General features: G+C 41.4%; 9 protein-coding genes across 26 annotated transcripts in view; 2 read left to right on the top strand and 7 right to left on the bottom strand.

Moving 5' to 3' along the window:
* Positions 1-23,388, top strand: part of edar (ectodysplasin A receptor) — a 28,393-nt gene extending 5,005 nt beyond the window's left edge. The window contains exons 2-12 of the mRNA XM_048239395.1: positions 4,851-4,913; positions 6,616-6,732; positions 9,333-9,514; positions 12,301-12,386; positions 16,198-16,278; positions 16,440-16,565; positions 16,698-16,772; positions 18,308-18,380; positions 19,682-19,868; positions 20,145-20,205; positions 21,188-23,388. Of these exons, the coding sequence (XP_048095352.1) occupies positions 4,863-4,913; positions 6,616-6,732; positions 9,333-9,514; positions 12,301-12,386; positions 16,198-16,278; positions 16,440-16,565; positions 16,698-16,772; positions 18,308-18,380; positions 19,682-19,868; positions 20,145-20,205; positions 21,188-21,528 (1,380 nt within the window). The 5' untranslated portion in view covers positions 4,851-4,862 and the 3' untranslated portion in view covers positions 21,529-23,388. The remainder of the gene's footprint in view (positions 1-4,850; positions 4,914-6,615; positions 6,733-9,332; positions 9,515-12,300; positions 12,387-16,197; positions 16,279-16,439; positions 16,566-16,697; positions 16,773-18,307; positions 18,381-19,681; positions 19,869-20,144; positions 20,206-21,187) is intronic.
* Positions 23,389-27,739: 4,351 nt separating this feature from the next.
* On the bottom strand, positions 27,740-45,856 carry LOC125291541 (coiled-coil domain-containing protein 138-like). 3 transcript variants are annotated; one of them, XM_048238317.1, is made up of 15 exons: positions 45,713-45,856; positions 45,432-45,498; positions 45,161-45,260; positions 44,983-45,080; positions 44,712-44,878; positions 44,401-44,559; positions 43,481-43,600; positions 43,251-43,328; positions 43,006-43,125; positions 42,472-42,630; positions 42,067-42,183; positions 41,570-41,732; positions 34,662-34,838; positions 28,727-28,865; positions 27,740-28,193 (listed from the first exon to the last, which is right to left on the bottom strand). In XM_048238317.1, exons 1-15 carry the CDS (start codon positions 45,782-45,784, stop codon positions 28,052-28,054), a joined length of 1,878 nt encoding a protein of 625 aa, XP_048094274.1. In that variant the 5' UTR covers positions 45,785-45,856; the 3' UTR covers positions 27,740-28,051. The 3 variants fall into 3 exon arrangements, with proteins under 3 accessions (XP_048094274.1, XP_048094276.1, XP_048094275.1); XM_048238318.1 differs by lacking the exons at positions 27,740-28,193; positions 28,727-28,865 and adding an exon at positions 28,872-29,331; XM_048238319.1 differs by lacking the exons at positions 45,161-45,260; positions 45,432-45,498 and having other exon boundaries at positions 45,713-45,827.
* A 228-nt stretch (positions 45,857-46,084) lies between these two features.
* ranbp2 (RAN binding protein 2) lies at positions 46,085-70,644 on the bottom strand. The gene is made up of 30 exons (XM_048238411.1): positions 70,458-70,644; positions 69,593-69,660; positions 69,328-69,439; positions 68,997-69,149; positions 68,621-68,851; positions 68,290-68,432; positions 67,997-68,192; positions 67,601-67,901; positions 66,672-66,850; positions 66,239-66,420; positions 65,970-66,093; positions 65,279-65,440; positions 64,829-64,966; positions 64,572-64,703; positions 63,832-64,038; positions 63,642-63,725; positions 60,746-60,887; positions 59,309-59,403; positions 57,421-59,209; positions 53,931-56,432; positions 53,426-53,506; positions 51,584-51,790; positions 51,403-51,489; positions 51,058-51,254; positions 48,039-48,288; positions 47,839-47,931; positions 47,583-47,737; positions 47,174-47,447; positions 46,744-47,081; positions 46,085-46,620 (listed from the first exon to the last, which is right to left on the bottom strand). The coding sequence occupies exons 1-30, from the start codon at positions 70,527-70,529 to the stop codon at positions 46,315-46,317; spliced, it is 9,000 nt and encodes a 2,999-aa protein (XP_048094368.1). The 5' UTR covers positions 70,530-70,644; the 3' UTR covers positions 46,085-46,314.
* A 3,850-nt stretch (positions 70,645-74,494) lies between these two features.
* LOC125291957 (LIM and senescent cell antigen-like-containing domain protein 1) lies at positions 74,495-98,478 on the bottom strand. Of its 13 annotated transcripts, none has more exons than XM_048238991.1 (11): positions 98,379-98,478; positions 82,865-83,024; positions 82,021-82,087; positions 81,654-81,774; positions 81,402-81,551; positions 80,254-80,404; positions 79,438-79,530; positions 76,722-76,770; positions 76,300-76,375; positions 75,779-75,957; positions 74,495-75,295 (listed from the first exon to the last, which is right to left on the bottom strand). In XM_048238991.1, the coding sequence occupies exons 1-10, from the start codon at positions 98,405-98,407 to the stop codon at positions 75,819-75,821; spliced, it is 1,035 nt and encodes a 344-aa protein (XP_048094948.1). In that variant the 5' UTR covers positions 98,408-98,478; the 3' UTR covers positions 74,495-75,295; positions 75,779-75,818. The 13 variants fall into 13 exon arrangements, with proteins under 13 accessions (XP_048094948.1, XP_048094951.1, XP_048094953.1 ...); XM_048238994.1 differs by lacking the exon at positions 98,379-98,478 and adding an exon at positions 96,287-96,454; XM_048238996.1 differs by lacking the exon at positions 98,379-98,478 and adding an exon at positions 94,435-94,452.
* A 675-nt stretch (positions 98,479-99,153) lies between these two features.
* On the bottom strand, positions 99,154-117,989 carry LOC125292086 (GRIP and coiled-coil domain-containing protein 2). Its single transcript, XM_048239230.1, has 23 exons — positions 117,822-117,989; positions 117,281-117,340; positions 113,152-113,236; positions 113,002-113,069; positions 112,780-112,884; positions 110,235-112,637; positions 110,026-110,086; positions 109,316-109,416; positions 108,959-109,057; positions 108,378-108,497; positions 107,826-107,990; positions 107,455-107,559; positions 106,958-107,120; positions 106,672-106,772; positions 106,456-106,533; positions 106,200-106,337; positions 104,247-104,368; positions 103,944-104,120; positions 103,557-103,771; positions 101,225-101,419; positions 100,896-101,035; positions 100,330-100,531; positions 99,154-100,116 (listed from the first exon to the last, which is right to left on the bottom strand). The coding sequence occupies exons 1-23, from the start codon at positions 117,825-117,827 to the stop codon at positions 100,043-100,045; spliced, it is 4,983 nt and encodes a 1,660-aa protein (XP_048095187.1). The 5' UTR covers positions 117,828-117,989; the 3' UTR covers positions 99,154-100,042.
* An 18,912-nt stretch (positions 117,990-136,901) lies between these two features.
* LOC125291560 (high affinity choline transporter 1-like) lies at positions 136,902-144,133 on the bottom strand. Its single transcript, XM_048238359.1, has 9 exons — positions 143,951-144,133; positions 143,173-143,401; positions 142,429-142,542; positions 141,966-142,121; positions 141,482-141,630; positions 141,029-141,172; positions 140,740-140,926; positions 139,798-140,015; positions 136,902-139,249 (listed from the first exon to the last, which is right to left on the bottom strand). Exons 2-9 carry the CDS (start codon positions 143,351-143,353, stop codon positions 138,599-138,601), a joined length of 1,800 nt encoding a protein of 599 aa, XP_048094316.1. The 5' UTR covers positions 143,354-143,401; positions 143,951-144,133; the 3' UTR covers positions 136,902-138,598.
* A 1,481-nt stretch (positions 144,134-145,614) lies between these two features.
* Positions 145,615-147,360, bottom strand: LOC125292193 (claudin-14-like). The gene has a single exon (XM_048239394.1). The coding sequence runs from the start codon at positions 147,115-147,117 to the stop codon at positions 146,419-146,421; it is 699 nt and encodes a 232-aa protein (XP_048095351.1). The 5' UTR covers positions 147,118-147,360; the 3' UTR covers positions 145,615-146,418.
* A 2,121-nt stretch (positions 147,361-149,481) lies between these two features.
* Positions 149,482-158,765, top strand: LOC125292192 (F-box only protein 47-like). Its single transcript, XM_048239393.1, has 11 exons — positions 149,482-149,659; positions 150,374-150,565; positions 150,771-150,935; positions 151,153-151,229; positions 154,153-154,230; positions 155,472-155,580; positions 156,015-156,188; positions 156,304-156,453; positions 156,838-156,980; positions 157,912-158,071; positions 158,271-158,765. Exons 2-11 carry the CDS (start codon positions 150,394-150,396, stop codon positions 158,375-158,377), a joined length of 1,335 nt encoding a protein of 444 aa, XP_048095350.1. The 5' UTR covers positions 149,482-149,659; positions 150,374-150,393; the 3' UTR covers positions 158,378-158,765.
* A 110-nt stretch (positions 158,766-158,875) lies between these two features.
* On the bottom strand, positions 158,876-269,335 carry LOC125292328 (ephrin type-A receptor 6-like). 4 transcript variants are annotated; one of them, XM_048239547.1, is made up of 17 exons: positions 268,671-269,335; positions 263,266-263,330; positions 241,210-241,873; positions 212,283-212,438; positions 210,076-210,411; positions 181,712-181,836; positions 181,098-181,260; positions 179,553-179,661; positions 173,195-173,265; positions 170,726-170,854; positions 170,045-170,230; positions 165,083-165,144; positions 164,038-164,247; positions 163,003-163,152; positions 161,827-162,020; positions 161,252-161,401; positions 158,876-161,156 (listed from the first exon to the last, which is right to left on the bottom strand). In XM_048239547.1, the coding sequence occupies exons 1-17, from the start codon at positions 268,747-268,749 to the stop codon at positions 161,042-161,044; spliced, it is 2,964 nt and encodes a 987-aa protein (XP_048095504.1). In that variant the 5' UTR covers positions 268,750-269,335; the 3' UTR covers positions 158,876-161,041. The 4 variants fall into 4 exon arrangements, with proteins under 4 accessions (XP_048095504.1, XP_048095506.1, XP_048095507.1 ...); XM_048239549.1 differs by having other exon boundaries at positions 170,726-170,851; XM_048239550.1 differs by having other exon boundaries at positions 181,098-181,257.
* Positions 269,336-288,358: the final 19,023 nt, after the last annotated feature.

Raw genomic sequence — 288,358 nt, 5'->3', positions numbered from 1 at the left:
AAAAAATAACTATCCCGCATACATTTTGTTTTGTTTACTGTAAGTTTACTGACTGATTTGAGCCTCCAACCCATAATTTATATAGTTTTGGTCAAAGCAGCCAGATAAATATCTGTTCTTTGTTCATTCTTTGGAATCATTGCTGAGGATGAAGTGATGACATACAATGGGCTTTTTATCTTGCTTACTGAATTCTGCTTACTGCACAGGCTTTCTTCCGAAGAGCAAAACAGTGCTTATGCGGGTGTGCCAGCCTCTATTATCCAAAGAGGGTTAAGGTATCTGTGGGACCCGTATGAAATTGAAACAGACATGTTCACTTTTTATGGATCGCTAAACAAAAAATATTCTAATAAATGGAGGTGTTTCATGCTTTAGCAAAGTACCTGCATTCACATCAACTCACAAAGTACTTTAAGCTTTGAATCGGAGTAAATGAGAACATTTTGAATATATGGCTGAAGCCATACTGAGCCAGTAACTCCGGTGAGCCTGTTGTTTCTTGCATCTGTGGCAATTATCTGTCAAAGAGACTCCATGAGAAATTTACTCAGAAACAATAATTACAGTGGCTCACTGTCTTATAGAGATTCACAGCAACAGTGCAGTTGTTTATCATAGTTACAGTAGAAATCGCATGCACACGTTCATGCACAGCATTGCACATTTGCACAAGACAAGACTTTGGTCCACAACATAAATTTGATTTAAAAAGCAAAAAGAAATGGCAGAAACATATGCTGCCTATAGTTTTATTTTATTTCCCTTTAACATGGCAAAATATACATACTTGTACATACATTTTGTACAGATATCACATGCCAAGGCTACATAGTATTTTGATTGTATATCTTTAACATGGATTTACATGGACATCAGGAACACATGGATTATGTGATTCTGTCCAACTGCTACATCTAAATAAACAAAAATGTTATCACTCACTCACTGTATTCATTTGCTTACTTATTCTAGTCACTTAACAAATGCAATACTTAGGAACTCATGTTACATATTCATTTCTTAATGTATATATGTTTGTACTATAACAAAAGGTGTCTGTCTCGGCTCTTCTGTGCACAGTGAGTTAATGAGCCCACCTCAGAGTAATTTCCATTGTGTTGGAGGGTGAGTCACCCCATCATTAGGAGCTCTTGTGTGGATCAGTCACCTGCCTGCCTTTAAGCAGTCCATCTTCAGCTCAGATCAGTTTAACCTCCTGTCGCTTTGAAGTTGCACCCTGTGACTATGTGAAGAAAGCTGGAAACACTGCAGTCATTTTTTGCAGCTGCCGGTCAAGGAGCAAAAACGTCTTTGCTGGCTATGATTGATGCGTGGCCATGAATAGCTCATGGTGTGATGCACATGATGGCCATGGAAAGGAAGGATGCACACCCAGAAGAAATAAGTGTCAAACTGCTTATAATGCCAGAACGACTCAAGTGTCAACTGTGTGTTTGAACTTGAGAAGGTTCAGTAGGTTGACACAGCAGATTATCAGATGGGTGCCACCCATGGTGTAGTGTCCCACCTTTGTTCAGAGACCTCTCCCATTCCCCACATACAGAGCATTTCCTTCAGGGCTCAGCTTTTCCACTTTACAGAAAGTACAGCCACATCCTCAGATTTAATCTTCAGTGAAACACTAATACCTTTCATATATCATTTTATATTCAGTTGTGTTGAACCTGCTAAATATAACAGCCTCACAAACTCATTGTGATAAGGGCAACAACATAGTCAACAGCATAGTAAACTCAGAACTGTTGAGCGCAGCCTCAATGTGGTCTGTAGGATCTGCCGCCTCTGTGCTATAGGCTGGCACAGACCTACAGGACATTATGCCAGGCGTGACAGGTGGAGTTCCAAAAAGCTAGTACATGACTCTTGGATGCACACTCTTCACCTGGGGGATGCTAAGCCTCAACCAAAGCCAGAACCTCATAATAATGACCAATTAATTTGCTGTTTCTATGCCCACTGCCTTCACCTTGTATCACCTGCCTGCAGACACGCTATTTACAGACACTTGTTTATGCCCAGACCAGGGATATTTTATTTGTGTGTTTTTGGCAAAATTACAGACATTCTTTTGCTAGACAAACCACTGCTACACTGCTATTCTATAATGCGTTCCACATTGCCTCTGTCTCCTGGCTGATGGGGTGGATTGCATTAGATTGTGCACCCTCCTTAGTTTTGGAAAGCATAGCTTTTTAACAGGCAATATTGCACTACATTTGCCTACATTTGTCCCTAATGATTACAGATTACAGACAACCTTAAATGCCAACCAAAAACCAGCAAATGGGAAAAAAGGCATTGTTAACGCTCTGGCACCATGAATCCTTGTGCATCCTCCTCAGGCCAGAGATCCTGGCTGTGTGGCCCAACACTTTCAGTGTAGCTGCAGGTCTCACCTATCAGCTGTCAACCACGTAAACACAGCAGCAAAACAAGGCATCTAGGGTCCCGCCGTGACTGCGGGGAGATCCAGCGTAATTTATTGCTTTAGTTACAGCCCGTGCTCGTTGTGTGCCAGTGCCTGCCAACACTACCCAACTCCCAGCCCCCACTATTTATGTGGATTGGTACATAGGGTGGGGGTGCCTCAGCTTGCCCCATGGTCTCCCCATCTCCCAGCACCCCTCTGGGGAAATGTGGGTAATTATGCTCTCTCAGTTACCACCAGCAACAAGTTCCTTCTGAGAACACTTCAATTAGGAGGGTCAGACACATTAGATGGCTCAGCTATATTGTTGGTGCACAAACACAAAGGGTAAAACATTCAACTCATCATCATTTGGATTCAGTTTAATGTTTTGTAATGCATTTGGAAATCATACCACCTGTTATCCAGCAGTTTATTTTGCACGTAGGATTGTAAGGTTGTTTACGTTTGATGACTAAATCCAGGACGTTTTGAAAAATGGATCTCTGATCATGCTTGACTTGAGAATGAAGATGTAGTTTTTGCATAAAAAGTGGCGGCCCATTTTCATCCAGCCATCTCTTTTCAATTAAGGTGACGACATTATTTATACTGTAATGAAAGAAATATGAGCAGTGTGTTATTGCAGCTCTGGGAGCGGGCCAATAAAAGCTAGTCTCATGTAGGTAGGGAGTGCTGAGGGGTGGAGTCAGGAGTTGGACCTGCAGCACACTCCCTCACTGCTGTCATACTGTGTTGCCATCAACATCATTAAATCTATTAACTCCTCCACATTTATTGCATTTCCATAAATATGACAATAGTGCATAAGGGTGTGATAAATCAAATTCCAGAGGGTTAGGATGAAGGAAAGGGTAATGATCAGGTGATTGGATATTTGTTTTTGTCAGTACTGTCTGTTAAAAAAACTTGCAATAAATTCCATCGTTCAGAAAAGCTGTGAATGCAAGCAAGAAAAAAAGAACCTTACTGTGTTTTCTTTGCCATATAAATGGCAAACATGCAGAAGCAACAAGATTAACTAGAAAATGTAATTTCGAGGAAATTACCAGTGCATGAAAATATAAACATACTGTATATTAACATAAAATGCCAAACAAACTTTTATTTGGAAACAGTTGGCAGGAGTCATAGTTGATAACAACTGACCGTTGAAATGGCTGAACAGTTAAATAGTTGAGTAGTTTAAATAGTTAAATTATTTAATAGTGAATAGTAATATTTAATAGTGAATTATTGTAGTGAGGACATTTATTTTGAAACAGTTGTGGGCAGAGGAAATAGTAGTCTTAAGAGAGCCAGATTGTATGCTTAAAGCAGAGACAGAGTATATAGTTTAAAAGTTGAATATAGATAGTGTAATGGATGTTGATAGACAGAAAGTTGAATGGATGTTGATAGGCAGATTGTTTAATGGATGTTGATGGATAGTTTAATGGGTGGATGAGTGAATGGTTTGAAGAGGATGAATGGATAGAAAGTTGGATGGAATGTGCCTTATATCCTTGTAGAATGGAGAGACACAGAGAGTTGGCCTAGTTAAGCAGAAATCAGTTGATACAGGTGCAATCAGTTTAACTAGCTTTTTGATGGGACCTAGTTGAGCAGCTGGAAGTTGATACAGGTGCAAATCAAGTTCATTAGCCCATTATGATGTCATAGTCCCCATACAAAGTCTATAGGGAAAAATAAGCTTGTTTTTTATTAATATCTCAAAAAGTATAAAGTTTACAAAAGTGAAAAATACATTCCTCAAGTCCCCTTTTCAAGACTTACGTTACAAAGTTTGAACAAAGTTTTTACGTTAAATGGTTGAAGCTGAATTAGACGCAGAAATTTGGTGGGAAGAATAATAATAAAAAGAAGAAGGCTTCGGATAACAGAACAGTGCATTTTCATGCACTGTAATAAACAATGAATAACTATTATGTGATATCCAAAATCCAAGTTTTATATGATCACAACCCTATACCATTATGCACAATGGATTGTCTGCATATATGCTTGCATATGATGTAGTTCTGACTGAGTTAGTCAGTGCAATTTTGCTCTGAACACTGCCACAGTGGAAGATGAGGCTTTTTCCTCTTGGCTAAGAAAGCACTTGTAACTGCTGAGAGATGGAATGATATATAGCTCTTCCAAGTCAGACATGTCTACCTTTGGATGCTAAATTGAGCAGGCTGTATGTTGTAGTCCTGGCTGAGGGTCAGAATATTTCTCTGACACTGTGTGTGTGTGTGAGCCACTGCTACTCTTGGGCATGAGGTGGAGACAGAACGTGTAGACACATGAGCAACTGCCAGTCACAGCAAGGCTAAGCAATCAGCCTTAATCATGCTCTCTCTCTCCGTCTCTCTTTCTCTCACTCACTCTTTCTGTCTTTCTTTCTTTCCAGGAGCAAGACAAGATGGTCCAGAAAGGTGGACAAACAGAGTGGTGTTTGCTGTCCCTGCTCTTGGTGAGTTTTTGAGTAAATCTCTGCTTTCCAGCCTCCATCAGCACTATCAGCCGTCTACCTGGGGCAAGAACACTGGCGTGGCTAAATACTACGGACTTTAGGGGGGTTGGCAAAGCCCCCAACAACAAAGACTTTCTTAATGCCGCAATAAGTGAGCTGTTTAATCTGTCTCCTGCGTTCCCCTCACCTTTTATTAAACATGTGAACTTGCACAATAAGTGAGCTGTTTAATCTGTCTCCTGCTCCCCTCACCTTTTATTAAACATGTGAACTTGCACAATCGTTCTTGGCGGCACTCCCAGGAGTTAATTTAGCTTGCACTGTCTTAATTATACCCTTCTAATTCCTTCTCCAAAAGCACAAGGATTACTGGAGGTTAGGTGTATATCAGGCTGCTGTTCATCAGCCAAATTGAATTGGGGTATTATTCAGTCAATCACAAGTTCAGTCCACAGTCCAGTAACTGCCATGCCAGTAAACCTGAAGTCATGCCACACAAGCATTTGGTGATGGTCTATGAGAGTGCCTCATGCATTCAATTCAACACCTTATTGATGCTGGCAATACACTTCTTTTTTCTCTTTCTTTGATCCATGGTATTTGTTTTGGACAGCTGTTTTGGTGTCCCCGGTTGCTTTTTGTTTATCTTTTACAGAAACGCAAACTCAATTTATTGTCCTTTGTTCTAACAGATATTCTGTGATTTATCTATCTGGATGTAGATTACTGTGTTTATGGAGCAAGCTAACCAAGCGTGAGTTGAGGCGAATTGAGTTTGTTATTTGTGGATTTGGCTATTTCACCATTTCCCTTCAAACACACACACTAGTTGATTCTGTTAGCCATGCTTGGGAGTTGTAAATTACCATGAGACAAAATCTAACTGCTTTTGATCTTGAGATGGCTGCCAAGATATAGGTGAGTCATATGTCCTCCTCTGAAGACTGCACTGCTAACTAGTGTGAACTGACAAACCCTTGAGGGAGTTTAATTGTTTTCCCCTGGCTGCTGGCATGGACATCCCTTACCATCCGGAATATGTCATGCATTTGTGTCTGACTCTGTGTGTCTGAGTGTGTGTGTGTGTGTGTGTGTGTGTGTGTGTGTGTGTGTGTGTGTGTGTATTAGGGTGGGGGGTAAAGGCAAGTGAGTGTTTTTTGAAGCTGTGGTGTGTGGCTTCCTGGCGCCCTGTGTGACTTTGTTGTCTGTGCGGCCTCCCCTCTCTGAAGGCCGTGGCCTCCGAGCCCTGTTCCCCTCTGCCGGCTCCAGTGGGCTGGCCAGCTGCTCTGGGTTAGCTCGAGCCTCGCCAGCCTAGGCTCCACACAGACCAACAGGCTCGCCGTAAATCACTAGCAAACTCTTTTAAGGCGTTTAATCCACTGTCTGCCTGCATGTACTGGGGATGGCCTTGTTGTGTTTATTAGGACAATTCCATTGCAGCAGTGCTCACAAGAGCGTTATTTTTTTGTAGTCTTTTTGTAGTATGCTCCTGCTGTCTGATGATTGATGGGCCCCCTCATTCTTAATTTGTAATATGTCTGTCAGTTACATGTCTTCTGTTGAGTGTGTGTGTGTGTGTTTATGTATGTATATGGGTGTGTGTGTTTGAGAGGGGAAAAAAGCAAATAGCAGAACGTTCTTTCCTAACTAGTGACAGGGGATGTCTACTTTGCTATGTTAATGGTGACATGTCCCTCTCCAGGTCTCCACATTCCCTGTGCTCAGTGCTGAGTATGCCAACTGTGGGGAGAATGAGTTCTTCAATCAGACTAGCTGCCAGCCCTGCCCTCCATGCCAACCTGGACAGGAGCCCTACATGGTGAGTATGACCACCACCTACTACGTGCTAACTGCATATGCCTTTTCCATTAGTCATAACGACGTGAATAAATGTCAAAAACAGGTCGTTTATACACCTCACTCAAGACCTGCAGTCAAGCGTGACTTAGAAGTGCTAAACGGCATGAAGCGTGCTTGTGTGAATGAGTTTGCATGTGTCGAAGTGATGGAAATGAGACAGTGAGATTGAGTGAGCTGACCGACACCCACAGCATGCTTTCTCCAGTGGACCACCCAGGCTCAGTTTACCTGCTGTAGCAATGCATTGCAACATGATGGTAAAACCAGTGCAAGTTTACATGTTGCAACAGTACATTCCAAGTGGCCGAGCAAATGCAGTGAAAACTATCATCATTATCCCAGTTTTATCTCTGTAATTGCTCAGTCCAGAATAGCTCTGAGCAGCCTCCATTAACTGTGTCTGGTGGTCTTAACAGCATGGTACACCTCGTACTGTGAGGTTCACCACAAATCTTACTATGTGGCCAAAGAAAATACACAAAATCCTCAGCTAACTCGCTATTCCACCCATTATTCCAAACCATTTAGCACCAGTCTGCTGACGTCTATTCATCATAAAATGATTTTAATAAGGAGACACAGGGCTGACTGTGTGGCTCTGTGGAAGAGACACATGAAACATAAATCTAAAGAGTCAACAACAAAACTTAAAGGCAAACGAGACATGCCTGAATATGTGATTCATTTGGAAGACAATTGTCCATAAAAACAGATTCCTCCAGAGAAATTGCAAGTACCGGTATCCTTCTCACTACTTTAAATGCAATATATCCAACCTGTAATTGAAATAATCTGTGATCTCCTCATCTCCTTTTCATTAAAGAGTGGTTTAATTCTAACCTGTCTAAGTGCTCCCTGGTGTAGCATGTACACCACACATCAAACGACACACTTGATCTGAAAAGTCAACCAACCCCTGCCCATATCGCCAAGTCAAAAGCTGTCTGCCTCAGTTTTGAAGGGAGTAAAAAAATCAAACACAGTAGTAACATCAAAGACTCCCTTGAGATGAAAGATGTTTGATAGTCAGAGTGCATCCACCTAGCGGTGAAGCTTATGGCAGAGCCAGGATGATTGATATCCCATGTGAGGAGCGCTGGAAGGCGCGGAGCTGCGCGTCCGTGTGGGACGAGGCCGGTCCCCTCCCCCTGCTGGAGAGGGCAGCATGTATCAGCAGCGACCCTGGCAGCCACACAGGCTCTCTCAGGAGGGAAAGAGAACAGCGAATGATGTAGCTTTATCCTCACCAGTGGAGAAATGACAAAAAGCTTTCATAATAATGTCATTCAGATGGACTCTTATCTGGCAATGTTTTTTTTTTTTTTTTTAAAAAGACACGCATTCAAATGTGACTGAGTATTATCAACAAGTCAACAACCCCCAGTCCTTTAAGACTGTAACTGAATTATACTTTTAAGTTCATGCAGGTTATTTTGTATCGGAAAATCAGAATATTACAAAGAGAGGCAGGGAAAATAAAAGGCAAAAGCAGGCTGAAATCCCTGGCATATTGGATTTTTGTACAATTCAATAATGCTTGTGAGGCAGTGAATCAGAGAGAATAGTCTTGTTTTAATAAAGCCAGATAAAAGCTCTGTCTCCTTCTGAATATGTTTTGTTGTCCTAACTCCCAGCTTGTTGTACATCGCGGGGCTCCCTGCATCCACCGAGTTGGAGGAAATTGATGTTGGGGGTTGGAGTCAAAGGGCTTTCAGACAAAATGAAGAGGAGTTATCTTAAACAGAGCCATATGGAAACTCATACAAGACCCTCCAATGCCTATGCTCAAAAAATGACTGCTGTGACCAATTCATTTCAAAATCCTCAAAAGGAGTACAGGTTGATTGCACTCCTGCTTGTTTCAAGGGGGAAACAACAAAATGGGACAACTAAATACTTAAAATACAACAACAAGCACATGATTTTTATTAATGACAAAAAGAACAAAAAAATCTGTCAGTTGTTTAAAAATACATTGCATTATTATATAATTATTTAGCTCTTAACTCATTTAGAATATACTTCATAGAATGGAGTAGTAGTTTCAGTATACTTCAGACGGTTAGGTCATAGAAGTTCTGTGTTAAGTTTCTAAGGTTCTCCTTTAGGAATTGAGAAAAAGGAAAACTGTGTTTCTCTTGCTGGGGACTAATTTATTAAGGGCACAACGAGCCTTGGGAGTAATTATGTTGTGAGTCAGCTGTCTGGATTCAATCGGCAGAGCTGCAGTGCTTGTGTGAGCTGTCAATAAGGAATGGAATGGAGGCACCAGTCTGGGGGGCCGGGGGTGCGATGATGCTTCACTCTGGGGCCATGCCCTGGCATTTTCTATTCATTATCATCTGGTGAACAGGGAGCTTTCAATTAGTGACGCTACCAGTGACATGGAGTAAGAAAACAGGATTTAGCCGCACTGGTAGTTTATTCCTTGTACTTGCTTTGGCTTGTTTAGATATATTATTTACAAAGTTGAATGAAGATGTATATTCATTGGATAATGCTTCCATGACGTTTGGTAAGGTACAAGTCGAGCTCATATTTATTTGTTTCTCCTTTTAGAACTGTGGTTATGGCATCAAGGATGAGGACTATGACTGTGTTCCGTGTCCGACGGGGAAGTTCTCAAAGGGCAAGTACGAGATCTGCCGGAGACACAAAGACTGTGACGCTCTGTATCGAGCCACGGTGATGATCCCAGGGACGCCCGAAAGCGATGCGGAGTGTGGACCCTGCCTACCAGGGTGAGCAGCCAAGCCACGTCATGCCCACACCACTACACCATACTCTACACCACCAGCCAAGCCACACCATATCACACACACCACTACACCATACTCTACACCACCAGCCAAGCCACACCATATCACACACACCACTACACCACACAACACACTACTCCAAGTACATACTGTACACCACACACTATTGCAGGCTGTGCCCATAATTACTTTTTACTGTTTTTTCAAATGTCAGAATTGATTACTGTACGCATACTGGTGCTATGAAAAATAAGTCACATTTGAAAATTGTTGCCAGATTTGCCAATGGTGGAAATGCCAGGGATCAACAAGTTCTAGAAAATAATAGGATTTTGAACAAAGGCACAGATCCGTACAGAGATGTGCATGGAGAGCTCTGTCACAAAAGCACAAACAGATTGAGAGTTGCTCTGCTGTGAGCACCACTTCACCAGGGTCCAGCTCACCAGCCAAGTGACAGAGGTGGCCGTGGAGTGACTGGCCACAACACCATCCAAACTACCCATCTGCCATTTTGTTGTAGGGCTGAATAAAGCCTCTGATCCCCCCCCCCCCCCCACCACCGCTAGCCTCCATGAGTCTCCTCACCCAGTGGATATGGACCCAGCATGTGAAAGGCCTCTGTAGCTGTACCCACTTAAAATGGGGGTCTGCTTTCAATTCCCTCTCATGTAAATATACAAAACACTGCTTTTTAAAAAGGGACGTTATTGGGTGCATTTAATATACCATTCCAAGGCCTTGTCCAAGTTCTGCACTGATTAAGCCTATATTTGTTTTTGAGTGACAAAATGTTTGTCTTTAGATCAATCAAGTCAGTGCAATTTGTTGACTATATTCTCGTCAAGTTACTCTGACCCATAGTATACAAACACAGATTTTGGATATCACAGGATATTGAATAAATCTCTTTTCATTTTAAAGCCCTAACATGACCTGACTTCAAAAGAATGCTCATGACATGTGTTCCCATTCATTTTAGCCCTCTATATAAGCAAACAAATGTTTTTTTTTTTTTCTCCCCTCATCTAAACACACAATATGTGCCATTTTCAGACATGTTTGTGAAGCGGTACGCCTGTGAGACCTCAGGACAGTAGCCCGGAACTTGAGGCTCTGTAGTGGTCACACACAGCTCTTTTGGGAATTGAGTTGAGTGGCTGTTGGTCAGTGCGGGTATTTGACTTTTGGCTGTGGTATTACATTCATTCTAGTAAACCTGCACATTAGTGAAAGTAAACATTGTGTGTGTGTGTGTGTGTGTGTGTGTGTGTGTGTGTGTGTGTGCACATGTGTATCTGAGCGTGCACATGTGTATCTGAGCGTGTGTATGAAGTAGTGGAAAAATGAATTCCTTCATTCCATACTACTGTATGTGCAATGTTCATTTGAACCCTGTGAGCAATAGCACATTTTCTCATGAGTACCAGTAGATTCTGGCAACTCCAGCTTGTGTTTTCAATAAGACTTCTTCGTGGTGCTTTTGAGCTGTGTCTTCTTAGTGGTGCTTTTGAGCTGTGTCTTTGGATTCTGAACATTTTTCAAATGTCATTGTTTTACGTTTAATCAGTCTGATCTCACTGTGACTGGGAAGGAAAGCATGGCTGGAGAGGAAATCCGAACAGGCCTAGCATATTGGAAGCAGGACAGGAACAAGTTGCTGGCGTGTGATTAATTGCCCGAGCTTTACTTACAGTATGCCTCTGAGGGCAGACGGATTTGATGCTATAAATTATTCCTTCCCATTTTTTTTATGAGACCAGGATTAAAGGCATTAACTTTTTGACCCTAACTGTTGGAGAGCCATTTTTTCTTCTTCTCTGAAATAAAGAATAGTATATCCTGATTCACATTCTGCTGAAGTACTTCCTCAAAACAAAATAAAGAAGACGCTTGGGTAGCATTTAAGGAACACCAGAGATCAACAAGCAAAAAAACTGATCCTGTTAGATGGAGTTCCTAGGCTCTGACAGTTCAGTCTGGGTGGGTGTGTAGGCCCTGTTACTGCTTCCAAAGCTCTCTCCCATACTAGCCTCTTGCCAGTGGGAATGGTACTGGGTCGGGCCCACACCACCATCATTATGTCAAGGTCAACAGATAATCTTCTTTGAAGATCCCAAAACTATTGCGAAGAGTATATCATTCCATCAACGAGGAATCAAAGAAGAAAAAGTCTTGACTGTTACCTCTTATTGATGGAAGGCCAACATAGCAGATGCTCATCAGAGGACTGCAGCAAGTAACTAACAAAGATTTTTGTGTGGGGACACAGGGAGTATGAACTTGCTGCAGATCAGGAATACTGAGATTACACCAATAAGCAGAGGTGAACATATAGGGAGTATGAACTTGCAGAAAATCAGGAATACAGGGATTACACCAATAAGCAGAGGTGAACATAGGGAGTATGAACTTGTGGAAGATCAGGAATACTGAGATTACACCAATAAGCAGAGGTAAAATATAGAAAATTGCATTCAGGTGGGTCTCTGGAACCCCATTTAGTTCAAAAAGTGGAATCTTTCATATATTCTAGATTCAATAGATATAAAATGAAATATTTCAAGCCATTTTTTATTGTAATCTTGATGATTATGACTAACAGCTCACAGAAACCAAAAATGAGTATCTTAAAATATTATAATAAGGAGGTTATAATACAGAAATGTCTACCTTTTGAAAAGAAATGAACTAATCTGACTAATACTTTTATACATATATTTTCTGTCAAAAGATCGCTTTTAATGAAGCATTTTTTTTTCTTGCAGGTACTACATTTTGGAGAGCAGACCACGGAATATCTATGGGATGGTGTGTCATTCCTGTCAGAATGCCCCGAAGAACACTAAAGAGTGTAAGAATGAGCCCACACCAAACTCTTGCTAGTCATCAAATGAAGTCACATACTTTTTTAATGACACAGCGTTCCTGTGGTATGTCTCACATTTAGCTTTCAGAAGAGCTTCACCACTCCACATTCATAATGAGCTACATCCATTTTCATGACAGCAAATCTAGTTCAGAAATGATCATATTTCTATCTTCCGCTATTTCTATAACCCCTCAACATATATACCAGTATGCTGGACTGTTCCTCTGAGAAATGTTCTAGATTTGGATGTTTTGTCTTTTTTTTCACTTTTCTCTCCACACTAATAGTTCACTCCCACTCACCCCTTTATCAGGAACATACACACATACTCTATGCCTCTTTTCTTTTCTGCTGGTGCAGAAATACTCAATTATGGTAAACGGTTCCATTTGCCTGGATGTATGTGCCGAGCTCTCCTTCTCATCCCAGAGAAAGAGAGAGATGGGCTTGGCCACACACAGCCTGCTAGAGCCAGGCTCGTGCCAGAAATCCCTCAGAGCCAGAAGCACTCAACCAACGTCTGAAATCATCACCAGAATAAAAAAAAAAGTCTTCTAAGACACCGATAGTAGCTCATCAGTAAAATGTGCAGAAAGGGACTTGGGCCTGCCTGGAGTCCATCAGCAGTGATGTTAGAGGTTGATGAATATTCAGAGATTTATTTTCTTTTTTTTGGCACCAGTTTGGCGTTTGGCACATTATTCATAGCATCGTTGACTTGCTGATTACATTGCATACCTGACGAGCTGAGTCCATGGAACAAACCCGCAGACTGCAGTGCCACAGAGCAGAGGTCTGTTTCCTAGGGGAAGCACTCTTTAAGAGCAGCAAAAGCCCCAGTGGTTCAGAGTCGGCAACGCCAGTAGGAGCAACTTGATCCCAGCAACGTGTGCTACCTTCCTCCACTACGAAGATCACAAGAGTTGATGTATTCATATCTCTCTGTGATTTATATTATTCTTACACTCCTCCCTCTGCTGTTTAAGAATACTGTATGTGTCAATGGGGGATGCTGTCTGTTACTTGAAGAACAATCAGTGAAGGAGGTAACTGAAATGGAACTGTGCTCAGCTAGAGAATCATGGGTGTCTCCATCATGTCTCATTTGCGTGCAATTGGAAGTCAGGCAAATAGCAGGCAGGGTCTGTGTGAACGTGTAGGATTATCAATTAAGGATGTCAGATGGAGATGAAGAGCTTACAGATGCAGAAATTTTACATTGTCGTGGCCTCATCAACCTCCGCAAGAATCTTTTTTTCTTTCTTGGTCTCAAATGACATACTTACGATCGTTCAGGAAAACTCCATCAATCAAACCCAACCATTTATTGACAAGTTGTTTTGTACAAGGATGTGATTGATACTTGCGGTGTAACCTTAATGATTCTCCCACAAAACCATAGAATACCATTTTTCTTACGAGACAAGGTGACGAGTTCATCTGTGAATATGGAAAAGGAGGATTTTTCAACACATCATTAATTGTTTTTCGGCTTTGAGATGATTGAGGCGATGACGGCAAGTGGAGTTAGATTTTAATTACAGACATTGAGCGGGGGCCTCAAAAATACCAAGGTCAAAACTATGTAGAGCAAAACATGGAGTTACTTGTTATGTGTGAAGACAGGCTAGCACTTGCCAGGCAATCTGCAAATTATACTAGTTCACAGCATAGTTGTTGTCTAATAATTAAAAGTATGGAGGGCATAAAAAGATTATTAACATGCTGCAGCTTGCAATATTACTTCTCTAGTGAGTCGCAGAGTTTCTGTCCAGCACGCTTCTAAATATATTCCAGACCTCCCAGCCTGTGACATGGCCACAGGTGATTTCAATAAGACTGTGCTTCATTGTGGCCATGCCACATTTGTAGTGTTCTCTGTTTTCAGGGCAGTCACTTAGTATCACATTGAAGTGAAATCAAAGGACCGTTTGACTTGCTTTGAACAGTAAAGAAAATGGCAAGGCATTCTTTGTCACAGGACAAATTGAATTAGCTGTAGTGGGATTTGTTAAAACCATAGCTTAATTTACTACCCCGGCCTAGACGGCATCACCAAACATTACATTGTGTAGAGGATCTTTAATCAACCCAAATGCAAAATAGAAACCCAAATGTGCTAGTTAAGTATATTGTTCAATTTTCTAATGCTCTTGAAAACCAAATGTCCTTCTGCACTTAGTTTAAGTATGGATGTGTCCCATTGCAAAATGCTACATGAATGACAATATAGGCAAATGCAAAAGCTTGTGACATGATCCAACTGCTTCTTAAAACAAAATAAACACAACTATTAACTTATATTTTTTGTTACCAACACAACTTTTAACTATTTTTTTTTTTACCACTGTATCCCTTATCCAAACATCTTTAAGCAGTCTTGGCTAGGTTTGTTGACAGACAGAATTCATAAGGCAGTTTGATGTTGGATGAAATTAATAATTGCTAATAGTGAATGGCCTGTGGATAGAGGAAGCCACAATGACTTCTTCAGATTTGGAATAGCTCAACATCACTCATGTGCCAAATTAGCCTTCAAGATGTGCAAAACACGGACTGGTCTCAGAATGTTTTTAATGTGCAACATCGCCATACAAAATGTTGTTTCTTTTATGAAGTGTTTTCATAACCGTAGATATGCCTTAGCTGACATTGTGCTGTTGTCTAGATCAGCTTTACCTGCCTGCTCAAAGTAGCCACTGCTGTGTCATTCCCTTTCATTTGTCTCACTAACTCACAGCTTTCAGCCTACAATGCCAGCTAGTACAACTAAGAGTTGATGTCCAGGAGATAATTTTAGTGACACACACGCACGCACACACACACACATATACAGTATATATGCACACAAACACATGCATGCACAAATATTCACGTCCAAACAAATTATCTCATACATTTTGTAGTATATACACACAGTGACTAACAATTGTTTTTGGTGGAAAGGCTGCAGAATGTTCTTTTATGCGCAACATTCTTAGCAATGTTAAACAAAAGCTGTCTTTGGTGAATGAATAATTATAACCACTCTGTCTTTCACCTCAGCATGCATTTCTTCTCCCGTTCCCTTAAATCTGTTATGAAGTGCTAAGTGACATTTTACAGACTGAAGGTCTGTAAGCAGTCCCTGTTTGTCCTTTTGTTGAGAGCCCTATGCATGTACGTTTCTGAAGTCTAAGTGGGACATTGTGTGCTGCATTTCAAGTGTCAACACCTGAACTCAAATTAAAGTTTGCTCAAATAAATGTACCAAGCACCAACAATTTTAAATGGTCAGCACAGATGGCTGGCATGATCCCGGCTGTTACACAAGCTGTTTACTCTAGTGACGTGCTGTGCTATAATGAAGACATAAAATTACTTGGAGCAAAACACAATTTATCAAACAGTACCTATCACATCCCATTGAGCTAAATGAAACAAACACTAAAAGACAGTCATGTTTATTGCAGCAGTGGAGCATGAGGAAGCCAGCAGTCCCACAGGAGATGACTTAATTTATAGTAAAACTAAATGAAATTTAAAATTTATGATCCATAAATGTCCAAATATAAAAATGACAAAAGGCCAGGCAAATTCACTGACATTTCAATATTGTTCCCCGCTAACCATTGAATCAGATTTTATGGACATGTGTAATATGCTTGGCATTTTGGAGGTCTTTGTGAGCTGGGGGCCTGTAAAGTGCCCCCTTCTCTCTGGCCACAGTGGAGGGAGAGTTCCTAATGATGGGGACAGTTGGTTCATGTGGAGGCCTTCATGGTTTTATGACACTGTGTGTTTTGTGTTGCAGGCATTCGCACAACCAAACAAGCAGGACAAGGTCCCAGCGTGTCTTCAAGTAGTACTACCATTTTTCCACACCCAGAGAAAGGTAACCCTGTGCTGTATAGACTAAGTCATACCAACTCACTGTTCTTTTAAAAAACACCTAAATTAATTCAGCATGTATTACAGAAGCCATTGTTTAAAAAAGCCATGTGAATGTCAATCAGCTGCATGAATGTGTGTGTATTTTGTGTCCTCTTGCGATAGGTCCAACTGGGCAGGATCACCTAGCAACAGCCCTCATCATTGCCATGTCAACCATCTTCATCATGGCCATCGCCATAGTGCTGATCATCATGTTCTATATCCTCAAAGCCAAGCCCAGTGGACAAGGTAAGACAGAGATCACAGCATGTCCTGTATATGTACTTCCATATGATACCCCTCCCAAAGTCTTTCCCAGTGTAAACAGAGTGTCTTGAGAAACAGCATAACTACATGGGATCTGTGTTTGTCCGCCTGCAGCCTGCTGCTCTGGCCAGATGGTGAAAACCGTAGAAGCACAGACAAACAAACAGGAGGAAAAGAAGGAAGTCCAAGGTATGAGGCTTTTCTGGAAAAGGTGAAAGGCTCCAGATGAAATATAGTTCAGACTTAAAAATGTGATAGCCAGTGTGTTGTCGGTTGACTGAGGAAACATAGCAAATGTTCTGCACTTCCATTCTTTGGTGTTTTCTGACAGTTTTGTGGTCTACATACCTCTTGTGAGGTGAGCAAGACCTCTTGGAATGTTTAGTTAAGGTTTTACCTGTAGCTGTAGGCTATAGATGTTCAGACTCAGTGTAATAGACTCAGATTTAGAGTGCCTGGAACCTGACACTGACAGTTACTGCTAAAGTGCAATTGATCATTAAGTTTGGGTATTTTAGATGCATTCAACATCTACCTTTTTGATTATGAAAATGCTGCTGCAAAGCAGAGCACACATACAGTATGTGCCACTGTCTAATAGAGCACAGCATAAACTGATAACTACTTGTTTTGATGAGACCTGCTTGGAGTAAAACTTAGGTGATAACTCATTGGCAGGACCTTGTTTGCCATCCCTGAGGTCTGAATGGCCGCTTTAGAACCATGTAATAGTTATCAGCTGCCTCCGATGCACTATTCACACATGGCTGGAGGTTGACAAGTTGGCAAGTGTATTAACATGTACTGCTGCAGAGGAATTCACTTTTCATCAGGACGGAGCACAACATCAATCATTTCTCCCACGCTTGTCAAACTGTATTAGTTATACAGTCCCTGTTGTCAGCTTGCAGGTTTAGGTCCAATTATAGACCCTGATGCAAACTTCATGTTGTCAGATCTTCTCTTCCACCTGGCTTGGTTCTTAAGAGAGGTGATTAAGAGGTGTTTGGATAATTCCATCCTGGCTCAGCAGAGAGGAGAATAGGCCACAGGGATCCTCCAGCTGCACTATGATACTGAAATGTTTTTGATGTTTCGTTTTCATAAAAGCCCACCCTCAAGTGTGTTATGTCAGTGGCAGCATTAACTGTGAGTTTCAGAGTTTTTTTGTCACTAAAATGCATTGAGAAAGGCTAATAGTTTACTGCCAGAATCTGTGCTTGGAGTCTGTGCATGCACGACCAGCTGTCTTGTTTTTGAAAGCACCTGATTAAGTTCCTACGTCAAGACTCAGTTTGATGGACAGTAGCTCTATAGCTGAGAGCACATTGAACTGATTTCTCCAGTGAATGCACTTCAAACCATTCTACCAGTGTGGGCCAGGCTCCTTTGAGCCAGTCCAACAAAACATCTCATTACTATCTTCATAGGTGGTGGACTTGTTTCTCATCACAGCCTAAGAGGAGGATTATACCTATGACATTCATTCAGAGAGACATCATAGTTACCATTTCCTGAACTCATTTATTTATCATAACAGAGCAGGGCTAGTGACTGGTGTTGTTTGGTTGGGAGCTCTTCTGTGAGGAGATGGAGAAAGAGAACAGTGCACATGAGAACATTTACTGTAAACATTTGCAGTTTACAATTGTTAATGTTAAGCTGGCCTGTTTTGAATTACAATACATTTCATTTTGTTATTTTATTTGTTCTTTTTTTCCCAGAAAATGTTGTCATATTTTCAGAAAAGGATGAATTTGACAAGCTCAAACCGACTCCTCCTAAGGCAGTGAAAAGGTAAGAACTGCACTGTGATGCATGCATACTGCATTACATGTCTCATTTGAAAAGCCTCTAAATAGATAGTTAATTAAACAACTATTAATGGTTTACTATATATTTACATTTTTCTCCATACTTCAGGAGTAAGTCTAAATGTGACAACAAAGACAGAACATGCAGACTCTGTTGAAACTTGAACGAAGGCCTCAAAGACATGATTTTTATCTGATTTTCTGCTCAGGATCTGCCGGTAATTAAGTCACCACAGGGCAAGTTCTAGCAGTTGAGTGTAGCTGCTGGCTCTTTTCATGGCGTAGGCAGTTCTGGAATGGTTTTGTATGTGTGTACCCCCTTGAATGAGCATGGCATGGAAAACCAAGTTCACTTCGAGTCTTTTTTTTTTACTGGAAACATTATGTGGCTTTGGGAGGGATGAGGTAGTTGAGCACAAACGCGCCCTGAAGCCTGGGTTTCAGGGCGAGATGTTCATTTACACAAACATAATCGAGGGAGTTATAATTATGAGCCGTCTCAGCCAAACCACCAGGTGAAAACAGCACTGCTTTGGAGGATGACAGTTCTTTGCCCTAAACCCTTTCTTTCTTTTTTTTCACCTGTCTCAGGAGAAGTTGAAACCAGCTTCTCTGCTTGACCCATCTTCAACCAGACAATGAGGGTTTATTCTCTGTTACAGGCTAGGCATGAGAACAGATGAATGCTCATGGGGGCTAGACACACACATCAGTATAGTCTTACAGTGCAGGTGTATGCTACGTGTTTTAATCATATTTATAAACTAGTTTAGCCTACTGCACTAACTAGATAAATGCGGGTCTGTTGCCATACTCCTGCTGGGAAACTGTAGCGGGGTAAGAGGAACTCCACTATGATGGTGAATCCCCATCCCCCAGCAGTTAGGGTAAATAGTGTGGCTAAGCAGCGCATGCCAGAGGATGTGCTAATTCAGTGTGGTGGTTGCCAAGTCAGAGCAGGTATTATATGTCTTAGAAACAATGACATTCTGTGAGCATCTCTGTGCACCCTTTGTCAACAAGGTGCTTTTACCTGAAATAGTCAGAGGGGGCAATTGTTCTGCACGCTGTGTAATATGCCTAAGTGAGGTTACTTAAGGTGGTGATGTTAAAAATCAGGAACCATTGGTAAATATCTACCAAACATCACAAGATAACATATTACAAATGATCATATTGGTTGTGCTTTTACAGATAAACAAGACGTTGTTCCTAAACAGTAAACATACTGTAGGCCTACCTGTCTAACTCCATGTTCTAAGTCCTGTGCTCTGTGGTCCTCAGTGAGAACGACGCCTCGTCTGAGAATGAGCAGCTGCTGAGCCGCAGCATTGACAGCGACGAGGAGGCGGCTCAGGAGAAGCAAGGCGCCTCTGACCTGTGCCTGCTCTCGCTGGTCCACCTCACCCGAGACAAGACCTGCTCAGCCAGCACCATCTGCAACAACAACAACAACAACAAGGCCACTGGGGTGAGCCTCTCAGGCCATATGCCATTCACATCCAGGTCATAGGTCATGTGGGCGGAATACATGCCCTTTGGTGTATCCATGAGTGTTAGAAAGGGGCTGAGTTCAGATGGATTGAGTAATACATTTGACGGCTTAAATATCCTTTTCTCTGTTCTCAGCTTCTACGTCATTCTTTAAGGTGTAAGCTATCATGTTTTAATATTCATAAGTCAGTGGAGACAGAGAGGTCATATTTCCTGACTCAGGCTGACTTCTTGTTTGTCACTGTACCTGCAGATTCAGAGTCGAAGGAAAAAAATCTTGGATCTCTACACAAAGGCCTGCAGTGTTGCTGAGGGTAAGTGATTTTTCTCACTAACTGCAGCCTAAACAGACAAGTGCTTTGTGCCCCTACAGTCCCCACTGAATGGCGTGCTTGAACAATATCATGCGTACAGCGCTAACCTGGTAGCTTATCGTAGAAAATGTTTGCATAAAACTGAGCTCATGTGCAATAAGTCTGTGCTTTCCTGGGTCACTGAGTGAGCATGCCTAGCTGCATCTGGAGCTGTGGAAGAGGCACTTCCACCAAAACTGATCTCAGTACATCTGTCAGACATCTTGTATCTTTCTTGAATACATTAACACTGACCAAATGAGGCAAGCTGTTTGGATATGAGCTTTTCCACTGCCATGGCTTATGTTTGTGTTCCTTTCTACTCTCTGTTATAACAACAAAATTAATTCCTTCTGCACTGGCATAGATCAGAAGTAGCTCTACCCTTTTAAAATCGGAGAAGAAATGGAAACAAATCTTTTACAAATTTTCAAAGGGTTGTATTTATTATGTTAGTATCACACAGCGTGTATTCATATCTCTTACATTTCTATACAATTCCAAACAAGTAAAAGTCACTGTGTTATAATAGACGTAATAATATAATGTTAATGTTGTAATCTTATAATCTTACAATATGTTCATGTTCGATTGTCCTACCTGGGGTCCGGCAATAAAAAGTCGCATAACGAATCTAACACTGAGTTTAACTCATGGCCCCAGTCACCATATGTGAAAGCCTGTTCGAACTCCGACCAGTAGGCACGGCTGAAGTGCCCTTGAGCAAGGCACCTAACCCCTCACTGTTCCCCGAGTGCCGCTGTTGTAGCAGGCAGCTCACTGCGCCAGGATTTGTGTGTGCTTCACCTCACTGTGTGCTGAGTGTGTTTCACTAATTCACGGATTGGAATAAATGTAGAGACCAAATTTCCCTAACGGGATCAAAAGAGTATATTATAGTTATACACACCGTGACCAGAGCCTCTCCCTCCTGCCCTGCCAGGTCAGAGTCCCACGGAGCTGCCCTTCGACTGCCTGGAGAAGACCAGCCGCATGCTTAGCTCCACCTACAACACAGACAAGGCGGTGGTGAAGACGTGGCGTCACCTGGCCGAGAGCTTCGGCCTGAAGCGCGACGAGATCGGGGGCATGACGGACGGCATGCAGCTGTTTGACCGCATCAGCACAGCTGGCTACAGCATCCCCGACCTGCTCACCAAGCTGGTGCAGATCGAGCGCTTGGACGCGGTGGAGTCGCTGTGCATAGACCTGCTTGGCGGTCTGGAGGGGGTGCCCCACATTTCCGTGGGCCCCGCTCTGACGTCCCGCTGTGCCAGTGTTTAAGCACCTCCTCTCTCCCCACCAAACCCCCCCTCCCCCCACCTCTTTAACAGCTCCGCTTCACATGAAGAATAGCAGCAGGCCCCCCCTGGCAGAGACACAGAGGGACAGGCGTGCATACGGAGCCTCGTCCCTCACACGTTGCCTGCCTGTTGTTTTCCCTCTCTGACTCACACTGCACAGCAGGCTGGAACCAACAGTTACTGAACTCATTAGGGACTACGAACAGCCTGGGCCTGAGATAAATCATGAAGTCCGGTTCGGATTTTTAAAATTTTTTATTTCGTATTTTTCTTTTTACTTTTTAAAGTTGTCAGTTGTTTCTTTTTCTCTTGTTTTGGTTGTTTTATGTCTCCCACAAGCCACAAGTTGGTTTCTATTATCCTCATGATTGGGTGAAAGAACAGGCAAACAACAGAATGCCCTGCAAACTCTGCAAACGCAGGATGCTCCAGTGAAGTGGTTGAGTTTCAAACAGGCAGTGTCTTTTTGATCATTTCACAGGGTTCAGAGGAAAGAAGGCTCTAAAAACAGCTTCTATATATAATGGAAGTGCCACACGTTACGTGTTACACACACATAGTGCCAAGACCACCACAGCCTTTCTCATAAGCTTTACTGTTAGAGGTCTGTTAGCTTCACATGAAGGTGTATCAGCTTCACTTGAAGTCTTGGTCTCACTCACACTCTCCCACAGCTCTCTCCCAAAGCTAGACAGTTATAAGTCTACCAGATGTCTATGCACATAGAACTCTTACATTACATTTATGTGGCTCACTATCCTGTTATTCACGGGTTTAGGGTCTCGTCATAAAGAGCTTGACTGATGGAGGGGAGGCGAGATGGAGAAGCCGTATCCCTCGTAAGCCTGAGCCTTCACCTCCTGCGGTTTGTTGCCGCTGCTGGTTATAATTGGCCGAAATTGGTGGTTTACAAAGTGCCTGTGATTTCCAGCACCCAATTAACTAATAAGACCAAATGGAAAAGCCATAAAAGTGGCCAATATAACAGAGAGGCAGCCGCTGAAGCACTTAACTATGCCTGAGGTGGGAGTGAAACGGGCATGACCGCAACGTGCCTGTTGACCAGTGTACAGTAGGCCCTACTAGCTCACTTTTATACATTCGAGGCAGTGAATTCTAAATAAGCTGTAAATGACAAGTGCTCTTAACTTAATGCAATGTTGGAACATGGTTGTGCCCTGTTTTCATTTTTGTGCTTATTGGTTTATTGTTTGCTCCAAGCATCATAGAGAAGTCCCATTGTAATGCATATTCTTCATAATCAGACAATCCATTGAATTTTACAAATTCAGTTGAATTTGTTGTAATTCTTACTTTGTATCTATTATGAAAATGTTAATTATATGAATATAATTCCGATACACAATTTAGTAACTGGTCTGATAAGTACAATTATACATAACTGTTAGCTAGTGTGTGTTACAAATAGAAACGGTTTGTCTTTTGTCTTTCGTCTAGAACAAATATGTGAAAGTGTGGCCATAGTCTTTGCAGTACTGTGTTTACACTAAGACCCAGTTTTCAGGTGTTACCAAAACATTCATTTCAAGAGGAGCAGGACTCCGGTGGTATTAAGGAACTGATCTGCATGTACAATCTTTAGCTTTTAATATGTATTCACTGCCAAACATTTCTTGTTTCACCATGTAAAAGAGGAGTGGACAGCTATCAGTGAATGACAGAAATTTGGTTGTGCTTGGTTAATGTGTACATAACAGGTTCACTTACCTCAACATATTTTTCCTACAGAGTAGATTTTAAGACATACAGAAGCAAAACAATACCAGATGTACAATACAAGATGTAAGTGTATATATAACTTATTACTGTACATATGCATCGCAATAAAGAAGTATTAGAAATGAAAACTTTTTTCAGTTATTTAACTTAACTTCTTATCGCAATTATATTTGTTTTCCATGTTCTAAAAAGCTGAATTAATCCCCCCCATTTGTTTGTTTGAAACGTCATGACTGCAGCCGCGCTGATCTGCCCAACCAAGTTCTCTCCCTCTATTGCCTAGTCCCCCTCACCCCCGCTCGGCTGAGGGGTTTGATGACAACATGGCGTAGGTACTGCAGGGTGACCACAGGGCATGATTAATATGGCCCATATTGAGTTCAATCTGTTTGCATGTGTGTGGTGCAGAGTGAACTGAACACCCTCATTCCCTTCACACACAGCAGAGGCACAGGAGAAGGAATCCCACCGGGCCGTGCGCAGCCCTGATACTGTTTGAACCCCGTCATCTCACATGCCCATTAGGCATCAGGCAGCTTCTTCAGCATCTGCCCGTCAGCGCTCAGGCATTTGAGCTTTGTTTTACAGTTACTTGATCAATTTCAGATGACAGGATCTTCGAGAGTGAAGGAATGGAGTCCTAAAACAAAGCGGGCTCTGTGGTTGGGTGGCTCTCATTGAAAATCACGGGAGGTCTTGAGCCCTTTTGACTGAAAGCACTATGTACTGCAGGGAAAGTTATTTATTGATTTCTGATGACAGGTTGGGTACTAGGCAGCATGGGACATTGCAATCTCCCACCACAGCGCGCATTCACTCAAATCCACGCACACACACAGAGTAAATCGAACATTTATTATATTTGTCATTAATGTATTCAAGAGAGGAGAAATATTCTGACAGGACTTTTTGAAGAAAAAAGTGACTTGAGAGGTTCCAATGTTAAAATGCGCTTCAAAGAGCCACAAGCTGCACTCAAGCAGCTCTGAGCACGGAGGGCCAGTCCTCACGAGGAGAGGCTCATTAAAAGCAGACCCGCAGCAGAGAACAAGCAGCGCAGGAAGGCCAGTCAACTCCACAGACAACCCTGGGCTCATGGGCTACTGTGCTAGAAGCCTCCACAATCCGAGTCCCAATTTGAGCTTTATGATGGGTTTCTCTCACTGCATATCATTTACAGACGTCACATGCGGCACTACATCAGATCTCAGCCTTTTACTCTCCCTCCACACCCCTGAAGGTCACGCATGTCAAGAGGAGGGTTGTAAATAAATAATGAAATACATCACTAAAGCCCGGCCTGTGATCTTCCTCGGCGTTCAAGAAAAGAGAGTCAAATCTGATAGCACTGGGCACTGTTGGCTTTCTTCAAATTTCAAACGCTGCAGGATTTTTGTCTCTTTTTTTGAAGATAATCCTGAGCTTTAAAGGCACCGAGAGTTGACAGGCACCTGAGGCCTCATTGTGGGAGCTTGTCATTAGGGCTTGGCATTTGCACTGAGCACACAGTTGGACACCCCAGGGCTGGGAGCTCCTATCTTACTCTGTCAGTGTGTGTGTGTGTATATGTGTGTGTGTGTGTGTGAAAAGATGGCAGCAGTGCAGTTGCTCCCATGCCCTTATGCCAGGCACCTTCACCATGTCCAGCTCCAGACGCAGAGTCTATCACACAGCAGTGGAGCTGACCCTCAGGTGTGTTGGGTACTAGATGATGGCGCCAGGAAAACTCATCTTTCTGTATTGTTGGAAAGTCGAACTTGCATCTGAAGCGAAGCTTGTCCAGTCATATGCTGCCAATTGCGTCAATGCTGCATTGAGAAACCTAATGTCTAAGATACTGTTTTGACAGATTCTGCTCTGCATAATGCACACTTAATTCTTCACAAAGCAAAACAATTATTTTTGGCGTTGAGTGTCTAATATGCAGAAACAGTTTAAGGTGCAACTGCAACCTCATGTGCTGCTGAGGAGTGGATCAAAGTAATAGAAATGATGTGAAAATACTAACAGATAAAACATGAAAACATGCTCAAACAAGTTTCCTGCCGTGGAGGTCATCAATCATTTTCAAATATGGGAAACAGTTTACATATCCTCAGCCAAGGTATGTAGTATCATTTAAGCAATAAATAAAAACAATGGCTGAAGAAGCTTGTTAGTGATAGAACTAAATATGCCATGAAGTCACGGGTACCTACTTCCCCATTACACCCGCGTAGTGCAGGCATCGTGGTGTGAGATCAGCCAGATGAGTCAGTCTGCTTTACTATCTTAACAGAGATCCACAGGAGGCAGAGATGAAAGGCTGGGTTGGAGTGGGTCACCCCCTTCAATAGACAACGTCCTCTACGACATGCAACAACATCTGAGTAAAGCATCGTAGTCAAGGGAAAGGGATTCCCATTCTGAACACGACATTCAGAAAACAAACTATTTCCTTTCAGTCCTGATTTCACCTGAACTAAAACAGCCCACAAAAAAAAAAAAATGTGTGCAGTTTTTTGCTTTAAACACCATAAAAGACTTATGAATACAAACATTCATACATATATAGATTTAGTGGTTTCCAACATTCGACATGATTGCTTCATTTTATATCTGTTAAAGCATAACCACTTCTTCCGAAATGTAAACAAAATGTTAATGACCACTAGCCAAAAAAACAGAACCAGGGGGGATGATAAATTGTTTCCACTGCGATTAAGGTCAACTGAAATACCCAAACATAAATTATCAAAACCACAGCCCATTTCTGATGCCTTACAGTATATAAATGTGCAAGAAACAGACCAGATATATATTTCCAAACCTTTAAGTATGTCAAGTAATGAAAATAAATAAATCAACCGCTGGCAGTGGAAAATTCACAGGCACTTGGAACCTTGGGGTGGGCAATGGGCATAGTGAAATAAATGCCTGTGCCACGATGAGTGAGACAGATGAACTGCAGAGTGGAGGTGAGGAGGGGGAGGCCTGCAGCTCCACAGCCACCACACACACCTGGCTCACACACACACAACCACCACACACACCCGGCTCACACACACAACCACCACACACACCCAGCTCACACACACACTCCCAGCTCACACACACACACACTCCCAGCTCACACCCACACCCACCACACACACCCAGCTCACACACACACCCACCACACACACACCCAGAGGAGGTGGACGCTGCAGGAGCTCCAGTAGTTTCTCTCCACGCTGAGGGAAGGACTGGCTGCACTAAAAAACAAAACAGCAAAAAGATGATCCTCAGGCAAGACTCATCAAAACAACCTTCTACAAACCCAGTGTGTGGAAAATGAGTTTTTCACTCAAATATTTTCATTCACTTTAAAGTAAATGCTTAAGGGAACAGGTATTGTGTTTGGCCAATATAGCTGTCAATACTTCATTTCTAGGCACCAGTCTCTCTTGGAGAAGAATTTTTTTTTTACGTTGTTAAATCCTTCACATCACGTCCCTGACTGACACCCAATTACAATCTCTTCAATCATGGCAAGTTCAAAAATGAAAATGAAGGCTCACTGAATATACTGTAGGACTTCATTACCCTAGTCATTACACTACTGAAACCTTTCTATTTCTAAAACATGACCTGTCAAACAGCTTCAGTCAAACAAGGCGCCATGGTACATCAGGAATAATTAACATGCTTTAAGACATTTCCACTTCTTTCGTCAGCACAATGCTTTTGTAATGAATGTAGATGTGCAGACAAACCTGCATGTTCTTACTCCACAGTCCTTACATAGCATGCTGATTTCCCCCTGGTTTCTGTAGGAGATGGTCTACTACAACATGGGACTTAAAGCAGGTGCACACATGCTGAGGTCTAAGTATGGAACTCCACTCCATCTGCCAGCTCCACATCTGTGTGTATGTGTGTGTGTCTGTGTGTGTGTGTGTGTACCGTCCGCGTGTGTGAGTATCTCACAGTGAGATATGCTATAATGAGAATTATTCAACAAAAGTGAAGGGCTCAACACCTTTAATCTATTCAACCTCCCCTGGCATTCATCATTTTGTTAAATGAGGGGATGGCTGAATTGACAAAGCTGTGAAGGCAGTGAAAGATGAACACGAGCAGTAATCCATCTTCTGTTCTGACTTCAGTATGCCTATGGTCAGTGTGCCTGTGCACTCTCACCAAAGATTTCCTTAGATGGTTACACACAAACTGAAAGCAAAGGACGTATGCTGACAGATGTTGCTTTCCAGTAAATAGGAGATTCCAGGAGAGATGGGGGCAATTGTCTGCATCTCATTTAAAGTCAAAAATAAATTAAAACCAAAGTAGTTTGAACTGGATTACGGTTTAACATTTGAAGCTGAAAATAAATCTGTTGCCTGTGATGTTTGGCACTCTTTCGGTCTGTGTCCAAACACTCAAGATTTATGGAAATATAAACTTGACGTGGAAAGAGAGGCAAGTTTCTCTTGAAGGCTTTAATTAGCACAGGGCCTATGAAAAATAAATACAAAACACACACACGTAAACACATGATTGGGATAGGACAAGGCCACAGGACCTACAGCAAATTGTAGCGACAGCAGTTGTGGAAAATTGTCAATGCCTCAAAGAAATTTCAGTTAATATTGTTACAACAAAGTTTTAAAAAACATTTACAAACATAACTTAATGCCATATGTCTTCATAATGTTAAGATGCAAAGACTGGGCCATGTGACTGAAAGGAAAAGAAATCTCCCAAGATCAGTGCCAGAACAAGCTGGGGGAAAGGCTGCAAGTCTACGGCCGTGTCAACATGCCCAGATTGAAGAGGATGGAGCTGAGATTGATGCGCAGAAAGGTGTGCAATGGGTCAACAGTTCTGTACTTCTCCTGCAGCACGAGGTGGAGTGAGAATGCCTCAAACAGCCGCTTGTTTTTCCTGCAAAATGACAGAGGAGTTTTACTCTCTTGTGCCGTGTTGCTGCGCAAGTGCACGATTACATACCACTTAAAAAAGAAAATAAATAAACAAGAGAAACAATTGGTCACATTCCTCAGAGCTGATCGCATGCATTATGGTCTACTGGCGCATGACTTTTAGTTTATCCCTCGGATGAAACACAAGACAGCGCTGGAGCAGAACAACCCACCAGATGGACTGAGAGGAAGCAAACTGGAGTTTTTTTTTTTTTTTCTCTCTCACTTTAGTCATTGCAGATCCAAAAACTCTGCTGTGATCTTTGCTAATGATGGCTAACAAAGGGTCTGAGAACAACACAGCTAATAGATCAGCGCATTTCCTTTTTACCAAACCTACTATGACTACAGTAAATCAATTTGCATTGGTCTAATTGGCAGTTTAAGGAAAACATTAGGCACATAATGAATGCAGTGTGCCATTTGCTGGTGGTATCGCGAGGCCTGCGTGCAGTGCGGCCCAGGAGGCCGCTGTGTGAGGGGAGCAGCGCTCACCTGATGGCCGAGAGTCTCTGCAGCAGCATGGTGACCTTCTCCAGCAGTGGCAGCTCCAGCCGAGGGTTGCGCAGCAGCAGCGATGCTGTGCGGAAGAAATCCTCAGTGCTGCAGGCCTCCAGGAACCGAGTCTGCATCCCTGACCGGAGCAAGAGGGAGGTGGTGAGGGCCCTGCAGAACTATTCCAGCAGGATTACAGCTACGAGAGCTTTACCATAGGCACTTTCAGGTGCCAATATGGTTATCTCCACATACGAGGTTTAAGGTAATGGATGTTTTTTTTTGTTGCTTAGAAATATAAATTGATTTAGGCCTACAGAAAATGAACTGTTAAGGCAATGTCAGAATTCAGTCATGCCTCCTCTGCGTTCCATACAGTGTGTTCTTTATGTCAGGCATTTCTGAGTGCATTTGCTTAGTTTCAGTGAGCAGAAAATGAAAGCAAAACTACAAAGGTGACCATGCCTTCAGTGTCCATGCACCACACCTCTGGAATAGTTTACCACATGACTTCAAATCAGCATCATCTGTGACTGTTTTTAAATCCTTACGTAAAAAACCCATCTCTACCGACTTGCATTCAACAGCCTTTGCGCCTGTGGGACCTGTGGATGTAGGTTGCAGTCATGAGCAATTTTGCAACAGTTGGAAACAATAGTGTTAGCCTAAATAGTATTAGTGAGGGAATGTCATCCACCTTGTTTATACTTCCATATTTTCATATTCTCAATAGTCAATTTTCTATATACTCAAAGTCTCTCTCTATATAAAATTAAATATGATTAACAGTGACACATGAACAAAGGTGTATTAGAAATGAGGTTTAAGATACACTTTCCTTCTCGTTGTCAGAGAAAATGTTAGATTCATTTTCAATAGCTGTAAGGAATGACAAAACAAATACCTTTTCATCCAGTGCCTTTTTATACAAACTACCCACGAAAATGAATTAATTACAATCACCAAGAAGTACCACAAATAACAAAAAAGACTTTTCAGTTATTGTACTGCAAAGTTGTACTTAGTCATTCATTTAATCTGTAATCAATGCTGATAATAAATAATACAATATAAAACAATAAATGAATCTCCTGAAGGCTTGTGAATATGAGCATCCAGTAAATGCCTGGTTTCCATATTCACCAAACGATACCAAACCCTGCTTTTCATTTGGATAGATAGGCAGCTTTAATCTCAGGGTAGCTAACTGAAACATGAAAACAGATGTTGATCAGATCCTTTCAGAGGACAAAAATAACTACACAATGACAGAATTCAAACAAGATTTCATCCTGACACAGTTAGGCTTGGCCTCCTCTTAGCGGGGCTCCATTTTGTCTGACTCTACCAATTCAATGAGAGGCCAAGAGGTCGAGGCAGTTCAGTACTGTGATGTTAAAGGTAGCCTCAGTGATTCAAAGCGATTTCTAACCCGTAACACTTTTTGTCACATCTCATCACAATCCAGTAGTTCTCCATTCTGTGAGTACATTGTAAAAAAACACTCATTGGCTCCATGAATGGGAAAGAAACAAAGTGGAGCAAGCCTGTCCCTCGAACAGAACAGCTGCAAGCAAACATAACAACCAAACTGTTTCAGCCAATCACCGAAAGGAGGGGACGGGAGTGTAGGGAAATGGAATAGGAATTTGGGGATGGGTGAATTGGTGAGTTCATTCTCTGGTGTTTTGTTGATGTTTGGTTCAAATTTCAACAAATGCAGTGTTTCCCATACATTGACTTATTTGTGGCGGCCCACCACAATATCACCACTGACCACCACACAATGATTTTCCATGCTGTACTATTTAAATTGGATGGAATTCATTCATTGTAGAGCTATGTGTACCTTTGCACAGCCCCTCCTTGTCTCTCAACAAACCTACCTGCATGTTTAAAGAAAACATTAACAATCCTGCAATTGTTGGCATAAAAGTCGACTGGCTAAATTGTGCTTAAATTTGCATCATAACCATTGCATTCTGCAAACCTACCACCACAAATGGAATTCAATTCTGTGGGAAACAATGAAATGTGATGCCATCCAGCTTCGCTGACTTAACAGTACTTTCAAGGGTCCAGGTCATTATGCTATTTGTCCATCGTCCCTTCCTTCTTTCCTCCTGTCCTAACCCCTCCTTCAAATTCATTTTGTGAAGGAAATGAGGAAGGAATGTAAGGAGGATGTTGGAATCAAGGAGAGACAGATATAAGAAGTGAGATGTCCTGCTCATTTTTATAAGAGACGTCAATAAGGCTAGAATAAACAGACCAGACACAAATGGCAGAGCATTTTGACTTACCAGAAAATTGATACACCAAAGCCTAAAAATATCATATGAACATTGAGTATTCCCACTGAATTGACCCTGATAATGAGGTAATACTTCTAGTAATTTATTGTCGCTAATAAATTGCTACAAAATTGTTTTAAACTGAAAGTTGGCAGAGGTGCAGGAATGAGAGAGAACATTTCACAGCTTGGACCAACGATGGCACATTCCGACTAAAAACGCTTCCCCGTAGGATGCACCTCTGCTTCCTCGCGTATCGGCCCTTTCTCCTCTCTCCTCACCTCCTCTGGTAGCAATTAGACAAATGAGACACCCTCGATGATGTTGAGCTTTGAACGATTTGCGAGGTACGAGCTGGAGGAGGATTGCTGGATTGCTGGAGGTTTGCTTGTTTATAAATCAGTAAATGGAGCAGGACCTAAATACATGCTTCAGCAGTACACACCTTCTCATCCTCTCAGGTCCCAGGTGAAAAACCTGTTAGTAAAACCTACTGTTAGAACTAACCATGGTGAAGCAGCTTTTAGCTGCTATGCGGCTCAGCTCTGGAACCAACTTTCGGATGACATCAAAAAAGGCCCCAACTGTAGCCAGTTTTAAAGGTGCCATGTGTAATGTCTGCCAAAAAATCAATTCATACTCCACATTCTATAAAAGATGGGGCAGTATACCTCCAGAAAGTGAATATCCCTAGAGTAACAACCGAGACACGTGTATTGCAGTTTGGTTGTGTTATGTTACCTGCATACTGCCTCCCATGGCCGAAACTGGTATTATGACACTTTTGGCTAGTAATTTAGCATGCTAATTCAGGTTGATAGGTCTTCAGCACTATACCTTGTCTTTTTTTAATGACATCATCGCCCTTATTTCTTCTCATTCTTTTGATGCGTGTAGCTCATTTTTTGGATATTTTTACCTCAATTCTTACACATGGCACCTTTAAATCTAGACTTAAGACCCAACTGTTCGCAGATGCTTTCTGCTAACTGCACTGAATTACAAATTCTAAATCTGCCTTGATAATTATTCTACCTTGTCTTTTATTGCTTTTTTACTACTTTACTACTATTACTTTTTTGCTTATTAATTATTATTTATTTTTAAATGATTTTACCTTGTGTGTTTTATTTTTTATATATAATTATATTATATTTTTTTTAATATGATCTTTACCTTTTGAACTATTCTTTGACTAAGCCCTTCTATGCTTTTATTTGTTATTATTGTATGGTTTTGTTTATGTAAAGCACATTGAATGACCTCGAATGAAATGCACTATATAAATAAACTTGACTTGACTTGAAGAGAGAGGACACATGCAAATAGCGTAATGACCTGAACACTGGAGTCCCTGTGCTCAATATCTGTGTGCACACTGATTTCCCCCACCTGCCAACCTCAATGACTGGATGTGCCAACCAACTATGGAAGCACAAACCAATTCAATAAATTAGAACTTAATCGAGCATGCTAGTGAAACTCCACAAGAAACTCCAAAAATGCTTCAACGGTGGGGTCCTTGGAGGCTCCCTGTCTACCTGGCCCACAGCCCACTGCTGTACAGACGCCAGTGACACACCACAGCCACCACAGCCTCCGCTGCCTGCAATCTCCGGTGTTGTGGTCTGGAGGCTGAAGTGTAAGCGTGTTCTCTGAACATGTGCTCCCCTCGGACACGCATGTGGTCCTCACACATGTGGCTCCCTCACATCTTCACAGGTGAGTCTCAGAGGAGGGGGTGGGGGTCTGAGAACTTCAAACGCTGTCCATCCGTTGCTGAATGCACTTTGTCCGTGTTGATTTAAGGGCCTCGTTCTTTTTGAGTGGCTCCTCTCAGTGGGCCCCTGTGCCGAGGCAAGACACATGGAGTGGATTAAGTGCAGCGTGAGAGTCACTGAGGGCGCCCCAGTGCTGCAGACACGAGACGCTGTGCAGGGCCCACGTCGGACAGCCCCGCCGAGATGACCTTCAGGTGTGAACTCCCCGGCCCCCGCCACAAGTCACCGCCGCTCTGCTTCAGCTGCCTTTCCCCCCAGAGAGCCCTAATCACTCCATCCACAAAGCGCTTTAATTGCCCAGCCTCGTCTCCTGCATTCTCCCCCCTCATCCATAAATCACTAGTAGGTGCCTGAGCCTCCTGCTCCCCTGAGCAGTCAGGGTCTCTGCGTCTCCGGGCTCTGCACACCGTCAGCGCCCAGCAGCAGTTCTGCCCGCTGTGCTAATTAGCAGCTTTTAATGACTATTAAGTGCGCTACTGCCAGTGTTTAAAAGCCAATCGTTACAAGCTGCACCTCAGGAAAGGAACACGTTTCCTCCATCTCCCCCTCACTCCCACTGACACCAACCGGACATGTCTTAGACATCTGATAGAGTGCAGTGAGCAAAGAGCTTTTATCTTAACTTACAGAAGGGAACAGAGCAGGGCAAATAATCAAGAATCAAAAAGGTCCTGAAAAATTAAATTACCAAGGCCAGACTGGTACTGGGCTTTTTTTGTGGCCAGTTTGAGCCTGAGTGCGGTTTCCCCTCCAAATCTTTGGTGGATGGAGACGCTTGGCCGAGACACACTTCTGTGCACAGCATTCCAGCAGACCCCGTGGCTCTCCCCTGCCATCATCATCCGCACACTACAACTCTTTAATCATAGATTCATACGAGGGTGCCCTGCAGATCTGAGTGTGTGTGGGCACAGAGTCCATTACTGATGTGCATCTCTTGAGGGTTGGAAGCTTTAAAAAAACTCTCGGGCTAGAGAAATGTGATCCTCTGACAGTGTTCAATGTAAGCAGGGAGCAGCAGATGACTTCCTGCAATGGAAGAAGAGTGGCAGCCCCATGGCTTTACCTTTCAGTCAGATGCATCTAATGCTGCCAACCACAAATGACAGCTAAACCAAACAACACGCCATCCAAACTGAAATTGGCCATTAATGTCAGATCTACAATATAAATACTTGTGCCTTTTACTGTAGAGGCAATTACTGGGTGTACACAAATCTACTGCCACTCCTAAACAAGACGGTACTGGAAAGAGAAGAGAGATGACCGGACATTTACCATGACACGGAATTAGGGTATAAGGAGATATAAGGCATGGCCAAGGAGTTTGTGGGAGGTTTAATGTTCATTATCTCCAATTGTTTAGTCTCTTTTCAGTCTTCTCTGTTCACAGGGCGTGTTTCAGTATGAAGTAAAAGGATAAACAAGGACATAAAATTGAAAGGAGATGTGTCTGCATGTGGAAAAGTAACTACCAGTGAATTAATCTGAATGGAAATGCCACAGCACTCAGTGGTTACACTACCACAAACCAAAGCAGAGACACAAATGTAAACATACACAACCGAGACAGGCGCTGCAGAGCCCTGGGTGAATGTCTATTTCCACTTAACATGTAATCAAAACAAGATAAGACAATTGTGTTAGTCCTTCTACTGTATTTTCTTGAATGGCAGTAAGCACTCACCGCCTATAACTAGACAGCTATTATCATATTGAACAAAATTCTTCATGTTCAGTAGAAGAGTTGAAAGACTTTTATAAGAATTCATGGTTATTTAACTGTTCATCACATCTTTCATGTCTAAATTTGTGTGTGGATATGTGCACATTTGTGTTGGTGCAACTGCAGACACTTACAGGACTCTCCACACATGAGCATGAGAATGTCCAGCGCAGAGGCCAGCAGGCCGGGGCTTCCCCCCCTGAGGAGCGCCGAGACCACGGGCAGGGCCTGGTAGTGCAGGAACAGAGCCTGGCCCTCCTCAGTCCTCAGCTCCACCAGCAGAGCCTCCAGAGCCTGCGCCAGCGTGTCCACTGACACACCAAACGCAAAGCCAAGGGGTCATGTGGGAGAGAAAGAGAAAGAGAGAGAGAGAGAGATTAAGTGAGAGGTCTGGCAATAAGCCATGGGTCCAGGTCAAGCACGGACTGAACTTTGTGTGAGAATGTGTGAATGATAGATAGATAGATAGAGAGAGAGAGAGAGAGAGAGAGAGAGAGGAGAGTGAGTGAGAAAGAAAGAAAGAAAGAAAGAAAGAAAGAAAGAAAGAAAGAAAGAGAGAGAGTGAGAGAGTGAGTGAGAAAGAAAGAAAGAAAGAAAGAAAGAAAGAAAGAAAGAGAGAGAGAGCACAGCATGTTTCATATGACAAGATGTTTCCTGCTTTCTAGCACTAGAATGTGTGAACACTGGCAGCAGGCACTTCACCTTTGAGTGAGTGGGAGGGAATCTGCACCTTTCACATGATGGGAATAGTTAAGCTTCCAGCACTCCACAAACCACATCTTCAGATATGGCTTACCAGAGCATTTAAAGTCACGCTGGTTTTCTTTTGTGCCACAAAACAAAAGTGATTACAATTGCTTGACACTCAATAAGTGCAAAACTGAGTGAGTGATATATTCTGTTCTACCATGCCTCTAGCACCCTACAGACAAAAAAAAGACTATGAATTCTGAGGGTCCTGATGCTTCCCACATGGGACCCAAATGTCTGTGAGCTCAATGATTTATCGAACCCTGCCAGCACCATAAGATTCTGCTCATGATTCACCTAACCCAGCCAGCACCATAAGATTCTGCTCATGATTTTAGGAACAGCAATTTTCCCTGTATAAAAATGGTGGCCATTAAATGTGATATAGAGGATTAAAGAGAACATTATATTAACTAGGGCGGGACTCCATCCACTACTGTTGCAACTTTTGTGTATGTAAATGAGTATGTATGTGTACGTTTCCTTTTATGTGTGCTTCTGTGTGTGTGTGTGTGTGTGTGTGTGTGTGGGGGGTTCTGCTTGCCTGCATACGTGTGTGTTTTATGTGTGTGTATTTGCTTTTGAGTGGGTGTGTGGGGGTAATGGGGTGTGTGTGTGTGTTTATGTGTGTGTGCACGTGTGCCTGCATGTGTGTGTGTGTCTGTGCTTGTGTGTACAGTATGTGTGTGTATGTATCTGTGTTTGCGTGTGTTCATGAGTGTGTGTGTGTGTGTGTATTTGCTTTTGAGTGGGTGTGTGGGAGTAATGGGGTGTGTGTGTGTGTTTATGTGTGCCTGCATGTGTGCTTTTTTATGTGTGTGTGTGTGTGTGTCTGTCTGTGCTTGTGCTTGTGTGTGTGCGCTTATGTGTGTGTCTGTGTGTGTATGTATCTGTGTTTGCGCGTTCATGAGTGCGTGTGTGTGTGTGAATGCGTAGTTTAAAGTCACTAAATGTACACATATAGTAATTTATTGTATGGTCCCCCATGAACGGAATTCCACGAAACGTCCCATGCCAGAAGGTGTCATAATGATCCTACACTTCAAATGCTGTTCAGTTTTGAACCTGTCAGCCAAAGATACCAGCAATTACAATGCCTCGTTTCTGCTTTTTCATTTTGAACTAGGTGGCGCTACAGTACATCAAATGAGTGGATATGGGATGGGTTGACATGGCCCCTGGATGAAAAAAAAAAATGGTCATCCTAGGCCCTAAGGTTCTCGAGATATTTGCAAAAAACTGTGCCCGGCCATCTACAGGCCAGTTGGTGTACAGTCACTAAATTTACACATAGATTTATTTATTGTATTGTATTCCCCATGAATGGAATTCTACAAAACTTGGCATGCATTCAGAGGGTGTCAGAATGATCCTATACCTCCAATTGTTACATGTGATTACACCTGATTTTTGCTTTTTTATTTTTAACTAGGTGGCACTATACATCAAATGAGTAATGAGATGGGTTGACATGGCCCCTTGAGACCAACATACTAAAAAAATGTGGTCTTCTTAGGCCCTATAGTTCTCAAAATATTCACAGAAAACTGTGTTCACCCTACCCTCCTTTCGGGGGGTCCAGTCCGTCAATAGTTCCTTGTCATCCTTCTGGGGCTACATGCCCAAGAAGTTTCGTAAATCCCGGTCTTTCAGTGTCCCGGGAATCGTTGACACAAAATTACTAAAAAAAAAAAAAATTTTTTTAAAAAAAAGAAGAAAAAAAACTCTGACTAAACCTATATGACCGCTGCTTCGCTGCACGGCGGTCATAATTATCCACAATAGGATTTTCTGTCAATCTAAAGTATGGGTGAGCCAGAAAGGCAAGTGAAATCCATTAGAAAGTTATGTACTTGAGTGGCAGGACTGGACTTCAGATCAAAGGTTTTGTGGATAAAACTGTACAGAGTATTGCAGCATGGTTTGCCATTGTTGACAAGAATGTTCTGAAATTATAGGGGGAAAAAAATTAGGCTGGAGGCTGACAAAAGTTTCGGCAAATTCAGAGCTCCTCGACTCTAGGCTGCAACTCTCTTGAAATGACTGGAAAACCACAACATTGCCATCTGCTGTAGATGTCTGCATAGCACATCTGGTCTTGGGGGTCAAGACGGTGAAACATACCTTTACTGATTTGTTTACATAACTACTCCAAAATATAGCAGTCAAGTGAGCATTGAGACATTATTACATGAAAATGCATGCCATGAATATATTTAACCTATACTTGTAATGTACAGAGATATGTTTTAATACAACCCCAAATCAAAAAAAGTTGGGACGATTGTAATAATCTGCAAACTTCTTAAACTCATATTTAGTTGCAAAAAGGACACATGACAAATTTGACTATTTCATGGAAAATATGTTAATTTTGAATTTGAAACCAGCAACATGTTTTAAAAAAAATTGGGACGGGGTAACAAAAGGCTGGAAAAGTTGTGTAATGATAAAGAAAACAAAAGGAGCAATGTTTCACAACTAATTTGGGTAACTGGCAACACGATTGGGTATGAAAAACAGCATCCCAGAAAGGGCAGGGTCCTCTTAGAAGTAAAGAAGTAAAGACGGGTTTTCATCATCACTCTGTGTACACAAATGATGTCATTGTAATGTTTCTTAACATGAAATTGTGAAGCATTTGGGGAGTTCATCATCTACAGGACATAATTATATCATTAAAACATTCAGAGAATCCAGAGAAATCTTTGCAAGGGAGAGAGCTGAAAGACAAATTGGATGGCGGTGGTCTTTTGGACCTCCAGACCCGTTTCCAGACCTCTCATTGTATGTAATGAGACAACATTTCATTCTCCTCAGTTCTTAAACATTAATAGAATTTTGTTAAATAAAGAGGTGACTTTTTTGCTGACATCAAATTCAAAATGAGCATATATTTTCCATGAAATAGTCCAAATGATCATTTTCAACATTTGACATGTTGTCTATGTCCCTTTTGCTGCTAAATATGGGTTTATGAGATTTGTATATTGTCACATTCTGTTTTTATTTGCATTTTACACAACATCCCAACTTTTTCTGATTTGGGGTCTTTCCAAATTTATTTGTGTTTTGATACAACCTTTCAACTTCATTTTTTAACAAAATGTTTCAAACGCATGCCCTTATTATGAGACAACTTTTATTTTACTTTTGACTTACTATTCCTCAACAAATATAAATTATCATGATAATAAACAAGCAAAAAGCTTTGATGGCAATGACAAAAGCCTGGATTTGTAGTTATTTTAATTATCTGACTAGTTAATTACCGGTATTTAATACTTTGAATTAGTCAGTTACTGCAGAAAAAGATTAGCGAAAATGCTCTTTTTTATATACGCATTTTATATTTAAGTAATAAAAAATAAAATTCATCATTATACTTTTAAGATGTGAATGTCCAAACATGGCCTCCAAGATAAGGCCTTTGAGAGAGTGTAAACAATCAAGGGCAAAAAGACTATGAAAACAATAGAATTGATCAAAAATATTTTACAGGTTTTAGTTATGGAGCCTAAACATTGTGTAGACTTTGAGGAGTCGGTGCTGCAACCATTTTCTTGGATTTTGTCTGATTTGACACGGAATGACTCATTTAGCAAAACTAGTCCATGCCTTCATATCCTGCAGGGTTGATTATTGCAATGCTCTCCTCACCCTCCTCCCCTTAAAACAAAAGTTGAAAGAGTAGGGGATGGAGTAGGAGATGGAGATAAATTGACAAGCGTGATTTATTTTTGCGGAGAGAATGTGCAGGACTGAGCGGTGGTCATATTTCGTACCACTTTGCGGTATATCTAGTTTATTACATTTCTGTGAAAGTTATTTCATGGAAGGCATTCAATGACATACACATATGAGCCAACTAGCTAGTTAGCTAGATGCAATTTATCCCGAGGGAATGAAGGAAGACCCATGCATACAGTGCATACAGAAAGTTTTCAGACCATTTCAATTTTTCCACATTTTGTTATGTTTCAGACTCATCTTAAAATGGAATGAAAATATATTAAAAATAGATGCACAATGATGTGTAGCTTAACTGTCAGTCCACAACAGTAGGAATGGTTCATTATAACCTGAGTGAAGTGATTAGTACTGTAGATGCAATAGTCTGGAAACACAAATATTTCTCCATACCCTTGTTTCTTTTTTTTCAATACTTATCCAGACCTGGAAATTACTAAAATCAAATTCCATACTTTTCAGGTTTTCCATACTGTGTAGGAACCCTGTAGGATGCATCAGAGCCCATCCGGGAACTTTGAATTTGCCACACGTCCCCGCCCCCTTTTCAGGGATAGCAGACCACTTGGATTGAATCAAAATCTATGGAGCTGCATGGACGTGGGGAGTGAAAAGGGCTTACACTTATTAAATATTTGAGCAAAAGTGAATAAAAAGCACAAAATAACATTGCTGTGAGTTATTTGTGTGTCTGTGGGATTTAGGCAACCATTACATTCCTATTTTTTGCTCTTTCCAGTTTATTAACAGGAGTGTCACAAATGAGCTGCCGTCGAGTAACTGTTAAACTAGATTTGGCAAGCTTAACTTTACGTGTCATAATGTCAATTAAACATAAGTCACACCTTAATTTTATGAAATACGTATGTATTTCCTACAACAAGGTGAGATAATTGGCTGTTATACTCAAGTTCTACAGTTAGCTAGTTAGCAAGCTTATGGTTTTACATTGGAGCGTATGGTTGTTTTAAGTGTTAGCTACGAGCTAAATTCATCCTCAACACTGGGGTTTTGGAAGCAAATTAGGTTGTTAATGTACATAGTTCGGCATGAGTCAGTTACATATTTCTTCATAACCGTTGTGTTAGTAAAAGGATTGAATGTCCTGTGAATTAATGACCAGATGTCATGTGGGACTGCTAGCTGTTGATTGGAATCAATGATATGATGCTAGCTCGCTTTCCCCAAAAAAGGGGCGTGGTGCAGATCAATTTCTCTGTATGACAATACGCCAGTTATGCATATTGCAATTGTCACAACTAGGGCTGTCAAGCTATTAAAAAAATAATCGAATTAGTTATATACTCTGTGAATAATTCATCTAAATTAATCACATGCATCCATTTTTGCTATGAACATATTTAAAAAAAAAGAATTGGCAGATGAATCAATGAAGAGCCAAACCAACATTATAGACTTTAAAGTTCAACATCTCTCTCTTTTATTATAATTTTTACTTTGACGCAAGCATCAACGTAGTGCCTGGTGTCAGATTTTTAGCATGATGAATGCAAATGACTGAAGTTTCCACTCACTGTCAATGACATGTGCAGTGCCCAACACCAAGGTAATGTGTGGTATACCGCTCATTATTTGTCCTTTTTTTGGCCATTCAAACATGTTATACATTTTTATTCACATAATTACTAAGTTGTTGCCTTTTCTATTCAGTAGGTAGCAGTCTAAGATAAGAAATAGCAGTTAAAATAGTTGAGTAGAAAAAGATGAAACTAAACAGTAGGAAAAAACGAGACAAAGAGCGGAAATGTAATGTGAAGTTATTAGAATGAAAATAGATGTAACCACCTTCAATATGCTTGTGAATACATTTTGTTTCAAGTGTGCAACAAATGTAGTCGGTTTAGCAGGGGGAGTTTGTCAGTTAGTTAGTTAGTCGGTCATAGGGTAGGCTAAGTAAACAATACTTTTGTAAAGTTAACTTTGACAAGGCTGGTGGCTAGCATTATCATCATCAAGAGGTGTTCTAACTTGTACCTCTGAATTGCTTTGCATTGAAGTGATACTTCAGACTTGACAAACTCCTTTGGTAGGCAACGGAAATTCCTTACTTTTTAAATTCTAAAATGTGGAAAACTTGAAAAGGTCTGAAAACTTTCTGTATGCACTGTATACCCCACTCTGATATCCAGCCATTCTGACAGGCTTATTCAATATGGTTCAGCTGCTCAAGATCCAACAGCAATTAATAGAGGTGTCTACAGTTTCTATACGACATACAGCATTCAGAATTCTCGCAATAGTTTGAATTTGCTCAGCGAGCGACTCTGGCGATGAGTAATAATGCTCAGATATAGGCCAGAGGCGAGCTAAACAGATATCGAAATCGAAATCTGGAAACATTGGTCGTAGTGTTATCCAATTCCATGCAGTGATATTTTCAAATCCATGTTTGGTGCCGCCCCTTGAGTTGGGTCATTTTCATTACTCGTAGCCAGCCCCCTAATCTTTGGGATTTGGGTCTGGATTTCCAGGCTAGCTTTTATATGGTGCATATGCATTACAAATCATTCATTCTTCTTACCCTGAGAGATGGTTTTGAGGATGATCAGCGTTGACAGGAACCTTGTGTGAAGGCATGGGGTTTTGAACAGAGGACAGGGCCTGCTCTTGCTGGGAACACTTGGGTCCAGAGAGCCTTTGGTCATTTCCTCTCCTAATCTCCGCAAGGTGGAGGTCAATGGGGTCTGGTGGGAAAATGTGCAATACGTCGTACCTGATACTATGGACTACGGCCTTTTTGTAGTGCACAGCATGTGGCTTTACTAGTGAAAAGCCATTATGCTCTGAAACTTAAACACCATGCCATTATTAGAAGGCTTCTTCAGAGTTGTTAGGATACATGTAAGCTTTTCACAGCTAATAGCAACAAGAGACGATGTAACGTTAATGTAATTCAATGATTAAAGCAACACACTTAAAATAATTTCAACTTTTGAAGCGACAGATGACAAGCAAATCGTGTGAACAAATATATGTGAACTATCGAACGGGGCTTTAGTCTCAGCACAGTGACAGCACCTGGGAACTCTGATCCAACTGCCTCAAAGACCAGTAGCTGACTTTAAGTAGGAGTAGCTGTAAGGGTGAGTGGGTCTCTGTAGCCTGTTGAAGTTGTTCGGTAAGCACTGGCAAAGTCTGTGAGGAAGAACAAATGAGAGGTTTAAGAGGATGGCAACCTGTATGCGTATCCACCAGACCATGAAATTAAATAAAATCCACCATCACAATCCAGGAAAACACTGTTCCATGCATATGGATGGGCAGAATAAAGCTAATGATATACTGTCTCAGGCTGAAAACAAAGGCCATCTATGACTGCAGCATGCCATGACATGAAGAGCCTCTGCACTCATTGTATCAGGTAAAATAGATGCTGGCAATCTTATCTCCACCATGTAGGGGAATATAATCCAGCAGACAAACCTTTGCACACCTCTCGTGGAGGGAAGTGGCCGAGGGAGGCATATCAAGTAGGAAAGGACTGCTCTTGCCATCCCCCTCAACAGTCTGGAACAGCTGGCTGTCCAAAACCCAGTCCAGAAGGAGGGCCAGAAGCTTCCCAGAGGTGCTGCTGCCCGGTATCTGCAGGAAGTGCAATTCAGAACAGCTCAGAACTGTTGTTGTCATTGGTGGTCCGTTAATTAGCAGATTTTTCTACATGTGGTTGCTGCCATGCCATGCCATGCCTTTCTCTGGCTTGATGGGGTGTGGTGTTCCTCAGAGGGAAAACAATTTGACTGACTGATGCAATATATCATAATTACAGAAAACACTGCTGATTGCAATAATTATCCTCACATGGACTCAGTTATCACGACCTCCTATTGAATTTCAGGCTAATTCTTTGTAATCAAATTACAAAATGTTACGCAAGAAGAATATAGGATTGCTTTGTTAATCTATTGTACTGATAAAAAAGAAAATTATTACTATGGGTCTGCAAAAAGAGCCACTTACCTTTGCCAGTTTCACAGCAGGCACAGTTTTATCAGCTTTATCAGGTCTGGAGGGTTTCAGTTCAATTTTTGGACAAACATTTCCCTGTCCTTTATGTGCCACAGCATAGTCATACTTTCTCTATTGAAAACAACAGAGATTTGAGTGTGTCTGCCTCCCTCTCTGTATACTAACACACACACACACACACACCAAGAAATCAAGAAATCACCTTTACATCTCAAGAAATCACCTTTACATCTCACCTGAAGGTTCTGTAGACGGGCTTGTACTTTCTTTAACTGGTCCTCTAATTTCTTTTTCTGTTCACCAAGATCTGTTAGCTACACACATACACATTGGTGTTTGACAACAAACAGAGAGGGGAAAATAAAGGTTTTGGTGTGCACAAACACTTGATTAGAATGTATCAAAAGTATACATAATGAGTATTAACAATGAAGAGGTCACAAACAAATTGAACTCTGAAAGTTACCTGTTTTTTCATGGATTCATTTAAATCTTTGATGGTGACGAAGCTTGATTTGAGCCTCTTACTCTCTTTTGTCTTCTCTTTAAGAGCAAAGTTCAATTGCTCAAACTCTATTTGATGTTGCTGATGAAAATAAGTTATGGTAATTCAATGTTTACAACAAGCAGAAGAGAGGAGTAAATGAATGTACAACATATATTTCAGCCAGTGAATAAAGGAAACCCCCTGATCACAATAGGGGAAACAGAATTAAATTGTAGTAACAAAGGACATATTTAAGTAAAGTGCACATTTATTCTTGTCTTTGGTATGCGACCAAATTTATGAAAAAGACAACCACAAATGGTGAAAACACAAATTGGCTATTTGGTGTGTGGAAAACATTCACATTGTCCACAGGCACAGGCATGTATTCAGCCACAAGCAATTACAACGGATCTAATGTTCACAGAATTCAGAGCTTCCAAAAACTTAGCTTAGGCTCTAAATTATTCCTTCTTAACATTATCAGTCTCCACAGTCACCAATGGTCTATTCAGCATGTGCATGTACATTTTTTTTAAGGCACAACACTTCTACACTAATCTCTCCCAGACATTATAGCACCCCTGAATTGCTAAACAAGATTTATCAAATAGGTCTGTTAATATTTCAAACATGTATTTAATCATAAACAGACTCAAATAATTCAACATTCAAAATGTACCTGTGCCATTACATAAACGTACTGCCAATCATGACAATTACTAATTATTCTGTCAATTTATGTCAAATTACAAACAGTGCGTGAGAAGTAATGGGGAAGAATCCAAAACACGATTTCTATACTTGGCCTCTCAATGCACATCACTACACTTTCATGACCTTTATAAATGATAGACCCATGTGATAATTTACACAATACAGACCCTGGGCCTCCCCACCTGCTGTAGTGCACGGATGCGGCCATGCACCTCCCCCTGCACCCCGCACACATTGTGCAGGGTTTCTTGATGCTGCAGCAGCAGGTTCTCCCTCTGCTCCAGTTTCTGCTCTTGTTTCAGGAGCTTGGCAGCCCATTGCTGCTGATTAAGCCGCTCCACCTAAACAAAAACACACAATTCTATTGCTTGCTATATACATACACTCTTGAAAACAATTGTGTTCAGCTACCGTGTGTCAACAGCGGCTCGTGGCTAGAAAGAGAATGTACAATAAGTGACTATTTTATGTAAACAGTAGGGAAGTACTTTACTTGTAACTTTTCATAAATCTCCAATAGCTCTTGGTAGACATGTCCGAGACCTGATGCAGATGAGTGACTATATGGGGAGGGCTGTCTTTGACTTTTAGGTTTTTCGTCCAAATGCTCTGTCTCAGAGGGACTTGAAAATGCCCTAAAGTTGGAGGGTAGGGTCACATCTGAAGAAAACAACAGTTGAATTCTTAAATCGGAGTACATGTTATTGTATCTTATGCAAAGTAATATCATTCTGATAAATACAATCACTAAAGAAGCTGCATACCGGTCTCTGTACACTGGATGTTGGGCTCTGACATGGAGTGAGTGCATTCAATATTCAAGACATCATCGCTTTCATCCAAACCGCGTTCACTGTCGAGCCTGAGAATGGAGGTGTGTGGTTGTTATGCTACACAATGCGATTTTGGCACAGCATAGTCTATGGTTAGCTACATACTGACCGCAGTGGAAAATGTGTGACAGCTTTCAAGAGCTCTTGCAAATTTGTATTGTGGGATTTGATCTCGCGGTAGTAACAACGACTGGTCGGAGACTTCCACGCTTTCAGGAAAACGTGAAACAGAAATGGTTAACGTAACGTAAAAAGCAGTTTAATTTCGTAGGCCACAGACAACAAATCCAAACGTTAACACCTTATGCTATAATGCTTATCCCCCATTGCAGTGTTGCATTGTTTGCACTGCTTTGGAACAAAACGTTACATCAACTCACCCGTGTTCATAACTTTTTCGGCAACGTTATGTGTTGATTTGTGGTCTGTGGTTTCAGCAGCGTCAGTCTAAACAATAATATGAACATCATTAAGTCGCTATTCTCCGTTCTGTTAATTTACTAAATATCTCATTTCTAATTTAATATTCCAGGCTGTTGATAATTGCTTTCATTAGGCTGCCTAACTTTTGAATGCCAAATAGGGAGTAAGCTTGCTAACGTTAGCCACCAACATCAACAGAAAATGCGTGTCAACAAGATTGTAACAAGTTAGTTAATACCAGTGGTGTCTTTTCAAGATACTTCTTCTTCAGTATTTCCACTTTGGCATCAATGTCGGATGACTGGTTCATATTGAAATGATTAACCGCGACGAAGCAGCTCCGCCAATCTTTGGCATTAGGTAGTGGTTGTTTTTAAACCGACCGCTTCAGTTGACTTTCACCCGGAAGCATGTTTATTAAACTTCCAGGTCACGAAGGATCATATTTAGAAGCTACAAGACATTCTCTGAAGCCACCAACAAAAACTGCATACAAATGAGTTGCTTGTATCATCTCCTATATACCATTTTGACCATTCAGCTCATATTCAGACAAGAATGGAACATTTAATTATGTTGTATGCAACATTGTGAATGAAAACACCACAACTTCAGTCAACCACTCATTCTTTAATGAAATGAAAAGAACATAATTATACAAAACATGATGACAGATTTACTGCCAGTGTTTAACTTTATTAGGACATGCTATTTATTTTTTAAAAAAAGGTTAACAACATGTATATTATACACACATATGCAGATCAGGAATTAGAGAAGGAAAGCCCTCCAGGAAATTTAGAAGAAAGAGCAAGTGCAACATTCCTTAAAAGGAACATACTACAGTTGTCCACAATCAGTAATGACAATTGTTTTGCTGGGCCTCCCGGTCTTTGTGCCAAGTTCTCCCATCTGTTTCACAATGTCCATGCCATCTTTTACAAAGCCAAATGCAACATGTTTGAAATCCAAGTGCTCTGCTTTCTTCAGGGTGATGAAAAACTGGGAATTGTTGGTGTCCCTCCCTCGATTTGCCATGGATAACAAGCCTGGTCCTGTGTGCCTGACATCAAAGTTCTCATCCTCAAACTTGCCTCCATAAATGGATCGTCCTCCAGTGCCATCCTGATTGGTAATATCGCCGCCCTGATATGAAAATAATGCATGCAAATCACACACACACACACAATAAAACGATTAACATATTTCCCCCCCCACAGAAGGCTTAGCTTACAAGTTAAGATCATTTAATACTGCAGTGCTACTCACCTGACACATAAAGTCTGGGATGACTCTATGGAAAATAGAGTTGCGGAATCCAAAGCCTTTTTCGCCAGTACACAGGGCCCTGAAGTTTTCTGCTGTTTTCGGTACAATGTGAGAGAACAGCTCCATGGTAATCTTTCCAATAGGCTGGTCGTCAACAGCAACGGTGAAGTACACCAGCGGATTGCTCTCTTTTGAATGCTCTTGGGCTTTGGACAACTGGGAGGAGTCATCTACCTGGGACATGCGAGCCTGACAGTCTGTGAATGTTTTCCTGAAGGATTCAGCTAGCTCTGGAGTCTTAAACTTGGCAGCAAGTTGCTCAACTTTACCGTCTCCCTCTGTTAAAAAAGATCGGGGAAAGAAACTTTGGATTTAACTCAATCACACACAATTGAAATATTAATACAGGAGCATTGTGCATATCACAAACCTGCATAGTCTGTGGCTGTCCAAACCAAGGCATTGGCAGAGGTGTTCATAGGCTTCAGCTCAATAAATTCTGTGATTGTGTGGTTGGCACACACCTTCAGCACCTGCTCTCGTCTCATGATCACGCGGTAGTACTTTTTGACAGGGTGGAACAGAATTTTGATGTCACCCACCCCTCGTTCTTTCCACTGGTTCAAGTCGCGATCCCAGCGATACAACTTGGTGCGCTCCTTAAACAAGATCTCTTCATCTTCTTCACCAGACTTGACTTCAACCTGAGGGAGACCAATTATATTTATTGTATTTCCAGGCTGTTGACTGCAGAAACAAACAATAACCAATTTTGTGAAGTTGAAAAAGGCAAAAAAAAAAAAAAACAATTGTAGAAAAAGGTAAGGGAGAAAAGATACCTCTGGCAATGACACGATTGGCTCAAAGTGGATTTCTACATTGTTTGATGTCTCATCATCATCACTTCCCTCCCCTTCTCCATCATTTTTGGACTCTGGTTTTACAACTGTGCCAAACACCGAGGCCCCAGCATTTGCCCAGGAGAATTCCGAATCTGTTTTAAAGACAAAACACTCATGACAAAATGAACTCTTGCAAGGGGATAACCATGTCAGAAAGTACCCAAAGAGTCATAAAAGTTCCATCTTTCCAAACCTTTTGACCCAAAAGCAAAATCGTCAGAGCTCTTAGCCAAATCGGCAAATGAGAATCCTCCCATTGAGTCAAAACCAAATGCATTTGGAGGATCTGTATTGGAATAAAATAGAATCCATATATCAAGAATATGCAAACTGGGCTCCACTATGACATTCCTATATGAAGCATCAATAGGAAAGAACACCTTTTCAAATTACCTTGACTTCCACTGGAATAACATTCTGTGCTCTTTCTCGTAGAAAGGTCAATGGGACAGCTGCCACTGCTAGCACCATCAGCTGGTTCTTCAGATGAGGGTTCTGGCATAGATGAAGGTTCTGGCATGGATGAAGGTTCTGGCATGGATGAAGGTTCTGGCATGGATGAAGGTTCTGACACCGTCTTGACCTCACTTGTGCCTGACCCTGTAGCCTCAAAGGACTCTGCATCTTCAGTTTTCTGCTCATCCTGGGTAAAATGTGGCTTATTAGTAAAAATACAACACAAACAAAAAGTAGAAATCAGAGGGGAAAGCTGATTTAAGTCTACTGAATTTTTAAGCAGTCATATATAACTGTGCATTTTCAAATCTTAAATGGCCTAGCACACACCTGATTTCAGGCACAGTGGTTGAAAACTAAGCCCTGTGATTTGCCCAGCTACCTTGATTCTTTGTTGCCATACATAACCTTGATCAATAGATGGTGCTGCACCCATATATCTGGACTCATTATATGAACACTCAGGGCCCTATTTTGACCGAGCGCAAAGCGTACTCTTATCACGACGCAAAGTATATTCTTATCTTACACTCAAATTTTCGCCATGCCCATCTCTTTTATTGAACAATGTGCTCAGGGGTGTGGCAATTAACGACCTGAAGGCTCTGGCATGGTCCTGAGTCACATTTGCGCGTGTCCAAGACGTGCATCATTTTTGCCGTGGACGTGAAGCATACTCCAATTTCTGCTGTCCTGAATGCGCGTTAAATCGTTACGGTTAGCGCCTGCGCACTCACGGATTAACTGTGATACTCTGCCCCACCAACTGGGGGGCGATGCGTCGAACCTGAAAGTAGGACAACCACCAAAGAAGCCTGAAACGCCTGAAGAAAAGAAGAACTTGGGATGTGCTAGCACTGAACGAAGGAAGAGCTGATGAAGGAAAAGCACCACGAGTACGCGTTAAGCCTGTCTGCTGGGAAGTTTGATAAGCTGGCCCATCGCATCGCTCCATTTATCATCCACCAGAACACACACAGCAAAGTAAAGACATTTTTCTAAACACAGCAGTGTCATGGTAAGAAAGAGTTGTGCGTACAGATGTCCTCAATTAAATTTGTAGTGTCTTCACACCTGCCTCATACCAAAAAAGTATGAACCAAAACCTGTAAATATGACGGTCAATAAAAGTTTTGAAGTAACTATTTGTGTTCATAATGTATAATGTCTCACTGTGATAATGGGTGTATTTAGAGCGAGAGGTAGCCTCTTCAATTATTAATATGATAACGCATTATCTGGTGTTGACAGGCGAGTTTCGAGATTTGAGTTCAGCATTGTTCAGGAGTAGGCTAGGTGATAATGATTGCACCTGGGAGAGGTAGGCTACATTCCCTTTATTATTATAATCACTATTGATAACGCATTATATACGGAACAGGCGAGAATGCATCTCGATCAGCAAGTGTTACTGGGTTTCGCCTGAGCGTTGTAGATAGATACCAAAGATTCTAAAGCTCTGTTCTAGAATCTTTGGTAGATATCTTTATATGGCTCTGGGTTTCGCGATTTGATTTCAGCATACGCTCATTTTTAAAAGATGCATTTAATCCGAAGTCATGTCAGCTCTCTATGCAGGGAGTAGGGCTGTCACTTTTTATTCGAACATGACGTGAAATATCCGTAGTCGAACTATAAACTATTCGGTTTTTAGTGCTGTGTAGCGCATTTCTACAGTCTATGATTAGTTTTATTTTATTGTTTGCCATCTCATTCAGTGCTATATGATCCAGGGCTCATGACCAAATCAAGCCAATATAATAGCCAGTAGCCACAATGAGCCCATGCAGCCACCCTGTTTCGACAATCAAAGGTAACGCACAGAACGGCCAGCAGACAGATAATTACGTCCCCAGCTCATCTAAAATGTGGTGTCTTGAAATACTTTGGGTTCTACACCATAGATGGTAAAGTGACCGTTAAATATAATGTTAAAGAATGTATCTGTGGATTGTGGCTTTACATCGGTCGAAGTTGACTCCATGTTGTGGTGTCTCACGTAACTCAAAGCCAGGCAAGCTGAGGACAGGCGCTCTGTTCCATCGTCGTTATGGTAACCAAACAAGTCTTCTTCTGTCTAGGTTTGTTTCTAGGTTTAAGTGTTGTTCTTCTATGTGGTCCACCTACTGGAGGGAAGTATTTACAGCAGTTCCGTTTCACACATGCGCAGTCTACACGTCACTTTGACGACAGTCTTAAAATTCGATTCGACTCAAAAAGGCGCGCGATGCTGTAAAAATGGCCTTAATTCTTGTCAAGCGCTCACCAGTGCCGCGTGCGCGGGACACAGACACGGGACCGTACCATAGGCTTGAGGTGTGGTCTGGCGCGTTATCTAAAAATCGCTATTTTACACCATCTAAGAGTCATTACGCCACTGACCAAGAAAAACCTGGTCTAAAGCGAAAGGCGCATATAAAGCACAGCTGAAGACGCACTGTCACGAGATGTTAGCAGCAACTCCTCTGCAGAATAAATGTCCTTAGTTTTTTTATTCAGTCATTCGAACATTATTGGGGTAAGTGTTCTTTCAGGATTATGTTTTTGATGGTAACCCATTGTCAGTCAATAGTGAAAGTAATTAACTGTGTATAACTGTTGTCGTTGACTATGACACCACGGTGAAGTTAGTTTCACTTTGCCTAGGAGTTCAAATAATAGACGAGTGCAGATACATGTAGACTATACTCTACTAGGTTTTAGTAAAGCATGGAATACCTGTTCCATACGGTCTCGCATATATGCGACATGTGTAACAGAAACAGAATATTCCCGTTTACATGTTACTCAGCATATTGTTTGGGTTATGGCAGCTGGAATAAGGTGTTTACATGACTCGTGCGCAATCGGAATACTACCATTATTTTTCTGAATAAAACCGGAATATGGTGTGCATGGAAACGCAGGTCGTTGATCAATTGTGTGGGGTTGTGCATACTGCACTTGTTAGACCCACCAGAGCTTCTTGCACTTTCCGGACCTCGGTTTCATAGTCTTCAGCCTTATCCTTCTCAGTGTCCGAGTCACTGCCCACTCCACAGAAAAAGGTTGAGGGAAGCTGTAGGCTCTTGGCTTTCCTCTCTTCCTCTGGGGTTGGTTTTTTCTCCCAGATTATCGTGCACTCAGGATCTTTGACATCATGGGATGTACCATCTGACAAAATAGCACACCATTAGTCAAGGACTATCACTGACTCAAACAAACAGCCTGCATGAACTACAGAAGACGTAATGGTAACAGAGTTTAATTCAACAGTTTAACAGTTCAACATTTTCATTTTAATTCAGAGCATTCAATCTACCACTGCTTGCTGCTCCAGATCTTTCTTCCAGTTGATCAGGATACAACTTTCCTTTGAGGTTTCTCACAGCAGTCTCAAAATCTTCATCTGCACAATGGATGGAGTGAAAGTAGTATAAATTTTGCCTACCGAAGTGAATAGTGCAATCAAAACACATTTGATGTATGAAAATCTGACGTACCACACTCATCGTCGTCACTGATGTACCCTGGCTCATTCTTATAACAGAAGAATGTGAGGGGAAGCATCAACTGTCGGGCAAGCTCTGCCTGCCCCCTTGTGGGCTCACGCACATACACAATTTCAATTTCCTCAGAGTCTGCCCGGTCATCCGCCGCACCGGTACTAGCACTTGAGATGGCTTCATCTTTCTTTGTTTGTGCGCCAGCTTCAGTAAATAAAAATGAATTAAGAACAAAGGATTATAATGCAGTTCAAGCTAAAAGCCAACAGTCTGTTGTAACAAATGTGAGCGAACAAAATTAGGTAAGTACAACCAAGATAAGTGAAAATTACATAATCAAATGCATAAATAATCAAATTAAATGTGTGAGGGAATGCAGTATTGTTTTAAAAAGAATTTCAGAACAGGCCACACAGTGAGGATGAAAGAAACAAGGATACTTCTGTCTAAAACTGGAATGCTGCAATATTATAGAGAATGTAATGGGAGTCTCTTTGCAATGGCTAAAGTTAAAAGGTTTGTGTAGACCAAATTTGAAGTATAAACTTCAACATTTCATGGTGGTATTGTCCTTTTTTATTTGTGCACTTTTTTGCATGTGACTACATGTCCACAAATAAATAGTTCTGACAGGACTTTTAAACAATAGTTAACTAGTTAGTATTACAGGAGTAATAAAGGATCAAATATTGTGTGAATTACACAGAGAATAATAATTGATAAGACGGACGCTGCAGGGGCACCAATCGGTCATATATAATTATCTAAATGGAAACTTTTCACGTAATAAAGAGGTTACAGAGATCTTCTGGTATGACTTATGGGGAGTTGGGACATTTATTCTGTATTTCAGAAACATACATTTCACATGGTTTCAAAACAATATTCTTGGTAGCGCAATTCTTTATTCCTCACTCTCAAAAATGTAGTATTCTGAAATTCTGAAAAATGGATGCCAAAGACTGCTTGCTCTAAGCTTTGATCCAGGGGTCAAATCACAAAAGGTTAGCTCCACACAAATATTGAGGCATGCAAATGCTTTGAAACAAATGACATGCATTTAACTTCAAAGAGCAGTAAGGTTTTCCCTTGTACAAACAACAATTACATTTTGTAACCTACAACTGCTGAGAAGAAAAATATTCCAAACTGACTATCAATGAGCTTTGCTCTTTAAAAAAACAAACATTTTACTTGAGGACATTTGCACTAAGCCTGGGACAATTCCATATGTTGTGGTTTAGAGTCATGCAAGAAGTTGTTTCACAAATGTGGTTCCATACCCAGTTCACATGTGCAGTACGTCACAAATGTGGTTCCATACCCAGTTCACATGTGCAGTATGTCACAAATGTGGTTCCATAGTCAGTTCACATGTGCAGTATGTCAGAAATATGGTTCCATACCCAGTTCACATGTGTTCTGTCACACTGCTGTTGCTAGCCATCCTGTACTAAATATGTGCCTGACCTTATGGTTCTGTGCACAGCAGATTCCACTGCAATGGAAACTGTGGGTGTCCCATTTCAACAGCGCGAAAATTGCTTGGCATGAACAACATCTAGACCCTACTTCCAGGGCATAGTTATTCAGAAAAATACTATCTGGTGCCTGACACAACAACAATTATTAAAGCCATAATAACAACTAAATAAAACCTTATGGTGCATGCCTAGTAGTCTGCCAGGTTTGAAACAATGGACATGCAACAGGTTAGATTCAATGCAAAAATGCATGTTTCCACACCATACAACCAGGTTAACTGGCAGCAGTGGCCAGAGGGTGACTGCTCGTTGGGTGATGAGTCACAGCACACACAACAGTGCAGTGACAGAATACCTTGGGGTTCAAACTGGGTGGATGATGTGCTGGTCCAAAAAAAAGCCATAGGGTTATCTTTGAAAAGCCTAAAATCCAATCCTAGAAAATAATGGTGGTTGGGTGAAAAAAACTAGGCCTAGAGTGACTATTAGATTAAATTAATCGAAGCGTTAGTTGTTTTGGGACATGATTGTTGACCATATTACATGTTTGTGTGAGCATTCAGTATCATGCTCTATATTTAATTTTTTCGCTTATCACCATGTAGTTTCCCCCAAGAGAAGCACTATGTGTATACAGGATTTTGGAATTTCAAATCCCATTCAAGTGCAATGTTCTGAACTGCTTAAAAGAATGGAAAAAGCAAACCCTCTGCAATGTATGTGTGAAAAATGTAGACAATCTCAAAGGCCTATGTTAATACTGACAGGTTTCAAAACAGCTCAAAGGTAAAATACGATGGTAGTGTTTTTGCAAGACATTTGAAAACATTCACTAGTCATGTTAATCCAGAGGTGCTTACCTCCTTCAGGGACCTTGAATGCAGGTATGGCTGGCTGACTGGAGGCTGATGTGCTTGGAGCTTTTTCTTTGGGTTCCGTGGGTATGCCAGATGATACATCTTTTGCAGGGGGGCTCCCAAATATTTTCTGGACTGAATCTGTACCAAAGACAAATTTAGGTGGAGAAACCACAGTTTTGGAGACAGCCATAGGACTGGGTGAAGTGGCAGTTTTGTTTTCTGGTGTATAGAATGTCTCAGAAGACAAGTCAGTGCGTTCACGTGTGGTCTCTTCAAGAACAGCTATAGCAGCTTTACCACATATAGTCTCTTGTGATGGACCTTCCCTTGAGGACACTGGTGTGACAAGGATCTCTTTATCCTGAGCAACCTTTGCTTCATCAAATATTTCTTTGAAAGCTTTGGCAGTGTCTTGTAGCTTGAACCGGACTGCCAACTGCTCCACTTTGCCTTCTCCTTCAGTAAAATCGAAAGCACTCCAGATCCAAGCCTTTTCATCAGCACCCTTCATTGGCTCAAGGTTCATTATGCTGGTTATCCAATGGTTTGCACACAGTTTAAGAACTTGATCCCGTCTCATGATAAGCCTCACTCGTTTGGTGTCATAACTCTGTAGAATTTTAAGGTCTCCAATACCACGCTCCTTCCACTGGCTCAGGTCTTTGTCATACCGGTACAACTTGGCCCTGTGGCTGAAAACCACTTGCTCATTTTCTTCCCCAGTTGATATCTCCACAAGGTCAGGTAATGGCACAACAGGCTCAAAGTACTGACCATCCCGCTCTTCCTCTTGAGTTGTGTCTTGCTCATCATCTGTCCCAACAGACACTCTGCTCTGATTTACTTTGGCTGGTGACTTTGCAGGACTAAGAACAGGTTGGAAGCTGAAATTAAACCCATCAGTGGATTCCCCAAAGCGGAACAAATTCTTACGAATAGGACTGCTAGCTAATGGGGAGGCATAAACAGATGTGTCTGCACTGTCATCAAGAGCTTCCTCTCGTAAATCATAATTGTCCCATTCCAAAGTGGGACCAGTAGTCTCAGCATGAGGTTTGATGAACAGCCCAGACGCATTACTAGTTGATGTAATGTCTTTACACTCATCATCTTTGATCTTTTTGTCATCAGTCAAGAAAGATTTAAGGTCTTTAAGACCAGATTTCATTTCTTCTGCTTTCTGAATCAGATGTGCTGTTCTACCGGTATCAACCAGTTTATGGGGTGTCTGAAGAGGAATGTTCAACAGAAGCTTTTGACACTCATCAAACTTTAATTTGAAATCTTCTGCCAGCTCTGGTGTTTTGAATTTGGCAGCAAGTTGCTCCAACTTCGCATCTCCATCAGCAAAGTCATTCGCAAGCCACATCCAAGCACGGTCTGATCCAGCGAGAGGCTTTAGATTCATTGTTGTAGTGATCCAGTGATTTGCACAAACCTTCAAGACTTGCTCTCTCCTCATAAGGACCCTCAACCTTCCATTCACAGAGTTCTTCAGAAGCTTAAGGTTGCCAACTCCTCTCTCTTTCCATTGACTTATTTCAGGGTCAAATCTGAACAGTTTCACACGATGACAGTAAAGAACCTCCTCATCCTCTTCACCGGTGACAAGTTCTACTCTTTCAGGCATCTGCACCACTGGCTCAAACTGAATGTCATCATTCTCATCAGTCTTATACATATCCTCTTCATCTTGATCTGCAGAGGCGTCTTCTTTCTGGTTTGACTGAGGGACAGAGAAAAGTTGTTCACCTGCTCCCGCAAACCCTTTGAAACTGGGATCTTCTTGGCCAAACTGGAAGCCTTCTTTAGATTTTGCCAGGTCTGCAAAGCTGAATGAGTTGGGCTTGGGGTGGAAGAGGGGATTTTCATCTTGTTCAGATTTCTCATCAGAAGATGTCAATGTGGATCTCTCTTCTTTTTCTCTATGCTGTTCTGCAATGTTTTTCAGAAACATCGATGCAGAACCAACAGAAGCAGTTTCACTCTCAGTGGCTTTTGTTTCCTTAGCAGGCTCCTGGCTGCCAAACTTAAAGCCACCAGTTGGGATTGAAAAGGAGAAACCTGTGCTGCTGGGGGCGCTTGGCTCTTTACTCGGACCAAATTGGAAGGGACCACTGCTTGTAAATCCTGTACCAGTGGGTTGGCTGATTTTGGTTGGAGCTCTAGGGTTAAAGCTGAGGGAGGAGCTTGAAAATCCCGAAGTAGTTGAGCTTTTTGCGCTGGGATTGGGTGTCTGGCAAGAGACACACTGGCTGGCGTAGCCCTCATTTCTTACCAAACAGGCATCACAATCCCACTGTCCATCTTTCTTTCCAAACATAGCTGCTAATCCACCTTGAGATGGCTTAACAGGACCAGGGGCTTGGCAGGAGATGCAATTTGAAGACGTTGGCTCATTTCTGACAAGACACTGGTCACAGTCCCACTGTCCATCCTGCTTGGCAAATTGGGAGCCAAAACCTGAAACACTGGAGGAGGCTTCTGGTGCTCCTTCATCACCTTTGCTTGATGGGTTCTGAGTTTGACATGAAGCACAGCTACTTGAAGAGGCTGGATTTCTTACACAACAAGTAGGACAGTCCCATTCCCCTTCCTTCTTAGCAAATTGAGCACCAAATCCAGTTCCAAATGCAAATGAGGAGGCTTTCGGTGCTCCTTCATCACCTTTGCTTGATGGGTTCTGAGTTTGACATGAAGCACAGCTACTTGAAGAGGCCGGATTTCTTACACAACAAGTAGGACAGTCCCATTCTCCTTCCTTCTTAGCAAACTGAGCACCAAATCCAGTTCCAAATGCAAATGAGGAGGCTTTAGGGGTGCTCCTTCATCACCTTTGCTTGATGGGTTCGAGTTTGACATGAAGCACAGCTACTTGAAGAGGCCGGATTTCTTACACAACAAGTAGGACAGTCCCATTCTCCTTCCTTCTTAGCAAACTGAGCACCAAATCCAGTTCCAAATGCAAATGAGGAGGCTTTCGGTGCTCCTTCATCACCTTTGCTTGATGGGTTCGGAGTTTGACATGAAGCACAGCTACTTGAAGAGGCCGGATTTCTTACACAACAAGTAGGACAGTCCCATTCTCCTTCCTTCTTGGCAAACTGAGCACCAAATCCAGTTCCAAATTCAAATGAGGAGGCTTTCGGTGCTCCTTCATTACCTTTGCTTGATGGGTTCTGAGTTTGACATGAAGCACAGCTACTTGAAGAGGCCGGATTTCTTACACAACAAGTAGGACAGTCCCACTCTCCTTCCTTCTTGGCGAACTGAGCACCAAATCCAGTACCAAATGCAAATGAGGAGGCTTTTCGGTGCTCCTTTATCCTTTTCTTGATGGGTTCGAGTTTGACATGAAGCACAGCTACTTGAAGAGGCGGATTTCTTACACAACAAGTAGGACAGTCCCACTCTCCTTCCTTCTTGGCGAACTGAGCACCAAATCCAGTACCAAATGCAAATGAGGAGGCTTTCGGTGCTCCTTTATCACCTTTGCTTGATGGGTTCGGAGTTTGACATGAAGCACAGCTACTTGAAGAGGCCGGATTTCTTACACAACAAGTAGGACAGTCCCATTCGCCTTCCTTCTTGGCGAACTGAGCACCAAATCCAGTTCCAAATGAAAATGAAGACTTTGTTGAGGCATCTGCTGTAGTTTTGTTTGTTGTGTTAGCCCCAAAATCAGCCCCAAATGAAGTAGTTGACGTGGCCCCAGAAGGATCACTTATGGATGCTGATGTCGACGAGGAGCTGGTTCCAAACTTAAATGAAACTGGTATCTGTGACCCAAAGGAAGAAAATCCTTTAGATAAAGTGCTAGTGTCTTTTGCAGCCTCTCCGGTAATGCCAAAGGTAAACCCACCTGCTGATGTGATAACTGGAGGAAATCCTTTCGGTTCTTCAGATGGTTCTTCAGTTTTTGCACAGTTAGGGTTAGGAGTCTGACAAGCAGCACAATGCTTAGCTGAAGAGGCATTCCGAACACAGCACACATCACAGTCCCATTCACCATCTTTTTTAGCAAACTGGGCTTTGAGATCCAACCCTTTCGCTGGTGCCATTTCAGTTTCTTTGCTTCCGTCCAGCTCATCTTGTTTTTGTGGTGATTTTGGTAAGACTTTTTGTGCCTCCTCAAATTTTGCCTTGAAGAGGGCAGCCTCATCTGATGTTTTAAAACGAATTGCGAGTTGTTCAGTCTTTGGCATTTCATCTGCATAGTCCATAGCATACCAAACCCAGGACTTATCAGATCCAGCATTTGGTTTTAAAACCATGTCAGCAGTGATGTAATGGTTGGCGCAGATCTTAAGGACCTGCTCCCTCCTCATTAGCAAACGTACTTTGCCTGATGTCTTGTGCTTCAAAATTTTGATGCTCCCAATTCCTCTCTCTTTCCATTCCTTTGCCTCTGTGTCAAATCGGAATAGCTTAGCCCTGTTGCAGAACATCTCCTCTTCCTCCTCTTCGCCAGTTTTAACATCTACTTTATCAGGTAAAGGTACAATGGGCTCAAAATGTGGTCCATCTTCATCCTCTTCAACATGTGTGCTATCATTATCACTCTCTCCGGCTTTATCCTCTTGCTCCACAGTCACTGACTTGCCAAGCTCCGAGAAGCTAAATGTTTGTTCAGGTTTGTCAAATAAACCGGTCTTGTTTTGTGCAGCATCAGCAAAAGAAAACCCAGATACATTTTGACTGCCAAATGTAAACACCCCACTTTGACTCTGTGTCTGGTCTTGAGTTGTGGGTTTTGATTCTGATTGTCCATCATTCCTAGGCATGTCTGATGTCAAAAGTCCCAAGAGACTTTCGCTGTTTTTCACCTGACTGGATGAGAATGTGAAGTCACCATCATTAGATTTAAAATTAGAATTGAATTTGAAGGCAGCAGATGGCATTGTAGATGTTGACTGGGTGCCAAAGGCTGGCACTTTGGAGGGTTCAGCAGGCTGACCAAAGCTTATCTTTCCAAAGTCCAAAGTTTTTCCTTCACTGGTCTTTGGAGGCTGGGAAGCAGAGACAACAGATGGTTTGGTGAAGTATCCAGGCTCTGGCAGAGGTGGATTGGTTGTAGGAGGAGGAACACTGTGGCTGTAGTATTCTTCACTGTATGGGGAGAGTAAACTTGTTGCTGGTGACTCAAAGCGAAGTGGTGCCCCAAAGTCTTGAGGATAAACACATGCTGGTGTTGTCTGCAGCGGTGGAGTATGTGTGGGCTGCTGATAGGCATACATATGTTGCTGAGGTGGCAGACGGTTGATTCCATACACTGGTGCCTAGGGAAAAAACACAGACATATAATTATAATCATTAAAATGTACATTACCAGGGAAAAAAAAAATACTTTTCACCATCCATAAACCATGGACACATACCTTTGTTGGTGTAACGTTTGCAGCAGGACGTAGAAGAAACTGCGTGTTGTAAGCAGGAGACTGATTGTAGTACACATTGGGAGCTGTGGTGGCTACTGCAAATGAAAAATGCATTTAGTAGACATTTCTGTGTAGAATATGATTTCAAAAGATAAATATTGTTCACATTTGGTGGTACAATAATTTTACTTTGTACATATTAACAAGTTAGTTAACAAGTTTTACTAATCAAGACATTTTATATAGGTATGAGAGTCAACTGTTACTGTGTTACTGTATGCTTGTTAAGTAGGTGTGCACATGTATTTTGAAGACAAATGGGTGATGACTGCAGCATCATCAACCTATAGGTAAATTATGACAGGTAAACAGAGTTGGTATTCAGGTACACTACAAAGCCAGCAGCCTTTCCTCTCTAAGTTCTTGTAATACGGTAAAATGGTGTCTTAAGGATGATGTTTTTACAGTGTTTTAAATTTCAGTCACACAAACTCTGTCGGAAATTGATATGAAATTAGGGTGACCAGATGAGAATATAAGATAGGCCTACATGAAATTCAAAACTCTGCACCAAAATATTTTTTATTCAGAAATTCAACCGTGTCATTAGGTAGCCTAAACCAGAAAAATAGCCTACTCACAGTGCTTTAACAGTGCGTGTAAATCAGGCCTCCTAGCCTACTTTATGCCAAAACTTTTATTTATAAACTAAACTGTCATTAAGAAAACACAATGATTGTGGTGTTGTAGCTTTGTGTAACCCAGACATCAGCAACGTTAAGTCATTTTATGCACGCGACAAATCACTCCTTCTCGTGACTTTTTCCTTTTCTTTTCCTCACAGCTGCAACTTGCGCACTCGTTTGTACTTTTTAGCTGTGTGTTCATCACGTCCTGGGACACCAGCCTGAGCCTCCATGTCAACAATGAATGAAAACTAGTGTATTATCAATGCGGGTTATCAATTTGCGCCAGTATGCTACACATAAATTGTTTTTTCTTTTTTAAGATACAGGACTGCTGCAGGCAATGAGCAGCCAACCACCATGAATAGTTGTTAATGTTCTATCAGACAATAACTACTTGAGACTCTGCTCTAGTATAATTTTCGGGACAATTAGGGCAGGACTCGGGATTTGGGACAACTGCTTGGATTTTGGGAATGTCCCAAATTGTTTGGATATACTGTCTTGTTTGATTATCTGCAAGTTCCTTATTTCCTTTTTTCCATTATTCATACTACTATTGACCTTTGACATTCTGAATCGACCTAATATCAGAGATGCATCAATCAAGCATTGATCAAAATGAGCCAACTACAAACTGCATACAATCATGGGATAAAGGACACCGGTATGTCATGGTTACTCTATTCCTACCAACACAAAAATTATTCAAAATCTCAATTTCAACCTACAAAAATACAACAATATTTACCTGTAAGAGGGGCACCATGGAATGTTTGTGCAGCTGGAAAAGACTCTTGTAGGGTTTCAGCACTATATCCTTCACCATAAACCCTGTGATGTGGGGAGGCGGCTGTATCAGAGGAGTTGAGTCTCAAGTCATGAACTTCATTCTGTGATGGGGAGGAAAAACATCTAGTCATGAGCTGACAATGTAAAGACCTGGAGCCTCATTTATAAGTGTTGCATATAAACCATCCTTCATTTGATCTTAAATAATTTCTCAAATGATCGCACATATGACGGAGAAGGCGAACGTATGCAAAAATAAATGTGCTATGCTACTCTTCCAGATGTGCCATTTATAAATCACAAATTCTCGAAATTGTGCGCAATCAAATGGTTTTGGGTCTCCGCCCTTATAAACACTCCTTCATCAATATCATTAGCATATAAATGTCTATGAACGAAATCAATGGCCCCACTAAACTGTATCTAAAATAAAAGCTTAAAATATATTTTAAATATTTCTTATAGACCTAAGCCATTTGATTTTACATACGTAGCATCAAACCAGACTTTATCAATGGTTACAATAATGGTATAATCAGATGCGGTGTTTATTTCGCGCTAGATTTTGACAAATGTAAGCAACTCATTTCAAACAAATCACATTTCAGCAGCCGTTACAAGTATCATCCACCATCTTTTGTTTACTTTTCACAGCTGTTTCAAAGAGTTGCCATTAGGGCTGGGACAGTATGGATGTTTTCTTATCGCGGTCAGAAAGCAAGAAATAACAGCGGTTTCGCGGTATACCCCTGGTATATATAAAGGCACCCTTAACATTTTTTTGACCTTAACATAACGATTCCAAAATCATTTTGATGGCACATAACCTCATAACATGACAAATTGCATTTCTGCCATTGAGTGAGCGGCCCTCTATAGGCCATTACTGACCTAGCAACTTTCTAGTTACGCTGTGAGTCATGGAGATTTCCTCATTCCGAATAACGGGACACCTGGGCGGCCGTTATCCCTTACTTGTTTGCTAGGGCTTAACCCTTAAAGGAGTACCGTCACACCGGTGTGACGGGAATGTTGAGAAATGAACATTCTAAAGAATATCTGGGTTCATTGAATTCAACATAGAATTTTAGAACCTTCAATTGTTGCGGAACTTAGAACGTTCAAAAACCTACACCTTTAAGGCTTAAAGATCAACTTGCTGGTTAATTTCAAAACTGAATTTATACTTCATTTTGTATGAAAATGTTAGAAAAAAATTTTTTTTTTACAAATGTATATGTACAAATGAATATGTTACAAAACCTATGGACAATATTTCAGAAGAAAGTGTACCCATTTTAAGCAGGGTCCTAAATATGCCTCTCCCCACAAACGCGCCATATTACGTAGGAGAAGGTTATCTTAAATTGGCGCTTAAGCTCTGCTGCCATTGTGGGTGTAGATACTAGCCCATTCGTGCCTGATGCTGCGCGCCGAAACATTACATCTACCGCTGGTTACTGCGTTGCGCTACTGTGAACCTCCTGCTGGCTGCTGAATGGCGCAGTATTTGTATTCGTCCTCCATTTCACGTTGTCTTCAAGATGGCACTGCCTGGAAGGCACTAGGGTTAGGCATGGGTTACGGTTAGGATTAGGTGCCTTAAAGTCAGCGGTGGCAACGCTGCCTGGAAGACAACGTTGGGGGCATAAAACACCATTAAGCATGACAATCGATCGTCTCTTCACTGACAGTCTACTGTTTTGGACAATACATTATCCAACCCTTTAGGGGTGTAAAGATTAACCGATACGTATCGGTATCCGCTTTTAACGTGTAAGATACGGCTACATCGATACGTGAAGCCTCGTATCGGAATAAAACTGAAATGAACCGGTCGCTAAATCGACTTGTTACGAATCGGTTCACAACCTTTTCTGCTCGCTCACTCTCATTTACGTTGCAAGCAGCGCATTCATCCCACTTCCTGTTTTGAAGCTACACGTGGCATGGATTTGTGGGTAATGCAGTTCGTTTTTGGCTACATTCATTGCCCAAAATTGTCAAAGGACCTCATTACCCATACATCTACTGCAACTTAAGCACATGACCACTCGCACTCGGTCGTTTGTTTGACAATTTTACTCTTTTGTTTTTCAAAGTTACACTTACTATAGCATTCCTAAAAAGCAATGATAGTCTGTAGAGTAGCCTTACGTTTGATGAAGGGATTTCCTTAATGTTAAAGAATAATTTGGCCCTTGCTGCTAAAACCAACGCAAATTATTATTATTTTGTTCATATTCACTCAGACTTGTGGCATTATAGGTTTCTGCATATTAGGTTTACCGTTGGAACAAAATAAGCCCAGAGAGTTCATTGACATGTAGGCCTATTTTATTCTTGTAGGCTATATGACAAAAAAGGCCAAGAGTGTCTTAAGCACTGTTTTATTTTATGTCGGTATTGTCTTACCTCAACAATAGGCTACAGCTCCTTGAAAGCAATGAGATATAACTCTATAAAATCTATAAAGTCTCTAAAAATGTATTTTTATGTTGTATTTGGCTACTGTGTTTGACTGAAATGTAGACTATTCTTTTTTCATTTTCAATACAGTATATGATACAAACCTCAGTTTAGATAATCATATTCACACATTTCTTTTGCCTAATTGACAACCAAGATAATTGATAATATAAAATGAATGTGCACCTTGAGCAAATGATAAAAAAATCTTTCAGAATGCTTTTCATTCTTGAACTGCACCAAATCGAATCGCATCGAATTGTACTGAATCGTTTTTTATGAACATGTATCTTTTCTTGTATCGAATCGTGCCCATGTATCTAGATGCGAATCGTATCGTATTTTACATGAGAGATTCACACCCCTACAACCCTTACTTAACTTACTTTTAGTGCTTCAACTGTCTGACACAGCATTTGAAGAAGAGATTTCTGGTCCTCTGCCCAATGAGGTGGCGTCTTCGGAGAGAACTTAGTTAAACAAAAACAAAAAATAAACATAATTTTAAAATAATAAAATCTGTGTAATGTACTGATTTTAATATCTACCCACAGAATAGTTAATCCGAGAACATACCATGTGTCTCCTGGAAGGAGAAGATATATTCTTTGATGGTGATGGAGAGAATTTTATCTGTGAACTTGCAGCGGCTGGTTCTGAGAGTTGGTGTGGGCTAGAGTGGAGGGGACGGCTTTCGTCCTCATCCATGACATCACCATTTTCACCCAGCTGTTGATTTACTTCTTCTAGCAGGTCCATAACTTCCTCCATTGATACTGGAAGCTTCAGAAAAATATACACATTCACAAATACTGAAATAGTCTAGTATGTTTGTTCCAGTTTGTTTCTGGCCCAAACTATCAAAAGAGGGGAAAATATGCTTTCAGATGATACTGATTGAGTATGTAATTGGAAATGAAGGCTAAATATTGCCTAATATAATAAGTATTATTATTAATGTGTTAAAAACCCAGTGGTCACTGTTTAGTCCATATCCTGGTGGCTGAAGGAAAAGCCAAGCTAGTAGTATGCCATTTGACTTGAAACAAATGAGTGAATATGACCAATCATGGTGCGTTCACAAATTGCCACTCTGAGCACTCCAAGCACGCACACTCTGAAACTTTTTAACTGTCTCTTCAGAACATTATTCTATTTTCAGAGTGTCAGATTGAATTTACGAACGCAATAATAATTCTGAGAGTGCAACCAGATTATTTCCCGATCCCAACCCATCTCACTATCCCACGCTTCAATCAATAAATCAACAAAGGCAACAATAAAGCAATAAAGCCAACCTTCACAACAGTCCAAACCTTGTCAACTTCAGTTGCATTGGCATTGTAAATTTTCATCAGATGCTTCCGGAACTTCTTCAGGAATGTCATACAACGATCTTGTGTTTCCTCAACACCATTACCAGCCTCCTCTGAAAGTCTCTGAAATATCTGTATTGGCAAATGAAATACGAACCCATATGCCAAAATAAACACCATTAGAGTTCAGCAAAATAACAGGCTAGAGGTGAACAATAATCTTAAACAATGAATAATAAAAAATAAAAAAAACATACCCTTGCAAGTTGCCAATTAGAGGAGATGCTATTAATACCCTCAAGAGTGGCAATTGCCTCTTCGGTTTTGCCCTCAATATCTAGAAGTGTAGCAAAGGCAATCATGGCTTCTTCTTCATAGCCTTTAACCTCCAAAACCTACAATTGCAAGTTGATAAGACATTTATATTTCATTTTATGATGGAACATTTATGTTATGTTTATAATATAATGCAGTACAAAAAAGCAGTGTTTTTGTGGTTATTTATTACAGAAAAACATCCTTCATCAAGACAATTATTTTTATGAAAAGTAAAAAAGTTTCAAAAGCCTTAACAATGAACACAAGGACACTACAATGCATCCCAAAAAATATATGTTTTTCTTATCTGTACCAACAATGTCCCTTCAGTCCTTTCAACACTGACGTTTACAGCAGTAACAACAGGAGCATGTCAACAATTCAATTACCTGTATGTCTTTACTGGGAAAATGCAGGAACAGTGGATCAAGAGGTTCAGGGATGCCTCTTCGCTTTTTAACCTTTTCCAGGAGAGTGAGCACCACTTTCCAATAGTGCACACTACGGCTAGTGTAGTCTTTCTGGTCATAGTAAGAGTTTACACCAACACCCTGAAAAATGACATTACATCATAATAGCATGACTCATTAGACAGATCTCTAATAATCGTTAAGTAGTACACCACCACAACAGAGTAGTAAAGTAAATATGTAAATAGACTGAATCAAAGCCTGCATAAAATTACTTAAGTGGTCATTGTATGCAGGTTTTCTAAGACCAGGCAAACACCTTCACAGGAACAGTTCATGTTGTAAATGAGAGATGTCCTTTATTTATTTACAAATCAGACTAGATCGGATACAGTAAGATAGGTTAAACTAAAATATCAGAAGTACCCTGGATTATTTTTGACAATCTGCAATAACTACAAACATGTAGAGTAACAATAGCGAACAAGAGGACTTTGGACCACAGGGCTTTGGCCTGCATGTGTGGTAATTACTTTACCATCTGTACAATTTGAGGCTTTGAGTAACTGAAGACTTCTAAGTCTATATAGAAAAGTAACAAATGGCAGTGCGGATCAAGTTGTGTGACAGCACGCGTTAGTGTTCTACAGACGGGCAGCAGCAGGTGTACCGTTTCGCTGAGGTGTTGGGCCCAGTGTATGAGCAGTGCTGGCTGCAAACCATGTTTCTCCCCAGCTCGAAGAGTGCTTAATCCGTGTTGAACAACCATTCGCAGTTTTGCTGATGTTCCAGGTCTACAAGGATAAGCACAATAATAAGACTTTGAGGGTAGTGAATACAATGTGAAATAAACTCATGACGCCAATATGTGTGTTTGTTTGATTCTTCTCTGAACATTCTTTAATTCAATCTCATCTACTTGAAGACTAGGTGACTCACAGGGCCTTTTTATGGATGAGTGTGTACACGGCGTCCCACCACTGTCTTTGTCTGTCTGTGGACAAAAGCTTCATGACCTGCAAGGGCAAGCATCTGGGCTCATGTAGCTGTGAGCTGGCAGAGATCTTGGCAGTCTCTTGAAGTTGAGTGTGACTCGTAAACACCACTCCAGACAGAAAGACCTGCAACATCAGATTGAATACAACAAAATTATCATGCACTCATTTTCATTGCCTAGGTTATTTACCGTTACAACCACACAGAGTGGGATTGTTAAAAGTACTGTGGCCAATTTCCCGGACATGGATTAATTCCTTTTGTGGAATAACTGCTTTTTTCTCCAAAAGAGATTTCAAAGCTTGCGTTTATCCTATGACTAGGCTTAACCCGTGTGCAGGAAACTGTCCTGTGATCATATATTAAGACAATTCACCTCCAAGTCAAGCAGACAGATAGACTCTGGTGTGTTTGTATCCAGCTTGGAGGTTTCAAGGGTGAGGCGAGGAAAAAGCTGCTTCAGCCATTCTCGAAGAGCCGGTCTTTGAGCCATAAAATACCACTGCAATCCCAGCCAGGTAAGACGCTGCAAGTCTCCGCCGCATAGAATTGCACCTGTTTACATGAGTTCAAGGACAATGTTTCCCAGGGTACACTGCACACAATCAGTGCTCAAATACACAAATAATGTATGCTCTATAACCACAATAGAGAAAAAATGTGTTGTAACTCTATATAGTTCATTTTACATGCTTGTCAAATGCATGTCTAATGTGTGTATGAAACATTATTACACAGCTCTTGATAATGCTGCAGAATGCTCCATTCACTTGAATGGACCTTCCCAACCTTTGGAGGTCTGATATTTCTCGATAACAGACTGTTGCTAAGAATAACAGACCACTGTCAAGGAAAATGGGTTTTGTGCTTTTTATTCACGTCTTTCATATCACTACGCAAGTAGTCCGGTCACTTCTTACAATGGAACTTCATTCAAATGTAAAAGCAGGCGGTTAATCCTTCCTTAAATTTCCCCTGGGTATCAATAAAGTATCTATCTATCTATCTAATCAGCTATGTTCTAAAGAATGTTGGATTCAAGCTCAGCGTGTGTTGCAAACTATTTGTTTCTCAGCAAAAGCCACGATGAAACGGTAACAAAGAAATGTCATAAGAGTTTTTTCGTTTTGGCAAGTAGCTGTGTAATAAGCGGGATTGTATAGAACACCGGTCGTTATCGGAAAATAAGTCCCTTCAGGACGAAGCAAGTCCTGTTCGCCCTGTCGGGATTTATTTTCTGATATTGACCGGTGTTCTGTACTCTATCCCTTACTTAACATAAAAATCAGTATGTGAATAACTCACCATTATCAGCTTTGATGAGATCTGCAATCTCAGGAGCTTGGGCACTGATGGAACGGATGTCGTCATTGCCAATGAAGGACAGAGAAGCTGGGGCTTCGGCACCAAACAGCATGTCAAAAAGGGTCCCCTGGCCACTTCTGTTTCCAAATGCTTCAACAACATCCTTCACAAGCTGGTCAACATCCTGACTCAGATTCAGCAGCATGTGGCCAGCCTGGCTCTGTCGGTCACAAGCTAGAAGTTCCAGTGGGTGCTGAGGGGGGTGGTCACCTTTAGAACTTTTTATCTTTGGTCTAGGAACCTGAGGAAACACAGTGTGTAGAATTTACAATACTGTCAGTTAATGTATGTAAAAAACCCTTTTTTTTATATAACCAAGAACCCTGCAGGTCTCACCTGATATGCCAAGAGGTAACAAAGGGCAGCCAAGTCCACCACAGCTCTCCATTGTTGTTCACGGTCTAGGGCCATCTTTAGTAACAACGTTCCAGCATAAAGGTACAAGTGACCCTTTAGCTCAGTGAACATCTCTGCAAGCTCATCTGTAGTGTTGGTGGCAGTGTTCTTCAGAGACTGCATTGCATGATCAAAACTGAAAATAAGGGAAGACCAATTAGACATCATGCTACTTATGGAGAAATGTTTTCTACGATTTTATATATTTCTGCAGTAAAATTAAATCCACATACTTCTGCAAGGCTTCTGCGCACAGTGCAACTCCCTTCTCAGAAAGTGTACATCTCAACAGATTACAGTGGGCCAGGAGAAGCTCCTTTTGAAACTTGCGGCAAGACTTGTCATTTATGGACACACTTGGTTGGCTTAGGTAGTCCTGCAGAACAATTCCAAAAGAAAAATAAAAGGCTTCCATCTCAGCCTTACAGTGTATACAATTAAATGCAAAATGGTTCAACACACATCAGAGACGCAACCTCAAAAGAGGACAGAAATCTACACTAATGAACTGATACACACTTAAATTACATTAATTACAATAAATGAAGAGGAACTGCAACAAACCTGCAATGTACACACAACAGTGGTGTACCAGTCCAAGCTGTTACAAAGGACTCCTGCCTTCTCAACAGACAAGCAATGCTTGACGGCTTCCTCCAACCTTCCGTCGGAGCAGTGCAACTCAACAAGTTTTATATTCACATGAGCATCTCCTGGACGCAACTGTAGCTCCGACTGCAAGAGATCAAACAGCTGGTTCCAGCCCTGCTGTCCTTGTCTGCTCAGCAGCTTCTCCTGTTCACGGGCAGAATTAAGCATGACTTGTATAAAGAATCACTTGTTGCATCATAGCACTTTCATGTCAATGTGTGATTCAGCCTTCAAGACCTAAATCACAATATGAGCCATCAATATTATACTCTTATGAGAAATGACTGACCTTTAGCTTAAAAACAGCAGGGCTGCCAGGCATAAGCTTGGATGCCTTTTCAACCCAAAATTCTGCTCGGCTGTCTCGTTCATCTTTACTGCACAACAGCTCCGCCACTTTAAGTACAAGATCTCGCTGAGCTGGGTTAAGATCGACTGAGCGCTGTAAACAAAAGATCAGCATTGGATTCTTAAAACAGAATTGTTTCTTGGTGCCATCTACCCAAACATTGTTCCATATTGAAAATAGTTGTTGCACTACATGAAGCAAGACAAATGGTTGACAAAGAATGATGGGATGTAGCCTGCTGCTTGCAGCAGCATTCTTATAGAATGCAAACCTTATAGCAGCCCACTGCTTTGTTGACATCACCGTCACGTTCATAGAGCTGACCAAGGAATTTGTGCGCTTTGGGATCTCTCTCCTGGACTGATAAATAGGCTGATACATGTCTTTGGGGAAAAAAAAAAAAAAAAAAAAAAAATCAGGATATCAGATTTGAAACAACCAAAACGTGACAGCCAACATGTACAAACATTCAGAGACTATTTAAAAACAAGTTAGCTAGCCATGGGTTGTTCCGCATGTTACGTTATTCTCCTTACCTCTTTGCAAGCTCATATTCTTTTGCTTCGAAGTACAATTTTGCGAACAAGAAGCCTTTCAAGGGTTTCTGCAAACAGATGTAAGAATTTTAAAGAAAAAAAAAAGGAGATGCTCCCTTGTCATTGCAAACACTGACTGATAGAAGTTGATCCAATCTTAGTGACGTTAAGTAATCTTTTACAACATTACTTAACTAGGCTAAGTATTATTGTAGGACGTTATTACGTTGTTAGCTTGTGTCAAAGAGCTGTAAAGTTAAGTCACGGATAAAGAGGCAGTATTCTGTAGTTATGCATTTAACACAGGTAAGTTAGGGATCAACAAGTGAGTCGCACGTGCCACTGTCCACGACTGAATGTTGCTGATAAACTTGACAACTTTGCAATCACGGTAACAGCTAACCTTAGGTAGCTAACGGAAATGTTGCGGGTGCAGTTTTCGATCTCAAACGAAGTAGACAGTAACTTATAGACTAGCTGTTATATATTCGTAGTCATAATCAATTAAAATCTATAGACAAACAAGCAAAACAATGTGCATAACATCACTGACACAATCCTAACACGATGTTCAAAATAGAAACCGGTTTGCCGCGTTTTCCATAAGGAAGTGGAGGAGAATTTTGGCCAAAACCAGACCGAATGAATATCAGGAGACACTTACAGTGCTGCCTAGTGATTTAACGTTACCATATGCCTGCAGGTGAGTTTAAGTTACATACGTTTTCTTCCACCATCAAACAAGAACAAAATGAAAGGCCTGGGTGCAAATTACTAGCTAGTTAATATTAGCTAGCTAGCCACGTTATTGTAACTGTTAGCTAAGTTAGCTTCCTACCACGCAGACTCGAACCGGCTAACTTACCTCTTTCACTGAAGGAGAAGCGCTTTGTACTGAAGAAATGTAGCGATCCACATCGGCCTTACTACGCCGCATGGTTACCAGGGGAAATCAATATCAATTCCAAAAACGGGACAACGTGTGTTGTCGAACTTCATCCATTAAGTCCAGTCGCATGTAACCTTGCTGTGGGTAACGTTAGTGCGTCAACCCGTGACGCAAGTTCAAAAGATGGCAGCTGTGACGTTCTTGTCATTTTGATTGGCTGTGGTTCTTAAAGCTGCATGGTTCTTGCAGGAGGGCGTTATTTGGTATGAGTTGTTTTACATTCTTTATTTTATCATCAAGTTAGCATGCAATAAGACCACTGTCGTATTTAATTATCTAGATAATTATCCTTTCATCGCTGGTGTAACGACTTCGATGGTAGAGGGGGTTAAGCAGTAACGTAAAGGAGCTTTCACTGAGGCACTCCACAGGAGGCCACTCCTGCGAATCCTGTAGGCTAGATGAATAGTTTTATTTTTAAAACTGCTTTCACCTTAAGCCTTTACAAGTTAACCGATTTCTGAAATTTCTCGTTTTTAATCTGTTTTAATTTCATAGGAATGTGGAAATCCACACAGCATGGCCTAGGTCACATAGATCTCAATACAAATGTCAAGTTTTTGCCTGAAATTGCACTGTGCCTATTTACAAGGGCATTAAGTTCACTCTTTTGGGGCCTACCATCAAATGTTGGACCTCTATAGAAAGCTGAGAACCTGTAGTTTTCGTAGGAAACAGTCAACATAACTGTGTGAGTACAAGCATCTCTGAACTGACCACATTTCAGCCCTCTGGGTCACTTGATATCCCTTAGAAACACAACTGAGCCTTAGCACCAGGTATTGTGAGGCTGTGTGCAAAAGTAGATCAATATAGAATGAAAATATGAGTGCTTTAGACCATTATTTGCCAAGGTATGCTCATGCATTTTGTAAAATGCCTATGAAAACTCCCCATAGGACTTGTTGTTATCCAAAATGCATACTGACTCTCAAATGCTTACTGCACGTGAACCCCTTTGTGTAGAAGCATAATCCTGGTCTCAAATGAAAGGTAACACTTTGAGGTTTCTTGTGGACTATTTAGATTGTATGTCAGGTGTTCTGATATAGACTGACTACACAAAATATGGAATAATTACAAAAAAGTCTCTATTTTTGCATTTACTTTGTTGGTTCAATGAGTGTGTATAAGATAAACTATACATCTGTACAACTAATATTGGATAATACAACATAAAGATTCAATTTCTATGGATTCTTGTGAATATTTCAGTACCCAATATGTTGCATCTACTTATGGTGCTGCAGCTACACTGCAGCCAGAAGTCCTATGAAGGTACATTGGGTGCAAAAGTGGCGAGCACATTAAAGGAGAATTCCGGTGTGATATTGACCTAAAGTGTGTTGAAACATGATACCAAGTGTGAATGTATGTCTCATAGCCCATCTCGGCTTGTCCCCTGCACTTCAAAATCTGGCGCTAGTTAGCCGATGCTACCAACAGCTTTTTCAATGGTGGTGCTTCGGCATCGGGCTAGCCATGCAAATAAATCACTGTTTTACACCATTTACAAGGCTCAATGTATCTCCACACTTCATTGGTAGACTTCCGAGGGCCCTGACATTTAAAACGAGACATTGAGAACTTTGAAAAAGCACTGGTAGTTTACTTACAAAACGATTTATGCAGACAGTATCTTCACGAAGTTTAGCGTTTGCAGCCATCTTGGATTTATTCACAATAAGTCGAGCGACGAGTAAGAATGAACAGGTATGATAAGGGATCAGATTCCAAAAATAATTCCGTGGAAATGCATGGATTCCAGTTGCTGCTACTGGAAGAAACGGGTAACGTTGTGCGGAAGCCAGTATGCTATTCAACTATTCTCACCTGGACACTACGTTGCCCGCAATGCATTGCGCACACATGTCAAAAACCATTTCTGTCTGGTGATGCATGATTTAAGCGGCACCAGCGAGAATACAGGAAGGAGGAACTTTCTCTCGTTGCGTTTCAAAAGAGAAAATAGATGTCACTCAGTTAACAAATTCCAACGTTCATTTACAGTGATGTCTGCCGTTCATGACACATAATGTGAACTAATTCACGTTCAAGTTCTTAATTAAAAAATGTGTTGCGTTCAGTTCAACGTTCACGAAAAAATGAGCGTGTTCAATGAACGCGTTCACGCACAACACTGTTGTAAACCCAAATGTGAACTAATGCATCCGAAGTTGTGCATCTGTGAAATAATTTCTCATTAATAAAATTCTACAGATCGCTTTGATTTTCTTGCACGACTACAAGTCAATTGATACAAGTGCTCGAATCTGCTTCTACGAGTGACGATACTTTTGCTCCTGGCTAGGTGATATATAGGTCTCAATAATATTTGTATGCGCAGAGGGGGATCCACAAATATTTCTTGATTTGCATGTGTGTTTTGATATCTACAAATAAAAAAATCATATTTGTAACTCGTATATTGATTTTTACAATTTACAATTTGTAAATAAAATGCCATTTGAAAAAATGAAAATTTCATTTGTGAAATGTGAGTCTGCATTTGTGGATCACCAGCACATGCATTCTTCGCTTTCCAAAGTTGCGTGTTTTTGAGACGTTCTTCACATAAAAGTCACACAAATCCACTTGTAAATAGGCCTACTTTAATTCACCGGCACACATAAATCGCAATCGAGGATGGCGACATCCACAAATATTTCTTGATTTGCATAGACCTCTCCAGAATAAGTCCCGCCTCCTAACTTCCGTATCCATCCAACCTTCGGTCGTCAAATGTCTATGGGAAATAACATGGCGTTTTGAAAGATCGTAGATCGTAGCTGGTGGGCAGATTGGCCTACACACTTCTGCCATCTAGTTTCCACTGGATTTTTTGATTGTCTGTGCCGTTTAAGTAGTATACCGTATTTTCCGGACTATAAGTCGCACTTTTTTTCATAGTTTGGCTGGTCCTGCGACTTATAGTCAGGTGTGACTTATATATGAAAAAAATTATATAATTGAACATGTTTTTAAATGTTAATTTATATTAACTGACATGAACCCTTCATGAAACATTACCGTCTACAGCCTCGAGAGAGCGCTCTCACATGCACAAGTCCTGTGCACTTTCAGTCAGAGATTAGTGCTTGCTATGCCTGAAACACATGTGCATACTTAAATGCTCAAATTATGGCCGGGATTCTATTTATAGCCGGCCCTCAGATTCGGACAAATAAAAGCCAGTATAATTTTGCTTCAATTTAACTCATAAAAGAGCTCTTCTTAATAATTTATATTGTTGGTTGGTTTAATATTGTTGCCAATAAAAAGTCATCATCCTACACCATAAGTCTCCAACACGTTGCTCTCAAGCTACCAGTCGCACGCAGGCCCCTTTCTGAGCTAGAGGCTGAAGCAATAACCTACATTTAAACACAATTGTTGCTGCCAGGCATCAGCCTACGAATTTTATAAAAAAAAAGTAAATCATGCATAATTTAAAAAAATCTTAGACCTCTTTGGCTATATGGAATAAGGTTTCCGCAGCTCACAAGCCAACGGAGAGTTGCTAGACTAGCCCTGCCAGCAAATGTAATTTGCTGCCGCTAGGGGCGCGTCTAGATTTCTAGGCTATATGAAGCATGGATGCGTTTCCGGAATGGAAGTGCAGTGTGGCGGAGTAGCGTCACTACGGTTGAACATGCATTCTATACCAACACCTCCCGCGTTCACCCATCTCAGGGGTCTCTCATACATAGACATATGTCTATGCTCTCATAGGGCTGAGCTATCCTAGGTGTACCTCCTATGGCTGACACCTTGGACATGCTTCTGATGGCTTCACGGCATGCCACCCCACTCCTGACACCATATGTAGCAAAGGGAGAGAACACCCCACCTGGCCTTGAACCATGGTCTCCAGGGTACTAAACATGCAACCAGTCTTCAAATGTGCAAAAGCCATGCAATCTAATAATAATAGATCTGTGACACTAAGGAGGTGAAATTATATTTTTTATTGGATAACAATTGTTTTTAAATGTCACATGCGGCTAAAATCAGGAGGCAAATCATGCCAACAAGTTGTCTATTTGCAATGGCACATATCTTCATTTTAATATTGGCAAATAAATAAAAGCAAAATATTAATAATGATAATGAAAGCTGTGAACGTTGCATCAGTCACATCATAAACAGGAATGTGCATTGTTTTTGTTATACAATACAAAATGCAAGCTATAATTAACAAATAAATCTCATCAATGGCAAACTTAAGTGACTTGTAACTGAACCAGGAGACAGAGTAAATGTAAAAAAGCCATTCATACTTTGGTTATTGTACCTGAGGCATTATTTTATACTGATTTGATTGTTTATAATCTCAATAAAGTTTATGAGAGAGCAAGTGTTTCCTCTTAATTCTTACTTTTTTATATTTCCACTTTATGTTTTCATCCCAACATGTAACAGCATTTCATGAAATGGTTAGACTTTATGAAAAAAGAGAGTATTCGAGGAACATTTCAGTAGTCTCCAATTTCAGGTCAACTAATGCAATACATTACATAATACACACATTTTCATTAAAGGTCATAGTGAAAATAAATGAGCCATACATAAAACATAAAGAAGCAGATCCTGTCCTCTACAGCAGATGTGTCCATTTCCTCTAAATGCATGCTGCTGTCTACTTTCGTCCAGGCGTATCAGCAAGCTTCTTAAGCCGCTTCTTCAGTTCCAGCGGGAACTTCTCATAACACTTCTTGCACACCGGTTTCATATCAAATTCAACAAATTTGCTCCTGTAAAAACACAGTTAAATTGTGTGTAAAAAACAATACCTATTTTGATTAACAGTAAATTTGTGTACATTTATCAAGAGTGGCATAAATGTATACCAGATCACGCTGAAGCCTACAATCACAGCTATTTAAAAAGCTATCTCCTACTACTACTACTACTCTTTTACTATGTTTGTCCGTGCAACTAATATTTGTAGTTATCCCTCAATATTCTGAAATCAATCATGGGCTGAGGACTCATACATAGTGGTCATACTTCACTATAAGGTGTGGGGGATGAGAGTATGCAATCCAAAATGAGGCTAGATTAACATTCAAATGTATAAAAATGCTTAAAGAAAAGGTTATTACTAAGGTTATAACTTCTTATGTGTGAAATAGAGAAACATACACTGGAGATGATAAAAGATGGAAAATTCTTCAACACAACCAAACTGAAAGATGCAACACAGGTAGAGAAAGATGACAGGAAATGGCACTAACCAATGAATGGAAAGAAGCAGATAGGGAAGATAAATAGTAATTACAGACAGGTAGCCATTTTCTTTTTCTTTTCCTTGGAGTCGCGCTCACGCTTAGCCAAGCGTCGCTTAAACTCCTCTGGCATGCGCTCATAACAGTGTTTACACACGGGCCTCAGATCAATCTCCACAAACTTATCCCTGAGCGAGTACAACCCAAGGCCCAACACACAGAAAGGGGAAGTACAGGGAGAACAGCAGAAAGCACAGAAGTGCAGAAGATGATGAGGGCAGCCACAGGAAAGAGAGAGAGAAAGGCATGAAATTATTATGGGTACAGAGAGAGAGAATGCAACACAACAGCTGAGAAAATGAGCTAATTACCCACAAAGAAAAGAAACATACACTGGACAGGATAGCCACCGTCACATCGTAGTCCATACAGATCACTTAATAATATGCAATTTACACATTTATTCCATATATTATGAATGTGTGTGTGTGTGTGTTGTGTGTGTGTGTGCGTGAGACTTAAAAACTTACTTGAGGGTCAACTTGGTGTTGCAGGTTGAGCAGGCAAAGCAGTTGACGCACCATGCTTTATTCAAGGCAGAAACAACTAAAAAGGGAACCAGAAAAAATAATCATACAACAGTTTTAATATTAGATTTAGGTGTTTCATGTTTGCCTGCGGAGTGTTCAGGGAATACAATAGAGGTAGTTATTTTGGAAGTTGCATCTAATTGCTGACTAAGTGTAGAAAAAAACATAACAACTCAACAAGGTTAATGCTCAATGCTGTTGGATGTATGTAGATTAAAACACATCATATACAGTTGTCAGTTCCAATATGAATGAATTGAAATCAGCATGAATAGATGTGATGTATGTATGTATGTATGTATGGATAAAACACATCATAGAGGCATTTCCAATACGAATGAATTGTAAACCAGAACACTCACCATCTCCTTCAATTACACGGTTGCAGTGGTAGCACACATCACCAAACAACTGTCAGATGTATATAGAGAGAAATCATGAGGCATTTGGCAATTTGTCTGATTGTGTCAGTAAGTTGCATTTGTACTGGCAGAAAATGGAGGCACGTATGGACCCTAATTTGAATGATGGGCAAGGTGCAAAGTCTTAGGTCTATTAAGCTAATTGAATAACAGGGCAAAATTGACTTGCTAATTTAACACCAGGGGCAAGACTTTAACTGAACACATTGATGAGTCAGCTTAATACTCCCATATGCTACATGATAGCTATAATTCAAGGATGTGAACTTTTTGACAGACATTGCACCTTGCCTGCCATTTCAATCAGGGCTCTATATGTCCTTCAGTCTACAAAAACATGCACATGCCCATTTCTTCCAACAGATGGTGCTATTACACTACTAAAAGCTTGCACTTTCAAAACATACTCTATTTCAAATGGCAGTTTAACAGATGCAATACTAAAAGCATGGCTGGTTGTGCTCTATGTACCAATATCACACACTTTTAGCCATTCACATTTACATATGTTTAGCCAGTGTTGCACTCAGCACTACATGCAAAGTTCCAATAGGTTCATTCCACATCAAACTAGATAAGGTTGCTGCACTATTTCCGAATTTATTCAAACCTAGTATACCTACCATGAAATCCAGAGTTCTCGCGAGAGCACAATTTGAATTTGCTCAGCGAGTCTCTCTGGCAATCAGTAATGATGCTCATTACCCATGCCATTGGAGCCAAGCTGCACCAATTACACCGGTGAATCTGATACAGGCGGGCCAGAGGCAAGCTAAACAGATAACGACAGTTTTGCGACGTCAAAGTCCGGAATCAGTCAGTAAACATTGCAAGATGGCTGCGGATGAACACCAGTTGTTTGAAACGGCTTTGGCCGCTACAATGAACAACTTAGCCTTGGCCTTAAAAGAGAAACAGAAGACGGCTCGCTGAGCAAATTCAAATTTTGCTCTTGCGAGAACTCTGGATTGTCAGGGTAGGCCTAAGTGTTATCCAGTTGCGTTTGGGTCTGGATTTCCAGGCTAGTCAATATCATGAATGGGTCCCAAAACCAAGTCCTGTAAAATATTTCTGTTCAAATCCTAGGCCTTCATACTCTTTTAAAACACATTATCTGGGATGCAATGTTTGGCCAATAATATCTTAAAAGGGATCAGCCGTGGCCTACTGGTTAGCGCTTCAGACTTGTAACCGGAGGGTTGCCGGTTCCAACCCCGACCAGTAGGAACGGCTGAAGTGCCCTTGAGCAAGGCACCTAACCCCTCACTGCTCCCCGAGCGCCGCTGTTGTAGCAGGCAGCTCACTGTGCCGGGATTAGTGTGTGCACCTCACTTTGTGTTCACTGTGTGCTGAGTGTGTTTCACTAATTCACGGATTGGGATAAATGCAGAGACCAAATTTCCCTCACGGGATCATACTTGGATACTGTTTTTAGAATTGATTTAGATTAAGTGTTAGTTAGTATAATTTGTATTTTAGTATATTTAGTAGATTCTTTATCTTCTACTGTCCTTATTGCTTAGTTGTGTTTTTATATTATATACTTTTAATTACTTGTTCTGCTGTTAGTGAATGTGTGTGTGTTGTCTGTATGCTACTGAGACCTTGAATTTCCCCTGGGGATCAATAAATATCTATCTATCTATCTATCTATCTATCTATCTATCTATCTATCTATCTACTGTATCTACTTATACTTATACTTAAAAAGTATTATTCATAGCCAGCCCAAAGTTTGTAGGATGGAAGACAAACATGTTTTCGTGAACCATTAAACATGTTTTTGTAAACATTTAGTATCAGTGTTGTTCTTGAAGTAGCCTACAATATTTTATGTTAACTAACATATAATGGGCACAAAGGGTTTAAGGGTAAAACAAAGAAAGGATGTGTTTTTCAGTCAGTCTAAAATGGTATATGGGGTTAGCCTAGAAAAATCCAAACTCATTCACGATGTAAATAGAGCCTGGTGATTCATGATTGGGATTCGTTTCCAACACTTGCATCGCAACGGGCACTAACTTTGTATGTGGGAAACAATGTATGTGGGTCTACCTTTGCTATAAATACATTTCTGCATTTTCCAGCTGCATTTTTTTTTATGTTTGCAGATGTTGCTGCTTTTGTTTATCACACTAAGTTACGGTTTCGTCTTCCCCTCTCGTCGCTGATTGGCCTGACATTTTTCTTGTCTGAGGGAAATGGTTATGAATGGTGTTCCAGACGAGCTCTCCCTGAGAGAAGATCTACTGTATGTGGAACTAGCTCAATGTATGGGCAAAGCACAAAGTAACAATGTTGCACCATAGATAATTAGATATAGTTCCTCGGGAGCAAGAATGAAGAAACCAAAGTATAAGAATGTAATTAAAGTGTAAAGAATCCAAGGCAAAATGAAAAAAATAAACCACTGGAATTGATCAAACATATTTTACAGGTCTTTTAGGATTAGGATACATACATTATGTAGACAAACTTTGAGTAAAATTCGGAGATAGTGCAGCAACCATTTTCCTGGATTCTGATTTGAATGACTCAATAGGCATGGCAGCATTATCAGACTTTTTGGGAATTATTACAAGAAAGACAGGGACCCAAATGTTAAAAAAAATGTTCCTTGATTCTGGACACCTCTAAGATGGTATTACAACATTACCTGATTGTAGTGTGTCTCACAATATGCCAGGCCCTTGCGCTCATAATGGCGGTGTCCCAGGAAGGGCTTTTCACACTTAGCGCACACAAAATGCTGAAAGTACACAGGCCCAGTCAATAGGTTAGGTCACCTTCATTCTCAGACAAGTCATATTAGGACTTGCAGCGTACACTCAGCTGCAGACAGGATGGCAGAGGAGAAAGAGAGGAGGACAGCACCATACCAGGACTGCTCAGAGCAAACACTAACCCCTATGCTGAGCTAGCAGAAGAAGGCGATCACTCATTACAAAATACAGAAATATTTTAATATTGGTCCTGTCAGTCTCATCGCTGAAGAGGGTGTTCTGTGAAACTAAGGGGGAAGAGTTGGCAATGAGCAGGGCTGTGCTTAAAGGAAGCCAGGCAGAATGCAGACGAGCATATGGCAAGAGACAGTCCCTCCCCACCTCACCATATCAAAGTGTCTTTCGCAATAGGCATGGCCCTTGCGCTCATAGTATGGGTGGCCCTGAAAGGGCCTCTCACACACTGCACAAACAAAGTGCTGGAGGATGGAAGCAGTGGAAAGAAGAGAGAGAGATAAATAGCATGGACAGGAGACAGAAGAAAAGAACACAGTACTGATGGGAACAGAAACACAACAAGATGGAAATAGATGAACATAGCTTTGATTTGAGGAACATTATGAAGCACTGCATATTTGAAATACTATTTAGGTTTCATACAGAAAAGCTCATAATAACATCGTATGACCATTTTAAGGCTTCTATCATTGGCAAGTATAACAGTGATCGAATGACATGAGATAACATACCTCCACATGCCACTGCTTGCCCATGGCATTCACCACACGGCCCTCGATGGGTCTGCGGCAGGCACCACAGATAGGAACACCCATCTTATCATGGCATGGTAGGCAATACAGTTCACCCTTGAGCTCACGGGCCTCTGCAGTCAGCTCTTTACTACACAGAGAAAAACATACAACTCAACAAAACTATCTTCATTTTTTAAAATAGGCACTATAATGTTTAAAGCCACATTATGCCATGCCTATATAATTTAATTATGTTTTAGACAGCCATATCGGCTATTCAGTAATTCAGTGTGGTCATGTGCTTTGGGTCAGAGAATCCACAAACATAGGCCAGAGCTGGACATCACCAACCGTTGTATATTGCTGAATATATCAATGTAGTAAAGTAAAGAGATATTACATGTCATTCAGGAAGATATTTCACGACAGGCATTTAGCCTACATTTAAAGGCCAGTATTTAGTCATTTAAAGTCCACTACAGTGAGAGAAACAGCTAGTGATTCCAGTGAATAAGAATTTTCTGTCTTGTAACATGCTGTTTAACTTAGCTCTCTGCCAATACAAACTCTTGCCCCTCGTGTTGTTTCTTATTTAGGAGAGGAATTGGCATATGAGAATGTGCTCTGGCTTTACCACATAAACTGTTCCATCACTTATAAGGCAAAGAACTCCAGCTGACTTTCATGAGTAAAACGTCATACTGACAGTGCAGACGGATGACCGATCAAATTACAAGTAGACAATGAAAAAACATTCAAATATGTTAAGTGTCTTAAGTTATTGCTTCCGTTGGCTCTAATAGTAGATACACAGGCCTATATTTCTGAGTAAGTTTTCAATTTGGGGAATTTAGTACCACAAGAGACATTAATTCTTTATAAAATTAAGAAAAGTCTTAAGAAAGTATTGGCTAAATCAAAGTTTTCCTGGTAATACATTTGACAGATGTTATGACCCAAAAGAGAACATGAAAGGTTAACTTGTGAACTTGTGGAATTTCCACTATAACCAATCCATCTACTGACTCTAGGTTGCTACATCTAAGGTTGCTTCTATACAATTTTGCTACATCTAGTTCTTCAGGTGAATGTCAACAATGCAAAAGAGGGAAAGTATGGGGCCATTAGAAAAGGCTTTTACTGACCCACAGTTATTACAGTTGAAGTGGTCTGGATGGTATGGATCATTCTTGAAGATCAGAGGCAGCTCTTCAATTATGGCATGACACTTCTGACAAATGTACTTGCCTAGGCCACGAGCCTTCTCTCGATTATGACAAGGCCGGCATAAGTGTCTATCAAAAAAAGGGGTTGAGCAGTTATTTGTCATGGAAATGAATTCATTCATTTAAGTAAAAAGGTGAAAGCAAATCTATAGTTAGCTTGTCTGAACTCACCTTCCGGCATTCTTCACAAAGCCTACATCAGCTAGAACAGCACTGCAAATATCACAGCAGAAACACTCAGGATGCCAGCTGTTGTTCATGGCCTTAATAACACGGCCAATAATGAACTCGCCTGCAAGCATACAGCACCGTTACATTTGTGTAGAATAAATAAAAATCATTTTACCTGGAAAACAAGATTATTGTCAAATGTATTGTTAAATATTATACGTTACATATAAATTAAAACAGGTTATGAACACTGAACAATACACAATACATATCAAGGGTGGATGAACTATAGGCATTGTTAAAATAGATCTTCCTTCATATAGAAACAGAATTTTCTGTAGGTTGTAATGTAATGTATATTCCTCACCACACTGATGACAGCATGGAGCAAACAGCATCTGGAAATCATGCTCACAGTATTTACGGCCTTCAAACTAAAGGGGAGAGAGGGGAGAGGGGTTGTGATCATTTGTAAATGTTGATGCCTACCTGAACAGCATATGTATTGCATAATCATTGTTTGACCTGTATGTTTAGATGTCACTGGAACAACACAAAGGGACAGCTATTCTTTTCAAAGCCATCAGTACTCTATATCTATTCATCACCTAGTTGTCAAAGCTCTCCTTTAGGCTAAGGACATGGTTTGATCTCTCAACTTAGAGAGAACATAAGCACTACAGCACACTTCAAAGACAAACTGACTTTATTTCCTCTGGTGGGTTTGGAAGTGCACTCACTGCTCCTAAGGCAATACTTTGATGTTAGATGCAAGAAAGGATATGATGCTCTCATGGGTCTAGCAGTAGTGGCTGCTGGCCACCTTGCTATTCTTGTGTTCAATTCTGACTCAGCGTGGGGACCAGAGCAAGGGCTTGGTCAGCAGAAACATTCAAATGAATATTAATTATGTGATTATTACTGTGACCCCCAGTGAGCGTAGATTGTTAGATCTGCATTTACCAAGTGTACACATACCATTTTGTGCAGAGGTGTTTTCATGAAATAATTTATGAAAATTATGTTACTCTCCACAAATATAGCATATCTTAATTGAATAAGGCATAATGTATCTATTAATAAAATATTTTCAGTACTGGATAAAACCCCAAACATGCCTATAGTTCTCATGATGCAGTGAGTGACACATATATGTACACGGTGGTAGAGCTTTCACTGTATCTGTTGTTGTTCTCGTTGCAGAAGCCTACCTCATAGAAGAGACCCTGGGGGAACTGTTGGAAGCACTGAGCGCACACAAAGCACTGCTCATGGTACAGCTCCCCATTGCTGTTCACAATCTTCTCCGCCGGAGCAAACCCACTCTTGCAGCGCTCACAGATGGCATTTGCCAAAGCATTTGCCATGTTGCTGTAGAAACAACACAATAAAACCGTTAGCATCACGCTATGGCTGGGTAGGAGACTATAGTGATCCAGTGCAATTACATTCAGTCTTTTCTTAAAAGACCTCTCCAAGTCTTCCTAAAAGACAGAGCAGGCACATATTTAATCAGTGTCTGTGCTATTTGACCCCCATGATGTTGCCATTGCCTACAGTAGTGAACTAAAGAGGAATGTTGTGTAATCTACATAAATAAGCATTGAATGGGTATCCATCAGGTTTGCTTTTCTGAGAAAAAGAGAAAAGTGACCCATGTTCTCTAAACATACCGGTAATTGTGAAATGAAACAGAGCAGGAATTCAGAGCGATGGAGGATTAGAACCACTGTAGTCATAACTTTCTGTGAAGCCTCTGGATGTCTTTCAAAAAATATTGAAACATTGAAAACCCATCTGACCATGTTAACACATCAAAGGCGTGTGTTGTCAACAAGGGTGGGATATTTGTCCATTTGTGTGGAATTCATAGTGCTGTTATATCAGTTTGACCCAAGTTTCTTAAACAAGCAAGGTTAGGGTTATTTGTTTAGATCTGCAGAAGCAAATATTGGCCTGACATGTCAATCTCTGGCCTGGGATTTAGAGTTTTCCTAAGACAAGATCAAACTCGGAGACACAATGGGCATGCCAGGCTCAATAAGAGCATGACTCATTTTATCCTTTGTGAAAACATATACGAGTGATGTAGGTTTGCACCTAATCTCTGTGAACTTTATCACAATGAGACTTTCCAAATCTCACACACTTGCCATTTTCTGATCAAATTCAGATGGAGGCAACGGAGGGTATTGTTCACAGACAACTACCTCTAATTCACCAAGCAGCAGCTAAAATTAAAACCTAAGCAGCAGCTAATACTAAAACCTAGAATCAAGTCAAATAAAGGATTTTAAAAGATAGACATAAGAGAAAGAAAATGCCTTTCATCAGATGTTTGGTGTGAGAATAACACGCTGGTCAGTTTAAAAGGTCAGAATTCCAGCATATCTCATGGAGCATTTAAAACACGTAGCCCAAAGATCCATGTATGGCCCTGCTCTAGTAAAAGCCAAGAGGTGCCAGGAAACTACTCATGCTCCCATTTCAACACATAGTAAGACTACTGCATCATCTCATCCAGCGCTGGGGCTGAAGGCACATTTAAAAGCAGCGCTGCTGTGATGCTTAGCACAATACATTCCTCCTTCATGACTCCAGCCTTTTCAGCTGATCACTATTACCTCAAACTTTATATCAATAATGAAAGCCAAGAGCACCACCCTGTAGTTAGCGGTATCATCGGATGTGACCCTTGAAGACATTGTTCTGTCAGCTGTCAGCGGGAAGGCAAACTTGCTCTCATGGCTCAGTGCAACTCATTAACAAACAGGCAGACTAGTCATTCTTCTGTGACATCAGACATGATAAATATGGCAGACACTCCCTGGATCTGGGAACACTGGGAGGAAATGACAAATCCCCAGAGCATTTCCACCTCTGCTGGCTGTGACTCCACAGCAGCAAACAAAGGGGACGTGTGGACTGACAGGCCAAAAATACGATCTTCACGCCAAACCCCTGGCAGCTACACCCAAAATCTGGCTCCAAACGAAACGCACCAGTAGCATAAACATACAGACATGCTGCCAAGATGCTGATGGCCCCAGACCCAGGGTGCTTTGCACTGCGATGCCTATAAAAGGAGGCAGACTGTAAAGACACCACAGAAATAAAAGACAGACCTTGACTTCAATTCCACTGTTGTCAGCAGGAACGCCACAGCGATAGGCGCAGCATAGACTCAACAAGGTGAAACAAGGGTGTTGTTATATGCACATTGTTGGCAAAAAGTAAACACTTGAGACAGACTTACTTATTTTTTTCAACAAAGAAAAAGATGCATTTAACAGACAATTTCTGTTTGGCATTAATTACAGAATAGTCACTGATATGTTGTTTAAAAAGTCTCACAAGTCTGTCACTCATTTACACAGCAAATATTTGTACAGGATTTAACATTTAATGTCATTGAAAACATTAAAAGCACACAGCTTAATACCAAGTGCCCATTATCATAAATCAAACCTCAACATTTGTGCAGCATACATATTGGCACAACACACTTTCCTCAAACAGTCAAACACTTACAAGCGTGCGTAGAAGTCACAGAACTCCTTGTACACCTTGACATCACTCTGCCTCCTCTGAGACTTGGAGATGGGCACCTCGGCATCTCCGCCATTTACATGCCCAACTCCATTCATCTCCACCTGCGGCTCACCGTCCTCAGGAATCACTGGAGGAAGCATTCTGCCCTGGACCTCCATTTAGAACAACAACCACACGGCAGAGAACAGACCCTTACGCGTCCTCAGCGCAGCAGGTGAAGTGCACAGGGCTGCCCAGACTCTGAGACAGTGGGAGAGAGGGACTTCCCTAATCCTGGAGTCGGCTAGTCTCTCTGCCTCAGCCAGTGCCGGCTCTGCCCTTTCCCCCACCCCCTCTTCAGAGATGGCTACAGGCTAGGTCACTCTGTCAAATTAAGAGCCCACCCCTTGGCACAGCCTGGAGCAGGGAGAGTTCACTGTGCCACATGATTAGAGCTGCTCTAAGGGTCTGCAAGAGGGCTTGTGCGAGACCCCTGCACCTGCGTGGATAACATGCTCTCGAGCGTGACTTGTCACATCAGATCATGGGAGAGTTGAAGCAAATTCCCACGAGCACAACCGTCCAAGGGAAGCGCCGAGAGTGTTTGGCCCTTCTAGAGAGGAATCTAGCGACTGTTCAGCAGCTGGGGGATATAAACTGTGGTCTCAAAAACATCCAGCACAAGTGGATCCATAGGCTGCAAGGACTGGATTGTGAAATCTGTAATGCTTTTGTTGTGTTGAGAAACAAAACACTTGAGGATGAGATGTAAATCAAATACACTGTGAGGAAAGAGCATGAAGCATGACAAAATATAGCCTAGTATATGTTTACACTATAGGTTTATGTGTCTGCATAGGGGTGGGGCAATACTTGCTAATATATTAAGTTAAGAATTAAACAAATAAAAAAATATATACTTTTTCATTTGCAAACAAATGTGCATGAATGTTACTGCCAACAGAGACACGCAAATGGTTAAAGATTACAGCTGCTGTCCAAACTGTAAGTCACTGGCTTCATGAAAGTAAATGACAGTTGTTTATGAGACTGCTCAACATCTCAGTGGCACTCATATAAATGACAGATCCTGTTTCAAGATTTGTTTCAACAGCACCAAAGCATATGAGCACAGCATTCCAAATCTCGAGGAAATCTCTATTTAATTTGAGACAAGTACTAGAAAAAAAAGTGATGAATGAAAGTGAAACATGTGTAACTACTTTGTCCCTGTACAATCTTGCTCCACAGGGGACTTTTAAACAGAAAGGAGGGAGGACCTACTCTCCTATTCCAGACTTCAGCATGTTTTCATCATTCCACAAATAGACGCCCAGTAGTCTCATCTCCAAACTAGGTGCTGGCAACTGCCACTGTGTGTAAGTGTGTGTGTGTGTGTGTGTGTGTGTGTGTGTGTGTGTGTGTGTGTGTGTGCATGTAACTGTGCACAGTAGGTGCTCTGCACAGCCCCCTCCCCCCTCCTCTACTTCTGGAAAGTGACTGCCCTGTCACAGGCATCGACACATCCTGCCTGTGTGCCTGCTCCGGCCTATTGTGGCTGTAAGAACAGGCCCATACATTTGCAGGCTAGGTTCCAGACACTGACACAATCACAAAACATGTGCAGACTAAAAAAGAAAACAGTGTGCACACAGGATGTGCATGAGCCAAGCGTCCTTGATTAAAAAAGATTCTGGCGATAGCAACTGAAATGAGAAGGAAGCAAATTATTGATTGCAAACAGTGCAATCAGATCCAAAGACAGACATCTCCACCCACAGTAAAAGCCATGATTAGCCGACATAGTCCAAATTAGTAATTCTGAGTGAATCTGAAGTAGTCTCCCTCATGGATCCGTATGCCTAGAAGAGAAGAAAACTTATGTGTCGTGGAACTTGACTAACACTCAAATGGATTCTACTGAAGGAGCTGCTGGCACTGCCATAAATGCAGGGCCTATTATTGGCCAGTGTTGACATTCCACAACAACAGGTGTAGCCACAGAAACATGGTGTTATTGTCTCTGTGTTATGGTCTATTCACCCAGCTTTCTTTTGGGCACAAGTACTAAGCCTTTAAGTAGGCTTTGGAGGCCACTGATTAGAGGGATATCAAAGTCAGCACATATCAGGTGTAATGTTATGTAAATAAAAGAACTGGACACAGACTTAATGGTAATTCAGGCTCATTTACTAGAATTTACCTAATAAAAACACTTTTCCACAAAAAAAAAAAATCTTACTCTGGCAACAACTAAAGCTGCACGAAAAAGTGCTCAGTTGTAACAAACTGCATACGGTTCCATAGACATACTACCCTGCTACGGCAGGATGAGCTACATCTACCCACTCAGCTTTATGGCTGGAGACAACTGATATTGATGAGGTAAAAATAAATCAGTCCATTAACATCTCAGTGCCACACGGTCATAAGATGTACACATACAAGTAGAAACAGATGACACAACCTTTCCTATTCATTCATCATACTCAGCTCCCTGTAGTCCCAAAATCATATGAATAATGTTTTATACAAAATTGCCCAGTAATAGAGTCTGCACCTCTACTCACTTTTACTGATCTGTTATCGTTCTACAAGCCTACTCTGGGACTACAGCATCAAGATGTGACATCACAGATGTATACAATCATTGGGCTGCTCTCAGCAGATGGAGTGGCCATAAGTGGGCGGTGGTAGCATAGTGGTTAAGGAGCTGGGCTATCATGCAGTAGCCAGAAAATGTGTGGGTTCAATTCCTGGCTTCCACCGTTGTGTCCTTGAGTAAGGCACTTAACTCTGAGTTGCTCCGGGGACAATGTAACAAGCCCTTGTAATATAATTGACATAAGTTGCTTTGCTTTTGCTAAATAAGCAAATGTAAATAATAAGTCTGGAGTTCTGAATTTGGAAAATGCTGTTCTGAGACCAGTAGAGGTCTAGACCTTTTCTCTCCACTACGCATCACTTAATCATTATTATGACCGCTGCGCAGCGAAGCTAGCCTGGTAAACCAGACCCTGGAATCTTTCAGATTAAGGGTCTGGCCACGAGTAATGAAAAGGGCCCAATTCGAGGGGCGGCACCAAGCATGCATTTGAAACTCTCACTGCACGCAGTTGGATAACGCTACGACCAATCACAACAATTCATCAGTGTCAGTCATCAGTGTAGCTCGCCTTTGCCCCGCCTACACCGATTTGATTGGTCCCTCTCGCTCGAGAGATAGAAGAAATTTGGATCATTGCTCGTGGCCAGAGTATCTTGCGGGCACAATTCAAATTGTGCTCTCGCGAGAACTCTGGATTTCCAGGGTACAGCGAAGCAGGACCTGGACTGGACCTCCTAGGGTAGGGTTGACACAGTTTTCTGTGAATCTCGAGAACCGTAGGGCCTAGGAGGACCATATTTTTTTGTATGTTGGCCTCAAGGGCCATGTCAACCCATCCCATAACCACTCATTTGATGTATTGCGCCACCCAGTTAAAAATGAAAAAGCAAGAATGGTGTTGTAATCACAGATATCTCTAGTTGAAATGGTCAAAACTGCATGAAATTGGATGTGTAGGATCATCATGACACCCTCTGAATGCATGCCATGTTTTGTGGAATTCTGTTCATGGGGGGCCATACAATAAAAGAATTTATGTGTACATTTAGTGACTGTACACCAACTGGCCTGTAGATGGCCGGACAAAGTTTTCTGTGAATATCTCGAGAACCGTAGAGCCTAGGATGACCATTTTTTTGTATGTTGGCCTCCAGGGGCCATGCCAACCCATCCCATATCCACTCATTCGATGTATAGCGCCACCTAGTTAAAAATGAAAAAGCAGAAACGAGGCATGGCATCTTTAGCTGACAGGTTCAAAACTGCACGGAATTTGAAGTGTAGGATCATTATGACACCCTCTGAATGCATGCCAAGTTTCATAGAATTCCATACTTGGAGAACCATACAATAAATTACTATATGTGTACATTTAGTGACTGTACTATACTCATGCACACACACACACACACTCATGAACACACGCAAACACACGCACATAAATATACATGCACACACATGCAGGCACACACACACACACACACACACACACACAGTCAATCGTGCACACACACGCACACAGTTACACACACGCATGCACACACACATAAACACACACACGCTTAATCACACACACATGCAGGCACACACACACTCAAGTGGGCACACACACGCACACAGAGTTACGCGGACACATGCACACACACATAAACACACACACACATAAACACACACACGCTTAAACACACACACACAAAGACACACGCACACACATAGACATAAACACACCCACACACACATAAAAACACACACATGTAGGCAAGCAGGCAAACACACACACACGCACATAAAGACACACACATACACACACAGTTGACATATGGCATATGCATGCACACGCACCCATGCACACACACACACACACACACACACACACACACACACACACACACACACACACACACACACACTCCATTACCCCCCCACACACACACTCACAAGCGAACATACACACGCACACACACACATGCAGGCAAGCAGACGCACGCACACACACACACGCATACACCCCATTTGTATGAAAAAGACATCCTGCCACTTAAATGTATAGGATATTAAACTAAAGCAGTTTTCACACATGGAGTCTATCCCTGAAATATTCAGCAACAGGGTCATGTGTGAATTAGTCTGGCGCCACCCAACTCAGTTTTCTGCTGCGGTTAAAAATTTAGGAAAACCTGTTTGCATAAAGCTTCGTTAAGCCACTTTTGAGGTGGCCTAATCAGCGACCAGTGAGGGTGATGCAATGATGTTGCAGTGAAGTATTCATAGTGAAGCAGATTTCTCAGCTCAAGACCTAGTAACATTTCAGGGAAAAGGGCTGTATAGCTGTATTGTGAATGAAAGCAGAATTTTTTTTGGGACAAGCACGTAAAGGATTGCAACCATTGTCCAGGTAAGTTTATTTGGGTTAAGGTTAATTAACTACATTGTATGCAGTTTGAAATGTATGGACACTCAGATACAATATAATTAAAAGTGTTTGTTCTTAATCATCTTTCTCTGAACACCTGTATAGAACATCTTACGAAACTCAATAAATCAAGTGAGCAAAATATTGGCAGCACTCATGCTTGTCTTTGTTTTTTTTACACATCTTTGAGTTGTGAGTTGCACAACGCAATGCAAAACATGAACATGACGAAACACCGATCCAAGTGTCTTCATTCCACTGAGATTCATTGGAAAACTGAGGAAACGAAAAATCCTTCACAGTAATCTGCTTTATAATGAATGCTTATCAAAACCCTTTGAATAAAGCTGGTGATTCCGGGGAAGTTGAAATGGCATGAGGTAAGATGTTAAGCCATACATGAGATCTTCAGATGAGATCTTGTGCTGAGACAAGCAGAGGTGGAACAAGCAACAACTTCCCCTTCCACTGTCATCACAAAGTCATATTATTCACTATGCAAAAGGCAGTGACTGACTTCAAAATGAAGTGGTCACAGGTTGGCTTCCGAGGTTTGGACAAAAAATAGTAATAGTAGTAGTAATACAACTAATGAACATTACAAGGGACAAAGGAAACATGAAGTGACAAGGAAGCATGTGGAACATAAAAACGTAAGCTACGTTTTTATTTAATTTTTTGCTCAAATTCGCATTTTTTTTTGTTTTGGCTGTTGTAGTTGTCAAATGAGGCCAATATCAGACTCATACCCCAGAGTTGAATGGTGACAGTCTGAACTGACCCGCATGCACAAAACAACAACAAACAAGCCCACACCCACAGCACACAGCTAGCCTGACTGACTGACTGACTGACTAGCTTTGTAGCTCTCCTCCATTTCCACCGACTGATGCTATAAACGCTAATCAGTGAGCGTGCTCCCAACTTCTCTGGAGTTCCAGTGAAATGTTTGGAATAACTTCCGCCAGTACAAAATTCTGACGAATGTCGAACAAGATTGACATAGGCCTAAAAGTCGTATGAATTCCGATATAACTATTCAGACTGTGGTGGAGGAAACAGCAGGTTTCAGTACACCCTCCCATGTGCCCTCAGAATTCCTTAGAACCAAGCTGGTGACGGACAGCCATGAAGTGAAGCCATCAGCAAATGCATCTAGAATCAAGATCTACTCTACACTACCTTGCCAATTCCAACAATTACCAATGTCATCAGACTGACCTAAAAAACCCCTCTGGCACAGGTGTAATGAGCGATTTTACTATGGAATGACTACTGAACTGGAACCCTTCTGGAGTTGTGTGCACAAACTCTAAAAAACAGGCGAGGCTAACACGTACAGATGACAGCCTGCATCACACACAGTACAATGCAGTGGTTTCTGTACACAAACCAACTCATCTTAACTGGCCTTGGGTAAACAAAGGGGCTGGAGTGCTTCAGTAAGGCCCAGGAACATGACAGCCTGGCCAAACAAACCCTGCATGCTCCGTCAACTAAGTAAACAGTAACTATAGTAACTGTGGAAAGGGGAACTACATCAAGTCTTATTGCAAAATGTTCTTGGTGAAAAAATATGAAAAACATATGAATGTTTATGGAGTCAGAATGGTGTCAGGATGATTTTGTATACAAGAGGCACAGGTCAAACACAGTTAAAGGGTTTCAAATAAAATGAAATAAGAGGATAAAAAACATGCAAATAGATTTCACATCCTTCTCAAGAACTACTTTGAATGTGTAAAAACATGTATCCTTTTACCAGGCAAGTCCCATTGAGATCTAAATCTTATTCAATTCATTGGCTTCAGCAAAACAAAACAAAATACTCCATTACAGTGGACACTTCTACTCCATTACAGTTCTGAGCACATTTTTCCATTTCCTTCTGAAGCAGAAAGGGAAGCAGGGCATGGGAGGAGGTACGGGGAAAGTGGACATGACCATGATTTTGGAGATCATTTTTATGTGCCAGAAAAGTCACATTAAAACAGGGAATAGTACCTGCTTTTGCCAGTGGCAATTACAAGTGGCATTGTACTGTCTCTACAGTTGCTGAAGAAGTAACCAAGAAGTAAAATGTGGGGCACAGACATATAATGAACTAATTCTAACACATCCAAATATTAAACAAAAACCTCCCCATCAGAGGACAAACTTACTAACAAATTGAGTAAGCATCACAAGGTTTAGCTGGGTCACCCTCAGGAGAGACACAGGGGCTGTCTATACTCGACCGTCACATGCAACAAAGTGCCCCGTCACACTAAAGTCACCTCCAGCCGCTTACGCTGCATTCCTGGCATTTCAGGCAGCTCTAATCACTGCAGGATCACCGCTCAGCCGCAAGACGCACACTCGCACGACCACCATGCCCGAGGGAACCTTTCACCTTCAAATCCTGGTGCAGTCAACAATGTGGGGGACTATGTAAACTGCTGAGGCCAGTGTACATGAAATTACTCGAGACCGAAGTTCACCTCAACATTCTCACACATCAGCATTATAAACAACAATGACTTCAATGGTTTTCTAAGTAAGCATGTAACACAGCCCTGACCTAGTGTCTCCTACACCTGCAGAGGCAAATACTCTGGGAATATAGCTCACCTGAGCCGCTCCGGAGCAAGGCTCCCTGCATAACTGTCTGGCCTCTCCTGCCTGCGCCTGTACAGGTCAGAGTTCGATAGCTCCTTTAGCCGCAACGAATTCATATCCACCTGGAGAAGACGGCCACACCTTGGCCAGTCTGACAGCCCTGTGTATGGGCTCCTATCACGGCTCCCTAGTCCAAGTGCCACTGATCCACACAGGCTTCCCAGTCACAGTCAGACAGGCCAGAGAACAGAGGACCGATCACACCTGGGCAAACCCCTCCAAGCGAGCTCCCCTTCACTCTCTGACCGAGCAGCAGACTGCAACATTCCACACTCCCTCCCTCCCAGCCTGTCTGCCACAAACACACACACTTACACACACACCTCCAGGGCACACACCCTGTGGAATGACCCGCGGTGGGGAGTGGCTCAGCTGCAGGTTACCTATCAGCTGCTTGGCCCTCCTCCCCTCTCTGCCTGTCCTGTGGTGGTGCAGGTACAGAGGGCCTTTGGGCAGCATGTGGCGTTCTAGTCGTCCCTCCGTGTCCTTGTGCTCGGACATGGCGAAGTCCCCGCTGTTTCACTCCCTCTTCCGTTCTCCGTGTCACTGAGCCAGGACGCCTCAGTGACGGGCCGCTTCTCCCCGATAGGATATCGGTTTCCGCACTCTCACCACTCCGACCGCAAGTGGAAAGAAACAGCAGGAGGAACAATGAGCCTCCCACCACAGGTCTCAGTCCAAGATGGCCACTGCCCTTTGGCTGATAAGCAGCCCTATCTCACTAGTTGCATAGTGTCGAGTGTGTGAGCTTTTGTGTGTGTGTGTGTGTGTGTGTGTGTGTGTGTGTGTGTGTGTGTGTGTGTGTCTGAGTAGAGAAAAAAAGAGGGTGGAGGGGCTTTCCAAAGCCAAACACTATCAGTGAACTCAGATGAATGTTTATTTCCTGTCAATTGTCTTGTTAATAAAAGCATATAAACAACACTTAAACAACACATAACAAGTGGATAGCCATTTGTCTTTTCCAACACCATATTTCAACACTACATTTTTAACAGCACCATTTTATGAATGTCTGGCAAAAAACCACACCTTCTTGGGCCCCCAAAATCCAAGTAGGCCCCCTAACAGCATACATTTCCAAACTTTTGACTGCATTCTTCACACCCGGATCATAGCTGCCTGTTGGGTCATGTGTGTAGAGAACACACAGCTGACTCCTGACATGCTGCTGTACTACTGCAAGTTCACACCCATGGGTGACCCACACAGGAAACTGACTGAGCCATTGCACAATGCACATTCACTGAGCCCAGTCCGAAGCCATCTTAAAGAAAAAAAGTATTCGGACTGAACTACATATGCCACAACCACAAAAAGCAAATATTTAAGATAAAACTGCTAACCTCTTATATACTATACTACCCAAAACTCTCTCTTTCTTTTTTTTTCTAGCAAAAACTTTCCAAGAATCACAGTGCATAAAAGATCAGACATGTCAGAAAGACAACTTAGTCATTTCTTACTTCCTGTTATTCAATGAACTAAAAACGTAGATAACGAGGTTAAGAAATACCCATGGTAAAATGCTTCAACAAGCCTTGTTTAATCTCAGTAATGTGTAAATCACTGACCATGTCAGGACCTCCAAGGGATCAGAGAGAGATGAAGAGGTGCCTGTACAAGGGCCACAGTGTCCGCATTCCTCAGAGAACCTGCTGCACTGCAACCACCTGAAGCAGAACCCAACAGAGAGAGGCACAGCCCTGGCTCACAGCTGGAGCCCTGCCCCCACACCCCCACACAGCTAATCAACACGAATGACAGACTCATCATCAAATGGAAGATAGAACAGTCCAAACATGTTGCTTGGATTTCTACCTGAATAGAAACTATTATGGATTGAGTGAAAAAGTACAACCCTCAAACACGCTCTGGCAAAAGAGAATACCACATAAATTAACTGCACAGGAACGCTATTCAGTAGAACATATGTCTTCTACAAACCATCATTCAGTTGCAAATACAATGAAAAGAAAGAAGAGAAACAATATATTATTGATGGCCACACCATAGTGAGTGTAGTGGTGTAAAACATACTCCCACAGAGCTCCTCTCTGGCGCAGGAGCTTTATAGGGGGGTAGAGGAGGTGAGGTATGTGCATGCAGTGCTCTGGAGATATGAATGCCCTGAGGAGATGTCTGTCCTTAAGAGTGTTTGGAGTGTCAGCACCGCACCAGTCTCTCGTCTGCTCCTGCCTTAACCTGCCGAAATTCCACCTCAACTAGCTGCACTTACACCATGACCCCTCTATGTGCACACACAACACAGTGTGGAGCCTCACTGTTTACTGCACAGAAAATGCAACCCACTCAACAACTCCAACAAAGGGCCACTGTCATCAGTTTATGGGCTGAATAAAGGAGCTGAACCATCACAGTGGGGCTTGTAAACAGAGGGCAAACATTTCACCCTAACATTATCACCATTCAAAGTGGAAGATTAATTATAAAAGTGGTTAACTGAATGTCATTTACTGTAGGTTAACAAACTTAATTTGTAAAACATAAAGCATATTTTGATCTAAACTAGATCAATGTTTACTCAATGAAAAATACAATGTGCAGTAGGTAGCATCTGTCAGTAATAACAGACTATATGACAATGAGTGGACATAAATTGTTATGCCTGATGTTAAATAGAAATGTACACATATGCAGAGTTGAACCCATTAAGATACTACCATAGATTATTTTATATCACATAGCAGTTTTGTATTTGGGTTTGTTGTCGGATATTGGTACATAGGCTGCCACAGGGTGACTAACGGACACCATGCAGATCCATGAGATTAGCAGTACATGTGCTGCCCTCCTTTGAGCCTGAAATGAACTGCAGTCAACTGACCTCACCTCTAGGGCATGGATTGCCAGCATCCGTAGAGGTATCCAATGCAGTTATATTTTCTTTCTTTTTTTGCTACTGGGCTCCCCTGCAGTTGCAGAGTATTTGTATATTGCACAACTGTCATAAATACCACTCATGCCTAGAACCACCCCCCTGGACATGGCAGCCTACATGGCTGGCAAATGTCATCTCTGAAAAGCCATGTCAACTTTCAAGGTAATATCGATTTTATAAAATAGTAAGCTATGCACAATTGCTGTAAAGCAATTCATGATTCTCCAGGATGGGGAGAACAAGTTGCAAGGCTATCAAAGAAAATCAAAGAAAATACAAGAAAAACAATTTTTAGATTAGATTTTGATAAATAAATGGTAATATCCATAAATCTGTACATTTTAGATGGTCTCCATCAGCTTGAGTCAGAGGTGATGTTTGCACAGAAATGATTTAAAAGAGGAAATGTCTAAGATACTTATTTGCCTCTATCAGTGACAAGCTGTGTGTGTGTGTGTGTGTGTGTGTGTTGTTCACACTAAAATTATATGCAGATGAGTACAGAAAAGTAAAGAAAATCTTACCAAATGTGTATGCAGAATTTGTATGCTGAAGTTAAAGAGTAAAGTCCTCACATCTCTCTGTTCAGCTACTTTACAGACTGCCTGTCTGTCACTGCTCCTCTAATAGAAAAGCCACATCACTTCCTGTACAACGGGATGGCATTTCCCTTAGTTGATGGTTTCATACATAATGAAGTTATTAGAAGCCCTAAAAAACAGGATCAATCAGAGAAGTGTTCATAAGGTTTTCAGTCAAATAGTCTGGAAAAGCAGTCACATAGTCCTCAATGAACCCATTAGTGCTACAGGCACTCTCTTAAGTAGCAGGTTTCATCTCACACTTCATCTCTTAACTATAAGACCATAACTTCCTCTTTCTCTGAACTTCCTGATGTGGCTTACTGGTGGTTCACCATTGCACACTCACTGAACATATCGCATCTGTCAAACACGAACACCTCTGACACAAACAACACATACTAGATGTTGTTAGATGTGATGAAGATACAGTGCTAATCCTCCAATGGCCACACTACAGTTCAGAAGCTATTTATAGAGTAAGAAGGCCCTACCACAATCCCACATTGTATTACTAACTATGAACACTAGATGGTGCTACAATAAAATAAGCAGGGTCGATTTATGTGCGTTACACCTATACAAACATGTAATGTACTGCTGATGTAAGTGGTAAGATGGCAATGTTGAACTTTAATCAGTGTCACTGATGTTACACACACACACATGAATTTACTTATTAGTAGAACAACTTTACCTAAGTACATGTCAGTCACAACTCTGTCAGTGAATGCCATAACACAATCAATCCCTGTCTGTACACCTCCAAGACAACAGTGTTATTAAAAAAAATCTTGGGCAAACCCAATTCCACCCAGTGGCGGTCACTATAACTGAACTAAAGTGCAATAGAGATCATCTCAATACACAATTTACTCTGAATATAAATATTTAGGGAGCATTTAGGGGACATTTACAGTATATAGCACTTCATCAATCAGGAAGACCAGAAAACAGGGCCTTACAATAATTGCAAAGCATGAAATTCTAATGTTAGCAATATTGCTTAGATGGTAAGATGCTGTCTTGGTGATAGCCTTGATGTAAGACTGGAATGTTAGATGAGTCAAAATGACTCCAAAATTCTTGATAGTAACTAAGTTGGACTTTCAGTAATTGTACATCCATCACTCAATTTCTCAGCAAGGTTCCTATATTTGGCTGGTCTGCCAGATATACAACAGGGGCAGCCGTGGCCTACTGGTTAGCGCTTCGGACTTGTAACCAGAGTTAAATTAACTATAATGCATGACTGTCATAGTCAAATACAAATATTCATTCATGTTAAATAAATGGGCACTTGTGGCACCATACAATTTCAGACCCTTTTATATGTAAATGGGCTCTGGTTGTACTCATACCAAAGAAAGCCAACTGTAAAGTTTGATTTCGTACTTGTAACTTACTGTACTATTCCAGTGAGGTTCCACTCCTCATATCACACACCGCATGCAAAGCTCTTCTGTTGACTTGACTAAGTGTTCATATGAGGGTTAATAACCACACTTCCTTGGGAGTTGCTGTAACGATAGCACTCAGAAAATGCAATTATTCTAGATCTGCTGGGGGTTCACCCTAAGGGTGGGGTTGAAGACATTTGCAGGCAACAGACATTTCATTCAATGTATGACTTTAGCCTAGGCTATACGTAAATTGAATTGGCTTAGGTCTAGTCTAGTTGCTGGTCTGAGCTCGGAAAAGAGTTAAAAGGACATTGAACAAAACCTTGAAACAGAAGGCTTATCGTCGCTAATGTAGTTTACACGTGAATTATCAGTGAAAGCCTTGGAATAGCCCTAATTTTGTGTTTGGTGCAGCAGCGGTGTGGAGTTGACGCAGAAGTATGTTGAGCCCTTAAAAGATAGAAGACGCACTACAGTCACTAGCCTATCAACGCAGTTAGGCTACTAGGAAATTTACGTCATACGTCAATGCAATACTACTACTACTAATAATAATAAATATAGTGCATTATACGAATCAGTAGCTACGTCCTTTAAATATGATTACTTTCATTCCAAAAATATGCATTTACCTGCCGGTCATTTCCGCCAAAGCCAGCATCCCTAGTGAACAATTTGTTGATTGCCGTCCGTTCTTTCAAGATGCTCGTCGGTTAAAAAAGTGTAGTCTTATCAATTTAACAGTTAAATCCTTCTGCCTGTAACGGCTAGAGAAACCTCGGTTCCTGTGGATTTGACTGCATCAAAACTGTTGGCTAATCCAACCGAGATAGACCCGCCCCGCAGAACTTTGCTCAACATTGCGAGAAAAGCTGGGAATCACTGCAAGCCTGTCTTAGGTGGGGATGGTTCGACGTGTCCACATTATCCGCAAATATTTTAAGTTGCCCACATGTTGACGAAGCTTGATCTTGCCATGAATTACTAAGAATGGATTGTACTTGCTTTTACTTGCATCTGTACTCCACGACAGGCCTTAACCTGTTACTGTCTGCGAGGTGGATTCAGACTGCGATGGATTTGGCAAACTATGTCAAAAGAGAAAGACAATAGTAGGCTGAAGTGAACACAAAGTAGCAGCCAGTTCAGGCTCTTTTAAAAAAATATGTCACTGTTCTACTTCGATGAATAAAGTCTTTCCTCCAAAATAGAGAACACAAATCCTAATTGCATCATTCTATGTCCCATTCACCAAAGAGTCAAAGACGGACTGGTTCAGTTCACCAATGAATGGACAGATTTATTTCGAAACAGCAATTTTATTACTCGCAGTTGAAGCATGTAATGAATCAGTGTGGTCAAATTGCACATTTCCGAGTAAATCTCTAAACCTTTCTATAAGGGGGGAGGTTACGGGTTCATACCCTTTTTGAGGAGACCATCATCAGGCTACTGACCGAGTTGAACGGATATTTATCAAGAGCAAAATGTTAAATATATTCCTTGCATGACTGATCAATACTCATTATGTACAATAATATTATAAAATGCAATACATTCAGTTAAGATATTTCATTCATTTGTCAATAATTTCTCCTTAGCTTAAGCTCTCCATTAGCTTTCCATACAAGGTGGAAAATCATAGCAGTAACACCCATTTAATTCCATTTGGTCCCCCTCATGTTATGTTTGACAGTGGGTCATTTATTTCAGTATAATCTCATGAGCCTCTGTTGAGTGTCTGAACATATGTATTATTTCAGTTAATAAAGATACCTTGATATGAATCATTATATTGAAATTAAACAAATTGAAAACTGAAAATAATGTGCAGTATAGTTCCACAATATCCTTGATATTCTACAGTGTGCAACAATAATAGCCATACCTGTAAAAAGTATATTATCCCTTTTGAGATCAATTACAGTTAAAGTGTTAAAATCAACAAAGGGTAAGGAATGTGAATGTTTCAGAAACAGTTTTTTGACTCACAGATGCAAAATATTTAAGTGAAGGAACATACAGTATGCTATACATTGGAAAAACAAGAAACATGGATAACAGTGTCAGCTATAAGTAATGGGTAATAACGAGCCCATCAGCTTATATGAAGGTCTAGCTAATATTCAAGTCATTTATAAATAATGTAGAACTGCAATAAAGGAATCTTTATCAAAATATAAAAACAGATCTATTTTTGTGGAAAAGGCATATGGGTTGTACTTTGAGTTATTTAAAAGATGATGGCGAGCTGAGGTGAGGTCACAGTAAGAGGAGCCCGCGGCGGCTGCAACTCTCATCGGATCCCAGACCAGCTGTGCAGGTAGGAGGACCACCCAGAGCCTCGGGACCGGTCTGCTTCCTCTTCACCTGATGACAACAGATAGCATTTACATTTTTATATGAACACAAAAAGATACTAAACAAACAGATGAACATACTGGTACACTGACATACAGTATCTTTGCAAATTTACACAGGGAAATAGATTCAATCACAACGGCAGTGACTGTCATGCTTCTGCAAAGATGCCCAATTTCTTTATTGGCGTTTGGATGTGAGTGAGCAGAGATGTGGTGGTACCCTGAGCGATGGCGGCTAGCTTGCTCTTCTCCTCAGGGCTGAGCTGCAGCATGGTGTGGATGACGGGCAGCAGGGCCTGCCTCTCACTGCCCGAGTGCAGGAAGATGAACTGCAGGAGCACGTTCTTCAGGTACTCCAGGTTGGCCACCGACTTCTCCCGCTCATGGTTCCTCTCCAGTCGCCGCACCTCGCTCTTCAGCAGCTGTGGGGGGCAGAGGCAGGGGAGGGGGGCATGAGCGGGTGGAAACAGCAGTCTGACAAGCCATCACTCAGCCCTGCCTCACTGTGAGGGGTCAGTGAGAGGAGGCATGGATCATGGTGGGCGTGGGAGGGCGGTAGATCCAGCCTTAACAGACAGCATTATAACTGGACAGGAGAATGTCTGGTGTTGATGTGTGTGTCTCAGGGAGACAATTGTGCATTGGAGTGATTGAGAGTATCTACACAATAATACAATAATAGATATCCGTTTATATTTTGCAATTTAATTAGTGTTTCATAATGACCATGGTGTAGTTCCCTTATTCTTCCACTGAGAAAGGCAGTGTGTGTTTGTGTGTGTTTACCGTGATCTGTTCCATGAGGATGGCGTTTGTAGCCTCTGTTTCATGCAGCAGCCCATTCATGTGTTCCATGCTACGCGTAGCTGTGTTCAGTTTTTGAGTCAGCTCTTCTTTTGTGGGCTCCACCTGCCACACAAATGGCTCTACACACAGCACACATCTCAGTTCATTCCATGCCAGTTTTATATCAAGAGGTGAACAAATTCAACCAAATAACAATAGACAAAAGTTCCTATTATAGTGACATAATCAAATGACCAGATGATATAGACCACTGTTGACACTCTGACAAAAGTCATTCAGGTGAAAGTTGACTTTTGGGGGGGTCTCACCATGTTTGGGATCTGGAGAGGAGAGGAGTTGCTCCAGGGAGGGCAGCGGCGTGCCTGCAGAGGACACGGACTCAGTCTCGGTCGTCTCCATGCCCTCTCCCTCCTCTCGCGCCATGGACTGCAGCTCTAACAGAGGCAGGTCCGTGGGCCTCCGCTCCTGCATCAATTTCTTACCCTGCTGCAGGGGGGTTGAGCCTGGCAGGAGGGAGACAGAGAGACAAAGAGAGAGAGAAAAAAGGAGACTGGCCGTTAAGGAGATTGTCATGCAGGGAGGGGTTATCGCTCAACAAACACAACAGAAGTCATTTCAGTGAAACATTGGCTCTAGGTTCTCTTAGGCAAAGTATAGCTGAGCCTGTAGATTGAGGTTTACTTTAACGTACCAGCAGAGGGCAGTCATGGGCAACTCAGAAGTCATAGCATACTATGATTTTACTGTGTAAATTGTGTTGTGGTACAGTGTGTTTCTTCATTGCGTAGGTGGCATAAAAGACATATCGGATGCTCAAGATTACACTGTACAATATTTCATTTGATGTATTATCATTTAGCAACAACCAACATGAGTCATAACGGGATTTAAGTTCTGGTTTTACACGATGAAATGACTAAGCAAGTCTTGCAAGTATAGTTGTGTGCCAGCTCTAGCTCATTTTCAACAGTGTGGTAGCCATTCAAAGGTAGGCGGACATGTTGTGACTGATGTGTTAAGTGAGAGCAGTGTGGGAAGAGGAATTCTCACACCTGCTGCATCTTGCCAATATTGCCCTTCACACATGGGGTGCCCAGTCAATAGCCTGTCATTCACAGCCCAAAACCCCAACAGCACACTCTCCACAGAGACTAAATAAGCTCACGCTGCCATCTATTTATCAGCCCCAAATGCAGCTATTTAACACTCCCGCATATTGCTTGTTTGCTGGACAGCTGACGTAGGAGAAACAAACAAGCATGAAGACATAAGAGAACAAATCGTTTGTCAAGAGCTGCCAGTCAATAGGGGCACCCTGATTTGATGGATGCTCTGAGAGGGGCTACCGCGTGTCTGCCACAGTGTGGGGTGCTGTTTTAAAGGACGCGGCCCCTGCGTGTGCATAAATACTATGCCCGTCTCCAGCTCAGTGATCCTGCCCTGATGCCGCTGTCCCTACAGACGAGAGAGAGCGCCAGGCTGGAGCCGCTCCCTCCCGCGCTGGAACGAGCACCTGGCTGCGGAGCGATGAAGGGGGCTGAGACGCTGTGCATCGGGCATCATTAGGCAGCGCGGCAGCTGGGCTCGACGCTCCAGCACACGCCTGCACAGCTGTGCCCTGAGCAGCCAACATAAAGGAGCCCGAGGTTGGCGCCAGCAGCAGTTCAGCTTCACACGGATCCCAACACAAACACCACCCTGATCTCACAAATTAAGACCCTATATTACAGCCACCAGATTGTACTACCAAAGGTAGTTACCACAGACACACACAGACACACACAGACACACACACACACACACACACACACCTATACTTCATTAAAGTGTTAACACGCTTTAACTCTTTTCCACAGGCCTGTCTGTCTACTGAATTATTAGGCTAACTTGAACTTGGCACATTACAGCAGCTGTGACAAAGCGAACACAATCCAAACGCCATGACGGGTACAGTATTTCTGACAGCTGGGTGAGCAGACACAAACTAAACATTCAGACAGCTATTGCACTCTCGGTAAACTGTAGCTGCCTGAGAAATCTGCGAGTGCTGTACCTTTTGAGTTGGGCTGGGTTAAGCAACAACAGAGTAACAGGATGAACTGATTGATGTGTACCTGGTCTACAAAAGCTACAGTTTCTGGTTCAGCACAAGCTACAGTATCTTAGTTACGATAGTTCTAAATACTAAAACGGAAAGTTCCGGTCCTTGATTATGATTGGCTGAATCACGTTCAATGTTATAAAATCCAACACAAGCATACACCTTGACCGCATTTCGCTCTATAGTGCTGCACTACCACTTCATACAAAAGTTATAGTAGCTGCGTGTCGACGTTGCTTGGCAACCATTCATATAGAGGAAATACAGTATATTTCTTGGCAGAAGAATGATTATCTATTAATAAATTGTTACATTTCTCAATGCTGTGTCTTTATTTTATGAAATCTTGCCAGATAAATGTAGTAACCATTTTAGAAAAGCAATAAACCACTCGAGGGCTTATTGCTTCAATTCAACCTCTGTTGTAATGTAGGTGTTCCACATGAGAGTGTTCTTGGTGGCTAATGACAGAGTGGCCCATATGACTAATGACAGAGTGACCCATATGACCACTGTGGCTGCGGCGGAGAGGCCCTTACTGGCGCTGGACTCCTTCTGCAGCTGGAAGAGCTGGTTCTCCAGGCGGCCGAGCTGCTGCTGCAGCGTCTCCACCGTGCCGCGATGCTCGTCCTGCGCGTGGCGCAACTGCTCCCGGAAGCTGCTGCGAAGGACGTCGGCCTGCGAGCTCAGCTGACTGACCGTCTGGGCATGCTCCGCTTTCAGAGCCATGTTCTCAGACTGCAGTGTCAAGAGCCTGTCGGACACACAACAGAAGGCCTCAGCACATCAGAACCTTAAAGATGGAACAGTAACGTCATCAACGTATACAATTTATACAACAGGGGTTCCTTATCCAAAAACATCCCCATTTATCGGATGAATGACATCGTCTCTAGGTAGCATCTCTCTTTCTCTCACACACACACCTCTCACGGAGTTCGGCCTCTTTGACAACGGTCTCCTGCAGGATCTTGTTGTGGCGCTCCAGCAGTGTGTCGTGCTCCGTCTGCAGCTGCTGCAGCTCTGCACTGCTGGCCTGGAGGTTGTGCTGCGTGTCCTGTAACCGAGACGTCAGCTGCTCCAGCATGCTCTCCATGTGCTCCCTAATGCGCACACACACACACACACACAGGTACAAAACAATAAAAAAAAAATATATATATATTATGTTGTAAGTGACACAATCACACACACACACATAGAAATTCTCAACAGGTAACAAGACTGACCTTTCCTGCTTAGTGACATCACTGTCATTTTGGGCCGAGCTCTTGTTTTTCTGCTGCTTTAGAACATTATGCACACGCACTTTGTAGCTCTCAAATTCTGATGTGGTTGCAGCCAGTTCAGCCTGAGGGATCAAGTCACACAGAGGACCAGCAAATGAGACTGCCATTCCCCAGCAGAACTATTCCAGGATGAATATCATAACGACCAAACACAAAACAAGGAAACTGCAAACATGTATCTCTTGTGGGTTGTCTTACCTCTGGTACATGTTTTTATGTTTTATTTTTATGGTTTTTTTTCACTGTCAAATCCTCAGACAATTAATTAATACAAATGATTGCAGCAGTCCCAGCAGTGGGAGTGATGCAGGCTCTTCCCTTTTTCTCTGGGCTGAAGCGCACTATTCATCACCAGGCATTAGGCCTGTGGGGGAAATCACTCAGGAGTGTCACTCTATAATTAAGTTTTGTTTAAGCCATTTAGCAATGGTGCCGACTTGCAGACCACTGGAATGGAAAATCTATACAGCTATTTGGAAGGCACCAGGACTCTTGAGTGCAGGGCTCGGTCTGTGGAGTGGAGAGGAGATGGGGGTAGGCAGGCCAGAGCACTCAGAGTGGGAGCACTCGCGTGTCACACACATAATGGGGCGGAGAGTTGAGCCGGCGGCCACCGAGCCTGCTGGGGGTTTTACAGCAGAGATATGCGACTCAAGAGGGTGAGAGAACATACAGGTCCATCCAATGGTCAGTTCCAAACAGATTTCATGGAGAGATCTGGTGGGACATCATACCCATGAGCCAAACATCTGCTATACAAAACGCCACAGCCACTTATGGCACTGGGAGGAAAACGGCAACATTTTTCCAATGATGGACAGAACTCATAATAGATCGGTCCTCCATGGTACAGGAGCAGCAAAACCACAAGTCAACAAAATAACATTCATAGTGTCTTGTTATAAAAGTGGTGTGGCTTCCTTAATGACAGCTCAGTCCATAGAGTGTGAGTGGTAGACAGAAAGAGAAAATACAGCTGATTATAATCTAGGAGCTGGAAGAGGGAAACTGGTGACTAACACAGAATTGCTGAAGCAGACTTATAGTATGAACTGTTGGCCACTAAAATAAAGCTGCAACTACTCGGACTGAACCTGTATCTTGAGTCTCCCTGTTGCTCACAAGTTAAAGGGAAGGGCCGAAACCCAAAAGTTTCTGTCCCTGATACTTTCAGTCCTGGAGCATCCTAATGATCCATCTAAGCTCTGGAGCTGAACCAAGAAAGGTTAACATATTTCTCAGTAACATTTAGAAAATCTAAGCCAACAAAATGCTATACAAATTAGATTTATCTACTGAGATGTCTCTCCACAGAGTTTGCTTACTTTTCTCCAGCTAGCATGGTGAAGTCAGGAGTTACAATGACACCCCAGCGCACAACTATAACCCCTAAACAAAGTGTAGGCTATGCAAACTAATATATGCAGACAATGCATATCCACAACTCCTATTTTTGCAGTATGCGGTGCAAGAACAAAAGTGTAGGTGGCTCATGAAAGCATAGCGGCAGTTTCTTATGGGTAGCGGCAACAACTAAAGTGTAGCAGTACTGCTAGGCTGCTACAGTATAGGATATATATTGTGTTTTTGAAAAACCGAAAAAGTATTGCAATATGAAATATGGCTGAAGTCAGGCGTAGTCATTTCTAGTACACCCCTACAAGGTAGCAAAATGTTTGTTAATCCAGCCGTATATAAATATGAAATAAGGTTAAAAAAAAAAAGGAAAAAGATTTAAAAAAAAATAAAGACATCACACATATCTAAATATTGATGCTCCACCACTCACAAATGCATGTGTTATGTGAAAAGATAAAACACAGTTTATTCCACTGTACACTCTGTGGAGGCACCTGAGAGGCCAGGGCAGATGGGAGGACTGGACTTCACTACCTTAGCTGTGCTGCACTCCTCCTGTAGGGTGGTCAGTCTCAGCTGATAGGATCCTGACGTCCTCTGATGCTGCTCAGCCGAAGCCTTCAGCTGCCCCTGCAGTCGGTGACGCTCAGCTGTTAGCTCACTGCACTGAATCTGCAATCAGACAGGTGCATGCATAAAACACTCATCCATAGTCCCTGTATAGTTCAGAAGGATTCAACGGTCTTGATGAAATCTCTAAAACCAAGTGGGAGTGTGGTCTGTACTTTACCTTATAGCCTTCCAGTTGTTGTTGGTGTGCCTCCAGTTCTCCCTTCAAAGCAGCATTGGAAAGCATCTGAGAAGCTTCCTGCAACAATACATACATCAACATCAGTGCAACTGGGCCGTGACACAGATCAAACCTCATTAATAATAAGCACATGAATGGAGGTGTGGAGAGATCTGTGGAGGGAGCTTGGGCTACGTAGTAGAGCAAGCGACTCACATTTTTCTTGGCATCAGCCAAATCCTTTTTTGTTTTCACCAGCAGCTGTTTCATCTTGGATGATTTCTCTTCCCCTTGGTCTACCTGGGACTTCAGGGATTCTAGGGGAGCCATTAACAGAGTAAAATGCATCTGACACATTATAGAAAGCTTTTGATCTCATGTCCAGGTCACATAACCCATTCAGATTGCACTGTGTTCTTGGCAAATGCAAACTTCATAGGTGATGACAGACTGTTCAGTAAAAATGATCAATGCTGAGTTCTGAGATTTGAGGCTGCCTCACCGATCTCCTCGCTCAGGCTTTCCTCTCTCTTTTTCTGGGTCTGTAGCTGCCTTCCCAGATCCTCAATCTTGGTGTCTTTCTCTGTGATCTTACTGTTGAGCTCTTTAACCAGGCGCTCATAGTCGGCCATTTCCATGTCCAGGAGAGTGCTCTGCTGAGCATCCTGTGGTGATTAGAGAGGGAGGTTTATCAAAACGTTTTTTTGTAATTTGTGGATTTAGCCATTTGGAACTGTGTACTGCAAGTACTACAAAGGAACTGATTTATTAGCATTCATAAACAGGTGCACTTAAAGGGGGGAGTCCATAAAGAAAGAATCCATAAGATGCTTCACCGCAGCATTTGCTTATTCCTAAACAAACGCATTTCACTTCATGTATTATTTTGCAAAAGCCAAACATCAAACTGCAAACTATTCCGTTCATGCACACCTTGTATATATAAATTATGAACATCAACACAGACTAGCAGGTGTGTGTTATGATAACAGGACTTGCCCTGCGAAGCTGCTCGAGTTCCTGTGCAGTCTGCTGCAGCTGCTGCTTCTGTCTACGCAGCTGACTCTGGAGCTCCTCCACCTCCTTAACAGCAGACACGTGCTCCTGTTGCAAAAGAAAAGTGTTTTACTGTATTTAATCCTTAAAAGCTACTTTGGATTCAATGTTATTTCTGGAATTACATAGAGTACTCTTAAAAGTTTTCAGCACAGTAACCAGAAAACCGAGAAAAATAAACAAACACACAAAGTGGATGCAGGGCCACCAGCAGCTTTATATTTTGAGAGGCCCTCACGGACAAATTGAAGATGCATTCAGTGTCACAGACTGTCCCACTCATCTCCCCTCTGGCCCCACTGTTATTGTGGTACCTTGACTTTTTGTTCTTTTAAGAGCCTTTCTCCCTCCAGGTCCTTTTCAAGTGCACATTTGACTTTGTGCATTTCTAAAGCTTGAGCCTCCAGCTGCCTGACGTTAGTCTGCAGAGTCTCCAATCGAGCCTTCAAGTCCTCTCTCTCCGACTCAAACTGCTCATGCTGAAGGAGCGAAAGGGAGAGATTAGGTGACAAGCACAAGGCACAAGAAAAAAAGCCACCATAGAAAACCAAAATGACAATCTATCTGAAAACAAAAAGACTTGTGACCAGAGCATGCGTTTCAGCAACCGTCCTTATCTAGGGAGATCTTGGATCAAATAACAGCCATATAGTGGCATATTCAACACAACACATCGATTCCACTCTGTAAATAGTGTTCCTGTATTAAACACTCAAATTAGGAACTACTGTGCCACTGTCTGAAACATTATGTTAACCAATGTCAAGAAGATAAATTCATAGCTTGTGTAAAACAAAAGTAAAAAGGTACTTATTCCATCTCGGTTTATTCTTAACAAGAGCTGTGGGTCGAGTTATAAGAAATACCTGCTGCATGGCAGTTTGCAGACGTTTGGTCAAATCTCCAATTTGTTTCTCCGCCCCCTCAAGCTTCTCTCGCTCCTTATCCAATAGCTCAGTCTGCTTATCATAATCCATCATGAGGTTCTGGAAATTAAATTCATGAAGTATTCATGTTATCCATACAGTATGACTGGATGTGAATAGAGGCAAAAATGAGGCAACCAATACATGTTTGTTTAATAGCAGCGGAATAAGCATCAACCTGCAGAACTAAAGTGTGGCTTGCATGGATTCCTTTCATTGATAGGTGTTGCTGGAATACGATATTTCTTCTACTACAGACAACGCATTAAGCCTCATAATTAGGGATCCAACATCTACGTATCTCCTAATAAGAATTCCAATATCTGATCTTTATTGGCTAATAAATCAGAACTAACCTGAACATTGGCCAATACCAAGTAGTGCTAGTGTAACTGACTACCACAGATTGGCTGTACACCTTAATGGACAATAATTTATACTACTTTCACAGCATAAAGTAGCTCAGGAATTTGACTTGATGATTTTATCCTGAAACTGATTTGCATGATGCTGATAAATACCTTACAGTCTTCAGCCCCATGGATAATGTCTTTCATGGAGTTGGAAACTCTGTCCCGCTCTGCTTGTAAAGCTACCACCTCTTCTTTCAATGCAAGAACCTGGGATTAGCAAAGAAACAGTATGCTTGGGTAAAACCTGTTTACAAAAACTGTGACAATTTAGGTCAACAACTCTATGCATATGCACATGCATACACATATAATATTTCACTGCTACAAATATCCTTATATGGCAGAGAATTTTTTTTAATTTAATCACACCAGATCCGCTGTTTGTAACTGTCTTGCCTAACAACGCCCCAAACTTGTGCTCTTGAAATCAATAAAAAGTTTATCACGAAACAACAGATGTCTCACCTCCTTTTTGCTATTATCCAGTTCTTTTCTGGCCTTCAAAGCCACCACTTTGATTTTGTTCATCCTCTCGTCCTTTTCTTTGCTCTCCTTTTCCAGTATTGCTAAAGGGAAGGACAATAATGACCACAGGTGATATAAAGCATTTAAAAATGCATTAATCATTCAATTATTTATGACGGAATTTCATTCACGTGGGCCCTGTTCACACATGGCATTAAAATGCAGGTGTGTACACAACATGCTTTGAGGACACATTGAGATCCAATTGCTCAGACCACACTCGGAGACCACAAAGGTCACTTTTTAACACTAGTGTTTCCTAGGGTCACACTGAGGGACTACCTACTCAACTGACATCCTCTGTATACAGTAAGTGGAGGTATGCAATCATTCATGCACTCATGTGCAAATGGCATTATTAAAAATAAAATATATATATATTATTATTATATTATATGTATTGTTTTTGTTGTAATTTACCACAGACTAGGCCTGGAAAGAGGATTGCTGCCTCCCACCTGTTAATAACAATGACACAATTGGTCTTTGCAAACAGAAATGATTGGGGAAGTAAGATCCGATCACAAGTGGTACAGTAATGCCAGGTGTGAACTGACATACTTAGAGCGGTCCAGTGTTGTGATCGGATCAGCCAAGATACTGTACATGACACATGCCAGATGTAAACAGGCCGTTCTGTAGATACAAACCTATTTTCTCAGTGTACTCCTTCATGCTTTCTTCACTGGTGGTATCACTGTGAGTCGATTTCTGAAAAGAGAGGGTGAAACTGAGGCTGAGTATCTATGTACTGTAGGAGATTTGTCTTTAAAAAGCTCTTTCAAGAAACTGCACTAACAAAATAGTCAGATGTAATGATGCACAACTGAGCGTTTGAAATTTTGTCAGAAGCACTAACCTGTAAAATAGCCATATCCTCTCTCAGCTGCTTCAGAAGGGAGTCTTTCTCTGTCAGCAGCTGCTGGAGCTCCTTTCTCTCATTATTGATTTTATCCAAGCTCTTCTCGTTTCCCCCTGACGTTCCATCATGTTCTCTGGCTGACAACTTCTCAGATGCTTCAGCAATTTGAGCAAGCAGCTCTTGGTTTTCCACTCTGATCTTTTCATTCACAGTCTTCATTTCAGAAAGATCTCTCTGTAAGGCTTCTACATCAGACACAACCTCATCAAGATTGCCCTTTAATAAGCTCTTCTCACGACTGAGGTCCTCTACGTGAGCCTGGAGTTCAACCTGAGTGTGGGCGCTCTGTTGCTTAAATCTCTCCATCTCTTCTGTCAGTTCTGCTACCCTGTCGGTCAGATCAAGTTTTTCCTGTTGTGCCATTGCTATGACAGCATCTAAAATACCAGCAAGATCCTTGTCATCTGTGCATACATCCCAGTTATTTTGTTCAAGTAAGTTCATGATATGACCATAAGATTCAGAGAGCTTTGTTTCAATGGCATTCTTGTCCATTTTTAGTGCTTCCTGCTCATCTGACATAATCTGAAGGCTCTTTTGAAGTTTATCCCTTTCTTCATTCGATATGCTAATGGATTCTGATTTCAGGTTGTTGATAAGATCTTGGGACTGCTTTCCTTTTTCCTGAAGAGCAGCAAGCTCCTCCAGAGCCGCTTCAAGATGGCTACGCTGCTCATCCTTCTCGGAGATGGCCAGAGAGAGTTTGCTCTTCAAATCTGTCACTAGTGTGCCAATGCTCTCCTTTTCAGTTAAGGCACTTTCAAGAGCTGATGATAGTCCATCTAGCCTACACTGCATCCCTTCCTTTTCCTTGGATATGCTTTCAAAACTGTAAGAGACCACTGATTTCTCTGATCTCTCCAAATCATAGTCTTCTCTAAGTTTAGCCAATTCTGCCTGTGCGGTCTCTAAACACTGTTGAAGATTGTTTTTGTCTGATGATGCCACATCCAGTATCTCTTTCAGCTCCACCACAGCAGTCTCTTTTTGGTGAAGCTGGTACAGAACTTCTTCATTTTGCTTTTGCAAAGCATCTGAGGAGATCTTGAGGTCCTCCAATGACTTTACTGTAAGTTGAAGGCTCCCAACTTGCTCCAGTAAGCTGTCTCGTTCACTGCATGTCACCCTCAGTTTCTCTTGTAAATCCTGAACAGTAGATGCACTTTGCTCCTTCATGGCATCATACTGCTTTAAAAAGTCACCTGTTTTTTCTCCTAGCTCTAACTCAAAACTCGTCAGAATTTCCTGGGTGTGCTTGCACTCTTCAATGGCACAATTCTTCTCAACAGACAGTTGCTCGCACCTGTTTCTTAGCGCCTGCATTTCTTGGGCCAGTGTCTCTTTATCCATTTTGTTTTGTGAGAGCAGCTTTTTTTCAAGTGCATGTAATTCAGTCTTGTGAAGTTCTTTCAAGTCTTGAACCTCTTGTTCCTGCTGATCAATTGTCATATCACCTCCCTCATTAGTGATGTGAAGGTTTTCCATATTTTTCTCTAAAGTTTTTGCACCATCATCTTTGGTCATTTGAAGTTCATCAATCTTGAACTCAAGTTCTTCTTTCTCCAGTTGGAATTCCTGTCTCATGTGATTTAGATCAGATTCCAGCTCTATTTTCACATTACGTAGGTATGTGAGTTCATCTTGAAACAAGGTGTTCTGGGCCTGCAAGTCTTCTAAGTTTGTCTTCAGTTGACTCACCTCATCATTCTGGTCATCTGCACCTGAGAAATTCAACATTTTACAGACTAATGGATCTTTAAGTGCCCCATGTCTGTTAGGGTCCTCCTCCTCCTCCTGCACATCTTGCAGATAATTTTCCTTCATTGCAAGCTGCTCTGAAAGCTCATCCTGGAGAGATAAGAGTCGCTCTCTTTCCATCTCAAAGTCTGCTGCATTCTCCTCCAGCTGCAACATCAAGTCTCTGACCTCTTCTTCATGTAGCTGGCAAACGTTTGCCAACTGCCCCTGGAGGTCTTCCAGTTCACGGTGGGACTCTGAGAGTGCCTTTAAGTGATCCTCTCGGAGCCTTTCAGTCTCAGCAAGCCTCTTTTTCTTCTCTACCTCTAGCTCCTTCTGAAAGCCAGTTATCTTATCCTCATAGCTTTTGTGAATTTCTTCTAGATTGGTCTTCAATTTGTCAATTTCCTCTTGTTTATGTTTTTCATTTTTCTGTTCATCTTGTCTTTTGTCCTTCATGAGCTGTTGAACTTTTTCAAGGTCTTCTCTGTGTTTAGCTTCTGCTGTTTCAATTACTTTTTGTAGAGCATCAAGTTTTGTTGAGTGCTCATTCTGTGCTTGATCCAGCTTTTCTTGAAGTTTTGCCATTGCCTCAACATAATCCTGTAAATATAAATACCATTAAAAAAATCTGACATAGTATACAGTATGTCATCTTCACAAAATGACAAATAATTTGCCACTTTGTAACTGCATTCAGTCTGTGCTGCTTTCCAAAATGGAAGGTATGAGACTTTTTCTTTACCTGTGCCTGCTTTTTAACACTTTCCTTTTCTTTGCGAAGAAGGACCAGGCTCTGCTGTGTTTCTGCTTTCTCCAGAAGAACCATATCCATCCTCTCTGTCAATTCCTGTTTACACACATGCATTGTTTACTTACTAATCAAACTTCGAAATCACAACCTAATGACCTATGTGATGTACAAGAGTATATAAATATATGGTTAGAGTGGATTGGTCTGACATACCTTGATAATAGAATCATCTGAATCACTATTCTTCTGGGCTTTGAGTGTGTCAACTTCTTTTTCCAAATCTTAAAACGAAAAACGTGACACTGAATTACTTTAATGCTTCACTTTATAACACACCAACCAGTAAAGAGAGTTTTCATTTACCTGAGCATTTTGATTTCATCCTCTGCATTAAAGCTATTTGTTTTTTTGCATACTTGATTAAGTCTTCTTTTGACAGTGTGTCCAGCTGATAAAAAATACAACAAAATAAGTTACAACAAATGTAACTGAAGATTATGAATGTTCACTGTTAATCTTAACAACAAAACAATAACGGATTATGATCATTCCGTGTCACATCAAATAAGGTTGTGGCTTCACTCAGATTCTGTTCAAACCTTGTACATTTCTAGCATTAATTTGCTCTACAGGTCCGTCTGGCAATTCTTCAATTCTCAGCGATTTCCAAAATCACACAAAACTTAGGAACCAATCACAACCACTTACATCGATGGTCAAAAGTGTTGGCACCCATGCTTAAGTTGACTAAAAATAGGAATATAAAATCATCTTTTAGAAATTGATCTTCATGCATTAAGTAAAGAAAAATGAGAACATATCCAACCTTTAAGGACACCAATTTTCTTTGTGAATGAATAATGTATCATAAATAAATAAATGTTCTTCCTTAAAATACAGGGGTCATAAGTATTGTCACCCCTACTGTATGTTAAATTCCCATAGAGGCAGGCAGATTTTTATTTTTAGCTCATTGAGCTCAATGCAAATCAAACCAGCTAATAGGCTAACTGAAATAACACCATGCCAATCTCTAGGTATGGTGAAGGGTATGTAATGATGTGGGGCTCTTTTAATCCCAAAGGCCAAGGGAACTTTATCAGGATGCATAGTATCCTGGATCAATGAAATAACTGGCCTTTAAAAATAAAAATCTGCCTGCCAATATTTATGACCCCTGTATTTTAAGGAAGAACATTTATTTATTTATTTATGATATATCCTCATTTTTTTACTGAAGACATTAAGATCAATTTCCAAAAGATGATTTTATATTCCTCTTTTTAGTCAACTTTAGCATGGGTGCCAACACTTTTGACCACCACTGTATCCAGTATAGGGTGTGCTTTATACAATGACAGACAGAGGAGGATGGTTGGCAATGCCAGAAGCTGCGCTCATGGCTTCAGTTTGAAACGACAGACATGTATGTTCTTTGAAACTGAATAAACAACTATGCGTAACACCTTCGTTTACAACTTACTTTGGAAAGGATTCGGTAAGAGTTTAATTTACTCATTTAAGTTTAATTTCACCACTGCTTATGCCCCTTGGAAATCAGAGGCGAAGCAAGGAAATCCAGACCAATTTTCATTTGAGAATAGGTCTGGTGTTAGTGAGGCTAGTCAATATCATGAATGGGTCCCAAATCCAAGGCAGGTAAAATATAATGTTCTCAGTATGAAAGAGCCCTTAGTGGGTCAATCTTCCACTCCAGCGCAATTGACTTTGCGCAAGTCGCTTTGTGGGCGGATCTTGGGCGCTGATGCTATTTTACCGGCGGGATAATCTAAAATGGGGTGGTCTGTAGTAGCTACATTACTCATGGGTGTGGTTTGGGTGTAACGTGCAATAAACTAATCAGAGCGTCATCTCACATTCCCTTTAACAACAGGCACGCTTGTTCCATAGCGGATTGCTATTATGATGGCGGATTTGTTGTATGGAGCCAGGAATGGTTCACAGCGCTATAGTCAGTTGGGAACAGTTTGCTATTGATTTTTCCTCTTGACAAAATGTAAGACAGAAATGTCACTTTCCGATGTTTTGGGATCACTCTCACTGAATCACGAGGTTACGAATGCATGGTGATATTTTTGCAATGTAATCTAACATTATCTCACTATAAACAATGCAGATCTTCTGTCAGATAAGCTCTCCTCTCTCGTGCTGCTGCTGGGGCATTTGGGTTAAATGGCATCGGCATGCAGTTCAACATCACGTCTCATTAAGTCCTCTAATATTTCCTAATTTATGTCATCAACACATCCGTGATTCGTGGAAATGTGTACACTAGATTTATACCTATTTTTTCACATCGGACACCACACTGATTTCCCTCATGTAGCAATAGTTGTCCTTGTAATTATGTATGGTTTGGAGAAATGGAAACTGCGTCATATAGATAAGACGAGCAAAGTGCATTGCACAACACAGACGCCCAAGCAAGCGCTCCTGCAGGTGTAAGCTACGGCTGTACCTTACAATCAGGCAACTCAACAACGAGAAACAGTTTCCAAGTTGACCTAACTTTCCAACTCTGCACAGTATCCCATTTACTGCATGACAGTAGGCTATTCACAATATTTTATGTAAAGAAACATGTTATCATCAACTTAATGCACGCACAACTTTTGTTTGAGCAGGAGAGAGAATAACAATGAATGGATGCAGCAACTACAGAAATTGTAGCCAAGGCTACTTGCTGCTTTCTTTTACTATCTATTCACCCCTTGCAAGTGACGTCACGTTTTGTTCGCGCCACAGCAAAATAGCCTAGTGGATGGCAAGAACACGAATCAAATCAATGGGTTGTAATGGGACATATCGCACAGCTAGGAGATTATAGTGAGATTTAACCGTAGTAATGCCCTTCCACGACTGTTGGCTTATTGTTCTTGCATAGATGTATTTTGGTTTGTTTTCTTTGTGTCACGTGAGTCACTTAAGTCACGTGTCTGCAAGGGGTGAATAGTTGCTGGTTAACAGCACATAAGCTGATTTAAGCTAATTCACAAACTCAAGACTTCAAGGCCATCATGGATATAAAACGTTTTTTGAAAACAACGAAAGGATAAAGGGAACATAGCAAAGCTTGGAGTTATTTCAGATGGGTACAAGGTAGGCAAAATTGTGGTGCTTCTCAAAACCTTAGTGCAGCTGGAATAATGATTATAGGCTGGTGTTAAAGCGCACACAATGTTTACTGTAAAGCCATACACAACGGTAAATTGGAACAAAACTAAAGGTAATTTTAGCCTTTATAGGGCTGTATAAAGTTGTCCAAATTAATAGGTCGTAATTAGGCGTTGTTGTTGTAAAGATATTGCATGTAGATATATATATATATATATATATATAGGGCAGCCGTGGCCTACTGGTTAGCGCTTCGGACTTGTAACCGGAGGGTTGCATGTTCGAACCCCGACCAGTAGGACACAGCTGAAGGGCCGTTGAGCAAGGGATTTGTTATATATATAACATACTATATACTATACTATACTATACTATATAGGCTACTAAATTTTTAGTTGACAATGCACGAACAAAACCGGGAAACGGACAAATATTATCAAGGCTTTGAATGTTTCCATCTGTGCACAGGGTGTCTGTAGATCGGTGTGCATAGCATTCATTCCTGCAGGCCTGTGGCCATGCATGCGCCCTTAAAAATAGCATCTGAATTTGCGCCACTGACTTTAGACCAGGAGGTTCCTGGTCTGTGGCGGAATTGTTTTCTGAAACTGCAAAATATCAACAGGGACCATTTTGCCGAACCCCCCCTTTTCGCTGAAACGCCTGTGCATTACATGTACTGTACCTGTGGAGGGAAAATTCCAATATGCGTTGACTGCAAAATAGGAAAGACGAAAGTGCGAGTATACAAAGTAAATTGCGCTGGAGTGCAAGATAGAGCCCTAAAAGTTTGTATGGCATGTGGGTAACAATGAGGGTATTAAAAAGTTGTTATTTTTACTCATTCGGTATCAATCATTATTTTTAGTTACATGTAAATACAGCATTATCTGCAGGATTAAACTAGCGTTTTTCAAAGGACTAAAATTGCATATGGGGTAGCTAGCTACTTGAATTTCCCCTTGAGGATCAATAAAGTATCTATCTATCTATCTATCTATCTATCTATCTAGTGTGGATAATCTGTGAGACCTAAAATATTGGTAAAACATTCATAACATATTGTATTTCAAGACAAAATACTGATTGATGCCATGTTGGTACAAGAAGCAAATCTTTACAATAGCCTCAATATCACTTGTTTTGCACTTGCACAGATTCTGATATCTGCAGCAACAGCAACCACATTCCTGAATTCTGTCAGATTCCACATGGAATGTTCCATTAATAAGTTCTCTTTTCACATGGGTGGTGGTGGAGGTGAATGTTGGGTGAAGTGGAAGTAACTTGACCCAATCAAGTATGTACCCTTAGAGTAGGAGTAAGGAGTAGGCTATTATAGGGCAATTCTACTAACCTTCGACTTTCCAGGCCCTTGACCAGAGGGAGAAGTTATAGACTCTGGATTCGGCTCTTGCTGTAACAAAACAGGGCAGATTTTTGCTTTTAATTGATAAACAGAGACCGACGATCCAGTGTAGTCTACGGCTTTGATTTGGCTAAATGCAATGATGCAAGGAAGTTATCTTAAAAAAGACAGTAGCCTACAATCCTGACGTTATGCCCTCAAAGCACGTAGCCTTAACAGCTCGCTTGACAAGTTATACAGGTTGTAAAACACTATAGACTGACAGCTGATTTTCCAGTTTGATACCAAGCTGAATCTGTCTAGAAACCAGTTAGAACAAAAAACCTGAATAAACATTAATACATTTCAATACCATCCGGTAGAATTTTGCCAATAATTTGCTTTACGTGCACATCTTCGATTTAACAACGCTAAATTAACTTAGCTGTCATATTTAGCTAGCATAGCATGCTAGGGTTCCATAGTTTGTTTATGTTGGTGAGCCGCGAAGTGCTGACTGTCTGAATACTGATCCGTGACCTGAACTTACCTCCATTTTGTCCAAATATGTAAGATATTGCTAGGTCTTTCAGGCAAAATGTAGACTTCCACGAAGAATGTACCTAACTTAACGAGGCATCTCTCTACACTACAGCTACTGTTGACGTGCAATCTGCAGGATGGGATATCCTCTTCCGTCTTCGTCAACATGCACGTCATGAGGGAGCGTCTTGACGTACTACTATGCCTTCGACATGTTTCTTATAGGCCTAGGCTACTGTCTCTATCTCCCACTAAATGCAAACAATAGATTAGCCTAGATTCAGTCAGTGGACTGATACATTTTTACATTACAGACATAGCCTAGTATAGTTAGTGGTATTCTTTCAAACATTTGTTTAAATTTTAATGATTCTTTAAACAACATTAGCCTATCTTTACTTGGACATTGCTAGAGCTTCAGTCAGTCCAGTTCTATTTTATGCTTTCATAGAAGCAGAGCAAACACACACACACACACACACACAAGCTTGAATACAGTTTAATCTGTATGTAAACATATTTATTTTATTATGTCATTATTATACAATGAGATATTGTAATACATCATAACAGTGGTAGGCTAATGATAATAATGTAATGGTGTAATTATGTAGGTCAGCTGAAGGGCATCCGGACAGTTGAATGACAGTAGATGTTGCTTGACAGTAGCCTAGGCCTAGCCTATAGATATTTCTAGGTTGTCCACAATGAGGTAAGGCCTCTCCTGCTCCCCATGCTCTACCCACCTGTCCACATTCACAAAGCCCAGCCACCCTGGAGCATTAAAGCAACACCAAAGAGTTTTTTGTACCTTAAAATAATGTTTCCAAAATCGCTTCAGTGGTTCATCAACTCGTAACAGGGGGAACGGCAATTCTACATTCGCTTCGCAGCCCTCTATCGGCTATAACCGCACTATGTAAGTTTGCCAGATCGGGTAGCGGATCTGTAGTTCGATGGAATGAGACATAAGAAACTACAAATTTGACTTGCATCTGATGTTGCAATACATCGTACTTTTATAAGTCATGCAAAATATTCTACCTTGTCTGTGGACATCGTTATTTGCAAAGCCGGTGCTGGATAAACAAATAGCGTGCGTGCAGCAGAGGGAAAGTTCTTTGGTGTTGCTTTAAGATATTGATTAAAAAAGACAAATTCTGATTATAATTGTTTTAGTTATTGTCAATTGTTTTTATATTTGTATTGTATTCTTGGTACGGTGCCAATTGAATGCTATGGTTGATCACTCAAGGATGATGACATTCACAAAGATTATCTTAGGCTTACTATAAGGGGGGTCCTTTAATCATGCTAAACAATCAGGTGGTCAAGGTCCCATTCAGCTGGGAAATGGTAACTGGGGCCAGGGCCAGCTGTGAGGACAACAACAACAACAACAACAACAACACTTGAGTCAAACATGCAGCAACATTCAACATATTTTCTCAATATCAGCATCAGCTTACACAATTTATGGACATTTAATAACAATGGCAGATGACCAAAGTACTGGTTTCCTGTTGAACCCTACAAGATAACTTCAATGAAGATCTCCATTAAAAATGTAGTTGTACTTGGTATAACTAAAAACATTTATTTACATTTTATCATGGACATGTTGCTGCAAAGCACAGGACCATCTTGTTCTATCATTTCCTGCCACATCTGGCCATATACAGTAGGCCTAAAACCCAGCCTGTTAGAAAAAGGTTGAAAAAAGGTGTGGATATGAATAAGCAGTTTATGGTCAATGCTATGCCCATAAAAGCTAAACTGTCCAAATCCTCCATATTTGCCTTCTCATTGGTTCAGCAGGCTGAAGATCCTCCTCAGCCAGAGTCTATCCTCCATATTTGCCTTCTCATTGGTTCAGCAGGCTGAAGATCCTCCTCAGCCAGAGCCTATCCTCCATATTTGCCTTCTCATTGGTTCAGCAGGCTGAAGATCCTCCTCAGCCAGAGTCTGTCCTCCATATTTGCCTTCTCATTGGTTCAGCAGGCTGAAGATCCTCCTCAGCCAGAGTCTATCCTCCATATTTGGCTGGTTCAGCAGGTGAAGATCCTCCTCAGCCAGAGTCTATCCTCCTCTCATTGGTTCAGCAGGCTGAAGATCCTCCTCAGCCAGAGCCTATCCTCCATATTCGCCTTCTCACATGGCTGGTTCAGTAGGCCGAAGAGCCTGTCCAGCCTGAGTGTCCTACATGTTTAGATCATCCATGATGTTTTGTCCCCAGGTTCTCTGGAGCACCCGTGTGGCTTACGCCTCACTTGAAAAGCAGAGAAGTCAGCAGTGTCCACATTAGCTAAGTGGTTTCTCTTGGTCAACCTGGTGTTCAGGCCAGATGACAGTTGTTTCTTCAGGTTTCTCTATTTCTCTGACTTGATCTTTATGGCAGACTTATAACAAATCCTATTATTCTTGGTTCTCCGTCGTGTTCACTTTGGTCTGAGCCTGGCTCTTATGACTTCCATGAAGCAGCCACGTTCTCCTCTCAACTTTGCATCTTCAAATCGGCTTCTATTTGGTCTAAAGATGTTTAAAAATTCTCCTCTTCAGACCTTTTGTAGCAACAGATGAGGATACACTGTATTAGCAATATCAAACAATTATGAAAGCAGATGATTGATGAATAAGTGCAGAATTGCCAGCAAAGCTCTCTCTCAATGTATCTCTGGTACAGCCAGGTCAAACTGATACACAAAACTCATCTGGACTATATTATTTATTTATTTAACGATTACCACCAACTTTGTTGTGTGGCAATATACAGTATCTATATAGATTTTCTTGCTTCTATTCTTTCATTTCACAATAAAAGGAAAACCAGCCTACCATGACACAGGTGTTCCATTACCTTATGACATGCAAACACTGGGGTTTTAATCATCTCAGGTTTTAGATGAGAACATAGAGATTGACTAGGTAGATATGAAATTGCTTTTGAAATGGGGATCAAGACCCCAAAAAGCCTGTTGGGCAGTTACAGTTAAAGGCTGTAAAATGTGTGTGTGTGTGTGTGGGGGGGGGGTATATATACAATTTGCCATTTATTCTGCATCTGTTCTGCTGCAAAATAAATGTAATAAATATATAAAAACAATATTTATCATGCAAATAAAGTTCACATGAATTGAATTATTTGCTAATCTTAAATAGCCTACATCTTCTTGTATCATATAATTATTAATAGTACCATAAAAACGAAAGCCACCAGATACTACAAAAGTGTCTGTGCTCTGAGACATAAGCACTATGCAACATGGTCACAAATGACTTTTTCATTGAATAAAAACAGCATTTGTTCTTCCCAGCAGGTCATCAGCAGTCCTCCTTTTTTCCGTCTTCTAAGGCATGTTCACAATACAGATCAAAGCACCTAAATATAATAATATTTTATATAATCAAAATAATTTTGATTAATTTATTTTGATAAATAAGTCCAATTAAATTAACAGGTGTTTCCTTAAACACACAAATGAGTTATTCATCATATGCAGAATCTTTCTTGTTGAATACTGAGTGTGTCTGTTTTGACATCAGACAGAAAAGGCACCCTGACAGATCCTCTGCGGCCCACTCCTCTTTTGACAAGCGAGGGTTTCTTGGTCATGCTTGGATGCTCAGATGGGGTGTCGGTTCTTACGCAGAGGTAGTGGGGTTCATCCATAAAGTTGACTGTTGCCACAGCATGTGTGCCTGGGTCATAGGAGCCCATCCATCAGGGGAGTTTGTCTGCAGCCCTCAAGAGCTGGCCAGACATTGCACTTATTTTTCTCTCCCGACTCTTAGACATCGGTCAGCAGGAGAAGCTTGCATGTAATGCAGCTGACAAAATGTTTGATTGAAAAGTAATAAATGACACACTCTGATCAACCAAGTTGGACATGCTTCACCCTTCCTTCTCCACATTCTTCACAATCATTAGTGCAGCTATTTGGCTATAAAAAAGAAAATGAGTTTGATTGGTCCACAACGGCTTGCTGATCATGGTGTATTTTGAAAGACTACTTGATATTAACTGATGTAGCCTATGAAGAAGACAAATTATAATGTAATATAATATAATATAATATAATATAATATAATATATGCACAAGTACAATGTGTATAACAACGTGCATAAAACACTGAAGAGTTTATGAAAGGTCCAAATCCCTAGAGAGATTTGAGAGAACACTCAATCACTGTAATTTGTAGAAATTATTTTACAGTAAATAAAATTAGGGCCATTCACCCCTAACTGTGTTTGTTGCTCTCGCAGACTTGAGTCTCTTGAGTGTAAGATAGTCCAATCAGTACATCCACACAGCATGGTACCAAGAACCCCCACTACCCAGCCCCACCCTCACCTTCCCCAGGTCTGAAGCACTGGACCCCTGCTGGATTCACAGAAGGTCATTGACATTTTTGCTTGACCTGCTTAATCATAACTACAGTCCTTGCAATCACTTGTTATCAACCTGAGTGATTGCATGCATCTCAGGAAGGACAATATTTGTTTTCAGTAAACAAATTTGCACAATGGTTTGTTAAGTATTAGGTGTCATTGCACTAAAATGACAGAAATAGAATAGAAATGTATATGGTGTCTATTGGGGTTACATGCAAGAGTGATAATTTGGGAATTCACTCTACTGAAATTTATAGGTTTTTGGTAGATGCTTATGTTAAAATGTCAATATTTAATAAAAAAAAAACCTATCAAATACTAAAAATGAATCCATCAAAAAAATTTAAAAATCACCGCACACTGGTATATCTTGCTGATTATTTTATTGGCGTGAATGACGCATTTTGCTGTTGCATCGGCAGGTTCACTCCTTTTGACGGCAGGAGTGAACTTGACGAAGCAACAGCAAAACGTATCGTTCAATGAATAGCCTAAACAATCAAAATGAACTTGTTTTTGCATTCATACGTTACGTTCACCTGAGAATCCCTCAATGTTCTTTATACACATGTAGCCCAAAACATACTGGAGCCTTTTGTCCCACTCCCTCCTTGGCTTTGGTGACTCTGCAAGGTTTGACAGGACTGTGAAGTGTCACAGTCATGCAGTGCGCCTGTGTGCCTTTGTGTGTGTGTGTGTGTGTGTGTGTGTGTGTGTGTGTGTGTGTGTGTGTGTGTGTGTGTGTGTGTGTGTTTTCACTTTCGATCACCCAATGGATCTCTGTTAAGCTGACTCTTTAAAGTGCTGGTTTGAGCGGGAGCCAAAGAAGTGTCCCCAAACAGCCATGATTTCATTTCATGAAGTGTCTGATTTCACTCTGGGTGCTTGGTTGATGTACTGTATGATCAGTAAGAGAGAAACAGCAACAGTGTCATGAGCTCTCTCTCTGCCTGGTAACACACGCTGATTGAAGTCTGATGACCTCCACCTGTTCCTGCTCTGCTCTGCCTCACCCTCGTTTACCTACCAGCTGCACTGCATTCACCACTCATCATGCCCTGTATATAAAGCCTTGCTTTTCAGTCCACACTTGTCAGATCGCCTGCAACCAGCACCAGTTACTGACTCTTTTTGCCTGTGATCCCGGACCCGCTCGACTACTTCTGTGTTCTCCAGCCCAGGTAATCTTGACCTGCCTTCCGCCCTCTTCTTCTACTTAATACCGCCTAGTCCTTGACTGTACTGCTGCTTTGTTTCAATTGTTGTATGTGTGTTTCCCCAGGACTTCCCGGATCATCCAGCTCCTGCCAATGCAGACTCTTGGAACTCCTTCCCCCGGAACCCTGAAACCCCCTTAACCCCCAACCCTTAAATAAACTTTTTGAGCGTGGACGCTTTTGTGGTCCTCGTCCTGTTTGGTGTCTGACAAACAGAGCCAGAGACTGGTCTACTCTAGACCAAACAGATACCCTGAGTAACATGCCAGAAAATGAATCAAAATAAAAACTAAAAAGAAAATGATTTAACATATGTACAACATATATTTAAGTGATACGCACCAAGCTCCACCCTTTCTAAATAAAACATTACAGATATATTTGAGCAGGAAGGCTTGGTAACTGCTAATCATCCATATCAGTCCAGTGGGTGTCTGCGGTGCTTCAGCGTAACATTATTTGATTACTCCAGTAGATGTTTGGAGTCTGTCAGGTAAATGAAGGAAGTAAAAGTAGAGCTGTCGGGCAGGGAGATCCTCTTCATTAGCCAGCCAGACAGAGCCTGTTTCTGCAGCCATTATCCACCAACCCTCATTAAAAACCAGGAGGAACCACCTCTTTGACTTGCCTCCTTTTCTCTTATGGCAGGGACGATTCACAGCACTGCCTTAGTGCGCAACACACTGAATAGAATAGATACCTTGTATCAAGACGGTAATATGACATGACAACTTTAAAAAGCGATATATGAAAAATCATTTTGACATGGGGAAATCATTCAACTTAATTAATTGGATTCATAGCTGATGTGGAGGCTTAGTTACTTCAAGACTATATGCAGCAATATAGAAAAGGGCTTACTTACTTGTTTACTGCAAGTGAAACAATCTGCCCTTTAAAGGTGCTTTATGGCACCATGGATCAGGGTGATGTCAGAAAGGGAGGAGGTGCCTACGCTTTGTTACACATCACTGTCTTGGCCAGGTTCATTTTTTGTGTGGAGTTTTAACTCATATTTGGTAAGGAATACAAATATGTCAGTCTGTCTACACTTTCTGCTTTGTAACCTCTATATATAATATAAATAAAAAACAAAACACACACGCAAGCACACACACAAACAGTGACGCTGTTTACATTTGAACATCATTCTGGCTGTCTGACAGTACTAATGGCAGCAGGCTTCTGTTTGTCAGTGAAAAGGAAACCTTAGAACATGTAGACTGGTGATCCTGAGGAGACTCTTTGTCATGTGACACATTGACTTGTCACTCTTTTAGACGAAGAAAAGGATGCTTCGTACATGGCTGATTACATTTTTAAATTTCACCTGTCTCTTGTGTGAGGACAGTGGGCATTTGCCATCGTCTGCAATGTCTCCCCACACTGGCCACTGACAGCTGGATGGTGTGTGAAATACCGCCTCCATCGGTGTGTCTTATAGCCTCTCTTCCCAATCAATGCAGTGGTGGAGGGAGAATGTCCGATGGGCCCATAACTCTTGGCGTCTGATGAGCTCACTGGAAGACTCTTCACCTTCACTCAGGGTTTAATCTGCACTGCCTCACCTTCAATCAAAGCTAATGGAGCTGCTGGCACAGGTTCAGTATGAGCCAAGAAAGCAGCCCTCGTAAAGCCCGCCTCGCTTCCTCTGCAGCGTTCACTGGGTGGAGCGCTGCACCATATATGAGCTAGGGTTGCGGGCATTTAGCAAAGACAAATAAATGATCCATGGCTTTATGGGCTGTGTCTAAAGTACAGTTACCTGTCTCACTGACCATTACCACCATGACTGGTCAGAATAACAAGCAATTGGAGCAGCTCTTTCTCATATTTTTCATTATTTACTGTATAGTCCACTGATTTGCATGGAGCAATGCGGTGGATAGCTAAAGAACACATCAAATGCTATTGAGATGGATCATTGCGGCACCCATTTAGCTAAGAAAGCAGCTTATTCAATCTTTATCTGAGCAATTAAAGGGCATTGCTCACTTGTGCCTCACTGTGAGGAGCATGGAATACAAATGGCTCCATTAGTGAGATTGCTCCCTCTCCGCCCGGAGGCCTTGTGCTGAGTCGCATCAAGCGAGGAAAGAGGAGTCCACACTCCAGATTGGACAGGGTCTCCTAAATCATTTTTATAAGACAATGCACACATGGAAATACTGCCCAGAGGTTAAATTCACAGGAAGAGAGAAATAGATACTGAACTGAAGGGAAGAGAAAGAGTTAATCAAGGTAGCTTTCTGTCAGTGAATTAAAGTGTGCCATTTTGCACTAAGATGTTTACTGTATGAGAAACATAGTGGTTAAATCACTGATATTAGAAAATAACATCAATAAAACCAGCTTCTTTTTTCTGGAGTCGCTTCACTAAATCATATGCAGTTGATTTCAAAATGTATTTCTCAAACGCCTTAATAATGATTTGTATCCATCATATGTATTTCCTCACCATCCTTTTCCATTGACACACATTAACAGGGTCACACTTTGTTATAACACTGTCATGTGGGTCACTGTCAGGGTTTTCTCTGATAAGTAAGATTTAAGCAAGTAGGCTAAGCAATTATTCTGCATTGTCAAGTAATCAAATAATCACCAAATATTATGTCTGTGTCGTCACAGCAACCTAGAGATACAAATATTGCCATATATACCTACGAAACAACTATTTTCTAATTGAAATACAAATCATCAATCTCGGTTTACATTGCTGATGCTTTATCTCTTATACCTAATTACATCACAGTGAATTTATATGACGTATTGTAGGACTGATGGTCCCTGGGAATGTGCTAATGTGTAACTTAAACTATCGGTTGCTTTATCACTCTGACTTTTACCAGAGATTGCTGTGCAACCATAATCTCTCAAGTCACAGTGACAATAATATTGGGTTAGTTGACCTTGCACTGGTGATACAAATGTTTGGCCATCGACTCAAGGGCTTTCAAGCACTATCATGACCTACAATTGTCCCAGCCCAGCTTACTACAATTCCCTTGTTTATCAAGCAACAGTACAAATCCTGAACACTGCAATACTTACAGGCATGAGGTATATTTTTTAGATAACTAGTTTTCATAACACCCTCAAATTCCTTTTGATGTCATGTGGAAGAGAGACAAACAAATAGAGAATAAAGGCCATAGTGTTCCTATACATACTGTAGCTGGACTGCTCTCAGATCTGTATTTATAATCGCCTGCATTGTGCCACATATGGCATAGTTCAGACTTCACTGGCTGGCATGAGAGGCAGGATTCCCATTGTGGAAGAGGCCCTTGAGGGGCCTGTGATACAGAAAGTGCTGTGTGAAGCCTAAATTTAATTAAATGACTCAACCATCAATAATATATCAGTGGCTGGTTACAAGCTTAAAGATATCAGTATTGATTTGTTTGTCTTGTGCTGTCCCTTCGCCCTCAGAAACAAATGGCCCTCCAGATTCTCTTGGAAAACCAATTTCATTTTGTGGTAGTACACTGTCTACCATCCACTGTGGTGGATGCTGTGACTGCACAGCATCCACCATCTTTGAGGAGCTTGTGCTGATGCAATGCGCCTCCAGACCCAAGCGAGTACGGCACAGGAGATGACATCAGTATGTGGGTGGAAGTGAATCGTGACTTCTATGAATGAGGCTCACGCTTAATGGCTGGCAGCTTGAGTGCCCCGCCCAGCAGAGCACTATTTCATTTGGGAATCGATGTCCTTCATATTCGCCCTCTCTCACTTACGGTAATGAAATGAATATGGAGATATGAGTTACTGCAAACATTTGCTCACCACCACTCTGACCAATAAGGTTTTTTTTTTTTTTTTTGCAGCGTCGCACTGAAAACTCATCTGACGAAGACATCATTTGCAGGTTTTGGTGATGGCCTCAAAAAAAAAAGCTGAAAATAGCTGTTGTTTCACACAAATTGAAAAGATTTATACAAAATCAAATAGCAACACTAAATCTTATCTTTGTTTTCAGTGAATGCACAAATATTGACAATAAAAATCAATATGCCTGCAATTAAAATATTTCATTTCATCCCCCACAGTCTAGAATCCACCCATATGTGGCCAATGCCATAACATCACTGACATGCCTGAATGACACCAATTTAACTCTTATTGCTGTTCCCAAGGTTCGGTGTCTAAGGACTGGAGAAAATGGCCACTTAGTGGATAGAAACAGCAGGCCTCTCATGCTCTGCTGCATGACAGCACTCACCCATCTACAAATCAGCAGCCAAGAGATGGCCGAAAACCATGTCAGGCATGGATAATTATGGTGGGAAGTAAGACTGCACTGCTCTTTGTTGTTATTATTATTTATAACATTATATTTGTGATTATTATTCTGTGACTGTAGGGTTCGAAATATTTTATATATCAATTCCCTTATATGAACAGCACTCGGCACACGTCAGATTGCTGTTTCTGATATTCACTAACTGCCATTCCTCTGCATTTGCTCTTTAGCCAGTCTGGAAGGTGTCCCACTATGATGCACAAGGGAATAAATGGGTTTGCCAGTATTATATTAAATTATTCCCCCTGCTCAGCGCACCAATCTAATTTGCGACTGTGGCTTCCTGTATTGATATAAATGGAAGGGATGAATCATAGACCCATGTAGACATGGGTGTGCAAGCAGTGAGGTACATTCACCATTCTGCAACCTTTCTCTTGCACTCACTATTCAAACGCTGAGCAATTACATTAAGGGGAGGGGGATGGAGAGGGGCATCACTGAAGGAACACATAACTATTCCCAATCCTGCCTGCCGGCCTAGGTTTGGAATTAGAAGCAGTTTAATCAATACTCTTTTATGTTGAAAGAAAAAATGTCACAAGTAAATGTAAGGTACTGAATAATTTAAATTCATTTTTTATTCCCTGTGATGGCATTCATTGTGGTGGCCTCAATCTAGTTCAAATGCAATAAGAGCCTTAAAGGGGTGGTTCAGGATTTTGGACATAGGACCTCATTTCCAAGTAAGCAAGTGTGATATTTATCAGTGGAGACCGTTTTCAACCACGTTTCATCCAGTCCTTCTAATTGCAGAGTTACTTGAGGTGCTAGGCTAGCGCAAGTCAACGGTATGTGCTAGCCTGCCACTAAAGACAGTCTTACCCACAGTCTTACTCCACTACAGTCTTACACCCGAGGCAAATAAATTATAACGCCAGACTATCGATGTAAATGTCTGTATTGACAGTGTTATTTCTAACGTTATTCTATCCTTGCATTTCAACGATCGCATTACATTTTGAGGGACTAGTTTCTTAGCAGCGGCGAATTATACTTGCTCGGTTAGTAGTACTGCGAAAAGTTAACATACCAATGGGGATACCTAGTAGCCTTTTGGTAATATCAGTGCCACTGAGTTGCAAAATGACTACTAACAACTTTAGGGACCAAAGTATAACTATTGCAACGCGATGCAAGGGTAGTTGTATTTCTTACACTATTCTATCAACAGACATTTACATCGATTGTCTGGAATTTGCCTCAGGTGTCCTTTGGAGGGTAAGACTGTCTTTTAGTGGCAGGCTAGCACATACCGTTGACTTCGCGCTTAGCCTAGCACCTGCGAACTCTGCAATTAGAAGGACTGGATGAAACGTGCTGAAAACGGTCTCCACTGATAAATATCACACTTGCTTACTTGGAAATAAGGTCTTATGTCCAAAATCCTGAACCACCCCTTTAAGACCTCTTTGTGAGAAGAAAGACTACACCTGGATGTGTGTCCTGATGGAAATACTACAATCCTAGACAAATTGAATAGTGCAGTCTCTAATAGTATAATAATAATAATAACAACAACACTTCTTATAGCAACATTCATATGTGGTACAGCTCATGTTTAGACAACTTTGCACAGTACACAACTTAAACAATAAAACAAAAATGGTAATAGTAGTCATACAAGACATGAGTACATCTAATGCCAAACTAATGTCCATATTGTTTGTCCCTATGGAAAATAACAGGTCAAGAGGGCTGGTGACAATGAAGATATTTCTGAAACATATTATAAATGTTATAGTAAAATAATGAATATAATTTGTTTCTAGAAGAGTCCAGAGCAAGTAAAAACCGCTCTCGGTGATGTTAACCAACTACAAGAATAGTACAATACCACTGGGGTGGGATGCTTCCTCCTCCTGAGGAAATATAGTCAATAATTAGCACTTGTGTTATTCGACTCAATTGCACTCATTAATTAATTAATAACCCCATGCATCTAATCAATTAGGAATTAGCTGTGGGACTGAGGGTCTCGCCAGGAACCCTGATGTTCCTCAGCAGCTGTAAATGAAATATTCATATACACAAACACCCAGTCTACACATAGTACCAGTTTGGCCTCCTGGAGTAACTGGAATGTGGAAAATTGAATACATCTAAAAGTAAGCATTCTTTCCATGAACACAAACATAATGATTGACGTTATCAATATTGATAAAAATCACAGTCTCTGGTTACAGTTATTCAGAGGAGAATGCAACTAGCTTGTATGCCCTTGAAAACGTGACCTTGCCAAAAATATCTGGCAAGTTATGATGTTTATAATAAAGCATATTCTTACTGGGCAGGGACACTTGAAAAAGTGTTCTTTTTTCTAGGCATTGTCTGCCTCGTTCCTAGACAGCTGTCTCCTCAATGAGATTTATTGGGCTCCATGCGAAATGAGCACTAGGGTAGCATCTGCACCCTCAATGAACTGAGCTGGGCTGAGAGGAAGCTTTAGGACTGCAGTAACATCTGAGGTCAGCTTCTAGTGGCCACAGTCCGTGTGCCTGACAGCGCTCTTTGCACACTGTTTTCTCTGATATGAGCAATATCTCAGTGTAAAAAAATTACAAGAAAAGGACAAACAACCAATTCAAAATCGTGGCTTGTAGATGAAGATTTCCAACCATTTACATAGTTAGCAAGAAGTCAGTATGTAAATATTTATATAATACAGGCTAAGCAACTTAGTACAGACAAAGTTGGGAGCTTTCCATGATCCTCAGCACCATGAGAATAGTATGCTCTATGGCTCATGACAGTCGGCATGTCAGAAGAAGCGAGCTCACCTTTGACCACTGGCCTTCTGCACTGGACTGCTCCAGGTCGTGTGCAGCACACTCATTCCTTCTTTCCCTGACACAGGGGCTTTGGTATTGACAGGCCGCTGTGACCAGTCGTCCCAGCTGTGTCAGCTCAATTTCCGGGCCCCCGGCAGCAGCCTGACAGCATGTGGCTGATCTGGTGCTGTCAGGCCCCCGGCCCCTCCCCCTGATTCATTGGGGATGTAAACCTGCGGAAAAAATAATCAAATAAATAACCGGCGACGGTCAGCAGCCACCGATCCATCACTGCCGGCTGCCGCCTCTTCAGCGGCTACCCGTCTCGGACGATATTGCCCAGCTAAATCCTGCCGCACCATGTGTCATTTTAAAATGACACTCTCGTAAAGCATTAACGGGACACCATGAGGGGACGTTGGCAGAGGTTTGTTAACAAGACAGATGATCCTGCCAGGGATGAGTCTGCCCGGTAAGGGAGTGCACTGGAGTAGAGGTAACATCAACCATCCCATTAATATCAGGTGAACAGCTGTGGGCCAACAGGTGTATACCAACTTACAATTGGGAAAACAATGTGTTTGGTGCAAGTTACTGTCAAATCACCATTCAAACGTATGTAGAGTACTGAATTGTGAATATATGATCTGCAATATAATACATGTGTTGGTATACAGTAAATGTTAATTGATTGGAGTCATGTAATAGTAATCCATATAATATCATCTTAGATCATATCAGCTTACTCTACATTACACCCTTGAGATACTGGGAGTATAATCTAATAAAATGTATCTTATTTATATAAATTGAGAATTTCTGTTGAGTTATGTACATTACAATGACTGAACATGAGTTCAGTGGCTTCCGGGACCAGGGATAATTAACCAGCACAAGCAAATGTCATATTCACCTCATCAACACTGAGTAGAAGGGCTCCTCAGTGGCAGGTTTAGTATTTGACCTAATCATTCTCTCTGGTAGAACTCCCATACCATTATTGACATTACCGTTTTCTCCCCACAACTTCAGCTCCATCCTCATCCATACATGTGGTGCATATACTGTATGTTTACACACACTGTATTTTACCCCAAGTTGGGCACTGTTAGCCACATGAATTGGTTGGCAGATGGTGCTGAGCTAGATGAGTGGTTGGGGACAATGGGGGCGTGTGGAGGCTGGTGAGGGGAAGGGTGGGGGAAAGGAAGCAGAGTGCAGCCTCCTTTGAGGGCTCTTGAGTTGATTAAAGCCACACCATGTAAATGGTCACTGAGGGCAGGGAATCATTGGAACAGCAGGTGGTCAGTGGTGGGCAGTCTGCAGGGGGGCATCCCTCCTCCCCTGCGAAGACACATCAGTGCTATTAAGGGCTCAATTGTCTACTTTAGACTTGATTAGATCAATGGCAAGAGTAACCATGGAAGCAGACCAAGGCTCAAAAACAGCTCTGAATTAGATCATCCTTCACTAACATAAACATAAACATAAGCACACGCACACACACACACACACACACACACACACACACACACACATGCACACACGCAAACACATGCACACACACACACACACACACACACACACACACACACACACACACACACACACACATTCATATGCATAATTGGAATAAATGTAGCCATATATATCTCCTGCAATTTACCATTTGAATAGGCTGAAATTACTGTGTCTTCCATGCATTATGGTCTTGTACTTTTGTGATAGTTTTTGATCTGTTGTGTGTGTATGAATGTGTGTGTGTGTGTGTATGTGTGTGTGTGTGTGTGTGTACGTGATGAGTGGACCGAGTCTAATGAAGTATTTCTCTGACAACCTGCCTGGTTTTCTGATGTTGCTCAGGAGGCCTGTCAGAATTTCATGACAGTTGACACATTTGGAGGGGAAACACAGTTGCCAATACACAGCACATGAATTGGGAAATTCTCCTGTGGATTCCATACAAACAGTCTAATCCACCCCAGGCTGCAACCTGTTCACCCAGTCTCCTGTGCCACACTGTTTGCTGCACAGTATGTGAAACATGACATTCTTCGCCTCCTAACCAATTGCACTACTGTCAGGTCTGAAACAGTGATTTGTCAGCTTGGGCTGTCAAAGTTAAGACATTCTACATTTAATCAATGTTCAACACCTTGTTGGAGACATGCCAGGACCAGTCTGCTTCAAAACCTCCACCATCATCCCTGTCCTAAGAAATTCAAAGATCACAGGCCTCAATATCCACAGACCTGTGGCCTTGACCTCTGTGGTCATGAAGTCATTTGAGTGCCTCGTGCTGTCCTACCTCAAATCCATCACCGATCCCCACCTGGATCCCCTGCAATTTGCCTACAGAGCTAATAGGTCTGTGGATGATGCAGTCAACATGGCACTACACTTCATTCTCCAGCACTTGGAGTGTGCACGCACCTATGCCAGGAACTCTTTGTGGACTTTAGTTCGGCCTTCAACACCATCATCCCGGCTAGGTTGCAGGACAGGTTCTCCCAGCTGAATGTGCCTGATCCCACCTGCAGGTGGATTATTGACTTCCTATCTGACAGGAAGCAACGTGTGAGAATGGGCAGGCATGTCTCAGATCATCAAACAATCAGCACTGGTGCCCTGCAAGGCTTCTTTCTCCCCTGCTCTTCTCCCTGTACACTAACCGCTGCACCTCCAGTCACAAGTCTGTCAAGCTCCCATACTGTAGTTTGCGGATGACACCACCCTCATTGGACTCATCTCTGGAGGAGATGAGTCTGCCTATAGGAGAGAGATTGACAGTCTGTTAACCTGGTGCAGTGACAACAATCTAGAGCTGAATGCTGCCAAAACTGTGGAGATAGTTGTGGACTTCAGGAGAAATCCAGCCTCACTAGCCTCCATCATACTCCATGAGTCCCCAGTGAACACTGTGGAGTCCTACCACTTCCTGGGAACCACATGATCTGAAGTGGGAGCATAACATCAGCTCCCTCATCAAAAAGCACACCAGAGGATGTACTTCTTGCGGCAGTCGAGGAAATTTAACCTGCCAAAGTTGATGATAGTGCACTTCTACTTTACCATCATAGAATCTGCTACCACTGCCAAGGATATTGCTGCAGACCCCTCTCACCCTGGACACTCCCCTCTGGCAGGAGACAGCATGGATTCCATGGACCTGATTTTCACCTCAACGAAGGAACCAATCAGGGGGGACAGCAAGATGATGACGACGTCTATGCGACACACCGAAGCGGCTATGAGCTACAGACGCATTTGATAGACAATGGTACTGTCTACGGTTCATGCCCTCTAAGGTTATGGGCATGGAGATGTTAAACTAAGATGGTAGAAACCTAAGGACCCTGCATGGCATTTTAGCTGTCTGGTGCTCATTTTCTAATACTGTTTTGTACTGAATATAGCAAATCATATCAGAAACAACAATTCATCTGTAGCAAGCCTAAATTTTACTACCCTTAAAGGGACACCAGGCAACGTTTTCGTGTTAATTAATAATCTTTGTAAGTCAGTATATGGTTAAATGACTCGTTACAGGGCGAATGAAGACTTTCTCACCCGCCCCTACTGCCTATAGGAAGAATATCTTGCTTGCAAATTCGGTGTATCCTACCCGCGACCTTCAGTCTTGCAAAGTCTCAGACATCGCGAGAAGCAGGATCAGTTTACAGGCAGGCTAACGAAACCCGGCTAGCGATTGTTGCAAATTTATAATGGCAGAGCTGGCGAAGAAGCAGCTAAAACCCTTGACAGAAGATGGAAAGGAAAAGGAAAAGAGCTTCAGACCGAGCGAGGGCTCGCACGCGTATCGACATGCACAGACTATAGGGGGAGCTTCGTAGAGAAAAAAGCACTCAGGCTCGCCTGGTGTCCCTTTAAAGGAACATTCATGTGTTTGCTGGCATATTAAAAATGAAAGACAAAGGGCATGTTTGGAGAGCACAGGAGAGCATCGGGCTCTCTGGTACAATCAACACTGCTGTATGCGACATAAAGCTTCATCTCAGTTCAAAAGAGATGGCAACATCATGCAACAGGAGAAGAAGGGGATGGACATCTTTGCTGGTGTAGGCAACTGATCTTCTGAAGCTAGTGTCCATTTCCTGACTGCTACACAAAGTGTCTGTTCAGCTTTCCAAACCGGCAGCTCCAGCCGCAATAAATCCCACCATTATTTATGTTCTTGTCTGTGAGCACTCTTGCTAATAAACTCAGACTGTGCCTAGGGCTGAAAAAGGAAGGCTTTGGCTTCCTAAAACTAACCCACACACAATTTTCATCCTGACACCAGGCAGCTATTTGTTGGCCCCGTAAAATAATAACACTTGTGAACAATGGGGAGTGCACAGAAGTGCAGACACTCTCTAGCCTAACACTCAGGTATATCACGCAAACCTACCCCTGTGTTGCATGTCTCCAAAGCTGCAGGTGATAGTGGAATCTTGATTTATGTGCTTACAATATAGCCTTTAAAAGAAAGTCTTGATGTACACAAGTGAAAAAATGCACAGTAATGGATTGCCACATAGCTTAGACTAATATTGTATGAAATGTATTTAAACATGGCAAAGGATGAAGTTTGGAAGGATGTTTCTGGGTGGGAATAGGATACTGTTTTCATTGCCAGCAGCCAATTAATCACAAAAGCTAATGGAGCACTGTTAGAAAATATTCCTTCATCCAACAAACCACTTAAAATGAGCACTTAGAGCACTGGAAGCATCCCAGGCAACATTACATCAGCATTTTCCATCTGCTGGTTGAAAAACACCATCAATCCTGATAATATAGGTACAACACATTGTACTATAGGCATGGAAAGGGTGTTTCTCATGTGAAAGGTAAAGAATGTTTCCAAGCATAGCTGGGAGCACTGCAGTCTTACATTCTGTTTTATGGTGTTTGTATGTCTACATTCAGTCTTCCATTCAATTATGTGATGTTCAGATGTCATATGCCTCACAGCATGACAAATATTCAAATTCAGATTACAAACACGTGGAACATACTTATAGTCACTAAGTTAACCACAGCTGACTGCTAATGAGTACCCATAATAATAAAATGAATAAATGTGCATGACTCCAGAAAATGGGCTTATAGGCAGTCCAAAAGGGTACAAATATGTTGTTAATTCCCATGTCTTTCCATGAGGGTGTCATTAGTGGAGTGGAGGAACTATCGGGAGCTTGGAGAAGGTGTTGGAAATACAGCCACCATCACATCAAACACAGACTAACTTCAGGGAGAACTCATCGAATGATATCGGAAGCCCAAAGGCAGAACCTCAGGATGTTTACACTCACGCTGGAATGAAAACACTTTCCCCAGAAGATCAACCAGTGCACTTCACAATATGAAAGTGGTAGCACCCCAAAAAGCCTAAAAATACTGCAAGTCTGAAAATCCATTAAAATGTTGGGTAACACTTTACTTGAAGGTATCTCCCTAACACTAATCCTAACTTGTCATGACAAAAACCAAATGACACTTGACAGAAGCGAGTGACAGAAGCGTTATGTCATAAACGTTTATGATTTGTTTATAGTGTTTATGACTATGTGTCATGTCACTCTTATGTAGATAGCTTCAAGTAAAGTATAACCAAATGTTGTTACAATGATAAAAGTGTCTGAGTCTGTTGTAAATGAGATTATATTGATGATGAAACCGATAGAATATGGGGTCACAGCACAGATCCTCACAGATTTGGGATGAGGAAGTGCACTGAGAGGAAAGCTTCTAGTCACATCAAACATGTAGTCAATGACATGAAAAAATGTATGTTTGCTGTTAGTAAAATCTCTCTCTATTACCAGTGCATATGGTGCATTGTACAAGAGCAGCTAGTCAGGAGTGCTGTTATCTATGATTGTGCCATGAGGTTGTGCAAGGATGGAAAGGAGGGGATAATCTTCATGTTAGAATTGTCTAGAGCAAAGAGTTGGGGGTTAAAACAAGCAGAACTGACCAGGATGTTCTGTTGTTTTTGTTTTGCTGCATGTGCTGTCAAGGGAGGGTTGATTGGCTGGTGAAGAGTTTAATCTCAGGCCGTGCACCTGCAGAGCACCATCAATCAGAGGAGGCCTCAGAATTTAATAACCCTGGCAACTGTCAAACTTGTCAATCACGCCCACATTAGAAGTCAGGGGTTCACACACAATAACTGACATATAATGGATGGCATCCCCTCCATACAGACAAAGGGTGCTATGTGACAGCTGATAGCTTCATTTCTTTCTGTCTAAGTTGTATTGATAGAGCACAGGATAATTTTAAGTTTATGTAAAAGGATAAAACCAAGAATTTATTTTGTAACTAGAATATTTTTTTCTGTAGGCTACTGGCATCTTCTACTAACAACAGACAGGCAACCAACATCTTAAATAACATAGTTTATTCCAATTTATCCCACATCTTTCTTTCACCATATAATTTGTTGACATAGCATAAATAAATATATTTCCATGACTTATAGCTGTTCTTTGACTACTAACAAGAAAAATATATTCAAATAGAGAAAAGAAATGGCAGGTTAAAAAGTATTTAACCTGTGCATATACTTACTCTTTTGTATTTTTTTATCACACAAAAATATACATTGCCATTACATCGAATTACCATAGATACTTTGCCAGTAGATGAACTGGCAGGTTATATGTTTTTAAGTTTTTTTTTGTTATAATTTTATGTTGACATTTAACACAAAAATGTTTCTTTTTGATTAGCTCTCTATGCTCAACAGGAGGATGTACATTCACATTCAAGTCTAAACAGTTTGCCTGATACACTTACTGACACATACAATCAGGTTAAGTCCCAAACAGAACAAAATTAAGGCAATTAATCATTATGTACTAAGGTCGTATCTCACCAACTACACACTGAGGAAAGAATGACAACACTGATGTCAGAATACAGAAACACATGATTCCACAACATCAAACCCACAAAATTGCACTTCTGGATACATTTTCTCAGACTTCCCTTAGTCTTAATTTAAGTATTCAATAAATGTATCATGTTTCAAACTGATTTGGGTGATGCTTTATTTTAATGGTATGCCTCATTGTGGATAGTCATCCATCATATCTACCAAACATTTGGCTTACTTTCAGAATTACCCCAAACTGACTAATGCCAGCCATGAGAATAACCAGCCCTGGCCTAACTCCTAATAAAACCTCATAGTCAGCAGTGTGTTAACAGAGATCTTGATTGTTATTGGTGGGCTATCCGAGTGGAGACCCTTTTTTGTGCCTGACACTGTTGAGACCAGCAATAGCATCACTTCCAAGGATGCAGTGAAATATCCAAACACCATGTATCATGTACATCATGAATAGCATCAGATTGTGTATGGATCTTCATCTGTACAGAGGCTGCATGATCTTGCTACAGCAATAAAGCAAAGGCCTTGAAGGTAAAAGGTCTTTGTAGCAAATACAGCCACCAGCAAACAATCTTTGCACCAATAAATGTCTTCATCAGGGAAAGGGATTCAATTTGGCACATGAGAAGATCATTTAATCATTGGCTTTTCAGTGAAAACACTGATTTGGTATATTACATACCAGTTATTATTCCTAAAGTACCACAGCATATGTCGATTACTTGCTCAAAACGTAACATAATGTTTGAAACATATTTTAAAAATAATTCTACTTTCTATTAACTGTTACTCTTAAAGAGTAAAGGAATTCATAAAATTTAAAATACAAATTATTTACACAGTATACAATATAATCGCTATCAAAATATTATTGCTCCATCTAGTAGGACAATACTAAGCCAAATGAGACAAACATGAAAAAGGAATTGTACATACCCAAAAGTGGATCTCACATGAAAGCAGATGAATTCCCACTTTGTTAAACATTGTTTTCATTCCTTTATATTATCTTCCTGTGGCAAGGTTTCTTCTTATATCTCACTTATTAGAAAAGAGCATGTGGAAATAAGCAGCTACAGCAACAACAACAAAAAATGGCACAACATCTATGCACAAAAAATATAAAGTCAACACAGGACAGCTAATGTAGTGCTGCTTGAGTGGAGCTCACAGCCAAAGGGAATTTTTTAGTCATGTTCATTGTTGGATTCTGGGCTGGAGTCTCCATCATCACTGAGAGCCTCTTTGTTTGTGAATGTTCCCGCCAATGACATGCTGAGACGGGGCTTGACTGGGGCCATCTCTGACAGGATGATATTGTCATTGCCCACCAGAGTAGTTTTATCCATGATCTCTGTGCTGTGCTTTGAGAGGACACCATCCAAGAAGTCATACTTTGGTGACAGTGTCCCACTTTCGAAGAGATACTTGGCGAGGTATGAGAAAGCCACATTACCCAAGAAGGAAGCGACCATTGACACTGTCTTGAAGGGAAATTTTTGAACGGTGATATATTCAACCTCCATGGTAAGCCGGTGTGTCTTCTGCTCTACGAAGCAGCCTGGATAACAGATGAAAGGGGGGAGCTTAAGGTATGGCTCTCCACCTCCAATGCGCAGCACAAGGCCAAAGATGTAACCAGCCACAGAGCCATATGTGTTAGTGCCTTTCACAAACAGCACACTGAGGAGCTGAGGGAAGATGATCACGTAGACCAGGTCCGAGCTCAGGTACCATAAGCCGTACACTGTGCCGGTAAGCAGGGCCATTGCTGTTGCTAAAGCTCCAAAGACAAAGATGGTGATCCTCATCACCCAGATGATCTCACGGTCTGAAGCCTGCAGGACGACAGTGGTGAGGAAGACCAAGAGAATGAACAGTGAGAATAATAAGAAAAAACAATGTCTTCATATCAATATTTGCAATGCATGCTAACATGCATCATGAGAATGTTTTGTCCTCACTCTCTTAGTACCACCAGTCTAGATCTGTTTGTCTATAACTAAAACCTTATCTGGTTCAGCTTTCATTATGTTGATAATTACAGAAGTACAGCCGCACCATCTTCATTTAATTCACAATTCTTGAGACCAGGTACTGATTCAGTCTGAAAATTCTCAGAAAAATGTATGTATATGTAGTGATATGTTTGGCATAATACATAGCTGCCATTTTCACAGCTAATATAATAAACAAAACATTGGTGTCAGTGTCATAAGCTGTCACTGATCAGACTGAGCATAAGCCATTATAAGCAATCCTTCACTAATTGTGGTACTAGTATTACTGGGTTTCTGAGAGGGAGGAGCAGTTGAGCAAAACGAGGAGAATTATCAGCATTGTTATATAGGCTACACTGGCTCCATAGTATCTACATAGGACTTACCGATTGGCGAAAAGCAAGCTGGTAGATGTTTCGGGCAAACATGGAACTAGCTGAAAGAATGGAAGAGTCAGCTGAAGACATCACGGCTGCTGACACTGCCCCTAAGCCGAAAAAGGAGATGTAGGGGGGGCACAGATACTGGAGCACGATAGGCAGGATCATGTCTGACTGCTCATTATCCTTGGGGGAGACAGAGCCATATGCAGTCTGGTTCCAATCTGTGAAGGAATAGGATGAGGACCTTTTACGGAGCTATTATGGCTTCATTAGAGACATTGTCAGACCTAAGCAATACATGCAAACAACAAACATTTATTTTCTTTATATTTATCTAAGTTTGCTCTAAGAAATTAGACAGGTTGCTTAGTAGGAGACATGTACAATAACGCTCTATCAGACCATGATTGAAAATTCTTTCTGCTCATCCGTGAAGTTTTTTTGTCAGCATGACTGGTTTTTGCTCTCAAACAACATCATAAACTGTCACTGATTAACTATGTTTTTTAATGCTTTCGAGATAAACAAAATTAATTAAACCCCCTCAGATGCAATATTCACAAAATTCCCAGTTAAATGAGTGCTCTTCAATAATGGATGACAGGAGCCATCTGTTGTCGTTTACAAGCCTGAGTAATATCTGTTTCCTTAAGATCTTAAGTCATTTAAAATCTATCCAAGAAACTGGAGGGACCCCTCCCGGGCTTACTGTTGTATATCAAAAACATGCTTTAAAACAAACTTTTCTCAGTGGAAATCATCATGATCATCAAATCAGTAGGCTACATAAACATCACAACACATAGATGTTGTGATCATTTAGACATTAGAGACTATAGATGATACTTGACTCAAAGTAGTAGTTACAAAGTAGGGAAACAGTGTTTTTGTGTTATACATGTTGTACTTTGATTGATGAATATGCCACTCCATAGGCTGGTTTACCTGTGGAGGCCCCTATTGCTCCAATTAGAACTGAGGGTATGGCCATAACAATGCAGCCAAAGGCAGCAAGGAATGAAAGGACTTGGGCATAGGTAGCTGAGGCAGGAAGGCAGAAAGAACCTGCCAAGGAATGCCCCCAACATCTGAAAAGGCACTGCCACAGGAATGATAAAATACACCCCAACATCTACCCCCCAAATCAAGAAGGCACATTGTGTCAATCACAGGAATGATAAAAACATTGGAAATTATTTATTTTATTACAGTGAGTATATGGGTGATTATTTACCAAAAGGCAAAAGTTGTCCATCCACATCCACCCTTCAGAGGGTTTAATGCTGCCAAGCCATGGTTCTTGGTGAACTTTCTCAACCGCAGTGACAGCAATGCTTGACACAGCAGGATTTGAGAGAGCAAAAGGCACACTGATCCACTGTAAAGAGCCACATGAAAATTAAAAAAAAAACATCTGACACAAATCCAAAACTTTTGTGTTTCTATATGTATAATAACATAGTATTATGTATTCTATGTGTGTCCAATAAGAGCTAACTAAAACACAAGCGAAACTTTTGACTCTATCACAATGTTGTCTAGCTCTATGATCTTTTGATGAACAGCAAGCGAAATGTAATCAATCAATATCAAACAGCAACCCTAAAACACTTCTTTGTAAAAACGTAAAGGTTGAGAGTATCAACACTTTGACATGATTCAGTCACAAACACAAATGTGTACTCACCAAGCCAACAAATATACAAAAGAGCTGAACAACATCTGTGTACGCCACAGAATACAGTCCTCCAACCAAAGTGTAGAAGATTGCAATGAGTGCTGAGATCATGACAGACATATTGATGTTGATATCTACGATTACACTCAGTGTGGCTCCTGGAGGGGGAGAAAGGACATATTCATTGTTAAATAATAAAATATGTATCTAAACTGTAACTAGTAAAATACAAATGGTAAAGACATATTTTTGTCTGTTCTATTTAATTTGCTTTAGTGCCCGCTTGCCTATGCAAGGTCATGTGGGGGCTGCAAAATCAGTCACTGCAAAAGCATGAAGAACAATAAAAAATGATTCAATCTGTGATAATTTAATAATAAAATATATTTTAGATGATATATTTATATAATATAGATTATTTGGACAAGTCAGAGAACTACAGTACTGCAATAAATGAATTTCATCATGAAGAACAGGGATCACTGCAACCTACCCAGAGCTGAGAGAATGGCGGCTGACCAGAAAATCTCTCCCATGAGAGCGGGAATAAAGAGCAGTCCACCCATTCTTTTCCCATAGATCTGCTGAAAGGGATCCAGCATAGTCACATATCCTCTGGAACGCATGGGCTTGGCAAAGAATAGGCCACCTATGACAAGATTAACAGTATGACATACATGTATACTAATATATACAGACCAAGCATGTGCCACATCTACAAAACTGAACTGAACTAACTCACAGGCCAAACAGAAAATGTGAAAGAGAATATTTCTGATTGCACTATTGCGTTTAAAGTTATTGGTAAAATTTGTAAATGCTCTTACTCAGTAAAATGGTCAAAATGGTAGGCCTACCCACTGATATATCTTAACAGTTTAAAAGATTCTGTGAGAAATCATAAGCTTGCCATAACCAGACATGGTGCATTTTCCTTTCCGCTCTGTGTATCATACCTACAACCAAGCTGAGTGCATATCCAAACGGTGCCTGTGCCCAGGCCAGTCCAAATCCAGGCAAATACACATATTCAGCGGTACCATTGATATAGCCTCCTCCGACCCAGGTTGCTGGAAAATATGCAAGCCAGTAATGTTTTATCACTACTTTTAACCTTTAAACCTTCTATTTCTAGTTTTTATTTATATCCAATGTGTCCATGTAACATTTGCTATATTACAAAATAAACACTTAATCCAATAATAAGAAACATGAAGCATTTAAAATGCTACCAACAAAAGCTTACCAAATGTTATACAGTATTCCAACTAAAGTAGCGTCATAAATCTACCTCTAAATCTAAATGAATAATTGATTAACCACTTATATGATGTCAACCCATAGTCCATGTACAACAGCTTGCAGAATTTAACATATAGCCTTGTCTCATGACCCCACCCCCCACCCCACCACACACACACATTTTTTTGCTTGTTTCTATAGAATGAAACAAGAACATGATTTCAAAAAAGGGAAGAAAAAGTGACTATTTAAACTGTATGGCTTATTACAAAGTAAATCTCGTATCTCTCTCGCACACACTTATACACACACACACACACTTCTGCATTAACAGGTTACTTTATACCTCAAAGACATACAAGTTAGATAGTTTTCGCTTTCATTCGCTGTTTGTCTTATTGCACAAATTATAATTAAGTATAGAAGAGACAGACGCACATAGAAACATCTGCACTTACCAGTCATGGTGAATCCACCAACAAACAATCCAATGTCCCTTCCACCGACCATTATAGTCTCGCTTTGGTCTACACCTTCCCCGCCGGCATTTTTGTTTTTCCACGCTGCCCATATCCCTACAGCCAGGATCAGCAGATAGAAGATAACAATTGCCACCAGTCCTTCTGCGTGGATGGCCATCCTCTAGCTGGATCAGACTCTGCCGGACGACTTGATGTTCATTGAGACCTGACGAATGAGTGGAACTTGGAGTGTGAGAAGGCAGTAGAAGCCACCAGCTAACTTGTGTCAGGATAAAAATGTAGTACATGGAAGATTAAATTAAACACTTTATGTGTTTATGTATGACAATCTTTTGACCCCCCCATTGACCATCCATCAACCAACTGATAGGCTTAAGATGACTCTTCTCTGTCCTATTCAGAGTAGGCTATTGCCTATCAAACGAGACGTAGGCTACCTGATTATTTTACATAGTTGCAATAAAGGTTCTCTGAGACCTAAGGCTAATAACGAAGTTATACTTCTTCCCTGTCTGTGTGTACAATACAAATCAGTAGGCTGTCCTGGTAACTCCGTGAAGCGCAAAATGAAGCGCGCTTTGTATTTGATGCTACTTCGTAATTGTTTTTTCTTCTTAAACACCTCTATGACCTCTCAAACAACATAAATGTAGACTATAGTCTATGGTAGATCCACTTAAGATTTACAGGATGTATGCAAAGTTAGCTCGGCGACGCTCCAAATGCCACTTTTCAAACCCAAGAAGTATCCTACCTGTGTAAAAGACTGTATTGACGAACGTCTTCAAATTATTTTGAAAACAGAAGTCTGTTTAGTTTCCCTTGGAGAGAAATCTGACGGGGAGTAATCCAAAGAAAAATCCAGGGGAAGCGTGCGTATTTCCTAACAGTGTCTTTTAAGGGAGTTGTTTTCGTCAGAGGTCTGAGGAAGATGAACGTCAGAGAGATGGGAATGAAGGTCTCCTTATGAATAAGGCTGTCAGTCCAAACAGATTTTTGAGGGTAGTCTATTGATATTGAGGGAATGTTTGGAAAGAATGGGCTAATTAACAACAAATGCAATGCAAATTCACAAAATTCACTATTTTGCTGCATTCTCATAAAGGCTACACATATGTTCAATAGTGTTGTGAGTGTAATGATTGCTGGTATTTCCCCTTAATTTCCCAAATGATAGGCTACTTTAGAAAGTAAGGCTATGGCTGCAATGGTTGCTTACTGTAAATGGTTTTAATTGCTATTTTCCGTATAGACATGGTGGGATAAGTCATTTGGAGACAAACCAGTGTAGCCTACCCAGAGAGATACCTAGGCAGGAGTACTCTCCAAACGCCTCCTCTGTCCTTTAGAAAGTAAGGTTATTGCTGCAATGGTTGCTTACTGTAATGGTTTTAATTGCTGTTTTCCGTATAGACATGGTGGGAAAAGTCATTTGGAGACAAACCAGTATAGCCTACCCAGAGAGATACTAGGAGTACTCTCCAAACGCCTCCTCTGTCCGTGGTGCTGAAGTTCTGAAACACTAAAAGCTGTCAGCAGTAGCGCTTGAGTTCATGAAGTCACACAAATTGCCTTCCTTATTAAATCCTGGCACATATATATATATATATATATATATTTTTTTTTTCAATCTGTCTTTCCACGCGGAGGACAAGCACGTTTAAGGTTATGAAAGGTGGATTCATAATTCTGACAAGGAAGGCCTAGGAACAAGTTTACATTCAATTTAATGGCTATAGTGAGGAGCGAGAAGAGGCCCAATTACGCAGTGTGCAAATAAACAAACCACTTCTAATTGGCTTATCCAGGTCAAAGTTAAATTTGCACACAAACAATAGAAAATATATAGGAAGACACTGGCCTGTCACATTTATACATTCAAACTAACCTGACTTGATATTATAGTGGCCTATGGTAAGCGAGTATTCTTGGGTCTTCCTCCATGGTAGCCTACTGACACGATTAATTTGACATGAACCATATGGATGTAACTGAAGATTTGCCCACTATGAGAATATGAGGGCCCAACAATAATGAACCAGCCTTGACTGAACATCATTGGCACCTCTTTTGCTACTTACTTGTGTATGTTGCAAAAACAAATGAAAAGTAGCATACCAAACCCAAACCATTTAATAGGCTACATCGCCATCTCGAGCACATTTCTGTCTTTACTTCTACTGTAGCCATTGTGGAACATAACGTAACTACTGCCCCCTTGTGGTTATTTTAGTGAACAGGCCGCCCCCAATTAAAATGTACAGTAACAAACACAACCAAGTTTGAGAATATAAATGTGTATGTTATTATAACCTTCTTTCTGTGGTATTTCTGTGCTTTGGAAAGAGACTCCAATTACACAAAACATGTGTGATAAAAAAAATTCCCTCTTAATGAATTAGTGACTAAAAGCATGACTTAATATTTAAAATGGTCTCAGTTAATGTTTAGAAAACATGATCAGAAAAGATGATCTAGTCTCTGGGTTATGAAAATGGGTGACATTATAATGTCTACTGATTTCTATAATACAATAGACAGATTGTTGAGTATTCTGAAATCTAACAAAATTATTTCCCCTTTGGATGTCCCCCAAAATATCAAAGAGCTACCGACATACAACATGTAGCAGAAATGTAGTCAGTTCTGAGGTCAGAGATGAAAACATTGATTTTCACAAAAGAACATTACACTCTTGACACCAAAGATACTAGCAAACAATACAAGTCCATGTGTGTATGTGTCCAATTTGTTGCAACATCAAAGCAAATAACATACTGCATAATGCAATTAGATATACAGCTGTAGATTGATATTTTAGTCTAGTCCAGACTTTATACATTCAAATGTTACTTTTGATAGTGTACTTTAGACTTTCAATAGCCTACTCTCCACAAAGACATGTATGTGGCATCTGTTCACTCAAACTTAGCTCTTGGTCTAGAGTTTATCAACAGGCAAAGAAGAACATCTTAAAGTTCACTTGAGTAGCTGGAAACTATGGTTCTATCTATGTCATTAAAATGAACTACAGGTCAGTGTGTGAAATGTTTAAGGTGTGAGATTTAAACAAAAAACAAACAAACAAACAAACAAACAAAACAAAACAAAAACACACAATTCACTCTAAAGTACTTTGAGGGTTGTGAACTGAAAAATACTCTGAAAACCTTCTTCGTACTTCTCATAATATGGCCTTGTTTGCTTTAACACAACCACCGTTCAAACAAAATCACTGAGTCTGTAGCCACTGCTGGACGCAGAGGTTGGAGAGGGCGTGTGATTGCTCTGGTGGGCAGCATGGGGCTGGTATGTTGGGGCTGGCTGAGGCTGCCTGGTGGCACGGCTGGCCAGGTGGGACTCTCCGCAGGTTGAGCACAAGATCACTCCACCAATCACACTGAGGGAGCCTGAGACAAACCCGATATAGACAGACCACCCTATCTCATATTTCATACCATGGCTGTAGAAGGGGTTGTAGAAGTCTCGGATGGTGTCATTTGTGGTCCAGGACACAGTGACAAGACAGGACAGTCCTGCAAAAAAGAAGCAGACTCCTCCACTCCTGGCCAGGCAGTTTTTGGTGGTCCCTCCCTGAGCGCAATAAGTGCACTTCATGCCCACAGTGGACAGTGCAATAGCCAGGACAGAGCCGACACAGGAGAGGACCATGAGGGCACGGGCAGCTTGCACGTCCGGAGGTAGGGCCAGCATCGAGCGGTGCATTTTACACTGATAAATGCCTGTGCTGTGCCACACACAGTCCATCCACAGGCCCTTCATGTACGCTGTGGCAGTGATGATGTTGGAGCCCACGTATGCCGTGCGGCGCCACTGGGGTATCAGTGTGGCGATCACTGTCCCCAGCAAGCTCAGGAGACCCAGGAAGAAGCCCAGCAGCTGCAGCCCCATGCTGGCCATGGCTTACAAAACAAGTCCTCTCTTCTCACCAAGGATGTGGAGCTGTGAATCGCTTCTTAATTGGGTGTAAACAGGTCCTTTGCTTTTAATCAGATTCCCTGTGGTTTAACACACGCATGTGAAATCAGTCACACTCTTCTACTGAGTCTCCAGAGTTTTTTTTTCCAGCAACCAACTGCCTGCGTGACTAATGTGGGAGGCGATAAGCTTCACCTGTTTCAGGCGCTCCTATGGGTGTACACTGGAGAGCTGTAGAGGTGAGAAAAAAATCAAACATTCACAGAGATCTGCCTGAGTTAAAACAACAAAACATTTAAAAAAAATGCTAATCCCCTCTCCAACACTAATTAATAAATCCTAATGCACAGGCTTTATGAGGTGTTGTCATTTATGGCTTTATGTTATATTGTACTGATATAATTGTAAATAACCCCCTATCATACATGCCTTTATACAATGTATCGCAAATGGAGATTACGGAATATGAACACATGTTTGGTAACCTAAGTAAGACACAGTCTTTTCCTGAAACTGCCTTTGGTAACCTAAGTAAGACACAGTCTTTTCCTGAAACTGCCTGTGGCTAGGTGAGTTAAACATTACGAAAACAGCTGCTCACAATTTCCCTCTCCCTCTGGCATCATTGTAATTTCATGATGACATGTCAAATTGGAGGTGCAGATTTCCAGAAAAGGACAAAATACATCCTCAATGTTAAGCTCTTCACTGAAGCAAATTGGCTAGAGAAGACACAAGACACAATGCCTATTATAATCTGGCTGTAGAGTATTTGCAAGCAACATGTAGGCCACAGTTGTCTGCCTCATTAACTTGTCAACATTTAGCCAGAAAGCAGCAGGTCATATAAAGGGAGTAGCAGTGCAGCTCTGACGGCACACTTGCCTGTTCTGTGACACCCAGAGCCACGGGGCCCCACTGTGTGAATGGAAACACCGGCCTTGATGGACAAGATGCCTGCAGGGCAAAAATCACAGTCTATACTGAAATAGAACCTGTCTAGCACAGAATCACAGTGAACCATTAGTTAATCTGCATTATTTCTTCCCTAACCTGCCAATTATGAGTAATCTACACCAATACGGTATCATGTATTGTTCAAAACCTTTGATTAAGCCATCTTGTGCAAACGTGTGTAATTATGATATGCAGACTAGTCATTTTATAGGAAAAAAAATAATAAAACATGCTTAAAGCAAACAAATCTATTCACTCTTTCATTCACTCAGATTATTGAACAATTAGATTATTGTTGAAAGATATGGATATGAGAAGGAAAAAGGACTAAACTAAAATGTATACTTTTTCATGATGAAGACATCAGACTAACTGTTGACTTCAATGTTTGTATAGTGACAGAACTGACAGACATTCAGAAGTGATCCTGTATACTTGATATAAGTTCTGTTTAGGAAGTACATGGTAGAAATTCTACTGTTTTCTCTCCCTCCTCCTCCATGTAAATTCATTAAAGCTTTCCATTAGCATCAGTGAATCATATAATAGCTCCATCCACTAGAATATAACTGTCAACTCTACAATAAAAAATACATCCTACCTGTGTCAAGGGTGAGCTATCCTCAGCACTCAGGGAGGTGTTGGTAGTCTCTGGTACTGTGCCCTCCTGTGACGGCATGTGATGGCATTTATAAAGCACCAGTAGGGCTTGATGAGCTGGTCAGTCCCAGCACCACAGCATAGTTCCTTCAGCTCCAGTTCTGGCTGAACAGGGCTTATTGTTTTGCCAAGAGAGGAGGTGGTCGGATGTTAAACATCATTAGCACATCACTCATGGGCACTTCCTTGGCTGTCAGTGGCAGGGTGTCAGGGGTGCTCTATATACATAGCTCCAGCCCAAGGCCTTGGCAAACAACAGTCGTCAGTACATTGCTAGAAGGAAACAATAAATGTTAAAAAAAAAAAAAAATCTATGTGAGCGTATCGTATCTGTCTCCAATATGACATTTTGTGAAACTGATCATACTTCAAAGGGAAAATCTGATGGCGAAGTGGATAACTTACATTAGCACAAATAAACAAATAATAAATAATAAATTACTAAAAATAGAAACCATAGACCACATCTCTGGTGTAGGCCTAGTCTGTAAGGTAAATCCAAATTAAACACTCTGGTAATCACCTTTGAACAACTTTACAAGACTGTATAAGGTAGAGAGCAGCAGGGGGCACTAGAATTTTCTCTCAGAATCGTAAATTCACACATCGGGGGACGGGTCAAATGTAGGCCTATCCTATGTTTCCAGTTGGATAGGCTATGATGACATGCAAACAGAAGAATAATCTAAAATACAATGAGTAATACAGGTAAAACCATAGACTGTATATAGTCTATGGGCAAAACACCTCTAGAATCCCATACACATATTCTGTAAGCACACAATTCAATGGCACGAGAGGCTTTTTTGGCGGCACAAAGACAAACTCAAGTCAAAGCTTTCAACCAGGGGAATCGCACTTAAGCAGCTGATACAGTAGCTATTGTTGGGATTAAGTCATTGTAAAGGTAACGTTAACTTAATTTAATATTAGAATAACTGACTAGAAGATTATCTTTGACAAATGAACATAGGAAAAGGCTATATTGTAAGATTGATAACAGATAAAAGGATGTTGGCCATGACAGGTGTGGTTTTGTTAATTATTATTTTGACCATGATTGATCAATCTGGTGTCACTCTAACGTTAAAGTTAGCTCATGGCTAACGTTAATTGAGTAAGTTAACTTTAATTTACCATACGTTACCATTAACGTAACATACTAAATTAAACCTTTAGTCAGATAATGGGCAAAAAAAAGTACAACAGTTTACAACTATTGTAGAGTCAACTAACATTGAATAACAACGAATGGCTAGGGTGTAACGTTAGCTCATCAAGCTGGCTGGAGCTTCTAGTTGTTAGCTGAGCTAACTTAGGTTTTCCAGAGAGCTTGGCAGAAGCCAGAACAAAGAGTAACAGTTGTAATCTTTGGCCAGAGTTAAGGTAGCTAACTAACCAGACATCTTTGAAATTATGATTGTATCCTTATATATTCCTGCCGCCTAGCTAACTAACCAGACATCTTTGAAATTATGATTGTATCCTTATATATTCCTGCCGCCAACGTTACACGAATTTATATCAGAATTATAGTTATAGTCTGCAGGACACTTCCTAGACTAAAATATATCCGAAAATGAGTACATAATACCACCGAATTTGTACTTCATCCATGCAGCTCGAGACTAATACCAGGAGATGTTGTCTGCCGATGGTAAACAAATGGCAAATCGACGCAACCAACGCAAGTACAGGAAGAAACAACCTTACTCAAGGAGAATAATTACCAGGAGTCAGTGCCGTACTTCTCAGGGGTTCTTTGAAAGACTGCCTGCAGAAGTATTTGATTTGATTTTAGACTACCTGACTGGTGAGCACAGATGGGCTTGGCATATAGCTATACAACTGATTGATTTATGGGTTATCAAAATCAAACTGGCATGAATCTCTTGGGTAAAGGGCACCAGCCCCTTGGTCAGCAAAACCAGGGCCATAATGAAGCCTACAGTAAAGTTTAGTGTAGTGAACTTTAGAAAGTTCTCCTATGAACCTATGTTTTGTGTCCTCTTTTTAAGTGTCTGATGTTAGTGTATTCAGTATGGTATCAAAGGCCATCAGCAACTATATTGTGAGCCATGTATCTACACTGTCCTGGAAGAAAAAAATGGTTTTGTGGAAGTTTCACCAATGCAGCTCTACAAAAGACGAGCTATCTGCCTTCAGCCATTACCGATCTCTAGGTAAATTGTTTTAAAATTAATCTAATTTATATTGATCTTTATGAACCACAGTGAGAAGACATATAGCTAGTTTCTTTTTACTGGTGTCCATGTGTTTAGATATAAAATAAAATAATATTCTTTGGAGACTAGATTGGAAGTAAGCAGCTAATTGTATGATAATACCGCTTTACATGATTAAAAATGGATGACTCATGATGTCCTCTCTGTTTTAAAGGTTTGCTGTTCAAGAGGTGCACCCTTTTATTACCCACGAAAGACAGATTGAAGTTCATGAGTAGCAGGTTATCACAGGTAAAACAGATAGAGGGAGAGCAGCTTCACAGAAGAGAACTTCTGACGGCAAATTTGAGGAAAAGTTGGCAAACCATCCTTCTTACCTAATTTGAGGGTGCTGATTCTGAATATTTTGTTTACCAGGCTCAATTCTGATTTCTAAGCAGCATAATCAGCATTTTAACATAAAATAGCGATTATTTTTGCTTATTTTTCCCTAAATTGGGTTGATTTCAAAAGTAATCACTAAAACCAAATAAAAGTGTTCTCTAAATACATGTTTGAGCATTAAAGAAGCCATACTATATTTTATTAACGTATTTAATGGGAACATGATTACAGTTAACATGTAATAAACTCGGAAATTCTAATCAAAACACAACCATATTTTTATTGCTAACATAGTGAGTCACTCGTGTTTAATGCATTTCATCACAATAACAAATTGCATAGATAACCTTCAACTCAGAATATATCCTACAGTACATATGAACTTAGATAGTGGGAATAAGCCTAATGCAGAACTGCATCTACCGTCAGCAACAACCGACAAGTAAAAAACATTTTACTTCTAGTAACACTGGATTTGGTATTTGTGCTTGCCTCCATACTAGAGCTTGATGTGCTCTTCTAATATGCCATTGAGCAGCATCACTTGTTGGTGGTAGAGCCTCCGATCCTCGACATCTAGAAAACAGAGTGGCTCTGGCATAGTGTTGTCACGATACCAAAATTATGACTTTGATACAATACCTGCCATAAATATCTTGATACTCGATACTGAAGCGATATCCAAATCCTAAAATATCTGCAAAAGAAAGGACACAGGCCTCCTCCAAGTGTATTGAGTCATTTGTGTTGAATTTGGTGCACTTTTGGTCAATTCTGGGTTTCAAACTTCTAAACTTCCTACATAATTATTATTTTTGTAGTCAGTAAAATAGTAGTTTGTGTGTGATTAAGTCCTTTATTGTTTGTTATAGCTCATTTATAATGTGTGATGTTTTGGCAATAAATTACCTTTAAATAGCCAAAGTAGGCTAGATGAAGGTCAGTGTTCAAATTACTGCATGCAAATCACTTAATGCTATGCAGAAGAGCCTAATCTTTAGGCCATCTGATGTAGGCTACCCTAGGCCTTCCTGTGTTTATGGGATTTCTTTGAAAGTTGCAAAGAGAAAAACGTGAAGATAGTCTTCTTTGCTCCCAGTGTAATTTAATAAGTACGTTTCAACCACTCTTTGGGTCTTAATCAGATAGGCCTACACCATTATTACATTACATTCGGCTGACACATTTTTAACCAAAGCGACTAACAACGTGGTAACAGTTAAGTTTTAAAGCAATTCTCTCAACAATTTTAGGACAATTTAAAAACGGTAGAGTACAGTAAGAATAAGTGCATCAGTGAGTGCTGTTTTTAAACAGTTGAGTGTCACTTCAAGACAGGTGGTAAGTGCTAGGATCAGCAAGACTTGTTGTAAGTGGTGCTATGAGAGGATATGTTCTCTAAAGAGCTGGGTCTTCAGGAGTTTTTTGAAAATGGAGAGGGATGAGGAACTGGCAGTGTGTTCCACCAACGAGGAACAACAGATGAGAAAAGTTTGTATCTGTTGCAATATCTGTGTGCATTCCTACATTAGGTCTATTTCTTTGATAGTCAACATCATTTGCTACCACATAACAAATACCAAATAACAATACAAAAGTTTCTTACAAACTTTCCTGCATACTTCTTAAATGTGCTGCAGTCAGATGGGTGCCCTAAAGACATAACTAGATCTTGAGCATCTATTACCAGTGTTGAATGAGCAGTTTTTGCAGTGATCACTACTGGACATTCCACATTGCCACAGCACTTGAGTGAGGATGACTTATTTCCACTTCACAAATAACCATCGCTATCTGCAATAGCTACAGTACAGGGACATTAATCAGTTCATAGCTGAGGATATGTCCTAGGTCCACTTTCCTTTCAGCATCATATGCAGTAATGATGCACTGGAGAATGTTTCTTTTTGTTGCACTATAAAGGATATCTTGTCTAAATGTTTTGCAAATAATGCAATCTCCATAGCACTCTTCAGCAACCCTCAACATACACACTTCCATTTTTTTTGCATGGCTGGGATTTGAATGATAGGAAAGAGCACCAGTGAGATGTTTTAACTAGGCAAGCAAAGTCGCCTTTACAGTAAAAAAAATACTGACAGCTGTTCATAATAGTTAGTGACAAAGTACTTTCTACAGAAAAATGAGCAGTCACCTACTATTCTATCAATTTATTATCAAGGAATCTATTTAGCTTCTAAACATCATACTGAATTTTAGCTATTATTTCAATTTATATTTTAATTTTAGCTTATTTTCATTTGCTACTTGAGGGTCATTGGGGTAATTCCTGTCCTGTCCCACAACATATCTGATACATAAAGAGTATATTAATGCCTTATTTTTTGCAATTCCTATGATATCTGATGGCAAAACCAAAAAGTATGTGAATTATGCTAATTATCAAGCTTAAAACTCAAAATTGAGCTTGGTAAACCAAATATTTGAATTCAGCACCCTCAAATTGTGTGAAATAGCCTCTTTACCGACTTTTCCTCAAATTTGCCAACAGGACTTTTTCTGAACGTTTGTTAGCTATCTGCTCTCCCTCTAAGACGCAAGATTAGATAAATGATTGTCCAAAACATTGCTGGACATCTTTCATATGCTGAACACTTTTGTTCAAATCAATGTACAACCAATTATAACTGGTTACTGGAATTGATATGTTTACTTACCAGTACATACCTGCAATCTTCACTGCTACATTTTCAAAACACCAAGAAAAGCTCTGACTTTTTTTCTCCCAGATTACTAACAACTGGTCAGAGAAGTTTATAACTGGACCTTGCACAAAGACGATAATTTACTGGATTACTTCTCTTTTTAGGTCCCTTGTTTTACCCTGGACCAGTGCACATCCACATCTGGTTGCCTGGGATTTGCTTGTTACGGAATGTTCCTACAGGTGAATTAGTGTATTACTGTTTGTTGAACTCTTAGAGCACATTTTACCATACCCAAATACTAGTACCTCCACCAATGGAACCCTACTTCTGCTATTATGGCAAATTGTTTAAACATTTAATCAAACCACATCAAAATGATGAACTTACTAGTCAGAATGGCAATTTGAGATATCTGCAATGATATTCTTACTAGTACAAATTGTATCTCATATGGCAAGCCCTTTTATCATTTAATAATTGTACAGGTTAAGATTCTTGTGTTGTCTTGGCTTGCCAAACTGCTCTTGACAAAAAAACCATAGACATTGAAAGAAATTGACACAGCGACCTCATAGACTTCGAAATCTAAAATCAAGCGTAGATCTGTAAATAAACCGTTAACCGTTGAAATTGAGATGGGTTTTTTCCCATTGCCTGTATAGGCTAATTCGTTTTTTTGTCCGTGAATATAGTTAAACCTTGTTACCCCTACTTTATTATTTAACTACATATATATTTCTTAAAATATCCTAGTTGTTTGTGGATAATTGTTACTTCATATGAATTCACTTGCCATATTCCAAAGTAGCCTACTGCCAATTCATCAAAACGTTGTTGAAATATTGTGTTCCAATGCTGTCATGGACTCTCTATGGGCTTCTCCCTTGACTGTATGCCTCCACATCCCCCCACATACTTCATTGCAAACTTCTCCTAACTATACGATAATTTCTCTACTGTGCATGGTCATGACATCATTAATAGCCTTTTTTTTACAAAAACAGCTGCTACAGGGACATGAGATGTGGAGAACAGAGCCTTTCATAAATTGTTGTGTTTCTTTAGAAATAAAAAATGACCAAATAGAGTCTAAACGCTTCAGATGTAAAGTTATTCGCTGTCAAAGTGACACCAAAATGAATGGGGTTCAATGGAATGCTAGCGGTGATGGCTTATTAGCCTCAGAGCTTCCCATAGAGGTACGCGTTCAGTATGTTCGCTTACCCCCTTGCAAAAAACACATGCACATGCATCCATCTGTATCAACAATTTATTTCTGCTAAGGCCCATTTTAAAAGCACTGTGAAAAGATCATTCTTCCCTTAAAGCTAAAGGCAGCTTGTTAAAGTATTGGTACTAGGTTTAAAACACTGAATAAATAAATGTGAAATAAGTGTTTTCTTAAACATTGTCTTAATGTTATGCTCAGAATGGCATGCTTGAAGTCCATTTGCCATTAAATTATTGGTTAAATTAACAGACCTTAATAGCTGGATGGGATGAACTGGAGTGCCACCGTGTGTTCAACTTTTTGTGTGAAATCACAAACTTAACCCGAAAGATTGAGACAGTTGTCACAAGCAAACCAGGTAGGCTCTCTTTATTTTGTAATGATTGTGGAAGGTTTTGACACACATATACTAAGATTGCCAGTTATGAATACATCTTGTTTCATGTGGTGACTTATATTCAGATGTATACAGACACATACTGCTACTGGATCATAATGCTAATAGTTAATAGATAGATTAATAGATTTGATTGAAAATTGATTGAGAAGTGATGTATAAAAACAACTGCTCTCAAGTTAAACCCAGGACGTTGACACTGGGCAGACCATCTCAGCTACAACAAGCCTGTTCATTACCTAGTTTCAAATTAACTCCCTGGGAGATAAATAAATTTTTGGGTTTAACTGGCTTGTGCTCTCACTTTAAAACAATTTATTTGTAGGATAGCTGTGTGTTAGATCGACATGATACCAGTTGATGTTCAAGTGCTTTATTGTGTCATTGGTGGGCAGGATCCTCCCCCCATCTGGAGCAGCAGGTCCGCAACTTCTGCAGAAAGGTGCTGCTGGACCCGCGGCAGAGCCGCCAGGACTCCCTCTTTTGGCTCACTTGCATCCTCAAGCCCTGGCCCATGGTGAACCAGGCTCGCCTGCTCTTCATCCTCTATGGGCCTGTCCAGTCCAATGGTACTCAGATAATACTCAGATTTGTTCACATACCTTTACTGTACTGTATTTATTAATACCTTTACTGCACCTGCAATGCATGTGAGGAAGGCTGATTAGAGTGTTTTTGATACAGGAGAACTTGGGTGGCAAGATGTGTGTGTTGGAGTTGTGGCTCAGTGCAGCCTGTGGGACCTGGCCAAAGCGATCATCTTACTGTACAGCGATACAAATGCCAAGGATTGGACAGCAGACACTGTGCTCGGCATTGTAGATGAGATGGCAGGTAAGCTGATTGGGAAAGGAGGGTATGACATGCATGGTGCATGTATTTCAACAAGTCTTGCTGATCCTAGCACTTAACCACCCGTCTTGAACTGACACTCAACTGTTTAAAAACAGCACTCACTGATGCACTTATTCTTACTGTACTTCGTTTTTAAACTGTCCTAAAATTGTTGAGAGAATTGCTTTAAAACTTAAACTGTTTACCATGTTGTTAGTCGCTTTGGTTAAAAATGCGTCAGCAAAATATAATGTAATGTAATGTAATGTATGTAATGTAATTTCCAGTGCTGCATTCAAAAGTTTTTGTGTCAAACATTGAGTGTACATTTGTGGAATTGTTGTGTCTGTGTTGTTTTTCAATTTTGCCATCTTCATCTGCCAGTCTTACCCCAGCCCTGGTACCTGGAGAACATGGCACGCCTACTCATCCTGTGTGGAAACAACATCTGTTACACCGTACTTGCCAGCAAAGCCATTAACGGAAGACTCTTTGACATATCTCAACTCCTTGTTTTCATTATCCTGGTGAGTCTGGGATTGGAAGTCAAAATCACTGTCAGTAAAGCCTGAGAACAGAGATGCAGAGTAAATTTGCATAAATGCACACAAGCCAGTATTGTGATGAGAAAAGAACCACCATTTTCATTATACTCCTCCTGCTCTCAGTATTCTTTACCCTCACAACCGGACCTCTGCAGATACACTTGCTCAGTAAGTCAGGTTTGATAATGGGGTGGGCCTATTCAATAAGGTGTAGACCTGCACTTGCTGGCTGGCAATTGTAAGTTTAAATGCTTAACAAAAGTTATTGTCACCAGCATGCATCATAAGGGACTTTCTTTTAACTAGTTGAACTAGAGTTCAGTTAAAGGTGCTCTAAGTGATGTTTCTAAGCTAAAACATTTTTTGTCACATACAGCAAACATTACCTCACTATCCACTAGCTGCCTGTGCCCTGAATACGCTGTAAAAAAATGCGGTCTCTGTGGACAGCCCAGGCTCCATAAACGGCAACAAAATCACTGACGAGATGCACGTTTAGGAGAGTTTCAGTTGCACAGGAGGCAGGGGGAGGGAGTAGCAAGCTAGCTCTCTGTTTTGTTTGAACGTCAACAGAAGTGACGTTATCCACCACGTGTAACCTGCATTGTTGAACCGGCGCGGTTCAGCCCTGCACACTCCCGGACTCGAACCCGCGGAACAGCAGCACCTCGGATCGGGAGTCGAGCGTGCGGACAATCAAGCTAAAAGCCCAGCTACTAACTTTCATGCCAGCAACACTCTTGATGTGTCAGGGAGTGAGGTTTACCAACGTTCCAGACGCACAGCTAAGCTAGCTGGCATCCGTTACAGTGCTTAGAGCACCTTTAAGTTAGAGCCCTATATTTTTACACTTACACTTTACAATGAAACTGAACTGAATGAACTGTTTTGACACCCGAATTGTGATCCACAGGTGTCTGAGAAGGACGGCTATTGTATGAGTTGGTCGGTTAAGATGATGCAACAGCTCTGCAATGTGTTCCCCGGGGCGCCAGAGAAGTGGTCGTTCCTTCAGAGTATGGAAAACATGCTGTCGGAGATCTCCATGGAGATGTATGAGCTCATTATGTCAGGTCAGTGTTAGGCTGATGAGTTCATCTTTTTGGTCTATCCGTGTGCCATTCCTGCATGATTGGGTTCTCTTCAGTAACAGGCAGGGGCAGCCTAGATATTTGCTCAGCCTACTGTAGATATGTGCCCAGTCTAGTGATAGACATTTACCAGGTTAGAATGTGAAGGTGAAGCCATCATGTGTGTCTCTGGTCTATGCAGGCAATCGCAATGAGAACCAGGAGACATTCCAGAACCTCTGCAGCCTTCTCAATGCCTGTGCCCACTTCCACACGGAGATCATGTACATGTTCCTTAAGCAGGGCTGACACCTAACCCCACCTCATCTATTATGTCCGAGACATGTAGAGCAGGATGTGAGGTGTTGTTATGGCACATTTCTGTTCTGTAGGATACTATTAATAACTTGGACTCCTCGGTATGTGCCATCAGACAAAGTGGAACCATAAAATTTACTGTAGCTCTGGGCTTAGGTGAAAATGAAAGCAAAATGTTTTTACACATAGTGTACCCATCAAGACTTATATATGCTGTGTATAAAACATTTGTAATGAAATAATATGAACATATTTAAATATGTTCTGTAATATGTATATTTATTACACGAAATGTATCTAGTTGTACAGATTTGTTATTTATTTGTAATTTTTTTTCTTTCCATTATGCTCATATTTTTCACTATTTATTGCATACATTTTTTCTTCAGCTACATATTTTTAAGCTGTATGTCTACTGTAACTCATGTTGTTTGCAACTGCATTTTTGTCTTTGTAATGTGATGTTTAAAGCAAATATTAAACTTTATATATTGATACAGGCGAATTTATTCATCAGTGGAAGCCAATGACAAAAATAATTTGAAGTTCACAACATGTTACAACATTTCTGGACGGACAGCACTGCTCTGTGAGCGAAATGTTTGCATAGTGTCCAGAGATAGTTTTGTGTCAAGAAGGAGAGATGCAAAAAGAAACCAAAAGACGAAAGCCGATATAGAAACAATCTGCAACACTGGCAGAACTTCATATCCCAATCTCTTACCCAGTGTGTTATATGGTGTCTAGTGTCTCATACGGTTTTGTATCTTCAGAATACCTGACAATTTTTTTTTTTTATCACATTCATAAAAGGCATGTACAGCATAGTGGTTTGAGCAGTCTAATCAACTCAAGCTTTAAATCTTTTAGAAATAAATACTTTAATGAACAAATCAACTAGCAAATGTATGAATGAGGAGTTAATGCAAATGAACAGTACCCTACTGCCTGCAACTTTTACAATTTATCTCCACCAGAGGGCGATGCTAGATCTAAGATTCCCATTCTGTTGACATCAAAAGGGCCCTGGATGGAGTCTACTAAAAGCACATGAACATCTACAAATGTACTTTACAGCAGATAATTCACATGGGAATTTAATCACCTAAGTGTTACTCACCTTTTTGAAGGGTCACACCCACTGGCTATACCTTAATATAATTTTACAGTGACATACTAACAATGATGCATTTAGATGGTAGTCATGTCACCATCAGAAATGTTCACCTTTATTTGCAAATAAATATCCTCATCATCCAGCTCTTACAGTGTGTAAGATCTACAATGTCTCTTTGGAAATCATAGAAAAATAAAATGCAAGACTTAGTAATTACTTGTACTTTGTACAAAACAACTAGCGGTCTCCTTTTGCTCAGCAGCGACATGCCAAACAATGTCTCCTCACCCCGCTGGGTCAGCTAGCACAGTTCAGAGACCTCGGACTTCTCCCGCGGTGAGTGGGCTCCTGCTGCCGCGGAGCAGAGGTATGTAAGTGTTGTCCATGTAATCCATGACATGTGGCGGTCATCTGTGGACACGTGGGGGGTTATGGCACGCTTCCTCTTCTGTTGGGGCGGTGGGGAGGATGGGACACGGTCTCAGGTTCTGATGTATTCCAGAGGTGGGCATCTTGCTGCCTGGCTTCTACTATTTTGTTTCCAACTCCGTTGTTGTCTGTGATGGGCAGGACCACATAGGGTGCCCAGCTGAAGTGGTGTTGTATGGATGCCTGAACAGAACTCCCTCTTGAATCTTGTATGCTGACATTATTTTCGGTTCAAAATTTTCCAGATTATGTACACATGACCCTCTATATATGGACATTTAGATCTCGTTACTGCACATTACATATCCACAAGGGAAAAGCTCCATGACTACAGCAAACACTGTACTCTCACGTTGGCCATGACTACTACACTCTGAACAGCCGCTGGCTGAGGCCACTGCTCTACTCTCAACGTCCATTGCTAAATAAGAAAGTGTAGGGCCTACAGTACTCATTTTTTCTCCCATATTTGTCACTGAAACTGCATATATTGCTGATTTAAATAAGAAAATAAAAATAACATTTACTAGGGCTCTCACATACAGGACTGCACATATAAATATATTTAGATTATAATTGATAAATGGACTATACACTTCAAAGTCATTAACATTCTTCAACATCATCTCTCCTTACTTTTCAAGTATACGCAAACCAGAACGTCTGGGATCAAATAAATTTGCAAGATGCCTCATGATGTTTACTTGTTGAACCTTAAAATAATTTATATTACGGACAATCCTTCAGATTGCACATCTGTTAGCAGCTACGTGGTCACAAAACATGGAGAATAATTGTAGATTACGTTCTCAAATCTACAGTTCTAAATACTGATACTGTTGCTTGGTATAGACATACTTTTACTGCAAACAAGACTTACTTATTTTTTTTCCTTTTGACATGCCAGTCTGCCGAAGTTCAGGCTCTATTGTCAGTCAGAAGCTGCTGGATGTAAAACAAGCAGTCTTGGTAACTGAGGTTGCACACGTGAAGTAAGCAAGCCAGTCCACTGTCTGCAGGAAAAGTGCCGCCTTGCACCTGCTAAGAACGTAAGTCTGCTTGTGAGGAAGATGGCTGAGGCACAGGCTTGTATTGTCTTGTTTACAATCTCATACATGGAATCCCTTCTCTTGAACTTGGAGCAACTGCAGTCTCAGAGTCTGTATACTGCTGACTATTCGTCTCTGGTGTCCAATCAATGTAACTCCAATTTGCCTGACATCTCTAGGACAGAGCAGAAAGAATAGCATTAGAGTCTGAGCAGATATTAGTTTGTTCTTTTACAAAGACTAGTGCTAATGATTGTGTGTGATACTCACTCGATGCTCATGGTGGTGACAGAGTCCAGTGTGGTGAAGCCGGCAGCCAAAAAGTTATTTTTGTATTGGCTCATTTTGATGGAGTCCAGCCAGTCACCAATGGAAATGAACATTGGGTAATCAGGGACATCTCCTGGAGACTCTGGTAATCTACGAAAGAAAAGTTTGTTTCTCAACAACTCTGGGCTTATGTCAAAACTATAACTTTCATGTTTCTCTGAATACCCTGTAAAGTTATTTAACAGTGTGTAAAAAAGAGCCACTGGGAGAGAGAATGAAAGAGAAAACACCATAACAACATGTGCAGCGCAGAGCCAGCCATAGGCAGTAGAGATGGAGCTATGGACCCTTTCAAGAGAGTTCCATTATCAGCATCATAGTTGGCCCCACAAGACTTCCTTTTTAACATTCCATATGTTATCTTAATGTAGAGGAAGTAGATTGGGGCCCAAATAGAACGTTCAAGCATTGTTTTTGTTTTTATTGTTGAAAGGGTCTATAGAGGAGGTGGGTGACCAGACAGACAGACAGAGGAAGGGAGAGAGGGAGTGCGAGGTGGTGGGTATGTACAGTACCCCTGGATGTCCTCCACCAGTGTGAGCAGGCTGCTGGGATTGCGGATGAGCTTGTCTAGGAAGCTGACGATGTCTGTGAACTTGGGCCGGTGGTTGCGCTCCTTCTGCCAGCAGTGCAACATGAGCTGGTGCAGTGCCACGGGGCAGCCCATGGGGGCGGGCAGCCGGTAGCCCTCCTCTATGGACAGGATCACCTGCGGCCACACGCACACGCACACTCACGTCAAAATGCTGTAGACAGAATGCCTAAATGTGATATCTATGCAGTTATCTGGGTAGTTTAAGGCAATCACTCTTGGCAGTAATCCAAGCTGTAGTACTACAGTTTGTGCTAATGACACCATTGTCCTGTCAATTCAGTCTCAATTATAAAAGCCTTCGGGGGTTTTCAGCAGCAGTACTTGTCTTTATGCAGTTTCTTCCTTCCACTGTAAAAAGCCTAGTTGGCATGGCCTGACACAGCGATTACCTCCAGTCTCCTGTCAGGAGCTGGACTCCCCACTCAGCCTATCAGCAGGACCCAGATGACTTTGCTGCTGTCTGTGTCAGGGGGAGGTGGCCGAGATCTGCTGGCCTGAGAGGCCTCTGGTCCCCTGCCACTGCTGGCAGCATTTGAGGGATTGGGGGTGAAGGAGGGCTTTTGTCTGTGAATGCACCTCCAAGCATTTCCTCAGCATGTTCAAATCCTCTTGAAACTGCAGCCCCTAGGTAAAACTCTGGGGGGGATCAAGGACAGGCTTTGGCTGCTGGCTCTGAGGCCGACAGAGCTCTGCATTCAGCTCTGGGCACTATGGCCATGGGGTCAGGAAGACAACTCTATATATAACTATATATCTTTAAAAGTGAGGTGTGTACAGTTTTGTTGTAGACAAATAATAAGACCAATAACCATGTTTCTACAAGCACAACAGAAATGCAATGTTGCTTTTTGGATTTGGCAGTGATGTTGATTTATGTAATACATTGTTGCCAACTTTTCTTTAAATTGAGTTTTGTTTTGATTAAGTTGAACTATGTATGTCAGTCAAAATCGAACATCTTTCAACATCACTCAAACTGGAACCCTACTTTACCAAACTTGTCCTGTACAATATTCTATTTTCAAAGGGAAGAGCATGACATTAACTGCATAAACCAGATCTTCAGCTGTAGTGAAATGAACCCGCCTGAACTCACATCCTGGTTGGACATCTCCCAGTAAGGCCGTTCTCCATATGACATCACCTCCCACATGACAATGCCATAGCTCCAAGCATCGCTGGCTGACGAGAACTTCCTGTAGGCGATGGCTTCTGGTGCAGTCCACCTTATGGGGATTTTCCCTCCCTGCAAATGCACACAATGAGTATAATAATTCATCTCATGCAATATAATATTGGTACAATAATAATGTAATCTCTGTGGAATGATGTAAACTGTAATGTGTGATGTGAACAGCCAGTTATTGAACCTACAGCTTTAAGAAGCTAACTTTCTTTCAGGCTTTCCTGTCAAAGGCTTCAATAATACCAACCATTATTATTTACTGATCTTTCTTGGACATTATGAACTAGTCCAATACTGTATACATAACAAAAACAACAAATGCAACCTCTGTTTCCTCTTGTTTGAGATCAGCCTGGCAGTGTGTAAGAAGATTGCCTTTGCTGTTCAAGCCCCTGAAAGGTTTACCAGGAGCTAAAATTGGTGTGTCCCCCCATTTCTTCCACATGAGGGCAAAGTCAAATCACAAGTCTCAACAAATCCTTCACGGCTATCTCCCAGTCTGACCAAGACAGCCAGCTCTCTCTGCAAACCGAGATTTCTGTCATGCAGAAAATGGCTTATGGACCTCAGAATGCAATATATCCCACACCAGTGACCAAAAGAATAGAGGTCACACAAGTGTCAGCTGGAGAGAAAAAGCTGAATCTAACTTTCCACAGTCAACTGTAAGACAGCTGCCGCGGAGAGAAACGCCTCGGGCGCAGTACATTTTACACACGAGTCGAATAGAGCTGTTAGTCACACAACACAACAGCTGACACCATTCTGTGCTGTGAATTACACTTGCCTTTTATTGCATGTGTAGTAAATAATAAAAGAGCAAGGCTCTACTGCACCAGCATGCCACCCAAAAAATCTTGAAATCCTTATGGCTACATTTGTGGATCAGGTGCGACCGTGACCGTCCTGATAATGAGACCGAACATCTCTGAACGTGACACTTACAGTGGTTGTGTAGGCAGCCTCGGGGTCGTCCTCCAGCACCCTGGACAGGCCGAAGTCAGACACTTTACACACCAGGTTGCTGTTGACCAAGATGTTGCGGGCGGCCAGATCTCTGTGGACGTAGCCCATGTCTGAGAGGTATTTCATGCCCGAGGCGATGCCACGCAGCATCCCCACCAGCTGGATGACGGTGAAGTGCCCATCATGCTTCTGAGGGGCAAACAGAAAGAGGAGGTGCTCTCACATCACTGACAAATGGGACAAGAAAACAACACATAACACTACTGAGAAAAACAACAAATGCAAAATGGAAAAGGTCCAGGCTTAGACCAAGTGCCCAAAGATAACAGCCTATTATAAACTGGAAACCTGCAATCAGCACAATTATATAGGACAAGAAAATTAGGAACAATCCCATGTCCTTTTTACTTCTCCCAAAAAAAAAAACGGTCAGTTTTTTTTTCAAAGACACATAACGAGTCACGGTATTTCAAGGCAGTCACATTGAAGAGGATTTGTTTTTGTTGAAAGAATCAAAGCATCTTTCTCCCTTTTTATGTGGACAGCTTTGGCACCCTGCTGTTTTAATCAAAGCTGGAAGGAAACATGTGAGATGCCTGTCTTCATGTTGCGCCTGGCACTTCCTCAAGCCATCTGCATGTGACAAAGCTGTGATTGGGATGGTTGCAGGGGTATGGGGGTGTGCAGGCAATCAGATGGCAGATCTACGCTATCGTGTGTGAAAATGGGCTATTTATATCACTGGTGCACAGACTCACAGGGAGAGGTTTCAAAGGCATGTGATTGTTATGCATAGAATGTTAAAGTCTTCACACATTATGAAATCAGTTGGCTTTGAGGCTCATCAGAAGCACTAGACAAAAGTATGTCTCATCTATGAGCAAAATTACTGAGGGTCTCAAAGACAACTTTATTTGGAGCTGAGGACCTCTTGGTGAAGGATCCCTCTCTTGTGGCCAACTAAAACACAGCATGTGAAACACTTAAAGCAAATTAATGGGGCTTGGGTGAGACAAGTACTCACTCTCAGGAAAGAATCTAAGGAGCCATTTTCCATGTACTCCACCACGATCATCACGGGCCGACCTGCAGAAAGAAAGCACAGAGAGGATCTATCACCTTTCCAGCGGCCTTCAGCTCCGCCATATTCACTGCTCTGCCTGCACAGCATGACTCACATGACAGAAAGTTCTGACAAATTCATTCGCTCCAATTCCAAATGACCAGGGGGCACTTCATATTTTTTTTATTTGCCTTCCTGAAAAGTTCATACAGTATCCTCCCTCCCCTTGAGTCCTTTTTTAATCCTTGTTCACCAGCCAAGGTTGAAAACGGGTTCAATCTCCCTCGCATAAAAGTTAATAGGCGATTAGCATGTCATCTCCTTGGCAGCCATGAGCTTGATGAGAGTGTAATCCAGCACTGGATTAAAACACTTTTTTAATTAGTGTGCACTTTTATCCCCACCCTGGGCAGGCCTGGAAGTGAGCGGGGTTGAGGGAGGACCTGCCGTCCATCTCCTGGGGTCATGTCACAGGCTAATCCTTCCGACAGTCTCAGTGGATGACTGCTCTCATTACTGGATTACATGCATTACAATGCAGTGATGTATGGACGGCGCCACTGCGGGGAGATAGCACACCAGGGAAAAGTCCAGGAGGGAGCTGGCCGAGCGCCCTGATGATCATCAGCTACTTCTCCACAAAGGACCGCTGAGCTCCCAGCTGAGAGAGGTCAAACAAGGTGTGCTTTGAAATTAGAATCGGACCTCCTAACCGTTACATTTGTAGATATGGTCAGGGTGTGAAATTGGAAATAACTTTTCTAGGTCCTACTTTGCATAGTAATATGGAATGACATGTTGGATGAAAATGATACATATTTCATAAATTTTGACACTGAAAATGTCTTATCGGTCACATGATCTTTCTAGCTTCTAATTAATGTTTTGTTTTTCCAGAAAAAAGGCCTAGAGATCACCTCTCCTTGTCCTGGTCATGGGATACTTCTTGTCTGGCATGATTTCATATGTATTAATGAGATTACTCATGGTCAGAGGCCCCACTGTTCAGACTGAAAATGCATTTCACACCACAGTCTCCAAATAAAATAGAGCTGATTGATTCTGGCTTTGCATGTTCGATGCTGTTTAATGCAACATTGTGTTTACACTTCAAAATACCCAGCTAATTTAGATAATTGGCAAAACAGGCTGGCTATAATCAAACCCCTGCTGGGCCTTTAATCACATGAATAACAAATTATAAATGAAGGAGGGACAGACACAAAGAGAGGAAAATAGAGCCTATCTTCACTATTCTTTTAGGCTTGCTTAGAGGGACACATCTTAAATCATGTGCATTAAGCACAGACACTGCGTGCGCTTTTAACACAGTGGCGTGTTGCGGAGTGTTGTGGTGGGGAGGTAGCGCTAGCTGGAAAGCTGCAGCTGGGTGCTGGACTGCAGTCATCTGAAACTGCTAATATTCCTTCATTCAGCTGGAGGAGGGAAAGCTGAGCGCTCCCAGGTCCTGATTGGATTTCTCTATCAGCTTCTTGGCAGGACATCTCCCTGGGCTTGGGAATGAATCCCACCACCTCTCTAATCTCTTGGCCTCACCACACACACACACACACACACACACACACACACACACATGCACAAACACACACGCACACGCGCACACACACACACACACACACACACACACAGAGGATATATATGCTCAAACACATACATTCCCCTTCAGCTTAAGTGAGAGTCTTTTTACAGTGGCATCAGTATGAGGCTAAAAAGGCACAAAACATCCTGCATTGCACTTTCATCCTTAGCTGTCTGGGGATTACTGTCAATGTACAGAAGCACACAAGGTAAACTGGGTAACTTTTGGGATGTTCAGACACTGTATTCAAGTCGGATCGAGTTGAATGATTTAACATTCTCTTCATCCGCATGCATTATTTGGAAGCAGCAGGGAGTGCTCCGCCCAACAGTATGCTCCTGTCATGCTGAGCTAAATGTATCTGTAGTCAGTCAGCTACTAAATATCAGTGACTACTTGTTTTTACAGAGGATTTTTTTTTTTTAAATCTTCTCACATACTTCTGAAAGTATGCTTACACAAACAGGTGCACATCTAAAAAGCATCACATTGTCTTGCTGCACAGGTGAGACAGAGTTGCACTTCAGTACCTACATTTCTTAATTGGTCTCTGAAGAGGTTGAAAGGTATTGGTATGTGAAGGTACCAGATGGTTTTATCTCAGAAAGTTGAATGGAAAATTCCAAAGCAAGTTTTTCTTTTCTCAGAAATTAGACAGAAATAGATAGAAAGTGTGAAAGTGTAACATAGAGAAAGAAAGAGAGGAGAAAATAGGTAGATGAGGCTGAAGGAAGTAGAGAAAGAGAAGCACAGAGAGAGGGAGAGAGAGAGAGGGGGGAGGGGGGCTGAGCTGAGCAGTACCCAGCAGATTGGTGACTGCACGCTACAGTGGTGGTGCGTGAGGGGGCTGCGGTGCACTGTGGCGTGACAGGCCTCCGTGCCGCCACCTCGCCAGCCGATGGCATATGCAGGGATGTGACGGATGCCTCTGATGACTCACTTGGTGTGTCAGATGCAGCTGTCCCCTGATAAGCACACTTCCACGTGTCAAAACCAAAAGGTGCCTTGTATTTGCTGAGTAGTCCTTCAGGATGGATGGGAAAGGGTAGGCACACACAAAACAGATCTCCAATGTAATCTCAGGTCTCCGAGTCCCACGCGCGCTCTGTGGAGCGATTTGAAAATGAAGGGAGGGGGGAGAGCCATGCCAGAGCCTTCAGACTTAAACTGGTTTTGAAGCTCCATCACTGACCTGCCTTTCCCTCCCTGCCCTCTGCACACTGAAGCAGTGTCCTGGGAGCCTCAGCTGACTCACAAGGATACAAGGATACAAGGAAGTTTATTGCCACATGCATATAGTTACTGGAAGTAAGAAATGCAGTGAAATTATGTCTGGTGTCAGCCTATTTGTGCATTTATGGGGGAAGTGCAGTAGAAGAGGGGTTTAGTAGATTAAGTGGCAAGGGCTGCATAAGAAAGGTGGGGGAGGATTGGGATTGGGGGGGAAAAACTCCCTTACCAAGGAAGAAACCTTGGGCAGATCCACGGCTCAAGGGGCTAACCCAACTGCCAGGGGTCTTGGTGTGTGTGTTGGGGGGATGACAAGGGAGATGGGATAGTGTGCTGTGTATGTGGGGAGAGGGCAGTGTGCAATATGTGTGTTGGGGGGATGACAGGGGAGATGGGATAGTGTGCTGTGTATGTGGGGAGAGGGCAGTGTGCAATATGTGTGTTGGGGGGATGACAGGGGAGATGGGATAGTGTGCTGTGTATGTGGGGAGAGGGCAGTGTGCAATATGTGTGTTGGGGGGATGACAGGGGAGATGGGATAGTGTGCTGTGTATGTGGGGAGAGGGCAGTGTGCAATATGTGTGTTGGGGGGATGACAGGGGAGATGGGATAGTGTGCTGTGTATGTGGGGAGAGGGCAGTGTGCAATATGTGTGTTGGTCACGCCGCTCCTTCCAGCCGCCCTTGCCTCTGCTATTTACAACTCATTTTTCTGAACTTGGACTGACATGGGAAAGTGTCTCAAATGCAAACAGAGCGATTACTGCCTCTTTGTAATGACTGCAGCCACTGCTGCTCTTGCCAAGGGCTGCACTGAGGTGCTAATGGATTGAAAAGACCAATATTATTTGTCACCCAGAGGGGAGAGATCAATTATTTTTGTCCCTGTGCCATCAAAAGCAAGATTTATTACCTTCTGGTGAAAACAATCAGTCCATTTATCTCATGAAAGGGCCTGGTGTAGCTTGGAGTTTGCAGTATTAAGAGGTGGTCCTCTAATGAAGAAAATCACATTCTTGTGCAGTCGGAGTGGTTCATGCTTGACTAAGCACTTATTTATCATCAGAGTAATCCCTCACCCTTGTTTTATCGTTGTGTGATTATCTGGACCCGTGCTCCCTGTGCAGGTGACTGGCGCTTTCTCAGCTTGATTGATAACACAAACACAGTAATAATTGAAACAGATGGCTTCGTCAGAGAGCCAGTGCTTATTTACAAGAAGGGGGGGGGCCTGCCGAGAATGTGAAAGGACCTGATCCCAACCACTTCTCATACTAATCATATTACAACACAGGTTCACACATGAGGAAACCCACCATGATGAAAGGTGCAGTCATTATCTTTTGTCCATGCTTAACAGTATTGCCGAGCTGCCAATAACCCCATCGCCACAATAACTGATAGAATGGCACGACCCTTAAGAGGGCTTTAGTTTCAGAGTGAGAGTGGCTCTTTAACAGTGCAGTGTCTTCATCAACTGGGCTTTGCAGCCTTTTCATGCATCGGTAATACTCCTTTGTTGCTCTAAACGGGGGAGATTTATTTATTTATTAATTCCCTCTGACACCCCAACAGACATATGACAGCTCTTCCCCCAGCTTTCACATCCAGAGAGACCCCTTGGGACTCCACGTCCCCCCCCCCCTCCTCCTCTCTCCCTCTCTCCCGTTCTCTCTCCCTCCCCATCTCTCTGGCCCTCCCTCAGCTCACAGCAGGTGTCAGTTGAGGCTGAAATAGCAGCAGGCTGGATGGAGAGATGCAGAGACAGGGGGGCTGTTCTGATCACTGTGCTCTCGCCTCGGCTCCTCTGTTGTGCTGAAAGCTGTTTCAGCGGTGGCTGCAAAAGCAGGGGTGGGGATGGCTAATATTCTAAGACGGACCTCATCTGCAGTGATAGGGAGAAGGAGACGGAAAGAATCCCTCCAATAACAAAGACCTGCGCTGGGGAGCTGGTGCCCCTGTGGAATGCTAATGTGAGTCTGCACTGAGACACTGCTGCCTTCAAACAGGGGCTCTCTCTTCTACAGGGGCTCTCTCCTACCTCACAGGAGGGTGGTGGTTGTTAGGCAGGTGGTTCCAGCAGCAGCCCCTTACTTTTTGTCACCACGCCCTCCAGCCTGATGATGTTGGGGTGGTCAAACTGTCCCATGATGCTGGCCTCCCGGAGGAAGTCCTTTCTCTGGCGCTCCACGTAGCCCCCCTTCAGCGTCTTGATGGCCACAGGGATCTCCTTCTTCCCCGGGGTGCGCAGGCGCCCGCTGCACACCTCCCCGAATTCACCTGTCACACACACATCAGCATCCGTCAATCACTGTCCCCCCACACAGGGCTGCCAAAGGCACACTTCACATGCACTGGAATGGCACCGGACTGTTCTGGGTCATTCAGGGACTATAAAAGAGTGAATTGCCTTAACACGGACAGTCCACTAGATGGCAATCATGGAACTTGATAAGGCTATAGTGTGTGATGGCGTAGACTGGAATTCAAATGTAATCTAGATGCAATGTTTGTAGTGGTATGACCCATAGTGTACCCATTTTGTGAAAATTGTCAGAGTTCCATCACTGTTTAATTCAAGTAAATTTAGTTTTGTGAAATAGGAAATATCTGTTAAACAAGCCGCAGAAAAAAACACATCTGATTCTGCTTTTATTCTCTTGATATGAGAATGAAATGCTGTTCAGCCTGCCCTTCATAGTGGAAAGCGTACAGTACCTTAATCAAAGAGGTTTTGTCATATTTATGTTATGGCCTAGGGGCTCAAAAACCCACCTGCACCAATCACTCGCTCAATGCGAATGCGTGACGTGTCAATCTCTTTGGCAAATTCATGCACAGCCTGGGTGGGATCCTCATAGGTGTCGGGATCGATGTATGTCTTTATACCAGGGAAAGGCACTACTGAGGAATCACACAGAGTTTTCATGTGTCAGACAGCACATACAGAAGATGCTTGTGCTATTACCAAAGGCATGCAGTACCACATAAGAATGAATATATGAAGATATGAACACAATATTTTTTCATTTAAATGCATAACATAAACACCATACAACAAAATATTAACACACAAACACAATTGCTATACAATTAAATATTGGTTACATATTTCATATTTTGTTTTGACTCCACAAAAATGTGAAGCTATTCACTTTTACACTTGGGGATTCAAGGGACATTTCAGTTTTATGTTCTTTCTCTTGCCATGTTTCTCCCTCTCTCTCTTTCTCCCCCCATCTCTCTCTCTCTCTCTCTGTGAGGTGCCAGTACAGTGAATGGCCTGGACAACAATGAAGAAGCCAGCAAAAGACTCCAATTTTGCCCCCAGTGAACTGCCACCTGCCAGCTGCCGGCTGACTTTTGCGTCCTATCTGGGCAACAGACAGCACAGCTCAAAAGAGTAATTTGTTCCTGTGTTAGTTAATACAGAATGGCTGTAAGACTTCTCTACTCTATTTTGGTGGAAGTAATCTAGCTGTTCCAGATGGAAAGATGCCCTATGGATCACATTCTGCAGTTTACTATCACTGATACTGTACTGATAATGATCAGAGGTGCTACTTTGACTTGAATTCCTGATGTGGGCATGCCAGTTGTTTTCTGCCTATGATGACCAAGACTGAATAAAATTAATTGCCAAGCATTAGCACCCATAGCAGCCATGTCGAATAAGGCAATGAATATTTCATAATAATACACATTATAATGCTCATCTTTCAAGTGGAGAGCCACACATGCATAAATATAACATTAGTCAAATAAAATGCTATAAATGCTTCCAAGATTTGTTATTATAATATGTTATGTTGTTATCACTGTAACAATAAGGGGGGGAAATACAATCTAGAAATTAGTTTTGCATCAGGAAACATAAGGAGACACAGTAAACATGATCCTACTTTGAAATGCAGAAAAACTGATTTCGGCATAAGTAAGCCAGTCCAAATTAAGTTAAACCAGTTTAGACATATTTAAAGAGAATCACCCTCCCTTGATCTTCACAAACTACAGTAATAGTGAATTTCTGTGATCAGTATGTTCCAGACAGATGGACAAAGACAATGTACCCAGATAGAACCTGTATGGGTCTTGGGTTGGATTCCCAATGAGCTTACACATACCCATCAAATGCTCACCTTCACTGTGCACTAAGTCACTTTGAATCAGAATGTCTGCTAAATAAATCAATGTAAATGTACATAATATGAATATCAAATAAGTCCACATGGAGTATAGTAATGGAGTCTGACACCACAACCAAAGCTTTTGTTTAGTCCAGAATCTGAAGTGCAACCCTCGTCAAATCTGCTGTGGTGTGTCAAATTTGCAAATCTGCTGATGGTGCTTGCCATTCCTCTAGTCACAGCCAGTCTCATAAGAGGGCCCTATGTGTCTGTCCAAGTGTGTTGGCGTAGGCACTTATTAATCTCTGTAGCTTGGGCACCTTGTCTCATTTAGTACATCAGTCATCCTCTGATACGCCCATGGGATAAAAAAGCCAAATACCAGTAGCCAAATGTTCTAAGACCCTGTTTTAAAAGTGTTCAAAGAGTCTGTTAGTCTGTTGCCTTCGTTGTGGTGATAAAATCAGGTTAAGCGCTCATGTAAGAAAAATAAATGAGAGGAGCTATGGCTCAGAAGGCTCCAAAAATGAAACATGTTTTTTGTGCAGATGAAATGTTAAGGGAAAACTTCAGCTGAAAGCCTGGGGAGGGAAGACTGAGGACTGGAGGTGACTGCTCTACCATTCAGCTGATTTGTTTACAGCCTTTAGTGAAGCACATGGTATCAACACTGCTCCCAAACAGAGAAATATAAGGCACCAATGAGGAATACAACAAAACAACACAACACAGCAAATGGAGCTCCTTTGAACTGGCAGCTTTAGATTGGAATGAATGGCATGCAAATACCAGCAATGCCTCAGCGGAATGGTTGCCATTCACCAAGGGGCTGGCATCCTGAGTACTTCATTTCCAGTGTTTGAGAGGAATGCGTGATTGGAATTGCTAGTTTGGCTTTCCTTTGGAAGTGTTGTTTGCCATTTATCCCTGAACATAACTCTGTAGAACCCAAACAGTTCTATCTTAATCTGTATCTGAGTCATTAAGAAATATTAAGTGACATAGAATATTTCACATTTTACACTGCTTTATTTTTGTGATTCAAAATGAGTTGTTCTACTGGAAGTAATGGTCGCCTGTGTGAGAAACGTGTCTATTTGGGTAGAAGAACACTCACCATGACCATTCTGATACTGAGCCCTCCGCTTGTCATCCGACTTCATCTTGGCTTTTATGTACCACTGACACCTGTCATAGAAACAGACACAGCAGAAGATCAGCAGGACGCTCCATCACACACACACATGGACACTACACAGCCACTGATAATGATCCAGCATCTGGAAACACATCCTGGTTCTTTTCAGATGGAAGATTGCAGAATGTCACTGCTCTCCTCCATAATCTTTTGCAACAGATTTAATCAGTGGGTGGACTGACTATATGGAACCTGTAGCAACAGATTCAAGCAAACTTGTGTGAATGGGTGCTGTTTGTACTGTGGTGGAGAGCTGTCATTGAATGGTCGAGACACACTGAAGACAGGCCTCTCAGGCTGAGCACCATGTCTGTGTCCTTGGTGCAGTGCTGTGAGAAAGCTCTCAGTGTTTAATGCAGCTCGTGCGGCTCTGGGTCACTCGCCTGTTCTGCTCTCCGGCTCTTCTCTGGGTCTTTCCCTCTGACATATGGGATCATCTCACTACCATGAGGAAAAAAAGTCTACCTTGGGGTTTCCTGCTTCTCGGACTCCCCAGAGGACCCAAGAGCTTTCCTGGAGAGATTACCATATGTGGACATATGCCCTCTGCTCACCTTGTCAGCAAACATATTACTGGACTAGACTGCCTTATTGCCATAAAGGTATTAGTCATAGCAACCATGACTAAAGTAGATGCCAAAATGATCAGAATTTAGTCGAAAGTATAGAAAAAAAGTAAAAAGGAAATATACGAAAGATTCTGTGACTTGTGTGCTGATTGCTTTCTGAACACCTAACTGAGGCTAAGAGACACGCTGACATGCACACACACACACACACACACTTGTAAGTGGAGGACTGAGCTCTGCCAACACTTCTCTTGATTTCTTCAGCTTCCTCGTACAAGCACTTGGAGGAAGTAAGATTAGCAGTGCGCGTCGCGCACTTTGGATTTCATCGAGAGTCATTTTCCTCATTACAGCACCTTGCACATTTACATTTCAGCAGATGGGGCCTGCCTATTCATAGCGCTCTTCACACACTTAAAAAAAGGTTCGCTTGGCATGAAATCTCATCATATTTCTGAGTGGATCTCTCTCACAGCCCTCCAGTACACACTCCAGCTAGGACTAACTTTAATTAATTTTATCACATGCTCTTGGATGCAATTAAGATTTTTCGTACACTATCCCTTGCAGAATGGGTAACGGGCCTGGCTAGGAGACCCTCAGGAAATAAGGAGCTTTTCTTTGGAGACACCTTGGTGTGTACCCATCTCCCAGATAAAGCAATTAGACAGCCCATTAGTGCTTGCATGCGTGGAGGAGGCCGGCGCGGCGCAGCGTGGTGTGGCAGCCATCCATGGGCTGGGTGGAGAGGAGAGGGGGGCAGGCTGCTGCTGGGACACGCAGGGAAAGCTCCAGAGAGGCCTTCACAGCTAATGGCACGCAGCTGAGTGGAGACAACAGAGAGGGCGGCGTCGCAGGACAGCTGAAACTTTCTGCTGAGGAGTGTGTGTGTGTGTGTGTGTGTGTGTGTGTGCCAGTGAGAGTAGTTTTGTTCTTGTATGCGTAGTGACCGAGTTATAGTGTGTGTTTGTGTGTGTGTGTGTGTGTGTGTGTGTGTGTGTGTGTGTGTGTGTGTGCGTGTGCATGTGTGCCTCTGCCTGCCTGTGAAAATGCAACACAAAACAAACATCTTGAGCGGTGTGTGTGTGTGTGTGTGTGTGTGTGTGTGTGTGTGTGTGTGTGTGTGAGTATGTGTGCGTGTGTGTAGAAAGTGTTATATGTAGAACTCTGTTTATTCCAACTCTGTGGAAAGACATCTTGCCTTTGGGAGCCAAATAAAAACAGGTGGTTTTGAGGACAGAGAGTGACAGAAAAGAATGTCTTTCTCTTTACTGTCTTTAACTAGATGAACTGTGATGACACTAAAGCCTCCTGATGAGGTGAAGCTCCACATCAGTGTTGGACACTTGAGGAAGGTGCACCATACACAGACACAAGGAATTGGACCTGTCACAGTCTTGGTATTAGTTTGATGATTATTGTAGCTGTCACCAGACTGTGTGTGTATGTGTGTGTGTGTGTGTGTGTGTGTGTGTGTGTGTGTGTGTGTGTGTGTGTGTGTGTGTGTGTGTGTGTGTGTGTGTGTGTGTGTGTGTGTGTGTGTGTGTGTGGGTGTGTGTGTGTGTATGTGCATATGTGTGTGTGTGTGTGTGCGTGTGTGTGTGTCGGCACTCTCTATCTCTGCTGTCTGACTGACAGCATTTCCTCCACTGCTGGCATGGTGGCAGACAGCTGCTGTCCTGTTGTCTGGAGCTATGTAAAAGCAGACAGTTTCTCACCAAGCCTTGTGACAGAAAAGGAACGAGACAGAGACCACCAGCTTCTTCATACATCAACAGAAATTTCAACTTTAAAGGCCATGGCTGCTGATTAGACTAGTGATCTTTAGCCTGGATTTGCCACCACGAGGGTTTCTTTAGAGCGCTTCACACTCCATCTGAACAATGCATTCAGTTGTCAAATGTGCTTTGTGTACTGGCCAGACTGTAAGGGGGTTAGAAATTGTTACAGTGAAAAATAGCATTATAATATAGCAATCCTTAGTATAATAAAACCTCAAAGGGCATTTTTAATCACCTGAGGTGAGATTTGGCCTGATGGGCTGGTAAGATGTTGGAGAGGAAGACCCACAAGTGTCATCCTTGATTGTAATTGACCATTAAGAACATGGAGAGAGCGGGGCTCCACATCAGGCCAGTTGACAGCGGGTGGTGTGTGTGTGTGTGTGTGTGTTTGTGTGTGTGTGTGTGTGTGGGGGGTCAACATGATGTGTGCTGTCAGATTAGAGCAGCATGTCACACGGGTGGAGGAAAGCTCGCTGATGGACAGAGCAGATAGCTAGCTCTCATCTGCTGAAGGAGGAGTGGAGGAATAAGAAGTGGCACTATCGACCTCCGCTGATGGGGTCACTCAATTCATTAAAACACCAGTGACATGTGGCTCTGGCGGCCAGGCCCGGCTACAGCCCCCCCAGCCTCTGGTGTTGTCCGCCGGACGAGAGGCTTACACTGTGCTGGTATATTTACTCTGCGAAACTAAGAAAAGGAATGAGGTCGGAGTCAATACGGCCAGAGCTGGTTGCTTATTGGGCCATTGATTAATTTTTCTCAAGCTGTGTCAGATGGCCTCTCTTCTCCAGAACATTTTGGACACCACTGAGCAGTGAGCATGGACGTGACCAAAATGAAATGGGCTTCTGTAATCACGTCAAATGGGCTATTTAGTATAACAGAGTATTAAACTGTGAGACATAATAAGAAAGTAATATTAAACGAGGTACAAAATCATTGCTTTTTACATATTCTTAGTTCTAAAGATTACAAAGCACTCAAAACATGATTCCCTCTCACTAAAGTGTTGTTTACCCCACAGACGGCCATGTTTGTTAGGGTTTGTCACACCCCAGCAGGTGGAGTTGCTGACTACAGCTGCTGCAGACATCTTTGTTGTACTTGGCTTTGTAGAAACTGTAGATGGTGCGTGTGTGTGTGGGGGGTTGTGTGTGTGTGTGTGTGTGTGTGTGTGTGTGTGTGTGCCGCATGTGTGTGTGTGTGTGTTTTGGGACCTAAAAAAAGGGATGGGATGGATTTTCTTTCTGTGCATGTGAACTCAATGCTTTGAGAGGTTGAGTGATGTTCTCCCATTAGCCACTACTGTTCCACGCTCTAAACTGCCTGCTTCAGCTATTTCCCAGTGACATTATAAAGCTCCACACCCACTCAATGCAAAGTGAAACTCGGGGCAAATAAATATGAGATGACCTCTAGTTTCTCTGTTATGGGGCTTTTATGGAAGAGAAGACTACCACACCAACGCAGTCGGTAAAATATATGCATGAGAGCAGACTTCAGTGGTGAAGTACAGTAGGATTCTAAAAACACACTTACCGGTCTACAATTATAACTTTTAACCTTTCACAGATTGCCTACCATGAGGACCAGTAAAGATTTCCTTCATGTGCAGCCATTTGAATTTTAAGAGGACCACACAAAATCACTCAGTGAGTAGCCAATCATGTTGGAACTGTTCCCAGTTAACTAGCTTCAATATTTCGGGCTTTCTTCTTCACCTCAAAGTTAAAACAATTTCAAAGCTGCTCCTGCTCTTTAATAGAGGGCCAAGTTGTAAATAAATTGGCCATGTCTTTCCACTGTGTTGGGGAGGAGGGTGTTTGCTGCTTTTGTTCACGCAGCACAAAACACAGATATGAGCAGTCAGCATAACTGGGTTAGGTGAACTGAAGCATACATCGGAGCGTGTACATATTTTTGGAGGCCTTATGCAAGAACATACCGTATCTGAATCTGTCGTGCATGACACATCACTCCCATCCAGTGCATGCAACACTTACTCATGCATGGTCTTTAGCCAAGGCCAGTGCCAGGAAATAAGGCCCAATACCAAAAGCCACTTCATCACAAAGATAAGCCCTGAAAATGCCACCAATAATTTGCACCCAGTCAGCATCCCTGCCTAAATCAAGTATGGTGTAAATATCAGAGTGTGGCAGTGGAGCAGGCACCCTGGTGTGGGGTGTGACCCAGGCGGTGGGGCTGGCTGTGGGAGGGAGCGGTCGGCCCGTGGGCATCTGTGGACCCCCAGATCCCCGTCTCCCTCCAGCCCAACATCACTCACGCAAAACTGGCTGAACGGCATCAGCATGGCTGCTTTCCACACATGGCACTAAATTAGCCGGAAAAAACGGTGCAATGAATTGGAAGTGTTGAGGGATGGACTGTTCTTTTTTTCTTCCTTGTGCTTCCCTTCTTTTCTCTCTCTCTCCCTGCTGCTCGGCGCAGATATCTATTCACTAGGCTGTTTTAAGTCCTTCTGAGTGCAGTGCCACTGAATGAGATGTTAATAATAACAGCACATACAGCTAGCACATACAGGGAAGGGGAGGGGTGGGGTGTGTACTGTCCAGATATGTTTTAGGGGGTCACTGAATTATTTGCATCATAACAAGTAGTCACATTTAGACCAAGCTATGTAAGACACACACACAACACACACACACACACACACACACACACACACACAAATGAGTGAGAGAGAGAAAGAGACACGTCACTGAGTATATGGTCAAGGGGTCCATGCCCAAAATCCAGCTGAGCCTATGACTCAGACAAGGTCCTGCATTAATAGACTAGTCCCCAGTGTTTTGCCTGATAGTTCAGGTGTCTGCTATTGCAGGATGTACATTATAATGATTAAAATAAACACCAATATCACCAATATTAATTTCCATTTCTCTTGGTGATCAATTTCTAATTACAGCAATGCTCTAATGAGGTTAAGTCAATCATGTTCAGCAGAATGGAAAGCAGAGTGCAGTATTAACTTTGTTATAAAAAAACAAAGATATTGAAATATATCTTTAAGGCATCATTTTGTGTGTGCAGGACTTGTATTGCAGTACAACACTATTGCTGACAGAATTGCTTAATCACATTAGCACCATCAGCACCCCAAATGGTGAATCGATTGGAATATATGCTGATGTATTCTTAATGTCTCTCAGCTAAAGAGATTAATCACGTGGATACAGTAGATGCTTGGATGCACTATATTGGAAAGTGAAAATATGATATACACTACAGTCTAGTATGCAGTCACAACAACCATTAAATTTATGATTTTGGTTTATAATTCACACCTACACACACGCATACCTATTATGCCTGATATTGAAGCAATATGATGACAGTAGGAAATGTACTGTGCAACTGCCTAATTAGATTTACTCCTTCATTTCACTCAAAATGGTAAAAAAAGACTATTCATGTCTACAATAAACAAGGAGAATCTTACATAATTAGTTCAATGTCACTGCCTCCATTAGTTCCACTGACAACACAATGCATTGTATTGGGAGACCTCATCAACTCTGTTATCATTTCATAGACACCCAACAAATACATAAAGGTTTAATCACCATTCCATATCAATGTTTGGACAAGGACCACCATCACAATAATAACAGCAACATCCAAATCAGAAGTGAGTTTAAAAACAGGAGAGCCATAACTACATTGTGCTATGAAAATAAAAATAATATTTTTATAAGCTATTTTTAAGCTAAATGGTAACCCTGGCATAACAGCCTTTAAGATGACAAAGGTACTGTAATTACGACTCCTGTGTTAAGCATTTATCTCCCTACATACAGCATGTAGCAGATGTATTAGAACATCATCACAGGCGCAGGGTAGGCTGTAGGTATTAAAACATAATGACATCACAGGTGCAGGGAGGGCTGCAGCTCTTACCGTCCTGTGATGAGTAAGAACAGTGTCAGGATGACCAGCAGGGTGAAGCCGCCGACGGAAGCTGTGACAATGACCAACACCTGGCCCTGGTCAGCGGCCATGTCTGAAGCTTGGAAGAGAAACAGAACAGATCACAATGGGACACACACACACACACACACACACACACACACACACACACACACACACACACACACACACAAATAAAAATAGACGCAGTCTAGGTACAGGTTACATATACATGCTCTCAGATAAGATAAGTGTGATGAAATACCCCAGTGCTTACAAATATGACATTGTGATAATGATTGTTTTTTCCTGACTGGTAACTGATGTTACTCCGAGGAAACACCTTCAGCATTCTTAGAGATGCAATTCACCCTGAAATTACCATTTAAAAAGCAATTATTAATCTAAAGCTTGATTTAACATCCAGAAATGTCTTCAATTTCCCGTTATTACACTAGATTAATCATGGTTGAAAATAGAAACCTTCAGAAAAATATCACATATGATGCAAATCAATCAAAATCAATCAATCAATCAATCAATGGGAGAAAAAAAACAAAGAGGAAACAAAAATAAAAGAAGAGAGGAGAGAGAGAGGAGAGAGAGAGTGAGAGCGAGCGAGCGCGCGGGGGGGGGTCAAGCACTGAGGGTGCGTGAGGGGAATTCAAATGGGCATCTCTGATGCTGGGCGACAGGGATGGACAGGGGTAATTAGCAGCCCTCGTTTGATGAAGAAGGGGGACTGCAGATCTCAATAGCAGATTACTTCACAGGAACTTTAACCCAAGACGGGTCTGGTGCGCTCGGCAAAAAAGGTCTAATTAATGGAGTGTTGTGTGATTTGCAGTGAGCTAATGAGTGTTTTACGCAGCCACTGGAGGCTGGCGCGTCAGAGCAGCGTGTGGGGGTCGGCCAACCCTAACATAACAGTCTATTCACAAAGCCTCGCAAAGCACTTCACCTCTCTCAAGCTCTCCTCCCACCACAGGCCCTCGCCACAGAATCAGCTCAAATAACCATGGAGAGGTGGAATGAGAAAAATGTTCAATGACCTGAAGACTACCTATTTATTACCTAAGAGATATTTATGGCATGGTGTCAAATATAAAATCATAATAAGAAATAAGAAAAAAAAAAATAAAACAAAAAGATAAAACTGATTGCTGAAATGCTTGGGGTACTGTGTGCGAGTGAGTTGGCGAGTTGGCCGGCGAGGTTATGAACATAATAGGTTCATGCTCTGTCTACAATCCACTGGCTCTAATTTGATTGTTCTCGAACCATTGGCGTTTATTGTTGAGAGCCAGTGAGCATCCCCTTTATCTGGGTGGCATAATGGCAATAAATGCCAGAACCTTTTTCAAATGTGATTATCCTTTATTTCCGCATGCGGGCCGGATGAATATTCAATGTGGCTGAGTGAGGAGGGCTTCGGAGTCTGCCACGCAACAGGGAAAAGACCTGGCCCCACAGCAACAGCTGCGGCACACAAAGAGAAAGCACCCAGCAGATGGGATGGCGAGCCGAAAGCCTTACCTTCGTCTCCCGTCTCAAACTCAAACTTGGGGCTGTAGCTGGTGTAGCCGGCGGGGGTCCGCGCGCGGATGTGGAAGACGTAGATGGTGGACGGCTTGAGTCCGGCGATGATGACACTGGGCACCTTGCTGCGCGTGGAGGAGTAGCTGAGCTGTTCGTGCTCCTGAAGGACACGCCAGAACAGACATGTGACCACCGGGCTCCCCCATGGCCACACCACATTGCCACATCTGCATACGCCCAACACACAACTGCCCATTACAGTTATTGTATAAGTATAAGTATAAGTATATATACTCTTTTGATCCCGTGAGGGGAAATTTGGTCTCTGCATTTATCCCAATCCGTGAATTCCCGTAATCCCGACACAGTGAGCTTCCTGCTACAGCTGCGCTCGGGGAGCAGTGAGGGGTTAAGTGCCTTGCTCAAGGGCACAAGGGCCATTCCTACTAGTTGGGGTTCGAACCGGCAACCCTCCGGTTACAAGTCCGAAGCGCTAACCAGTAGGCCACGGCTATGTGTAATGTGTTTTACCTGAAATAGAATGTGTTATTCTGACTGATGTAAGAGCCAATAGACAGCACAGTGTGTTCTGCTGTGGGGAGCTTCTGTACCTTTTCATAGTACTTGATCTCATAGTCCAGCACGGGCAACAAGGGCTGTTCCGCTTCTTTCCAGGAGAGGGCGATACTGTTCTGGGACGCCCAGTCCTTCTGCACCATGCCCACCAGAGAGGGACCTGTGGGGGCGCGGGAGAGGTTAGATAACCTGCAGCACCTCCGTCCATCCCTCCTACTCCCGCTCCTCATTAGTCTGCATTACTCCTGCTAATGAGAGGAGTCATATGACCCTGCAGATGACTGGGGGTCGCCTGCTTCACGGCCCTGCCAACACTGACACAGGACCACAGCCATCCACCAGGAGACTGCCAAGGAGGAAATCTCCCCCTAATGTATTCCTCATGGCCGGAGAGCAGGACACATCAACACTTGATCTAATTACCACATCTATTCTACACAGAAATATTGAGGACACTTTCAGACATAATAGTTCTACCACACATGCAAATAGATTGTGTCTGTGACATATTGTGTATGATGTAAGCCTCTCTTATCAAATTCCAGCCAGTGAAATCGATTCACAGTGTGAGACTCAGCAATTTTTCTGCGGCATGATTCCTTTGTGAGGCATTATTTGGAAGCGCAACACTGGTTAATCTGTCAGTTAAACAGATTCAGGTGCTGGAACTTTCAAATGGCCTCCAGAGTTTTACACCCTAATCCAGGATTTTACACCAATAATTTGCAATCACTGGGGGATGGGATATAACACAAATTTAAAGCAAGGATATTACACAGCTTTTATCCAGCCATTGCAACGCCAGAGCCAGACAAGTTTTCTTTACTAATTGAAAGCATGGGTATTTGTCTGGGGATATTAGATCTGCGTGAATAATATTAATGGTCAAGACTCAATTTTCACTGAGTAAATGTGCACTCTTGGCACACTAAAAAAGCCATTGGGTAATAATAACGTTGGTGTAATTAATGACCCATTAGAACTATAATTGTGCAAGTAGAGAGGGAAGTTCTAAGAGATGAAATAGATGAAAATGACAAAATTGTGTGCAATACAAGTAGCCATTCTTACTGGGCTGCATCCTGACCTGTCCTGCTGACCTGTCCTACAGTACCTCCAACCCTAAATGATATGCCCATGGTATGAAAAGCCAATTTGCAGTATAACACAACCATGCGCACACACACACACACACGCACACGCTAATCCTTGAGAACAAGAGAATCATCCTGTCTCTCCGGCTCAGTCATGGGTAGTGTTGCCTTTTTCACCCTGTGCATGTTACAAGCTCACACACTTAGCATAGGTCAGCTCAAGGTCTGCGGGCCTCTCTGTGTGTGGAGCAGGCTCGCAGTCCACCCTTCCCCTGATCCGTTTGTTCACACTGCCCGTCTGCTGATAAGAGAGCGTTCGCACACAAGGCCGACCGTGAGAGAGGCTGCCACACCCTGCCTGACCACCACTCTCATGCATCTGGCCAGAGCAATGAGACCGTTACCAAGCTCCGCCAGCGCTGGACAACAGTCAGACCACCTCCCCCTCTGAGCTCAGCTGACCAGCTCGTGAGCAGCGTCTTCTATCTCATCAGGTCAGAGGTCAAGGCAAGCCAGCATGCCAGCCAGCACAGACTAGCATCTCCTTTCAGGCTATGTGTGTAAATGCCAGCCAATAACTCAGATGATGGGGAATTCACGCAGTGTTTCTCTGTGCTGGATTCTCTGCTCTGATTATGAGGGTCTGTCATAAGCATGTGCCTTTTATTATCACTGATCATAGCCAAGTTTCCAGGGAGGTCAACGGAATTGCAATAGGCTCTGGTTTCAATATGGTGTTGCAGTATATTTACTCAACTGCTCTCTGAGAACAAAGTAAATATTGGCCTGCAAGACTGAATTAAATCAGATGGTAAGGACGGAGTATAAAAGATTTAACATTTTACTGGCCCAGAAGTGCTGCTGGGTGTTTTTTACACCATTAATACAAGTTCAAGCATCCCCCTGTCAAATGAAACCAAATGATATAAACTGAAAAAATCTTCTTAGATTGGATTTGGGGTAGTATTAGTAATAGTCTGGTGAATTTAAAGGATGTTGAAATATTTTTCACAAGAAAGTCCAAACATAAAATGTACTAAAGGTCAGCATGTTAGTTCAGTATTGCTTGTGCTTGCTGCACAGCAACTATAGTGACTGACAGTGACAGTTGTGTATAGTGCGTTGCCAACTGCAGTCTAGCACGCCAACACAGAAAATCACTGCCCCCACATGTCTGACCAGTAATTCCAATGTTACAATCAAGTTTGACTAAGCCAGGGTATTCATTCAAAATAACAGCTGGCCAATTGCAAATATGTTACTTCATTGCCTGAGAGATCATTGAGCAGAGTGAGGATGTACAACTGGGGTTATTGGCACTCTGAATGACTAATGACAAAGATCAATTCCAATCTGCACTGAAAAATGTAAATTAAGATTTCTGTGGGGAGGAGTGTATATAAATCCACCCTCTGTCTCTGTAGCTCAGCCTTATGGTGATTCAGGGGCTCTGTTTCACTCCAATTAAATGTGCCGTCTCCTTAGACAGTAAATGGCTGGGGCCATCAGGATTTTTCAAATGTGTGCCGCTGTTTATGGCAAAATAATTGACTTGATGCCAAAGCACATCATTCAAGAAGAACACAAATAGATTAAGAGGGGGAAAAAAACAGATTCTGGTGCCTCTTTGTCATAAGAGAACGTTCCAAATGTCTTGTTCTCTTGCAGTCTAATTTGTTTGACTTTTAGTTTGGAGTTGTATATGCTGTGACATCATCCCTGACCATACTTTAGCAACACAAACAAACAAAACACAAACAAAAGTAAAAGGTAACTAGATGTACTGCATAGCGGTGCAAAATATGACCGCCGCTCAGTCCTGTACATCCTTTCCACGAAAATAAATCACACTAATCAATTTGTCTCCATCTTTTACTCCATCCCACACTCTTGAAACTTTTGTGTATGCTTGTTTGGCATGCCTGTGTGTGTGTGTGTGTGTGTGCGGCTGCACAGAAAGTAGCCTACTGGCGCTGAAAAGGTGAATAGATTGTAGAATAGCCAAAGAAGTTGTAGCATTGTTATAAAACCTTTAAAATATCTAAACAATCACAAGTAGGGCAGTTCATCACAGTTCATCCATTGCAACTGGATTGATGAAAGGTCACTTACACTTGTAGGCTACATTGTATTTGGGAAAAGCAAAAGGTATCAGCATAATGTTATATTTTTATTTATTTATTTATGTATTAATAAACAAAAACATCTCTGTCAGTTCCATGCCGTTTTCAACAGCTATCAAAAACAAAAGGTCATTTTTGGATAGATGGATTTTTTGTGAATGTTTCTTCTTCTGCATAAGATTTTAGTCATCTTTAGTTCATGTGATACTTTATTGTCAATGCACAAATTAAGTAACAGTAGTCTGAAACGAAATGCTGTTTTACATCTAACCAGTGGTGCAAATAACTGACATGTCCAAATGGGCCTTGATGAAATGCGTCGCTAGACTGTTCATACACATTTTAACGGGCCAAAGTTGAAGAGCTGTTGTCCGTTGTTGTTCGTGCAAATATAGGCTGATTCATGTTCCCTTGCATTGTGTAACTGAGGTCCATGGCTTGTCTGGCTTTCACCAGACCAAGCTCAATCTTTAAGAAATCAAAAATAAAAATAGCGGGCAGATCAGGCTGGGTTCACCCAGCCTAGTCCATAGGCGCCCGATATTGTTTAATTTTCCGATTGAGATCTCCACGCTCTGGCTATTCTAAATGCAAAAATGCATCAGGGAGTTATGACAAAACTGTAACTAACAAACTAGATCCTATTAGAAAGCTGTTAGCTTCCCTAAGCTACAGGTAGGCCTATAAGGTAGGCCTATTTAAAACATAAATTGTCAATAGGCTATGCTGGCGACACAAATAAAATCTCCTTTGGAAACCAATGGCTTACGCCTTACAGTATCAAGCGGACTTAAACTGCCATATCGTGCGAAAAGTTGTAATAAAATTCACGCAGCTCCATGAGTCAAGGAAAGCGCGAATGAAGTAGCCACTTCTAAATGGGACCCACTACATAGTAGCTTAAGGTGTGTTGCTAAAGCAGCCATAATGAAATGAAGGTGTCATTGTTTGGATACTTCACACACACGTGCTTTTTAATCTCACAGACTACAATTACCAAGCTGGAATCAAAGCACATCGATTCCCCTCTCACACCCTGCACGCACTTCAAACAAATAAACAGGCGTCTCAGTCTCACGCATGTATAGGCAAAACTGTATCAGACCGGTGTAACGTTGGTAAATCTTCCATTGCACAGAATGATTTTTGTAGCACGTGCAACAAATGACAGTCGAAAGATACAATTACAGTGCTGCTATCAATTTGCTTGGTATAACCGCATTTATAGTTTTCTACAAATGCAATCAAATTGGCCTCCATCACTCAACCAAAGCTAATGGTAACATTATTGTACCTAGGTCCTTATTGATATTATAAGATTAACGTACCTGCAGTAAAAACCAACCATGTCCGATAAACATTCTCAGATTTATTTCGGCTTCAAGAAGAAATGGGAATTACATTTCATGTGAACATCATCCTATCCTTATTAGACGTTCTCTGCCGTAAACTACAGTCATTGTAGGAAGCATCCATTGTTTTTCCAACCCGCTTTTAACTTCCAACAAAATTACGTCTCACTGCAACGATGCGCCATCTAGTGGACAAACGACTACTTATCGCCAATACTGGAAATGCAGCCATGATGATGATAAATATTTTTGGCTTTCTTTTAATCCTACTGAATTTGTAATTATGTATCAGCCGTTCTAATACGATAGTATGTGCGTACCTGTGTGTGTGTGTGCATGTGTATATGTGTGCACCGCCATCTACAGGCCAATGAGTGTACAGTCACTATGTACACATAACCTACATTTTTTTAGACCCCCTCAATGGATGAAATTCTACGAAACTTGGCATAACCCCAGAGAATGCCAGGTCAATCAAACACATAAAATTTGGTGCAGTTCTGAACATCTTAACTGAAGATAATGGCGATTAAAGCAGAATGATATTGCATTTTCATTTTTTACCAGGGGGGGTGCAAATCACAAATGAGCGATTATGGGCCAGGTTGATGTGGGCCCTTGAGACCAACATACCATAAAAGATTCTTCATCCTCAGTGCCACGGTTCAGGTAGTTAAAGTCTAGTGGGGCTACATACCCACCAAATTTCATGTGCACCGGTGTTTTGGTGTCCCGGGTCTCGTTGACCAAAAATTCAGGAAGTAGAGAGGGGGAAAAAAAAAAAAAAAAAAAAAAAAAAAAAAAAAAAAATTTGACAATCATTATATGACCGCTTTGCTAGCGGCGGTCATAATAAACATCACTATGTAATTGATTATATCATCACATGTTGTAGTTCATGATAAAGGCTGACACTGACACATTGCTTTATAAAACAGCTGCTCAATGTAAATCAATACATAAAACAAGATCCCAAAATATTGTTTCACATATCTGTTTCAATATTGCTACATGCTGAAAATAGAGGTACCATATGTTACCAACTGCTACTTGGCAAAGTAGCAAATATACAAATGCTATTTTGATGTGAATTTGAAGGCTGTGACAACCCCAGTGCTTACACCAATACACTAAAATAAGCACCTAAGGAAACATGTTTGTGTCTTCACTTACAGTAGGTACATGTATCACACTCATTTAAGGTAATTTCTGGGGAGACAATATTTTGACAGAAACAACAAATATCACAACCTCCCAGCTAAAAGAGGGGAAAAACATAACACTAACCAAAAAACCTTGTTTTCACTGTGTGTTTCTGCAGAGACAAAACTCTCAAGATAAAACATCTGCTCACAGAGAGACCCACACACCTCCAGCAGGTGAGAAACGGGTTAAGTGAAGATCACATATCTCAGTGTTCTTTTCCACGTGCTCTCTGTGAGCTACAGCATTGGGCAAAGCTACTGGAATCACTAAGAGACCATGACACAGGAGGCTGCCCTTGGGGAAAATGTATCAAATGCAACAGAACTGAGCGCAGAGAGAAAATCATACACTTATGGAGAGACCATTTAGAGAACTGGTTCAGCTCAAGTTGCTGTAATGTGACCATAAATTAGTGGGACACAACATGCATTTCCAACCTAAAAGCAAGTTCAACATGTCACATTAAACGGTGTTACGCCACAGATAAAATGGTATCGTATCTATTTCCGTTGTCCATTAGGCAGAGCTGTAAAGTGTTTATATAAATGGTCTCCCTCTCGCTCTGGCTGCCTGTGAAAAGGTACCTTGAAAAGCCATTAAAATTCCCAGTCAATTACAATGCTCAATGGATAGATTTAGCATTCAACCGTAGTTAAATTCACAAGCTAAGCTAGAGCAAACTAATGGAAACTCATTAAATGTGCTTGACCTGCATATGATTTTAATTAGCTTTCCTCCCCTAAAGGTTTCCATTAACTGCTTTCCAAAATCAATTCGGCCTGTATTGATGCCATACTATGTTTAAATGATTTTTGTGCTGTGCTAATGAATCACTAAAGAGAAACATACAAGTGTCAACCAATTAGTAAAGACAACCACTGCATGCAAACCTGAGCCAGGTCTGCAAAGCATTCAGCATTTTGAATTTACTGATAAATGGATAAATGGACTGATAATTTGAGATGACTGAATAAGATATTTACGACAATGTTCAAAACAACTTGATGAGGAAGTAACGTTTTGAACTCTCATCCCTGTTCCTCAACATACAGTAAAAACACACATAGCATTATTTCTTCTGCCCTTCTCACAACTTGGAACCTTTCCTCCTCTTCCTGTGTTTTTGAGCAAACGCAGGACATCTCAGCTCCACCACACAAACCACAGGGGAGCCCCTGCAAGGCCTGTCAGGTCCAGTCCTCCCAGTGTTGGCCACTGGCACACTGAGCATGTTGTCCTGACCGTTGGGCAAATGACCCATTCCTGCATGACTGCGGCTGATAGTGGCTGTGCAGACAGCACAGTTAACCACGCTGTAATTGTCAGACGATAAACAGAGAGATTTGGGTTGTGCATCCTACTTTCAGAGACAATCAGGGCATCTGCTGGATAATTCAAAAAGACAAACACAACATTGTCAGCTTATTCATATATGGAATCTGACAGTGCCAGATCGATGGAACTGTACCTTTATTTCTGTATTTCTGTTTATCAACTTATCAAGAACTGTAATGGCCTACAACATTTCTACAGTTTCTCTTCTCCAAATCATCACAACGAAGGATTCCATTGTAACACTGATGTCCACAGACATGTAAACAGCCATCACTGTCAGCTATAGAGCGACTCATCATGCGCTAGAAGTTTTCCCCTAAAGTGGTGCGAGGAATGAATTCAATCCAAAGCTAATGCCATGTTCTACACATGCAATGCACACAGTTCCCACTTCCCTTCAAGCAAGGTCAGAATCTGGTCTGCAAAAGTGAAATGTCATCATATCTTGATCAGCTGTGCGTGGACAAGTGCAGAGGGTGTGAGAAGGCAGGACAACTTGCCCAAGTTCAAATCCTCTTTGTCCTCAAAGTGAGCCACTTAATTGGAGAGTGTGGTGAAGTAAACTCAATCAAAGAGGTTAATTTAATATCGCTCAACGTCAGTGTGTTAACCTCCCCAGTAATCCTCTAGGCGTTGCATGGAATGAGGAGGACTTGGGACGGAGTGTAATGAATATAATTGTGGCGTCTCTGGGGATTGGGAGGGCACGCACGGTGCCCAGGATGCCATGGCTCTGTGCAGAGGAGGGTGTGTGTGTGTGTGTGTGTGTGTGTGTGTGTGTGTGTGTGTGTGTGTGTGTGTGTGGGGGGGGGGGGGGGGGGGCTAATGATCCCAAAAGTTGATCAACCCCTGGTGGGGAGTCATTAGACCATGTGCACAGCTCCTGTGATGTTCGCTCTTGTGAACGAGTTTCTGTTCAGCCGACTTTCGGCACTCCACACAGGGCTGTCTAATTGGACTTTTTTCACCCTGCAGGCTGAGGACCCCGCTCACCCCAGCAGCAGGGTACAGTTTCTATCGAATTTAGCTGTCCTTGTGTGTTAGAATAGCAGGGAATCTGCTCTTTCTCTCCCTCACTCTCTCTCTTTTGTCTCACTCTCTGTCTACCTCTCCCAGACTATCTCCCTCTCTCCTCTTCTCTCTCTCTCTCTCTGAGGGTTTCGGCTTACTGCACTCTGCTTTTACTCCCCTTCCGTTTATAGAATGACTTCAGTAAGGACAGACTTTCATTTCTTTCACCAAAGACCCATTGTCTGAGCTGCCCTCTTCACCCTCAGCAAAATCCATCTGCCCAAGGTCTGAGCTGTGCTGCTCCTTTTCTATGCTGACGTGTTGTACCGAGGAGACAACATGTCTTTTTTAAATATACCATTTCACCCTAGTGTGTCCGATGCTAGGCCTAATCAAGGATTCACTCCTAGAAAATATAGAATTTAATGAGCTGTATCTTTAATCAGCCAGTGGAAGAATAAATGAGATGTTAATACATGGAATTAATAAAGAGTGTTGCTTCAGGGGCAGTTTACACAGATCCCAGGAATCAAAGATGTAGTTGGTTATTTATGTCTGCTGTTGGAGCTCTGGGAGTTGAGGTTAAATGTAGACTTGTAAACTGTTCAGACAGCTAAATATTTCACTGGAGCCCAAACTATGAATACCAGAGCCAGTACTCCAGCAGAGCTGGTGCACACCTGTGATTTACACTGGTAAACGGGCTCCTTTGCCTTACAGTGCACAACGTGGCAGATGTTCCCACCACGAGTCATGTCCAATTTATCATCTGTATCTGCTGAACACAGCAGCCCGTCCTGGTGTGGTTAACAGTTAATTAAGACAATCAGTCATGGAACAGAGAGTCTGAGAGATTCAAGCTCCTCTCTTTCTCACTTTCTCTCTCTCTCTTCTCTCCATCTCTCTCTCTCTCTCTCTCATGCTGGAGGAAACTAACAGGCTAAGTGCCCTGACCATCTGAGCCTCACTCAGAGTCATGACATGGGACACTGAGCTGCGAGACAGGTAAGAGCAGGTGAGTTGCACATTTTAATTGGGAACCAGGCTACAAGATGATCCGTCTGCTTTTCCTGAACTGGTAATTTGGAAATGCAATGAGGTTTTATAACAGGCCAGTGGAAGCAGCCTTGGACCAGCCCTCTGCAATCAATACCAATTTGCCCCTCTTTCTCAGAGGTAATTAATGAGAAGAATGGAATTATCTCACTGTTGCCAATTTATGTCCAGACCCACCAAAATCCATCCCATGCCGGAGCTTAAGTGCTTTATTAGGGAGGAAAACCTGATGGGGAATGCCTGTGTGAACGGTCTTATATCCATAGGAAATAGGATACTTTTTACGATGCGCCATAAAAGCAGGATTTGATTCAGCTCACTGCAACAAACTGAATAGGAGCATATTCATTACTAATGGTCCTCTATTTAATAAGGGGATTATTTGTCTTACTAGGGTGAGGGAAAAGACGACAGAAAAAAAATAAAGGCCTGACACTTTCCAGAGATCTTAATTACAGCAACTATACGCCAGACATTACACCAACCCAGTGGTCTCCAGAGGCCTATTTTGGGCACTGTCATTTTACTGCACTCTGTCGTTGCCTGGCATCCAAGATAGAGAGAGGAGGAGAAGTCAAGTGGCATAAATAGATGCCCTTCTGCATCTCTTGTGTATCAGCCCTCCCAGCCACAGAGACTCCCATCCTCTCCCTGACTCCCCCCAGCAAAGACTACATCCAGTAGAATGGAACTGCAGGAGTAAGCAAAACTGTTTCTCAAAAGGCACTTTGGATGCATTGTAAGTGGTGCAGACTAAATGTGGGCTGAATGGAGTAAGCTGTGAAGTATCTGTCTGTGGGACTATTTCACTGCTTCCTAGAACAGTAAGACTGCTGATTTATTACAGCATGTCACAGATGGAAAAGGGAGTCTTTTAACCAAAGAAACTAATGCATAATGATTTCCCCTTTAGTCTCATCACGGGTCGGGTCAAGTCAAGTCAAAGTTGATCAATTCTAAAGCTGATTTCCAAAGCAGTGCTGAGGATTTGACAATCCAATCTTTTGGTATTACAGAGCATTTTTCACAATAATAATACCAATTAATTTCATCGCAGAGATCTCTGACAGTTAGTTACAGTATTTGACTTGGAAATGAAATAGCACCATAACCTACAATGGTGATTAGAGAAATAAATGGGGCACGGTCTTTCAGGTGTCAAATAATAAGATTACATTTTAGCAGCTCAAGAAAAAATGAGAATATTAATCAAATATCTTTTTTGCTTTAAATGAGCCAATCCTTAAAATGGGATAGTCATTAGCTGAAAGGAAATGGACCTTGCAGTGGAAAAGATTTTTGATAATAATAATAATACAAGCATAAATCATGTCAAGCTGAAGACATGCCTAATGACATTACATTAACGTTACTGTCTTTCCCACCTGCTCTGAATATAACACTGTATCTGTGTAATGGGAAAAGAACATATTATGCAATTCTACACATGGCCATTTACCTCACAATAACACATGGAATCTAGGTTAAAAGCTGTTCTCTTATTTCTTTGCTCTTTCATCTCCAGGTATAACGAAATGACCAAATCAGAGATGGCTGAGCTAGTAACACCTTGTACATGAGAAAATCTAGAGGTGTTTTCCCCTCCACCGTTTCTTACTCCCTTTAACAGCGTTGCTAATAAGGAGATGTACTTAATTGCCTAGTCTGTTCTCACTACCCACAATTACCCTTTAACAGTTTTATGGGACTTTGACTGCTTGTTAGCACAGCAACACATACACACAAACATATACACATGAATCTATTTGGTAAATAGCTGTGGCTGTAAATAGCTGTGTGCTAATCTGCATTGAGATAATGTTCAGGTACACCAGGGTGTCTAATTCCAACCCCTGCCAGCTGTGACATGGAACCTCTCATCACCCCTGACCAGCACACTGCATGCCTGATCAACAGCAGCCATTTTGTTCTGCCCTCTCTGTGGCTATGGTGGCATCAGATCTATCTCTTTCTCTCTCTCTCTCTCTCTCTCACACACACACACACACACCCTTTCTCTCGCTCTCTCCTTCCCACCCTTGCTCTCTGCAGGGCTCGACCAGCTGCACCCTGAGCTCTCCTGGAGCAGGGCGAAGGCCAGACAGATGGCTCGCTGCGAAAGACGCCAGCACGCCCAGTCACAGGAGGAGGACTGGTCAGGCAAAGGCCAAGGGTAGGAACAGGCCTGTACTGATCTAGCCCAAAGTTAAAAAAACAACAATATGAGGAAAACAACAAAGCACAGTCCTCTACAAAAGGAGTGTTGTCAACAGCTACAGCAACACCTGCCTCTCCCTCTCTCTCTCCCTCTCTCTCCCACCCTCTCCCTCCCTCTCTCTCTCTCTCTCTCTCTCTCTCTCTCTCTCTCCTTTGCTGGCTGCCACGGGCCAAGGGCCTGTTCAGTCAGGAGACGTGGGGAGTTGCAGCAACAGATGTCTGTGGCTTGTCAGCCTGGGCATCCTGCCTCTCTCTACAGAGCTCCAACTCCCTCTTCTGCAGTCCCCCCTGCTAGAGCAGCCAGACAGCCACCAGCACCTTCCTCACATGTCCACATGACAAACAACCATGATGGGGGTTGGACAGGTACACTCCAGGTAGGTAAAAATACATAGAAATAGTCATAACCTAAAATTCCATTTTAATTTTCTAGATGCATTAACATGCACTGCCATGCCTAGTGCATCTAGCTTCTATTTATGTTACTGCACTGATTTGCTCTGTGGATGCTTACAAAGCACCAGAGCCGGACAGTAACGGAGTACATTTACTTGAGTACGGTACTTGAGTAAAATTTTGAGGGATCTGTACTTTACTCGAGTATCATTTTTGGAGAGTACTCATGACTTTACTCAAGTACATTGTAGAGACAAATATGGTACTCTTTACTCCACTACATTTCCATTTCTATCCATAACTGTGAGTACCCGTTACTTCTTCTAAAAAAAAAGGAAAAAAGAAAAATCTCGGAAACCCTCAATTTGTTGTTTCCCTCTCAAACGTGATTGGATTGTGCAGGCACCACTGATTGGGACAGCCTATCAGCAATCACCCTCAGCTTTCCACCAAAGTCAACTCCATGGTCAGATTCAGATAAGAGACGAAACCATGGACAAAACAATAGATGAAGATGCAACAGGTTACTGGATGCCGGGAATGTGCCAACCCGTGGCCCCACCTCGCCAGACTATTTCAATTTGCTAAACAAGTTAATGATAGTTTTCGCTTCAAGTGTTTCAATTACAAAATAGCATTTTGTATTTGAAAGATGTATTTTAAATACATGTTTTAGAAATACTCCCCATCCCTGGCAACATGGTAAAAAGATGAAAATGACTTGATTTTACTTTCAATTCCTTTTACATTCTCCACATTAACATTTTTCATAACTCCATGTAGGACGTTTCTGTACATAAATGTAAGCACTGTGGCAGTAGTAATGCAATATTTAGAAAATGTACTCTTGTACTCTTGATACTCAAGTACTTTTAAAAACAAATACTTCAGTACTTTTACTTAAGTAGACATCTGACTGTTACTTTTACTTTTACTTGTACCTGAGTAAAATTTAGCAAAGGGTATCTGTACTTTTACTCAAGTAATGAAGCTGTGTACTCTGTCCGCCTCTGCAAAGCACACCATTGATTGCCCTGCCAGAGGAACCATCTACGTATATCCTCCACTACATGTCAAGGTCCTGTTCATCCTGTTGAGACATGTTTTCCTATACTGACCAGTGGAGAATACATGATCCCTTACATGACAAAAATATTAAACTTATCACAAAGAATAACATTTGATGCAAAAAAGAGCAGACATACTTTTAAAAGCATTCTAAAGTAGTGGATGGGAATTATTCAACAACTCCTACAGTCTGGAATGTTCCATTCACTTCCCTGACATGAGCTGTATCGGCTGAGCCGAGGACCAATCCATAACAAGCAGGGCCAATCACTCTGACCTGATAGGTTTTATAATCCAGGTTCAGGATCTGAGATGGCAAATTACGAGTGAAGGCAGCCAGAGTGAGACAGCAGTCACGCCTCTCCTCGGAATAGAAATGTCCCTGTGAGGGGAACGTGCCGTTGGCAGGAACATGAAGTTGGTGCTCAGCCCCTGGACTGTGATCTTTCTGAGTTTAGCTTAGCGGTGGCTATCAGTAAAATTCCACTTGATTAAAACCAAATATATCCTCATTGTTTTATATCCTGTATGAGCTGCCTCTCTGTATGACTTGTGCTATAAATAAACAACATTCACTTGTAGATATTACTTACCGGTAATATTCTTTCTAATTTAGGATTTTTATTTGGAGCTTTCTCTTGGGAAAATGACAATGCTATGCAATGTGTTTTTGTTTGCTATATTTGTAAACACTCAGACAGGTAAACACTTAGTTGATGCCTGCAGAAGAGATCAACCCACTCCAGAGAGCACACTGTGGTACATTAGTGGAACAGGGGGACCTTTCACACAAAACAGATAAATGAACTTTTACCCCGGTCTCGCTTTTGTAGCAAAAATGACAAAAATAAAACAACATGAGCCAAAATAATTCCAGCAGCTCTGAGCTAAAAGGACAAACATAAATAATAACATAAAGGACATAAATAGACATACTTCATCTAATAACACCTATGCATCAGTCAAGTCAATTCAAGTCAAGTCAGTTATTATTTAGTATAGCACATTTAACATGCACAGAGTGCAACCCAAAGCGCTCCACATACAAGACATTGACAAAAAAAAAGAAAAGACAATAAGACAAAAAATGCCAGACGGAGCGGCGTAGTCGCCAGCGTTGACACCACATGACAAAAACATCAGTATTCCAGCACACAGTGAAAGACAAGGAGTGATGTAATTATCAAGTAGCAGTTTAGCAACCTGTGAAGACAACACTAATCAAAGGTTCTCTAAAAAACACTTCCTCAAATCTGTAATAAAAAAATGCAAATATGAGTAAAATCAAATAAGTCATACATGAAATAAGACATATCATAAAAGGAAGCAATTAAAGATAGTATGGGATGCCTTCAATACAGGCATGTTTCTTCAAACAGAACAGGTAAAGAGCCTAGAGTTTAGAAGAGGCATGTACAGCTGATCTGAGAACTGGTTGGAGGCCCTAAGCAGGCCAAAGTGTCTCTCCACAAGTCCATAACTCAGTTATAAAATGGGTTTGGCTACTTAGATGCTTAACTAGGGGAAAGTACTGTAACAGAGCTCTTCCGCTGTTTCTAATTGACTTCCACTGCAACCCTCCAAATATAAGTATGTCAAATGTCGCTTTTTCTAACTGGTGAAATGTGATATGTCATCTTACATCTTGTCAGCAGATTCTTGGATTGACTGAAATTAGGCAAGGTATCAAGCCTAAAGGTAACTTATTACAAAAGTCAACGTCAAACACAAGAAAGAAATAAATGAGGCAACTACGACCTCTCTTCAGACCAAGGCCTCATTTCTACCATTCCCAGACAAAGCCTAGACTGGTTCAAAGCCTCGTCTCTGGAGCCTCCCCGTCTGGCTTTGTGGGGCTTGTGAGAGCCGGTGCCGTGCCCATGATAGCATATGGCTGCGTGGGCTAAGAAGAAGAAGAAGAAAAAAGGCCCAAGTCAGCGTCTCACACACACACACACACACACACACACACACACACACACACACACAAAGTTTCACAAAGAGAAATAGATCAACAGAGAGTGAGATGACTAGAATAGGATCAAGAAAAAGTGAGACAGAAAGAGAAAAGAATAAAGATGCAAACAGGACACTAATGCTGCGAGGTGAAGAAGATGGACGGGTGGAAAGAGAGAAGATGGACAGAAAAAAAAGAAATGAGAAGTGTGGGAGAGAGTGATGGAAATCCTGATGATGGGAGAGAGAGAGAGAGAGAGCATGAGGTGGGAAGAGTCTGACGTGAGGACGTGTGGAGTTTCCCTGAGGCATGCTCTGTGTAGTGGCCAAGGCTCTTTCAGGGCGGAGGCAGCCGTGTCTCCAAAGCTAGTGGCTGGGCTTTGTGCTGCATCTCCTTGGCAATGCAGCCGGAATGAGTGCACTCTCTCTCTTAATCAGTGTGCCGTGTCCCCCCGCCCCGTGCTGCCATGCCCACGTCCCAGGGAGGCCTGAAATGGCAGGCTTCACTTGGCAACACTGCCAGCCAGAGTATGAGGTGCAGTTAACACTCCACATCTCCCCTCGCAACAACAACTCTATTGAGCATTGCTCTTTCAAAGCACGACGTCTTGGGAAATTACAGCAAGAGGGAGCAGGCTGCCTCTTTTAAATGAAGTGCGGTTATTTATTTATCTACCTTCAGGGACCGAGTTAAAATTCTCATGTCTACTTTTGTAGATAGGCTCTCGAAATTGTGGCAGAGGCGACTGCTCCTTGGGACCAAAATACATTTATAATAGTTTTATAATCTGTAACAGCCCTGATTCATCTGCTTCATTTAAAGACACAATCAATTCCCTGTTCAAGCAGCGCTGTGTGCAGCGGAGGAGGGACACTGGGATGGACGGAGACGGACTGCCTGCCCACCGTCTCTCACCTTGCGCGCCGTCCTGCCTCGTGGCCTTTGTGAGACCGTAGGGCGCGCCCGTGCCAGTTTAGTGATTCATCATCTCCAGCAGACTAAGGCTGGCCTCCGGTGTGAAAGACAAATTAAACACTGGCATCTGTTGTGAGGTGAGGAACGAGGTGTGTTTGATGGCTTTTGTGCCCATTCTCTGTGCTCGCTCCGTAAATCCCTAACTGTGTATGTTTACAAAGACCAAATCCCCAGGCTAGAAAATCAACAGAAAATGACAGCAGAATCATCTGCCCATCTGCCCTGTCTAGGGCTCAGTGTTGTGTTAGATGGGTAATTGGATGAAGGGTTGTTGCTATGACCAGAACCTCACAATTTTGAGTTGTTTTTTTTTTGTGTGGCATGGTCTCGAGTATGCCGGCTGCCAAGAGTAAATTACAATATTATGGATTCCTCCCAAGCCCTCAGACTGGGGGAGAGAGGAGGACATTCCACTGCTCCATGCTGCGTTGTCACTCTGGTCTCTGGGGTTGTCACACTGACTGTCTCCCCCACCCAGGAAGCTCGGCAGCAGCTCTGACAGAGACATGTCCTCCCATGAGGTGACGGGGAGAGCCGTGTTCCTGTTCCTGTGTCTCACGGACACACCACTCTACTGTAAACGTAAATCCTCCACTTCCCAACCCAGCAAAAGTATTGCATATAAGCATTGCTGAGGGAGAGCTGTGAAATGTGCATCATGACCTAACATAGCCATGCACCTGTGGTTACAGAAGCTGGTAAACAGAGTCTAATTAGACAGTCTACCAGACAACAACAGCACGCCAATTTGAGGGACGGTGAGAAAAGACTGAGGAAAAAAAGTGTCAAGATGTGTTGTTCAAGACTGCATTATTTGCTAGATTTTCCAGAAACATGGTAATATGATGAAAGTAAAATAAGAAAATCTTCACACACATGCTGACACACACACACACACACACACACATCTAAGTGACTAAAAAGTCATATGAAATGAGGCTGGCTCGATTTAGGAAAAACCTCGACTTTGACTTTGACTCGCTGGTGAAGAGGAGAGAGAAAGTGAGATCACAAAAATAGCGTGTGGGAGTGAGCAGGAGCAGGGCGTGAGCGTGAGCGTGAGCGGGCAATGCGGAGCAGAGTGGAGGGAGGCGCATGTCCTACATTCTCAGCTCCAGCCATTCGTCAGGACCCCAGGAATGAGATTCAGCACATCGCCGGTGCCGAGACCTTGCAGTTAGCGGACCCCCCTGGTCTCCCAGCACGCCCCGCTGCCCCGCTCCGTGGCAGCCTGATAGGGAAAAGGTCAGGGCCATAATCCTGCCTGCTTGGTGTCCCCACCACTGATGGATGCGCTTTCTCCGTGAGCCGTCATGTGCTGGCTTCAGACGACAGGCAGTCAATAGGTGCCGTAATGAGAGACGTCCATTTAAATCGCTCGTTTTCATGCTGGCCGAGTCCCTTAGGATCCCCTGCAAGCCCGTCTAAATAGGGTGCGCATCAATAATGCATGCTCTTAACACCAACACCATTGAGAAGTGACACGGCGATAACACAACACAAACACATGGCCGCCATGGCATAAACAGAGGGGCCAACGCGTAGAGGAAAGTTTAGGTCAATGATTCTTTGACACGATTCAGTGTCTCACAACAGGGAGGTGGCATTATCCTTCAGGCCCGACAAACGCTAGACTTAGAATGCATGCTTTTTTAGCTCCGCGGGTGACAGCTCAGAGACTGAGATATGATCATCAAACACAAGGACCAAAGACGATTTATCAGCCGTTCCTCTGGTCCTGCAGTCTCCTATCAATAATGCATCATGCAGAGTGCTGTTCCTTAAGCAGTGCGATTTCTGCTCAGACTCAGGTGAGGGTTGGCTTAAGAGTGAGGTGGAGGATTTGGGGAGGAAAGCCTTAGCTTGTAAATAGTATGGCTGCTGTGTGGCACACTGTAAAGTGAGCACACAAGAGAACCGCTGGTCCTCTGTTCTCTAACAAAAGCCTCCTACTCTTTTGGTTGACCTTCAGAGTGGACCTGTCTAGAGTGAATCCTGAATCTCTTTTGCCGATGAGAAGCCAATCTTATGTGTGTGTGTGTGTGTGTGTGTGTGTGTGTGGTGGTGGTGGTGGGGGTGTAAAAACACAGCTGGTTTCCTGAGAAATCCCATTCTGGGAGAATTAATCCTTTAGTGATTTTCAATGCCTCACTCCTGAGACATAACAACTTCTCTCAGCCTGTGTCGCGCAGCTGTCATTTCACCGTTTGTGTTCACCTCCATGCAAGGTCTCTGCCATGCATCATTCTTCCACCTGACACCACGGCATTTTATGGGGCTTTCTCTGAACAAGCACTCAATTATTTACCAACTGGGGCGTCTTCTGTCATTTAAACATAGGAATAACGTACAGACATTTGTGTGTGCTCAATGTAATAACTAAATGCACAAGTGAATGTGTCATACATTTGAAAAACAGTTTTATTGAATAAGTATGCTACATGCACTATATTGCACAGATATGCAAGCTGTCATATGGCATTTCATTTAATCTTCTTTAATCTACAAAATTGCAAGCAATGTTGTCTAGCATCCACTGTATATTTAGTCAAGACTAAGTCGTCTAAAACCCACTGCAGGTAGAGGAAAAGGGAAAGCTTGTCACTTTCTAGATCTTAACAGTTTAACCATTTTTTATATATATTATTGATTGAATGGACATTATTGTTTATTATTGCTTTTTCCCTCATTTTCATTGCTTACTTTATTAGGCTATTGGTTGAATCGACATTGTTGTTTATTATTGCTATTCTCCTTATTATAGTTTGACCAACATTCTAATCTGTTCCCTGTTAAATATTGAAATATTATGTTGTTTTTGTATTTGTGTGTCGCTTTGGACAAAGGCTTCTGCAAAATCCCATAACCATAACCATAACAAATGGCATTTGTAACCAGGTGAGCAGTGTTAGACACAGATGGTACCATTTTGATTCGGATAAAAGAATAATGTGCAAAGAAAAAATGTCCAACCTGTGAAAGCAAAGACAGTAGACTGATTGTACTGTGACATGACCTTGGCTTTCCTGTGAAGAGTTGATGATATATTATCAAGGAGGCGTTAACTATAGGAATACAGCATTGTCTGTTGTAACCTTGAAACGTTTCCTTGATTGACATATTCCACACAGGTGGAGAGCAAAGAAAAAATAAATAGTATTATGTAAACCTTGAGGGATCTCACCATCATTGTATATCATACAATATACAGTAAATCAATAAAGTTAGCCTTTCTTGCTTCTAGTTTGTAGAACGAAAAGGCTAGACAACAAATCTAATGCACCCTACCCCCTCATTCTCTCTCACATACGACTTATTTGAGGGAGGGCTATTTTTCATCCAACCTTCAAAGCATCTGCTACTGCAATTATGGACTTGTGGAACTTATTTTGTGAAGTTCAGATCTTTCTAAAGTACAATGACTTTATGTAGCTTCAAAGCAGGCTGTGCGCTTTGGCTGTAGACAGCCTTGCTGAAGGGGTCAAAAAGCACCTTGATCCACAAGACCCTTTCTCTCCAGATGCTGGGGCCAACAACACCCATCTGCAGCACTACACAGAGCTTTTTGTTCTTTGGCCGGCTTAGGAGGAGGCCTCAGTAGTGTAGCGTAGTAGTGTGTGTGTGTGTGTGTGTGTGTGTGTGTGTGTGTGTGTGTGTGTGTGTGTAGTGGTGTAGTGGTGTGTGTGAGAATGTGAGAATGTGCTTTCAGTGTGTGTGTGTGTGTGTGTGTGTGTGTGTGTGTGTGTGTGTGTGTGTGTGTGTGTGTGTGTGTGTGTGTGTGTGTGTGTGTGCACATCAATACATTTAATAAAATGTGTTACTGTGTATGTGTTTATCCCTGTATCCACACAACTGAGTGCATATGTGTGTGTGTGTGTGTGTGTGTGTGTGTGTGTGTGTGTGGGGGGGGGTGGGGTGGGGGGGGGGTAGCGAACAAACACTGGTACATGCCACATATTTACAACTTCATTAGAGCCAAACCTAGTGTGACAGTCTGGGGAGGCAAATAAAAGGCTGAGGTGATGCAGTGCACTGCTCTGAACCACACCGCTGCGGCATCATCTGGAGAAAACAACATCCTCCACCAAACACCAATATCCCCCTCATAGAGCACAGCTGACTTTCAGCAGGCATGTACAGCAAATACCGTCCAGATGAAGCCTAAACCGCATAGTCCACAATAAAAGAGGCAAAATGCGACCTGGAGCAAGTGACCGACTTCATCAAAGCAGGAGGATTCTATTATCTTGTGCTCAGCACAGTGGGGTGCCCTGTCGAGCACAGAGCACACACTCATTTCTACATGTGACTCGGCCTTTGTGGTCCACCTGGGGGACGGTAAGTGGGCTGGTGCATTCTGTAAATGACCGCCTTAGCAAGGTCCTGACGTAAAAGGCATGGCAATGTGAATCGGACAAATTGCAGATCATTTACATGGATTTACATGTTCGCACACTAAGGTCATCTGATTCTGGGTTGCTTGTTATAGCCCCATTTTTATACGCTCCTGCATGGGTTGCATCTTGGCTCCCAAGATTTGGGATTCATGAGCAGAAAGTGTCAGTGACATCTCATCCATCATTTTACTTTCAATGGGGTCAGTTGGTGGGCCAAAAATAGTAGTTTTTTGGTGGAACACACAAAATTCCACCACACACTTTACAGTTCTGACTACATGGGATATCGGAACTCCCTCTATTACCGTCGGTCCCATATTTCCGCCGTCTTGCGTGTATGTGTCACTAAATATCCATTTCTATACAAACCAAGACGGCGGATTCCTAAAGAAACGCAAGGACCCACACCATAGGTGTATCTAAATTAGCTATGTACCAAAAATGACATTTTACCGTGACTCGAAGAGCTGTGAACAGTGTTGTAAGGCTGCATGTACACGTCCGCTTAGAGCTCCAGTGGAATTTTAATTTCATGACGAGAATTCTCGGTCTAACCGTTCATGTGCCGTTGAAACGGCGTAAATAGGCGACCCATCAGGCCAGCACTATAACTCCGAGCGTGGTAAACAAAATCGGATATTTCAGGCAGTAAATGCTCCTGTTAAGAACCGTTCAAATCTACAAACCTATGGCTACTAAAAAATGTAAGGTTCATTTAGCAAATGTTATTTTGAAGTGTTACAAAACATTGTTGTTTTAGAATTTCCGAACAAAAGTGGTGATAATTGGTGGTGTTACGATACATTATGAATAATAATTAGAACATGATCAGAGACAATAGAAGTTAACTGAGAAATGATCATTGTTCCATATGAATAGTTGACTTTGGATAAACAGGGTTTATACTATAAAACCCTTTAATCAACATCAACATGTGTGGCTTTGCTATGCTCTTGTCTTCTAAAAGCTTTAGTGTACACAACACATAACTGACAATGTGTAGACATCACAGACAATCAAAATTGTAAAAACAAATATTTTTCACACACCAAACCCAATCCCAATCCTATTCAGTGATTACTGGACAGGTCCAGAGCAAGTGTTGGAGTGATGAGTGTCCTGAGTGTTGAGAGTTGGTGCAGGGATGGATTACTGCACGGGCCTACCGGGCCCAGGCCCAGGGGCCCAAGGGGTCAGGGGGCCCTAAAGCTCAAGCCCCCCCCCCCCCCTCCCACATATACGACAATAAGTGGGGGGCCCTTAATCCATCTGGGCCCAGGGGCCCGAAAGTTCATAATCCGCCCATGAGTTGGTGGGGTGCTGCTCAGTGGCCGGGCTGCCTGTGTGCTGCTGCTCAGTAAGCAGCTGGTAGTGTTGTGAATGGTGCAGCTGGTGATGCGGCCCGGACGCGCGTGTTCTAATTACCACTGGTGCCTTGAGCCAGCGAGCCTCACTCAGATTGGCTTCTCCAAGACGTAAATGATGATAAAAGCTCGGTGGAGGGAAGATTATTACAAAAGCTGCTCCGGAATGTTTCATGAAATACAACGGATGAATAAAAATGTCTGACCCTATTTGTGCAAAACTATGGCCATTGTAATAAAACGTGCTATGACTTTTTTAAGCTGGAAGATGCCAGAACATTAGGGCTTAATGCTGCAGAAATTTAATTAAGCCTGCAAAAATGGTTTTATGGGTATAAGTAGTCCTTGCACAGAGACTACACTAAAGTGAAAACCACTAGCCTTTTTATCTGAACAGCTGCTGTACTCAGTTGCATACATTTATTTCTAATAAAAATTATCATAACTTTGTGATGGTGATTTATTTTGAACTTGACAGCTGATTTGCATCTTCAACAAACCATAGCTAACCCCAATCAACCTAAAGTTTAATTGTAGTGAAAGATATGCTAAAAGCCTTGATACTGTAAAGTCTCATATATATATATATATATATATAGTAGACAAAGAGAGAAAAAAGAGGTGGGCAAAGAGAGCGAACAAGAGAGAGAGAGAGAGAGAGAGAGAGAGAGAGAGAGAGAGAGAGAGAGAACCAGAGCTATTACAGGGATAAATCTGTGCACTAAGAGAGAACAGTGTTCCATAAATTTGTCCTCTGCCTGGTCCTGGTCATATCTCCTCTTATGCAGCCCACATAAAGAACAACAGCGGAGGCCAGGAGAGTGCAGCCCTGCTGATGGAGATGGCCTCCGCCGTGTGAGGTCACATTCACAAACACCGCCATCCCTCACGGAGCCATCAGCACTAGCGCAGCCAGATGGCCGGCCAGCGTGCAGGCTTCCTGCCGTCATCACCCATGATGCACCTGTAATGGTGGCCCTTGCGGGGCAATAACAGGTTGGGAAAGCCAAGGGCGTTCTTTAAGATGCAGTGGGATAAATCAGTGGCTAATAACTGCTTGACTCTGGGTCTATTTATGAGCCATCGTTGCAAGGCCAGTGCTGCTCTACCTGAGATTCTTTATTAACAATGGGATCCACTATCCATCTAGGCTCACAATATATGGATGAGACAGGTCCTTGCAGACCAAGCCTGTGCTTGTAAGATACTGTGGAACATCAATCTGAACCATTCTTGTCAACAAACTGGACATTTTAAATCTGAGAATATCTTGGTGTGGTAATATCTACAAATTATCATAGTTACCCTGGTTGTGCACTGTTTGAAAAATATAGTAGTCCTGCTGAAGAAACAGTGGAAATTCTTCACCGTCACCGGATTCCTGCCAGGTGTAATTTTAGCCTAAAGCACACTGGTCACACGCTGCCATATTGTAGCTGTGAACTTGCAAGGTCTTGGCCCTCTAAAAAATCTGTGCCTTTCTTGTAATTATCTGTGTCGCAGGAGACAGTCCAGGGGAAGGAGTCAGGGCCCAGACCTGTGCAGTCAGGGAGGTGGGTGTCAGTCCAGTGCAGCTGGTCAAGAGGAGGCAGGTTAATTACCTACATGCTTCCCCCTTCCTCCAGGTGGGCCACACACCCCGGGGCTGTCTTACGCCGAGAGACGGGACAATACAGCGGAGGGCCAGGCTGTCCATCAATACTGCATGAGACATTATGGGGAATTAGGAGTCACGGGGAAGCACTGGCCCTACGGCAGTCCAGTGCGGAGCTGACTGCCAGAGTGACCACATGCTCTCAAACGCACCAGCTGCAGCCCAGAGTTTATCATAAGGAACAAACTGCGCAACTCGCCCACTAAAACTACCACCTGGATGACCAGAAGTCCAGTCAGCCATGAATGTGTTTTAAAGGAAGGTCAGTATCAACATTGGCAGTTATCCCACACCTTATGCATAATAGGATGCTTGTAATGTACTTTGTTATGAACATGCTTTACGTTGGTCTCCCTTCAGATAAAATGAAATGAAAATACTCTGCCAATGCAGACAGCTCTGAATCTTATTTTTTGTGTGACTAGCATGCCACTGTATACCACTCAGCACAGACTTTTGCATCATACGCAGGGTTGTCTTCTTTTCAAAACACACTCTGATTACCAGTGATGGACAAGCTAAGAGTGTAGTGAGCTAAGCTACCAGTTACTCAATATTAAATGAAGCTCAACTACAAAAAAGCTTCCTCAAGACAAAAAATGTAGCAAGCTAAGTTACATACATTTCGCAAAAGCAGTTTACTACACCAGAAGCTACTTTGTAATTTACAAAAAAATTAACATAAACCAATAAAATGAACCCGCTTCATGCAAAGTCAGTGCTATTTCAATGACCTAGCCAACATAACTCGGTGATAACAGATACAGTAACTTAGTTACCTTTATTTACACATGTAGGCTATGACATATGTTCAGTTCAAAAATGATAACCAAAATCAATTTGAAGAAAAAAAGGCTCCACGTAGCCAAAGGAAGTTAGGGCCTACTGAGAGAGTGTGCATATGTGGCCCAATTTAGATTTGGGCATTTCTTAAGTTTGCAGGATAAACTGCAAGCTAACTTTTTACTGTAACTTCATTGTTGGGTGGATTTTCGCCTGTATAAGTTTCCCCACATGACTATCCCTAATAATTATTAATCAATAGTTCTATATAATATAATGATCAATAATCACTAATACAAACTATTTTGACAGCTTATTTTACAAACATTGCTCAAGAAAATCATGCAGTAGACTACCACCAACATCTTTGCAAGGACAATTTCGTTGCTTCATCTCTGGTATGGAAAATTAGTTTGTCTTTCAAGTTTATACAGAATATAGCCTAAATGATTCATGTATGGGCGGCCAGAAGGAAGCTCTACTGTGAGCTCCACAAATGCTCTGGAAAATGTAGCTTCTGTAAAAGCTACTGCACTACATGGTAAAAAAACAGCTAAGCTATTGAAAAGCTACTATCTGTTTCAGAAAATAGCTACGCTACCACCAAGCTACTGAGAAATATAGTTGAGCTAGTAGCATCGCTACAAGTAGTGAAGCTACTGCCCATCACTGCTGATTACAGAGCCTCAGCCTGGTGCCAGCTGGCACTGGTGGACACAGAAGGACTGCTGTGGATAACAAGCATTAAAACATCCACTGACACTAACCTTTTCCCTCCTGTAAAATGTACAGCAGCGAACACACACACACACACACACACACACACACACACACACAGACACACACACACAACTGCAGTGCACATGCAAACTCTGCCAGTAGATTCTGTTTAGATAGCGCAAACTCCTCCAGACACACTGACACAGAATGTGGATAAGAATAAGACAGCAAGCAGTTTTCATATTTGATTAAATCTGTCAATACTGCCAACAGACTCAGGCCATGTGTCTGCATCTGAGCAGCAAAGGGAGGAGGAGGAGGAGGAGGAGGAAGAGGACGACGATGAGAGGGAGAAGAAGGAGGAGGAGGTATCGATTAGAAACAGGAAAGTCACCTTTGGCATGGCAGCAACCATTTCAAACAGCCAATTTGTTTGCAGTGTTATTATTCCTGTTCCTCTGGTGTGTCAGGCCATTTGGTCTCGCAGCGCTGGGGAGAGACTCATGATGCCTTTCCCAATAAACATCATTGTAATTTTCCCATGGTGGTAATTAAGTCTGTGGCTAATTTGTCATAGTTAGTTAGAACATGGCGCGCCACAGTTCCAGACTGGCCACTGATGTATTTGCTTGCTCTTGCCCATTCGTCTTCTGTTCCCAATAATCACATCTTTACCGGCTGGCTATGCAGTTTACTCAACTCACAACAACTATGTTTCAGAAACAACAAACAAAGAGAGAAATAAACAGATCCTTTTGTGTGACAGTGGCACTGTGTTCCATGAACATGAATGCTCCATTGTGAGATGAGAAAAACAGCATGTTACAGTATCCTAATGGAAAACGACACCACCTATCACCCCACATTTCTTGGCTTGGATGGACATTTCATTCAAAATCTTTTTCCTTGACCTTTTTTTTACTTGAGAGTATTTAATTGGACAGAGGTTCCTCAGGAGCCTACTAATTTATTCATGAAAGAGAGATGTTGCTGAACTGAAGAACTCTATCTGCCCTTGATTGCTTCAGTGACACACACAATTACCCGGCTGTTTCAGGTGATTAAAGAAGGCCCTCCTTTAATGGGACATTCCTTCCCACCTTGTGCACTGCACTTCTCCTCTCGTTTTTTTCTTCTCTCTCTCTCTCTCTCTCTCTCTCTCTCTCTCTCTCTCTCACCCTTTTCAGGTGCTCATAACTCGTCGGCCTCTCCGGAGCTTTGCCTCTCACTCCACAGCACTTGCCTGCAATCAATTACTGCTCCTCCGCCATGATGCTGCAGCTCCCCTGGCACGTCAATCACCATCGCCACAGCAACTGACATGAAGCCCCGCCCCTGCTCTGCCGCCAGCTTCCTGTGTTTTGTCAGGCATAGGTTCTAGCTCAGTTGGGTTCCCCACTCTCGCATCACTGCTGCACAGCCCTGGCTGCCACACCACAGCAGAACCTCAGGAGTGCTACATGTCTACCAATTCATGCAGTCCCATGTCACACCCCCATGTGTCTAAAGGAAAACAAACAACAAACACCCTCCCTCATTTTCTTCTGTTTATAAAAACAAATAAATAAATCCGAAGTAATATATTACATTAATAATGTTACCCTTAAAAAGCAGGGGATCCATGCAGGGCTGAAACTACCTAGCCTTTTTATTTTTAAGTGCTTCAACTGATTCAGTTTTAAAATCAGCCTGGAAAAAAGATCTTCGTTCTAAGCTGTGGTCTCAACCTCAGACGTGTCGTGTGGCAGTGTCAGTCATCAGAGGGATGATCCTTAGTTTTAAATGTAACTGTATTATTTCAAATCTCACAGATAATGCTGCCAGCAATGTCCCATATGAGAGCATGCAGTAAATCCAGCAGTAATTTCCCAAGACTCTTATCTCATTCTCTGGATGTGACAGGATTTACACCCAGTCAAGGTACACCACTGTTAATCCTCGCACAATATAAATCTCCCCCTACAGTGCATTATATGAGTGAGGGTGTGCATGTGTTTGTGTGGAAACGGATGTGTGTGGAGTCTACGAGTGTGTGCTAGTCAGTATTCTAGTAGAAATATGATTGTGGATATACTGCATCTTCATATAGCGAGTCCCATGAGAATCGGTCTACCTTGCAGAGAAAGGACATTATCATCAGCCATTGTGCTGAATAGTTGTACACCCCAGCTGAGGCAAGTTCTCTTTTTGATGGTTCTCCAGCTGTCAGCTTTCAAGCCACTTTGATGGACAGGAATGCAGTCAGAGCATAGCATAGATCACTAGGATATCTATGATTAGAGTGCATCACTTGAGCTTTAATGAGTACCTTATTTTTCTCTCTCTCTCTCTCCTCTTGAGCATGTGGTTTTTTAGAAACTCTGATATCAATAAGAACAGCTGAGTACAAATGAACACTTGAGTGGTCAGCGTTTGCTTGAATGGACACAAACCTGGAGCAAACCTTGGGTCAACCCTAAAAGAATGTCCTGAATCTGACTCCAAAGTAATATACTGACAATCCAAATGTTTTAATTTAATTTTTAATTTTTTCATTAATTTCATTTTCATGTGAAAACCATGGTGTGAGGTGCATTGGCAAAAATGTGTAAAGACTTTACAACGTACATAAATACCTAGATAATTAACTAAGAAAAAGTAAAGTCTTCTCATTATGGAAAAATACCCCAGAGAGGGTGAAAGAGGGGGAAGAGTGCAAGAGACAGAGAGAGAGAAAGAGAGAGAGAGAGGGAGAGAGTGGCCCAATTAATGAGTGAAGAATGACTTCAAAAACTATAAAATGATGATAGTAAAACCAGGCAGCTGAGCAAAATAATTCTGTCCCAAAGCAGGCCGATGTAAGTAATGTGTGTGACTGCACTGATGATAAACCCGCAGCACCTGCATCTGCATGCACCATCTCCAGGCCTGCTCTCTGCTGACGGCTCTGTTATGTTAATACAAAGTGAGCTCCTTGTACTTTTTTTTTTCCTCCATCCTAATAAACAAACCAATTATGATGCAGATGGACAATATGATTCGCGCCGGCTATAAAAAGTCCTTTGCCATGCATTTTAATCATTTTCAGCTGGGACAGAATCACCCTTGCACACCCGTGGCTGGCCAAACACATCCATTAGCCCACAGCCTGATTGCATTCCGCTGTGTGCTGGGTCGGAAATGACCTATCAGTCACACACATCATGGTGGGCAGTAATGACTTCATGCTAGTCTACTATAATAGAGGTGGCTAGCTATAGCAGCTCTTTGAACCAAGTATGCCTTAGACCACTCTGTATTTCATGGCACTTCACTAGGCCGGATATGAGAAATGGTGCTATAAATAGGGAAGGTCCTGCCATAAGCGTGCCAATGTGAATAAATTAAAGTGTGTTTAAGCTGTGTGATAGACACACTCTGTGGGGGGTGTCCCTGTGTTGACTGCAGAAGCTGCACACGTAGAGACAGGTGAACTGGAGATGGCTCAGAGGGGCTCCTGAGCCTGACTGCCAGCAGTGACAAGAGCTCCGGTTCCACGCACAAATGCCCTGAGCAGAGTTGCTCTCCATCTAAGCACTATCCTTTTTCACTTATTAATTCCCCTTCCTGGTTCGACAACTTTCTGAACAACAAACTCCAGACCACTGACACACTCTCGGCTTACTGTGTCTCTTCCACACCCAGGGCCTCTCTCCTCAGCGTGTATACTCACCCCCTTGGTCGGTGCTGATGGTGATGGCAGCCACAGGCCTGGGGAAGGAGCTGAGGTCGGACACGCCGTTCTGGGACTCGATCTCGAAGGTGTAGTTGGCGTGGGCGGTGAAGTCCAGCACGGTGATGGAGGCGTTGGTCAGGCCCTGTGGACGTGGCACGAAGCGCAGCTCCCCCCCACACAGCTCGCAGTGCTGCTGATCTGGCCCGCAGCGCTTGCACAGGACGTTGTAGGTCAAGTCCTTCCGGCCGCCCGTGTCGCTCGGCGGGCTCCACTCCAGGAAGAGAGAGGTCTCGTTGATGTTGAACACTACGTTCCTCGGGGGAGAAGGAGGCCCTGTAGTGAGGGAACAGAGAAACCAAGTTAGATCATGTCTGGGTTATACTGCATAATTTTGTGTGTTTACTATGCTAATCATTTTGTATGCATCCTTTTTTATAGGAAATCATTTCTCACTTTTACATTTTTTAAATGTATTGAATATTCCACATATTCTCTCTCTTGCTCTCTCTCTCTCTCTCTCTCTCTTTCTCTCTCCTGGAAACAAGCAATTAACCTATGACACAGTTTTTATGATGACATTTTGCTAACAGGTTTTTAGCACGGCCACATTAAAAGCCCTGTGGGCTCTTGACCACAGCAGCCCGTGCAGTTGGCCAGACAATGGGCTGCCTCCCTTGCACTGCTCTAGCACACAGTGGTGCGAACAACACTGTCCTCCTTAAATAAAGCCTCCCTTCAGCCTGACGCGCCTTTGTGAGCGGCTCTTTGGTGTGAGAGAAGAGAGTGCGCCTCTTCCCCCGGCGAGACCTCTGTCCACGTCGGTCCGCTCCCTTTCAGCTGGAGTGCTCCATGCTATCTGCCTCCCATTCTCTCCATCTGATAGCCTCGCGCCACAATCGTGCGCCATCAATCAACTCCCATTCTGCCACCGAATGGAGATTGTTATCTTGAGAGACGCCTGCAGATGGCTGCTTTTTCTACCTTTGTTCATGAATGTGAAACACTAGATCATTCCACTTTTTTTTTCTCCAAACCCTGAGTCTGTTGGGTGTGCTGGTTACATGGGACTGAATTCAGTATGACCACTGAGGGTACATTTCAATGATGTGCCATGAACAATGACCTTTTTGCATTTTGCTATCTTGGTGCTGCATGTCCTCTGAACCCACCCCACCACCACCTCCCCACCCGGGACAATTCAGTGTCCACTTCGATTTGACTTGAACAAAGTGTTTCATTACTTAATCAAACAGATTATTAGCTCAATGACAGTGGCAGAGCATGAATTAGTCAGGCGTGTCCTGTTGGCCAGTATGAAATGAGAGGGTCTCAAGGCGCACTCGCAATCATTACTGTTTAAGACAAAATATTACCCTGGAGTGTCACCAAGACACAGAGGACCAGTCACCCCGCACGCTACCCAGCAATCCTTACATCAATCTGCACGGCAATTCAAGTGGGGTTTTCAACTGACAATGAATTATTCCACTTAAGCGGCAATTTGCAAATGTTAAGTAGCTGTTAAGCTATAGTGATGTGCTGTGAATAATTAATGAAGATATGGTAACAGAACAGTGAGGTAGAGAAATAAGTCTGTTCCTGAAATGTAATGTCCTTACGTTGTATGTGATCAAGCCCTCCACCTCTTAACCGGATGTTTAGCCAAATACCCAAACAAACGTATTAGGAAACTGAGAGCTAACTTATTTAAGAAATGTCCTCCCAATTGCCATAGAGTGTAATGATCAGTACATTTCACAGTAGCAATACTATGCATTTATGTATTCCCAACAAACATTTGTGACTACTTTTTAACACTCCTAGAATATCTTCTCCCCTTCTGTATATTTTCTAAAGCTAATCAGTCTCAATATGATGAATAAAACATTCCATTGTTTGCCAGTGATTGCACAATAAGCACTTTAATCTGAAAAGCAATGGTTGCAGGCCCCAGAGGTCTAAGATCTCATCCTGGCCAACAGAAATGGTTTTCTTAAGACCATTCACACAGATGGGTCTAAAAATTGGATTTGAGTAAATTCTTTCAACTTTTAACCTCCCTCTGAAACTTTTGGATGAATAATAAGAGCATTCCTCTTAAACTGAAACACACTGAGAATATCCACACATTTGATTCCATGAAATGATAGCTTTTCCATACAACATTTTATTGAAAATGCCCCACAGACAGAGTATATACTTACGAGTGCATGCCATTGAGGGGGGGTCTTTATCTGCCCTGAAGTAGCCTTTCTCACAGTAGCACAACTGGGACCCATCATCATAACTGTAACTGTGTGGGGGACACTTAGCACACTTGATATTCCCAGCAAAAGCCTTGTAGAAGCCTGGCCGACAAGCTGAAAAGGAAAGAAAAAGAAGAATTAACAGGACAGGAAATGAAACCTTTCTTGAAATGTGTGGGGTCAGTCTATTAAAAAAGTCTACTAAAAATGACAGACAAGCACGGTTTATTTGCTCCTGAAATAATGCTAAATGAATAATTTATATGACTATTCAATTGTCTTACAAGTATACCACTTGTTTATGTGAACCACCCAAGCATTACAAATTCATCTCCAACGTGTGAACTCAGAGACATATTTAAATGTTTGTGGTTAAAAAAAGTTGCAAATTCCCCTCCCAACTGAGCTGCAGTGTTATCACATGCTAAGCAGATCATGTTGACAGAAATCACGTTGTCATAATTGCGAGCTGGTCTTTTGTGCTGGCATCTGTGCAGTCTGCATCTGCTCCTCAGCCGTCCTCATGTCAGGTGAGGGAAATGAAGGTGATGGAAGTGCTGGCTCCCCTGGCCTCTCCTCCCTGTCTCCCTGCTCTCGCTTTCAAAGCACCAGTGTCAGAGGGACAAATGGCATTTCAAATCCTCTCCAGTCCCTTGCTGATAAGTTTCAAATGTATCCTGAGACAAAGGCCCCTGGCCCACACACACTTAGCCAATTCCACTTCAGCCAGCTGTCACAGTGAACATCGATTTAACAAGGTAACACAAGCTGAGCGATTTGAGGGCTTCACCTTGAAACACTGAGTGTCTTCGTGCTTCACATTTTTCACCCTTTGATATATTAACCGGCTCAGGAATGGGAAGCCCTGGATTCAGTGCCCCCTCACAACAAATGAGACCAATTAGATGCGGCAACGACATACAATGTGGTCTTATCAATATTATGAGTGACATCCTCTCTTCCAGCACAAGGCTGGCATGCCATTAACCCCTGCTGTACTGGTGGCCTTGATCCAAAACCTGTCACTCACTTGCTCTCTCAATGCCATCTTATAAAGTCATTGAGGCTGTGCACTGACCCTCAGATGACCTGTTCACACAGATGATTGAAGTATTGTTTAACAAAAGCAACGGACACGTCAATGCGTCAGCAGACTCATTTGAAGAAGAGCAATATCTCTGTGCACAGCATTTCAGAACAAGGACGCAGTTTCCTCACAACAACCTTATCATGCAATCTACATGATAAACAATTAGCTATGCTTCCTATAAATGTGCATCATACAATTCCATAAATATAGTGCCATGCTTTTATGTTTACATAATCAGAGAATAACTTATGGGTAGGAAGACCTTGTTCACAGTTAAATATATAATGAATACAAATAAAACAAACTACACACAGGAAGAGTCTATCTGCATGGATAAAGAAATACAACACTGGCTGCGAAAAACTTGGAACGTATCCAGCAGGTGCAATTGCCACATCACCTGCACTCAATAACCAGACAGAAAATGGCTCTGTAGTGGACAGGGGTGTGTGTGTGGAGGGGGGGAGGGATAAGGGACTCTGGCCGGGGAGGATAATTTGCTGACCTGGGGGCTCCGCTAATTCTGTGTGAGTTTCCGAAGGTTAATTAGCTCTGGAAGTAATCCAGAGCCCCAGTCCAGAGAGGCAGCACACCCCCACCACCACCACCACTGTCAGTGGCAGCAGCAGTAGCAGCAGCAGCAAGGCAGCTGCAGTGAGATCCACAGGAAGGATTTCAGCACCCTGGACAGCACCCGGCCCCTCAGCCTAGCAGATGGGAGGAGATCTCTCGTGTCTGCAGCTCGGCAGCAGGCCTGTCCTTCCCCTTCAGCGCACTCCCATGGCCAAAGACCCCCCCTCCTCCTCACTGATGGGGAGATGATAGAATTGCATTCCCATGTGACACGGCTCTCTCTCCTCTCCGATGCCGCCGACGACCAACAATTTCAAGAAAAGCACAATTCTGCAGCATTTACTTGCAGAACCACATGAACAAATGTTGCAGAATAGTTCAGCTCTTGAAATCAAAGAAAGCGTGATAAGATGGGTGGATGAGATAGCACAGTGGGATGCATCCTACGAGTATCGCATATTGAAAATGGCCCAATTTCAATTCTGCACAGCACAAAGGGCCTATCTCCTCTCCCTGATGAAAACTTCCACAGCATATTAGTTTTCTTGGCTTTGTATAGGCTGGTTTCACTATCTGTGAATAATATATGGCATCCATAATACAGACATATCAGACATCTATGGCTGTGTTCTGATATTTTATTTAGGTAAAGATACATTTTTATCAGTGCTGTATATTAAAAAGCTAAGACATTACATGAAGACTGTCATAGAACACAATGCCAAAATGGTCAACAAAAAAACATTTCAGTATTAGGAAAAAAAGAAAACTTTTCATTTCCTTCAATCAAACATGGTCAACATTGGCAACGGACAATATGAAGAGGTATTAATAGATTAACATAATGAAAAGCACAGTGTGATCCAAATACAAACCACTCAGGTAACAATGCCTGCCTACCCTGCTTCAGACCAGTAAGACTATTTCAACACATCTGAGCAGGCTCTCCGTCTACTTTTAATTATACATAGACCGAATACACCATGGATGTTATAGAGACATTTTAACACCATATGTTGCAGTGTTGTAATGATCTGTTCTCCATTAGAGACATAAGATGAAGTGAAATCAATAAATATCATAAAAAACTGTTAAAATCTCAGCCCTTTATAGTGGGTTTTAAGGGTTTGATAAGCCATTAAATAATCAGCATACAGTATTTTATGAACCTCAGGTACGCACAATACACAATAACACTCTAATGCAATCTATGAAGCAAAACTGAGCCAACCAGTAAAGCTTTTCTTAAAATATGTAAGTGATGATTTGCATTGTCTTGAAGAATTATCCATTGTGAAACTGTGAAACTAGAATGGTTTACACATCTCTCACCACGCACAGAAATGGGCTACAGGGTAATAGCATTATTCTGGACCAAAGTTCATCAGGAGGAGCACTATGCTCGTCCAAGGGGTGTAATATATGTGCAGACCTGTCATAATAATCGCCAAGAACTCAGAAACAGTTCAATCAAAAGTTAAAGCTAAATTTAAAGATAAAGCTAAAGATATTTAGCAGACATTTTTATCCAAAGCGATTTTGCTCCTATTCACTGATAAGGGCTAGTTTAGATGTGGAGATTTAACTGACCAGAGGAGTTTGTGTACTGTGAGCAAATACTCATATCTAACAGAGGTGCTGACTTGGGATGAATTTCCCAGAAGTGCCACTGAGCAACCATCATGGTAAAAAGTGAGTGTTAAAATGATCGCTTCTCTATGATGTACAGTAATACCAGTAGTGACTGAATGATGCTTTTGGGAAACACAACCCTGAGTGGTTGGCAGTCAGTTAAGCAGGCTCAGCTATCAGCAGCCAGCTGTGTGCTTGAGTTGCTGTCTAACCCAGAACTGACCACTGAACATCAGATTGGGGATACTCCAACAAACAAATGCATAAATGTATGTATACCTTTTTCTACCGCTTGATCAGAATAATACTGCAAAGAACAAGGGAGCAAAGAGCAGCCGACAGATCAACAGAGAGGTACTGGATCACACAAATGGAGATTAATGTTGGGTAAGTCTACCAATACAATTAAAGATAAATAGGCTACTTGTTAACAAATAGAGATTCATTTCTTAAGAAACACAAGTGATTGTATGTATTATCCATTATTATTACACAAATAGAACCACATAAAACTGTTCCACATCAGCCTCACAGCATGAGTGGAACCCAGTGCAGTGATGTTCTGTAGAGAGATTCAACCCAAACAAAGGCCAATTAGCTGTAACTGTGAAGAGAGCAATTGGAGTTCACAATAACCTCTGAGTGGATGCTATTTTGAGACCCAGACACACAGGTAATAGATATCTGTTGATTCCTCGTGATGGCTAATGTTTGAAATAACTTGGACTTGAATTTCAACATTTACCTGAACAACACCGACATGAAAAAACAGGCCATGTAATGTAGAAATTGAGACAACCCCTTGTTTTCGAGACTCAAGCAGAATGTATACCACAGGAAGATTGCTGTGTCTGCAATGTTTCCTGTAGATAAACCAGCAGCTGCATTAAAATAATGTCTTTTTGCACAACTCTTCAATATGAACCCAACACCCCAAAAAGTAGAAATGCCGCTTGGATAATCAGAAAACAGGTGAGCATCACACTAACAGCAAGGTATATCTGGCTACTTTATTTGGGACTAGAGGGAATGCATTCATCCTGTTGTTGAGTGGTATCTCTGACTGGAGTTAGAACCATGGACAGTTTCTGATGTCCACTGGTGCTAGTCAGCTGCCAAAGCCAGTTGGAGGCCAGCTGAGTGTGTGCTGTTCTGACACCTACCCCATTGTGCACGCTACAATCCACAGCAGAGGAACCACACGGGCATCACCATGTACTGATTAGATGGACGTTTTTGTCAACAATACATTTTTAGGACATAGTGGCTGTCTGTTGGTTGTTATTCAGGTTGGCTTCATCCTGTAGAAAAACTGCCAAAATGCAAAGTATGCAAATGAAGCAATGTGTCATCCTAAAAAAGAAATCATACCTCTGGTAAAACAAGGGCAATTTTCAAATGTGAAAAATCAGGTAGTCACTGACCTAGCACCTTTTTAATCACACTAAATCTCACTTTTACAAGGAATAATTGCTTGGTCCTTGTAAGTCAACGTGCACCTAGATAATCCTGTAATATCCTTCCAGTTTCACATTGGCTTATGTTGTACTAAGGAAATGTGTGGTAATGAATTTATGAAACTTTGAAAGGTCGATGGTAGAGGTCCTTTAAGAAATACAGAGCTCTAAAGACTCTTTGGCTAAATGGGCTAACAGAACTGTAAAGCTTTCAGTCTGCAGTGTTTTATGGAACCATAGTGATAGAGAATAATGTTCAAATAAAATCCTACAATAACTGAAAAAGGCCATGTGGGTGGAAATGGCAGCTGTAAACGTGAGGCTTTATGTGCATGCCAATGTCATAGAGACAATGCACTATTACGCTGACATCACTGACATTACAGCCACATGACAGGGCTGGAGTTAGGATGGGAAAACTACAATGCATTGGTTTCCTCCTTTCATTTTATCCCTCACCTGCACAATTTATTCTCAGCAAATCCATTTTCCAGTCCATGTCTAAAATGATTCCCCCTTCAACCTCTCTCCTGAGCATTGTACTGTGCAATGTGCCTGTATGCTCTCTAGAAGTGGCAACCAGCTTTTTGTTAAAGACATGTCCTCTCTTTAGTAGGACAGACAAAACACTGATGTGACAGTTACAGTACCAATGATTAACTTAATGCATGGATGGTTCTATATGCATTTGTGTGTATGGCAGGGTTGCATGAGTATGGCAGGGTTGTAGGCATCAAAGTACTGAATTGCGTGAGGTGCCGCTTGTCTGTGGCTGCTTGTTCATACCATTTGAACATCACGGTGGGGTTTTCAATTGTGTGTCGTTCATCTTGCGCCACACTGTCCCATCTGATATTTATCAATCCATTTGGTACACTCTTTGTGTGGATTCTAATTATCGGATTCTGTAAGTCATTTACCACCCAGGACGGGGGAATGCAACGTGTATAGATTCCTAATGGCAAAACAAACTTAATGAACAGATAATAATCTGGTATGAGGACGGCAGTGACTCATCACAACTTCCTTCCACATGACTGATGACTACTGAACTTCAGAGCTGCTATTAAATGAGTCCAAATGATCTTTCCAAGAGGTCACATTTGCATAAAACCCTTTGTCAGAGGTAAACACTACAGTGACAAAAAACATTAAAATATCTTACAATGAATTCAGATTGTAGACTCTTGAAAACAGTTGACCTCTAAGTAAATATGGCAATTCACCAAGAACTCCTCTGACCTTTGCTATTTCTACAAATCAAAGACATATTGTACATTTTCATTTTACTTGATAAAAACCATAAAGCTCATTGTAACACTGTAACGCGGCTGTAGTCCTTTGCATAAATTGCCATAAACCTCATGCACAATAGCTGATGAAGACAGAGATTACATGAGCCAGAGTTGTTACTTCTAACTGCAAACTTTTCAGAAAATTATTCAATTCTCTAAGGCTTCATACAATCTTATTAAATTAAAACCATGGTTTCTGCTGTCAAAGATATATAAAAACCACAGGAACAAAGGCCATATAAAACTATTTGACAAAATGATTTATACTGTATATGCAGCACAGGAGCATGGAGGCTCTGGGGTTTATACTGTATATGCAGCATCCTCTGCATGGGCTCAATTTCGTTTTTTTTTTTAATTAGCACCTCAGTTCTGACATCTGCTAAGCACATGTGGAGAAGTCATGTAATAAGCTTTTCTGCTATAGGTGCTGAAATGACAAATGACAACCAATTATGAATGTGATTAAATATGCAGCTATATGACAGAAAAGCTCAATGATGTATGATTGGCTTTGATATTGACTGTAGGAATCAATGCTTTGAGGATTTCCATATGTTTTTGGGCTTAATGTAATTGAAATGTAATCTCTGTAGTTGACTTTGATATGATGAAACACTTACTACAAGAGGCTAGACAAATACAGGAAAAAATTATGAAAACAATCCCACAATTGCCCAATGAACACATTTTCAGGGAAGCAATTATTATATGAAATAAAACTGGCAAACACATGGTTACAACATTTCACTAGAATGAAGGCAAACCTTCCACTAAAACTGTCTACATAAGCCAGTTAGATGACTTTTAAGTATTAAATATTAAGAAGGGAAGGACACAGGAATGTTGTTTGGAAAAGAAGCATATTAGGTCATTCTTTCTTCACTTCACTTAGAGTTGTAGTATTACCATTTCTTAAGTCATCGCACATCAAAATGGCAAGTTTGCAATTGTGGACCTCTGGCATCTAAATGTGATGGCAACTGTAGCCATAAGAAAAAATGCAGGGGTGGAGAGTATTGTATTCTGGTACAATGTTGGCTACTTGTACTTGAGTACTTCCATTTATTCCATACTTCTACTTCATTACAACTCAGTATGAAAGACATACATAAGATGAAGATTACACAATGGATATTATAAAAATATTTATAATTTAATATAATATAATAGAATATAATAGAATATAATACAATAATACAATACAACACATTGTTCAAGATTAAACCAGTAGTTTAGAACGTTTCAATTTCTGACATAAGGATCTGAATTCTTCATCACTGACCAAATGCAGTTTGGGGCCCAGAAACCAGATGTAGTGGAGCAAAACACTTATAAACAAATACATCTTCCTCCTGTGAGAGTCTAGCAATAATAATGAGCTCCAGTCTAGCCTGAAGCTACGGGCTTGATTTAAATTCTCATCTATAACTGACACATTGACACAGTGAATGAATGAGAGAAGTAGGTAAACAAAAAATGTACATTTTGTTGTCAGTCACAAACATGCTAAATCAATTATGTCTGCAACTGTGGCAGCTCAGATTGTAAGGGAATTTATTTAGCCCAAACAAGTTTGACAAAAATGTCAGGCCACAACGACCACACAGGCCACAACATCAAGTCACAATTTAGTTACTTTCTTTTGATTTTTTACTTTCTATCTTCATCACATCATTGTGCAATGCATACGTTTATATTCTTGAAGGTTGATAACTATTGCTAAGGTTCTTTTACTCCCATGCTAAAAAATCCCACAAAGTTGAGTAATTGTCTTGCACAATATGTCATAGAGCATTTCTGTCTGGTTACAATCAGTCTGTTGGTTTTTAAGTTTCTCATCAAACCACACCACATCTATCTTTCCAGCCTTGACTATTACTGCGCAGGTGTTACTATGCTTCATAAAACTGTAGTGGAAAGAGGCACTCATCATCACCTTCAATTCCTGACTCATTAGGGATCCAGTCCACAAGCACACTTCACCCTACGGATCCAGTACACAGCCACTTTCAGATTTATATCTGCCATAATACAAACCATAAATAAGCAAATAGAAACGGATCTTTTCCTGATCACAAAAGTGGGATAATAGTTATCACCATTGTAACAATAGTTATTTGGCCAAATCTCAGTGCTGTTTCAGACACTGGAATCACTGCTTGACATCTTTATGAATGTGCAATGGAACAATAGAAGCCCTCCCAACAGTTCAGTGCTTCAGTCTGATTTACACCACCTTTTGCTGCTGTTATAGCTGTGTGTTAGGTCAATACTTATCCTGCTGTGCCAGCACTACAGCCTTGTAAACATCCACTACAAGACAATAAAACTGAGGCATTACATCAAAAAGACTTTTTCTCATGATGGTAAGTACACTTATCATTCATATGTTGGACACTAGCTGGTAACTAATATAAGATACTGTATACATTAACGCTGAAAAAGTTACCCCAAGCCATCTGTAATGTCTTGGTGGTACAGTTACACAGTTTTATGGCACAATGAGTCTGCTGCTGGTCTTCTGTGTAACAGAAACTAATAATTCTTCCTTTACTCCCTGGGTAATCCTCCACTCTCATGCAAGAGCACACATGCAATTTCATTTTCAATGCCTCAGCTGTTTTAGCACTGAACAAAATCTAATTTTTAAATGTTTCTGTTTAAAATAATTCTGAAATGTAAATTACTGATTGTAAAAGAGAAGTCACTATACTGGTGACTTCTACGCATGGTATTCTCCTCAAATTGATCTCTATATTAATAATTTATGGACTAATTAATTTATAGTAATGCTGTTATACAACAATTACTAAAAGCGATATCACTCATTCCACACATATTTCAATAAACATATATCGTAATTAGTTAATAGCTACTACAGATAGAACATAGGAAATTTAAAAGATAACACTAATTTCCCTGTTGAAGTAAATCATATTATTCCATTATTAAAGGTGCAACAGAGTTCCTTATATGCATCCTGTTCTCACTAGTCCTCTGCATGAGGACTGGACTGGTCAAGCATGTGGTCTGTCTGGAAATGGCCAGCTGAACTCAGCTCATGTGCAAATGCTTCCTGTGGCTCTTTAATCATGTTGAACGCCAGATACCAAATTAAATCTGTCACTTCCACAGCTGGACCCTGGCGTGGTGTGCAATTTGGCATCTCGGCGCTAAATGCCCCCTCAGTGAGAGGGCTGCCTATCATAGTTTGTCATATGAGGACTGTCAAGCGTGTCGGCTGTCAGGGCAAAGCGTTTAAAGAGATGCTGGCCGTACCTCCCAGCACTGGCCTTGGGGAAGGAAGGACTCATTCCCTCCGAGAGGGAAAATCATTTACATTGGCTGATGGAGATGTGACCATAAGTGTAAAGAACTACAATGCACACACATACACACACACACACACACACACACACACACACACACACACACCTCAGTCAGTATCTCCAGGCAGACTGTGTCCTCAAACACAGTGACCTTAACTTGATAAAGGCAACAGGCTTAACGAGGGAACAACCCGCAGAGGTGCTTAACTGCCACCATATAACAGAAGCACATAGGTACCCAGCAGTTCTTTTAATCAATGAAGATTAGAAAAGACTAACAGTGGGATTTTCTTGCACATGCTCGTGTTGAGTGGGATTGTAGAGTTTGCTTTCTGAATAATCGTGTAAGTTGATTTTATTGACCACTAACATCCATAGTTAGCATCAGAAAAGCTCAGCAGTCAAAGGCCTCCAATCACACATCCCCAGCAACAAAATATCAAGAGATCAGCAGGGTCAGAAAAAAAAGGAAATTTGGGTTTTGATTCAGTCTTTCAGTTCCACCTGTCTAGAAATGAATCTCAACAGGAAGCATACAAAAAGAGTAAAGTGTGCTAACAGCCATTTGGCACAAACAGAAACTAGGAGTGACGTGAAGAAGACCAGTGTCCAGAGAACTAGTTCTGCCTTACAACATGAATGCTATGAGTAGCTGAGTAGAGAATAATCATATTTAATATTGAACACAGAAAAATAAACAATAAATAAAATAAATACACATACTGTATATGGCCCCTACAAAACAAAACAAATTAAAATGCAGAGGCAAAACGTTTCTGTAGAGAATAACTCCTGTCCTCTGCTGTGAAGTACAGTGCTGGACTTTTTCATGAAAAGTCCATGAACCCAGCCTTGTCCTCAAAGTTGACACCAGCCTATATTCAGTGAGAGATTAGCCTCCTGCTGTGGAGCTTGTTGGGATTACAGAGTTCAAACTTCATGTCCTGCGCTACAGTGGGAGAGCTGGGCCAGGGCCCACATAATTGGCTGAGACCAGATTCTTGGTCTCCCACCCCCCCCCACGCTAATGAATGAGGAACTGAGAATCTATTTTGGAGAAACTACAATGACACGAAGCACAGGAGATAAAAGACAAAAAATTATACAAGCAGCAGTGAATTTTGGGGAAAGAAATAAAAAAGGGAACTTTCATTATTGTGATTATTCTGACAACCAGCCAGAATTCAATTGAATCAATGACACTGGTCTAAATGTAAAAATCATGAATATGTAAATCATCAATTTAAAAAATATTCCATAGTACCTTACTTCTAATTCCCAAAGGTCGGCAAGGAGGAAGTGATGATAGACAATATTCCGCCTGGGTGGGTTGTTTTAAACTCCTGCGCTAAACTGAAATTTCCAATGCACTGCAGATTTTGGATGATGATATATTCTTCTCTGACAGAAATGCATGTGGCAATCACAAACCATTGCTACTTGAATCTGATTGATCTGTCTTGCAAAAAAATCTATGTTCATTTTATTGGAAGAGCTCCAGATTATGCCTACATATTTCTATATCAGCAGAGACCTGGGGGTACACCTGTAGTATGGATATTCTCAAAGTTAACATATTCTGGCAGAGTTACATAAAGAACACAATGTTGTTGCCCTATGACAGATGAGTATGTGCCGCTCTGTCCAGCACCTTATTTTGTTTGAACTGTAAACTCAGGGCATTGCTGTAGAGAGCTTAATGGCCAGACAATTTCCCCTGAATAAACTATGCTTGATTTGGGTAGGTAGGAGGAAGTCTAATTAAATGTTCTGTCAGCAGTAAACAAATGTAATGTTGTAAATACACAATAATAACTATGGTATTCTTAATATTTATTTTTACATTTTCATATTTCATATACAGTATCTTCTCTATTTTCTTTACTTGCATTCAGGTTGGTCCAGGTGTTAAAACTCATCACATTAAACATAGCTAGCAACCTACCATATCTTATGCCTTCCCCATTTATATAGGCTACTGGCCAGTGCTGCTCCACTGAATAGGCTACCATAGTTATTGGATCCAGTTGGATGCTGACCATGGAACCTGACAGTCAGTAGGTGCTGTGATAAGGCAACCATCTGCCAGAAATAAATGTTTGAAACTAAAAAAAAGAGCCACAGAGAAAACAGACAGCACACTCCATAACCCAAAGCCCCGCTCACATGGTTACTGCCACAACACAATTGAGAGTGTCTGCAACCCAGATGAACCTCACAGTGCAAGTCACCATCAATTAGTGCTGAGAGAGTTATTTTTGAAACTTCAAAAACAACTGCAAAGGGCAGACAATACACACTATTACTTGCAGAGAAAATTGTTTGGGTAAACATATAAAACTTTAAAAAAGTAATGGCCTGCTTACATAACACCCGACATTATTGGTAACATAGCCTACTATTTTGCTTCCTGTCACTCATGAGGGCATTTTTATGACTGTTACTGCACAACTTTCCAATATCTGAAGATATACGTCTGTGCCAATCATATGTTGCCATATTAAAGGCCAGATTATGGCATTATGGCAGCAGCTCTGTGTTCCAGGCTAGAACACATAAAAAAAAACCTTCACAGAAGCTGACTATATCACCAAAAGACTCCAGTTAGCATGTTAACAAGGTTCTAGAAGCGCCAACAAGGCTCTGCATGGCATTTTGCATGCCTTTTAGGGAGCTAGATCGCTAGTTTCAGACCAAAACTCGCATAGTGCTACTTTAATTATGACCACAGAAGAAACAGTAGTATAACAACTACAGTAAACAAACTAGAAGATGCAAGTCTTTAATATGATCAAGCACCAACAGCTCCTGTTTGGAACGGAAGCCCTGCAGTTATGACACAATGATTTCCTGTCAGTTTAACCGTTGGCGGGCCTCCTTAACTGTTCTCCACCTGCTGAAGCAACTAAAGCAGCACTGCTCCTGTGAAAGCCTTGGATTCGCCAGAGGCTCCAGAGGGACAGGGAACAGATGGACTCATAAAGAATGTTTACTCATATCCTTTTGCTTTGATATGCAAAGGAGCAGTTCAGAGGGAATTAGAAATGTACTGACCACTAGTTGGTTAAGACAGCCGCCCTCACAAAGCATACACATAGCACACAAAGAAGCTGCCATGACAGAGCACAGCTGCCTGCGTTCAAGAGGACAGTCACATCCAACAGAGAGAGAGAAAGAGAGAGATGAGAGAAAGAAAGAAAAAAATAAGAAAAAGAGAGCCCTCCATTGTAGCCTTAGGCAACAAGTATAATTGAGACAATGTGATGTGATTTGATATACATTAGAATTAATACCTCATACATACTACTCTTGGCTAAGGCTCTGTCAGCCACCAGTCATTCAGGGAGATATGTATGAAGTGATAGTATATGTACTAAATTGCAAGAGAAAAATCAGACAGAAACTCTTGATAAACAAGCACATGCACGGCTGGTTCAATTGATCACCTGCTAAAAAAGCCCACACCCTCACCTTCATTGTCAGTGAGGTGAATTTATCAGCTATGGAAGTCCCATATTAGTATGCTACCATTGCCAGTGGGAGGGACACTTTCAAATGAATAGTCTTCTTCTAATTTGTGACTCCAAGTTTGTGCTGGAGGCGATTAGGGGAAGTGCTGGGGGTGGACACCTTGTTTTATCGCTGTGCTCTAACGAGTTCCAGAAAGTTAAGCTAGACTACGCCACAGCAGGACACTGATCTTGGCATCGAGCTGAAACGCAACTCCCCCTGTCCCCTCAAGGACTCAGGCAGCATGCTGGAGTCAGATTCATCGCCTTAAACTCCAGGCAGAAAAACTCCTGCCATCCATCCACTCGCTACATTATTCAGATCACTGTCAAAGCCCTAATGCACACGAGCAATCTGAATTTATCCACAGTAATGCATGCTACTTTATGGTACCCCAATAAGAATACAAACATGAGACAGACAGACAGCACAGACAGTATTTGTGTGCATCAGGTCCAGTCTGCTTTCTCAAAGGCAAAAGGCGATTGCCAGGTGTTCTTTAAGTCTGGTGCATTTTAAAGGCACTGCTGCAGGTGGTGGGGCTCCACTTTGATCCCTGTTATGACACCCCTGACAGTTCACAGAAAACTCATTCATCCCTAGGCTAAAAGCACAACTAAAAATAAAGCTGAAAGTGCTGGGAATTTAATTTGTTCCATAAAGATCCATATGCTCTATAACAGAACAAAAGGAACAGCAAAGTACCAAAGACATGAGTAATGGGTTCACAACATCTGTGAGGGTTGCATTGTCTATAATCAGAAAACAATTTATGGCTTCTGCCAATCATCACCATAATGTGTTATTTAGTAGTTAATGGAGGGCTGGGGAAAGGGCCAGTTCCTTATTACAATCATTATTACAATTTATTTGGGAGATAAATGCACCTGGTTTCCCAGAGCCTGCTATATCATTTGTAAAATATCTTAACCCTAACCTGACTTAATGTACCTTATGGTGTCTCCCAAAGTGGGGCAGCCGTGGCCTACTGGTTAGCGCTTCGGACTTGTAACCGGAGGGTTGCCGGATCGAACCCCGACCAGTAGGCACGAGGGCTCAAGGGCTGAAGTGCCCTTGAGCAAGGCACCTAACCCCTCACTGCTCCCCGAGCACCCCTGTTGTTGCATTTAGCTCACTGCGCCGGGATTAGTGTGTGTGCTTCCCCTCACTGTGTGTTCATTGTGTGCTGAGTGTGTTTCACTAATTCACAGATTGGGATAAATGCAGAGACCAAATTTCCCTCACGGGATCAAAAGAGTATACTTTTACTTCTTTTACAAAGTGTACTTTTGTAAGATTGGTCTGGACTATTCTTACCTATACATAGCTTTCAGATTGTTGGTCTAGATATATGCATTGACTGCAACATGCTGTAAGACCAATAGTTTTGCATTACATTGCATGTTTTATTAAAAAAAAAAAAAAAAAAAAAAAAAGAAATGGTATAAAATGTATTGCCCATTCATTTTAAATATAACATCTAGCCTACACATATACAAAAAAAGCTTTCACTCAGGGGAACTCTTAAATCTTAAAGATAGGTTTGGAAATAATTATAGAGAAATAAATAACTTTAGTGAGGTATATCCCACCATAATTGGGAAACATGGTACCTAAGATACTGAAAACCTGAGTGATTGTTTACGGTTTTATTGTGTTCTATTCGATTGTCCTGAATATATCACCAATGATTTACAAATTCAGTCTAATCTATATTTGTCCAGCCTAGATAAATGTGCCACATTTAAAGTAACACTAACTGGAGGTCTACAGTAAGAGACATTGAACTTGCTGTGCGTCTTATTGTAACATGTTAGCTATTGTTTATTGCAGGGTTTCTTAACGGGTGGATCGGGACCCAAAAGTGGCTCAAGGGACTGTTCGGGGAGGGCTGCGGAGCTTGTGTGTGTTTTTTTATCACCCATTTAAAATATTGATATATTGGACCTTTATTTTGATAGACTTGACCATGGACAGTCATTGCCATGGACGTAGACAATGTTAATGTGACAGGTCATGTTAGACATCATTTTAGCGGTAAACGGAAGTAGGCTATGACCCTGAATATTTGAAGTATGATATGGTTTCACTTAAATTGAGACAAAATGGGGCAGAAACTCCAGTGTGCGATGTTTACTAAATTGTTGGCACATAAGAGAATATGCCACATGGAAACAAAGCACCCCTGCCAAAGATAAACCTGTCGAGTACTTTGAAAGGTGACATCAGGAAAATGTCAGCATGTTCCAAACAAGTAGGCCTACAGGCACTTACCATGAACATGGGAAACTGTGGGTCCCAAAGCAAGACCAGTTAAGAACCACTGGTTTATTGTAATTTTACTTGATAGGAATGATAGGCAATTTTGCATAGTTGCAATACAAATCCTAAAACCGATGAACTGCAGAGAGAGCTTAGTTATAGCTAATGTGCAACTCTTGCCACTATTGGGATTTTACTGTAAATCCTTGTTTACTGTGTACTGCCATACAAATGCATAGCCAAAAAGGTATGATATAAGATGATGCAGGAAATTGTTAACATAAAACATGTGGGAACACTTTACACTTCTCTGCCGCAGCATATTGGTCTACTAATCAAAACGTGAATATCTAAAGAACAGCAGAAAGCTGGCTTTTGAAAAACTCTATCTTGTCACTGCTACCAGCTCTATAAGGCCGTTGAAAAAATGGCTCTGCTGTTGCTGTTTGTTGTCTTTAACCGTCTGTTATTTTTCTTTTAAAATACTCCACTGTATCATGCTAAAAATGGACCCAAAAGAACATAGTCTCACTGATTGGCATATTCTGGAGCAGGATTTGCATGCTGCTGATGCAGACCATATAAAATTAAAACCTAAAAAACTTTCCATTTTACGTATGCCAAGGCAAACAACCCAGAAGTTTTAAATACATACATCAGAATCCTTGAGAGGCTGTCAGCCTAATTTGCATTGGTTCAGCAAAGCCGATTGGGTGCTATTGTGAGCACACGCATGAATGGGGTCACCAAGAGTTCATGGAGGAAGAAGAAAACACCCACCATTGGGATGGGATGCTCATAGCAGAGCATTTTCTAAAACTGACCTACTTTGCTCATATCAGTCGTGTGTTGAGCAGCCAGGATTAGCCCATCAGCGTTGAGCTCCTACTGTGGTGGAGAGAGAGAGAGAACGGAGAGTTATGCCAAATGCATGCAGCCATGTCTAACAGGCTTGGATGGCACTGGTGAGGCTGTGGACCAGCAGATTGAGGGACACCTGCCGACTTGAAAACTCTTGCCCTCGAGTCACTGTCATTCAGACAGAGCACTGGTATCAGTCATCAGTTTGAAGATCACTATGTAGGCCAAGATGGAGGACTTTATCTTGCACGAAAGACAGGCAGAACAGGTGCCTAAAGGGTTTTCAATGGCAACAACAGCACAGGTGCTCCAGAGTTCGAGATCATGGAACAGTATCATCCATATAGTCAAGAGAAGAATCTGTCTAGCAGTCTGAGGTCTAGAGTTAGAGATCATTGATGAGCAGTGACACCCATAGTCAAGACAAGAATCTGTCTAGCAGTCTGTCCAGCAGAAGTCCAGAGGCTATTTGTAATCAGACATAATTATGACCGCCGCGCAGCGAAGCAAATTTCCGTCAATGATTCCCGGGACACTGAAAGACCGGGGCAGACAAAACTTGGTGGGCATGTAACCCCATATGGATAGCATGGAACCATCGTTTTTCGTTTTGATCTGTAGCCCCCACGCTGGACTGCACCCCCCGAAAGGAGGGTAGGGCAGACACAGTTTTCTGTGAATATCTCGAGAACCGTAAGGTTTAGGAGGACCACTTTTTTTTTTTTGTATGTTGATCTCAAGGGGCCATGTCAACCCATTCCATAACCACTAATTTCATGTATAGCGCCACCTAGTTAAACACAAAAAAGTAAAAATGAGGTGTTGTAATTGTAGGTATCTGTGACCTAACATAGTCAAAACTGCACGAAATTGGAAGTGTAGGATCATTTTGACACCTTCTGAATGCACGCCAAGTTTCGTGGAATTTTGTTCATGGGGGGCCACACAATAAATGAATTTCTGTTATATTACACCAACTGGCCTGTAGGTGGCCGGAGACAGTTTTCTGTGAATATCTCGATAACCGTAGGGCCTAGGAGGTCCACCTTTTTTATGTATGTTGGTCTTAAGGGGGCATGTCAACCCATCCCATTACCACTTATTTCATGTATAGCGCCACCTAGTTAAAAAAAAAAAAGCAAAAAAAATTAGGTGTTTTCATCACAATATCTCTGGCTGACAATGTCAAAACTGCACGAAATTAAAAGTGTAGGATCATTATGACACCCTCCGAATGCATGCCAAGTTTTGTGTACTTTCGTTCATGGGGGGCCTTACAATAAAATAATTTATGTGTACATTTAGTGACGCACACCAACAAGGATTCGGGACACTGAAAGACCGGGTACACAAAACTTGGTGGGCATGTACCCCCACATGGATAGCATGGAACCGTCATTCTTCTTTTTGTAGCCCCCAGTTTTTCCTAAATAACTACCTGAACCGTGGCACTGAGGATGAAGAATCTTTTATGGTATGTTGGTCTCAAGGGCCCACATCAACCTGGCTCATAATCACTCATTTGTGATTTGCACCCCACCCCCGGTAAAAAATGAAAATGCAATATTATTCTGCTTTAATCGCCCTATCTTCAGTTAAGATGTTCAGAACTGCACCAAATTTTCTGTGTATGATTGACCTGGCATTCTCGGGGTATGCCAAGTTTCGTAGAATTTCATCCATGGGGGGTCTAAAAATTAGGTTATGTGTACATTTAGTGACTGTACACTTATTGGCCTGTAAATGGCGGTGCACACATATACACATGCACACACAGGCACCCACATACTATCGGTATTAGAACGGCCGATACATAATTACAAATTCAGTAGGATTAAAAGAAAGCCAAAATAAATATTCATCATCATCATCATGGCTGAATTTTCAGTATTGGCGAAGTAGTCGTTTGTCCACTAGATGGCGCATCGTTGCAGTGAGACGTAATTTTGTGGGTTGGTGAACAAAAAAAAAAAAAAGTGGGTTGGAAAAACAATGGAGTCCTTCAAACAAGGACTGTAATTTACCGCAGCTTAACATCTAATAAGGATAGGGACGATATTCACATGAAGTGTAATTCCCATTTCTTCTTGAAGCGAAATAAATCTGAGGATGTTTATCGGACATGCTTGGTTTTTTTACTGCAGGCAACGTTAATCTTGTAATATCAATAAGGACCTAGGTAATGTTACCGTTAGCGTTGGTTGAGTGATGGAGGCATTTGATTTATTGCATTTGTAGAAAACTATAAATGCGGTTATACCAAGCAAATGTATAGCAGCACTGTTTGTATCTTTCGACTGTCATTTATTGCACGTGCTACAAAAATCATTCTGTGCAATGGAAGATTTACCAACGTTACACCGGTCTGATACAGTTTTGCCTATACATGCGTGAGACTGAGGCGCCTGTTTATTTTGTTTTAAGTGCGTGCAGGGGTGAGAGGGGAATCGATGTGCTTTGATTCCAGCTTGGTAGTTGTAGTCTGTGAAATTAAAAGGCACGTGTGTGTGAAGTATCCAAACAATGACACCTTCATTTCATTATGGCTGCTTTAGCAACACACCTTAAGCTACTGTAGTGGGTCCCATCTAGAAGTGGCTACTTCATTCAAGCTTTCCCTTGACTCATGGAGCTGCTTGAATGTTATTACAACTTTTCGCCACGATATGACAGTTTAAGTCCGCTTGATACTGTAAGGCGTAAACCATTGGTTTCCAAAGGAGATTTTATTTGTGTCGCCAGCATAGCCTATTGACAATTTATGTTGTAAATAGGCCTACCTTATAATCCTACCTGTAGCTTAGGGAAGCTAACAGCTTTCTATTAGGATCTAGTTTGTTAGTTACCGTTTTGTCATAACTCCCTGATGCATTTTTGCATTTAGAATAGCCAGAGCGTGTATATCTCAATCGGAAAATTAAACAATATCGGGTGCCTATGGACTAGGCTGGGTGAACCCAGCCTGATCTGCCCGCTATTTATTTTTTGATTTCTTAAAAGATTGAGCTTGGTCTGATGAAAGCCAGACTAGCCATGGACCTCAGTTACACAATGCAAGGGAACATGAATCAGCCTATATTTTGTAACGAACAATAACGGACAAAAGCTCTTAAACTTTGGCCCGTTAAAATGTGTATGAACAGTCTAGCGACGCATTTCATCAAGGCCCATTTGGACATGTCAGTTATTTGCACCACTGGTTAGATGTAAAACAGCATTTCGTTTCAGACTAGGCTACTGTTACTTAATTTGTGCATTAACAATAACGTTTCAGACTACTGTTACTTAATTTGTGCATTGACAATAAAGTATTACATGAACTAAAGATGACTAAAATCTTATGTAGAAGAAGAAACATTCACAAAAATCCATCCATCCAAAATGACCTTTGTTTTTGATAGCTGTTGAAAACGGCATGGAACTGACAGAGATGTTTTTGTTTATAAATACATAAAAATAAATAAGTAAATAAATAAATAACATTATGCTGATACCTTTTGCTTTTCCCAAATACAATGTAGCCTACAGGTGTAAGTGACCTTTCATCAATCCAGTTGCAATGGATGAACTGTGATGAACTGCCCTACTTGTGATTGTTTAGAGATTTTAAAGGTTTTATAACAATGCTACATCTTCTTTGGCTATTCTACAATCTATTCACCTTTTCAGCACCAGTAGGCTACTTTCTGTGCAGCCGCACACACACACTCAGGCATGCCAAACAAGCATACACAAAAGTTTCAAGAGTGGGGGATGGAGTAAAATATGGAGACAAATTGAAGTGTGATTTATTTTCGCGGAACGGATGTACAGGACTGAGCGGCGGTCATATTTTGTACCGCTATGCGGTACATCTAGTTACATATGAAATGAAACGCATGAACCTTGTGAACTGTATGAGAAGCCCTCATAATTGTTATTTCACTACCACTGCTACTGGGTATGAAGAACCCTAGAGAAGGATGTCTGATTAGTGACTCAACCATAATATTCTTCCAAAAAAAAAAATATATATATATATATAAAATATCTTCTAATGTTGGTCACTTGAAACTTGAACAAGCATGTGCAATAGCATGTCAAGCGTCTCTGCAAAACAAATTTGTTGTTTGCTTCTCACAGCCACCTCGGCGAGCTTTCATTTATGACAACAGAGCGCCCCATCACATCAGCGAGCTGATGGCTTATCTAGGACACTCCATAAGCTCTTTAATGACTTATTCACTGTCATAGCTGGTAGACTAAAATAGAAATGGAGGAAAAAAATCAATTGAAATGTTGCAATGTCTGACAGCATTTTTGCCAGCAAAATAAAAAAAAGTATCAAATGCTAGGCTGCCTTTGTTTTGCTAGCAGAGGAGGCTGTATGAGCCGTTCTGCAGAGCATTGGGGATTTTTTTCCCTTCTGCTAGCTTTGATCAGGCTAGCCTTTGAAGTAACACTCAGCAATAAAAAAGAGGAAGCAGAAGTCACCGTGAGTTCATGTATCAACTTGGCACAACTACTCACAAACTGCAATTTACATAATTTATTCTTCAGTCAAATTAGCATAAACCTACCAGTTCCCAAGACTCGCAACAAATGCACAGCTACCCCTCCCACACAGCCTCAATTAAACAAATTACACAAAATGCATTTGCAATCAATTACATTCCTGACTCAGAAAACAAAACATAGACAAATGTTCACATCTTTCCTCACATCTTTGACATGAAAAGGCATTAATGAGGTGAAGGTGCATTCACTTGACTTTTGCTAAATACCTTTCTACCTACACACAATAATAATATCAGGGTTTTGTCTCATAGCAAGATTCCCTGCTTTTACTTCTACTGCATTATGAACATGGATGAATTTGAACGGACTATAATTACAGGCAAAAACACTAAAATCAGCATGAACTAAATGCTTACAATATTCACACATGCTGTCATAGCCTGACATGCACAACACTGCATGTCATTAGCATTTCTCTAACCCATGTTGGCCACCTACAAGATCCTGTGCACAGCAGCACAGCAGCAGCAATAGCTCCAGAGTCAGACTGGAGCCCGTTTGCCATGCAGCCTCTGCCAGCTTGCCTCCCCTATGCTCCAGACAGACTGTCAGCTCCGTCCAAGGACATTAACATCCCTCAGCGTTCAGGACAACGGCCAACTCCACATCTTCTCATCTCCCTCTCCCTCTGTTTATCTAAAGCTCTCTCGCTCTCCTAACTCTCCTGCTGGGCACTGTAAATTTACAATTGATGACAGGAAGAGGGGAAGGAACTGTTCTGTTTCTTGTATGCCAGACCTACTTTGTTGGTAAAAGTGGCCCATGGGCCAAGACTCATGGAGTCAGTTTTCCAGTATAGACTTCATGGGCTGTATCCTTGCTATTGTTTTATCCAGTTTAGACAAGCCAGTGCAAAACAAGATAAGTAAGATAAGATATTCATGAGTAAATAATAAGTGATCATCTCCAGATTAATTTGCCATTTCTTTTCTCCAGTGTCATTCTTTCTGTCATACCTAAACATTTGCTTTCTTTCTGTCATACGTAAACATTTGCTGGGAAATTAGAAACAATTACTTTCATTGACTGTAATAGAAAAATAATTAGTCGAATCAGTATGAAATCTTCAAAAAATGCTAAATGTGGCAGAAGTTGTGTGGCAGTTGGAAGACAGCATGGGAGTCAACACTGATGTAAGCACAGATTAGCTAAGGGTTGTTGTTGGGCATCACACAAAGCAAAATCTCTAAAATCTTACAGTAACTTCCGCAACTTCATGGCCATTTTTTAACAGCCTAAGTCAAACTGGTGTTTTACTTGTGTGACATTAAATTCATGGTGAAGAGGGTTGAAAGTATCATATGTGAATAAGAGTCATTCTAAGAATTTAGAGGGTGCATCAAAAGCAGAGTGACTTTGCTCTCACCCTTCCACTGCCTTATGGGACCTAACATCAGAACGTGAACGTAGTCAAAGGAGAGAAAAAGAAGTTTTGCAGGTGACGTGTGGGAAATACATGGCTAGCACAACAAAGGTTAAAACATTCACATTAACCCTAATTAAAAGAATGTATTTGTTCAAAAGTATGTCATGAGGCACTTGGGAAGGATATGCAGCTTTCAAATTGGCAAGTTCACATTAAAATGACTAGACTAGAAGTCCACATAGACAACAACTGTGACCACAAAGTTATGACATATTTTAACACCAATGTGCAAAACAGGTTTGTTAAATGGCAATATCTGTGAGCAATAAATACAGATAAATATAAGTTATCAGTGTTTTAGTTGATGTTTCAGCATTCACGGTCTGTGTCTCCATATGTACCGCCATTGTTGTGTAACGTCAAGACTACCGCATCTCAGCCCCTACTTTCCAAGCTGGAAATCCATAGTGCTTTTTCTAGTCAGAGGTCTGAAAGTTTGGACATCTCAGTTTTCTGGAATGCAACATAAGATGTGCTGATCGTATGCTCTTACAATCCTTGTAAGGCTAATGCTAGTTTCACTAGAGAGTCACTTGCACAACTAATAGCTTTTTAATTGTTGTACTGTAATTACAAACTTTCACAATGCTGTAATTCAATAGTTATGACAAACTTATATTACGAGATATTTGAGTGGTGTCACATGCATGGATTGGATATTTTCCCATCAACTTATCATCAAGATTGATAAACAATAATCACTGAAGAAATGGCAGATTCCTCCAAATGTGCTTGGAAGTATTGCAGTCACAGGAGTGCAGCTGCTGTCTTTACTCCTGCTACTGTATACAATAGCACTGCCAAAACTCACTCCATTAACATTATTACTGCTGCTACTACTGCCACTGTGGAATGGAAGTATTATTTATGATCATTTCAATGTTTCTTCGAAATGTATGAGGAATGGGTACAACTGTAATAGCAGCCCAATGAGTGGTGGTGCAAGAGGAAAAATATTATTTTGTGTACATCATACCATTGACCAAAATTTGCAAGAATGATGACTTGGAGTGTAATGGTAATAATGAAATATAGCTGCAAGCAGCAATGAGGGGGCCAAGCAGATAGGCCGGAGTAACCATGGCAACGAAATGCTGTTAGCTCAATGCTGCAATCAGACGTATGGCCATAAGCTATCAAAGCAAGTTTCACGTCTAGCACGTCAAAAGTTACAAGGCAAAATGCATTTTTGCTAATTGCAGTGACCCTAGAGGTCAAAGGTCACAAAATTTCTTCGGCATTCACCTGATGGGGTCATGAGTCCATGTACCAAGTTTGGGTTTGATACATGCAACGATTGCTGAGATATGAGCTCACTTCCTGTTTGGCAGCTTCGCTACAAATTTCGATTGGATGTGACGGGCGAACGCTTCTATCAATTGTTACAGAAATAAATGAAGTGACAAGGCATGGTCTGAAGATGGTCTGTGCCAATTTTGGTGAAGATCAGATGAAATTTGTGACCTGTGCGAAATTGTTGGTGTTTTTGATCAAATCAAATATGGCGGCCGAATAAATTATATTGATGTGACAAGTTGCCCTCAGTTGACCTAAGGACCTTTCACAGTATTACCAGACACCACTAGTACAATTTAATTCTAAGCACAGCAGCAGCTACAGGCCAAAAGGCATGTTTGTGAATTACAGCGCCCCCTAGAGGTCAAAGGTCACCACATTTCTTGAGGGTCCTCCTGATGGGGTCATGAGTCAATGTACCAAGTTTGGTTTTGATACATGCAAGGGTTGCTGAGATATGAGCTCACTTCCTGTTTGGCGGCTTTGCCGGAAATTTTGATTGGCTTTTACGGGCGAACGGTAATACTTCCTAAGACAAAAAGTGATTTTGTGAGGCTTGGTCTGAAGATGATCTGTGTCAAATTTGGTGGGAATCAGAGAAAGTGTTTTTGATGAAATCCAAAAATCCATGAAATCCATCATGGCGGAAAATGACGTCATAGGGTGCGTTGAACTCGGCTTGGTCCAAGGATTCCAACAATACCTGACTTTTGAAAATCGGTCCAACAGGTCAAAAGTTACGTGCATGAACGCACGTCCAACTTTGGCCTGTTGGTGGCGCTAGAGGGTTCGAGTTGCCAACATGAAACTTGGTGACATGAATCATGGGACCGTCCCCAATCAGTGTGCCAAATTTCCCAACTTTTTACCATACGGTTCTATGGGCTGCCATAGACTCCCATTGCATATAATAATAATAATAGGAACACGTAGAAACACAATGAGGTCCTCGCAGCTTCGCTGCTTGGCCCCCAATTACATACATGAATCACTTGTAGTGTGCAACAAGACCAAGACGAGTGATAGAAGAAATTTTGCTAATCTTGCTAATCCAGGGATTCTGGAGGCTTCTCTTGTGAGGTACCCAATTAAACATACACCGAAGCTGCATGTTAAACTCTTTTTACTATTATTATTATTATTATTTACTGCATTCATTTTTTTACATGTCCCACTGTGATCAAAACAAACTTTGTGTCAAACTGGCTAGAAATAGCACCTTCAGTCAAAGGGCCTGTAAGGCCACATCCCTGCAGTACAACACAATGTGCTAGGACACCCTGAGATACATAAACCAGCATTATTCAGGTCACTGCTACCATTCTATTACGGGGCTTGAAGAAATGTTTTCTGATTACAAAGAACAGGTAAAATCCATTTTGAAGTTACTATTATGTATAAGTAGGCAAAGTTCTTCCTAAGTTAGTTTTAAAAACATCACTGTCACTGTAAAGACATTCTACAATCTTTCAAAAGCTGAACATCTAATGAGCAAACATCATCCCCAGGTTCCAGTGTTCGATCTACTACACTTAAACTACACTTTATAACTGTATTTCTTTTTTGACCATTAACAGTAGTCCAGCTACAGTTGTACACTGCATATCACCAGAAAAAATATTCAGAGAGAATTTTATCTTAGCACATGGAGTCATACACTGCTAAATTTCAAAAAGAAACTTTTCAGTCGGGTGGTTTTAGGTGGTTCACTTTAACTTTTGAAGACTTCTCATGAAAGAGTAATCTACAAAGTAATTCAGTACTCTTCAAGCATCTTCTAAACCTATGGCAATCTAGGAGTAGTCTTGAGGACTCCATTCTGTTACAGTTGTGCTCCTGGAAATATGTCTTGAAATGTAATGTTTGGATGACTTGGATAATAGTATGCAGTTTTATTTATTTCGACACAAATGCACTTTACTCACCTGAAATATTAAATATCAAACATGAAGATAAATCATTTGTATTGCAACTTGCATTATTATCTTTAATGGAATCGGAATTGTGTGCACGCTGCTCAATATCAGCTCATTTTCAAAAACACACTTATCCCCATAACAGTGGGCATGACATCATCAATAGCAACGATGTCAACTCTCATCTGAGGACTCCTTGATGAAAATAAATGTCTTGAGGAGTTTTGTGAATAGACTGCTACCTCTTTGGTAAGTATTTAAATGTGATCTGGGGACTGTGTGTGCAGCAGGTCGGGTCTTTATGCACTGCAATTCCTGAATTTCTCATGGAAGCAGGCATTTAGATGGTAAAAACTGAGTAAATGACTTCAGGGCAAAAAAGTAAGTGACTCCTCACCAGAAAACTAAGTGAGGAGGGCATGCTGATTAGACATCTATTGTGCCTAAATAACAGATTAAATTAGAGACATGATTGCCTCGCACATCTTAGAAAGGCAGAGGCTATTCTTCAGTCAGCTCTTGAGTCTTTGATTAATTGTCATCTTAAAACCAGTGTCCTCACCTCACAAAAAAAGAGAAATATATTTTGGGTAACCTATGGTTCAGTTATATAATCTAACTGCATTGTATGTGCTTGTTTCAATGATATAATCAGGATTAGATCCCCTTGTTTGAACTCCCTCTTGCTCTCTCTTATTGTATAATCTCTCTCATGTTTGGAGTGCAAAAGAGTTGGATTCTGTATGGGATTCTACTGTTTCTCTGCTTCGAGGGTGTTCTGTTGCCACTGAAGTGCTGATTTGAAGTGTGCACACACTCACCCACGTATCACCGCATCAAATGGGCCACAGGGGAAGAGCCAAGCTGCTCTGGTGGCTCTACTGTTGGGACTAAGGCATTCATGTCTTGAATCCTCCCCAAAGGCTAAGGCCTTCTACGCCCCCGATTGCTGTGCTTTCATACCCTTGCTTGTCTGAATCCTGAAGTACAAGCCGAGACTATTATTCAGAAACAACTTTCCCAAAAAAGGTTTTGTTGCCTTAGGAAGATGATCAAGTCAAGTATGAAATCAGCAGCAGCACATGTGGAAGGAAAAAGTCAGCTGTTCGGGAACAAACACAAATCACATGATGTGAAAAGGCGTTAACAATGTCTGGCATGACCTTGCTTTAATAATTGAAACACCATTACAATATTACACACCTCTACCTTATTACTATGATGAAAGCTCTACTTTGTCTCATCATTTCTACACTGGCTTAAGTCACTTTACTGTCAATATTCTTTTTTTTATTGATTATCACAATTCTGCTACTATTAGTCTATACATAATTGAATGGGTTAGGCCCTATACATCCTAGAGCTGATGTTCTTATCCTCTCATTTCTCTATGTTTAAAGAATATAAGGTATATAAGTAGGCCTCCATACTGTAGACTAGAATCCAAACTAAACAGGGTGAAGCAGCATGTAGAGCTATTCTGCTGCAAGCAGCTGCAATTAACTTACAGAAAATACCAGATGTGCCCCAATTGTGCCTACTTTTAAATTCAGGTCATTACTTTTCACTTTTGAGATTTATTCTAATTATCTTAATTACTTCTAAATTATTCTATTTTATGTCATGTTTATCTACGTCCTTTTTTTTTTTTTTTTTTTTTTGAAAGCACATTGCTTTGCCTATGCCTAAACTTGGCTTTCCTTGCTTGCCTATTGGAAGTTGTTATTACTACCAGAATAAGGTAAATTAGTGGGAATCTGACTTGATGCGGTAATGTAATGGTAGCAATTTTTCAAGTAGACTAGTCCCCACTGGTAAATGGTTACAGTAGGTGAAGTTACATTACATCTGAACTCAATAATTCCTAGACAGGCAAATGGCACAGACAGCCTTATCTAGACTAGAGCCTGTGAGTACCGGTACTCTGTGCACTAAATTCTCTGTCTTCAGCACCATTACATTTTCTTTAAAAAAGATTGCTCAATGCTAAATGTGAACATGTGGCCACATTTGCAGGTACAAATGGTACCCGTCCAAATAACCTTTAATATTCCCCCTCCGTATCATGCACTTTTCAAGCTTTAGTATCCGATGTTGTGAAACAGAGGGACCCAGGAGACTGAGGAAAGATTACAGCTGGGTTTCCTGGGTTTCAAGGTTAAAATTCCTCACACTGACATATCGTGCCGATTGGTAGAAGTGGATGGGCTAGGGGGAAGGGGTGACAATGACCTTCTGATGACGACCTATCCCTGTGGTGACAGCCACAGGCACCACTGGCCTTTCCTACCTGACAGGCCCAGAGACCAAGTATGAATCAGGGAAATCTCTGACCTTTAGTCACTCCAAGGACAGACGGCTACATCTTGCCCTTAAATCAATGCTGTGTCTTCAATGGATACGTAAAAGAAGTAGCATCGGAGAACATGAAATATGAGATGGAAACATGCACAATGCATTTCTATAGATCAGCAACCATATTTCCATTCTACACTAGGGAGTGATAGTCTTACCATAGGCAATAAACTACTGAGTGCTACTGATTGAAAATATCTCACAGTCAGTTTGGAGTTGTCGGAGCATAAGTTTACTTACTTGGGCAAGGGTCTTTACCACAGTTACAGAAACTACTACAGCCTATTCCTTTCCCATCTTGCACATTGATAGTATGTACCTTATGCAGGCTGGGCTGAAGACTGGTGAGCAACGAGGTGAAAAAAAAATGCTAAATAAATAAATATAAGCTTTTTTTACAGTGGGAGTCTGAGATCCAGGACCACAGTGACTGTGGTGAATATGATGCTGGCAAAAGCTGTCCGTTTTTAGCTGGGGTTTAGAGAAGTCTTCAGAGAGTTTGCAGTGCTGTGAAAGGATTCACTTTTTCAGCCCCATTACAGACACACAGCTTGACAACTGACAGCCTTGTGCGACTGCAACCCTTAATCTATCGAGTGATCCATTCTGCTGATAGTGCCCTAGGGTGGGGGCAGGGGGGCGGGGGTCCGCCTTAGAAGAAACCAGGAGCAGATTTACACCGAGATTTCCCTAATGCGACACTCCCATTCCCACTCCTGTCCCATCAAGGGAGAAAAAAAGGCAGCTTCTTCATCTGGGCTTCAAAACAACCTTAAACAGCAAGATCTTCTTCATATTTGATCTCATGTGAATGAGCCTGTGGACTGGCTTTCACAAAAGATGAAATGTCACCACGTTTGCTCTGACAACACAGGAGATTACACTGTGGCAGCGACGGCCAGTGCTGCTCTGTCACCCAACATCTGCCTCTGCACTCTAGCGTGAGACTGCTCCCATCTGAGCCCCACTGATATTTCTGATTCGCAGACTAATATCAGCTTTGGGAGTCATCATCTCAGTGGCCCAGAACAGAGCTGCCTGTCTCTGACATGAGACATACCTCAATACACTCCATGCAGAGGACTCAGATGGCTCGGGGAAGGATTTTGTTTTATACATAAAATGCAGAAATATGACATTTTCCTTCTTCTGTAGCAGACAAACTACACTAAACTTATAGCAATAAAATACAACAGTATCATTGGATCAAATGAACATCGAAAGATCTGTTATGTGTAAATACTCAGACAGTTTTGCCAAACATTACCTAACATTATTGCTATGCCCCAATTCTAAACTCTTTGTCTCTATAAAGGCACTCACCAATGCAGGCTCCATCCAACTCCTCATAGCCCACACTGCACACACAGCGGCCGAGGGGAACGAGCCAGTCGCCATCTGCCCCGCAGTACAGTTTGGGTGGGTCTCGCTCCTCGGCATTTGTCACACATGCGCCACGCACCTCCACAAGCGAGGACGAGTCCACTCTCGGGATGGTGTCTGGGAAGGTGGCTAGGTTCCGGAAGGTGAAAGGACACTTTTTGTAGTAGACCCTGACGGACACCAGAGCGATGCAGGCCCCGATGTCCTGGAAGGCAAGATAGAAGCCTTTCCTGGTGATGGGCCCCACCTCACGCACTTCAGTGTTGAGCTTGAGGATGCGGTCCCCAAGGTCCATCTGTGTGAAGCTCTCATCGGCTGCGATGGTGTCAATCTTAGTGTACTGGCTAGACTTGAACTTGATGCCGTGGGCCTCATCACTCTCCATGTAGAACAAGTTGAAGGTCTCTTTGCAGGTGCCCGAGACCCACGGGATGCTGTTGCAGTCGCGCAGCGTGAAGCGTAGCTCCACGTAGACCTTCTGCGCGGCCTCGCGGAAGATCCAGTTGGAGCGCAGCCAGTTGTTCTGGTTGGGCTCCATCACGTGGCACACCTGGAAGGTGTGTATGGGTCTGTTGTGCTCATCCATCTCAGTAATGGCATCCCACTGAAAATAGAGAAAGAGAGCACAGAGACACAGACAGAGTCAAATAGAAGGACAACTACCAACCAGTGTCAGGATAAACAATCTGCTATAGAAATGAAGTACTATTTTCCAAACAATTAGTCTTTATCCTATTTTGCAGTCACCACCATTTCCTCTTCCTGGTGACATTTCATCCATCCTAATGCCACCCCCAGGTCCTTGACCTCAAGGATGGCAGAATTAAATTATAAACTGCAATGAGACCTGAGACACCCTGTTAACTGGGTGATTTGTCTCTATATTGCTGGAGCAGAAAAAAAAAACTATTGGGGATTTTGGCTGTGGTCAGCCTGTCTGCACCCCATTTAACCTGTAAATGCTGTAAAATGACCCCTGAGGCCTGAAACATAGACAATAAAGAAGGACATTACCTGTTCAGCAAAATACAAGTTGTTTGGCATGTCAATCAAGTTATCAACAGCTAGTCATATTTCTGATTCCAATACATCATAGCTCACTTCTTTCAGTTGAGACTTGTTTCTTTACTACTGATATAAGTTGAACCATTTCTCTTTCCATCACATACTAATACAGTATCATACAAAATACACATTAGATGTAAATCCCATGCTGTATGTATGGTTCTTCTTAAAAGCCATATTTGGAACTCTTTTAACAGTGAACAATGTTTACACCATCAACAAATTGCAATTGAATGTGTCTCTCAAAGAGAATGATGTATCCACCCTCATACCTACATTCAAAGTTTTAACCATGAGATAAACTGCATGTCATAATGTAATTGTTAAGGATATAATTTCGATCTGTAACAACAGAAGAAGTACCTAACCAAACATAAAACAAACATGATTTGGATGGCAGTGGCATCCTAAAAGACATCCAGAGCCCAACTAAAACAGCAGCCCTTTCCAATACTAATTTCCACTCTAATTAATCACCGGGACACCAGAGGGTTTTCATTAGCAGCTCTTCCAACAGCCATAAGCCATAAAACAAACATTACCTGCCTTTAAGAAATGTGCTTGTGATAAGACTACATAATATGGGATGTAAGGCAACATGATTCAGTTCCTGTGTGGATGAGTAGATTTTTTGTTGTTTGTAGCAGGATCAAGACATATATTTTCCTAATTTCATTAGCATATAAAAGACTGGGTGCACTAAACAAACTTCATCCCAGTGCTGCATTCAATGTATATATTTGCATACATTTCAATGTATACATATGATAAAGTGTGACTAATTAAATGGATTTCAAGGGTGGTTTTATTGGACTGGTCACAAATAACCATTCCTACTGCTGCTTAGCTTGGATTATTTGCCAGCAAACTAGCGGATGAATGTGGAGAAGTGTCTGAGTCAGTCCAACTTGTCAAGTTATGCAAAATCCAAAGTTGACAAAAGACCAAGCTACACACCTGCCAAAAAACAGTAATGAACTTGGCCACAACTTCAGAGAATACAAATGGCATATGCTTAATTGTTACGATTATGAGGGGGTCCTTGACAAATGTTCTCCCCCAAAGGGGGTCCTTGGAAGAAAAACATCTGCCTTAAGCAACATTCCTTAGTGTCACACAAAAAATGTGCACATTCCTAGGTAACAGTATGAATAATTTAACTGGTTGCCATGTAATAAAGTTGCATAAAGAAAAAGCAACTAAAAACCTGCCCTCAGAAGAGCCGCTGAATATGTGGCTGACAACCGAAACGGGGAATAGTTCAGGTGAAAAACAGAACATCGCCATAGTAACAAACAAAACATGAAAAAAGAGTTGCCAGCTGACTGGCTCTTAGTTACAAAATCAAAAGCTTTTTTCCACACCCTTACGCACCCACATCCACATAACCATATTGTTTTGTGATATCAGCTGTGCTTTAACAACATGTTGGAATCACTGTGATGGTGTGATGTGTCAGGGGGAGGGAGCAGGCCATATTTGAAAGGCAGGGGGTATCTGTCCAATCCCATCAAAGAGATTTCAGAGCTCTCCAGGTCTCTAAGGCCCTGCTGGAAGGGACAGGATAAATCGGCAAATAGCTAAAGACAGGACACCCACTGATAAAGCAACCTGTGATGGATGAAGCCCAAATCACTGGCTCCACTTTTGATAGGCAGGGGGCTGCACTGTGAGCAGGGCACACCATGGAATTACTGCTGCAAGAGGGAAAACCTGCCTGGGACTGAAGCAGGCTGGTAAAAACACATAGAGAACTAGACAAAAACACAAGGCTTTTGAACTCCAGATGCTGATACAGGCCTGTTCAGTGCCAACATACAATGCATATGGAAAGTATTCACAGCGCTTCACTTTTTTCCACATTTTGTTATGTTTCAGACTCATCTTTAAAATGGATTCATTTTTTTTTTCTTATCAATCTACACACAATAGTCTAACACTCCACAAAACAAACAGGTGTTTTGAGTGTTTTGAAAATTTCTAAAAAATAAAAGACAGAAATATTCCATTTACATAAGTATTCAGACACTTTGTTATGACGCTTGTAATTGAGCTGAGTGATGAGTCATAACAACATCAATAAATAATTGGGGATCAATAAAGTATCTATCTATCCATCCATCCATCCATCCATCTATCTATCTATCTATCTATCTATCTATCTATGTGGAAAAAGTGAAGCGCTGTATTTACATGTTGTTCTCCAGAATGGCTTGCCTCTCTCCATAGTTATTAGTATTATACTTATATAATGGGTAGCTGTGCCCTACTGGTCAGCGCTTCGGACTTGTAACCGGAGGGTTGCCGGTTTGAACCCCGACCAGTAGGAACGGCTGAAGTGCCCTTGAGCAAGGCACCTAACCCCTCACTGTTCCCCGGCCTGTAGCAGGCAGCAGGCATTTGTCACTTCGCACTATGTGTTCACTGTGTGCTGTGTGTTTCACCTCACTATGTGTTCACTGATGTCCCTCACAGGATCAAAAGTGTTTCACTATATGTATAATTGTTTTCAGAAATTGGGATAAATGCAGAGACCAGATGTTACTCTATTACTCTCATTCATCACAAAAACAAGCACATTTATCCTCTATAAACAGTGAAATGTGCACTGTAACTGTCCACCACACACCCTTTCCACATCCACTCTTACAAGCAGGAGGGGACCCTCCATTTGAATGGAAATCGTGCACCAACCCTTACATATAAGTAAACGGGAGCCAGGAATGGAGAAGGATTGATTTTCTTACAGGTGACTCCTTTTCCAAGAGAGCCAATTATTTAAAGCTGACAGCTAAAGGTGAGGGGATTCTATTAAAATTGTACAGCCAGGACTACATAGAGTGGTGCTTTCAACTAATGCAATCACCTGATACTTCTGAAATAGGAAATGGAAATTAAACATTTAGAGATTTTATCTCAACTGAGGGTGGTTGTAAAAGAGAATTTTTATGTGCTATTAAAAGGCTAAATTTCCTGTTCTACTAAATTAGAAACCATTATGGTGCCTTGTAAGAGGATTGGGTGTATCTAATGGAGCAAGTTCGGAATGAAAGGAAATGTCAGCTCTGGATTGTATTTTAATCGAGAAAAAAATCCAAGCACTTGGTGTCTAGCCTTAGTTCAGCCAAAGAGAATAAAACAACACGATTGGAAATGGTCTGAATGACTTTAGGCCAGAAAATAGTTTATTGGATTTGCCTCTTTTAAATAAACAAACAAGAAATGTAATGAAATGTCATTACATGCCATAAATAACAAACTACACGTCATATGCACATGCATTTCTGACAGAAAAAAAAGCTATGCGCTTTGTGGACTAAGAAGTAAATGAGTCTCAAATATGTGCTTCATTCTTTCAATGAATCGTTTGCTGCTGTGAGTGAAGACTGGCTCCCTGGCCTTAAGTCCCCTCTGGTTCAGGATCCTCTCCGAGAGGCTGGGGTCATAACCTCTGCTGCAGTCCCTCAGCCCCAACCCTCAGTCTGACTGGCAGGGGAGATCTGTAACTGAAATCCTGAACAAGTGAATGGTGCCATGCCGCATGGGGTGAATTATTTACTACCCACTGTGAGAGAGAAAAGGCAATGCTACTGGGATTGATCTACCGTCTGATCAAACAACTGAAAAAATCCATACTCATAATGAACGCTCCGTCTGTATTGAGCAAATGTATTGACATACTCTTCAGAGCCATAAACACCATCCTCCAGCTTATTTAAAAGAGTGGAAGCTAAGTACAATGTGGCGCCTTGACTCGCGTGGCCCTGCATACAAATAGGACACAAAGCTGCAGGTTCACAGATAAAAGGCAGACTCAGTCAGAACCTGCCACTTAATACTCCTCAGTATCTTCCCTGAATTTTGCTTACTGGACACAAATATTCATTTGCTATTGCCATTGTGTATTCTGCTACCTGAAGCTGGAGAGGATAGCTGAAATGGAGTGAGGATCCAATGGTGCTTTGGGAGCAGCAGTACAATAACAATGTGAGGGAGAGGAAACTCTCTGAGCACTATGAGACCAGACCCTCCACGATGAGGGACTGATAACAGACAAAGCAAAAAAAATAAAAATATGCTAGAAAAGGAAAGACTTTCTTGACATACACTGTACAGCATTACTTTGTTGCTGCTGGGCGAATGGCTAGCTGGAGCCGTGCTTGAGAAGAGTCACCCACACGTTTTTTGAAGGAGCTTTAAATGTTAGAAAACATCCCCAGCACACTCGCACACAAATCACCTCTTCAAATCAGACCTTACGTAATGCTGAGTGTAGGCACAAAGTTCAAATTAAAAAAGAGTAGTACAGTATGCGCGTATCACAAGCAGATAAACAATGTTCTCCAAGCCAAGTATATGATTATTAAATCAATCAAGATGCACTTCTGCCCAGAGTATAAATGTCAAAGAGAATCACATACCCTCTAATTATTGCTTAGTGACACAATGGTTAAAATGATAAAGAACTAAATTCATACCGATAACAAAATCCTCTTCCATAAGGATACTACATAAATGGCTAAATATGTCAGAAGTGATTGAAATGGAATGGGTCTTTCTCTATTAATGCACCATTCCCAGCACACTGATTTGGCCTCTGCACTGCAGTATTAACAGCTCATCTAAAAACATGACCCAATGTCACTAATTTGCTGAGCTATATATCAGACCTCAGATCTCCTCCAGCCATCAGTCTGTGTGTCTCAAACAGCAGTTCTGTAGACGGTGACCTTGCAGCGGTATTGCAGAGTGGCTCTAGTAGCTGGGTGCCTGGCAGAAGCCAGTGTGTGTGTAGAGCTTTTAACTAATCCCAGTGGCTGGTGCCACATCATGGCTGGCACTTAAAAGCATGCAGAATGCCCCCAGGGCCTCTCCGTCTGGGCCTGGCGGGATCCTATGATCTCAGCAAATGCAACACTTTCAGTTATTTATTTTAGCCTCTGCTATTGTTTGTTGCTCCCCGCCAAGAGACAACAACAAAAAAAAAAGAAAAGTAATTTAAATTCTTGGCCTTAGACCGAAGTTTCAGTGAGTTTATTTTGGAGTTAAAGTGCCCAGTTTTAAAACATGAAATAAAAGTGTGATGGTATGAAACCAAACAAGATTCATTTCTTGATTGCATGCCGTCATGGTGCTTTGGCCAACTTCAACATCCATTTTCACTGTTTACTGTTATAACCGTGCTTAGAAAGGGAAAGACGTGGCTGACAAGCCAACACTAGCATGTTTATCTTGTCCCTTGTGAGACATTTGCTCAATTAACTTCAAAGGAACAATCAACACAGAATCTAATTGATCTATGCCAACAGAAGAACAATGCCTTGCATGTTCCCCCCTGGTCATCGTTCTCTACTGGTTACTGGGGTGGCTGATATTGCCATTTTTTCCTGTCAACAGGAAAGAGATATTTCTATTTCATTTCAACCTTGACAGCAGCAGGGGCCTCTGAGCGACTGATGGAAAAACAAGGGCCCACACGAGGCCGGCAGAGCTGCAGCACAGCAGACGGGACCGCTGGAGGCATCAAGGCAGCCCTGAGCCCTGCCATACAGGGCACACTGGCAGCATGAAATCCCTCTCTGCAGAGGCACACAGGCAGGGCCCGAAAGTCACTGTCACACCAAATAACACAAATGAAAGAATAATGAATTGGAATACTTTGCAGTGCATTTGCTGAAATACATTATCATAAATTCAATAAATTACATTTAAAATAGTAATATAATAGAATTGCTACTGTTAATTACATTTGAATGTTGAATTAGTTGAATGTTGAATTAGTTGAAGTCCTTGAAGAAGAAGAGAGAGAACTTTTTGGGAGCTAAGACGAATGTTTGTGCAGTGATTGAACTCTAAGTGCAATGAGAACAAAGGATGGATGGCTGGATTTTACATATTTTATCTTATCTTACAGACTGCTGCTGTTTTGAGCTCTGAGCTTGAGTCATGAAGAAGTCTTAAAGCTTCTCTGTGCTGAAAAGACAGAAGGGTCCGCTAGCATACTGTTTGATTAATCTCCAATTGACTTAGAGCTGTGTTATTGTTGTAATAAACATCTGCACAATGAAAAACAGAGACAGCAGGCTATAGAATCTCATAAGCACGTTTGGTTATATTACTTTAAAATATTCTGCTTTTCACTCATCTAGGTACTGACCTTTGATATCCACCTCACTACAAAACACATTTATACAAGCCCAATTTAAGTGCTACCTGTCACTTAAGTTTGCTGCCGAGAAAATAATGACTTCAAGCAACTGCTGGCAAGCATATGCTTTGTGGCTGAAATTCCTTTGGCTCGCAAAGGGTGGAAACAATCTGCATATGAAGACAGTCCAGATAGAACACTTAATTTGCACCATGGCTATAGACAGTATGGGAGCTATCTCTGACTATCTCTGGGGTGAGGATGTTCAGACCTAGCATATTTTATCACAGTTTTTATGCAGTGCGACATCTTAACACAGAATTATGAGCCACTACAGGGCCACTTCAGAGCAGCAGATTTCAACAGCCCAGAGATGCCTCTGCAGTGTATCACGCACTGAGTGGCTGATTATATACAAAGTGAAAATAGATGAAAGAGTGTCACTGATTGATTAGATCAAATGTATATTATGTTTGCTGAACATACCAACTCCTGTTCACATTCTTTCAGGTTGATGTCCACAACACTTTCCCATATTCTTTCAATGGTGTTCTAAATTTGCCACACCTCTAGTGCTCTCTGCTCAAGCCAAATAATTTGCTTTGACATTTGATATCAATGCTCCCTCTTCCTTGTCTGATAATGGGATGGGAATGTACACAGGAATCCTGCTTGATTCCTGCCTGTGCAGTGGACTCTTACACGAAAATATGACCAATTATTTTACAGCTGCATGTTGCTCACCTGCCAAGGTTTGCCCCTGAAGAGTTTGCAATATGTGCTGTGCTATGACGTATGCTTTTATCTACCACCATTAGAAAACAAATAAAATAAAACACTGTTTCTGCATTCATAGATTCTTTATCATCATGTTCAGATTATCATTTGATTTATACAAGGATGTGTATGGACCCTTTCAAGAGAGTTCCATTATCAGCATCATAGTTGGCCCCACAAGACTTCCTTTTTAACATTCCATATGTTATCTTAAAGGTGCGATTTTATTCGAACGTTCTTTCAAAACACTGGTGAACGTTCTCAAGACTACCAAAAGCGAGCCTCTTCTGGGTTGCCAGATGTAATTAAGACTTAGCTAACGTTAGTTGACCTGCAGCTGCTTTAACGGACCCCTTTCAAGTGAAAACAAAAATACCTCTCTAACCAACGTAACATATGTTCCAGATGGATTATACCTGTTGTGGAGAAATATGGCCAGCTCTGTGTCAGACTTGATATTCTTAGTTTGGCGAAGGCGTCACCATCTCAGGAAGCTCCTCCATGTCCACTTAATTTGTTTCTTGTTTAAATTTTGGAAACATTCCATATGTTAGTTCTTAATTTGCAAATGGGAGGAAGTAGCCCATTATTACGCTATTCTAGAATGAATCGTTCAAAACATACACGAAAATTCCAAGACATTCCGCCCGTAACTCATTTTTTTTCATGGGTTTTACGGGGTTTTTTATTGTCAAATAAGCCATTACTTCAATTCATCGTGTTTCCTATGACAACATATGGTGATCATTTTGGAATGGTTACAGTTTATTTTCCATTATTTCCACATACTGGACCTTTAATGCAGAGGAAGTAGATTGGGGCCCAAATAGAACCTTCAAGCATTGTTTTTGTTTTTATTGATGAAAGGGTCTATAAGGGATGGATGTACACAGGCTTTTCTGCTGCTTCTTATTCTGCAGCATCTCAAGAGAAAGTGCATTCTGCTGACGTTCAGTCTTTTCTGGTTTACTCTTTTACCTGTGTCCAATTTGTCCAAAACTTCTAAATCTCTGTCATTCTTGTCATAGAAAATGGAACAAAAAGAACACAACTGAGTTACGCCTGTATTACTGTGGATATGTCAATAACAAAAGACACGATTAAGCATGGGATGAAGAATGTTCCACAATTACGTCAAATAGCGTGGGAGAAGAGCACAGATAATCAAGGTCTTTGTACTTCAAACCCATAGCCGATCGCCATTGCACCCCATCTAAACAAAGCATTTTAAACATTGAAATAGGTTTGAGATGATTATGACCTTCATGTGTGTGTGTGTGTGTGTGTGTGTGTCCTTTTGAAGTAATGTTATATTAAATTCATGATAAAGTCCACTATCATCAACCACTCTAGAACAGTTCTACATCTACATAGGAATGAATCCCAAAAGCATTAGAGAAGACCAATAAGCCTTTCAGTAGGATAGGGTGTTTTCCACAGCCTCCAGCTGTAGAGTGATGACTTGAATAAGAAGACAGTCCTGGGCTGCTGTGTATGCTGTCTCCAACTCAACTGTTTACTGCCTTTAGAGGTGCACAATTCAGAGTCAATACATTCCCTGGAGGATGGTGCTTGGTATGCTGAACATGGCAAAGCTTTCTTTCTCAGGGCCCTTCAGATATGCGCCACAAAGACAACAGAGCCAGGACACTGACCCCTGGCACACACGCTCAAACAAACATTTAGCCCAGTAGAATAGCCAATGGGTAGTTTTAAGTTCATAAAAGTATATGTAGTAATGTCTTAAGGAAAACCTATGTATGGGTCCATGAGTACTGTTCCATGCAATGTATACATTTTTAGACCAAACTGAGTAAATTAATTACTTGATGTTTCAAAAGGGAGTGGTCTCAGAGATGACCAAATATTAACTATTGCTTCAAAGTAGATTGCTGTTAAAAGGCTTTCTGTCTTCTGACAAAATCTCATACCTTTTGTTGGTCTACCAAAAACATTCTTGTTGTTGATGACATCCACTATTCATTTGGTAGCAACCGGTAAAGAATATTAATGTCAAGATGTGATTCCATCTCGACCCCTTTATCGATAGCAGCAACTGGACATCATGACTGAGTGAAATCCAAAGACCTGATGCTCATCTCATCTCTGAATTCATCACGGAGGATAAAGAGCCACCGGGGCCGTCCCAAACGCCCATCCATCATCACCTCCACACAGAATGAGCACCTACTGGCTGCACAGCAGAGCCTGGACCACGCCACATCATGAATACTAGGAGGAACAATAAAAGCAGCCCACAGCCTGTGGTATGGTCTTTCATCCCAGCTTTAAAAGGCCATGTAATTCACATAGTCAACAGCAGAATACTGCAGAATGCTGAATGCTACTCTGGACCCTATGAAGGATGGCATTAGAATAGATTGATTAGGCAAAGAATATGGTATACGAACAAACTATGGCTTAGAGCAAAGTCCATTGAATGGCCAAAGATGGCATATTCACAATATATTCACATTATTAACAGGGGATAACAAGATTTTGCCAACATTTTGACAAATCACTTAAGGGGTGCAGACTTCACATTCCTAAATGCATGTTTATATGACTACCATGTCTCCCTTCAACAAAATATATAAGAGTGATCAACTGTCATGACAGGCTCAGTCATATTATCACTTACATATTACTAACTTCAGGATGCATTTTGCTAACATGCGGTTAGTTGAATTCATTGATGTCTCAGTGATTACTCAAAACTATTAGTATTGTAAACTTTAGACCAAAAGTAGGACCCATTGTTTTGCAACATTTTAAACTGTCTGCATTTTGCATTATTGTGTGTCAATTCACGGGGACAACACACAAACATGGCACAGAATTAGTAGTAAAATGAAGTCAAACACTTTGTCCTCAGGTTAGTCTAATAACAATGTTTATAATGTTGCCACTGCTTTCTCAAGCATTTTGACATTCATCTGTTCCAAATTAAGAACAATCAAATGTTTTGAAAAGAGAAATATTGGAGCACTGATGCCAAAATGCCACCTCCTACTGTGCACAATGAGAGCCTGAGACACAGTAATGTGCTCACTGAAGAGAGAGTAAGATTAACTGTGTCTTGCATGCTGCTCCATGACATTTATAAAGAAATAGCTTGCTTGACTGACAAATAACTTTGCCATTTGAAGACCAATACCTTCCAACAATAGAAAAATGGTACTTCTAATTCACATAATGGAGTCAGTGTGAGCTTTTTGGTAACTCTGAGTTACAATTAGAATCATAAGAACAGCAAAATATTTAAATGCCATGTGTAGATAGCAAGGGTGGTAAATTACGAAATACATTAAGATATATATTCTCCTTGTCAAACATTGCCCTGTTTCACTCTGGTATTGAAATATTACAATTTATTGCAACTGACAAACAGAACAAAGAATAATGTACATATGGGATATAAACGATGAAATCCCGTTTGAGTTTTCACTTGTCTCTCATCAACTCCCCCTGTCTTAAAACAGACCTTTCCATTTGTAAAGCCTGTCATGAAAACCAAAAAAAAAGCCATCCAACCCTTCCTCCTCGACCAAGTAAATCTCTGCATGGGAAATGTCTAAGAGAGGTTGCTGCTTTACATATCTATTTTCTGCTGGAGGGGCAGGCGGTCTGGAATGTCAATGTGTGGTGCAGCCAGGTCTAACTGATCTGTGTTCTGAGGGAAAGACAGGCAGACCAGTGGTGGGACCAGCAGAGCAGGTCGGCACAGCACAGATTAACAGCTATGTTATCCTTAAGTGAATCAACCTGCAATGTGACAATGTATCATATACAACACTATCTCCAATTTAATATTGTACAGTAACATATGAAAGGAAACTTCACAGACATGTCTGGTGCTGAAAAACATTCAATTTAAAACGACTGGTTTGTGGATTGGAGCATATTGCATTGGGAGAGAGGCACTATGCACAGTATCAATCCTTTAGTGCTGTCATGCTGCTGGTACTGAGTTGATTTCTCTGTTTCCAATGTGGGATCTGGCGCGCACTTTAGTCTGAGACTGTCTGCCACCCGTGTGTCTGTCCTGCCCCAAGGGGACCTCTGTCTCTGAATAACAGCTCCTGACATCCTTGAATGAAATCAATTTAACCGCAGTCTGTATTGGTTAAACTGTGATTACTGGAAATGAATGTCGAAAGAACAGAATGACCTGTCTCAAGACCAGAGTGATCAATTAACTGAGAGGTTGAAGTAAACCAAAACGTATTAGAGACCAGCCAATAAATAAATACATACATTCTTCTAAAAATACTCTCAATCTTTACCATCGTCCCTTACATGTTGTGTTTTGATCCAAGAATCTTAACGGATACCGCACAAACAACATTAACTAAAGCAATATAGGATGGATCTGTCTTCATTTACCATCTCCCCTCCTATCTCAAGCCCAAAAGTTTTTGGAACACTGTTGAATACAAAATCAAATAACCGAGGCACTTGTTGGTTCACAATTGCTCATTTGGTGCCAATGTTTCCTTCACATGTGAAACAGCCATCTTATATTTTCTATAATTGTTTTCATGTTTGAAACCAAAGGGTGGCTAGGTCACAGATTCAGGTTAGATTTGCACCCAAGACAGGTGAATGGGATCCTGAACCTGTGACCTAGCGCAGTACCTTCCGGCATGCAACACTTTACAGGAAACAGCGTAACAGGAACATCATTTTGCAATGATGACTAACCCTTTTTTGAATTGCAGTGACACCTTGAAGGTCATGGAAGCTATTTTGGCTGACCTGCACCAAATTGCTTTCTTGTGCATTGGCTCATGATGAACAGCACAGTGATTATATAGGCTTTATGAAACACAGGGTTGTGAGAGCATCTGGTGAAAACATTCAAGTATTCAAAAAAGGTCCACTACCCTGACATTAGCCCACGATCGGGTTGAATTAACATTGCATGGGACATGTGAGATGGATGATGTAAATCATTCACATACCACTGATCAAACCTCCCTTCAAGATTCAGGGACAGAGTCAAGACTGTACAAAGGTCAATATTTCAAGAGGAAAATTAAGTGCAGGAAAGGAGAAGAATATTAATCAACCTTATGAGAGAAATAGCATCGAATCTAAAAAAAAAACACAACATCTCTAGCTCGCTTAATAACATCCACTGGAGAATATCAGACTGCCAGTTCAAAGACAAGGCCTGATTGTGAGTTCAATAGTTCAACAGCTGAAAAGTCCATTTAAATAATTAACTATTTAATTAACAAATGGCATGAGATAATAAGCACTTATCAATGGCAAAAACACGGGCCTATCACTTGGATTTTGCTAGCACAAACAAAAAGCTATTTCAGTAAATAGTGCACCTGAAGGTTTTTATACATGTACAGCCAGCACACGAACAACACGACCTGTAGTGAGATTTCAGGACCTTCTCTGTTCCATTCTTGATTCCGTGCCTTCATTACAGAACCATCATCTCCACAGGAGCAAAGCAACGCTTCCCAACAAGACAGCTGCCTTGCCTCAGCAGCCTGATTACCGTCTGCAGTGGACAAATAGGGAGCATCCCAAACTCCTCACTCCTGGCAATGCATTTAAATCAGGAGGCTCCACTCTCCGAGTGTCAGCTCAGCCCCTGACACTGTCACACGGCACAGGACATTAAAACGCATGGCTCATTACTGCACAGTGTAGCCCAGCTGTGCCAGTGCTGGAGGAGCCGGAGGCGCGGAGACAGAGAGGGCTTCCTCTGCTCTTTTCCCTGCCTCAGTGAGGCGTCCTGCAGCCTCTGATAGAGGCCTGCCGTCAGCACCTGGAGCAAGGATTTCTCTGCGCTGTCTTGTTGCATACCTGTTCCCAGCACTTATACTGACACACAGGTATACTCTAACTCAAGTCACTAATTACTCTGATGGCATCAATTTAATGGTGTTAGAGTGCATTAAGAATTGCCCTCTGTGTATCTTTGATGGGCAACGAGCCAATTAAGCTGCTCCCAGTGCTGCTTAAGCCTTGTAATGACAGAGGTCACAGGAAACGACGCACGCACAAGATTGTTTTTTTTTTTTTTACTTGATAAGCTCCCCAGCACCTCCACTCAGTCTGCTGTCACCACCAATTACATGACAGCACACTGGGCACTAGAAAACTCATCTTTCCAGGCACTGTATTAAGATCTTGGTGGACCGTTGATTGGAGATAAGCTGAGGGTAGCCTAATTACATTTAATTAAATGTTGTAAGAGAGATTAAAGGCTGGATGTGTGAAGAGTTTGTTGATATTATTTGACTGAAAATTACAGCTACCTTGTCTGCTGCATATATTTCCTGTTCATACAAAGCCAAGGCCTTTAATGACTCATTTACAATGATACTGTTTATATACAATTCAATTAATGCACACTAAATTTCAGGTAAAATGCCCCTCATGTTAAACATTACATTTGTGGCAAGTTTTTCTTTCTGAATGGATTAGGTCATGAAATACTAGATCATAACACTTTTAAACAAGCAAGCACAGACAGCTTTTTTACAAACAGCGATACACCATTTACATAGTGCAGTTCAGCAAGCTTCAGCTGGTGGCATTGTTACATAACATGATGCACTTAGGGCAGCCATCCTGAAGTGCATGCCCAAATATAAAACAGGAAAAAAGTCAAGCAATGGTCTCAGCAAACAACAACTATCTTCCTCCGAATTGAATCAGCTTACATTAGAAATCCACTGTAAAAGTGTTTAGCAAAAACAAAAGAAAACATTATGCCTTTAATCCCGAAAAGCTGCTTTATGCAATTTAATAAATAAATAGTCCTGTATCTCCCACTCTAGGGAAATGATTCATGCATATTTCAACAGTGTCTGCCTTTGCTGAGAAAAGCTTATTGTGACTCCATCCAGACACCAACTCAGACATAGTTACTCACAGCAAAACCTAACAAAAACATTTTGAGATATTGCTTTTATTCACTGGATAAAATCGCTGGCAGACAATAACCTTTTCTTTCAATATATACAGATCTATGACACAGATTAAATCTAATTGCTAGTTCAATATCAGCTGGCAAAACAACATTATACAATGACTTAGTTATTCTCATGATCCTGCAGAAGGGATCAAAAACAATATAAAAATGTCAAGAACAAGTCAATATTAATGCTGAACAAAGAGCATAACATGTCAAACATCTAGAGGTTTGTGTTGTTACTGTATATGCTAAATACATTCATGGCTGCATAAAGCAACTGAGACTCGCCACCAACAAAAAAAGTATTTTAATGGCTTAAACAGAATGCAAACACATTTTTGCACAGTTTGCGAAAGATTCTAGGGATGTAACCTTTCATTAGGAAACACATTACAGTGATGGGAGAGTTGAAGCGCAATTAATTAATTGACAGAGGCTGTCTCACACAGAGCCTTTGCCTAATTTTCACTTTAATTAAAAAATATTCCCAGGTAGCCATGATAATCACCCCTTCAGCAATGAATAACCACATTTTAGGCTCAGACCTTACGTGCCTCAAATGATTATTTACTTGTGATGGGGCAACCCAATTGGATCCACTATAGTGAAGACACAGCAATCCAGTGAAACCTCTTTAGACAGGGTAATAGTATACAACTTAAATTAAAACAACATGAGGCGTTTGGTATCCTAAAGGGCAGCCCTAAATTCCACATTGATCTCCAAGGACTTCCTGGAGATGCCAGTAGGGATGGGTGATATTAACAAATCAAATCATCATTTCAAACTATTACCTTGATTAACTTGAATGAGCAATTATCTATTTTATACAATTTGTACACTGCCTTGACAGGTACTGTGGTTAAAAAATTATGGACACTGCATTTCAAGCAAAAGCTGCTCGGGTTCAGGCTTGTTGGCTCAGTGTGTCAGCTTTTGTCATTCATGCCACCAACTTAGCTTTGAGTGAACTTAGACTAACTTTAGTTTTACAAGGTGAAAGCATGCCATTTTTAAGGGAACAGTACATGAACACACATATTGGAGAAAGTATTAACCGATTAATTGACATGAGCAAGATTAAGTTGGTGGATCTAAATGTCAGTTTCAATACATTTTTGGTTAATTAAGCTCAAGAGGCCTGTACTGTATATCTTTAGCAAACTAATAAACCTGTCTAGTTGCAGTGCATACCTGAAATGTACAAGAATTCACCTTCTTGCATGTATGACTCCATACTGTAGGAATGAATTCAGACTAAATTAATCCAGTATGACTCCTATTTTGCATAATGGCACCATGCACTGTTAACACAATATGCAGTAATAATCACTATCAGCCTGTATAGAAACTAATTGTAATTCAATGACAGTTAAGTACTGTTAAGTAGAGGTATAGTTTCAATTAGTGGATTTTAGTAATGAACTTCCACTTGTGTGAACTTTAATGAAAGATCCTGAAACTAAAAGGAAATCCCTACAGCCAGGTTTTGGAGCAATTGGTGGTTCATGAGGCATATTATATGGGTCTAAGAAAACTTAGGGGTAGTGGGCTCCTGTAAATGTAGGCCTACTGCAGAAATATTGACAGATGCAGAAATATTACAGATGTGAAATTAACATCTGCCTCTCAAATAAACACAAAACATAATTGGGGGCCAAGCAGCGAAGCTCATAGAACCGTATGGTAAAAAGTTGGGAAATTTGGCACACTGATTGGGGACGGTCCCATGATTCATGTCACCAAGTTTCATGTCGGCAACTTGAACCCTCTAGCGCCACCAACAGGCCAAAGTTGGACGTGCGTTCATGCACGTAACTTTTGACCTGTTGGTCCGATTTTCAAGTCAGGTATTGTTGGAATCCTTGGACCAAGCCGAGGAGTTCAGCGCATTTTGCCATGACGTCATTTTCCGGCATTTTGGATTTCATCAAAACACTTAAAATGTATCAGGGGTCACATACTTTCTCTGATTCCCACCAAATTTGACACAGATCATCTTCAGACCAAGCCTCACAAAAGTTATCACTTTTTGTCTTGAAGATATTACCGTTAAGCCCGTAAAAGCCAATCAAAATTTGCCTTGAAGCCGCCAAACAGGAAGTGAGCTCATATCTCAGCAACCCTTGCATGTATCAAAACCAAACTTGGTACATTGACTCATGACCCCATCAGGAGGACCCTCAAGAAATGTGGTGACCTTTGACCTCTAGGGGGCGCTGTAATTCAACATGCCTTTTGGCCTGTAGCTGCTGCTGTGCTTAGAATTAAATCGTACTAGTGGTGTCTGGTAATACTGTGAAAGGTCCTTGGCAACTTGTCGCATCAATATAATTTATTCGGCCGCCATATTTGATTTGATCAAAAACACCAACAATTTCGCACAGGTCACAAATTTCATCTGATCTTCACCAAAATTGGCACAGACCATCTTCAGACCATGTCTTGTCACTTCATTTATTTCTGTAACAATTGATAGAAGCGTTCGCCCGTCACATCCAATCGAAATTTGTGGCGAAGCCGCCAAATAGGAAGTGAGCTCATATCTCAGCAATCGTTGCATGTATCAAAACCAACTTGGTACATAGACTCATGACCCCATCAGGTGAATGCCGAAGAAATTTTGTGACCTTTGACCTCTAGGGTCACTGCAATTAGCAAAAATGCATTTTGCCTTGTAACTTTTGACGTGCTAGACGTGAAACTTGCTTTGACAGCTGATTGCAGCATTGAGCTAACAGCATTTTGTTGCCATGGTTACTCCGGCCTATCTGCTTGGCCCCCTCATTGCTGCTTGCAGCTATATTTTTATCATGTATTTTGTCAAAAAAAGTCAATAAAACTATACACTGATTTTGGGAGTAGTTACTTGTTACAGAGGACAAAACGTGATTATACATTATTGCTAAAATAATACATTTCACAATTTCTGTATTTGTCTGTACTGATAGAAATGAGACTTTTGCCATGGCTCTGGAGGAATGTGTGGACCATGAGGAGCAAAAGGGTATTGGATTAGAATCATGGATTTTACCTTTACCATAATCTCCTACCTATTAACTGAGGGTTATACATAGATTTAGCTAAATATCTTCAGATGTGCGGTTAATACACAGGTGCAGGCTATACATGGGGAAGTATTTATTTTCTTTATTCCTCTTTATGATTAAAGCACAATCTAACAGTGGTAGGCTACTGAAAACTGTTTGATATTAAATCTGTTCATTTATGCAATAGCTTAGGGTGCACCGATGACACATGTAGCCTACAGAAAACACTTAATTCTGAATTGATGTGCTATGCTGACTTATTAAATGTATGCCAACAATGGTTTATTAAAACAACATCACTGTAATTTATTTTGTCAGTCATCATGTTCATTTCCGCGATATCTGGTCGGATGAGGACGGAGTGTTTCACAAAGCCTCGCTTTGCCCATCCCCGTCAAAAATGTTGGTTGAGTGGCGGTGGAGTCATCAGATGCATCGTCTTTATTGTATTTATGTATTATAATATGTATTTATCTCTGTGACATTGTGATCAATGCCTCGCTAACCTCCGGCACATTTCCAACAGCGTTCAAAATGGCCCGGGTAACACCTTTACTTAAGAAAGCTTCTCTCAACCCTGCTCAAGTAGATAGATAGATAGATAGATAGATAGATAGATAGATAGATAGATAGATAGATAGATAGATACTTTATTGATCCTCAAGGGGAAATTCAAGGGTCTCAGTAGCATACAGACATAACACAACATGCACTTACAACAGAAATGGTAAACATTAGTATAGTATAAACATATAACTAAACTCCACTGTACAATAAAGACAGTAGAAGATAAGAAACTAACAAAACTAAATGCTAAATACACTATATAAGTTAAATTAAGAAAGTCCAATGTGCTTGAGGGTGATCAAGCATAAGACGCTTGTAGTGACAGGGCCAGGACTGGTGAGGTGCTAAAGGGTCGAGAACTACCGCCCTGTCTCACTCTTGCCTTTCCTATCCAAATGCATTGAACGAGCAGTCTCTAAACAGGTCTCTGACTTCCTTTCACAGAACAACCTTCTGGATCCAAATCAGTCTGGGTTCAAAAGTGGCCACTCTACCGAAACGGCTCTGCTGTCTTTAACAGAAGCCTTAAAAGAAGCCAGGGCGACCGCTCGGTCATCAGTACTCATTCTGCTTGACTTATCGGCTGCCTTTAACACGGTTAATCACCTCATCCTTCTCTCTATACTCGCTAACATGGGAATCTCCGGTTCTGCTCTCTCCTGGTTCTCCGGATCTCGGATTGCCTCTCAGACATAGCTACATGGATGAAGGCACACCACCTCCAGCTGAACCTCTCAAAGACTGAACTGCTGGTCCTCCCAGCTAAACCTACCATACACCACGACATCAACATCAAATTTGACTCCCTGTCTGTTTCACCTACCAGGACTGAAAGAAATCTAGGTGTTGTTCTCGACAACCAACTAAACTTCTCAGATCATGTTGCCTCAGTCGCCCGGTCATGCCGTTTCGCACTGTACAACATACGGAAAATCAGGACTTACTTGACTCAAGATGCTACCCAACTTCTGGTTCAGGCAATAGTCATCTCGACTCGACTACTGCAACACCCTCCTGACAGGTCTCCCAGCCTGCGCGAGTGAAACCCCTTCAGATGATCCAGAGCGGCGGCATGGTCTACAACCAACCCAAAGGGCACATGTTACCCCGCTGCTCATCCAGCTTCACTGGCTACCTATGGTGGCCCGCATCAAATTCAAGGCTCTAACCCTTGCTTACAAAGTAGTCTCCGGTTCTGCTCCCACCTACTTGAATGCCCTCATACAGACATCACGCTACCTCCAGACGCTGCGCTCCTCAGGACGAGCGGCGGCTAGCTCTACCACCCGGTACACTCAGGCCAATCAAACTTTTTTCTCATCTGTTGTTCCTCGTTGGTGAAACACACTGCCAGTTCCTACAAGGGCAGGGACATCCCTCTCCATTTTCAAAAAACTCCTGAAGACCCAGCTCTTTAGAGAACATCTCCTCTCATAGCACCACTTACAACAAGTCTTGCTGATCCTAGCACTCACCAGCTGTCTTAAACTGACACGTAACTGTTAAAAACAGCACTCACTGATGCACTTATTCTTACTGTAATCCACCGTTTTTTAAATTGTCCTAAAATTGTTGAGAATTGCTTTAAAACTTAAACTGTTTACCATGTTGTAAGTCGCTTTGGCTAAAAAAGCGTCAGCCAAATGTAATGTAATGTAATGTAATGTAATGTAATCTCTCGTCCTTTGCAGTACTCATGTAGTGCGTACCATCTCACCAGCAAAGAACTGTCACTCATCATCAACCAATCACCATGGTTACTGCAACTGAGAAAAGTTCAACTCAAAGCGGAAAAGCACCGACGTCATTCACGTTTTTATGAAAACAGGGTGCACCTCGCGTTTTAAAAGCGTCAAAGTGCGTCCTGTCTGATCACACCTTTACCGCCCTGATGGCCTGCACACTAATCAGGTTGTATGTATATTTTTCAGGCTTTTAGGTCGTTTTCTTGGAGGCTGCTTATTGTCTCTGCTCATCCATCTTGATAAACTGAAAATGACTGGGGCATGGATGGATGCAGGACACTCAAGCCAGAGGGACCAAAGAAGCAAAACTAAGGACCACTGGTTTATGTGATAACATCAAAGATACACAAGTCACCAAGGTAGGAAGAAGGTAGTGACAACAGCATCTGGTTAAGGCCTCAGTACATCCTGTTGTGTGCTTCTGCTTTCAATATGTGTTACTGAGGCACCAAGAGTGAGGAAAGATAACAATTATGTATTCACTTGTAGCAAGAGCAGACTTTTTGAAGTGGGTCACATGGTGGGCAGAAATTTTGTAGTCATAGAAGACAAACTTCCAGCTGCTGTGAACCAATATCTTATTTGAGCCTACGGACTTGGTGGCTCAGATTTTCACTTATCCTTTGCTACTTGGGATGTAAAGCCATTTTACCTCACAAAGATCTCCCTCCCTTTCCTGCCCTTTCTCACCTCTCCCATGTTAAATATTCATGGCCAATCCAATTTTCTGGGTAGGCCAAGAGAAGTCTTGACAGCTTAATCATGAAGTCAAGGCTGCAGCCAACCCTTTCCTCTTGGCTGCTGTCAGACTGACCTACATGATGTAATAGTCTTGCTTTTGACACAAATGTAGAGGGAAATACTCTATTCAAGAGCAATAATGAATATAACTGCAAGTGATGAAGGATCATGACACAAACACCTGTGGACAAAAGCACCCGCTAGGCTCTAAGGACTTGACCCTTGACCTTGAAGAAACATTGTGGTAGAGGAGTGATTACAACTTAAATAAAAATCATTACAGTGTTGGGGAGAGAGGAGACACCATTTTGACAGTTCAAATGCAACCCATCACAAGCTGGAGGGTGTAATATTCCTTGTGAAGACAAATATTTCAGGTTTATAATCCCATATCCTTTTCTAGTTTATAATACCATAGTGCTGGTCTAATAATACACCCACCCACTGCCAGATATGGGGACAAAAAAAAAGTTCTCAACTAATTAATGTCATTAGCTCCCTATTTTATTCTCCAGTGGCTGATGTGACATCCGGTGATGATGAATTGCTAAGAAAGTAATTTATTGGTTTTGAGAGCAAAACAATGAAAGTGCCTGTTATTATAACATCTTTCATCATAATGTATCCTTAGAAGAAAATGTTACTGTACTGTATATACTTACAGTAGTGTAACCAGAGGATAATAACATACAGTAGAGAGTAATCATTCAAGGCAGTTTACAGATGTGAAGAGCAGGAGCTAGGACATTGCTCAACAAAGTTAATAATTTCTTGTGAAATCTCATTTATCTTAACTTCCTAGATAACTGTAAGATTCTTGTCTATGGGTGACCATGGAAATGATTATTACCATGGTTAGCAGAGTGAGCTTCTAACCAACCAGTTATCAACCCAGAGCTATTTTAAGGCACAGCCTACACATATCCACACATTGGTTAGGGCATAGTTTGTACTTACCCCATTAATGGGATACATTTTCCAACCCAATTCTCCAAGTACAGAGGTGGTGTCTAACAGCACAACTGCAAAGAAGCCAAAGGAAGGAGTTAATGCAACATTTCTGAGCCATATTATTGAAATGCAATTCCATGTAAAACTATTTACACAGCATTTTAGAGAAATTGATCAACAGCATAACAATTCAACTTTAAATTTAACTGTAAATAAGAACCTGCAACAAAATTTCATGAATTTATATATATATATATATGAGTTAATGTGTGTCTTGTAAAGCAATTGATTGATTAATGAATGAATCACCTTGATGCAGTCATAACTGAAAATAGTCAAACCAGCAAGTACATTAGAAGATTATGCCATCAGATATCAAGATGACAAGTGACTTGATCAAAATGCCTGACAAAAATGGTGTTCAGTGAATTAAATTATTTTTTATTCTTCACTATTTGAGGACCACATTCTTCACATTGTGGCTGCATGCATCAAGGGCCTGCAGTTTGTCTGGTTGCGTTGCTGCTTGAGACATAGCCACAGCAATGAAGAGGAATGGCTGCAGAATTTGCTGGTACTTGTTGGTATTTGTGGGTGCCCATGTAAAGGGCTCATTTTGTTTGGTTATGTAACTGATCAGATCATAAATGACCACAGCAACAAAAAGGATTGGCTGCAACATTTATTGGTATTATTGGTTGCCCGTATCAAGGGCTTGCAGTTTGTCTGGTTGTATTGCTGATCAGATCACGGCCACAGCAACGAAGACGAATGACAGTATTACCGCATTGCATCGCACATTGCGTGTCATACAAATTAGAGGCGAAAGAATACAAATGGAAGTTTGAGATTTGAGCTCAACTTGAAACATCATCAACATCCAATGTGTCCCTGCTTCTTTGTGATCATGGCCTGAAGTTGTTGAGGCATGCACTGTACTATTCTAGAATGGTGGGCTCAACCTTGTTCTAAAATCAGCCGTCATGGTGGAGGACTAGTACTGCTTGTATCCGAACTGTTCAGGATCCCCCAGGAGTTTTCAATTGGGATGATGAAGCTGGAAAGGAACCAGACGGGGGACGGTTCCAATAAACAGGATGCCCAAACTCTTCAGTAAACTGCTAAATCCACACAGAACTAGCAACATCCTGTCCTCCACGAGACTGTCCTATCACAATCTTCTTTTGTGTCAACAGTGAGAGTTTGGACACTGAAGTAACCATCTCACCAGACCTTTCCTGGTGTTACTGCATATAACCAGAGACTTTCTAATGAGGAGACACAGCACAGCAAAAAAAATCTCCATAGAAATGCATGGGGTTAGTTTGTAACGCCAATATGGCAGTTGTGTACACATATCACACTCCTTCCGTGGCAAAACGTCGACATGTGAATACATTGAGCCAATCATGTGGTGTGTTGTGAATACATTGAGCCAATAATGTGGTGTGTTGTGAAGACATCGTGCCAATCATGTGTTGTCATCTTTCTGCTGGAGCAAGATTGGTGTCGTGAAGCCTTGCGCACGCGCATTTCTGCCAAAATAGATGCCCGATAAGTGTCCAAAAAGCATTGCAATATGGCCGCCGAGTGGAGGGACTTGCCTTAAAGGACTTTGATAGAACTTACCAGGTACCACACACCTACCAGATGCTACAGTAGCTCTCTCTCTGACCATTTCAACAGGGACCTCGGAAATGATCCAACTGGCTTTCTTTAGGCTGTCTAGCCAGAGGAGACACACAGATAGCAAAAGTGCACTTATACTCCACCCCCATTTTAGTCTCTGGTTTCTTCCCATCTCCGAGGCAGGGATGGGGCCGCGGAGACATACTCAACAGAGCCATACCTCAGAGACACACTAGCAAGACAGTGCTTAAAAGATAACAGAGAGTGCTTAAAGTTTTCTTGACTGTGATACATTCCAAATTATGACGTAATCATGAAATCAGCTTCCATGATGTAGAAAGATAGAAAAAAAATACTAAAAAGTAAAAATGACAAATCTAGAACAATCTAGAAATCTGCTGACCCCTATGGAGTTCATGCATGGGGTCATCTTGTTTTGCTTCTTCTGTCGCTGCATTTCTCCAGTCCCACAATCTCCTGATCTCCATCAGTGATCTCTTGGGTTTGTGTACAGTACAAAATGGCCTGCCACTCCTAGCTGGTTCATAGGCCACTTGTTGTCTGTCTATGTTTGAGTGTTGAATATGAATATGTGTACGTTGTTACCATATGCACATCCTAACGATCATAAGACTCTTATATGCATCTCCATAAGTGACTCCTAGTATGCATCTCCATCATGTGACCTCTAATAAGGATGGTCTGAAGTCACATATTAATTTGATTAAAAATGGAATTCCAGTCCTCTTAACATTCATGTTACATTGAATAACAAAATAGGAAATAATAAGCACTATTTCTCAAGTTGATGTGATTCATTATAATTGTACAATTTTCATACTATCATTCTATTTTTAACCAAAACATTAGCAAACTTTTACATTAAGTTCTCTAAAAAATTTAAATTCATTGAAAAACCTAGACAAATGTGTTTCATTTCTCATCTCACCATTTCTCATTAATTAAAATGAAATTTTCATGACTAACTGCCATTCCATTTTATATAACTGCATTATACCTTAACTCCAGTTTGATTCACTATTTGACAAAAGAAGAATTGAAATCCCCATGAGACCCATGAATTCTAACAATTCTATCCCTTAGGAATTTCATCAAGGCGTGAGATAAAAATAGACTGGTCTGCTCATCGCTTATAAATAAGCACAGTGTCTGCACAAGACCCACTGATCACTAGCTTCCAGCAGACAATATGGGGTTTTAGTCTCATCAAGCATATGGGACCAGCTCACAGACTTCATATAATCTACTGTACACATAAACAAAATGCAGATCTGCATGTTCTGGACTATACAACTACTTGAGTGTCTAAACCTCTTGTGTGTCAGTAACATACAGTAGCATAGGCTACCACTTCATATAAACAAAAGCCTTCACATGCTGGTTGCAGGGGGTAGAATCTGAATTGGCTCATGAATACCTGTTCTTGCCACTGAGTGGTGCAATACATCTAACATTTCAGCAATAATCATCATGAGATCTCATTAAAAAACAACTAACTCAATCACATTTTAACAAACCAAGTGGCAAGACAAAGACTTCCCTAATGTGTCATGTGTGTTAGTATTATACAGGAGTGTTGGAAAGCAATTTAGAACAAGTCTAGGGACTCTCTCTCTCTCTCTCTCTCTCTCTCTCTCTCTCTCTCTCTCTGTGTGTGTGTGTGTGTGTGTGTGTTGCTGTTTGTTAATTACTCTGTAAGTTGTTGACTATCTGAGGTCAGTAAAGGAGAAAAAGCCAAGGGGAGGTCTGGGGTCACCTTATGGCACCTTCCGTATGACAGACAGGCAAAGAGGAGGCAAAAAGGAGGCATAGAGGTTATGAACACTGTCTCACAATGTGATGCTAATGGGTTCATGAGATAATGGAATCTGGTGCAACTTGAAAAGTTATGCTATCAACATGTCTAATATCACCATGTAGCACTTGCACTAAAATTTACTTGGCTTTTATAAAAATGCATGAAACTTACATTATCCCACCGTTGCCATATCTTAGCTTTCATTATCAGCTTTGTGACAGGTTGAATAGGACTCAAGGTGTAGCTCACGTAAAACCTCATTATTCAGTGCCCTTGTCACTGTCAGGGATACAGGAAGAAAACCAGATGCTATTGTTGGTTGCCATTACCAGGTGTTATTAGCGTTTTTCACAACCTGCTCCTCAACACTGCACCTGTGTTGTTGAAAGTGAGTAGAACTGTAAAATTCACAAAGATTGCACTCGTGTGAAGAAAAAAAATCAATAGCCAATTAAAATAATTTCCTTAATGAATCACTCAGACCCCAACTATGTAAAAGCGCACAGGGTTTTTCAACAAGGCCAGAAAAGCCATATGGCTGTGTGAAATTCGAAAGCAACATCTAATTCCTATTTCGCCTCCTAAGAGCTGGAGCCTCATTCAATTTCACCTGTGAAATTCTCAATTCAGGCTGTTTGTCTGGGTAGATGTTGAAACTAATGTACTACCGCTAAAACACTGATTTGACTACTCTTTCTCTTTCAGAAAGACATCTACACACCCAATGTTTATTTTTGACGACACTTCATAGACAACCACACTGTCTAAATTGAAACTGCCTTATGCACAACAGACATGCAGGACTACATTAGGCTACTTATTTCAAAAGTAACACAATGCTAGTCTCCACATTGAGATGTGCACTCTCGTGCTCTCATCTTTTTTATCTCCAAGTACCACATACAAAACACAACTGAGGGATGGCATCTGAATCAGTTCTAAGCAATATTTCTTGTTACATAAATCTTTGACAGCACTGGGTTAACACACATGGTGGCTATCATGTATTACTTGCCTCCACATAAAAAGAAAACAACAGTGTCAGTTTTATTGAGCCAAGCACAATATAAGAACTGGAGGGGTGATTTCGGCATGTTGCTGTAAAATCAATAGCAGTATTTCAACCCTGAGTGATAGCAGACACACACTGAGAGCTCTTCTTAACAAAGTTCACAGACCACCAGGTCCATTTCACCTATCAGATTACATATTTGCTACAACCTACTTTTGTTGTGTCCTGCAAATAGTGCTTAATATGAAAACTAAGATCTATCTGTCTCAAATCTACGTGACAATAATCTTCATCCCGCATAATGTATTACTTTCTTTTACATTGTCTTCATGGATGTATCTCAGTGAAATAAGGGTAGACTACTATAGGTTGCTGGAGATAAATCCATAAAATATACCATATTTCTGCATTGCCGGACTAACAACAGACAGCTGATTTTGCTCACTGAGAATAGAAATTTGACGACTTATGGGACATGTAGGTACATTTAAATGCGCAATTCCAGGTCAGGTGTAGTAAGTTGATGTAAGCAATAAATCATCTGGCAACTGTAGAAATAATCAAACTATATTTGTGAAGGCTGTTAAACTATTAAAGCCGTTCTGTGTGTGTGCATGGGTGTTATGTGAGCAGTCGGGGCTGCTGAAGTACGATGCACTGGAGTAAATAGCCTACTGCTTACCGGAGATAATTCAAGACAGATTTGGAAAAGACGGTGGAGAACAGATAGGAGATAGCCTACTGACAACGTATTCAGAACGAACGTCTCACTTGTCACCTGATTAACTTGGATCAGGTGGGTTTGGTTGATGAAATAATATAGCCGACCAATGGACCTAAATATTTTTTTTTGTAGATGTACGTATTGCACAAACAGACACGATCAGAATTAAAGTACAGCGCATATAACGGGTTGTAAACCTCTGTTAATGCGATATAACCTACTCTTACCGTGATTACTCTGAGTTGAAGCTGAGAAGTGGAGCTTCAGGGACAGAAAAATGAGGCAAAATCCTACTCCAACAGTCATCTCTGAAATATCCACTTCACTTGGTGTGCTTGCGGAGCTTAGCGATATCCACGTGAATGTTTTGGGATTTATATCCTTCAAAAATGTTTAAATGCCTGTTGACAAACCACTCATCCTCGATTGCCAATATGCAATATGCCTGGACCGGTTGACACAAAGCAGTCAATAAAGATCTCCATCACTTTTCCGATGCAGCGAAGACGGTAACAAAGTTCACTTTTGTCTAAAATCAGGCTGGCCGCTGAAAATAACTCATACTTCCTCTGTGTGGGTTGTTGCACATGGCAAAATCGACTTCACCTGACGTATAAGCGCGCCTTGCTTTAAATATCAGCAGTACGTAGTCCTTGTTTATTTTTTGGAGTCATACTCCTATCTATCTATCCCCCTGGGAAGACAAAACCGATGTTTTCCAGTCCATTTGACTCCTGGGATAAAAATTACGTTTAGTTTGTCGCCGATAATTGTTAAGAACTCTTGAGACTGTGCGAACAAGTTTGCGTGTCCTGTCTCCGAAGCTCAACGGTGCTTATTTCGACCTGCATGCAGCAAATTACCGGAGCTGCGAAGGTGAGCCAGACCAAGGGGGAATCTATCTATGCTGGATGCTTGGCGCTAGAGGGTGTTAGCTGACAAGACAATACAGAACTTCATTTCACCACGACTTTAACTCTTTTAATCCCACAAAGCCTACAGCAGTCAGTGGGTGTAAATGTACGTGAAGGCGAATTGAAAACCTCCATCGGTGTTAATATGTGCACCTGAATATTTGTGCAGACGTATTTTGTCACTGTAATTCTCGAAATAGAATCGTCTGAAAATATATGCCTAATTCAAGTAGCCTAGCCTATTTGAGTAGGCCTATCGCCTGTGTCCAAAATGAATGAATTAATTAATTTATTTATTAATTTATTTATTTATTAATTAATGTATTGCATCTAACCTAGGCCTATAGCCACATGGAAAGAATAAGCTTCACTTGTCATTCAACTTTCTACACTTAAGTACATCAAACTGAGACTTCAGGCATCACATTGGCTGAATGTTGTGTGTTGTTGTCTTTATGTTTATTGCCATAAATGCACTAACAAACAAATAAAAATATTTAGAACAGTGTCCGATTGTCATCTTGAGTAGCAACAAAACATGGTTTTAACGTTGCCTGCATAATGGTTTCTGTATGCTGTAGGTGTTGGTGGCAGTGGCATCGTTGTGTGTGTGTGTGGGGATGTAGGCAATTTTAAATGGCTTTATATTAGTGGATTTGAATGACCTACACACGTAAGCTACAGCATTTAAGTTGAATGGAATATCAAAGTGGAAATTATAATAACTTTTGATAAGTGATACACTATACAGAAAAGAAATGTGTTAATATATGTCCACTAGTACTCTAATTTGAAAAGGCCACAGCAATGAACAGGTGTGACTGTAGAATGCAATGCCTATTCCAACAAAGCTTAGGCAACGGCTTCATAGGAACAAGGGAACTCATCATGAGAGCCCATCATGAATGTGAAGGCAGGTGGGTCTGGGACGCCGGACTCCACAGTTGACCCTTCTGGAGGTTTCGTGGGCCTGTTGTGTGTTCCTGCTTTGGTTCTTTCTCTGGGCAATTAGGCTCCTAGCTTTGCAGAGCCTACATCAACAGGGCTTAAGCACTTGTAAGTGAAGCTTACTTGTTGCTCATGAAGGCTGCTTTATTGGTGATTTTGTGTTTGCTGCTTTGGTTTGTAGTTATTGTTGTTGTTGTTGTTGTTGTATCCCATGTGGTGTTGTTGTGTAATGTTAATTAGGCTTGGTTGTTGATTGGCCAGTGAGCACTGACATTCCCTACCTATAGCACAAGGATTCTAACACCTCTCATATGTTACAGTAAACTAATTATTTACATTTTGGTTGCATCTTACTCGTTGGCTGACAATTCATCGGACCGTTTTGTTAAAATATGATTATTAAAAAAATGGATTGCTACCTACCTGTGTGACACACTTTAAGTGTGTGACACACTTTGCTTTTGACATACAACACTATCTACAAAATACCAAACATTACTATATAAAAGTGTAATAAAAACATTGTGTTCACTGTGCATTTTCATGAGGCACTACTTAAGACATTATAAATCCAGCCATTTTTAAAGGTCTGTGACTGGACACTTTTTCCTCTGTGAGTGGGTGTGGGATATTTTGAGAGATGGTGATATGGCGCTGGAAGTAATCAATTTGAAGAGTCTGAGTCACACATTCTCTTTGGCAAGGAACATACCCACTTCATCTTGAAGCAAAGTGCATTTGCCTCATTTAATAAGATCAGAAAAAAATCACAAATGATAAAAACCCAACACATGCCTCAAAACATCTCTGGAACCTGTAACAAGATAAATAAATGTTAACTGATTAATCATATGCCAATTTTCACCCAGGGGTTATCTAATGATTTACAGTGCAAACCATTTGGGGCCCTGTATTACAGTTTATGATGATGAACAAAACCAGTGGTGCTAATCAGCTAATGTACCAGAGCAAATCTGTTTGTACTGTACTAGCATACCATGCAGGCTTGCCACACATGAGATTCTTCAGTGTTTGTTGCTTTGACAATCCCACTAAAACACTGTAAAAGGCTCCTTAGGCCTACAGACTAAACACACACTGACTATTATATTTTATTAGTATTCTATTTTACTAATAAGCAGCATGTGTTCTTGTTCAGAGTCTGTGGATATTATTTGTACTGAATTGTGATTGTGTACCTTATCTGGATTACCATTGGTGATTTGGTCTGTTCACTTGGAGATAGAGAGGTATAGAGCCTGAGTGGATTATGTGATTGTGAAAGACAATCTCAGTGGTGTCTGCTTGCCTAATGACGCAGCATGAAATCGTTAAAAAAAAGTAATTGTGGTGCTTACTGCATGGGTAGACACCTCTACAGGACAATACTTTTTTTTCTGGGACCACCCCCCTTTAATGTTTAATGGGCCATGGATTTGAATCTGGAGTTATGTGATGCCAGCAAATGAGAGGAGCAAATACAGTAAGATTATATTTATGAGAGGTTAGTGTCATATCAATAGCCCCCAGCAACCAGACATATAGCACATCTTTTAGTAATAAAGTTAAGGCTGCTTCACAAAGAATCTTGCTAAATTGTGTAACATGCACCAGACACAGTGTCACTGTTTGTTAAAAATGATAACATTTCAATTAAAGGGGGATGACTTAACTCGATGCACAGATGATCAAATGATCAAAAGAACTTGCTCGCCTTTTGCTATTTTTGTTTTATTTCTATTCTGTATAAATTATGGGCATTTTTACAGAGTTCCCACTATATGTCAGATGTAAAATTCCATGACTTTTCCCTGACAAAAAAAATGAATTTCCATGACCTACTATGATGGTACAATATACTGACCAAAGATTTCAGAGCAGCCACGTAGTGTTCAAGACTCTTACTTTTTTAGAGCGGGATAATGACTAAATGGGCATTGAATAAACAAAGTTGGGCTAACCACAACTACTCAAGCAAGCAGTAAACCTAACCTAAATATAATCAAATATATTTGTATCAATGTATTTTAACAAGTACATTTTAAACTGCTACAACAAAATTCCCTGATATTCCATGACTTTGCCCCAAAAATGATAAAATTCCCCGACTTTCCATGTCTGGAAAAGTCTTTCCAAAATGCCATGATATTCCAGAAATTCCATGACCCGTGGCCCATGGGAAACCTGGTATGGGAACTCCACAGTTAGAGATTGTAGTACTCTGCAGAGAGTAGTGCGCTCAGCTGAACGTACTATAAGAACTCAGCTCCCTGCTCTACAAGATATCTATTCCAGAAGAGTACTCCTAAGAGCCCAAAAGATTCTGAAGGACTCTTTTGGATTATTCCTACCGTTGAAATCAAGAAGACGCCTATGTAGTCACAAAGCCAGAACTGAGAGACTCAGGAGAAGTTTTTATCCCCAGGCCATCCGAACTCTGAACTCACACTATACTGACTTTGCACACATTCACTCAGCACTCTCAAACATTTCCCAACCCTGAACTCACACTATACTGACTTTGCACCCATTCACTCCTCAGCACTCATGACCCCCCCCACACACACACACCTACATGACTTTTAGCACTTTTACATCTCTCTCCCTGCTACAGACCTTTTATTTATTTTCTTATTTCATCACACGTCAAAACACACACACACACACACACACACACACACACACACACACACACACACACACACACATCTGACTTTCTCCAACTTTTGCACATCTCCATAGAACTTTTTATTTATTATTTTTGATTTCTCCTTCATCCATCTACCCATGTCCGTGATTGCCTTGCCTTTCTGCCCCCCCCCCCCATCCCCAACACACACACAAAAAACACACACACTTACATCATCACTGTCATCACCTCACATACATACAGCACACTGCTTGCTACAGTAAGCCTCCTCTACATACTTGCTGCACACTGCCCCCCCTCCCTACATACACAGCACGTTGTCTTCAGGATCTTCTCCAACACACATCCTCTACATACTTGCACACTGCCCCCACCTACCCACAAACACACTACACACACACACACAGTCACTGCTCCACTCCCCTCCTGCCCACACACACATCTTCACTGTCATCACTCACATACATCATACAGTACTCTACTTGCAATAGTAAGTCCCTTCACCATACTTGCAGTACACTGCCCCCAAAACACAGCACATTGTCTCACGAGGAAGCTTCTCCAACTCTTTCCTTGCCCCTGTTGCTCTTGGGTGCTCCTTGTTGGTGCCCCCATAAATGCACAAATAGGCTGACACCAGACATAATTTTGCATTTCTTACATCCAGTAACTATATGCATGTGACAATAAACTTCCTTGTATCCTTTTAATAACTACAGTACTCATTTGAATAATCATCTGATCTCAGTTGCCAATCAATGTGGATTAAAAGTGCATTACTATCAAACCAAAAATTGAGATTAAAAGTGAATATTTTTTTAAATGTAAAAATGTAAATGTAAATGATGTCCAGCTATCTGATGTCACATGATTCTCAGATGTATAAGGTTTTCGAAGACATTATTGCAAGCATCGTAAGTGCAGAAAACTATTTTCTGTTTTTTACTGTATGAATCCCTTCAACTTTCACCTCTTTATTTTATGCACCCAAGTTGGTGGTATGAAAATGTTAAGAACTGGGTCAGAATCAGTGTAAATATGACAAGAGTGGTATATTTGTGGATGAAACTACATTCAATCACTCTGCAATATGTTTTAACAAATGCTCAACAGTGCATAATGACATAGAGTCCAGGTGATAATAATAATAATAATAATAATAATAATAATAATAATAATAATAACATAATAATAATGTAAATCGCTTTACATAGTAGGAAGGCAAGGAAATACATAAAGTACATAAAGTGATAAAGATGTGCTTGATTTGGAACCTGCTGTCTTGACTGGGAAGCAGGTGCACCTTCACTATTACTTGGTCTTAGCACTACAGACTCATGAATTATTTACTAAGACTTTTTTATCATGAGACCAACATTCAGTGAAGACGTACACACTGGTTGGTGCAAAGCTATGACCACACAAACAGGTGCAAGTACAATGTTCAAGTCTGGATCACTAAAAATCTCAGACAAAAAAGAAACTATGGTTGTAGGCCCTAAACACACATAGCCCCCCAACTTACACTCGATGGCCTCCCACCAACACCCTGACGTATGAAGGACGTTGGTGTAGTCTAATCATTGATTGAGACCACTTGCTCAACACTCACATAAAATCTCATAGAAATCCTTTGGAAGAAAATCAGAACTCTTCTTTCCAACATACAAAGCCCTAATAATCATGCTTTGGGCTACCTTAGGAATTTTATAGTCTGATAGTGCCCATCAAGAACTCTTCTCAAAATGCAGGACTTCTTCCAAGAGTGTCTAAAGCAGAGTCCTTTGCTATCAAGCCCCTGTCATTTGGAATAACCTTCCTTCCTCTAACCAAGAAGTGAATACTCTCTGCTTTAAAGCCTACCCTTAAGACTGTTTTACTCATAGTTATAAGTAGCAATGGTTTGCAAAAAGTCCAGCACTCATCACAGAGCCCCTGGTGAAAATAGATGTATTTGTGGTTGTCTCTCTGCGACTGCATGGCCTGCCAGAAATAGATGATATGTTCAGCTCCAGATCATGCAGGTGGTGGCGCTGGACCAGCATGCAGTATTTCTGCTACTTAAGGCCTTGTCTGCCAAAAGACCTCATGTGTGTCATGTGCTATATGCAGGAGGATTTGTGCACACAGAGACACGAAGCCAAGACAAAAACTGTTTTCCGTATTTACCCTAATAAAGATGCCATCATTACCATACTAACTATTTTGATATCAACTACTACACTACAACTTTGCCATATAAATCCTTCCTCTTTGTCTGGCAACTATAACGTGTCATTTATAATCTGTCTTTTTACTTGTCTCATGATCCCTTTCCCTATACAATAGGACCACTGCTGAGGGGCTGTGACCAATGTTCTACACAATACCTCATTCCATTCTGTCATTATGTCCTCTCACTTTAGATTCTCCACTGTGAGGTCCTTCTGTCTGATGCTTCCTGCTGCCCATTACCTATTATTATACAAAGCTAGTAGAACATGAATTTATTTTACCGTAGAATGTTGGGAAATCCCATTCAAGTCAATGGAGCGTTCTACTAGCACGGTTGATCAGCTGTGTTCTAAAGAATGTTTAATCCACAATATCCTGTAAAATCATCCTATTTGTTTGCTGTCGGTACACTCTTATGTTACTATCTCCCTTTCCACAACCTGCAGCATGTGTGTATGCCTGCTGCACTGTTCATCTGAGCCTTATGCTGATATGATCCATATCTGTGGTATTTGCTTGACTCTATGTATGTTATCTGCCTCTTCATCTCTCATGTTCATTTCCCCTACTCCATTCCTCTGCTGGGCCGGCCTCAAGTAAGTCTCCCCGAGCTGGGTTCTGCTCAATGCTGCCTCCTGTTGAATATAGGGTTTTTCTTTGCCATAGGGGTTTTATCCCAGCTTTGTACTTGTTATAAGATACCTTTCAGATATACGGCCCCATTAAGTGCTTTAGGACAATGTCTATTGTCAATTCAACTATAAGTTAACAACGTTGTATTGAATGGAATTATTACCATTTCAGTGAATTAATCAGGTATGCGCTAAATAAGCAACATTTTCAGTTTGCATTTGCATCAAATATGTGTCTTTTATGGATAGGGTCTTGACTTTCTAAACAAGAACTGTAGAAAAAGTATCTTCACCACTGATGCACATCAGCTATCATAGCCTTTATTGAATCTTTTACTCTATTAAAGTCTATGTCATAAATCACAAAAAATTCTTTTCTCTGCAAAGCTAGATTTACACAGATAGGTTAAGTGGGATCACATGTGCTTTACAAAGGCTGTGAATCAAGCTGTCTCAAAAAGTGTAGAGATCTGTATTAATCATAACAGCTATCTTCTCCGGACAAGTGCCTTCTATGGTCATATTGATGAAATGTTTGTGGAGAAAAGATGAGGGGGTGTCGGTTGAAATTTCAAGAGCATGGGCTTTTCAAAGAAGAGGCCTTTGGGAAGAAGCATGAGATAAAGGAGGCAGTGGACAGATAAGAAGAGTGTGTAGCTCAAACCCACCACATTTGCTCACATTAAAAACAAACTGTGAATAGGGAATCAAAATCTAAGTCTGTGATGTAATTTGCAAAGTTTTACAAGCATATTATATGAGATTATTCCACTGCTTGGTTGAATTTCCAAGCCTGGGTACCATTCCGAACGTAGTCCCGCCACAACATTTGAGGTCGGGAAGTTCGGTCTGGCATTGCTTCATTGATGTGGAAGTATGCTTGCCCTATATCAGGCGGACCAATCAAATCAGGTTTTACGATGATGGGCAGGTGAGCAACAGTGCCTGGTCTATCACGTCATCTGAGCACGCTTAGGCTTATGTTTGAAACAAACGCTGTGGCTAGAAGGATACATGGCTTTTAAGACCCCATATGGAAAATTCATATTATTTAATGAGGTTGTATCACTGAAAACGATTATTTCTGAAAACTTTGGCCAAAGTTGAGATGTGGGAAAACTGGTGGTTTCACTTTCATCAAGGGAGAACAGCACTGTTGCATTGCGACATGTTCCCTCGTTCGTTTGAAATCTCTGATTGACCACCTGTTCGAGGGATTTGCGACAGCCTTTCCCAGCTGTTTAACATGTTTGTAGCATATCACTGTTCAACAGAATTATTTTTAAAAATGGAGGGGATATAGGAGAAGAAGGATGGTTTGTGTGTTTTCTTCCTACACCTCATGGTAAGCTATTTTGTTGCTCTGATTGGTTAGGTCTATCCAATTGAGTGCAGAGGCATTCCCCCCCTGTGATCACGCCCCATAATTACGTCCCAATGGAGCAGTATCAAACTTAGACGTCAGGCTATGAATTTCCCATTGTCCTACGTAATTTAGAACGACCATTAACCGTATGTTATTTGCATACCTATGAAGAAGATCCATTTTTTTGTCCGTATCACACTTGTATATTAATTCGCCGAACTCGTTGTGAAGTTTAAATGAACTGTCACGTTGCATCCGAGCTGTAAAATGCAGACGTTCAGAACATGGCAACAGTAGAATAAGCGGGATAATGGACTCCACGGTGGTCTGTTCACAGAAGTTAATGCTTCGTGTCGGGGCCGTTTTACAACCTCGACCGTGCATTAACTTCTGTGAACAAACCACTGTGTCGTCCATTATCCCTTACATAATGGTTATAATGTTCTTAACTCCAAAGGATGTACTGTCATACAATCATATTTCATACATTAGTTGCTTAGATTTGGCTCAAAATAAATGTATGAAGTTAAGTTAAATGTACTGATAAGCCAATGCACTGGGAAACAATGGAATATCACAAATCAGAGTTAGGCTACAACAAGACAAGAAAACACTGTGGTTTCACTCAGCAGTCTAAACCTCATATCCATTGGAGACACAAAGATGACACTGAGTTGAGTGAGAAGTGCAAATGGAATTTACTGCGTGTGGGGCAAAGGAGGATTGGTGCAGGTCTTTGCTGACCACATTGATCGCTATCTAATCTGAAAGATGGGTGGCAGTGAGGCAGAATAATGGGAGACATTAGCCTGTAACAGGCCTCACTGGCAGCCCGATGACCCTCAAAATATGAGTTTTAACTGTCCTTTTCAAAAGCTACACTTTACACACAAAGACGACAGAGTTTCCCTGGACTCATCCAGGTGAGGTGCTGTCACTGACCATGACAACCCGAGATCCAGCACAGTATATCTCCAGTGAGATACCAGCTGCATGCGAAGGCTACGGAAACATTCTGTGGACATCAGCATCTCTGTTTACATTACCTTTTCACTGTTTGGTCACTGATTGTTGGCAAAGTATTGGACCAGACACACTGGACGGGCTGAAAATCACGCAGAGGAGGACAACAGAAAGGTCAGACTTCCTCACATGTAAGATGGCAATCACCGTCTGTCACTGAGGTAAAGAATATCGTATTTGCTAGATCATTAAATTTATAACAGCTTAATAGAAAGTAGGTGGTCTTTTTTACTCTTTTTAAATATCTGTCAAGATCTGCCCTTTCTGTTTCATTGCAATCCCTCTGGTCTGCAAAAGAGCTGGGAGTGATAATTATTAGGCACTATTTTTGCCTTAGACATACTAATTGCTGCTCGTTATACAGTAGAAGAAGGTAAGCATGGTTGCTTTGAAAATCACTGTTTTATCTCACCCCCAGGCTGGATGAGCTGACTACAGTATATTGACTACTTCATCTCTACTTCTGACTCAACAGAAACAGAAGACACAGGACTGGCTCATTAAAATGTCATGTTGTGCATAAATATAACATACAGTATCAGGAGAAATGGTTCAACTTCAGCTTTTTAGATGGCATGTAGGCTCTTCAGCAGAAATGTGCGCTAAAACAAAGCCAACTTCTGCAATGATACATCAAAAGAGCAAGCTTTAGGAACAGGGTTGTTTTGTTCTCCAAAACTGTGCACACACTGTTTTCATGACACAGCTTTAGGGTAAGCAGGTAGCTCACTATAATACTGGCACCTTGTTTGCAAGGACAGTTGGCATGCCTGCGGCACATCTTTATAATTAGTGTCTTCCATTTCAGCCAGAGTCTGTGAGCTGTTACGTGTCTCTGGGTGGAACACTGATGATGCCATTACTGTCACTACCTCAATTACAGAGTAAACACAATATAGATGTTTTCATAAACAACTGCATATCAATTCAATTTGATGTCTTTTAGTTCAGAGATATAGACAAACATGCAAAATCATTGAAAGCAGAAAACATATTTCTACGTATTGTGGCTAGGTATACAATAATACAGGATACATAAAATAGTATGCATGAAAATAATCAAAAAATGTATTTTCAGAGATGAGGATATGATAAAATAGAATGAAAAAGAATACTTCACATCTGTTCACATACTCCACATATTTTTTCACTCCTCATGTACAAGTTGTTGAGTCAAATATTCAAATTGAGTCACTGAACAACAAACCATTTGAGAGTTTTGAAATCAATACCCTTTTCTTCATTAGCCAGAAGGAAAGAAAAAAAGACAGATTTTTGCTGGACCCTGTCATGCCGAAGTCCTACTCACACACATCTGCCAGCTCCCAGGGTTGTCACAACACATGGCACTGAGTTTGTGTGCACACACACCCACCCAACCCCCCCTGCATGCCAGAGAGTGAGCCACACATCAGACTTCCCTCAGACAAGCAGCAGGACTGCCATGCTCAGGACTCTGCCATGCTACTGTCAACTCCTCAGGTTGTGACCAATTTGCCTCACTAGTGCCCTTTAAATACAACTTACTCTTGTGTAGAAACATTACATATGGTATTTCATAAATAATTTTACTAGTAAAAAGTTCTGACATGCTGCAATCATGGATTATTTAAACAACAGACGAAAGAATTTATCAAGAATGCATCATATTGCTGAGTTACCTTTCTGGTAATGTCAATGGTTTTTGCTATGCAATGGTTTCACTACTTCCATTTTAACCCACTCTACCCAACTTTAGCCAACTTAACTGAACACAAATGACTGAAGGATACATAACGGCAATTTGTACAAGGACAATACAATATTTGATGAAAAGTAGGTTAAAGTCAGCGGATTCACAACATGCCAGTCAATATTAAATTAGAATAAATGGTCAGTCTTGTCTGTTCAATAAGCTTCTACTCACTGTCCTCTGAGTGACCTAGCTTGACAGCTGCATTGTCTCAATGAGACACATTCTTAAAAAAGGTATACTGTATAGTGCCTTTTCAGGTATTAATGGATTTTGCTTTGGGCAGGATGGGATTGATGTCATCTTTGGCATCTGCTAACATGGCGGGGCTTTCTCTCTTTCCTCATGTGTGTGTGTTGAGGAAACCATGCACATCCCAAAGCTTGGCCAATGATAAACCAGACCCCCCCCCCACACACACACACACACACACTTGCCCGCCTCCAGCTTGGAGGCCTTCGTGACTATCACAAAGGAGCACTCCTGACTGTAATTCAAGGAGACTGTCACAGCTCATGAAAAAATCATCGCATATAATCAAATCGCAGTAAAAATCCTGCACTTTGCCTCTTGGGAGTCTCCCCTGTGCCCTGAATATTTCATGTAATGGAAGCTCTCGCCACCATGGAAACACTCAACAGTTCAGGATCGCGTGCAAATATTTACTTACACGTCTGAGCACGAGTAGAGCAGCGAGCAGTAAGACCAGCGAGCCCTGAGTGAGTTTTATAAATAATGGTAATTACATGTGACACAGCTCTCAGCAGGCAGTCAGTCGGGGGCTCCTCATAACCTCGTAGTGTAGGGATGGCACAGCATTGCGTGCCTGGGTTAAAGTCGAGAAGAAAGGATAGCGACAGGGGTGGGGAGAAAAGTCCTTGATGCATATGAATTGACAAATGTCTGTTGTGGCTGGTGAGAGTGGAGCTCAATCGCAGGTCTGTGGAAACATCAAAACACAATCTAGGGCTGCCATGTAGCTAGTGAGGGTGAGGCAGAGTGGGCTGCCCCTCTCTCTCTTGCAGCTCCTGCCCACACATCTCCCAGAGCTGGAGGTGAGCTGCCCTCATGTGACACAACTGCACTGCGGGACACCATACTCCACTCCCCCACTTTAAATGGCATTCATTCCACGGTGTCTAGTATTTAGGAACGTGCAGGACATACTGTAGTGTATAGCTTGTGTGCATGGTGTGTCTGTTTTCCAGGTAAGTCTGCTGGTACAGTGGTCATCTCCCCTGCCCCCAGACATCCATGTGTTCTAGCCTGAGGTCTAGCAATGCCACTGCAATAACTGGGATGACAAGCCTTGGAATATGGATGAGCTCTGGAAGAGAGTGCTGCGCTGGTAAGACACTTCAGTGAAGTAACCCTCCCCTCTGCCAAGTCTCCACAGCTCAGTAGATGCACTGTACGTGCAAGCTATCCATTTGTAATGACTTTTAACTTGAGCCATTTGCATGTATTATCCTGGGCGTTGGAGACGCAGTTTATTCTACCTCAGCTGCATCATGGATATGGGGAGAGGAAAATAAATGTATCTCCATCTCTCTAATTCAGCAACCTAATATTGTCTTGAGATTTACTGTGGGATTTGCACTGTCTCTATAACCGTAAACAATAGCATTAAACTTGATTTATTAAAATGTCTTTGTTTCCCTGCAAAATATAAAATGCAGTGCATTTTCATCATTGGTTGATGTGAGCTAGAGGTTTACATGAGGAATGTATTGCTGACAGAAAGAAACATGTAAACCCATGAGATTACATTGGGAGAACCCAAGCTGTATCAAAAGTGGACTAAATCTCTTGGATGTATCCAATTCAGTGATGTATTTGATACAATGCTGTGAATTGTTATTGGTAGTTGAAATGTCATTCATGACACATTTACATAAAAGAAAACAAAAAAAATCATGTTGTTTCATAAGCCACTGACCTGATATTTCTGAACCTTAACTCCTCGACACCATCCGCCTAACATTCAAAACAAAACACAATTAAATACAACAGTTACAACAACAAAGTTAATGACAAAGCTGTGCCAAGTTAATTAGATGATGCCCCCAGTGTGGGGGCCAACAAAATCTTTATGAAGCAGGTTTTCTGCCATGAAATGAATCAAATGGGACCACTACACAGATGCTGCTCTACTTTTCTTAGTCTGCTATTTAAATTGAATTTTTATTTAATATTTAATTTATGCTTGCATTCACTGCATGATAGTGCACAATATTGAAAGACAGCTCTTGCTGGAATAATTGTGACCAAGAACCTAATTCACACAATTTAAGAGTAGTACCAGGCTACTTTGAACTTTATATGTGTTCTTTTTGTTGTTGTTCAAAAGCCATGTATGCAATGTAGCTATTATCTCTCAGGGGATAGTCTGACCAAACATCACTGAGAAAACACACAAACACAGCAGTAGACATAATTTGGATTGTAATTATTTTGGAGGTTGCACAAATAACAGATGGAAAGGTGACCTTTGGGGCTATTTGCTTATGCTTGAAATGCAATCACTCCCCGACTGCCCATTATGGTTCGAAAAAACGGATGAAATCAATTTTATTCAAGTGCAAGGGCTTCACCACTGATGGAGAGATTTTCAGGACTAAAGCCCATAGCCCACATGGCTACTGTATAACTTTTCAGTTTTTTTTCAGCAGGTAAAATAGCAGGTGAACTCTGTGATTCTATCAAATGCCTTCTAGCTGTCTGTTTTGTGTGTGCACTCAAAAAGAAACCCCAGTGTTCTTCCTGGTCCCGTAAATGGGAAACAAACAAGGTTTCTCAGGCCGAGTGAAACATTGGTCCAGTCAGTCCATGTTAACTGATTGAGGAAGAAACAGCCTTTAGTGTTCAGCCACAGTCAGAATAGCAGGCTTCAGTCCATGTTAACACTTTGTAATAAGCGATACACGGGGAGTCATATTTACTAAACCACAAAACATGTAATTAAACAAACTCATGTTGAACTGTCATATTTTGCCACAGCAGTGAATTTATCCAACAGCTATTCAACAGGAAGTGCCAGAACAGTCTCAAAAGTATCTTGCAGTGTTCTGTGAATGGCAGAATAGCTTTGTAATTCAAAGACAAGCAACTGTGGAAGGTTTAGTACCTGTGGAATATATTTGTAAGTGAAGGACATATGAGTAATACTTAAAATCGTTCGTGTTTTTTGTTAAATCAGAAATTAGTTTTACAGTTACAAATCTTGATGCACACACACACAATACATATGAGACACTTCTCATCCCTAAGGTGGTGCAAAAGTCTGTGCACTTGCAGAAAAGATTTGTAACTGTAGGACAACTTTTTGTGCATAGAATATTGATTTGTAATTGTAGAATATGTTTGTAATGGTAAAATATTTTTAACTGTAGGATGATTTGTAGCTGTAAAACTGATCCGTACCTGTAGAATAGATTCGTAAGTGTATGGGCATATTTGTAATTTTGACAATTACTTGTAGAGATCATTTTTACAGTTACAAATAATTTATACAGTTTCAAAACGTGATACACACGTACAAAACTTTTGAGTCTAATATTCTTCCATACGGCTGCCCCTCATCCAATTGCGTCTAAGTCCGGAATCAGTCAGTAAACATTGGTCATAGTATTATCTAATTATATGCAGTGAGATTTTCAAATGCATGCTTGGTGCCGCCCCTTGAGTTGGTCCAATACATTAGTCAGACTCATAATCTTTCTAGATTACCAGGGTCTGCAATCTCCAGGCTACGTGTAACCAGGTTGCCATGGAATTTTGAGTTAATTGAAATTAATACGATAAGTTAGTTAAATGAGGCAATTAAGCTGTGTCAACTTGAGATGGCTGTTTGATCTGACATCACCTGTTCCTTCAACTAAGGAGTCATTGTTAACGCAACATTCTATTTAGTGGATGGAAATTATGCATCATATCAACTAACCTAGTTGAGTTGAGTCAACTCAAGTTGTTATTAACCTGGTTGCCTTGAAATTGTAAGTTAAACATATAGAACATCATATAAGAAGTTGCATCAAATAAAGATAGCTTGTTGATCTGACTAATATTCTTACAAGTTCAATCAACTAAGGCTTCTTTGTCAAACCAAATACATTTTAGTGAATGTGAATTAAGATTCATTTAACTTGAGTGGGTGTTTTTTTCCCCCCAGGATGCCACATCCCCAGTCAACTGTCAATTCTTAAAGAGTTCACATATTACTTCCATTCCTTACTGAAATGTAATATTGAAATAAAATACATAACCAAATGACAATGACACTTAAGACTATACTGTTGTTGTCATGTTGTCATGTAATTATTTGTTGTACCACAAACCATCAAGAAGATGACCATCCACAACACCTTAACCTGTGCAGGGCCTAAATTATTGACTGTGCTGAAGTCAGGAACAGACAAACTTAACTGTGCAGTGTTGTCATTGTGAAAATAAACTCTGTTTTCACATCTAGTAGTGCAGTTGCTACAGTTTTCATATATTTTCATAGTAAATTTATATGGTCCAATAATTTTCACCTTCTTATGTGAATAACAAATTCATCCCAGGAGAAAGGACACATCATGTAAGTAAGCATTAGGTAGCATTAAGTAAGCATTAGGTAGCATTCAGTAAGCATTAAGTGCCCAACTTTGTCACTGCTCCAGGTAGGCAGGTCAATGCTAATTGAGAAAGTAATCAATTTTGCCCCAGTAGTCCTATATATTTCAATAATGGTCTTATCCTTAATGGTACTCCTGACAATACTCTGAAAATGTATTATACACTAATTTTGCTCATCAGTTGTTTTACGTCATACATATCCCATATAGAAACAATAAACAGAAATGAGGAAAAAAATAAACATTATAAACAAGAAAGTAGCATTTACCCATAATCCCTAACTGCTCTAGTTAGGGATTATGATAACACCAAGGGCAAATTATTTTTTACAGTGATGCTTTGAGATGAACCATGCTTTGTTCCCACCATGAATGTGTTAAGTATTGAGCATGTAATCATCAGTGGTCACATGGCACATGTTTTAACCACCATGAAAGCTTCTGAATACTGTGGCACAACATATTCAGCATGCTTCATTTTAAGACTTAATCTTGAAGTCTTTAATATATATCACAATTATCTTCCTTTAACATTGATGTTTCATACTAAGTACATCCGAATGCCTACTCTCAGTACATGCACAATCATGTTGAAATTGCATGAATATTTCATGTAAGTCTAATTGATTTCATTGGAATTACTTTAGCAATTTTCTAAACCGAAAGAGAAATGCTGGACTAATTCTAGACAGCACATAAGAGCAGTGTGCCCTTCTGATTGCATCTGCAGAAGTATCTGTGGTGTAAGGTATTGTCATGAAAGCCTGCAAATATGTTCAAAGCAGACAATGTCATAGTTTTCACTATTAACCAATGTTTCAATTTGACTGAAATTCATGAATAGAAAGTTATTTACAGGCAACTCTCTCCTAATGCCACATCACTCTGCAGGTCTGTTTTCTTGTATGCTTGGTTGTTGACCCCACTCTAAAACTGGAATGATTATCCGTATTTCACTCTCAGAGTGTGCACTGTCAAGAGTAAATACAAATATGTATGGCTAATTGCATATTTGAGACTCACATCCTCCATTGGCACTCATTCATTTGCTATTCTTTCAAATAGGAATGATTACTCAAGAGTGAAAAGTACTTCAAAACTCAAATTTGAACCAGAAGCCCAGGAATGGAGGTGTTGATTGCATATTTGAACTAGGATAATTACGCCATGTGCATCTAGCATTTATCTTCTGGTTAGGAAATCAACCACTACATAGAAAAGAACCCACATCACTCCATTCCCATAAGGTCCTATTCTGCTCCTTGAAATAACATATCCAAATGACACAATAGACAGAAGGAGGGTGGATCATTATCCCCCAAAGACAGCTGCAGGAAACCTTCCATTTCTCCAAGGATAGATGACTAAAATTGGTGTCCTTGCTTTCCTCAAGTATGTATGTAGAATATGAAGGTTTTGTAATCCAGTGCCTCAGGCAGCTCTGAACACATGTTATTGTGACAAGAGAGTCACAATCTGCAGGGATTGTTGATATCACAGAGGGAGTGATGGCAAGGGAATTGACTTTACAAAAAAACAACAACTTGGTGGACAGTTTTAGCAATGCACAAGAGATTTGGTCACCTGTGAATAATCTGGGGGACACATTTGCTTTGAAAGATAGTGTTCTCAAGCCTTTTCAAAATATGGAGAACTTGTGTCTCCATCATATTTAGTTATTTTCCACTTTATATTTTAGTATTCACTAATTATTTAATGTGTCTGTTGTGTTTCATGACACCCATACCATACCTGCTCAGAGGAGAATTATCATCAGAGAAGATATTTGACTATTTTACATTTCATAAACTCATCACATTGCAGATAAAAAATAATCAACTGTAATATTAGGATGTATGCTGCCTCATGGACTACAAAAGTTGACTCTTACTGTATGTGTACTGTAGGTGTAAATTGATTCAGATCAATTGTTTCAACATTTGTTTTGTTCTCCCAATTTTGTGATTTGTGACTTGTTAAGAATTCAGACAACTGTGTTACAAACCTACTAAACGTATTAAGCCTTTCAAAGAAGAAAGCTACAACACAGCAATATAATGACATGACATGATAATGACAGCCATGAATGCATATCTCACAGATCATGAACTCACGGGTCGGGTGGAAGGAATATCCCAACACAGGTCCACTCAGTCTGTCTCTTTCATGTCCGTAGGGGCTGTGGTGCCTGGTGCTGTTGATTTTCCACAGGCATCCAGAAACCAGCTGACAAGAGCCTGTCATTGCATGCTTTACATTTTAAACATCTCCACTCTTCATTTGAAATTCAATCTCTATTCCATGCCTCTGTAAATCGCTGCCTTATTTTGTTGGGACAGGTGTTAGGGTTTATCAGGTCGATTAAAAAGCTCCACACCTCTATGTCATGCTGACAGACAATGAGAGGCCTTGAGGGGTTTGGGTGGCACATAAATATCTGGTCTTTTGCCGCAACCCAGGATGATAAGGTGAGCCTCGGTAGTACACATACTAAAGGGAGATCCACTGTTAACTTATCCTTGAACCTTTATTTGCAACAGAGGAAATGCACAATGCTTGAATACAAACTAGAAAGCAAACTGAAGTTAGTTATCAACTCTAAACTCTGTTGTAAACTTTATGGGAAGTTGTGAAAAAAATCTTATCATTTAACTATGTGACAGCGTGACTCAGTGTGTCATTCATTAGTGCATTTACATCACTGATCTGTGAAATACATGATATACATTCATGTCAATAGTGTAAGAGACTTCGGTCTCCATGACAACCTATTAGCTACCTGAGACCTCCAGGGATGCTCTGGTCTCCTCTCAGCCCACCTGCTGAGCCAGCATCTGTCTGCATAACAGGCCTGCCTAATAATAGTTAAAATCCTCATGAGGTGTGAAATTAAATCCTCTCCAAACTGAGACCAGTCATGTTTGCAGGCTGTATTCATTTCAGTAATGGAGGACGTCATGGGCAAAAAGCTATTTTACAACAAACTGTTATTTTTGGAAATGTTAGGGATCACTATCTTTCCCACTTAAACTAAAACTACTTCTAATGTGAACAAACATTCTGACAAACAGAACACTAGCCAAGCCCATGTGTATATAAGGCCAATTGACACATCACACAGTTTGTTGAAATGTTTTTCATATTGATGATTTCAACACTATCACAATTACAAAACACAATGGCCTATAATGGCTCTATTGACTGACAATGGGTTACAATCGAAAACATAGCCTGAAAAAAGCCAGACTTACCCCAATAATGTTTGAATAACTGAATAAAAAACCTAAGGGCATTTATCCTGCAGAGGGGTTGCTGCTAACATCTCGTGACAGTGCGTCTTCAGCTGTGCTTCATATGTGCCCGTCATTACCAATTTGCAAATGATGGTGAATAACTACTCATTGTGAGATATATGTAAGGGATAATGTATTGTATTTCCCGCCGGTAATTATCAGGCTATAATATTATTATACACGGCTACTTGCCAAAACGAGAAAAGAAACCTAACACAATGGGTCTTTAAAAATGATTTTGCTACCGTTTCTATCTTCCACTGACAAAATAAACAGTTTGCCACACAGATAGAACTTGACAGTTTCAGGTTATGCGTGGCAACTTCTTACTAGCTTACTCTCCCTTTCAATGAAATTCCATTGCAATAAGCGAACGGACGTCTTGCGGAGGGATATGAAAGACATTAATCAACCCGTTGCCACTGACAGAGGTGATTATATACTTTGCCGGTGATTATATAGATTTATTCCACTGCTTGGTTGAATTTCCCATTGTCCTACGTAATTTAGAACGACCATTAACT

Source organism: Alosa alosa, chromosome 3 (genome assembly GCF_017589495.1).
Source record: "Alosa alosa isolate M-15738 ecotype Scorff River chromosome 3, AALO_Geno_1.1, whole genome shotgun sequence".
In the NCBI taxonomy this organism is placed as follows: Eukaryota; Metazoa; Chordata; class Actinopteri; order Clupeiformes; family Clupeidae; genus Alosa; species Alosa alosa.
The sequence above is the reverse complement of the archived record's forward strand: the minus strand, read 5'-3'. Positions and strand labels throughout refer to the sequence as shown.

Coding starts and splice junctions, on each gene's coding strand:
- LOC125292192 (XM_048239393.1), top strand. CDS start 150,394: ATGTTGTCTGCCGATGGTAAACAAATGGCAAATCGACGCAACCAACGC. Junction 154,231..155,471: donor GTTACGGAATGTTCCTACAG/GTGAATTAGTGT, acceptor TTAAATTAACAG/ACCTTAATAGCTGGATGGGA. Junction 155,581..156,014: donor AGTTGTCACAAGCAAACCAG/GTAGGCTCTCTT, acceptor ATTGGTGGGCAG/GATCCTCCCCCCATCTGGAG.
- ranbp2 (XM_048238411.1), bottom strand. CDS start 70,529: ATGCGGCGTAGTAAGGCCGATGTGGATCGCTACATTTCTTCAGTACAA. Junction 69,661..70,457: donor CTTCTCCTTCAGTGAAAGAG/GTAAGTTAGCCG, acceptor ATCTGTTTGCAG/AAACCCTTGAAAGGCTTCTT. Junction 66,094..66,238: donor CTCATCCATAAAAAGGCCCT/GTGAGTCACCTA, acceptor TTATCCTTGTAG/ACCTGGAACATCAGCAAAAC.
- LOC125292328 (XM_048239547.1), bottom strand. CDS start 268,749: ATGACTGTTGGAGTAGGATTTTGCCTCATTTTTCTGTCCCTGAAGCTC. Junction 241,874..263,265: donor AAATGTATCCCATTAATGGG/GTAAGTACAAAC, acceptor CTCTATTTTCAG/TGGGATGCCATTACTGAGAT. Junction 181,261..181,711: donor AGATCAAGTACTATGAAAAG/GTACAGAAGCTC, acceptor CGTGTCCTTCAG/GAGCACGAACAGCTCAGCTA.
- LOC125291541 (XM_048238317.1), bottom strand. CDS start 45,784: ATGAACCAGTCATCCGACATTGATGCCAAAGTGGAAATACTGAAGAAG. Junction 45,261..45,431: donor CGAAAAAGTTATGAACACGG/GTGAGTTGATGT, acceptor TTTTCCTGAAAG/CGTGGAAGTCTCCGACCAGT. Junction 42,631..43,005: donor CTGCTGTGAAACTGGCAAAG/GTAAGTGGCTCT, acceptor CACTTCCTGCAG/ATACCGGGCAGCAGCACCTC.
- LOC125291957 (XM_048238997.1), bottom strand. CDS start 85,363: ATGGAGGTCCAGGGCAGAATGCTTCCTCCAGTGATTCCTGAGGACGGT. Junction 80,405..81,401: donor TTCAACTGTAATAACTGTGG/GTCAGTAAAAGC, acceptor TTCTCTGTGTAG/TAAAGAGCTGACTGCAGAGG. Junction 79,531..80,253: donor GCAAGCAGTGGCATGTGGAG/GTATGTTATCTC, acceptor GTGTACTTTCAG/CATTTTGTGTGCGCTAAGTG.
- LOC125291560 (XM_048238359.1), bottom strand. CDS start 143,353: ATGGCCATCCACGCAGAAGGACTGGTGGCAATTGTTATCTTCTATCTG. Junction 141,173..141,481: donor TTTGTATATTTGTTGGCTTG/GTGAGTACACAT, acceptor GGCTCTTTACAG/TGGATCAGTGTGCCTTTTGC. Junction 140,927..141,028: donor TGGACAACTTTTGCCTTTTG/GTAAATAATCAC, acceptor TTTGGGGGGTAG/ATGTTGGGGTGTATTTTATC.
- LOC125292193 (XM_048239394.1), bottom strand. CDS start 147,117: ATGGCCAGCATGGGGCTGCAGCTGCTGGGCTTCTTCCTGGGTCTCCTG.
- LOC125292086 (XM_048239230.1), bottom strand. Junction 106,534..106,671: donor TGGCTGATGCCAAGAAAAAT/GTGAGTCGCTTG, acceptor GTATTGTTGCAG/GAAGCTTCTCAGATGCTTTC. Junction 103,772..103,943: donor GAGGCCGAACTCCGTGAGAG/GTGTGTGTGTGA, acceptor TGTGTCCGACAG/GCTCTTGACACTGCAGTCTG.